The sequence below is a fragment of the Microtus pennsylvanicus genome, chromosome 15 (genome assembly GCF_037038515.1).
Source record: "Microtus pennsylvanicus isolate mMicPen1 chromosome 15, mMicPen1.hap1, whole genome shotgun sequence".
Classification (NCBI taxonomy): Eukaryota; Metazoa; Chordata; class Mammalia; order Rodentia; family Cricetidae; genus Microtus; species Microtus pennsylvanicus.
The window spans coordinates 17,491,976-17,753,516 of record NC_134593.1 but is presented as its reverse complement, the minus strand read 5'-3'; the positions used below and the strand labels follow the sequence as shown (position 1 = coordinate 17,753,516).

The window sequence follows — 261,541 nt, the reverse complement described above, 5'->3', positions numbered from 1 at the left end:
GTTGGAGGAAATGTGTCACTGTGGACTGGCTTTGAGTTCCTATTTCTTTGCTGTCTGTGGAGCAGGGTGTAGATCTCAGCTGCTTCTCCAACACTATGCTTGCCTGCCTGCCTGCCTGCCTGCCTGCCTGCTGTCACGTTCCCCACTGGGATGCTAATGGACTCACCTCAGAAACTATAAGCAAGCCCTCAACTCTGTGCATCCCTTTCTGAGTTGCCTTGGCCATGCTGCCTCTTCAAAGCTGCCTCTTCTGGCCTGCAGACATACATGTAGACAGAATATTGTATACATAATAAATAAATATTAAAAAAAATTATTTTACCTGGGCCGGGCAGTGGTGGCGCAACCACATGGTGGCTCACAACCATCTGTAATGAGGTTTGGTGCCCTCTTCTGACCTTCAGCATATACATAGACAGGACATTGTATACATAATAAATATTTTTTAAAAAAGAAATGGCATTGGGTTTCCTGGAACTAGTTATAGGTGGTGGTCAGTGGTGGTCACCCAGCATAGCTGCTGTGACCTGAAACTGTGTCCTCTACAGGAGCAGTTAAGTGCTCTTAGCCACTGAGCCACCTCTTCAGCCCCCTATTTTTATTTTATTCTTTCTATTTAGGGGTTGAATTCAGATCCGCATGGTTGCAAGACAAGCACTTTATGGACTGAGCTAGTTCATTCTAGGTTGCTTCTCTGTTGCTGAGAAAAACCATGACCTTGAGGAAGAAAGGGTTTATTTCAGCTTATGGTCCACCATTGAGAAGCCAGGGAAGGAGCTCGAGGCAGAAGCCTGGAGGAGGAATTGAAATGGGGAGGGTGGAGAAAATGCCTCTCATTCTTTAGTTCTGCAGGGCTTGCTCAGCTTGTTTTCTTATAAAGCCCAGGATGCTCTGCCCAAGGGTGGCACCACCACAAGGGGCTGGGCCCTCCCATTTAAATCATTAATCAAGAAAATGGCCCTCTGGGTGGTGGTGGCGGCCCACACCTTTAATATCAGCACTTGAAAGGTAGAGGCAGAGGCAGACAGCTCTCTGTGAGTTCGAGGCCAGCCTGGTCTACAGAGTGAGTTGCAGGACAGCCAGGGCTCCTCTCTTGTTCTAAGTCTACTCTGATTTCCAGTGTCTTTATGATCCAGTCATGGTAGATTGTGTATTTCTATGATTTAAATTTCACCTAGCTTATTCAGTCTGCTGACATACAATTATGTACAGTATTCCCTTTCCCTATACTCTTTCTCTGTAAAATCAGTTGTAATGTACCAATACATTTATAATTGTACTTTTTTTAAAAAAGCAAACCTAAAGGTTTCTTAATTTTGTGGATATTTTCAGAAAACAAATGCTTAGTTTTTTTGACTTTATACTGTTTTTAGTCCTTTATTTCTGCTTTAAAATCCCTATGTTTATTTCATGGGTATGTGCATGTGTGTGTATGTATGTATGTGTGTGTATATGTGTGTGTGTATGTGTATATATGTGTGTGTGTGTGTGGTTAGAAGATAACCTGGTAGCTGGTTCTCTCCTTCTGCCATGTTGACCCGGGGTTTGAACATAGGTCATCAGATTTGGTGGCAAGCACCTTTACTCACTGAGCCAGCTGGCCCACCTCTCCTTAATCTTTTTCTTCATTCTTTCAGGTTTAGTGTTGTTCTTTTTTCCCCCTAGTTTAAGTTCTTTTTTTAAAAAGGATTTATCTGTACATTTATTTATTTATTTTTGGTTTTTTGAGACAGGGTTTCTGTGTAGCTTTGGAACTTGTCCTGGAACTTGCTCTGTAGACCAGACTGACCTCAAATTCACAGAGATCTGAGTGCCTCTCTCTCCCAAGTGCTGGGATTAAAGGTGTGCACCACCACCACCCAGCTGGATTTATTTTATTTTTGGTTTTTCGAGACAGGGTTTCTCTGTAGCTTTGGAGCCTGTCCTGGAATTAGCTCTTGTAGACCAGACTGACCTCAAATTCACAGAGATCCGCCTGCCTCTGCCTCCCAAGTGTTGGAATTAAAGGCGTGCACCCCCCCAACTGGATTTATTTTATTTTTGATCACGTGTGTAAGTACATGAGTGCAGGAGCCCTCAGAGAAAATTTCCTGGAGGTGGAGTTACGGATGGTTGTGAAAAACTGGGTTTAAGTACTGGTAATTGAACTGGTGTTCTCTAGATCAATACACTCGTAACTAATGAGCATCTCTCCATCCCTCTAGTTTGAGTAGCCAGCCTACTCTTTCTTTTTTCCCTTCTTTTTTATTTTTTACGAAGTCTGTGTAGCCCAGGCTGACCTTCAACTTAAGGTCTTCTTGCCTTCATTCCCTGATGGGAAGAGTGAAGGCATGTACCACTAGACCCAGCTCTTCTTCTTTTGGGGTGGGCAGATTGCTTTAATATTTTGAGACGGGGTTTCTCTGTGTAGCCCTGACTGTCCTGGAACTCACTCTGTAGACCAGGCCAAAAACAGAGACCTGCCTGCCTGTCTCCCAAATGCTGGGATTAAAGGTGTGTGCCACTACTGCATGGCATTCAGTTCTTGATTTAAAAAAATGCTTATAAAAACACATTTTCCTCTTCTAAAAATTACATTTATTTAGGGTGGGTGGGGTGTGTCATGGAGCATCCGCAGTGTCAGAGGGCAGTTTGTGGGGTTGCTCCTCTCCTGCTATCATGTGGGTCCTGGGGGATGACTAGGTTGTCAGGTTTAGTGGTAAGCACCTTTACTATACCCATACTGTAACTCTGGCACATAGTGTTATCTCAGAATATTTTACAGGTTCCCTGATTTCTTCTTGAACATTTATTTGGTTGCTTATGTGTGTACTGTTTAATTTCTACATATTTGTAGATTTTTCTAGTTTTCCTTATGCCATTAATTTCCTGTGTCATTTCACCCTAATTGGAAAAGATACTTCATGTTACTTTAAAACACAGTCCCTGCATTTCTTAGGAATGGTACTGAACTGCTGTGTATATCAGCTTCTCCCCTGTGATTCGGGTTTAACAACAGCACTCTTCTCGCAGGGTGTGAAAATTAAATGAAGGAAAGAGCAGCATCTCCGATGTGCTGTTTTGGAAACATATCATAGTATCACTCTCAAACTGGAGTATTTAGTATTGATAACAAATTGTTGAAAACTGTTTGCATCTGAGTGCTTGGTTGCATGCATGTCTGTGCACCATGTATGTGTGTTTGATCCCCTGGGACTGGAGTTATGGGCAGTTGTGAGCTATCATGTGAGTGCAGGGAATCAAACATGTCTCTCCAGTCCATATATATATTGATTTTTTGAGACAGGGTTTCTCTATAGCTTTGGAGACCATTCTGGAACTAGCTAGCTCTTGTAGACCAGGCTGGTCTTGAACTCATAGAGATCCACCTGCCTCTGCCTCCTAAGAGCTGGGATTAAAGGCATGCGACACCACCACCCAGCTATAAATTCCTGCATATCTCAATAATCTGTATACTGATATGTGATTCTTATTGGTATCCTACAATTTGGTTAAATGCTAACTTCAGGTTATACAGACAACACAAGGTAAGGGTTCAGTTCCAGGTTTCTTTCTTTTTTTTTTTTTTTTTTTTTGGTTTTTCGAGACAGGGTTTCTCTGTGGCTTTGGAGCCTGTCCTGGAACTAGCTCTGTAGACCAGGCTGGTCTCGAACTCACAGAGATCCACCTGCCTCTGCCTCCCGAGTGCTGGGATTAAAGGCGTGCGCCACCATCGACCGGCTCCAGGTTTCTTGACATCAGATGCCAGTCACAAATCCATTAATATGATCTATTGGCTATAAATTGAGAGTTAAAACAATCCCCTGCTCAGGTTTGGTAACTGACTATAATAAACCACAAAACCTCAAGAAAAAAAAAAACCAAACCTTTATTTAGTTTCATTTCCTGTTGCTGTGATAAAACACCTTGACAAAAGCGCTTTAGGGAGGAAGGAAGATTTTGCTTCAGCTCACAGGCGGAGGTCCATCCCTGCAGAGAAGTAAGTCAAGGCAGGTGCTTGAGGCAGCAGGCCACAGGCCATCCACTCCCAGGAAGTACCCCTTCTTCCCAGAGGTTAGCTAGTGACGAGAAGTTCTGACCCTAGCTGGTAACCTGATGATGCTCTCAAGCTTTCTAGGTCCCCCAACTTGTCATCTCATCAGCTCAAACTTGAGGTGTACTGAAAGTGGCTTGTTAATGATAACGAAAGGTAACTCCATCACTCAGGGAGTTCCCAGGCTTTTGGGTGCTCCACGCTAAGAATCAGAAGCAAAGATCAAACATGTGTTTAAATAGCATAGTTGGAATGAAACAAGCAAGAGGACAGAAACTTTAAAAAGTGTAAGTTGTAGGGCGGTGGTAGCACAGACCCTTCATCCTCCTAGCACTCAGGAGTTAGCTCCAGGCAAGCCAAGGCTACACAGTGAGACCTGGTCTAAAGTTTGGGGAAGGGAAAAGAAAAAGAAAAGAGTAATTGAGCTAGGAAGAAAAGCAGCAGAGAGAGAATGCAAACCTAATGAACTGAATTCTAGCCTTTGTGTATCTTCCACAAAGGATTCCCCAACTCTCCTGCAGGCACTGCCTTGGTTCAAATCAATTAATATTTTGAGGGTATTATTTTCCAAATCTGGAAATCCTTAGAATATTTTCAGTTACAAATTCTTTTTTTTTAAAGATTTATTTATTATGTATACAATGTTCTGTCTACATTGTATGCCTACAATACCAAAAGAGGGCATCGGATCCAGTTCCAGGGGTGGAACTTGGGTTGCCACAGTCACCAGGGCAAGTGCTTTTCCTTGCTGGGTCATCATGCCAGCCACAGGGTTGTGAGTTGCTGGGAATTGAACTCATCAGTTCCAAATTTTTAATATTACCCACCTCTGTATTTTAAAGTTATACACAACAGTTGGTCTTCCCTTTGTACCAAATGCCGCAGCAGTGGGGCTAGGCAGTTATTTAACCAGTGTTTCCAAAAAGTCACAAAATAAATTTGGCCATAAAACAAAACAAACCTGACCAGGTTCCACTTTAAAAACACCAACAACCCTGTATTTCCTTGGAAAAGGACATAATATATTCACTTGATCACTACTGTTGAGGAACAAGCAGGAATATTTTGAAGGCTATGTCTGACAGGCATAAGAAAACTCTTTTCAAAGTACAGGAGATGTATTAGAGGAAGCTTAACATTTTTTATTCGAAATTTTTGAGATTTTTTTTTTATTTTAAGTGTGTGGTGTTTTGCCTACACGTATGTCTGTGTACCATGTACATGCCTGGTACCCACAGAGGCCAGAAGGGGGTGTCTGGTTCTCTGGGACTAGAGTTACAGAAGGTTGTGAACCATCCTGTGGGTGCTGGAAATTGAACCTGGGTCCTCTAGGAAGAGCAGCCAGTGTTTTTAACCCGAGCCTTCTCCCAAGTCCTAATTTTACTACATTAAGAAGATCACATTGTATGTGTGGGTGGGTGCATGTGCCACAGTCCGTGTGCGAAGGTTAGAGCAAATCTTGCAGAGGCTGGCTTTTTCTTCCCATGGTGAAGGGTTCCAGGTGTGGAACATTCTTCAGGTGTGGAGCAATGAATGCCCTTACCTGCACATCTACTGGTTGTAGGGACATGCTCTGGATTTGACCCTTTTCTAGACTATAAACATTTGCTCATGGCTAGTAATATCCACTGCTGTGATGTTAGGTTATGAAAAGCATGCTATGCTAGAACACTATTCCTTTTACCCCCCCCCCATGTAATCATCATCATCGTCACAACTTTAGTTTTTCAGTTCCCTTTATTTGATTTGTGTATGTGTATGTATAGGGACTTGCATGCACCAGTGTGCACATGGAGGTCAGGGAACTCACGTGCTGCCGCAGGGAGCATCCATGCATTTGTGTGCACAGTGCTGGAGGTCAGGCTTTGTGCCTGTCAAGGGCCTACAAGTTCTCGTTTAATTGCCTAAAACAAGTGCTTGGCCATCCAAGGCCCAATCTAAAGCATTATTACGCTTCAAACATGTAGGGCCCGGGTCTACCTCTGCTCCTGGGGTTCATCTTGAGGACAGTTTCTGGTCAGCCAGCTAAAACATTCTGTTTGTTCCTGGGCTCCCTCTGCCTCGCCTGGTGATTAGCTGTAGGGCATTGTTGACTCCATCTTGGGTGTGGCATTTTCGCACCTGCCTGGGGGGAATTCCTTGTGCCGTAGCTAGGTATATAAGGATTTCCCCGAAGTTGAATAAATGGCATTCAGCTGAGCTCCTTTCGAATGACCCAGATCTCTGTGTGTTCTTTCAATCTCCAGGCCCTTGCCCGGCTTGCGTAAGGTACAGTGGCGCGCGAACTGTACCGAGGCGGTAACACAGAATCGGGTGTTACACAAACATTTTTTAAAAAACAATATTCATTTATCATATTTTGGTATATATATAATGGTATCAGCTAGAATTATTTTATAATCTTTTTTTGCAGCTTGCTATAATTGGCTAAATATTGAGCATCCATTATGTGAAGCACTAAGATAATTGCTTAGGTTCTTAAATTCTTTTAAAAATATTTATAGTTGGTCAAATCCCAATGGCTTGGGAGGTCACAGGGCCTAGGGAAGAACCTACAACCATTGTTTTGCTAAATGACATACTTATGCTTTTACCCATATATTAGTGCTACCCTCCACCTTGACCAGAGAAGTTTCTCTCTCTACTAGTCAGCATTTAGTGCAGACTCCACACTGGTTAAAGTGTTGAGAATGAGTGTCTACTGAGGTTTCAGTTCTAAATGGGACATCTATGTCAACCCTTGTCACCAAGGATTAAGACTCATCCAGGAAGGGGGGGGGGAGAAAGAACGGAAGAGTCAGAGGATGGGGAGGAACGCTGTGAGATGCCCTCTGATGGACATGACGTGGTCATTGCACCAGGAACTCAATGCAGCTATGACTTCCTGTCAAGAACACGTCAACGAGTTCAGTCAGTATTCCAGCAAGCAGCACTAATCAGCTTCAGTGGACAGGGCTGGAAAGATGAACTGGTGGTTAACAGCACTGGCTGCTCTTTCAGAGGACGTGGGTTAGATTCCCAGCATCTACATGGTGGCTCATGATTGTCCATAACTTCAGTTTCAGGGGATCTGACACAACCTTCTGATACCTTCATAGACACTACCCGTGCACAAGGGACACAGACATAAATATAGGCAGAATTCCTACACACATAAAACAGAATTTTTTTTCTTTTAATGATTTTTATCGAGCTCTACATTTTTCTCTGCTCCCCTCTCTACTTCTCCCCTCCCCTTCAGTCCTCCCCCAAGGTCCCCATGCTCCCAGTTTACTCAGGAGATCTTGTCTTTTTCTACTTCCCATGTAGATTCGATCCATGTATATCTCTCTTAGGGTCCTCACTGTTGTTTAAATTCTCTGGGATTGTGATTTGTGGGCTGGTTTTCTTTGCTTTATGTTTAAAAACCACTTATAAGTGAGGACATGTGATAATTGTCTTTCTGTGTCTGGGTTACCTCACTCAGAATAATGTTTTCTTTCTTTTTTCAGAATGTTTTCTAGCTCCATACATTTTCCTGAAAAATTCAAGATGTTGTTATTTTTTCTGCTGTGTAGTACTCCATTGTATAAATGTACTATATTTTCCTTATCCATTCTTCAATTGAGGGGCATTTAGGTTGTTTCCAGGTTCTGGCTACGACAAACAGTGCTGCTATGAACATAGTTGAGCACATGTCCTTGTGGCATGATTGAGCATCCTTTGGATATATACCCAAAGGTGGTGTTATTGGGTCTTGAGGAAGGTTGTTTCCTAATTTTCTGAGAAATCGCCACACTGATATCTGAAGGGGTTGTACCAGCTTGCACTCCCACCAGCAATGTAGGAGTGTTCCCTTTTCCCCACAACCTCTCCAGCATAAGTTGTCATCATTGTTTTTGATCTTGGCCATTCTTACAGGTGTAAGATGGAATCTCAGAGTAAAACAGAATTTATATATATATATAAAATCAATAATATATTGAGCCTTCAGGCTGGCCCAGGTTCACACAATTCTCCACAGGAAAAGCAGTCATGAATGGCATCTGGTAATGAGGTCAAAGGCACTTCTTTTATTTCTCAAGCAATAAAACATCTCATTAATTTACTTTCTCAAAAAAAAATCTGGCTGAGCATGGTGACACATGCCTTTAATCTCAGTGCTGGGGAGGCACAGGAGGCTGGTCGGGTCTACACAATAAGTTCCAGGACAGCCAGGGTTACATAGAGAAACCCAGTCTCAGAATAAGGTGTGTGTGTGGTGGAGATGGAGAGATGGTCTGTGGTGCTGCTCTTCCAGAGGACCTGGGGTTAGTTCCTAGCACCCACAGAGCAGCTCACAACTGCCTGTAACTCCAGTTCCAGGGGATTTGACACCTTCACACAGACACACATGCAACCAAAACAACAAGGCACATAACATAGTAAGAAATAAATCATTAGAAAATACAATTCTATTGCAGACAGACAGACAGACAGACACACACACACACACACAGGCAAAGTCTCAGGGAAAACCAGAAAGCTTCAACAGAAGGAACTCACAAACGGATGTAGCCTCAGAAGGTAAAAAAAGGCACTCGGTAGCAGGTTCTGGAAAAAGCCGGGAGAAGTCAGCTCAAAACAAAGCAAGTACTTCACCCAGGCAGCCTTTTGAACACTGAACCAGCTAATGTCAGGAGCACGTGCCTGGACACAGACTTAGAAAAGAAAAATTAAGACAAACAGCAACAACGACGACAACAAAAGCCCTAAAGAACCGGCTAGAAGACTGCGCTGCAGTCACTGTAAAGCGCCTTTCATCACAGAACCTATACTTAGCATTGCTATTATCAACTCCTGAAGCACAAAGCTGGTGGCTGCGAGCTCTTAGTGGATTCAGGAAAACAAACCAAAAAAAGAGCCTTTAATCCCAGCACTCGGGAGACAGAGGCAGGCCGGTCTCTGTGAGTTCGAGGCCAGGCTGGTTTACAGAGTTCCAGGATAGCCAAAGCTACACACAGAGAAACCCTGTCTCGGAGGAAAAAAAGGAAGAAAGAAGAAAGAAAGAAAGAAAGAAAGAAAGAAAGAAAGAAAGAAAGAAAGAAAGAAAGAAAGAAAGAAAGAAAGAAAGAAAGAAAGAAAGAGCCGGGCGAAGGTGGCGCACGCCTTTAATCCCAGCACTCGGGAGGCAGAGGCAGGCGGATCTCTGTGAGTTCGAGACCAGCCTGGTCTACAGAGCTAGTTCCAGGACAGGCTCCAAAGCCACAGAGAAACCCTGTCTCGAAAAACCAAAAAAAAAAAAAAAAAGAAAGAAAGAAAAGAACCAAGCATTTTATCGTCGGATGCCCCTTCCTCACAGCAGGAGCAGGAAACGCTTGAGTTTTGGGTGTAGGTGCACCTTTAGGAAAGCAGCGGCAGAGCGCTTCCAAGGCTAAGAGATGCTGCTCCACGCTCGAGACAAGATGGGTACCGCACCGGCTGGACACCCGTACGTTGCCCCGCACCTAAAGGGCTGAGCGGCGAGAGTTCGAGACCACGGGGCACCGCACGCCGGGAACCACGCATGCGCAGAGCCCAGAGCAGCGCGGGATGCCCGGCCGCGGCTGACAGAGTCAACCGCCCGGCCTCGTCCGGTGCCGGCTGCCGCCGCCCTCACCCCAGCGCCGCGACCCGGCTCACGCCTCTCCTGCCAGCTGCTCAGGACTCGGCGGTCCCGTCAGACCGCTGAGGGCGCGACGCCGACGGCGGCTGCGGCGGCCCCGGAGGCGCGAGAGGCGCCGGGGTCGCGGCGGCGATTGGCCGGCAGCGGCGCCTGCTCCCATAATGCAGCGCATGGCGCGTCATTGAAGAGAGACCATGATGGCGGCTGCGCTGGGGCCCCCAGAAGTGATCGCTCAGCTGGAGAACGCGGCCAAAGTTCTGATGGTGAGAACGCCGGGCCCCGAGAACTGCAGGATCCGTGGGACTCCGGCTGGCTCGACCGCGGCAGGCCTGCTGTCCGCTGGCCTGGCGGCCGGGAAGGGCCTTGGGATGAACCCCGAAGTGGTGGTGGCGTGGCGCAGGATTCTCCATCCTACTTTCCTCCTGTCTCGGTCCCTTACTTTCTAGAGCTTGTCCTCTTCCCTGGCTGCCCTATCCTCTGCCTGGCATAGGGGTGTAGTGGTGTAGCATGGAGAGTTTCCTGTGCCTCCTGCTTCGCCCTACATATATCGCGCTGGGCAGACTGGGTAGCAGAGCAAGGCACGGGAGGGAGCTTGGGGTGAGCCCCGCAGGACTTGGGTCAGGGTACAGTCTTGGGACTGTGTGCATGACGCTGAGTAGTTGATCCTGTTAGGGGAGGGATGGCACAGCCTGGGTGCTCTTCGCAACCCTTGTTCCCTCGTGCATCGGGTCCCCTAGCTCTTTGCCTGACTTGCAGGCAGCTCTGGGTAACCGCAGCCGGCACGTGGACGGAGCGGAGCGGCAGGAAGGAGGGAGGCCAGTCTTTAGGACCAAGGTCGTTGGGGCCAAACTTGGTCCAGGACCGAGCTCCGTGTGCGTTTCAAGTATTGGAAAGCTGACTCTGTGGTACTCGGTAACATAAGTCTCACAGAGCTTGATGAGGGTGTTTTGATCAGGACGAGTCAGGATTATAAACAGTATTCTACACAGGGAGCAAAAGTAAGGATAAACTTCATTCGGTTACTCAGTAAACTGTGTGTCTTACATTTGCTGACTCAACTTGATTTCTTTCATTTTTCTTTTTGTAAATTATGACAACTGCGATTGTAGATTATTATTTTTGAAATTTATAGGTCCTTTTTTTAAAACTTAAAATGATTTAGACTTTCTAAGAATTGAATGCAGCCCGATTTTTTTTTTTTTTTTGGTACCCTGACTCTTACTTTTAGGTTAGTTGTGTTGAGCATCATGTTTAAGAAAATTTTAGCTAGGGCCTGGAGAGCTGGCTCAGTGGAGCACATGATGCTCTTCCAGAGGACCTGAGTGGGGTCCCCGCACCTATGTCAGGTGGTTCCGTCCACTTGTAACTCCAGTTCCAAACATGCACTTACCCACACATGGAAATAAACACATAATTTATTTATTTATTTATTTATTTTTGGTTTTTCGAGACAGGGTTTCTCTGTAGCTTTGGAGCCCGTCCTGGAACTCCCTTGGTAGACCAGGCTGGCCTCGAACTCACAGAGATCCGCCTGTCTCTGCCTCCCAAGTGCTGGGATTACAGGCGTGCGCCACCACCGCCCGGCCTTAAACACATAATTTAAAAACAAATGTTAAAACGTTTAAAAATAATGCTTGAACCAATTCTAGCGTTGTTATTAGTACCATTTGTCAAGTTTTGTCTTCATATACAGTATCAGATGCTTTAGCTTTTGGAAGGTGAGAGGAGGGGCTGGAGAGATGGCTCAGGAGTTTAGAGCACTTGTGGCTTCCTCAGAGGACCTGGACCTGAGCACATGTGGTGATTCACAACCATCCTTGACTCTGCTTCCAGGGGATCCAATGACATCTTCTGACATCCACAGGCTATGCAGATAAAAACTCATAAATAAATCCTTAAAAGATTTGGGATTAAAAACTTAAGCTTAATAAAAGTTTACTAAAATCTCCAAATACAACGTCCCCACAATACCTGAAAATTTCTGAGGAGTTAGGGGTATTTTTGTATTAGATTAAACAACACAGCAGTGCTCTAGTATTTAAGTTGATAGGTTACTTGATGGTGTATGTCATTGGCCTCATGGAATGTAGTATTTGTGCTTGGCAATGCATCCTTTTTCTTTCCTGGTAAGGCTGGTTTTTATCACGTTTATATGTGGGTAAGAAAATGGTACTAATATTCTATTGATTGCTAGAGTTTGGGTCCTATCTTATGAATCCCTGTAGCAGCTTTGCACTGTTGAGAGACACTGATATTCAAAGCAAATTAGTGATGAGACTGATCACAACTCAGTTCACCAGACACCCCCATTTCAGAATTCTGAACTTTTTACTCTGTAGCATAGGCTAGGTTAGAACTCATTATATAGGTAGCCCATGCTGGCTGGTAGTCCTGCATCAGCCTCAGAGTGCTGGTTATCACAGGCATGAGCTTTATTCCTTTGAATTTTTTATTCAACATGTTGTTTCTCAAAACCAGCATATTAATTATCCTGTTACATTTTCTTTTTTGTTGGGAAGTTTCTGTGGTGGTACATTTATAATCAGGCCTTTTAAAGTTATGGAATAAAGTATTGTACCTCCAGGGTGACAGGTAAAGAAGGCTGATGAGGTGGGTCACTGGGTAAAAGCTTTGTGAGTATGCACAAAATAAATGTAAAAAAAAGTTAAGGTATTATCTGGCATAAGGAATGATTTTTGTCTGAAAGGTGTTAATAGATGTTTTCTGTAAATACTGCTTAATTCACGACCAAGAAGTTACCTGCTGGAAAGTAAATTTGAAGGTAGATGAGCTAGAATGATGAAGAGCTGTTGTTAATTAGCCGTGTGTGTACAAGTAAAGTTATCGATTCTGAAAACGTGGTGGAAATGGGGAAAAAGGTTGGTTTTTGTTGTGTTGAGGTAGGGTCTCACTTTGTAGCATTGACTGGCCTGGTAACTCCCTATGTAGATCAGGCTGGCCTGCTTTTGCCACCAAGTGCTTGGGACCACTACATACGCTGGAAAACATGATTTGGTTTTGAGAGCGCCTGTCCTGGAACCTACTGTGTAGTCCACACTGACCTTGAATTTCCTATCTCCCTGCCGCCTCAGCCTCCCGAGTGCTGGGATTAAATGTATGCCTGGAGAAGTAGTTAAATATGCTTCCCAAATTAATTTTTTAGAAAGTTTCAGGTTGTTGATCTTTTTTAAAAGCACAATTTTATTGATTTGTTGGGAATTTCACATCATGCACCCTAATTTGGCTCACCTAAGAGTCCCCCAGTATAGGGTGTTGCCTTTTGCTTGAGGAATTTAACATTTTTTCCCCAGAGGATGGTAGATATTTTACAGAGTAAAGCCAACCATACTCTATGCTAACATTCTCTTCATTTAGTGTTTTCCTGATGTCAAATTTAATCAGGTTACCTAAATGTAGTGAAAACTTGATGTTGAATATACATATTTTATGACTCACAAATTATAGGAGAAAAATGGAATGCACTATTTTAAGTAAATAATACACTATTTTTTCCACCCCATTCTCTCTTCTTATGCAATCTGCATAACAGTTTAAATAGGCTTTGACCTTTTCCACTGACTTTTACAACACACAATCTGTGGTTTTCCTTTTTATCTATTTTTTTTTTTTGAGACAGAATTTCTCTATGTAGCTTTGGAGCTTGTCCTGGAACTATTATCTATCTGTCTGTCTGTCAATCTATTATGTATACAATATTCTGTCTGTGTGTATGCCTGCAGGCCAGAAGACTGCAGCAGATCTCATTACAGATGGTTGTGAGTCACCATGTGGTTGCTGGGAATTGAACTCAGGACCTTTGGAAGAGCAGGCAATGCTCTTAACCACTGAGCCATCTCCCCAATCCCCCTGGAACTATTTTTGTTTGTTTTGTTTTGTTTTGTTTTTTCAAGTCAAGGTTTCTCTGTAGCTTTGGACCCTGTCCTGGAGTCCTGGAACAGGCAGGCTGGGCTCGAACTCACAAAGATCTGCTTGTCTCTGCCTCCCAAGTGCTGGGATTTAAGGTGTGTCCCACCACTACCTGGCTCAGAATTAATTTTTTTTAGTTGGCAGTTGTATGTATTTTGGGGGGACCAGGTAATGGTCAGATACATACATATTCATATATATAATGTGTAATTCCAAATCATGTCTTTTACCTTAAAGAAAACTAGAAGTGTGTCATAGCTCACACTAAGGCTGGATTTGTAGTTTTGCTTTTGTAGGTCAGGTTATTTTATTTTCACAGATTTGTGTAATTGTGCTAGTTTAGCATAATTTTATCAACAAAGAGAAAATGCCTTTCAAATGAGAAATAGTTAATAGAAGAGAGATGGGGATTTTTCTCTATTCACTTGTAATTGTGGGAAGTCAAGTTGGCTCTAAAATAACAATATTTCAGAGTAGAGCCTTTCAGAGTTTAGAATGTGTATAATCAGTCTTGGGTGACTGTTAAAATTGCAGATTCCATTGCTTTGCCTAGAGAAGCCCTGATTAAATAGGCAATACTTCATTCTGTTCCCTGGTCTTCAATGGCTGAGACCTTTAGGTCTGAAAGCTCAGCAAAGTCGTTGCCCCTGCTTTACATTCCAGCTGTAAAGCTGTTCCCACTAACTGTCTTGTTTTTCTACTAGGGCTGCCTACATAATTTGCAGGGCCCACTACAAATGAAAATGTTGAAAAAAAAGAGCTTGGAAGTGCTGATAAAAGTTGTAAAATACAAAGCACTATCTTGTTAAGTATTTATTATAAAATGTGGCAGGGAGATGGCTTAGTTGGTGAAGTGCATGCTGGACAAGCATGAGGACCTCCATTCAAATCCTCTGAAGCCAGATGCAGAAGTGGGAAGACAGACAAATAGATCCTGGAGCTTGCTGGTCAGCCAGCTTAGCCATTTGGTAACCTCTGGATCCAAAAAGAGACCTTGTCTCAAAAAGACAAGGTGGAAAGCAGTAGAGGGAGGCAACCAACCTCTAGCCTCCGCACGGCATTTGCTAGTCATCTGAGGTGACTGCTGTATTTGAGCAGACTGTCCAGTAGAAGAAGGCAGGCAGTGCCGTGGTAGAGTCCGGAGACCGATTTCTCAGGTTTGAGCAGACCTGTTTTTCTTGCAAAGGTTAACAGCAGGCTTTGGGTAAGGTTCTCCTTGCCAAGCTTCGTAGTGCACTTCTCCTACTGCACGTCTCTCTGGCCACTGTGGTTTTTTTATTCTTCTATTTTTCATCCTAACACAAGGCGTTTCATAGACAATTTCTTCTTCCTGAAGAGTGTTCTTCACTTTTCAGGGAAGCCTTCCTTTGTCAACTGGAAGGTGAGGTTCATCTGCTGTATACCCCTACATTCAGAACTGCCTACGTGTTACTTGACGGATGCTGTTAGGCTCTTAATATATGTTAAGTTTGGGGACCCTGCTTGCTTTCCCTTGACAGTTTATACTAGTATCTGGCACGAGGCTTGTCATAGAGCAGTTGCTTTAGTATTACGTTGAATGAAGAAAATGAATGACTAAATGCAGAAGGGAGTGGGATCCTATGGCCTATATATACTAAGTCCTTTTACCACCATAATTACCTTGAGTTGCCCATTGGTGGGTCTTGGGAGTTGTGGCTGTTGTGAGACTGTCAACAGAGGTGGTGAGTGAGAATCTGAACAAGACTGGGGTGGGGAGTATATTAATCTTAATTTTTAAAAATTTATTTATTATGTATATAGGGTTCTGAGCACCAGATCTCATTATAGATGGGTATGAATCATCATGTGATTGCTGGGAATTGAAGTCAGGACCTCTAGAACAGCAGTCAGTTCTTTTAACCTCTGAGGCATCTCTCCAGCCCAATCTTAATTTTTTTAATGCCAGCATAACTGATGAGGGGGAAATGACTGTATATATATTTGGGGAAGCTGAGGACTACTTCCCCAAACAGGCTTAGACTTTATTTTCTCAACATTTATCTTACAAATTAATCAAAACTATTGTAATCTGTAATATAGTCATGTTTAATTATAAAATTATTTGCTTTTACCTACCAGGTGGAGTAGTCATAGGAAAGTTGTGTGTGTGTGTAGGTACATGTGGAAGTTATTGAAATCATGGAATAGTAAAAGATCTGGAATATCCGTTTTTTTTTTACTCCAACAATGATGGTGTGTGTGATATTTAGCAAGTCAGTTAATGTCAGTGTCCTCTAAAATAGAGTAATGAATGGGACTGGAGGCACAGCTGAGTGGCCAACAGGTACTACCCTTAAAGAGGATGTAACTTCAGGTTCTAGCACCATGCTAGGTGACTGACAATCTCCCTTAACTCCAGCACTAGGGGATCCTATGCCTCTGGCTTTCAAGGGCACCTGCACTCACATGCACATGCACAGAGACCCCTCCTATACATAATTAAATAAATCTTACAAAATTAAATAAATTAGGACAATGAAATCATAAAAAGAATAAAATAGAATTAGGGGTCAGCACAGCAACTAAATGTTCTTGCCATCAAGCCTGATGATCTTAGTTTGATTCCTGAGACCCACATGGTAGAAGGCAAGAACCAACTCCTTAAGTTGGTGTGCTGAGGTACACACACCCCTACACAAATAAAGGTAAGAAAAATTAAAATAGGATGCCTTGAGAGTTATAAAAGTTATAAAAGTAATTTATGTTAAAAGTGCTTAGTATAATATCTGGCACATAGTAAATGCTTTATAAATTATAGCTGGTTTTTGTACCTTAATGTATCATATAACCTCACATCAAAGCATATAAAATCAACAGTCTTGGAGTACTAAGTAAATACTTATCGACTTAACTCTAGTACTGTGAGCTGCCAGCACTTGCTTTGCTCTCAGTGTGGCCATAAGAGGCTGTTGACATTTGCAGTGGTACACAACACATGTGCTAGTGTGTCACATCCAATATGACTTGGGTCCTAAAACCCTGGCTAGAGGAAGTGAGGGGATTAAGGACAGACACACAGACACATGTACAGTGAAGCTAGGGTAAAGTGGGGTTCTCTAATGTTTCCACTCTCCTAACACTTCAAACTGGACCTCAGCGTGTTTATTAGGTATCACACAGGGGGAGGGGCTAGCTAGTTTGGGTAGGAGGTCTCTGTACATATGCAATATCAGGCTGTAAGTATCTGGGAGGAGGAAGCTACAACGTCTAGTTTTGGCACACATTGTTCATAAGCTATACTTGGACTCTCAAGAAACGCTTTACTATTTCTCTTTAGACTGGCGGGTAAATGGCTTTGTCGGTTTTCCATGGGCTAATTGGTCTGCAACAGTCTGTGCCCATGTCAAAACACATAAAATTCACTCAGGACTTCCTTTGCACCCTACATAGTGGCTATGTGTTGTACAACACATGTCTTTGTGTATCTCTGCATTCATCTTCTGTTTTGTAAATTACTGATCCTATTTGAAATATGCTGATTTATTTCTTCTAGTTGGCATCCCCACTGTCCAGATGCACTAGTAATGGATTCTAGATATCCATTTTTAACAGGCCATATATTCTTATTCTGGCTCCTTTTCTTGGTCTTGCATCTTCAAAACATGGTACTTTATAAAATATCAGTAGTACACACATTGCTAAAGAGAAGATGGACATAATCTGTTGCTTTATGAATATAAATTTCATCTTTAGACTTATAAAACAATTAGAATGATCACATAGGCTGGTTATGGTGTGTATACTTTTTTTATTATTTATTTATTTTTTAGCTTTTCGAGACAGGGTTTCTCTGTAGCTTTGGAGCCTGTCCTGGAACTACCTTTTATAGACCAGGCTGGTCTCGAACTCACAGAGATCCGCCTGCCTCTGCCTCCCGAGTGCTGGGATTAAAGGCGTGCGCCACCATCGCCCGGCTATTACTGGGTCTTGAGGAAGGTTGTTTTCTAATTTTTTGAGAAATCACCACAGTGACGATTCTCAAAGGGGTTGTACCAGCTTGCACTCCCACCAGCAATGCAGACAGAACACTGTATACATAATTAATAAATAAATCTTTAAAAAAGTACATTTTAAAACTTCACTTAATCATCTGTACGTGAGTGTACAATAAAGTTTTCAAACAGTGGGTGTAAAACTGCTGTACTTTACATTCTTTATTATTATTATTATTATTGTATACAATGTTCTGTCTGCATGTATGCCTGCCCACCAGAAGAGGGCACCAGGTCTCATACATGGTTGTGAGCCACCATGTTGTTGCTGGGAATTGAACTCAGGACTTCTGGAAGAGCAGCCAGTGCTCTTAACCTCTGAGCCATCTCTCCAGCCCAGTACTTTACATTCTTACATCATCAGATGCTCTTGAACTCTTGTGCTCAAGTGATCTTTCTGCCTCAGCCTACCTGGGGCAACAAACGTACAGAACAACAGCTTTCTTTCAATAAAGAAATTATAGCTCTGGATTTAGGAATCTAAAGTATATTCTGTCCTGCCACATATGTTGATCTGGTGATTTTATTGTGTGTATAATATCCAAATAGGTGGTTACATTTTATACTATACATTAATATCTTCATACTTTTACTTTTTATAAAAGCGAGTAGCGGAGTAGTTTAGCCTCATTAGCTGTAGAAGGAGTTTTTATTTATAAAATAGCTAGCATAAGGGCCATGAGAGGAAAAATGATCCAGACCCTCCCCAGGTAACCTCGTGTTGATTTGTACACACAGCTGTGAGTGGGCGGTGCTGACTAAATGCAGTGTTAATGATGGAAACCTTGAAACACAGCTCATTCTGTTCTCCTGGTGAGAACAGTTTGCAGGCGAAAGGACAGAACTTGTAATATAGCTAGTTGCTCCCAATATTTTGTTACTAAATCCAATTAAACTCAGTTCTGTAATAGAAAGTTTTGTTTTTTTTTCTGGAGAACTGTAGAGGGTGCTGTAACCTTAGGAATAGTGTGCACTGGCTTTAACTAGTACAGACATTCACAGGGGAGGAGTGTACAGTGTTCAGAGAGACGATAATGCATAATATGTTACACTGCTTATTTGGAGAATGTTTTCATCTTTAAGAATCTCTGGTATTGTTAAAATTACAAACTCTTTTCCTTCCTTCCCTCCTTTCCTTTTTTTTTTTTAGATGTTGTCTCACTATGTCAACATGTGTTCTTGTCTGGCCTGGAGCTTTCTCTATAGCCCAGGCTGGCCTCAGACTTAGATCTACCTTCCTCTGCCTCTCTTCAAGGTGTGTGACACCACACCCAGAACGATAGCCTTTTTTTTTTTTGGTTTTTTTTTCGAGACAGGGTTTCTCTGTGGTTTTGGAGCCTGTCCTGGAACTAGCTCTTGTAGACCAGGCTGGTCTCCAACTCACAGAGATCCGCCTGCCTCTGCCTCCCGAGTGCTGGGATTAAAGGCGTGCGCCACCACCGCCCGGCACGATAGCCTTTCTTAATATGATCCAGGTAAATTGTAGAACAATAAATGTTATTTCCAATATCTTCCCCTTCAACCATGTAATGGGAATATGTATTTTGGATAAGTATGCTTTAGCAGGGAAACAGCTTTGGAAGACAGGCTATTGCACCAAATTGGAATTTAAAAGTCTAGGCAGACTTCAGAAGTTGTTTTGGTAAAGTAGATATCTTGCTTTTTGGCTGATTGAATTTAGTATTCAGAGAATTTATAGAGGTCCATGAATTCTAGGTAACATTTGCAGATTTTTCATAACTTTGATTCAGTTTCCTCAGTACTGAAAAGTTTTGGCATTTGAAGTTAGTTAAATTAGTCTGAGTGGTAGATTTTGAAGCAAAGGATGAGGATATTACCTATCTTTTAAAGTAGTTCCTTTTCTAGATTTAGGCAGCTTTAAACAGTTTAGGAGACAAAGCTTGCTTCTTTGTTTCTTCCTGGAACTGTATTTTTATATATTTATTTTGAAGTTCTGTACTGTAGTTCCTTAAAAACTTAAAGCAAAAAAAAAAAAAATTTCCCTTCTTCCCACTCCTCAAAGTGAAAGGTTTTTCTCCACAGTGGGCGAATGGATCAGTGTCGTACAGGCTTTCTCATATGGTTGCTCTGTCTTTGTTTTTACTCTAAAGGCCCCACCTTCCATGGTCAGTAATGAACAACGCCAGCATGCAGAGCACATACTCCTATCCTTTAGGAAATCCAAATCACCATTTGCAGTTTGCAGGCATATTTTGGGTAAGTTTTCTCTTTAAAAATATTTTGGCATAATCAACCGTTTTTGGTTTTTTTTTTTTTCTGTCTTGAATGTTGGTTGTTATAAATCCCTTTCAGTCCCTTTGTGCAGTTAGTCCCTTTCACTAATGGTTTTCTGTTAGGTTTGGGGTAGTTATGTATGTTCTCTCTTAGTTGTTTTCCAGTTGTTCTTTGTAAAAACTGGTTTAAACTCAGCTTCCTTATAGCCATATTAGTCACTTCTGGGAAAGTTATCGATATAATAAATAAAGCGGTGGTTTGTAAGTTTTGTCAACTTACTTTATGAGTTCTCTCTGACACATACTATGGAAATGGTCTCTTTCAAACAACTCTAGGGATGGTAAGTCCCTTGTCAAAGATGGCACTTTGTAAGAGCTGTATCTGATATTGCCATTTGCCTCTTCTATATTTTTGATAATAATAAAAAGGGAGATTTCATTCATTGTTTTTATTTATTTATTTATCTATTTATTTACTTGTTTGGGTTTTTCAAGGCAGGATTTCTCTGTGTAGCTCTGGCTGTTCTGGAATTCACTCTGTAGAGCAGACTGGCCTGGAACTCACAGAGATTCATTTGCCTCTGCCTCCCAAGTGCTGGGATTAAAGGCGTGTGCCACCATGGCCCAACATTGTTTTTATTTTATATTTTATGTTGGCCTTTTTGCTTAGTGGGAAGTGTCTTTCATATTGCTCATACTTAAGCTTCTTAAAAGTTTTTGAGTCCATTTATTGCTACAAAATTGATGACTTGATAGGATCTAAAACATCTGACTGTTTATTCTTGTGATTTTGGTAGGGTTTGTCTGTTACCAGTACTCTGGTTTCCATACAGAAATAAACTATGATGATGGTCATCTCTTCTAAACTGTTTACATATTAGGGTTATGAAATGAGAGGTTTGGTCGTAGTGGAAGAGTTCTGTTGAATTATGAGCTCTGGCTGCCAATGGTGCGTGCTGCACATTGTCAACTTGAAGAGGTCAGCCTCTCTGGGCCTCTGTCATCTGTGCAATGAGAATAATGACACCATTTGCCTTCATGGGCATGGCTTCTTAAGGTCTTGGGAGATGCCCATGTTGTCATAAATAAACATAAACATGTGTGAACAATAAAGTAAACATAGTCACATTACTTTATTTACTAGGGCTTTTGTTTTTTGAAGAAGACCATCTAAAATACATGGCTGTTTTGTCTGACAGAAGCTAGCAACAATAGGAAGGTAGCTGTTTCATTCAGATCTTACCTTTAGAGCAATAGTTGTAACAGGTGTCTTTTCAATGCAGTGAGGCCATTTATGGACTTACCAGTGGTCGAGTTTTATACTTGAATGGATTTGTTTCTGTTACTAAGAAATGTGTTCTTTTACTTGTATGGTATTTAATTAATGCTAAATAAAAAGAACTAAGACATCGGCCTAAAGAGGTTAAAGGGGTTAAGACCTCATCTTACCTTGCAATTATTCTAAATCAACAGGTGTGAGAGACCATTGTGTTAAACTGTTAACCTAAAGTAATTGGAATTTGAAGTTCACGTTAGATACTTCACCTGCCTCGTCTAGGGTTCCCCAGTGTGTCATCTGACTTTCTGTTGAATGCAGCTGTCATTGGTGACTAAGTTATAAGCATTTTGTTAGCACTTATTTTCTTATAGCACTCTTGTTTCAGAGCACGTGTATTTATGATGTACGGTGGCTTTCGTAAGGGCTCAGCGTGTCTGGACACACTGGAAAGAGCAGTATCATTATTTCTAGTTGTGCTTAATTCTAGTCGTGCTTTCAAAGTCAGCTTGGGTTTCACTGTCTATCATTAATGTATTGCAAAGCCCTTGATTACATAATGTTTGCATCTAAACTTCACCAAAAATCTTTTTTAACCCCTTACTCAGTTGCCACCAGCACAGAAGGGCAAATTCCTCTAAGAAGACTTCTCATACAAGTGGCAGTCAATCACAACTCAGAATTTTCACATTCTTACTTAGGGATTAGATGTCATTTTGTAGAATGTCTGGGAAATATATTCTGATAAAGGGGAGATTTTTCTCTTTGATGCTTCCCTTCTCTGTCCTCTTAAAACTCTTCCTTTACTGCTAGCTTCAGTTTTATGTGTTTCTCATTTTTCCTCATTTCTTTCTCTTACCCTTTAGTTTCCCTTAATTTTTTGCTTTCTTTGCTCTTGTGTGTGTGTGTGTGTGCGCGCGTGTGTGCGCGCGCTCCTGTGTGTATCTATGCCTCTGCCTCTGTGTGTATGCATGTGTGTACATACTGCATGCTTGGGTATTTCCCCACAAATGAACTTTTAGATTATTTCACCTAAGAAATCTTTGGCACTCAGGAACCTACTAGTTTTTTAGGGTTAAATATTTCTTTTAAGAACAAACAAGCCTGAGTTTAATTCTTGCTAAAGAAATAACCAAGAAATGTGAGGAACTGGCTTACTACTCCTGAAGTCACCTCTGTAGCACCTCTTTGCCTTCTCAGGGAGAATCGGATTCCATTTGCTTATCTTAGGCAGCCCGCACACAGTGAAACAAACCAGAATATCCAATAGGGCTAGGAAATGTGACTTCTCTGTATTTGGAAAATTGTCTTTGGTAACGCTGCCAATTTTATCTTTCCACTGAGACTTCACTACTCTTTGGTAGGTGTAGGTGTCATTCTGCTCAGAGAGCTGGCATGTCAGTTACAGCCGTGTGATTTCAGTCAGACTGCAGCGGCTGATCGTCTGTAGTAGACTTACTTTGTTTTGAGAACACTCTTTGATTAGTTTCCCTTTATTACTCAGTTCACTTTCAGTTTTTCTCCAAAGGGTGCTGTCATGTTTGAGATGAAATATAATTTATTATAAATTGGGCGGTGGTGGCGCACGCCTTTAATCCCAGCAGTTGGGAGACAGAAGCAGGCGGATGGATCTCTTTGAGTTTGAGTTCCAGGACAGCCAAGGCTACACAGAGAAACCATGTCTTGAATGCTCACCCCCAAATGATTCCTAGTCCATAACTGTTGAAGTTACTGCGGTAGCAAAGAAGACGTTCTAGAAAGCAGCCCCAAGCAGGCGATTGCAGCGCTGTTGTAGCCAGCAGCAGCTCTTCGTCCAGGGAGACAGACATTCTAGCTTGAGCTGTCAGCTCAGCAGGAAGACGTTGCAGTGTCAGTCATCTTCATGGAACAGTGAGACTGAGGCTTGCGTGTATGAAGAAGCTCTGCTAGTGAGTACTGGCTAGCGTGCAGAGTGCTCTAGCTCCTCTTACACGTTTATGCTATGTGTAAATATACTCTTTGGGTAATAATAGTGTTTATCAGAAACTGCAATGCTCTTTGAAAAAGTCCTACTTTTCAATTTAGAAATTTACTTTCTCTTCCAGTATTTCTCCATTCTTTAGATATAGTTTCTTAATAAATTAGACCCTCATTTCCTGCCATGTAGAAGTAGATGTTGAAGAAAAGTTAACAAGGGTCTCTTGAAAACTTTCCAATGTCATTCTTATGTAGGACAGAAAAAAAGACTAGGGTAGAGGCATATGTAGTTTAAAATAAGGGTGTTTCAGGGCTCGTGACTGACAAGTGCCTACTTGGTCTTGCCTTTGGTGGCATGTGCTTAGCATGGATTAGTGTTGCTTAGAGAGTCATGTGACCTCACATTTCCTCTCCATTGGGACATCAGTTTCTGTATCTGTAATAGACAGCAGTTGAAGACAATGATCTTTGCTGTTCCTAACATTCTGTGAAGCCTTCGTATTTTACCTTCTTCAAATCTGTAGTTAAGGATTTCATTGTAGATGGACATGAAGACAAACCATCATCCTCTCAGAGAAATCTATAGTGACATTCTTTAACTTACCTTCACCAGACATAGTCATATTTCTTCTTAAGGGAGATAGATATAACCTGTTTCTGGCTAAAATTGTTTGACTCTTAGAATAAAATCTACCACTCCACCCTCATTCTTGGAAAGTTAAACTTTTTTTTTTTTAGTAATGAGATCGCATTTTCAGAAACTATTCATTTTTAAAAAATTAAATCATTTATTGTATTTTAAAGTTTCTAAATTTTTGTGACTTCTAATCATCATCTCAGTCAGTTTATATAACAGTAGCACAGACTAATCAAAATGTAGAAACAAAAGGCCCAGATTGGTTCTTTCTACTTTTGCTGTATTCAGAAGTCCTGTCTACAGGGACATACTCTCAGTCACGGTGCACCTTTCCTCCTGGATTTTCATAGTTAATGTGTTAGGAACACTAGTAACATTTTTAATGACCCGAGTTTGAGTTAGAAAGAAAACAGTGCATGTCTGTACTTCTATCTTGAGTTCTAGAAGGGCACCATTCTAGGTCTAGAGTTTATTTCTTGTGGCTTTCAGATACTCATACCCAGTGATCTTGGTACATAATCTGAAGTCTATTCAGACTTAAGAGTTTCACATGGTTATTTTGTAGACCTCAGAGAATTTCTACTTTTTCTTGACTTCATTTTGACTGTTTCTCCCTTTTAATAATGCTGTTTGAAAACTGTAGCAGTATACATTAAGAGAAAAAATAGACAATTAGTATAAAATATTTTTAAGGTTTGTTAATTTTCTATTTTTTCTCTGGTTCAGGTTTTAGCTCAGTTCCTCCGAGTTTGCCAGGTAGCTGGGTCATTCTAAGTGTAGCCTCGGGATTACTCAGTTTGATCAGTACTGCAATCAGAAAAGTAAGGAGAACTTCTCACCTTGTGTAAATGTGGCTCATTGTACTTGACCATTTGAGACAAAGACCTTCCACGTGGCTGTTTATTTCTGAACTTGCTATTGAGGTGGGCCATCCTGCTGAAGGCTTACTTAAAAGCTGCAGTATTTTGGCAGCATGACTCATCATAAATAGTAATGTTCAAAGACCAGTTTAATAAGATATTTTTGAAATAAAACATTCCAGTTTTGCACAGGGTGAGAATCTCTTAGTACACTTTCTGATTGCTTCATATTTTTATTTTTACCTTTTAAAGCTGTGTTATTTTTTAGTTCTTCATGCTTTGGAAGTAACAGTTGAAGAGAGGTGAGGAAAGTTTGTGAAAATTGTGATCGGTGATTAGCTGCCACCTGCCTGAGGTGTCTTCTGAGAGGAACTAACCTCTTTGTGGTGCTAGAGCAAGGTCACTGGATTAAAAACAGAACAGGTAACCATCTTATTCCTTGTCTGAAAAGTTCTGTCTTAAAATTAATAAATGCAAAATACACAAGATCATATGAATTACTGTTTAAAGAGAAATTTTAATTTTCTTCCCAGAAACCAGTAAAGTGGACTATGTCCTTTTTCAAGCTGCCACAGCCATAATGGAAGCAGTTGTCCGAGAATGGGTTCTCTTGGAAAAAGGCAATATTGAGTCGCTGAGAACATTCCTCCTAACCTATGTCTTGCAAAGGCCTCAGTAAGTACTTGGGGCAGCACTGCTAAAATACCCTTGTTCAGCCTCTGATCTGTCCTTTTAGAGATCCCTTCTTCTTAATGATGATGTTTATGGGCAAGCTCTATCCTAGGGCTTGTAGTTTGAAAATTCATATATGGGGCTGGAGAGATGGCTCAGTGGTTAAGAGCTTTGCCTGCTCTTCCAAAGGTCCTGAGTTCAATTCCCAGCAACCTTACATGTGCTCACAACCATCTGTAATGAGATTTGGTGCCCTCTTCTGGCTTGCAGGGATACATGCAGGCAGAATAAATAAATCTTTGGAAAAAAAAAGAAAATTCATACATATGATTGTAGTTGGCTTTCATACTTGATGAAATCATAACTTTCCTTAAGTTTCTGATACTAAAGAAAATAGCTTTATTGTTGAATTTTGAAGAATTTGATTATAAATACAACTTTACTTTTGACTCTGTCAGAACTTACCTTGACTTGTTCTTTGGTGTGTGGTAGGATGTTTTATTTCTTTTAATATGTTTACGAAGCTTAGCATTGGCTAAGTAATATAAATGTAGCTGCGTATCCCCAAGAGGAAGAGGAAAAAAATTAAGCCATCAACAAGCCAAATGGTACATGTGTGTGCATAGAAAATATTTTAGAAGAAAAAGCACTAAATTCTTTGTTTACTTTGAAAAAGATCAGATTTTAGGAGCGGTAAAGTGAATTTTCGTTAATGTTTAAACATTTTTACAAGCCTGTGCGTTTGGGCTGGAGAGATGGCTCAGAGGTTAAGAGCATTGCCTGTTCTTCCAAAGGTCCTGAGTTCAATTCCCAGCAACCACATGGTGGCTCACAACCATCTGTAATGAGGTCTGGTGCCCTCTTCTGGCCTGCAGGCATACACACAGACAGAATATTGTATACATAGTAAATAAATAAATAAATATTTTAAAAAAACCAAGCCTGTGCGTTTGTTCTTGTATGGAATAGACACATTTTTGTTATATTTTAATGATAGTGATGGTTGTTTTGATCTTTACCCTGGCAAAATAATTTGAAATATAATTTGATAGTGTATTCTTAGGGTTAAAAAGAAGTTGAGAAAATCTTTGCGTTTATATTTATATAATAAAAGGAACTAACTATAAAATCTATCTATGTTTGTAGCAAGAGTTTAAAGAATTAGGGGCTGAGTATGTATGTAGCTCAGGTTTTCTGTTTTGTTTTAAACTAGGAAGGGCGCATCACATCTCTGATTTCGAAGGCAAAGGCAGAAGGATCACTGCAAGCTCAACCTACAGTATAAGAGTATTACTAAAAACTGAAAGGAAAAAAAAATAGTTGTATGCCACTAGTAGCTTTAGTATTTAGACCCCTGTGGCTGACGAGCAGTCTTTGTGACACCTTGCTCCCAGGTCTAGTATTGTCATAAAGCCTCTTTATTTCTCTGGGTTTTTGCTCCGTTTTTACTTTCATCGAACAGTGATTTGATGGCACTTTTCATGTGGTTAAGTCAACTGTTGTTACAGGGTGTCTTTCCTAAGTAGTCGGGGGTCTCAGTAGAACTTTTGACCTCCTTGGCAGCCCTTCCCACTCCATTCCATGAAACCCAGAACCCTGAGAGCTGGGGTAGATGTAATGTGGGAGAGGTATCCCTTGATGTTTATATATGTGCTTTCTTCTGCTATCCAGATTAATTCCATTCTCAAATCATTTTGATTAGTTTAGAGACTATTTTAGAGTTGATTACGAAAAGTTCTATGTTGAAAAAGTTCACTTGATTCCCCCCGGCTGTGTGTGTGTTAGCGTATGGTATCAGGAGGTGGAACCCAAGATCTTGTGTATGATAGGTAAGCACTGCCTCCTCCCTACACTATTTTGAGGACTTCTTAAAACTTTTTTGGCAAAGATGACACAGCAGCACAGTGAACACACAAACCCCTTTCCCGGTAGAAGCTCAGTTAACTTGTTTTCATTTTTGTTTTTCGAGACAGGGTTTCTCTTGTAGCCCCTGCTGTCCTGGAACTCACTCTGTAGACCAGGCTGGCCTGGAACTCACAGGCCTTGCCTCTGCCTCTTGAGCTGGGATTAAAGGCGTGTGCCACCACCGCCTGGCAACTCAGTTAACATCTTGTCACATTTGAGCAAACTGCCATGCACACTACAATGTTTTCATCTTAAATACTTGAGTGTGTCTTTCCTGAGACCACACTGTCAATAGTCTAGACCTAATTGTCCTGTTTATATCATTACTTAATATCATTCTGATTGCATATTCTGAGTTCCTCAATTATTTTACTAATGCTAGGTATATCTTTCCATCATAGGCCATTTTTCTTGTTAATATGCAGTCTGTCTCTTTGTCTCTGTTAATGTTTTCTTTCTAACATTAGGTAAAATATGTTGTCTTTTAGTCCAGGGTTCGATTACAAGTTAGATGTTATGTTCAGTTATTATGACTTTTTAAATTAAAAAATTATTTTATGTGCATGAGTAGTTTAATTTTTATTAGATGTATTTATTATGTATGAGGTTTTTGCCTGCATATATGTCTGTGTACCACATGTGTGCCTGTGAAGGTCAGAAGAAGGTGTCAGATCCCCTAGAATTGGGGTTATAGATGGTAGTGGGCCACCGTGTGTGTGTGCAGGGAACGTGCTCTTGGCTGCTGAGCCATCTCTCCAGCTGCTTTGTATGGGTATTTTTTCTGTATGTGTATATGCACACCATGTGTATGCCTGGTGCCCCAAAAGTTACAGGTGGTTTTGAGCTACTAATAGGTGCTGGGAACCAAACCTAAGTGCTTTGCAAGATCAGCGAGTACTCTTAACCGCTAAACCAGCTCTCCAACTCCTGTTACATCCTTTTAAAGTCAGAGTAATTCTGCTCCCTTTTTTTGGTCTTTAATGACATTGACATTATTTTATAGAATCTAATTTATCTAATCCACTTGCTAGTGTGGATTAAAGTCAAGTCGCAAATGTGGTGTACTATATAGGTAGGATTATACAGATAACTTATGTTGTACAGTCTGGTGTACACAGAGATTATGTATTTAGGTCCTCACCACTACGTGCACAGGTTTGTTACCGTGCCTCCTTTCCAAGGGACAGGTGCATAATAGTCAGGAAAGAAGTGTGCATTCCTGTTCTGCTACATTGACTCTGTGACCTTGCCTGTATTTGCGACTGATATTTCTTGCTAACTTTCTGATAATTAGTGGAGTTAACAGTGTTTTTTGAACATGTTAATTTAATAAAACCCCTGCATAAAGCTCAGTAAATGTTTTAATTTTCAAATTCTTGTCAGTAGAAATCCCCCTCCCCCCCATTTTAGGCAGGGTCTCACTATGATGTCCTGCTTGGCCTGGAACTTGCTATGTAGACTAGGCTGGCATTCAGAGGTTCAATAGCCTCTGCCTTCTGAATACTGGTATTAAAGGCATATGCTATCACCCCCGGCCCAAATCTGTATTTTGTAGGAATATTTTGACTTTAGTCTTGATGTAGGGACACATGCTTGAAATTAGATGTTCAATAAATGCCTTCTATATGGTAAATTCTGAGTTTTACATATACTAGTGTGCTTAGAAGTGGGGTGGTGATCTTCAGGATAGAGTTCAGTTGTGACAGGTAAGTCATGCCACATGCTGGTGCCTTGAGCCTTTAGTGATAGCTTTCTGCAGGAAGTGGCACCATGGTTTTGGCAGAGGGAATAGACGTTCATAGGCCTGGCAGTATCAGAGTGTGGAGCCAGGAACTGAGGAGTTCCATATGCCTGCTGTACTGAGTGTATGGGAAGGGTGAGGTTAGAGAGAAGAGAAGGCACTTGGCTGTCGCAAATTTTAAAAGTGCATGAACCAAATGTATAACTTAAGTCCAAACTGAAACACATTTGAAAGGAAAAGGTAAGCATTATTAATAATTAATCAGGACAATAGGACATTGGGACTCTTCCAGGAAATCTGGGATTGGTCTTGTTGCCTATGGTAAGGGATGTGAATTGTCCCAAGGGTGCAAGGGCACATCTTTGTGACATTTGAGAGGTTACATTATAAGGTTGCTGTTTCTGTAGGCTAACCTTTAAGAAGGGGTTCTGAAGAGGCATTTAAGTCTCCGTGCCCTTGTGATCAATAGGCTTTTACAGAATGCCTTGGCTGGGAATGGATGTTTGTAATGTCACTCAGAGGTGCCATTTATCTTAATAGTAGATATAGGTAAATGTTTTCACACTTTTTATGTTTTGCAGCCTCCAAAAGTATGTTCGGGAACAGATTCTATTAGCAGTAGCCGTAATTGTAAAACGAGGATCATTAGATAAGTCAATTGACTGCAAAAGCATTTTTCATGAAGTCAGCCAATTGATAAGTAGTGGCAATCCCACTGTGGTAAGTATGCTAACTGCTTGTATCTATAAAATTTTTTCATTTTGCCTATCACAGTAGCATTTTGGCAATAGTAGTATAAAACAAAAGCATACAAACTAATGTGCCAAGCAGTTTTATTTGTTTAGGCATTTCTTCTGATTTTTAAATATGTGTATATAATATAGATAAAATATATTTAGCCAGCCGGGCGGTGGTGGCGCACGCCTTTAATCCCAGCACTTGGGAGGCAGAGGCAGGCGGATCTCTGTGAGTTCGAGACCAGCCTGGTCTACAAGAGCTAGTTCCAGGACAACCTCTAAAGCTACAGAGAAACCCTGTCTCGAAAAACCAAAAAAAAAAAAAAATATATATATATATATATATTTAGCCTTTTATTTGAGTCTATGTTTTTATATGTTGCTACTGTACTCATAATCATTTTAATTAATTGTAAAGCATGATGAGTGAATATATCATGATATTCTTTTTTCTGTGGGTGGGGAGACTTGGGCTTAGCATGTAACCTTGGCTGGCCTGGGATTCAGAGATCTGCCTTCTGAATTCTGGGATTGAAGGCATGTGCCACTGCACTTGGGTTTTCATTATTCTCCATCATTTCTATTGAACATTTCCCCACCCTCAGTTTTAATAAGCATTGGAAAGTACTGATAATTACAGACCTGCTTGAGTTAAGAATAAGTGGTATCTGGCATAATAAAAATCATTAAGTACACCATGACTTCAGATGGTTCTGACAGGTGAGCAGATGCCAGGCTTTTGTTCTTGACCAAATTACTTCAGGGAGCATGAGTTCCCCTCCTGTCCACATTTCGGGAATGTCTGTTTGTAGTAATTTTGCCAGAGGCTGGAGAAGCAGAAGTTGGTATTACAGACCAGCTCTGATTGATCCTTCTAGATCGATCCCTCTAGAACTGGGGTTCTGATTCTTAAGTATCAGATGTTAAATATTCTTGGTAGTTTTTTTTTAAACTAGTCACAATTTATTTTCTTGAATTACCTGAGAACTATCTGTGTGAGGCTATATGCCATTCTTCAGGACTCTTCTGTAAGAGGTATGGCACTGTTTATTTGTCATGGTGGGACTTGAGCCCAGACCCTTGACAGGCAAGTCCAGTGCTCTGAACCACACGCCTCCCTCATGTAGTTTCCAATGTAGACCTGTGCTAGTGTCAGGACATTGTAGAATGATGGTCAGATGACTTGCATGAACTCGTAGTGTTCCCTGTCATGGCAGTGAGTCTAAGTGCAGCCAGTGCTTACTACCCTGGGTGTTCCGGGTTACATTGCTGCCCCCCCCCTTAGTTTTTGCTTTGGGGCATCTTGTTTCATTTTGATAGTCTGGCTTGTTGCAGTGGACAGGGTTAGACCAGAACTGTGACACTGAGATTGTGAATAATGCTTCCTGGGCTAGTTTGTTGATTCTTCCAGCTGGGGCTTTAGTGCAGGGGTCTGCAGCTTACCCTTGCCCTCCTGCTTGTCTCTTGGCACTGGGAGGATACAGCATAGGTAACTTGTCCTGCCTTTCCTAGTTCCTGATGGGGACTGAGTTTTCTTCTTTTTCCTTACATAGATTTGATGTAGCACAAAAAGTAGTTCATGGCAGCTTGATAGTTAGACTTGTTTGAGCCACCAAAATAACTATGTTCTACAAGTGATAGAACAGACAGTGTGGTTAGAAAACATTTTGCTATATCCACAGTACATACATTTGGATAAATTTAATATCCTTGATATTCTTTAAATTGTCAAAATAGACACCCCCCACATATATACCCTGCCCCATACCTCACACATATATATCTGCCCTCCCCCCATACCTCATACATAGAGGTTTTGAGACAGTCTTTTATATAGTGAGCTCCAGACTAGTCAGTAACACAATAACAGACTGTCCTTGAACTTTTTCTTTAGTTTCCAGTGCCCTAGGATTGAAGGTGTGTGCTACCATATGCAACAAGGTTTTCTTTTTAAAGTAAAATTTCTAATTACAGGACCAAGGAATTCTAAATTATTAACATTTCAGTATGTAGAACCATTTTCAATGATAGGATAGAATGAGATCGCTAGCCACATCGAAACATTAAATTTAAAAAAAAAACCCTCTATACTTCAAACAAATAAGCAAAAAGCAGCCGGGTGGTGGTGGCAAAGCTCTTTAATCTCAACACTTAGGAGCCAGAGGCAGGTGGATCTCTGTTTTGCAGAGGCTGGCAGATCTTTGAGTTTCTGGACAGCCTGGTCTACAGAGTGAGTTTCAGGAGAGCCAAGGCTATACAGAGAAACTTTGTTTCGAAAAACAAACAAAAAAATTCTCTATGTTTATGTGTTGAGTGAAAAGCACACATTGCCATTTGTGCTTGTCCTTACAGAGAGGTGTGAAACCAGCCCCTTAGGTAGGTCCAGAAAATGAGATTGCAGACTAGTGAAAAGTTCTCATGTATCTTTCTCTTGGATGATAAAGAATTTGTGGGAACAGTCCAAGAATTTAAGGCTTCATTATAGTCTCAGAGACATGAATAGCCTTCAAAGGAAGAAGTAGAGCTTTGGTAGGAAAATAGCATGCTGAAACAATCAATAGCCAGAAACCTTTGTATGGTGGTTTTATCTGATATATGAAGAGGTGCCAATAATAGAAATCATTTGATGTCTTTTTTTCCTTAAAACCTTCCATTTGCTATTGTATATACATGTGTGTATTGTGTATGCCATAGCACTTGTGTGGTTAAAGGACATCTTTTGGAGTCAGTTATCTCCTTAAACCATGAGTTCCAAGAATAGAACTCATGCCAGGTTTGGTGGCAAGTACCTTTATCTCTTGAGCCATTCAGCTGGTCCTATTTGATGGTTTTCTATAGATTAAGAAAGAGTTGACCTGAGGAGCTATTAAGTCAGATAACTCAGTTCCCTCTTGTCACTTCTAAAATGTAAGCTCCATGAACCTTCACTGGCCAGAAACTATAGCTTGACTGCTTTCCTTCAAAATATTGGTGTTGGTTATCTATCTTCCTGTACTAGTCTCATGAAGTATTTACATGGGTTTTGGGGCAATTAGCAACTGTAGAGTGTTGAAATCTGAGCGGCGGGCTACGTTCCTGGCACCCGGCCGCCCGCACGGCTAGCTTTATACCCGAAATAATTACACGGAAACTGTATTCTTTTAAACACTGCCTGGTCCATTAGTTCCAGCCTCTTATTGGCTAGCTCTTACATATTGATCTAACCCATTTCTAATATTCTGTTTAGCACTACGAGCTGGCTTACCAGGAAAGATCTTAACCTGTGTCTGTCTGGAGTGGGAGAATCATGGCGACTGCCTGACTCAGCTTCTTTCTCCCAGCATTCTGTTCTGTTTACTCCACCCACCTAAGGGTTGGCCTATCAAATGCGCCAAGGCAGTTTCTTTATTAATTAACCAATGAAAGCAACAGATTAGAAAGAAATCACTCCCACATCAGTAGAGCACTGACTTTTTTTCTTTTTAATTAATACTTAGTTATAGCTCTGTCAAGTACTACCTACTTAACCGGAACAAATAAACACTGTAAATTCTCTGGGCATTAGTTCCTTACTATGTAAACCAGGTGTCCTAATATCATCTCAGAGGCTACTCATGCAGCAATTGTTGGTACCATGTTCTTAGCAGCCTCCCAACCTTTCTTTGCCGAATCTTGGAAGCATAAACTCTAATAATTCACCCTGTATAACTATTCTAAGTGTTGGGATTCTTTCCTGTCCCACCTGCCTGGTCCCAAATAGCCACTCTGAGGCTTAATATTAATTACAGATGCTCCGGCAATAGCTCAGGCTTATTACTAACTAGCTCTTACATTTTTTTTTTAAAAGATTTATTTATTATGTATACAGCGTTTTCCCTACATATATGCTGCAGACCAGAAGAGGGCACCAGATCTTATTACAGATGGTTGTGAGCCACCATGTGGTTGCTGGGAATTGAACTCAGGACCTCTGGAAGAGCAGAGGTCTCTTAACCTCTGAGCCATCTCTCCAGCCCCTAGCTCTTACATTTTAAGTTAGCCCATATTCCTTATTTACATTCTGCCATGTGATGGTACCTTTATTAGCATGGCACATTCATCTCCTCTTCCCTCTGTGTCTGCTGGTGATTCCTCTGACTCTGTCCTTCCTCATCCCATCATTCTCCTTTTCCACTTAACTTTATCCTGTTCAGTTATTGGCCAGTCAGCTTGTTTATTAAGCCAAGCAAATCATAGCAACACATATTTATACAGTGTAAAGAAATATTCCACAACAGACAACCGTATCTGCTGGTGAAAGCTAATTATTGTATATATACAATAGCCCACAGCTTAGCTTTTCTTTAAATGCTTTAAAGAATTATGTGGTCTCTTGCAAGTCATTTTATAGGAAGCTTCATAAGCATGCAAAACATTGGGAGTGGACATTTGAGCATAGTGCCTTACTTTATCACTGTAAAGATATAGATCTTCAGCTTTCATAAAACCTTTTTTAAAAACTACATTTTTATTGAAGATAGTTTTTTTTTAAATACAGTATATCCTAATTATATTTCTTTCTTCAATTCCTCCCATATCTTTCCCAGGCACTTGAATCTACACCCTTTCTTTATCATTAGAATACAGTTATCTGGACTGGTGGTGGTGGCTCCTGCCTTAAATCCCAGCACTCTGTGAGTTCCAGGCCAGCCTGGTTTACAGAGTGAGTTCCAGGACAGCCAGGGCTACACAGAAAAACCCTGTCTCAAAAAAGAAAGGAAAGAAAGAAAAGAAAAAAATAGTTATCTAAAAATAATAAGACAAAACAGAAACAAACCAGAGTAGGACATAAAACCTTTTCTTACAGATGGTATAGCTTTCTATGTGCCATAGTATGTTGTTGGTGCAATTAAGAACTGTGTCATTTCATGCTTATCTTTGTGAGCAGGCTGTCTTCTGTGATTGTGATGGGTACTGTGTTTATTTCATCTCAGTTGGGAACTATCAGGCCTGCTGTCAAAACTAGTTTGAGAGAGCTAGGGAAGTTCACTTTCCTAAAATGAAAAGGTATCTTAGGATATATATTTTTTCTTTTGTTTTGCTTAAGTTATTTTTGAGGCTGACATAGAAACTGTAATTTTAATCTATTTCATGTTTGCTTTATTTCCTTTAGACATAATAAGCTAAGCCTATGTTAAATCATTTTGAAAGATGGTTAATGCAGCATTTAAGCCTCCTTTCTTCCTGTTTTTCATGTTGAGCAGAAGTGGGTGAGAAATTCACTTGTCTACCCAGGGCTGCCCTTAGATGTGATAGCCTAGTTAATCTCCCTTATCGCAAAGTCTCATTGATGTTTTCTTAGAAGAGCAGCTGGAGGTCTGCTATATAGTATGGCAACCTTTCATACAGTTTATTCTTGGTAATAAAGATCCTGAGGCAAGAGCCAGGCTATTATAAGAGACAATCCTCCCTCTGAACAAGAGCATTCTATTTTGTCAGCTGGGGTCTTGTGCTTGTGAACGAGGAAGGCAAGCTGTCTCTGAGGGTTTTTTTTTCCATCAGCATGAAATGAATGACTTTGAAGAGAAGTATGAGTGCTATTGTAAGAATTTTAATATGAAGACAGAGTTTTTTAAATTGTCACCCAGTAAGTAAACTTTTGAATTTGAGAGCGGGTGTCATGTATCTCAGCTTGAGCCAAAAAATTGGGATATAGCCATGGATATCTTGGACTTCTCCATCTCCCAAGTACCAGAATTACAGCCAAGAACCAGAATTACACCAACACTTGGTTTTATGCAATGGCTGCAATCAAAAGCAGAGCTTCATGCATCCTAAGCAAGCATTCTACTAGCTGAACTGCATTCTCAGCTCATGAGTTATAAGATTGAGACTTTATTGCACTGTTTTTTATTGGCTTTATTGTTCTAAATTTATAAACAACAAAAATGGGAGTAGAATTTAAGAAGGATTACTCGGTAGTTAATAGCACTTACTATTCCTGTAGAGGATCTGGGTTTGATTCCCAGCACCTACAGAATTACTGTCTGTAATTCCTATTCCAAGAGTTGTGATGCCTTCTTCTGGTTACATTCCTAAACGCAAGCACTCATACACATAAAAATTAATCTTTTACGAAAATATTAGGAAACATTCATTTATTTTCTTCCTCTTCCTGTGTCATTGATTCAAGCAGTATTTAACAGTCCTCTTCTTATTCCTAAGTGATAATTTATCTTGCATTCTAATTTGACAGAACTAGATGGTAGTTAAGAGGTAGGACCAGCAGCCCCATTTAATGATGATTATAAAAATACTACCTTCACTCTACCTTATTCTAATTGCAGCATTTATATAGTACTTTCTGTACCGTTCATACTACTGTTGCATACTATGGTACTACGCCTGTAGTGCTGTGGCTGCACTACAGGACCATCCACGAGCCGTGCAAGGGCCTGGAGATTTAAACACACAGGCCGGGCGGTGGTGGCGCACGCCTTTAATCCCAGCACTCAGGAGGCAGAGGCAGGCGGATCTCTGTGAGTTCAAGACCAGCCTGGTCTACAAGTGCTAGTTCCAGGACAGGCTCCAAAACCACAGAGAAACCCTGTCTCGAAAAACCAAAAAAAAAAAAAAAAAAAAACAAAAAAAAAAACCACAGAGACACAGGTCATCCTTGAAATAAGAATGCCCCTTTGGGGGCTGGAGAGATGACTCAGAGGTTAAGAGCACTGGCTGTTCTTCCAGAGGTCCTGAGTTCAATTCCCAGCAACCACATGTATTCACAACCATCTATAATGAGATCTAGTGCCTTCTTCTGGTGTGCAAGCATACATGTAGGCAGAACACTGTATACATGATAAATAAATCTTAAAAAAAAAAATAGAATGCCCCTTTATTGTATACCAGAGCCACTTATTTATGGATCCTTAACTGATAGCCGCGCCCTACGCAAACCCACCAGAAACCACTGCCATCAGGAACTCCTGAGGGTCTCATGCTCAGAGTAGCTACAAACACAGGAAAAATAAGTTGTTTTGCTCAGAGCAGCTGGACAAGTTGTTTACAGGAAATTCAGGGTCTGGGTTCACAGCCCCCAACACTTAACAATTTATCATTGCATTTGAACCCACCATAACTGGATTAGAGATGAGACTTTATTAGCATGATTATGAAATGCCTTGCCTACAGTTAAATGAAAAACAGAATGTTTGAATTTACATATTTCTGTTTCTCTGGTCTACACAGTAGGCATCTTGGATCCCTAAGGATTCCTACAGAGTATTTTTATTTATAATGTATCTCGGACACCAGCACAATAGATTTTGTTAGTTGCTTTCTAAATTAACAAATGAGAATGACCAGTAAACTGTCTGCTGGTGGTTGTTATGTTGCCAGCAGCAGTGAACTGTAGACTATCACAAAGGGCACTTGAGGGAACCTGTGAAGTAGACATAATCCTCAAGCAAGGAGAGCTGACATCCTTTTTTCTTGAGTGGTTTCCCAAGTAGTTATTTATTGACATATAACTGATATAAAAGAACTTCTTTTAGAAAAATGTACAAAGTGTAAGTTTTTAAAATGTTTTTGTTGAATTTAGAAACTAACAGATACAAACTTATTGAATTTAGAAAGTAACAGATATGAATTTATTCTTTATGACCTTAGATAAGTGAAACATTCTTGTGATAACTTCTTAAAACTGTGAATTGTGCTTGTAGGTTCAGTCAGATCCCTCTGTGGTATGAAAATCTCCTGTTTCTCGGTTTTCATCAGATTTCACTGAAATTCCAATGACAGCTTTTGTTTTTGACCCTCTTAAGTATCAGAGTCATTGTCTATAGTATAGAATGCTATCTGGCCGTGACTGCCAGGGCAGGGATAACACTTGACAGTGCTGGTCGCTGGAGGGAGAGTAAAAGGCACGGCACTGTGTCTCTTGAGCACTGAATGCCTGCAGCAAGCAGACAGGAACCTTCTCCAGTGGTAAGTGAGACCCAAAGTTGGTGCTCTCTCCCAAGCAAGGTTAGTTCTTACTTCTGACCTGGGAAATTCTCTATTGGCACTGCTTTTTGCTTTGCATTACGGTATAATGAGTGAGGATAAAGTGTCATTGTAAGGGGGTTAAATTGTCAGTTAAGTACTGAAAGTGAGTAAACATAGGAATGGAGAATCTTACACATTTATGGTATTCTTAGTTGTTTTGTGAATAGGGAGAACTATTGTTGATATATAGCAGAGTGCTTTGCTTTGTTCCTTTATAATCAGTTCTTGATTCACTTTCTCCAAGGAATGAGTTTATTCAATTGGCAGCCTTTAGTTAGAGTAGTAGTGTAATTAGAGCTCATGATGTTAATCTCGTATCCATACAAGATTTTCAAATTAATGAGAGATTGAATTCTTAGGTTTTTGTAGTATTTGAAAATATTGCTGAATTCGGTTCTTTGGAAAGTGATGATTTTAGGTAGGGCTCACAGTGGCTTTGCTTTCTCCTTATTGTAGAATTGTCTTCATGGATTTCCTGTGTTTCTAAGAGTTGTAGTGAAATACAGAAGTTTGCACTTAACCATTTCTTGTTTTAAAATTAAAATGGAAAAAGGAGTACAAAGTTTATAGATTGTTAGCTGTTCTATAACTAATACAGGTATAAACACTAAGAAATTAAAAGAGCTATAAATAACTGTTTCAATAATAATTCAGACAAAAAGATTGTAGCTAATTTTATCTTCTTTGAACTTTTTTAACCTTCTAGTTTTTCTTTTTTTTTTTTTTTTTTTTTTTTTTTGGTTTTTCGAGACAGGGTTTCTCTGTGGCTTTGGAGCCTGTCCTGGAACTAGCTCTGTAGACCAGGCTGGGCTCGAACACCTTCTAGTTTTTCTAAGATTGATATCATACTGTATCATTTTCATAGACTGAAAAAATAATTTTGAAAGCCGAACCTGTAATGAGAATACATTTTGTTCTTGATGTTCATGTGTTGAGAATAAGGGCTAAAGGAGTGTTCCTCTGTAGGATCCCTTCCACTGTTAGGAGTTCTTTTCTCATTTTTCCTTAGTTAGTGGGATAGGAGAATGAGACTATATGCTCACTTGCCTTTAAGGGTTAATGTCTGCATCCTAAATGTGAGCTTGCTTGTGGGGTGGCTCTGTTTATTGATGCAGCCAGCCTCTTGGCTTCCGTCTGCTCAGCTATACTGTGTAGCTAAAGGCAATGTACTTGTAGGAAGCCTCAGTCACCCAGCAAGGTTCTTATCAGCTTTGCTTTGTTTTTTTCCTCCATTCATTTTACTATGAATATGAGCTTAGGAAATATTTATTTCATATGAAAGCAAATCTTTATTGTGAATATATGTTTTAATAATCAATTAGGCATTGTACTAATAATCTGAATATGATCATAGTTTGAAACTATACCACTTTGTGAAAGTACCAGAAACCAGCCTGCATTAAGTTGTAGATTTCTTGTGGAAAGGTATTTTAGAGCATTCTTAGTAAGAATGATGGCAGTTTGCATTTAACAAGCTTCTGTGTTTTCACGTTAAGTTTATGTGTGAGTTGTGCTCCGTGACTGATGGCTTACCTGAGATTCCGAAGTTAATTTTCTTGTTTTAAGAAGATATTTTTCAAATATTTTAACTCTTGATAATATTATAGACAATAAGGTCTTATTTAGAAAGGATGGATGAAATACTAAGACTAAGTTACAAAAATATAGTCTATTAAATATTGTCTTAGAAGTTATTAGGTCTAGTGAGTTAATATTTTCCTACAAGTTTTATTAATTTAATTTTGTCTATTTTATTTAGTATATTTCCCCCACCGAATCTCATGTGCACACAAATATGTTTATGTGTATTTATACATATGATCACATTTGCAGATGATCGATTTTATTTAGCTGTATCTGTGACACAGTGGTAGCTTTCTGTGGAGTATGTTTGAGGCAGTGTCACAGTATATAGTCTTGGAAGCTGGCTTCAAGTGATTTCTTTGCCACAGCCTCCAAATACTGAGGATTTGAAGAACTATGGACTATGATGCCTCTATGCTCAGCTGACGCCTGGCATTTTAACCATTTAAAAGGAAGCCATTTTAAAGTGAAGATTATTTTACTTGGTAACTGTCTGAAATCTCTTTGAGCAGTAAGACAGGGATAATTTTCTCATTATTAGGGGCTTATATATGATTTCTCAAACCATCTTCCTTAGTCCACATTGGTATTTAAACAGGCACATATATTTTCTTGAAGATTTAGAGCTGAAAGAACTTTTGTATTAAAGTAATGTATATTTTGAAATAAGCTGAGTGTGTGTGTGTGGGGGGGCAGGGCTAAGTTCATTTCTGATGAGGAACACACTTGCCATATGACCACAATGACCCAGGTTCAACTCTCAGTACAGCCAATTATTAACAACAAAAACCCAGTGTATATGTGTGCACAAAGTTTGAGCTAAGAGTATCCAGAGAACTTTCATCATTTGAGAAAGCACCTTTGATAGATAACTTCTGAACTCTCCAGCCTGCATGAAGTTACATACCTGTGCTTATTTTCATTGATATTAAGAGGTAAACAGTAACTACTTCCTTTTAAAAATTTGAAAAACATTTTTAAAGGAAAATTTTAAGTGCTTTTTTAAAAAGTAGTATTTTTTTTCTGTGTAACTGTCACTTACCTTAAGCAAATATCAGCCTTACAGTCGTTAGAAATTTTAACTTTATATCTCTTTGCTAAGATTTGTCAAGCAAAGCATCTGTAAGGTCAAGGTACTAACATCAGAAGCATTTCTGAACAAAGATGTTGCAGTTGGTGGGGTGGGTCCCACTGTGTTCAGCTGTTGTATAAGCTTGCAGAAATAGTATCATCTTGACTTTAATCTTTCGGGTGTTCAGAGGTAGTGTGCATATTTCTGTTTAACCCCTGGAAATGCGCCCAAATAATCCATATCCTTATCTCCATCCTTATTACCTTGGCTCTAAATAATCTGTGAATAAGATTAATGAGAGGTATTCTGTCTGGTGGATCCAGTGTAAAAGAAAAGTTTCTTTCTTTGATTTAAAAAGTTTTGAGGTACTGTTTGATATTTTGGAGACTAAAGTCAATGTTACTTTTCATCTGTTTGAGAATGCTTTTACATTCATCAGAACATAGAGTGGGAGACCCGAGTCTGAATGTTGGTGGCCTCTGGTAATCACCTACCCTCTTCAAGTCATGGTCCTTTCAGGTGTAAAAGGAATGTACGGGTTGTTGTGTAAGTTAGATGAAACAGGGCATTTAACAATTATTTAATTATTTAACAATTATGTAAAACGTCAGTCGAACTGTAGGATTGAGTGAGTCGTGTCCTGAGCTCCAGTCCTACACTGATGTGTACTGACTTGAGTTGACGTGCACTGTTAGCATTTACTACATTACTTTGCAAAGAGAGCAAGTCTTCTTAGTCTCACCCAGGTCTCTGCTTGGCAGTTAGAAGCTCTAAAGCTCAGACAGACAGCATACAGAGAATATATTTGAGCAAAATCTGTTGAAACAAAGCTTTGAAAAAAGTCATGCCTTACAGTTTTTTTCTTATTGAATTTAGCAAACTCTGGCCTGTTCTATTCTAACTGCACTGTTGAGTGAGTTCTCAAGTTCAAGTAAAACTAGCAACATTGGACTGAGTATGGAATTCCATGGTAACTGCAAACGAGTCTTTCAGGTACTGGTTTTTTGTTTTATGTTTTAATTATTAGATGGTCTACTTTTTGCCCAGTTTATTCCTAATGGCAAGAAAATTTGTTTTGAATGTTTGATAGCTTACGTCTGAAGACTTGTGTTGAGATTTCAATATAGGATATAGTAAATAGGAGGGTTTGATTACTGTAATTGGTGAGTTTATTATTCAGGTCTCATCTTTAAACAGCAAAAAGAGAATATTATAATAAATATCCTTAGCTTATCATTTTATCGTATTTAGCTATAACTATTTCAATTGATAGGATTCTGCCGGCCTTAAAAATAGAACTGGCACAATGCCAAAGAGGGTCATGTATTTAAAATGTTATTGCAGATGGTGAGGGCTCTTTGTCTCTCGCGTGTATTGTTTGGCTCTGGAGTAAAGTTATGTGAAGGCACTGGCTTGAGTCCTAAGGCTCTGCACTATAGCAACTGACTCTCCCAGCTCTACAGTTACACTCACCTTCACAGGCTTTCCTGCATGGAGGAGCATTTATATTACAGTCAATGGTACCTCTTGGAAGCACACTGATGTAAATTTTGGTTAGAGGCCTCAAGATGGAAAACATTCTTAAAGAAGTAGAGCAATCTAATGGAAACCTTAAGGTTCTTGTTTGTTTTATGATTCTAAAAAGGAATGCATTTTGATTAAGTGTCATACAAAACTTTTGTGTGATTTATTGCGCATAGGAAGAAGACCTTCGCCAGATCTTCATGTTAACGGTTGGAGTTCTTCAGGAGTTCAGCAGGCGGGAGAACCTCAGTGCTCAGATGTCTTCAGTGTTTCAGCGGTACCTTGCACTAGCCAACCAAGTCCTGAGCTGGAATTTTCTCCCTCCAAACTATATCCTTTTCGTAGTGGGAAGGGCTGTGTTTGTGGTGACTTTGTAGAAGACTTAATCATAAACCTCAGTCCTTTATACTCTTAGCTTTTTTCTTCTTTTTGGAGAAATGAATTTTATTATACCATAGTACTGTAGACTACGTAGAACATGTAAAGTTGTATTTATTACTTTTTTGAAGAGGGTTGAGTATATGAAAACATTTGGTGTTTAATAAGGCTGTTGCTGACTGAGGAAGGAAAAGCCAAAATATGCAAAATGCATATTTATTCAGCAGTAAAGACCTTCTCTTCTTGGACATGTGATTAAATTAGATTTTGTGACTGGCTTTCTTTACTTAGAAAGGGTCTGGTTTTGTCTTTATGAATTGTTTAAGTGTATGTATTAAGTTAGTGATAGGCTTTCGGTCCAGAGCATCTGCTGCCGGGCGTCTCATTGTGCCTTAGGGTACTGTAGTGCCTGCTTGTAGCATTGTTCATTCAGGCAGACCTGGGTTCAAGCCTTAGTTGATCTCCAGCAAATTACTGAACCTTTTTAATATTAATTTTTCCAAGCAGAAAGAGAAGATGTTGGCTGTTGACTAAATTTAATGAAACAGCGTAGTTAACACATTCAGTTAGCTGCTGTTATGCAGCTCTTGGTATCTTTGAGTAAAATAGTCCTACAGTTAACTCCCCATGTCATGCTCCTTTTGATCTAATACACTTGTGCCTGCTGTAGAAAATTAAATATAATCTGTTCTGGATGTCTTTAATCGGCCCTTTCCTGGGGCTTTAAGAGAGTTTGTTTCTAAGATTAGAGATGGAGAGTCCTGTCAGAGCTTTAGGATGAGGCTTGTCTTTGTTCCAACAGAATCAAGACCTGCTGTATTCGTGTGCATAGGTTTGAGACCTGTAGAACTGGGAGACTTAAGGTGCCTGGTAAGCTTTGATTTTCAAGTTACTATATTTACCTACTAGAAAACTAACTGTGAGAGGCAGGTGGTATGAGATAAAGTGAGCCACTGACTTGTTAAACCAGGAATTCTCCCGGCTTCTTTGCCAAGGGCAGTCACATTGGAATGAATGAAGCTTGCTATCAAGTTAACCATATTCTCCTTTTATGCCTCTCCTTTATCTTTCACCCATTAATCAACTTTCTATATTTAATCTATAATTTCTTTTTTAAATATTTATTTAATTTTATGTGCATTTGGTATGAAGGGGTCAGATTCCCTGGAACTAGAGTTATACAGACAGTTGTGAGCTGCCATGTGGGTGCTGGGAATTGAACCTGGGGCCTCTGGGAGAGCAGTCAGTGCTCTTAACCACGGAACCATCTCTCCAGTCCCTTATTTGTTTTTAAAGGATGGTTTGGGGACTTTATTCAAAAAAGTCTGTTATTATAGTTTAAGTATCAGTGTAGCACTATCTTGTTGTAAAGAGAGATTAGACGGGCTGGAGAGATGGCTCAGTGGTTAAGAACATTGCCTGCTCTTCCAAAGGTCCTGAGTTCAATTCCCAGCAACCACATGGTGACTCACAGCCATCTGTAATGAGATCTGCTGCCCTCTTCTGGCCTGCAGGCATACAGACAGAACATTGTATTCATAATAAATAAATAAATAAATATTTATAAAAAAAAAAAAAGGAGAGAGAAATTAGACAAGTCCCTGTCCTAGTTTTTGTTTTGTTTTGTTGTTGATTTTATTTTGTTTTTTAATTAAAACAAAGCAAACAAAAAAGCAACAACAACAACTGAAGGGGCAATCACTGAGCTTGCATGGGCTTGTGTTAGGTACTCTGCAAATATGTTCTGGTTGTTGTTTTTGTGGAACTCTTAACAGTGGGAGTAGAGGTGTCTCTGACTCTTTTGTCTCTCCCCCACATCCTTTCCCTCCTACTGGGTTGCCTCACCCATCCCATGAGGGTCTGTTCCTACTCTTATTATAATTTGTTGTTGTTTTGGTTTTTCAAGATAAGGTTTCTTTGTGTAGTTCTGACAGTCCTGGAACTAGCTCTGTAGACCAGACTGGCCTATAACTCACAGAGATCCACCTGCCTCTGCCTCCCGAGTGCTGGAATTAAAGCTGTGTGATCTTATTGAAAGTTGTTATGCCATGTTCAGTTTATGCCCCTGGGAGGTCTTCTCTTTTCTGAAGAGAAATAGGAGGAGTGGATCTGGGGTATGTGGGCGGTGTGGGAGGGAGGAGTGACTTCAGTCAGGGTGTATTGTGTGAGAGAGGATTAAAAAAAATCAGGGTGGAAAGATGACTTAGCATCTTCATGAGGACCAGGGCTTAGTTCTCAGAACACAGCCATCTAACACATTTCAAGAGATCTGACCTCTTCTGGCCTCCTTGGACACCAGGCACTCACTTGGTGCACAGGCATACATGCAGGCAAAACTCCAGTGTACATAAAATAATATGTATCGAGCTGGGTGGTGGCACATGCCTTTGATCCCAGCATTCTGGAGGCACAGACAGGCGAATCTTGAGTTTGAGGCCAGCCTGGTCTACAGAGCTAGTTCCAGTGCAGCGAGGACTACACAGAGAAACCATCTTGGGGGGCGGGAGGGAGGGGAAGGTCAATTATGGTAGTACAGGTCTGTAATCACAGAATTCACTTGAGAGACTGAAGAGGGTGGATTGCTATCTGTTCAAGGCCAGCTAGAGTTAAATAGCAAGACCAAGTTTCAAGAAAACCAACATAATAAAACGTTGAAAAAACTTGGAACAGATTTTAAATTACCAGTCCATATGGAGCTATCAAAACATTAATTATGTATGTAGTGAAATCAACAAAAATTACACCGCATATATCATAGCCAATTCTAAAGTGTCTGTTTTAGAGGAAAATATAGTTGGCAGAGAGTTACTGTTTTGAAAAGAAAAACAGTTCTCTAAGAGTTTGAAAACAAAGTTTGTCTGAAAGATACACACTCATAAAATATTTTATGGTGTCTGTAGATAAAGCATTGGATAAAAGCTACTGCAGTGTTACCAAAGAAAGTAATTCCTCTAAAGATCTTGAGGGTGGCTGGATGAAGTGTGCATCCTGGAATCTCAGCCTTCAGGAGGTAGAGAGTCTAGAGAATCAGAAGTTCAAGGTTGTCCTCTACTACCTAGTGAGTTTGAGACCTGCCTTCGATAGGTAAGATCCAAAAGAGAGGTGCGGGATCTGAAAAGATGGCTAATCTGGTAAAAATACTTGTTACTCTTCCAGGGGTTTCAAGTTTGGTTCCCAGCACTGATGTTGGACAGTTCATAACTGCCTGTCTGTCTCCAGGGGACCTAATATCCTCCTCTGGCTTCCACGGATACCCATACACAGTTTCGAAAGTTCTTATATGTACCACCATGCCTAGGTCTTGAGAATATTTTTCTACTTCATGCTTATGAGTGAATATTTATGTGACCAGTGAGTGATTGGTGCAGTTCCATATATTGGTGGGCTGGACTACAGCTCTGAGTACTCCTCTGAGTAGGTAATTTTCACATATAGATGTAAGTAATATTTAAACACACATTTAAAAAAAATCATCTGGGACTAGGGGTAGACATTATACTCATTTACCTCTGCATATTATTGTGTATTTTCTTATTGTGAAGGTACAAGGGACTTAGCCCAGTGGTAGAGTTCTTGTTTAACATGTGCAAGGCCCTGGGTTCAGTCTCCAGCACTGCAAAAAAGTTTTTTGTCAGTTTGACACAAGGGTCATTTGAGAAGAGGGACCCTCAACTGAGAAAATCTCCCATCAGATTGGCCTCTAGGCAGTGCCATCTCTAGGTAGTTGGTCCTAAATTGTTGAAGAAATCAAACTTAGCAAGACATGAGAAACAAACTAGTAAGCCAGCACATGTGGTTATAGTCATTACTTTTTGTGGTATTTTTCAAAGCACAAAAATCTATAGTTTTGATGATGTTCCATTTAATCAGAAGCAATCTGATCCATGGTAACAAGGGTTTATAGTCTATGACTTCTGTACTTTTTGATTCACCTTGATTAACTTTTCATGTGTAGTTTGAGGTGATGAGTCACCATTATTCATATACATGTGAGTATCCAGGTGTCCAGCAGGTGATTATTGACTACAAAAGTGGAAGAGACCAGGATGATGTTTGATTAGTCAGTGAATGCTGGTGTCTCTGTAATTCTGAAGCCAAGTCTAGCTAGCCTTCAGTTTGGAGTGCTGATGGATCAGTGTGGGACAAACTATTTCTTAGAACCACTGGTTTATAAAAACAAATATGCTTGTTCACCCTGCCTCCTATGTATTTATTACCACCTACTAAATACATACATGGTAGGGTGAGCAAGCCACAGTTGTAGTTTTATTGGCAGTTCATGGGAAGAGACCAAAGACACTGGTAAACCCCGAAGAGTACATAGGAAACCCTACAGCAACAGTTATCAGGCCCCAAATGTGAGTAGTCCTCTAAACACAAATGCATGTGAGTGTTCCCAACAGTTCCAAAAGTGGAAACAAACCCAAGGTCCGTCAGCTGATAAGTGAATAAATAAAATGTGGTATATCCATATAGTGGATATTATTTGTTAGTTTAAAAAATGAAGTACTTATACATGCTAAAACAGGAAAACTTTGAAAACATTGTACTAAGAAAGAGTCTGTTGTGAAAGAAACCATTTAGAGAGTACTTGAATACCTGATCACATTTTGTTCAGAATGAGCAAATTGGAGGCAGCTCACAGTGGTCACCTAGAGTGGTGGTGTTTGGGAAGACACAGGAGATGAGTGCAAAGCATACCAGACTTTCTTCTGGGTGATGAGTCTGCTCTAAAATTAGATATGTTCATGGTACACAACTGTGAAGATAGTAAAACTACTAAGTCACTGAACAAGTCGTATAGTATGTGAATTATGTCTCTGTGAAGCCTTTAAAAATATCTGGCGTGCCAAGGTTTATCATGCTGTTTTACTGATTAGGTACACTCCTTCACGTGCCCATTAGTAGAATCGTATTGTCGGGGATGGTTTGGAGTGAAGATGCAATTTGGGGAGTCATTACTGCTATGTGGGACATTGCAGGACTGATCCCACTTCCTTAATTTCAAAGAGCTACAGAAAGCCATGGTCTTGGAAAACAGAAAGAAGCCGAGGAGACTGAAAAGACCGGCTGAGTGCATGGAGAAGAAAAGCTGAGTGTGTCAAATAAAGGTAGTCAGCACCGAACAGGGGCAGGGTCTCCAAAGATGGAGGCCGGCCCGAGACCGGGACTTACACTAGAGCTACACAGTAAAACCCTATCTTCAAAAATGAAAACCAAATAAAATAAAGTAAAAATAATAATAATAACAAAAGATAGTCAGTACCTATTCCCAAGGGTACTGGGAGATTGTTTTCAGATGCACCTCAGATCTGTTACAGTTAATTGAACCTGTGGGAATCTGTTTGAGGGAGAAGGGCAAAGCTGTACCTTAGAGACGGATCATGCCTAGAGAGTGAAGAAGTAAGGCGAGTGTAGATAATCCTCAGAACATATCAGCTATACTGCCGCCAGGCTGGAAGAAGTATTGAAAAGACGGAAGATCTGGGAAAGGTGTGACGCTGCAGTGCTAGGCCCGACACAGATGCTGAGACAGCCCAGGCTCAGCTGAGGTAGTGAGGAAAGTAGGAAGCCACTTGGTGGTGTGGGGTGCCTTCATGAGTCAGGGTCTTATTAAGTTCGGTTGGATCTGCCCTAAATCTGTTCGAAAGTGGAGGAACACCGTGTGAAAATCAGCATCTGATAGAATATTTAAATACAGATGGAACACAGGGTTGGTTGTGAAGTATTTTCTTCCGTTCTCCCTGAGTAATTAGTTTTATACCAACTAATGTTTCTGTTGCTGTCTGATAGGACACGTTGGAAAGAAAGAATGTAAAATGAGTAATCAGTATTTGGAATTATGTTTGCATTATCCTTTCCAGGATATTTTTCCTTTTACGAAAAAGCTACCCGAAAAGAAACAGAATTTCTGACCCTAGGCCATTGGGAGGAAGGAGTCATTGATAAGCAGACTCTTTAGTCTTTGGGCACAGTTAATTTTGCTAACTGTAACCTGTACAATTGTTCAGGAGATTCTGATTAGTTTTGTTGTTCCTGCCCATCTTTCCTCCTGTCCATGCTGTGCCCTGTTCTCCCCTGGGTTCTAGACCCAGTACTTCTATGTTATTGCCGCAGAGAGGCGTTTGCAGCTCAGGAACAGAGAAAGTGCTCAGAGGCAGAGAAAGGAAGGTGGACCCAAAGCCAGTTTATGTTCTCTTTCTTTCCCACTCAGCTCATAGTACTTTGTGTAGTTTGTGCAAGAGCAAGAGGGATGGAATGAGTAATTTTTAAAGTCTAATGAACTTGCTTTCAGTCTTAGCTTAACTACATAGAAATTTAGGCCAGAGGTGTCTTAGAAGCTGAAGCGTGGGTGTCATTGGGAACTTGAGGCATCAGTTTGGGCAAATCTGATTTAAATGCTATAACTATAATACTTTTCAGTAGAAAATGATTTATTTAAAATTATTTAACACGTGTAAGGTATTCTGTCTGCTGAGTTCTTAATTCCCTGAGCAGCCTAGGTTGTTTTGGTTCAGTCGTTCTCTGTGAATGCCACAGCAAGGCAGTCACGGAGTGTGCTTTGCAGCTTAGGGTATGGTGTTGCTTAATTTGGACAGTGATGGTGGGGGGACTAGAGCTGCCTCTGGGTTATGTATGTCTTCCCCGCTCTAAGTTTGAGTGACAAGCGAATCATGAAATCAGGACTGTGTGCATGTGCAAAGTTTGGGTTTATTGATTCCTAAAATGAATCCTTAAAGACCTCTGTGCATTTTAACTCAGACAGCAGAGTCATTGTTTTTAGAAAGCACATCATGACCGTGGGAGTTTAACCCTTTGGGTTCTGTTGTTGGTAATTTTTTGTTTGTTTGCTTCTTTTCAAAACAAGAGTCTCTGTGTAGTCCTAGCTGTCCTGGAACTTGCTGTGTAGACCAGGCTGGCCTCAAACCCACAGAGAGCCACTGGGAAATTTTCTGTACAAAGCTGTTGTCACCAATGAAAAATTACTGGTCCATTCGGTTGAACATACAAAGGCAGTTTTAAATGGTCTTCTGGCAGTGCTCTTGGTATTGTTTTATGTTTGTTTTAGATAAAAGTCACATGTTCCCACTGAGAGAGAGCTTCAGTGATTAGGGTCAACAGTGTGGTCCTGCATCTCAGCTTGAGCTGTTTTTTGTTTTTTAATTCCTTGAAAGAGCAAATGTGGTTGTTTGAATGAAAATGCAAAGCCATTGCCACTCCCTCCCGCCCCCCCCCCCCAGCCTCACATTCTTAAATGCTTGGTCTCTAGTTGATAGAAGTTTGGTAAGGTTTAGGAGGTGGAGGTGTAGCTTTGGTGAAGTTGGTTTGTCAGTGGGGGGTGGGCTTTGAAGTTTCAAAAACCCATACTATTTCTAGTTAGCTTTTTCTGCTTCATACTTTTTTTTTTTTTTTTTTTTTTTTTTGGTTTTTCGAGACAGGGTTTCTCTGTGGTTTTGGAGCCTGTGCTGGAACTAGCTCTTGTAGACCAGGCTGGTCTCGAACTCACAGAGATCTGCCTGCCTCTGCCTCCCAAGTGCTAGGATTAAAGGCGTGCGCCACCACCGCCCAGCTCTTGCTTCATACTTGTGAATAAGATGTAGACTCAGCTACTGCCCTAGCTCCTAATTAAACGCTTTTTTTTTTTTTTAAAAAAAAAATAAGTTTCCTTGGTCATGGTGTTTCTTCACCCAATAGGAAAGTAATTAAGACAGTGAACTATGCTTTTTCATCTCCCACCAGCTTTGGTGGCTAGCCCTGCTTTCTAATGCGTGAAGGTAATCGGTGTATCAGAGTGGACCGTAGAAGTTTGATGACATAGAAATCTCTGGGCCAACCTCCAAAGCAGCGTCCTTGTCATCAGTACCCAGATGTGCAGAGCTTGACTAAATGAAAGAAATGGAAACGTCATTCAGTTGGGTCAGTGTGTTAAAATTATTTGAACATTTGCTTAGACTCTGGTTCTAAAGTTCTCTTAGGGTTGCTGTGTCTCTGCATGGTTTCAGGAGTTTGCCTGGCTGGGCCAGTGAGGGAATGAAGAAAAGAATACACAGACAAGTTGAAAGCAGGTGGGCTAGGCTTTCTGATAGAGTAACCACAACACCTAGGAAGCTCAGCATAACAGTTGACCAAGGAGGCAGGGATATATTGCCTATGAGTAAACATGGAGGCAGGATTTATGGTATACTGCTGAATTGAGGAAGTAGGTTTACCTAATCTTTGTAAGAACAGTCTCAGTAGAGGACAGTCTTCAGGCTGTGGGGATGTAGGGGAAACTAGTTTGGATATTTTCTGCACATCATCAACACTATCAATACACTTGAACCAGGGGAGAAAGCTTTGCCATTTCCTATGGTCTAAGGCGTTGGGTCTTTGATGTGATTATTCTGATGTTTTTGCTATTTTGGTTTCTTTTCAATATGGGGTCTTTGTGTAGCCAAGGATGGCCTTAAACTCCTAATCTTTCTGTACTTATCTCCTATGTGCTGGGTTACAGGTGTGCCCCTCCTGGTTTGTTAGCAATCTTGATCCAGGTTTGTAGGAACTCTACCTTCATTATTTTGAGCATCTGCTGCATTGTTTCCAATAGCAGCTGGACCATTTTGTGTTACCCTTGGAATGTAAAAGAATATACTGGCTCTTCCATGTCCTGTGTCTTCATCAGTACTGTGTCTACCTACAGCTTGGATTATAGGCATGTGCTCCCAGTTTATGGAGTATTGGAGGTTGAAACCAAGTCTGTATGCATGCAGAATAATCGCCAACTGAAACACATCCCCACATTTTCTTTCTTTCTTTCATTATCACAATATGATACCCTTATTGAAGGTGTTAGTAAATGCCTAAGAACGTCTTTGCAGATGTAAGTACCCATATATTTTCACAGTATTTCCAAACTATAACCCTGCCCTGTAGTTGAGATAAATGTATTTTCTGAGAGCAGTCTGTTCAAGAACTTGACACAGAAGACTTAATAGGATTAGCTGGTGAGAGTTATTAGTAGGGGTGACTAAGCTTGTCCTCTGGCTCTTGGCCTGGTGTGTGTTTGACTTGGTCCTGTAGTTACAGAATAGGGCAGGTGGTGTGGATGTGCTTTTCATTTCTCAGAACTTTGTGAGCTTACCTCTGTCAAACATTTGAGAGGCTTTTGTGGAGAGGGGCAGGGAATGTTGATTCTGCTCCAGGCTACAGTAGAATTTACATGTAGCTGGCTGGTTTTCCAAGGGACTAAGATGACTCAGGTTAGAAGATTGTGTTTTAGCACCTCAGCTCAGTTAGATTAGATTCTGAGTTCTGACCGTGGTGATATTTATCTGTTTTTCTTTTTAAAAAATGTATTCTAGCCAGGTGGTGGTGGTGTACACCTTTAATCCCAGCACTCGGGAGAGGCAGGTGGATCTCTGTGAGTTCAAGGCCAGCCTGGTCTACTAGAGCAAGTTCCAGGACAGGCTCCAAAGCTATGGACAAATCCTGTCTCAAATCCCCCACCCAAAAAAAATAACAACAACAAAAAAAGCCATATTCTACATTATTACTTGAGGATTGAAATAGCATTTGAAATATCCTCAACTACAACAATATTTGAGAATTACAAATAGAAATTGAATTTTCTTAGTTCTTTACATTGTTTTGATATGATCTAGATCTGCGTGTACACGTTCCCCTGACAGTGTCATGTAATCTCTGTACTATACACCACACCATTTCAGGATATTGTGGTTAATAATTGTATTTCATACTGACCTTTCACATAATAAAAATTTACCTTTAATAAAATGAAACTAAAGCTAGAAAAAGATAAATGGATTGGTTTTCTGTTTTGAGATATAGAGCCTTTGTTTCTTTTCCCAGATGTTCTGTTCCAAAGACGGAAGATCCCTTACCTGCTTTGCTGTGAATTTCAAAGACTTATAAAGAGAATAGCTGTCAGACTCTTTGAATACATGATAATGTCATCAGTAAATCTTTCAGTTTGTTTTTCTAAAAGTAATCAGCCATTCAGCCGTGTGCTGTGTTGATGTAGTCTGGTGCCTGCTAAGAAATGAATTCACTTCATCTTGAGGACTCTTAGCTCTCGGCTGCTTTTTCTTTGCACATTTCAGGCTTACCTTCCTTGGGGTTTCATTCTTTCTGCCCACAAGGGGGCAGATAAAGGAAGAGGGAAAGGCTAAATGAGCCTGTTCAGGGTTTCGCTTTTGCTAGAGTTGCAGGAGTTTGGGAATGACTTCAGAAAGAAGCAGTGACTTTCTTTCTTAAGACAACTCAGTGCCCTCTCCACCCGCTTCAGGCCAAAAAACCAACCAACCAAACAGACAACAAAACCCAAAAAACATTCTTGTGTTGTTTTATTTTTCTTTTTTTCTTTTTTTTTAAATGTATTTATTAATTATGTATACAATATTCTGTCTGTGTGTATGCCTGCAGGCCAGAAGAGGGCACCAGACCTCATTACAGATGGTTGTGAGCCACTATGTGGTTGCTGGGAATTGAACTCAGGACCTTTGGAAGAGCAGGCAATGCTCTTAACGTCTGAGCCACCTCTCCAGCCCTGTTGTTTTATTTTTCAAGACAGGGTTTTTCTGTGTAGCCCTGGCAATCCTGAAACTCTCTCTGTAGACCAGGCTGACTTTGAACTCAGATCCTCTGGCCTCTGCTGGGATTAAAGGCATGTTCTACCCGTCTTTTGAAAAATGGTTACCAAAGCCTTCTTAGGGCCTTCAATTTTTTTTCTGCAAATAATTTCTCCCTAAAATTAATGAGTTGGGTTTTAGGAAATGATATGCCTGAATTTATGCATAGTGTCATCTTAGATGCCTATGTCAAGATTTCTCATGAGTGAGAATTTTGCCAAGGTCAGACTTTGTTTCCAATGGAAGGGGCAGAAGTTACCCTCTCCATTGAAGGCGGCCTCTCATTTCTTAAAGCTTCAGTTACTATGGCCATGCCGTTGAGTGAATTACGTTCATCAACACCTACAAATGTATATATATGATGGTTAAGTTATTTACAGAAAATTTATTCTATTTGAAGCATATTTGATATTGAATACCTCAACATCTTATATACTGTTTGAGTCTGGGAAATTTTGTTTATTCTCTGTGTGTGTGTGTGTATGCTCATGTATATTGGTGTACATGTGTATGTGTGTATGTTTGTGTAGAGGACAGAGGACAACGTTAGAAGTCATTCCTTGGGGGCTATCATTGTTTTTGAGATGGGGTCTCTCACTCGTGTGGAGCTTACCAAGTAGGCTAGCTGGCTGTCTAGTGAGTTCTGGGGATCGAGGCCTCTTTGCTTCCCTCAAGACTATGGGAATTTTAAATAAACATCCGTTTTCTGTCAGTCACTTGATTCTTTGTTTTGACTTGATATTGGGCTACTGTGATCTCAGGGTGGTGGTGGTGTTTTTTTCCCCCAGTATGAGGCATAGTTACTCTTTCATGTTCTTCTCCTGTTTTCTAGTAAACATACTTCTTTTGGAAAACTGCTGATTTTCCCTATTATCTATGTAAGATACATTTTGTATATATGATTTTAACTATTTAAGATATTGGGGAAGTGATGGGGCAAATTAAGACACTGATTCTTTTTGTTTGGTTTCTGGTGTCTGTTTTTAAGTCATGTTTTTTTCTTCTGTTGCCTCCATTAAGATCTCTGATTGTCAAGGATTCTGTATCCCCATGGCATGGTACACATAATGACTAAAATGGTTATCTTACATTCCTATAGCATTCTTTTTTTCAGCACTTAATGCCTTTTATTCCTTAGCTTCATGCATGAATTATGTAGCATATGTGAAGAGGCTTAAACTGTTTCCATTGCATTCTTTCTAGCTGGCTGCTGTTATATTTAGGGTATACTTATAGTTTAGACAAAGTAAGAATGTTATTGTTGTTGACCTTGACACTAGATAACTGGGCAGACATTATATAGCTATGTTCGAATCCTCACAAAATGTGCTGTTGAAGCCAACGGAGTCCTGGCGGGAGACTCTTCTGGACAGCAGAGTCATGGAACTTTTCTTCACAGTAAGTCCTAGTCTTTTTCTCTGTTAAGAGGGGACACGGGAAGAGGAAATGCCTTTGTTTTTCTTAAGTAAAACGTGACAGATTTCTTTTTTTCCCTGTTGATTTTTCTTCTCATTAACACACCTGGTGAAGGAGAAATTATATGACAAATCTTGCTAATTAGTGTACAAATACTATCTCATTTTGAAGGGCTTAGATCCCTTCTTAGACTTTGTAAATACAGGACTCCTTTACACTCTTAAAATTTGGAATTCCCTACTAGCTTTTTTTGTGTGGGTTATATAACTATTGTTATATAATATAGCTATTATCACATTACAAATTCAAACTGATAGAAGCAAAACACGATAATGGCATGAATTTTGGTCTTTGACTAAACTATAACGTGTTATAATAAAAAATAAACTGAAAATTCATACTGAAAACTTTAAAAAATATTTTATTTCACTAAAAATGCCAACAAGAAATTATTATATCATCATATAAATAACTTCAATGAACAAATACTTTAAAAGCAAATATAATGAAAATAACTGGGTTTTGGTTTTGTTTGCTTTGTATTTTTACTCATCTGATTAATAAAAGACAACCAGATTTTCCTGTTTTATATTTCATTCAGTTGGTATCTTAAATCATGTGATCTCAGGAAAAGGCCTCTGTGTGTATGTATGCAGTGCACAAGAAAGAGCAGAATCGTGTTAGTGCACTTGTGGACACTGTCTGCAGTGGCTTAGACAGTGAGGGTTCCCTGGGCTACATTGAAAACTGCTCCCCTAGTGGACTATACTCATAATTACAAGACCTGAACTAAGAGCAATTTATCTTAAATATTTCAATTATAACTTTAAACATTTAGGCCTCTTAGTGTCAACTTGCTTCAAGAAGCAAGCAGTATATTCCCACATGTGCCAGTGAGTTTTGGAGTACATATATGTGTGTGTTGGGAGCTAATTTGCAGTTACAAAACAGGTATGTAGTTAGATCAGTGACTTAAAATAAAAACCAGTACAATCTAGGTAAACACCAATTAGAAAGAAAAGAATAAGACAGTTTTGTTCAGTCTGAATTATTATAGTTTCTTATCATTTCATGCATTTTGAAGTATGAATTATCCTTTTGTGATTGAACCATTTAAATATTTTAGTACTGTGTTCCATATTTTAAAATGTCTAAAGAGTGTCCATCCTTAGGCATACTTAAAAAAATCGCTTTCTACGATAGTGGCTTGTTTTGGGATTCTGGAGATTGCACCCAGGGTCTTGTGTGTGCCTGACAAGTATTGTGCCACCAAGGCTCCTTTCTATCCTTCATAAAAGATGTTTTCTATGGAAGTGTTTATTCTGAGCACTAGTCATCTTCTGTTTTTCTTTTTAAATCAGAGGGAAAGACAGCTAAAAACATGAGCAAGATCAAACAGGACTTGCAATAAAATTTTAAGGACTTTGTGGAATGCCTCATCTGGCAGGAATTGTTTTGATATGAGTCCAAGTTCAGTTCTTTTTATTTGCTCGACAGAAAGTAGGTCCCACTCCAGCAGTTTGTGAAAAGGTGAAAAACTTGCTGGCAATGCTGCAAACAATTCGACTTGGTCTGAACAGCTGTCTAGACAAACCAGACAGCTGTTCCTGTCAGCTGTGAACTACCACATACAAATAACTTTGAATTCAAAAGTTAACCCTTTGCTACTCTGTCGTTTTAGTAGTTTATGAGTGTAGCTATTTGTATTTAAGCAATTTATAAACAATTTTAATTTGTGGCAAAAAACATGACTTAATCTTAATTTGAGTTTTGCTAAATTTAGCTTTACTTATGAATTAATTACTAAATTTAATCTCTTTTATTAGATATCATTATTATGCTAGATTTCTGTAAATAAATATATGGGAGTGAGACTTAAATTTATTGACCATATCTGAAATTTAAGTGATTTTGATTGCATTCTGCTCTTCAGAAGTTTACAAAGTTGTTAGTTTTTCTTTTCTTCCTACTCTTCTGGGAGAACTTTTCTGATCAGGATTCTGGTGCTCTGCTCTCTGAATATTGTCATTCTTAGCTCTCTGCTTTGCTATCTTTTCCACACATAGCATATCAGGCACCACTTCACCTATGATTTTTCAGTTTGCATTTAGCACAGAACACTCCACACTCTCCAAACCTCATAATCTGCATGTTTCCTGGGTGTTTTCAGTGTGAAAGGCACACTGGCATCTGATGTTTAAACATACTTTAGCAGAGGTCTGTCTTTCTTGCTAACTTGTGCCTTTTATGCTTATTTGGTGAATGGTCTCTCTGTTTGCCTCCGTGGGTGTCCATCTCTCCTCCTCTTGACTCCTTTCTCTGCAGAGGTGGTAATCTGTTTGTAATTGTATGATACCATTTAGATTGAAATACATGTTCAATTATGAAGGGAATGCTTTCTCATGCTAAAATCAGTAGACCATGAATCTATATATCACAAGAATTACTTGTTTAACATGAGTTTTATATGACTCCTATTTCAGAAAACAAATTAATCCTTGTTCCCGGGACAGTTTTTTGATTTGTTTTGTTTTGAGATTGCCAGCACTAGCGCTCTCATTAAGCACATTTTTCTTTTGTGTTGTCATCTCTCGTCCAGAAATGAAAGGTCATCTGATTCCTGTGTGGAGCAAATTATGTAACAAGTTTCTCTTGTCCCATCCTGCACTGTTTCTGCTGTTGGTAGAATCTGGCCCTGGGCATCTCAGTGAATTTTGATTACCAGGTTAAGAGTCAAAGGATGACAGCACAGAATTGTGCTTTTAAGATAAAGAGCTTAAAAGAATGTATTCAAGAGCATGCAACCAAGACATGCATACAATTTTGTGTGTTATACTTGGTAAAGCTTAAATTACAATGGAATATAGGTTGAAGTGTTTTTTGTTTCAGTCCAGGGATTGGCAAACTCTTTATATTATCAGGGACCACAGTAAATATTTTAGGTTCAGTATACAATATGGTCATATTCAACTCTGTCATTGTAGTGAGGAGCCCTAAATTAAAAATAAACAATCAAGTAAGTCATTTAACTGTAATTTTTAGAGCTGTTATACTGGTTTAAATATCTTTACTTGATCTTAAGAAGCTAAGAGGCTATGATTAGTGGAATCAGTTAACAAGGATTTACTCTGTTCACTGTGTCCCATACTGTACTAGTGAATGCATTTTAAAAAAAACAAGGACATCCTGGTGTCAAGTAATTTATAAATTTATAGAGTCAAAACCAACATAACCTGAAACAAATATAGAGTACAATGCTTCATAAAAGAAAGAGGAGGGCTAGAGCGCTTCTGTTAAATGCTAGTGAGAAATAGCAAATGGCTAGTCAGTATCGTGCATGAAGATGAATAGCTGCTTTATAATTTCTTCCTGCCATTTCCTGTTCCATTTTACTATCAGAACATAGAAATGAAATCTTTAATGTCTGAAAATTTAGTAATACAGAAGTTAAGAAGCGATATTCTGAGAACTTTAGATAAAACACTGTATGTAGTAGGTATCAGTATTACATCATTGAAGTAAGGTCTAGTTGCCACTTAAGTAGACTTATGTATTAAATACAAATTTTATTTTAACATGTAGTATCAATAGCAGTGGTGCGGGATAAAATGAAATTCAAAAAGATCAAACGGTCTCAGAATTTAAGCATCTGCTCCATGTCATGCAGGTGATATTTAGGATGGGTGATAGGTACACTTGTTGGTTTTCAAAGTGTGCAAGTGTTTGCTTTCACTAAGGCAGCATCTATATACTGGGTTGAACTTGTCTGCTAACTTTAGCAAGAAGCTGTGGTGAGGCATAGTTAGCATAATACAGATGACTGTCGTCGTTGCTGTTTTTAGCAGGAGCAGTATGTCTGACTGGCTAGCATCTGTTTTCTCTCCTTGTCATAATATGCTGGAGATAGTTCAATTTTTAAAATGCAGGTAGCCCTCAAGTAAAAATTTATTAATATGTTTAAAGTCATGACCTATAATGTCGTTTGGACTGAAGGACGATTTTCAGGTTTCGTTTAACTGAGGAGTTAATTTTTTAGAAATGTTCTGCTACAGTGAATTTTTCTCTTACCTCATTCGACATGGTTTGCACGTGACCCCTACAAAAGAAGAATTTGTTTTTATGGATTAGTGATTCTTTCTAACAGGTACACCGAAAAATCAGAGAAGATTCAGATATGGCACAGGATTCTCTGCAGTGCCTTGCCCAGTTAGCTTCTCTACATGGACCCATCTTTCCCGATGAAGGATCCCAGGTTGATTATCTAGCACACTTCATTGAGGGATTGCTGAACACTATCAATGGGTAGGTATGCTCGTTCTTTTGAACGGAAGAAGGAACCTTCCCTTTTCCTCTGGTATTTCATATGGAGGAAAAAAGAAACTAAGGCTTTTTCTGTTCTGTGTTTTGAAGTAGAGTTGTCTGTCTATTTGAAATTAATACAGGTACATGCCTTTACAAGTGAATGATGATAATATTTTTGTGTTTGGAAATAGAGCTTATCTTGTACTGCTAAATAACCCTCATGATTTGGTTTGTAGAATCGAAATAGAAGATTCTGAAGCTGTGGGAATCTCCAGCATTATCAGCAATCTGATAACTGTGTTCCCTCGGAATGTCTTAACTGCCATCCCCAGCGAACTTTTCTCCTCCTTTGTTAACTGCCTCACACATCTCACTTGTTCTTTTGGGCGAAGTGCTGCGTTAGAAGAAGTGGTGAGTGACTGTGCTAAGAGCTGTCTGTGTCTGCTTGTCATAGGAAATTTGTGCTGCCTGTAGAACATTGTCTCATGACATTTATTGTTATTGAGTACTAGTAGCTACTGTGAAAGTTACATTTTATGTGTAAATTAGTGGCTGTGTATATGGAAACATGACCTAAATTTTTGTAGATTTAAATTAGTCTTGGAAATTATAATTTTGAGATAATTAGAATGAAATGTTTTTGTTAAATTATACTGATTAGCCCATGTTTAACAGTGTTTAACAAGTATACCAAATACTGCTAAATAACTTCATGATTGGATGTAATTATGTGTAAATTAAATTTTATCTATGTTATTTTGATATTTTTATTTAGGACTTATTTGGAAAGTATGTGATGTGTACTATTTAAAATTGAATTTGGTAAGCCCTAATTTACATTCAAATTAAGACTGGTAATAATGTGAATGATTTTTTTGGGACAAGTACAAATTTTCAGGTGCTTTCCAATTTTTCTTTTTAATGTAAGGAAATACACACTAAAACCCCTTGACAACACGGCTGCTTTGTAACAGTTACTAATAACTTGAGTAATCACTGGAAACAGTTGACTTGTGTGCACAAGGTAGTGACTTGATGGTTGGAATTGATTTTTCTTGTTATAAATTGAAAGGAGGTTTTTTAAAAAACAATTTTAAAAGAGAAAATACTTTGTGTGGATGCCTCTTAGAATTTCATGTTTAATCCTGAGTTTACATCTTACTCTGGCAATGTTTGGCAGTTTGTAAAGCTTCTAACCTATTCAAGGAATCTGGGAATGATTGTGTTTATGTAATTAGGCTCTTTTAAGATTTAATGAGAGGTTTGTGATGGAAAATTATATATTAGATGAGTAGAAGTTCTTAGACATCATACGTGAGATTTTGCATTTTTCAGGATGGTAATTTCTGTTCTAAATATGAAAGTCCATGTTGAAGTTAAGTGTCTCAGCGTTAGTCAAGCTCTTTGACAGGCTCGGACTGAAACGTGGTTTCACGTGACAGACTTCATTGTGTTCTCCTGGTTTTTCTCTGTGGAGTGAGATGGACTCAGGATTTAGCATGTTAGTCGTCTGTTTAGACATACAGCTACCTTCAGCTTCTCGAAGAGGGTTCTTACATTTAGCAGACTGGCTAGAAAATATGTAATATTTTGGGCTTGAAATTTTTATCTTTGAGATTTATTTATTTTGAGCAAGAAGCTTTCTGTCAAAATTGGGTGTAGGAGAGAGTAGGAATCTAAGACGATAGATCCACTTTATCAGCTTTCCTCCTGCAAAGACATGCTGCTGTGCTTAAAGTTAGGGTGCACCTAATAGGTTTCATTGAAGAAAGTGGCTGTTTGTGTCTTTTAATTCTCTCAGTTTATAACTGTTTGTATTTAACGGTTATTTTTAAAGGCAGCTGACTACCAGTTCTATAGGACAGGAAGAGAAAAGCTGAAGCTCTGCATCAATTGTGGAGGGTACATTTGGGAGGCCTGGGAAGGTTGGAGTATGGCCCTGTCATGTGACTTGCATGATTGCTAAACAGATTTCCCAAAATGGCAGTTAAATCTTCATGTTTGGTCATCTTGTACATCCTGGGATTCTTCAGCTAATAACTGAAGGTCGAGAGCAAACCCAGCCAGGACAGACTGATGTAGGATTGATTACCAGAGGGCTCTTACTTCTGTCACCTTGTTCTTTTGACTACCAGGTAGTTTTAGTGCTAGTTCACAGTGCATAGTTGTTCTGAGCTGGAAATCAAATCATATTTTAAGGAAATTTTGGAGAAAATGAGCATTTGAATAACCAACTTAGTAGTTCACATGGTGTGGGATGATGACACATTTGGAGGGGACAGTGGTCACACGCTTGAGTGATCATAAACACAGACTGTTTAGGATGACCTTTGGGTTACTTTTTCAACTTCGTTTAGTATGTTTTCTTCTTGGCAAAATCAGGGTGACAGGTTTTTTTGTGATGCTTTTTTTCCCCTGGTTTGTCTTTCTGTTTTGTGGTGGGACGGGATGAATTTTGAGAGGGTCTGGATATGTAGCATAGGGTCTCATTCTGTGTTTCCTGCCTCTACCTCTTGAGGTAACAGACTGTATTCTACCATACCTGGCTTCTTTCTGAGGGAAAAATGCCTGTGTGAGATCAGCCTTTACTCAATGAGAGTGAGTCTCAAAAAGGGACTTTTTAAAAAGTCCCCTTTAAAATAGGGAGCAGAGAGCAGCAATACTCTAGGAGATGGGGCTATAGCTTGACCTTCTGTTGTGGATGACTGAGAAATCTCTGCAGCGCCCCCACCCTGTGACTCTGAGAACTAAGAAGGCGCACACTGACAACACTCATCCTGACTCTGAGAACTAAGAAGGCGCACACTGACAACACTCATCCTGACTCTGAGAACTAAGAAGGCGCACACTGACAACACTCATCATGCTTACATTTCTTCAGCCTACAGAACTGTAGGGAAAGTGGACTTGAGACACAGGGATATTTTTTATGCTTTGCATGTTGGAAGAATACCTCTTCCCAAATATAAAGATAAATTTGGCTCTATAAGAATATTTAGAAAAAATTTAGCTATTGTATATTAGATACAGATTATTATTTAAAAGTATTTTAAGAATTCCTTGCAAAGCTGGGTATGGTGGTGCCTGTCTTTAATCCTACACTCAGGAGGAATGATTCCAGGACAACTAGTGCTACACAGAAAATCCCTATCTTGGAACAACAACAACAAAATAACAAAAAATAATTGCTTGTTTTGTTTAACTCAACTTGGATCACAGATCTTACAATGCAGTGACTTTTAGCTTGGATATGAGTCAATTTTAATGTTTTAAATAGGCATGTTAAGTCTTGCAAGAATGTATTATTGTGCAAGTATTGTGGCATTTAGAGTAAAGCTTATTTGCCATCTCAATGCTTTTTAATATGGTATTGTTCTATTTTAAAATGTTTTATTTATTTTATGTGCATTGGTGTTTTGTCTGCATGTATGTATGTATGTATGTGTGAGGTGTCAGATCTCTGGGAACTAGAGTTACAGACAGTTGTGAGCTGGCATGTAGGTATTGGTATTGAAAGCAGCCAGTGCTCTTAACTGCTGAGCCATCTCTCTAACCCCTCTGTCTTAAAAAACAAACAAACAGTTATTGTTGCCATATTTAATTTAAGTGATACACACTAGAAAAGAATCTAAATACAACAGATTAATGATATAAAAATATGGTTCTATGAGTCTTTTTTTTCTATTAATGTGTTCGTTAGTGTTATACTGTGTGATGCAAATACTGTTTGGTGTGTCATTGTGAATGGGGGTGTGCCAGTACCTATGTTTTAAACACTGTGAAATATTTTACTCATATGAAGTATACATTTCATGTTTAAGTATAAAGATAGTATAGAGGGAACGACCCTGTATCACCCACCTAGATTAAGACACAGTATATGAAGTTTGGCACGATAGCTCATGTTGGTAATCTCAGCACTCAGAAGGTTAAAGCAGCAAGATAGTAAGGGTGAGATTATCAGGACTTAGAAATAGTATGTGGATGGAGCCCCTTTCTCACTTATTTATCTGTGGGCGGGTATGGTTCCCTATTCCCCTCCTGCTCCTGTGGTTTGGCTTTTGTTATATAACTTGCTTCTGCCAAATGATCTTCTCATCGTGTCTACAAGTAGATGCTGCTAATGATTTCCCAACTGGTGTACCTGGCACTTTATCTTACTGTCTTCTGTGGTAATTGACTTTTTCCTTTCTCAAACTTCTTATAGGCTGGAATAGGAAATTCTGGGGTTTGGTAAGTCTAAGGACACCTTAGAAGTTATCCTTAAATATAAAATTCTATGTGAAATTAATTGTTCACATCGATTTCATTGCATATTTTTATGTACATGACCATACTTAGGAAAATAGCCGGGGACTGTGTGGTTACTTGAATAAGAATGGCCCCCATAGGCTCTTGTGTTGAAGTGCATAGTCATTAAATGCCACTACTTCAGAGGGATTAGGAGGCATGTCACTGGGGGTGGATGGTGGGGTTTTAAAAGGCACAAGCCAGGCCCAGTGGCTATCTCTTCCTGCTGTCTGTGGATCCAGATGTAGAACTCTCAGCTATTTCTGTAGCACCATGTTTGCCTGCATGTTGTCATGCTCCCCACCATGATGATGGTCCGAACCTCTGAAACTGGAAGCAAGCCTCAGTTAAATGCTTTCTTTATAAGATTTGGTCACGGTGCCTCTTCACAGCAATAGACCGATTAGTCAGGGTGGTAATGTAGCTCAGTGTATGAGCACTTGTCCTTCATGCCTGAGGCCTTGAGTTCACAGTTTATTACTTTGAAAATGGGGTGGTGTGAATAAAGGAAGTAAAAGACGTTTGATATTCAATAGAAAGTGCTTTCTAGCCAGGCAAATACCAGTATCCAGAACTCAGGGGCAGAGGGTCTCTGAAACTAGGCCTGCCTGGTTTACTTAAGATCCAGGACAGCTTACAGGGCTTCATAGAGAGACCCTCTCTCAAAAAAGAAGAAAGTGCTTTCTGATTCCATGGGAAAAATTTGGATCTGTTGTATTGGTTATTTACTCTCTATGGGAAAAAGCACAGGGGTGTGGGTTGTGGATAGTGTCATTACTATTAGGGATATATTGGGAGTTGTTTGCCGATTATAAGCAAATTTGTAACTACCTTAGTATGATGTGTATTTGTATACTTTCAAAATAGCTTATACTAGATTTATATATAGGTAGTGGGGGCTGGAGAGGTGGCTCAATGGTTAAGAGCATTGCCTGCTCTTCCAAAGGTCCTGAGTTCAATTACTGGCAACCACATGGTGGCTCACAACCATCTGTAATGAGGTCTGGTACCCTCTTCTGGCCTGAAGACATACACACAGACAGAATATTGTATACATAACTTATAAATAAATAAATAAATAAATTTTTTAAAAAAAATAAATGGGGGGGCTGGAGAGATGGCTCAGTGGTTATAAGAGCATTGCCTGCTCTTCCAAAGGTCCTGAGTTCAATTCCCGGCAACCACATGGTGGCTCACAAACCATCTGTAATGAGGTCTGGTGCCCGCTTCTGGTGTGCAGACATACACACAGACAGAATATTGTATACATAATAAATAAATAAATATTTAAAAAAAATAAATGGGTAGCGATATAAAGACTATATTTAATGTACCTCTAAGTTCACAGTGAAAATATAGAATGACCTCATACACTTCTCTCCTTACCATCAATCTGCCCCATCAAGCCTAGAACATGGTGGTATATGTATTATTATTGGTACGTCTGCATTGACACATGGTTGTTGTGAGCCCAGACATGCATTCCATAGAGCTTATTTCTGCTGGTGTAAATTCCTTATTTATTTATTTATTTTAAATGTATTTATTTTTATAAACAGGGTCTAAATGTAGGTTCTGGCTGTCCTGGAACTCACTACATTGACCAGGCTGTCTTAGAACTCACAGAGATCAACCGAATTCTGCCTCCTGAGTGCAGGGTTTAAAGGCATGCACCACCACCATCTAGCTCCAGTTGCTCTTTTTTAATACAACATCTAAAATAGAAATAAGGGACTAGTGAGGTGACTTAGTGGGTAAAGGTCGCTTGACTGCTGTCAAAATCCTCTGTGCTTCACCTGTTTATCCTTCTACACCAGGCTGTGGAGACCCCTGGGCGATCTTTGTTCTTCCCCTCCTCTTGTCTCCTCTTTCCTCTCTCCTCACCCTCTTTCCTCTCTTCTCCTCACCCTCTTTCCTCTCTTCTCCTCACCCTCTTTCCTCTCTCCTCCTCACCCTCTTTCCTCTCTTCTCCTCACCCTCTTTCCTCTCTCCTCCTCACCCTCTTTCCTCTCTCCTCCTCACCCTCTTTCCTCTCTCCACTCTAATTTCTCTCCCCAACTATTTTCTCTGCCTCCCAAGTAGTGGGATTTAAACATGTGCACCACTGTGTCCAGCCCTACTACTCTTATTATTGTCTCTGTAATCTTCATCTCAGAATGTCCTCTACTTGGAATCATGTAATACTACTGAGCTTTAATCTCTGAAATTACATTCATTGTCAGGCATGGGCCAGAGCAGATTTTCTGTACTGAAAGAGTTCTTTCCAGACATTCATTTGAGAGAACATTTCATTATTTTTGGAATTATATATTCAAAATTGTCAAAGCATAAATGTACATTTTTCTGTGTTTGAAGCACTTTATATCCATGCTTCTCTACACCTTCAGGCTAGTTATAGGCAGAGAGAAGTACTGATAATCATGTTTTCATTTCTACTCCCCCTTCAAATTCAAATAGAGTAAAGTGGGGTCAAGTAGGTCCCATAAGCTCTAAGCCCCTCTCGAAAGCCTCTGGCAGTAGGCCTACAATGCTCAGAGCATGAGCACATAGTGTCTAGATTGGTCTTCTTAGTCATCTGTCCACATGCTGCCAGCCAGGCTGCTGGCCGGGCTCCTGGGTTTGGGCCAGAGTGGCCATGGAGCAGAGCCAAGGTATTATGAAAAAGCACTAGCTTAGGTTTCACTTCTCTGGGATTAGACTGGAAGATCCAATTGCCAATTGTTATCAACCAGATTTCTCACACTTTGCCTGATGAGTTACTTTTTTGGTATACGTAGAGAACCAGAGTTTTCTGTTATTGTTTTTCTTTTTTCAAGAAGCTCCGTCATTATTTTAAATCGCCATCCAATGTGTAAGGGACTTGTGCATTCTGTTTGAGATCATTCTAATATCAGTGCTTAATAAAGGCATTGTGAAGAATTCCTTTAATAATATGCACGTGAGGCTTTAACTTTTAAAAACTACTTTTACATTTTGATGCATACCTTAAATATGCACTTAGAAAAATGATAGTTGATCTTTAAGAATGTCCTGCTTTTCTCTTTGTGAGTCTAGTTCAGGGGATGCTCCCCCTCAGTCCTGTTAGACATGTTTATTTTGGCAAGATAAACTGTTAAGACCTGACAAATGATGTCTGAAGAGCACATGCCTTGTTAAGTATACAAACAAGCCGCAGTTGTTTCTATGGGAAGAACGTATCCTGTTCACTTCAGGATTCCCGTGCTTAGCTCTCAGCATTTGATGAAATGTAGAAGGAACAGAGCTCCCTTTCCCATTGTTTATAACCAATATTGTCCTTTGGCTTTTTAGCACTGGTTTGTTGTTGTTGTTCATTTGTTTTGTTTTTTTCTGACTTTTTAAAAGTAGTATATACTAACAAAACAGAACAGTTTTTACACTTGTTTAACATACTTTGATCATATTTACCTGAGACACTGCCAGACAATGTGGTTTTCTTTAAAACAACAACAAAATGGTTTGGTATCATGTGCTTTCGTTGCATGTAATACAGTGGCTTTTTGCTGCAAATAAGAGGGAAGCCTGATTGCCTGAGCCATCTTGATATGTTCTTTCCTTTCATCCCACTCCATATGCAGGGGCAGTGTCTTCTCAGTTGCATTGGCATCTTCTGCTATGGTTCCAACTTATCCACGCCTCCTGGTCATTGCAGCTTTTTAAGTACAGTGTCCTTCAGCAGAATATTAGATCAATCTAGGGAGGGATTTTATACCACAAATAACTCTGTAGTCTGTTATTTGTGTGTCTATTTCTTGAAAAATTCTTTGTCTCAATGGTGTAGTTTTGGTCTGAAAGTGTAACTGAGAAATAGTAGCTATTCGTGAACAAGAAAAAACGGGAAATGAAAATTATTAATAACTGTCTGAACTAGTTAAGACCTTGGCAGTCTGTGCAGCATGGTGGTCTTACCAGTGGACGAATCTGTGGGATGGTTATGTGCGTGCCCCTGGGGGGCAGAGGCTCAGCTGGATGGGTGAGGAAAGGTCTGGCTTCTTCTTGGTTTGTTTGTTTGTTTGTTTTACCTGCTCATTCCGTTTTCTAGTTTATTACATATTCTCCTTGGTAGTAAAGAACTTTAATGAAAAGGAAGAACTTACAGAGATCCACCTGCTTCTGCCTTCTGGTACCAGGATTAAAGGTGTGCTCCATCAGGCCTGGCTTCATCTTTATAGTCGTAAATACTTAGCTAACTCTGGTGCTGGGATATCTTTGACAGTTTCTGATAGTATGAGCTGAGTCAATGGCCATTGTTTTTGTTGTTGCTGTTGTTTGTTTGTTTACTATATTCTCTCCTAGTATGTGGAATTAGCTGTCCTTTTTTATTAAAATAAATTCTTTCTTGTTAAGGAACTTATGTGACGTTTTCCCCATATAATCCTTAGCTACCTGATTAGGTCAGTTTGTTTTTACTGATTTTGAAGTTACTTGAAAATGTTGGGCTTGAAGTTTGTAGCCCAGGGGTAGAGTGCTTGCCTGGTGTACATGAGGCTCAGGATTCTATCTCAGTACTGGAAAACATATGCAGAAGAAGTGTTTATTTTTATATGTGTGCTGTAGATGCAATTTTCTTAGCTTTTCAAGTAGTCAATATTACTTTTATTTAGAAAATACATTTTTCTTAAAGCACTGATCAGTCAGTCTTTTAAATTAAATGTTAATTTCATATTGCCAAATAGTTATTTCTTTTGTAATTTAGTAAAATTTTAGAAAACTTAATAAATGCTTGATACTTAGAGATCCTTTTCTTCTAGCATGATTTTTAAAATTGTTTTTGTGCATAGCTTGTAACTCTTGTACTGCCCGTTTGTTTTATGAATGCTCTTTTCTTGTAGCTTGATAAGGATGACATGGTATACATGGAAGCATATGATAAATTGCTGGAGTCCTGGCTAACTTTGGTCCAAGATGACAAGCATTTCCATAAAGGTTTTTTTACTCAGCATGCAGTTCAAGTTTTCAATTCCTATATTCAGTGCCACCTTGCTGCTCCAGATGGCACAAGGAATTTGGTAAGTTTTAAGACAGGTGGAGTGGAAAATCACCATAGTCCCTATCATATTAGACAATAGAAAATACTAGAAATTTTGGATAGGTTTCCTCAAAGATTTGCTGAGAGAAAAGTTTCTTAGTTTTATCTACTGGTTCTTTAACTGTGAGCTGTTACGTATAATCACCTATTTATGTTTCCAGTTAGTTACTTCTGTATTGCCAGGTTCCTGGTAACGTCTTTTATATTAAATACATCCTATATTCAAAGGTCTAGGGAATCTTAAGATGCCAAATTGTTTTAATGAAAAATGGAAATCCCCAGTATACGGGGTGAAGTGTAGGTTTTGTAGCTAGCTATGTTACCGTGTACACAGGGCCTCCTTTTTTTCTTTCCTTCTCTTCAGTGCTGTCCTCATCCTTTTGATGGATACCGGGGCTGCTGTCGTGGTTAGAAAGGTGTCCTAGAAAGCTGGAAATGCATGTTGGCTCTGTCCAGCTCCTCCTAAAGCCACGTGACAGGGCCACAGACACATGCCTTGTGGAACATGGTGCTGCATTTCCTCATGTTTCTCCTCCTTCCACCAAATAGACTGCCAATGGTGTGGCCTCTCGTGAGGAAGAAGAAATAAGCGAGCTTCAAGAAGATGACCGAGACCAGTTTTCTGATCAGTTAGCCAGTGTAGGAATGCTAGGAAGAATTGCTGCCGAACACTGTATGCCTCTTCTGACAAGGTACACACAGTCCCGGAAACCCCATGGAGAAGTGCTCTCTGTTCACAGTGACCTAGAGAGCTTTAAACATCCCCCACCCTGTGTCCAGCACACTGGATCCAGTGGACAGAAGCGTGTCATAACTGCATTCTTTGGCAGTAAAATTGCAGCTCAGGCACTACAACATAGATGATAGGAATTATGGAAAACATGGCATGAGAAGTGACTTGGAACAACCAGATTCAGATGCCTTTCATAAACATTGTTTGCTTGTGAAGTGTTATTTTAATTCTGTGTCATAAAATAGAGATTACAATCCTCTAGTGCACTTGAACAGTTGTGTACCATAATATTTTTTGAATGGGTATATTTTGTGCAAACATCTCAGTTTATGTTATTTGGTTATATGGAAGTTATCAATTTTCCTAAGCCTTCCTATCCTGAACTTTATGAAGCTATTGTTTCTTTCCTCTTTTAGTTTATTAGAAGAAAGAGTAACAAGACTCCATGGTCAGTTACAACGACATCAGCAACAGTTACTGGCTTCCCCTGGATCGAGCACCATTGACCACAAAATGCTTGATGATCTCTACGAAGATATTCACTGGCTTATTTTAGTTACAGGTTAGTTACTTCTTTCTTCTTAAATGTAGTTGCCAGTGAAACCATTTAAACCCTAAAAGAAGCCTCATATATTAAGAATAATAGTTTATAGCTGGATGTGTAATTTCAACACACTTGGGAGATTGAGATAGGAGGGTTGTGAATTTGAGGCCAGCTTGGGCTACTAGGGAGACCCAATCTCAAAACAATAATAAAATATATATAGTTCATACATAGTGTTAAATGAAACTTAGATACAGCTGCTGCTGACATAGCAATAGATATAGATATATTTTTAAAAACCACTGGCTGTCATATTCAGGGCCTGTTGTATGACAAATGTTTCCTTTGGATCTCATTGTAGCCCACTGAATTAGTATTGCTGAGTGGTGCTAATCATCATCATCATCCCCAACTAACATGGAGAAGCTGAAAGTATAAGAAATGGTCAGACTGCGGTTAATTTTTAGAGCCAGAATGCAAATCTAGGCAGTTTGACTTTTAGGGTCTTTTCCTTGACCCCTAGACCTAATTAGTGTTTCTATATTGTAATCAAGGGGAAAAAGACTTGACTTTTAAATAGTTAAGTATGAATAGATTCCTGATACAATAGCAGAATTCCCATTAACTTGACAGAATAAATTACTCAAGTTTTCAAAGCCTACATGTCACCATGCATTATGAGATTGATGACTAAAACATTTGTCCTTTACCTTTGCTGTATTTTTGAGGGTTTTCATTTTCTGAGAAATTGACAGTTTCTGCACCTCATCTTGAAATTAACAAGTTAACATAATTTACTTTTACATCAACTTATGTGATGTATATAAATCAAAACTGAAAGCATTTATAGTGCAATTTGGTAAATAGATTTGTTAAGTGTTCATTTTTAATTTTTTTTAAACTGAAGGCTACCTCTTAGCTGATGATACTCAGGGAGAGACTCCGCTAATACCTCCAGAAATAATGGAATATTCCATTAAGCATTCATCTGAAGTTGACATTAATACAACACTTCAAATTTTGGGATCTCCAGGAGAAAAGGCTTCTTCCATCCCAGGGTACAGCAGAACAGATTCTGTGATTAGGTAATATGAACTCTATAGCTGCGCTCTTGTAATTTATGCTGTCTCATAAACTCTGAGTTGATGGGTAGATGACTGGAGGGGTAGGCACGCTGCAAACTGGATACATAAAAGAAATGAGAACTTGGAGAAGCCTCGAGACATAAGGAAGGCAAGGGCATGCTCGCAGGAATTGTCAGGGCTATCTAGTACTGAAAAGAACAAATGTAAAATGATTCTGAATACGACACTTGGAAGTGGCATTCACTCTAATTTACTAAGAACACAGTGTTTGTCTATCAGTAAGCAATAATATGTTTGCATAAGCACCCTTCAGGAGGGAAAAACAGTTCCTAGAAACCAGATGAGCCTTAGCAAGTATACTTTGATTATGCATATGGAAACTGTGTTCGTGGCTTCTTAAAACTGTCATTATTGTATCATAGAAAAAGTTATCCTAAATATGTGAAACTTGAGAGCCCAGTCCCCAGCATTTACAAGACAGCAAGAGTGCCTCTGAGAGGATTCACTTTGTCTTCCTATTAGTAATGGCAATGTTTCCATCAATTATTGATGATGAAGTTAAAGAGGGCAAATCTGAATTAATCGTAGTCTTAGAAATAGATTTGGAAATGGTTTTACATTTTCTTTCATTGTCTTTGAGTCTTAGTTGCTGGTAGAGATTGTAGGGACGACAACGGCATCAGTTGGTTTTTGCAGTTATTCACGGTTTTGTCCCACCTTTATTTTTTAATGCAAACATGTGTGGGCATTTAAAGCTCTGCAATAGAAGATACGGTTTTCTGTTTTCGTTAAAGTTCGAATAATAAGATGATACCAAGGAAATGTTTGGGGCCTTATTTCCTTTATTGGTACATTCTCTTGTTTGTCCTAAATATCGGAATTCTTAAGCAAAGGTTTCTTTCTTTTGAGGTTACGGTTGTGATTAGATTTTGTTGTTTTGTTTGGTACATATCCTGGTGAATGTTATTTCTAGGACTGTTCATTTCAGAGCTGTGCCGTGGCTGCTTTGTCCTAATTCTTGCAGTAAGTGCTGTTAGAAACATTTTCCTTGTATTAAAAGTGCTTTTTCAGTTTCTACATGTCCCAGGTATCTGTGGGAGCAAATCATTTTCATATTTGAGAGCACAAATTTGAGGAGTGTTAAAAAATATATATAAACTGGGTGGTGGTGATGTATGCCTTTCAACTCAGGGCTAAGGAGGCAAAGGTAGGCCTGTGAGTTGGAGGCCAGCCTGGTCTACAAGAGCTAGTTCCAGGACAGCCAGGGCTGTTACATGGAGAAACTCTGTTTCAGGAAGGGGCGTGGGGAGGGAGGAAAGAAAGAAAATGTAATAGCTAGTTTTTTTTTAATCTAAAGAGTTAGTGTAAAATTGATTTGATATATGGGAGAAACAACCTTTGCTTCACTAAAAATGTAGTCCGTATTTCTGAAGAAACTGTCATTTAAGAATGAATCAAGTATCTTCATAGGTTGAACACTTTGAGGGCCAATGGGATACAGTCTTGAACAAAACAAGCAAAGTCCCCTCCGCTTTTAGAGTTCTTAGTAAGGGAGAGCAACTCAACAAGTGATGGGATGTGTTGGAGGACAGAAAGCGTTGTGGGTGAAAAGCCAAGGAGGGCGGGGCAGCTGAAGCTCAGACTCCTGCAGGGGCTGATATAATCCTAAGCAGTGTGATCCATGTGGCCTTTGTTTGGATGATTACTGAGCAAGGATTGGGGTTGGTCAGGGAGTCTTGAAGGTGCCCAGGGTAAGAGCATTCTAGGCAGAGTAAAAATAAAGTAAAATAGCTAATGCAAAGACCAGTCAATCCTGGTGTTCTTGCACAGCAGCCAAGATGCTAGAGTGGAGTGGGTTTTGTAAGAGATGACTTGCAGAAATAAGTAAGGAGGGAAAGAGGTATAGTCTATATGTCTTGTAAGAAACCTTTGTGCTGCAGAAGATGGGGGTGCTACCGTAAGGTCTGAATGGGGGATAAGTCACACATCATAGCACATTCCCTGATTACCATGATTAGAGTGCATGTTGGAAGTAGGGAGACTGCCTCCGGGTCTAGTCATGGTTATCAAAGAGAGATATGGCAATGTTCAGACTACGTTAGGGCAGTGTTCCTTATAAGACTAAGTTAAGGGCTAGCTCATCATGATAACTTCTGATTTATGGGATGCAAATGTAATACAGGACCAATTTGGGAAACTGAGTGCTGCCTGGTATATAAAGTATTCATGACAGGATGCTTGACTCAGGTACTGATCAAGAAATATTAACAATTAAAAAGTATTTGGCTCAGTTGTTTCTTCAACTCCAGCTTCTGATGAGATTTAAGAGTAAGTAATTCAGGGTGGCGTGGGAGAGACAGAGTGTCAGGCAGTGAGAGGAAAGAGGCAGGAGAAAAGAGCTTGTGTACCTATGTGACTGACTGGGTTGGAGAGGCCTTGGTTCTCATAGGTGAGGCAAGGTGCATTTGCAGGAAAGAAGTAAACTGTTGTGTAGAGTTGCTGTCTTGTGGAAGGTGGAGTTAGACGTGACAGGGGCACTGTGGGAAGCAGTTGCTTTTCAGTCTTGGGAAGAAGATGGAAACTGGCCCTTGAGTTTTGAGAAGGGTTTCTGAGAGAGCTTTCCAGGCTACTGCTGATTTCTGGGCATGGCATGTAGAGAAGGGAAGACTCCCTAGGGCTGCCTGACCTCTGCTGCTTCTACCCTTTCACCTTTCTTCACTAGATGAAAGAAACTTGAGCTCACTCTCTTTATGGACTTGCAGTGTATGGGTGCCCATAGAGTACAAGGAAAAGGCAGTTCCAGATTGCCTGTTGGTGATGGCTGTGTAGCCAGGATGCGGTTCATTGCATCACATAACACCGAAAGGGGACCCAGTGCTGGGTCAGCTGGGATGATCTTGAGTTTTGTCATATGACTTGTAAGTAATTCAAATAGTGGATAACCTTGGTGTTGGAAAAATAACTTCTGTTTTTTAATGGGAACGTTTTGTTTTGTTTTGTTTTTCTCTCCAGTGTTTACATCTCTTAAATGAGAAAGGAACCAACTTTGGCTCAACTTTGACTCATTCTGGCAATAAGTAATATTTATTCACAAGTAGATAAACTTAGTAAGAGACATAAAACCCTTCTGTATTATCCCCAAGAAATACTCAAAATAAGGCTGAGACTGTAGCTCAGTGGTAGACCACTTGCCCAGCCTGTACAAACTTCTGAATTGGAGCCCTGGCACTGGAGGAAATTGTTTCATAATTTAAATTTGTGTTACATTTTGTTCTCCTGTATGCTAAGTATTACAATAGTAATAAGTCAATCTAGAAGACTTAAAATACTTATAGTTTTATTATTATTGGAAATTCATGTGAAGTATAATATATAAATGTTTGTATCAAAGAAAAGCATGTAATTGGTAAATAATTTTCTTTGGGGAAATAAAGTTCAAATAAAGGAATTTTATTTCCTTTGAATAAACAGTGACATTCAACACTGCAAAGATTGAGTTGCAGTACATACTTTTAAAGTACTAATATAACCATTTGATTTTGAATTCTGTTAGGCTTTAAATTATATTTAAATTTTTTTAATCTTAAGGGAAATTTATCAATGCATTATTTTTGATAAAACATGAGGTTATTAGGATTTCTGTTATTTTTGTTCACAAATTTTGTTCTGAAATTTAGAAAGTTTGAGTACTGGTTTATGAAAAACATGTAAATAGTGAGGGGGGGTGTTTTAGGTGGAAACTTTCCTGATTTAAGAAGGTCCAGAGAAGACTCTTTAATAAAGACTGGGAATAGTAAACAGATAGATGAGGGGATGTGGGAAGTGGTGCCCAGGCAGCCAAGGAAGAGAGCTCTTTCAAAAGGGCAGGGTGACAATAGCACTGAGTGCTTCTTGGTGAGAGAGGTCAGAGGGTCAATAAAGAACGCACATGTCCACCAGTTTGCTTACACAGGATTTCAGCCCTCTTGAGAGGAGAGGCCAAACTGTAGTTATTAACATATTAGTCTAGGCCTTGATGTTTATTACAACCTGTGCTTCCTTGTCTTTTGGCTAAAGTCAAGTTGAAATATATGATTTCTGGTATCTTACTTCCCCATTCCCATATGTGTACTTATGTAATCGTTCTGGGAAGGCTTATTTTAAGATACCATTAGGAATAAAGATTATGAGACAGTATGCTGGGCCATGAGATTTGTAGACAAGGCTCAGTACTTATGACATTCTAATAAATCTATTCTCGGATCTTAAAGCATAACAAGACTTGTCTTTTGTGATACAAACATTTAACCTGCCTACTGGAAGAGTGCTGAAACGTGGGCTTAGACTATGAACATTTAATTCTGTGTGTTCCTCCATTTTGAACTGGGAGCCACTCTCTAGACAGTGATGCTGAGATTTACATCTGCAGTTATAGCCCGAGCAGACAGTGTTTCTCATCTCTCCTCTTTCTTGACTCTGGAAGACCAGAAATAGTGTGGGTACTTTATCTTTAACTCTATTGGAAATTTTTACACATAGCCTGGCATAAAGAAAAAAAAGATTTTTATGGAGAAAAAAAATAGGGTTAGCAACTTCTGTTTTCTCCCCACAGGCTGTTGTCTGCAGTGCTCAGAGTCTCAGAAGTTGAATCTCGAGCAATAAGAGCAGATCTCACTCACCTACTAAGCCCTCAAATGGGCAAAGATATTGTTTGGTTTCTAAAACGCTGGGCCAAGACTTATCTCCTGGTAGATGAAAAACTGTATGATCAGGTGAGGATATAAAACTGGTAACTCTTTTTGAGTTTATGATGATGGCAAGTTTGGAGGTAAGATTTTTGTTTTACTTAGAAGAATGGAACTGTTAGCAGGGTTCAGTGGAGAGGCAGGTGGATCTTGGAGTTCAAGGCCAGCCTGGTCTCTACAGTGTTTCAGGACTCACAGAGAAACTCTGTCTTAAAAATAAAGAGCTGGGAGAGACTTGGGACTGAAGTGCTGTTATATTACTTTTCTTAGAGCGTTGATTTGGTTCCATTGATGTATTAAGATGCACCACCATTGATTAATATGTTTATATATTGTCTGAGATCTGTATGTCTGTATTTATTTTAAATGTCAGCTTGTTAATAATTACTATGAGACTTGAACTGACAGAAAAATTAGCTGAAAAGCTTGGATGGGTTGGGGATTATCTTTTCGATTCAAATGAAAAATGATAAAAGTGATATGAAGTGAGCACCCCCTCAGGCTTTGATGGTAGTTTTGGTGTAGATTTGCTTTTTAGCTACTCATTCTGACCTTAGAAAATGTATCTCTTCTCTTAAGATAAGTTTGCCATTGAGCACAGCCTTTGGAGCAGATACAGAGGGTTCCCAGTGGATTATTGGCTACCTCTTACAGAAGGTCATCAGCAACCTGTCAGTCTGGAGTAGTGAGCAAGACCTTGCAAATGACACTGTACAGCTCCTTGTCACATTGGTCGAAAGAAGAGAAAGGTAAGGAGTCAGGTGGAACACAGATTTCAGTTTGCTCTTTAGTGACTAGCAAATTGTAGCAATATCTAAGCCTGGTTAGAATCTACATTTCCAGAGTAGCTTTTAAAACCTCATCCCAGTGTTGTTACAGATGCAAATGGCAGCTTCCCCGTGTGGTGGAGAACTGCACTGGCAGCTCTCCCAGAGGACCCTGATTTGATCCCAGTACACAAGTGGGAGCTCTCAACTGTATGTGACTCCAGTTCCAAACACGCCCTTGTCTGGCCTGTTTGGATACCAGGCACACACAATTTTCCCAGACAGATGTGCGGGCAAAACACTCAAACATATAAAACAAAAACCCCACTTTCATGTATTAATATTCTCATTTGATATTTTTCAGTCCCCCATGTGCATACACATGTGCGTGTACACACACACACACTCACACTTTTTTAGTTTTTTCTTTGAGACATGGTTTCTTTGTGTAGCCCTAGCTGTGCCGGACCAGACTGGCCTCACCTCAGAGATCGACCTACCTCTGCCTTCCATGCTGGGATTGAAGGCATGTGCCGCCCCGGCTGACTCAGTAATTCCCATTTGAGCATTGCACATAAAAGATCTCTGTGGACAGAGACTGCTCTTTGTTCCCAGCCGCCCAGACCCAAATAATCACACAGAAACTATATTAATCGCAACACTTCTTGGTATATTAGCTCAGGTTTCTTATTAACTAACTCTGAAATCTTAAATTGACTCATTTCTATTAATCTGTGTATCAGCAGAAGGCTGTAGCTTACTGGTAAGGGTCCTAAGGTTCCAGTGTGTCCTTCTCCTTCGGCGGCTACATAGCCTGCTACGTGGCATCTCCCTGACTTTGCCCACTTTCTCTTTAACTCTGGATATCCCACCTGGCTTCACTCTGCTAAGCCATTGACCGAAACAGCTTTATTCATCAACCAGTAAAGCAACACATATACAGTAGGACACCCACATCAGATCTCATTTGAGCATGAGATTCAGAGCTGACTGCACCTGTCACCTTGCTTTCCCCAGAGAACCTGACTCTACCTCTTCCAAATAGAGAGGGCACCAACAGACTAAGGAACGAGTCCAGGTTGTTGAAGCAGTGAATTTATTAGAGTTACCTATAGGAGTGGGGGGGAGGGGTTGTTTGCAGGTCATCTGCATCACCAAAAAACACACTCTCCCGGTGGGTGACTCTTGAAAGTTCACCATTTACACAATTGGGGGCATCCAGAGCACAGAGCAACCGCTCAGCCAGCAGTTGATCACAGATAGAAGCTGGGAGCTTCTTACTCTTAGAAGTTTCCTAAACCTCTTCGCAAAGAAATGGTTATACAGCCATTCTCATTTTGCAGTCAGAAAACTGATGATAAACACACTTAAGTAAAAAATTCTATGTTCTTGAGCAATTATTGGGGTTGAAATAAAAACCAGTGTAGCTGCAGAGTCCATGTGCACTTGTGATGCTGTTCTTTAAAATTACATCCAGGGGCTGGAGAAACAGTTCAGCAGTAAGAGCGCCCGATGTCTTCCAAAGGACTCAGTTTTGGTTCCCAGCACCCACACTGGGTGGCTCACAACTGTCTGTAGCTCCAGCTCCAGGGGACCCAGTGTCATCTTCTGGCACTTTCGGCACCTGTACACATCCCACATACAGACACACATACTTACACACAAAACGTTTTTAGGAATCTCATGCAGTCATACTATATTCTCAGTGCTCAGGAGGCTGAGGTATAAAGATTGCAATAATGTGGCCAATCTGAGTAACACAGCAGCGTTTGCCTTAGCAGATTTTAGAATTAAATGTTCCCCTCTTTTAAATGTGTTTTTTGCCTGCGTGAGTTCATGTGCAACACGAAACCTGGAACAATACCTGGAAAGATCATCAGAAACTGGAATTACAGGTGGCTATGCACCACCACGTGTGTGCTGGGAACTGAGCACAGGTCCTTTGCAGTAGTCATTCTTACTTAACCTTTGAGCCAGCTATCCAGCCCTGTCTGTTCTTATCGTGTGTGTGTGTGTGCGTGTGTGTGTGTGTGTGTGTGTGTGTGTGTGTGTGTGTGTGAACAAAACACACCTAATGTTTTATTTCTATTTGTAGGGCAAACTTAGTAATTCAGTGTGAAAACTGGTGGAACCTAGCAAAGCAGTTTGCAAGCCGAAGCCCACCTCTTAATTTCTTGTCAAGCCCAGTACAGAGGACACTGATGAAGGCTTTGGTCTTGGGAGGTTTTGCACATATGGACACAGAAACAAAGCAGCAGTATTGGACAGAGGTAAAAAAAAAAAAAATCTCTTCACTTTTGATTATTCTGTCACCCTGCAGATGTTAGAAAATGGTCTGGAGACATAAACACCTCACAATAACTTACCTTGTGTTCTTCCTCCTCATCAACCATTTGAACCTTATTACTTGATAACTACTGTCTCAGGGCTTACCCAGCCATGTTTGTTTGACACATTGAGTATTACTGATGTTTTCTAGGCCTCAGGGACATTTCCCCAACCTTGATGAGAGCATGAATTGGAGTATCTTTATCAGAATATGAAAAGCATGGTGGGTATCTCAGATATAGAGCACTAGCTTTAGCATGCCAAGGCCTTAGGTTAGTCAGCCTCTCCCCAAAAACTGAAAGAAAGAAGTTGACATGAAGAACCATAGGCATTCTTCGCCTTGAAAAAGGAGATGCAAATTGCAGTGTATTTGTTTTCTGGCACTTCTCTTACCACAGTGACCTAAGCAACAGACTCTGTCTTGCATTTATCTAGGAGTCTGCCTAAGTGTCCATGGAAGGCGTGCATTGTTTCTAAGGTCTGCACGAACGTGGCTTCTGGTAGTTAGTGACAACCTTTGACACTGCTTTTGTCGCAAGTTCTCTGTACTCTGCATTCCAGTTTTCTCAGAGCATAAGATACCATTTTGGAGTAGGGGCTCACTTTTCAGTATGACTGAATCCTAATTTATTGTATCTCAATTTGTCCAATTGAGGTCACTCTCTGAGGTTCTAATTCAACACATAGCGTGGGCACTTTCTGTAATAATTTATAACTTGAATCAAGTGTATGTATAGAGGTCTGGCTTCTGGTCCTTTTCTACAGTGTTCTCTCACCCCCACCCCCCTCTTTTCTAAAGTATTCTCATTCTCTCTCTCTCTCTCTCTCTCTCTCTGTTTTTCAAGACAGAGTGTGTGTGTGTGTGTGTGTGTGTGTGTGTGTAGCCCTGTCTCCTGGAACTTCCTCTGTAGACCAGGCTGGCCTCAAACTCACAGATCTGCCTCTGCCTCCCAAGTGCTGGGATTATAGGTGTGTGCCACCATGCCCAGCCTAGATGTTCTTAATATCTGTGAAGGTAAGGTGTCTGTGACTTTATAGCTAAGGTAAAACAGGCTGAGTTTTTTATTTTTCATCCCTGGGTCTATAGCAATGTTTTGGTAGTTAAGAACACGCACTACTTCCTAAGCACATAAATTTGGCTCCCAGCATCCACTTTGGGTGGCTCATAGCTTCCTATAACTCCAGGTCTAGGAGATCTAATGCCTCTGGTTCTGTGAGCACTTGCATGAATGTGTACATGTCTACCACATATAAGTATACCCATGTAGCTGGAGGTTGACTGCAGTCATCTTTCTCAGTTGCTCTATATGTTTGAGGTAGGTCTCTCACTGTGTCTGAAACTGTTTTCAGCTAGACTATCTGGCCAGCAAACTCTGGGCATCTTGTCTCTGTCTCCCCAGCACTGGGATTATAGATATTTTATGCATCAGTGCTGAGGTGTGAACTCAGGTCCTTGTACTTTATGTGGTGACTTGGTTACTTTTCTGTTCTTTTGCTGTAAAAACAGACCATGACCAAAGCAACTTATAAGAAAGCATTTAATTGGGTGCTTGTACACAGTTTCAGAGTTTTCATGTGGAGACAGCAACCATGAGGCAGAGGAAGACAGAGTAGGAATAGTGTGGATGGCACACACCCTCCAGCAAGGCCACACCTTCTAATTCTTACCAAACAGTTCCACCAACTAGGAATCAAGCATTTAAATATATGAGCCTATGGGGACCATTCTCACTCAAACCACCATATTTGACAAGTACTTTACCAACTAAGCCATTTTTTCAGCCCTTTTTACACTCAGAGCAGGACTGATTATCTGAAGTTATGTTTTATACCAAGAATTTTAAGGAAAGGGAAGTAGAAGGAAAAAACGGACAGTCCAGGGCCTTTTAACTATATTCCATTAGAAACTGACAAATTGACTCACAGAACAAACATGGCTGCTGGTCTGTAGGTGAGCCATCACTGAGTTAGTGCTCAGACTTTATATGAGTCCACTGAAGTGCAGAGTGTGCAGTACGTGCTTTCTGGCCTTTAGAGAGAAGAGTTTGTTGATTCCCTACTATGGAGTACTGAGGTGTCTCCCCCCCCCCCCATCTTTATAATTCTTTGGCAAGTCACCTGGAAAAATGTGGAGAGAAGTGGCAGAATTTAAAGAATGAACTAGTGTGGTACATATGCACATGTGTGTACACGCACGCTCACACACACACACACACACACACACACACACACCTGTAATCTTATTTCTTCTGAAGCAGAGGCAAGAGGATTGACACCAGTTTGAGGCCAACCAGGGACACACAGTGGCGCTATCCGAAAACAAAACAAATAGGGCCTGGTAAAATGACTAAGTGGAGAAAGCACTGTCCCCAGACATGAGGACCAGAGCTCAGAGGGCCAGCACTACATTAAAGCACGTGTAAGAGAGCATCCCTGGGACAAGCTAGATTCCTCTAGATACCTTGCCTCAGTAGAGTGGATACCAGATGTTAACACTTAGGTGCAGTAAAAACTAGAAAGAAATTATGAGAGAATAAAAATTTTTCAAAGAATGAGATTCATAGAACTCTATTCTGTGACTTTGGTGTCATTTTTTTGTGTATGGCACAAGGTATGAAGATTCTCAAAACGGACAATGTACCTCAAACCTGTAATCGCAGCACCTAGGAGTCAGGCAGGAACACTGAGAAATCAAGACCAGCCTGGGCTATCTAGCAAGATTGTTTCAAAGACTTACGGGGTAGGGAACTTAGTGGTTCAAATAGTTCTTGTTTTGTGTGCTTATCCTGTTCCAATAAAGAATATTTTGGGAGTCAGGTTTGGTGGTGCACGCTTTTAGTCCCAGCACTCAAGATGTAGAGGCAGGTGGATCTCTGTGAGTTCAAGGCCAGTCTGGTCTACAGAGTAAGTTCTAGGATAGCCAGAGCTATGCAAAGAAGCCCTGTCTCGATTAAAAAAAAAAAAAAAAAAACGAGAACACTTTTGGGAAACATGTTCATCCAAGTTGCAGGACTCAGTCTGCATGTTTGGAAGGTCATGCTGTGATGTACTTCCACAGGTTCTTCAGCCTCTGCAGCAGCGATTCCTGAGAGTGATCAACCAAGAGAACTTTCAGCAGATGTGTCAGCAGGAGGAAGTCAAGCAGGAGATCACTGCCACACTGGAGGCCCTGTGTGGCATAGCTGAGGCCACCCAGATCGACAATGTAGCCATTCTTTTTAATTTTTTAATGGACTTCCTTAACAATTGCATTGGGTTAATGGAAGTTTACAAAAATACTCCAGAAACTGTCAATCTCATTATAGAAGTTTTTGTTGAAGTTGCACATAAACAGATATGCTATCTTGGAGAGGTAAGCTCTTTCTAGTTTTCTTTCTTCAGGATTACAAGTTTCTGAAGCAATGATACTTCATTTTTTGCTTCACATTTAATGCATATTTGTATTCTCCAAAATAGAAAGTTGTGTGGGGTGAATATAAGTTCTTATTCCAAATTTTGTTAGAGAGGTGCTAATATATTAAATATTGCTGTACTCTTACTATAATTATCCTTTTATTATTGGCCTTTGGTGATTTTGTTGTTGTTTTGTGGGTTGTTGTTTGTTTTGCTTTTGAGATAGTGTCTCTCTACCAAGGCTGGCCTCAAACTCACAGAGTTTCATCCTCCTGCCTCCCAAGTGCTCAGATTAAAGCTCTTTTTTATCGTTGTTAATTCTGTGTGTGTGTGTGTGTGTGTGTGTGTGTGTGTGTGTGTGTGTGTGGTCTGTCTGTCTGTCTCAGAGGTCAATGGTGGGTATCTTCCTTTATTTCTCTCCACCTTACTTTCTGATGAGATAAGGACTCACTGACCGTATAGCTCACCAAGCCAAGCACACCTAGCAAGGCCCTCTTGTCTCCTCCCCCTGGTACTAAGATCCCCAGCATGCACCATGCACCACTGGGGATGGTGCTGCACTCAGGTTGTCATGTTTGGCAAGTACTTCTCCAACTCTCAACCCTTCATTATTGTTATATAGAGCTACTATTGCAGTTTAGAGTATATGTAAACTTGGGCTTATCTGCTAGATCCCACCAGATAATACCACTCCTCATTTTCTTACAGTCCAAAGCTATGCATTTATATGAAGCCTGCCTTACTTTGTTGCAAGTATATTCTAAGAACAATCTAGGGCGGCAAAGGATAGATGTTACAGCGGAAGAAGAGCAGTACCAGGACCTGCTTCTCATTATGGAGCTCCTCACTAACCTGCTCTCCAAGGAGTTCATAGATTTCAGTGACACAGGTAAAGTCTCTTGAAGTGGTTGTTGTTGCTGTCTTTGTTAAAACTACAGGTTATTTTCTTTAAGTAAAACCCCGTGAGGAAGTTGAGCTTAGAGAACAAATAGAAGTAAATCCCTTTGGTTGAAATGAAGGGGGAACTGAAGACCTTTCTCGTGTCTACTTAAATATGAATGTAAACTTTTTTTATCCACTTCTTTTTTTCTTCTGTATAAAAATCAGTTTATTCTATAGCTACCACACATGCTTTTTATCTAAAAGAGAAATGGCTTCTGCCTCTTTTTCTCCCGGTTATGCAGTAATTAATAAACGCCAGCTGCTGCTTTTCTCATAGTGCCATGCAGAAGGTGCCATTGCTATTCCCACTTTACTGCTGAAGTAATGGCAGACATGCATGTAGTTAGTAAGTCTGAACTCACGTTCAAATCCTTGTGTGTGTCTATGGACCCTATTCTCTAGAGCAGTGGTTATCAACCTGTGGGATGTTGTGGGAGTTCCCTCTGTATGCTGTGATTACCATTAATGAGTAAAAAACTGCTTTGAGCCTCCTGCAGAGCAGGGTGGGCCAGAGCAGAGCTATGCAGGGAGGACTGGACTGAATGCTGGGAGAAGGAAGGGCAGAGTCAGAGAGAAGCTACCTAGCTCCACAGGAGATAGATGCCGGAACTTTTCCTGGTAAGCCACAGCCTCGTGGCAATACACAGATTAATAAAAATGGGTAAATTAATATGTAAGAGTTATCCAATAAGAAGCTAGAGCTAATGGGCCAAGCAGTGATTTAACTAATACAGTTTTTGTATGATTATTTTGGGGCTAGGCAGCCGGGAACCAACAAGCAGCCTCCTCCAAAAGTGGGTCATGACCCCTGCAGTAGATATTCTGCATATCAGATAGTTGTAGTAGCAACAATATTGCATCTATGAAGTAGCAATAAAATAATTTTATGTTTGGGGGTCATCACAACATGAGGAACTGTATTAAAGGGTTGTAGCATTAGGAAGGTTGAGAACCACTGCTTTAGAGTGATATTTCATTGGCTTTTTCATGCCCTTGGAGATGATTGCCCATCAAACTCAATGTTTTATAGATACAACATGTGAAATCCCACTGGGGTGAGAAGTACTGGGTTCCAGACGTGATAGCTACCTAGCATAGTTCTCCAGTGTCATAATACGGGGACAGAATGCTAATCTCCACCTTTCTGCTATCAGTGGGATGATAATAAAGACCTTTTTGAACATTTGTGTCTTGCTAGTACTATGCTTGGCAATCAGTAGATAAGACGAGATGATAAGCTCTTGTTCTTACAGAGAAGAGCTTGGTCAGTCCGTAAAGCTCAGACATTTGTGCAGTTTGCCTCCACTTCCTTCATAAGCCATTGCTAGGTTTGTTCTCAGAGAAACAGGCAGGAAGAAATGCAGCTGCTTCAGAAACAAGAGGGTGAGGGGCTGTTTACGCCCAATGCCTTTAATTGCTTACTCTTGCCTTCATATCTTTTAAATATCTCTTCCCTCACTAGTTAGATTTACCTCCCTGCTAACTTTGCCTTCAAACCTGAAATAAGAGAGTTGCTTTATCAGAGAAAGTATCATATATAGCATTGCCTCAGGTCATGCAGGCTTCATAGTCAGAGATATCCTTTGATTTTTTTGAAGGTTCTCCAAGCTGTTACTATAGTAGCCCCCAATAGTCACTGTGTCCAGTCTTTGAGATTGTTCTTGCTCTGTTGACTTTTGTTGGTTTGTTTTTCTTGTTTACTGTCTGCCCTGTTAGTTTCACAGTTCATTAGCTAGATAGAGGTGCTGGAGTGAAATACCAAAGCATTAACTGTGTTAACTTGGATTTCTAGAACGTCTGTTGCCCTTACTTATCCACTATTATTGTATCTGGTGCTCAGATTCTCCAATAAATAATACAAAAGGATGGCCTGGCTTGGGCTTATCAGATTTCTCCGTTACCCATAAATGGATTTCTTGGGTCTTTGAGCTTGACTATGTTTGTGTTTTTCTAAAGGAATATGAGCTTTGGAGATTTAAGTTACGACTGTACAGTGTGCTCTTTGTTTTGATAGATGAAGTGTTTAGAGGACACGAGCCAGGACAAGCAGCAGGCAGATCTGTGTCAGCAGCTGATGTTGTTTTATATGGAGTGAACCTCATTCTGCCCTTAATGTCACAAGATCTCTTGAAGGTAATTAAAATAATATGAACACAAAGAGTGTTAACAGCTTTGTATTTCTGCTCAGTTTATTGTGCTTCTCTCTCAGTGCACATGCCCCAGTCCTCTGTGTACAGATAATTAGTGACTCATGTCATCAGGAAAACAGTTTCTGCTAGCAGTTTTAATTTTCTTAGAATTTGTCATTTTGTTCTTAAACTTCATTGTCAACCAAAGGAGCTAGCTGTGGTGGGTATTTTCCAAGCCCTTCCATGTAGAATTGGTATGGTAGAAACCAAAATTAATTTTTAAATTTTTTGCACATTATGACTGTATTGTGCCTTGGTTCTACCAGTTGGTATTAAAGGTGGGTGACCACTGAGGTTGCCCTTTCCTCTTTCCAGAAGTACTCTAGGAGAGAAGTCTTTTGTTTTAAGTTATCACAGAAGGATAAGGTCAAGAACATGGATCCACTGGAGAAGGAAGAAAAGGGTGTGTGTCTATGAATGTATCACATGCACGTGTACACACACCTATGTATGTGATAAAGGGTGGGAAAAGAGGTAGTGTGGTGGGGAGCAGAAGTGTTAGGGTGCCTCCTTAGACTCTCCCCTGAGCAATGTCTGTTGGGCAGTTCCTATCAACCCATGAATCTTGGGTTTTTGTGACGACTCTTAGAATGAGAGAGTTTATTCAGCTTTGTCCACTGGTTTGCTTTTAGTGTTTGTCCGTTCCATTGAGTCAGTCATAAACATTTGGTACACATTTTCTTTGTGGTTAAACTAGACTGCCTACTTTCCCCTCGGCTCTTCAGAGCTGTCCAAGTAGAAAGATGAAAAGGACTGACCACTCTAATTATGCACAAGTTTTAACAGTTTAATATGTTTTCTAACATACTTATGTGGAAATTAACACATTAACAATGGATCATTTAGTTTTTTGACTGCCTTGTTTATTTGTTCAGGATCAACATAGACTATCAGGACTTGTCTATATTTCCTATTAGCCTTCCAGAAAATAATTCTTTCTACTATGTATTTTTTTTGATAACAGCTACTGAAAAGTTTCCTTCCTGTAACTTATTTACATTTCTTTATGGCTTAGTGTTTTTATGCTAAATACATCCTAGAGAAATCATTGTACTACTTAGAAGTTTGTTAGTTGTTTTATTTTATTAAATATCAAAATATTTAATATTTCTTTTTCAGTTTCCAACCCTTTGTAATCAATACTACAAATTGATCACATTTATTTGTGAGATTTTTCCTGAAAAAATACCCCAGCTTCCTGAGGATCTGTTTAAGAGTCTGATGTATTCTCTAGAACTAGGAATGACCTCGTATCCTTTACATGAACTTTGTTATTCAAGGAGGAGGCTTCTTACTTAAAGTTTTTTAAATGATTGATTTTCTTTTATAGTTGTTTTATTTCTTCAAAAACATATCCCCTCTATAGCTGCTTTAACTTTCTTTCTCTCTCTTTTTCCCTTGAGATAGGGTTTCAGACCTGGCTGTCCTGGAAATCACTCTGTAGACCAGGCTGACCCCAAGCTCAAAGATTTGCCTACCTCTGCCTCCTGAGTGCTGGGTTCGAAGTTTCGTACCACCACGGCCAGCTCTGATTCTGTTCCTCTTGTGAACTTACATGATCTTTCCCTTTCATGTGTGTAGCACCTGGGCCCTGATCTTCACGTCCTTCCTTCATTAGGTCATGTGGTGTATTGCAGTTGGTTCTCTAGTCTCAGCTTGCTGACATTATAATGTCATCATCTGAGGATCATCTGCAGAAACAAGCTAGGCGTCACCGGACTTAGACTCGAAAGGCTAGCTTTTTGAGTCTTTCCCAATTCAGTTAAGACTTTGCAGTTTGGTCTACTCCCACCACCTGTATTTATTTCTACAATAGTCATGTACATAATATAGTTGTCATTTGGGTTTTTTTTTTTTTTGATCTTTTATAAAGTCGGGTATGTCTTCTAGTTTGTTCTTTGACCATTATGTTCAGAATGAGTTCAGAAGTATGCCAGCTCTGCCTTGAGGCCTTAACACCATTGGCTGAACAATGTGCTAAAGCACAAGAAACTGATTCACCACTTTTTCTAGCAACTCGGCACTTCCTTAAGGTAAGATGTTTGGTGAGTAGGTTGGCGAACTATCTTCTTAACCAAGCTAAGTCGTACTTGCCTGCCATGCCAACTACTGGGGCTAATAAAGGAGTTAGTTCTCTCTGTCCACTCTGTTACTGAGGCAACAGAGTGAGTTCAAAGCCAACCTGAGCATGTTAGCAAGACCTTATCTCAAAGTAAAAAGAGGGGAGCTTTTTAAGTGTGCATGCGTGCTTGCGTGTGTGTGTGTGTGTGTGTGTGTGTGTGTGTGTTGTGTGTGAATGACCTGTCTTCATGCACACCAGAAGAGGGCGCCAGATCCCACTATAGATGGTTGTGAGCTACCATGTGGTTGCTGGGAATTGAACTCAGGGCCTCTGGAAGAGCAGCCAGTGTACTTCACCACTGAGCCATTCTCCAGACTCATAAAATTCTCGATTCATGTGTGTAGGTTTGGTTTGGTCTGGTTTTGGTTTTGACAGGGTTTCTCTGTGTAGACCAGGCTGACCTCAAACGCATAGACCCTCCTGCCCCTGCCTTCCGAGTGCTAGGTTAAAGGTGTACGCACCACAGCTATGTTCACTGGTTTTTCCATGAAGACCAGTTCTTTAGGAGCATGTTCTCTTCTACTTCTATTTTTGTTCTTGAACAATGTTGTAAATATAGATTCTACAGAATGTTTTTTTAGATTAAAAAGTGATTTACTAATTAATCGGTTAATGTAATAAATTGACTATAACTGCTATCCCTTTTTCAGGCAGGGAAGGACTAGAGGTTTAAATAGTTATCCTGTATTTTATAGCGATATTGTATTATGTAATTTCAGCTGGTTTTTGATATGCTGGTATTGCAGAAGCACAACACAGAGATGACGACTGCAGCAGGAGAGGCGTTCTACACATTGGTGTGTTTGCACCAGGTACTGATACCCCTCTCTCGTGGACGACGATGGTCCTCGTCCACCAGTTCCCTGTCCCCAGTTCAGTGTTTTCTGCTCTTTCATGAGCTCCAGAGTTGTATTTTTGTATTTGTGTCAGATCAAAACAATTTATTTTCCCTTCTCTGTTATGAGCCATTCTTTGTCGCAGTTCCCACCTAAAAGCTTGGCTTTAATTTACCTGTGCTAGGAGCCAGGTGCATGTACACAGTGAGTGACTGCTGTCTTTGAGGAATTCTGGTTTTATAAAAATGGAGAGGTGTATCAGATTGGAGCGGGAGTTTGCCTTCAGAGAGTATTAAAGAATGAAGTGTTACTTTGTTTAGTGTTTTGAAAACAGTGAATTACTAGTTTTGTTGAACCTTTAAGATCTAAAACCATTATTCTTGTGGGATGGATGTAACAGAGGTTCACCTGCCTCTTATTTCCAATAGAATGCCTATCTAATATATAAAGTACATTAAGGAACAAGTTGGGGAAGGGTGATGCCTAATTTTCCATTACCTTACACCTTTTTGTATGGCCAAGTGGTTGGTTGAAGAAGTTTGGCCTTCCTGAAACCAGTAGGGTTTTCAGACCCGCACATATAAAGCCCCTCTTTTTCCAGACGCTATGTGCCATGTGTAGCACAGGCTGTGAGAGACACTGGGCCTTCAAGAAAGCTTGCCTCACTACATTCTCTCTCCCCCCCCTTCCTTCCTTCCTTCCTTCCTTCCTTCCTTCCTTCCTTCCTTCCTTCCTTCCTTCCTTCCTTCCTTCCTTCTCTCTCTTCCCTTCCATAACCCGCTAAATAAATATCTACCCCCCCCCAAAAAAGGTATTTCCTTTCAGGTGTGTGCTCCCTTCCGTCATGTTGCTTACAAGGACAATGGGCTTCTTTCCCGTGTGTGCAAGCAGTACATTCTGATTTCCTTGTCTGATGGCTTTTAGACTATGTACATTTTAGAGACACTCAAGGGAGCCCAGGAGGATGGCTCAGAGGGCACTTTAGGTACTTGCCACCAAGCCTGATAACCTGAGTTCAATCCTTGAGTCCTATATATGTGGTGGACAGAGAGAACTAACTCTGCAAGTTGTTTACACACACAAATAAATAAACAAACGTAAGAACATTTATAAGAAATAAGACAAGCATGGTGAAAGGAGAAGACCAACTCCTGCAAGTTGTTCTCTGACAACACATACACATAAATAAATAAATAAATAAATGAGTGTAAAAAATGTTTTTTGTCCCCTGGAAAGACAGAAAGCAGAGTGGGCACTTTGGAACAACTAGTGTGGTTCTTGCTGCCTGACCGTTTCTTGGCGATAGGGCAAATGATTTGAAGTTATACTGGCTTCCTTCTGTCCTTTGGAAAGGGCAGCTAAGGTAGCCCTGGCTCAGTGCTGTAGACAATGAGGGTGGGAATTTCTGCTCTACGTGATGTCTGATTTCATCATTTTATTGTTGTGATATCCCAAGAAGTTCATGGAAATTAATGGCAGACCAGCTTTCTCCACAGCACTTCTGGCCTAGGTGACTTTCCCTCCAGCCTCTGCCTACTTACCTATATATTAACGTTATGAGAGAGAATACCAAAGATAAAAAATACCGCCACTACATTAAATTATCCCTGCCCTTTATCCAAAGCCACTGGCTACAGTGCTGGCTTGGGACTTTCAAAGTGTTCTACGTCCACCTTGCGAGAGCTCTCAAACCTCTACACTTGTGCTGCTGTGCCTCTGCTGTCCTTGGAGCTGGGTGGACAAGGTGTCTGCACGAGAACTGTTCACCATCACAATATAGACATAGGGCTTTTGTACAAAATGCAAACTAAATAGAAAAGGCAGTACCACAAAGCTGGGAGCACATGGAGCCAGATTGCCCATACTGTTGCTTTATAAGTGTAAATTTGAATGTGTTACTTCAGCTGGCAGAACATTCATCTGTAAAGTATGAACATTGGTAGTGTCAGTCTCATAGCAGCCTACATATTAAATGAATTAACCTACAAAGTGAGAACAGTAATCACTGATGTTGGAAAGAGTGGGCTGCCCTGCCTTAGAACCAACCCCATAGTCCCTGCTAGGATCCCCGGAAGGCATTCTTATGACTATCTTGTTTCCTTTGCAGGCTGAGTATTCTGAACTAGTTGAGACATTACTGTCAAGTCAGCAGGACCCAATCATTTACCAGAGATTAGCAGATGCCTTCAACAAGCTCACTGCAAGCAGCACTCCTCCTACCCTGGACCGGAAGCAGAAGATGGCCTTCCTAAAGAGTTTAGAAGAATTTATGGCAAATGTTGGTGGTCTCCTTTGTGTGAAATAAACCGCAGAGCTATATTCTTAACTTAGATCCTTTCTGCAAAGTGCACTGAATTGCTGAAAGTTGACTTGAGTCTTGGCCTATTCCTCAGTTCATTTGACCATTTGGATTTTGGAGAGCCTGAGACTTCGATGTGGAATTTGGTTAAACAGGAGAGGTCAACTTAAAATCAGCTTCTGTTATTAGGTGTTAGCCATGATCTGCCATATACTTGTCTTCTAGATTCTGAATGGTGATTTAAAATTTCAAAATGCAATTCCATATATGTGCAAACAGATATGGGCACCATGAAATTCCTATTCAGTGCCTTTTGCCCTTTTATCAAAGCATAGGTGACTAGCCAAAGGTGGTATGTTTTCAGAATTATTTTTCAAAATGTCCATAGATTCCCCTCATCTCTTGTGGAACTGGTTGTAGGGGTGGATTCTTGGGCCCTACTGGGCATCTTCAGAATACCTGGTTAGCTCTGGGGTCTCCATTTTAATAAGTTCTTCCCCTTTGTTTTCCTAAACATTTTGAATCAGTGCAAGAGATGGTGAAAACTCTTAAGAGATTTTGTGCTTTCCTACTTTTCCTCCCTTCAGTGATTATAATTATGCAGGAAGAAAAATCATCAGTGAGTGTCTGTTAGTTTCATTGTTCATCTTCCCCCTTCCCCCCTTCCTTCCCTTTCGTCCTCAGCGTTGCAGGTCTTGTGTAATTATTGCAGGTTTCTAATCAGACGGTGATGCCTGAACTTGAGGGAAATGCGTGTATATTTCTGTTTCGTACAGTTAACTTTAGGAACTGTAGCCATTTCATTGCCTTAATTTTAAGAGGAAAAGACAAACCAGATTTATTTTAGAGCGAAATTAGTCTTGACACGTAAGAGTTGGCTTAGGGTATTAGCTGCTATGACCCTTCTGCCCCTTTGATTATGTATTTATATGTGTTTCCCAGTGAAATGAAACGAGGAACCCCATGTGGTTACCTCTCTGTGTTTCTGTCCAACCACACAGCCTGTATCTACTCTGGATGGCTTGCTTAAGCAATAACTTTTTAATGGATGTGAATTACCACTTCACACAGACTATTGCACATTGGGGCATTAGGGGCAATAATTATGCTAAAGTAAGTGTTATCCTCAAGTCACAGGAGCCACACTAGTTCAGTTTCAGAGACTAAAAATTTATCTTTAGCCAGGCATAGTCATGAATGCCAGGCTAGTCTGGGTTACAAAGTATGATCTGTCCTTTTTAAAAAAGAGAGAGAGAGAGAAAGAGAAAAATTCACTTTAGATCCTCTGGCTTTTATAATCAGGATTTTTATACTGCTACTGTGCTCCACTTAATTTTGTGTGCCAGTTTTAATTATGAAAATAAAAGCTCATTTATAAACAGCAGTCCTTGGAAACTGCAGGACCAGTCACAGAGTATAGCAGCAACAAGATGCTTCTGCCCAGGTGCATCTGAGACTGCTGTGGAGGGGCAGGCTCCTCTGCTGTTGACGTCTCTGCTAAACCTGAACCGCACGCACCTTAGCATCTGACGCTCTGGAGACATTGTATGGCTCTCTATAAACAGAGCGTCCCATTCCTGTGATGGTAGGTGTGAGTGGACGCAGAGCTGAGGGCCATAACTTTTTGAGAATCCTTTCTTCTGTATTGATCACCATTTAGTGACAGTAAGCATGGAGGAAGAAAAATCTCTAAATACTACAAAGAAGGAAAACAATAGCATTCTCCACATGCTCTGTATTTTAAGTTCTTGGAAAGGAGTGCTTTTCGATTCTTTTTCTCTTAACTTGAAGTGCTCTACATCAGTAATCTCTCTGTTTTGTGTTGTTCTTGATGTCTGTTTTCCTCAGCGGGTGTGGTTTGTGTGTGCCGTGCGAGTTAAAACCATGGGCCTAAGTTCACGTGGAGATGGGTAGGGAAGGACGCAGTGAGAAGGCGTCTGAGTATAGCTTCTATACAGACAGAGCTATGTGAAATTGTCCGGATACTAGCATGATACTCCGGTTCTGTTACACCACTTTTAATTGAAGGAAGATTTATTTTAGATTGGACCAAATAATACTTAAATGATCACCAGAACATTGATTAATGGCCAACTGACAGTGAATGACGCCACCATATTTCAGATAACGGGAATGCCACTTGTACCACCTAGATTTTTCAGGGTGTGTGTTTGCATTTGTTTGCTTTATTGAGTATTTGTTTAGTTTGGTCTTTTCCTTTGCCCGGCTTTGTTGTTTACAAGTGCTTTATGAACCTCTGGGTTTTGTTGCTGTTCCACTTCCTGATGCTCGTCACCCAGTGGGTTTTGAGGCCATGGATTTCATGGTCACGGACTAGTTTTCCAATTTAAACTGACTGTTAAATCATTTGTGCACTTTTTAAAATACATGTTAAGAGGACGCTCGCTGTCAGATATTTGACTTTTCCTCTTTTGTGTTAAATTTCATTTGTTCATAGCGCATCCTCTAACGTGTATTTCCCCATACTATTGTTCGCCTTGGCTCATCTTATGCTTCTTGACCATTTTTTTCCCCAGGGCGCAATCACTAAGTCATCAGAGTCACCAGGCAGGGAGGTTGTATGCTAACAGTGGTGCTGATGTGACCCCCTCGGCTGTGCTCTTGTGGCCTCTGCAGAGGGTAGTTTGACTGATGTCTTTGTGCTGGGTTGTTGTATTTGACAGTGTCCTTTCTAACACAGCAGTTGAATATTATTCTGGGGGAAGACTGTTATGTCAATGTGACTGTATTGTTTTTGTCTGATACAAATGACAATTTGTGTACATTCTGTCGAGATTTTCCCCAAACTTAAAAACTTCAAATTGATTGTATGGAAAAATACCTAATGATAATCAGATACTCTGTCCCAGTTTTCACTTCAAAACCAAACAGATCTATAATCTTCCCCACTCAGCATCACTCAGTGCTCTTCCTGCGGTCAAGACTGTGTGCCGCCTGTCTCCTCTCTGTCAGTACTTGTATGAAGCCCTCAAGTACCGACGGGACGCTAGCTGTCAGTTTCAAGTATTTCAGGTCAGAGTCTCCTAGGGGATAGGTAGTGTTGATTGTACCCTGAAAATGTTTTTCTTTGTTATGTATTTACATATATTTTGTTTGCCATCTCTGTTAGTAGAGGTGATTGTCATGGGCCCTGTCTTGCGAGTGATCACTACGGGGTCTCAGTACCAAACTCAGCATTTGAGTCTGAAGGAACTGCAGTGTTGTGCAGAGGTGTCTCTTGTTTTTTTTTTCCCCTAAGAATAAGGAACTCATTTGGATATGAGGTTTTTAACATTATAAATTTTCTATAAAATTTCCCACAGAATAACAGATAATTTGAGGCTGTAATAGTATTTTTAAGTTACTTGAAAATGTAAGTGGGTTTTTTTCTGGAAACATTGCATTTCTTTAAAACTTAACTTTCTGGAATTAGAAAAATGTCCAAATTAGACATCTTGTTAAATTCAAGTTGATTTAAAGGGCCATGGCTCAAGTTTAACTTCACTTTTCCTTAGGCATAAGAATTGTGAAGTGTTCCTGGTTGGTTATAAGGGGAAACCATGACTTATATAGCCAAAGAGTACATTTGGTTCAGGTCAAAGTAGAAGATTAATAATGGACTTTGATTTTGCTAGTTTTGAAGATGTCGGAGAAGTGTTTCTGTTCTGTAGATGTGTGGAGGTCTCTGTAAAGACTGTCCTGGCCAGTGGGAGAAGTGTGACTGCAGTAGGCAGCTCTCTGTACCCCTGTGGCCTGCTCTTCACCTGTGGGAAGGTTTGGCTTTCTTGTTGTGTCTGCATTTTTAGGCCTCGTAGCTCTTTGGAGCTGTCAGGTGTGCTCTGGCGGCTAATTTCCCAGCCTGGGTTCTTTACCGTGTCTGCACTATGTACCTACTGGGGGTGGGGGTGGGGAATCTGACCTCAAGTGTGCTCTAAACCCAGGTTTCCTGGTGTGGTGTCTACCACGAAATCATGACAAATGGCAAACCCTGGTATTGTGATCTTACTCTCTGTACAAAAAGAAGCTCTATGCAGTGAGCTGTGGTTTAGTGCCCGCAGAATGTCAGCACTGCTATCATTCAGCACGTGTAACATTTTTAAATTTATAAATATTAAAGTTTTAAACTTACACTAAGACTTTTTAGTTTATTTTTTTAAGAAACCCAGGGATAAGTATACTGTCTACATATTTACCTCTATTAATATAACTAATGAAGGCATTTAATTTTTGAAAAGATACTGCAGTATGATTTTAGGAAATAAACCAAGGCTATGTGTTAAGCCAATTATAACCTGAATATCAAATTGATAAAACTTGATTTGTATTTTTTAAATCCTTCAATGGGCTTTAAAATATGTGTTTTCACTAAATATTTTTATTATATTTTGGTTTGACCACGTGTGATTTGTTCATGGGTGTTGTATTAGTGTTCTGTTGCTTTGAAGAGATACTATGACCACAGTCTTTCTTATAAAAGAAATCATTTAATTGGGGGCTTGCTTACAGTTTCAGAGGGTTAGTCTGTTATTATGGTATGAGGCATGGCAGCACACAGACAGACATGGTGCTGGAGAAGTAACTGAAATCCGATCCACAGGTAGCAGGAAGAAAGCACCACTGGGCCAGTCTTCCCACCCCCAGCACCCTTCTTTCAACAAAGCCACACCTCCTAATCCTTTAAAATAGTGCTGCTTCCCAGTGGCTTTTCATCAAACCACGACCTTGTACTCCCAGGCCCCTAGAGGCTTGTAGCAATATCATATAGGGAAAATGCAGTCAAATCAGAAGTTTCTATAGTCTATAACAATCCCAACAGTGTTTAAGAGTCTGAAGACTCCTGGAGCTCTCCTAATCATGATATCCTGTAAAAATCAAAAAGCAGATCACATACTTACAAAATCCAATGGGACAGGACATACATTACCTTCTGAAAGGGAGGGAAGGGAGCACAGTGAGCAAATGCTGGACCAAAGCAAGACAGAAAGCTAGTAGAGCAACTTCCAGATTCTGCATCTCTGTGTCTGACCTGCAGCTGCTTCCAGCTTTGTTAACTGCAGCACACCTCTCTCTCGGGTTGCTTCTCTTCCCTATTAGCAGCTTTCCTTGGCAGGTCTTCCACAGCTCTGTCGGTCACCTTCATAGCTTCACACAGTGGTCTCGGGCCTCCAATCAGGGATGACCCTGACATATTCGTGGCCCCAGCAGTTTCCCTTAGCCATGAAGGGAGATTACAAAATCCCTTTCTGGTGTTTTGACTCTAAAGGTAGAACCACAAGTATTGTGCCAAGTATTGTTCCCACTCTGCTGAGGCAGGAACTTGGCCCCCCTTTTTTGCACCAGCTCTCCATTGATGATTCCTTCACCTTTTAAGCTTTTCTTTAATTCCTTCCACGAGTTGAAAGCTTAGTTGGGTAGGATCAAGTCACCACTCCCTTTACTCCAGTTAGCATCAGGCTTTTCTTTTTAATCTTCTTGAGCACTGGACTTAGCTCCATACATTTCCTGGTGCTCCTTTTCTCCTAAAACTGCATTTTGCATTTTTCCTTGCTCAACTTGCTCCTTTGCATTATAGATCTGTGTAAGAGTGACCAATGATAGCCTCACAGCAGAGTCCATACTAGGCTGTCTTGGAATTTCCTCTGCCATAGCCAATAATTCAGAACTTCAGTTTAGCCTCAGGCAGATTTTTTTGGCAAGGAGAGAAAGCAGCCACATTCTTCACGAAAATACCGGAAGAATAATCTTTTGGCCACTTACTAGCGTTCTTGAAACCTCTTGAACAAGACCATCGTAATCTACATTGCTGTCATCACCACTCCCTTCCATGCTTCACCTTCAGCCCATTAAGGCCCACTGAAGGTGGTTCAACTGCTTTCCTAATCCAAAGTCTACATTTTATCCACAAACAGCAAGGTCAGACCTGTCATCCCAACACCCCACTTCTGGTAAGGACTTCTGTCTTAATGTTCTATTGCTGGAAGAGACACCATGACTGCAGCCTTTCTAATAAAAGAAAGCATTTAATTGGGACTGGTTTACAGTTTACTCCAGTTTATTCCATCGGTATAATGGCAGCACACATGCAGACATGGTGCTGGAGAAGTAGCTGAGGATTCTACATCCAGATCCACAGGCAGTGGGAAGAGAGACAGGGCCTGACTTGACCGTTTGAAACCTCAAAGCCCACCACAGTAACATAATTCAACAAAGCTGCACGTCCTAATCCTTTCAAGTAGCGCTTTCCCCCTGGTGGCCGAGCAGTCAAATCTGTGAGCCTATATGCTTCATTCTTAAATGTTAAGCCACCACAGGTGCTTGCTATGACTGAAATATGCTTGTTAGTTGGCTGTGAGACAATAGGTAGACACTACACTGGGTATATGCGTTATACATTGTTAATCTATTTTTAGTGAGTGGGTCTGTGTATGGATAAGTGCAGGTGCCATCAACGACAGGAGGAAATCCCCTAGAGTTCAGGTTACAGGTAACTGGGCTGATGATGTGGGAGCCATGTGTGTTCTTAACCTCTGTGCCATCCTGCCCCAGCTTCACCCCAGGTGATTTCACAAGGAAACAAATCCATACAACCAGAAGCAAGGTAGCATCACCACATGGGACTATCCAGATCCTCAGGATATCCAGTATTCTCATGAGCTTATGGCTTGAGAAATAATTTTAAGATGATTGGTTAAATCATTAAATAGACAGAATTATAGTAAAGAATTCAGGAGTTGAACCCTCTGGCTTTTCAAGGGTGTGGTGAACTACTAGTTTTTTCTGCACACCTTTGTTCTTTGTCCTGTTTTAAACCCTGTATATATATTTATGTATGTATGTATATGTATGTATGTATACACATATACACACATAGTAGGAAACAAGTTTCCTCTGAATGTGTGCAGGTGTGTACTCTTGAGCTTGTGAGCACACCTGGGCTATACATAAAGGCAGGAGGAAGATGTAGGTGGCCTGCTTTACCACTTTCTGTTTTAGTCCCTTGAGACAAGGATCTGGATCTGAATCTAGATTTAGGCTGGCAGCCAGAAAGCCGAAGTGACCCTCTTACCATCCCCCTGAAATGGTGCCTGGGTTACAGATGCACACAGCCACACTAGGCTTTCTGTGTGGGATTGAATTCAGTCCTCCTAGTATATGCTGGAACTTATATTGAGTGGTTTGGGTTTGGCCAATACCATGACATACTGATTCCTTTATGGAACTGGTTTGGTTTGGTTTGTTGTTTGTTTTGATATTAAATGGGAGATTCCTGATGGGATTTTGTGCCTTCTGTCTTATCTAAAATCACATTTCTATTAAACTAAGTGGAAACAGAGGGCATAGTTGGCCAAATGGAAGAGGAAAGTTATGGTGAAATTCCACACAGCACATTTGGCATAAATCTGAGCTACAAGTTAACCTACTGAGCTCCTCTGGGTTGTGTGGATTTTCCTAAAGCACAAGAACCAACTGGGTAAAGTCGCTGGTGATGAAGGAGAAAACTGATATTGGGGCTGGTGCTGCAGTCCTGCCTGGATTCAGGTCCTGGGACAGGGAAGGGGTCGGCAGGAAGAAATGAACAGTTCGACCTCCAGGTGAGTTTCAAACAAGTGGCCAGCTCCAAATAGCTCCAGCCATCTTTAGTATATATTGAAAACAAGCATGTCTTTCCATACTAACAAGTTTTTCTGAATCTCCAACATTAACCTCCAGCAAAAACAAATACGTCAAATGGTTTTTCCCCCAATTTTTATTTTACATCAAAACATCTTTAAACCAAAACAACACTTACCATTTTGCAAGTACATCCTGTTTTTACAGAACTAAAAGGTGATTGACACAGGCACACATTTTCAAGAACAGCAATCCTGTTCAAAACATATTTACAGAAACGGGGCTGATCTGCCTCCGATCCTGTCAGCCTGCGTCAGAACAGCTCCCAGTGACAGCTGGCATCCCCAGACAAGACACTTGAGGAGCATCAGCTCCCAAAGAATTTTAGGGGGAAAATATTCAAGAAAAAAAAAAAGGGTTTCCAGGAATGGTCACATCTGTCCCATACATGATTGACAAATGGCACTAACCTGCCAGGAGAATCTGTTACAAGAGAGAAAAAGCACTTGGTCCACATGGTCCCAGCAGGACTCTGCGCTGTCCCCAGGTCCCCTGGTCCTTCCTAAGTGAGATTCCCTGTGGGCTTTTGCCGCATCTAAAGACCTGTTGAACAAGCACTCATATACTGGTCTGAAACTAGGCCGCATGACTCCCATCAGGCTGGAGAGATGGTTAAGAGCATTTTTTCATGCAGAAGATCCAGGTTTGATCCCCAGCATCCATATGGTGGTTTGCAAACTCCAGTTCCTAGGGATCCAACGTCATCTGGACTTCCTGGGCATTGAATGCCTATGGTGCAGCCATACATGGGAACAAAACACCCACACACAAAATAAAAACAAACAGTGGAACTTAGTAGGGATGCAGTATCATAGTGGTGGGTTTCTTAAGGGTACTTTTTTTAATGTCTATGTGTGAATGCTTGCATGAATATATGTGCACCATGTTTGTGCCTGGTGTCTTGAAGACAGAAAAGGACATGAAATCCCCTGGAGCTGGAGTTACAGGCATGGGTGCTAAGAACTGAATTTGTCCTCTATAAGAGCAATTCCCATTGTGCCATTTCTCTAGCCTCCTGTCTCAGGGTTTCTGTTGCTGTGAAAAGACATCATGATGATGGCACCTCTTATAAGGAAACATTTAATCGTGGTGGATTGCCGGGCGGTGGTGGCGCACGCCTTTAATCCCAGCACTCGGGAGGCAGAGGCAGGTGGATCTCTGTGAGTTCGAGGCCAGCCTGGTCTACAAGAGCTAGTTCCAGGACAGGAACCAAAAAGCTACGGAGAAACCCTGTCTCGAAAATTCAAAAAAAAAAAAAATCGTGGTGGATTGCTTAGTTGCAGAAGGTCAGACTGTTGTGATGGGAAGCTTGGCAGTGTGCAGGCAGATGTGTTGAAGGAGCGAGCAGGGAACAGCAAATCGACTGACACTGGGTAAAGGCCATCCCCACAGTGACACACTTCTTCCAGCAAGGCCATATCCACTCCACCAAAGCCATACTTCCTAGTAGGGCCAATTACATTTTAACTACCACACCTCCCAAAATGAAACTTTAAAGCAGTGACAGATAAAAGAGTAGGAGATGCTCATTCAGTTCCATTTTATTACTTCTAAGGCTACATTTGTTTACTTGGTAAATGTATCCTAACGAAGCCTTAACCTTTAACAGTTGTTAAATACCGTGTGTGTTCACCAGACTGCAGGGGGGTTAAGACGTTAGCCATACCACTCTTGTGTCTAATGTTTCAAAATGACCTTGTTTCCAAACAGCTGTCTTAGTCTGCTTGTCCTATACAAGAAGATGCTGCAGTTTACTAGTTTAAAGAACAACAGGGTTTCTCATGGTCCTGGTGGCCAGGACATCCAATAAGGATTAGTTTGCCTTTGATATTACTTTTTATGATTTATAAAAAAACATCTAAGTGACAATACACGAGTTTCACCTGGAAAATATTAACCTTTATGTATTATACAAGCGGCCAGCAACTTTTGGAAATAAAAGTCATGAAAGTGGGTGGTTTCTGTGTTTATTTTCATTTTAATAGTTTTTCATTTCTTACCATTTTGGTAAGTTGCACTTGGTTTGAATTACTTGCTTTAATAGACCAGTCATCTTTTCAGAGCAGTCGAAATCAAAGTGAAGTATGGGTTCCCACAGATGAAACTGTGCATATAGAAACTGTGACCCAACCCGTTATCAAGCTGCTTACTGGATGGCATCGGCAGCTGAGCGATTCCTACATGCGACGATGTTGTGAAGCTGCTCAAGCGGATGATGAAATCGGTACACAAAGGGAGGAAAGAGGAACATAGTGTAGTTCGCCTACCCTTAGGAAAGAAAAACAAATTACATGTGATTTGATAGCTGTCGAAGGAAGGGAGGGAGCCTTAATTTTAATTAAGGCCTATTGCGCGCCAGCTACCAAGCTAGGTAATGTAGTTGGCAAAATATCATATACTATCTGTGCACCCAACACGGAAATCTCTGAAAGACTAATGGGTGTGGAAGACTTTCTGAATTCCATTAATATTATGAGGACTTTACTGTTTCAGTCAGTGTTTCAACTGTTAGCCGACCGGACAAACAAACGTAGTGCGAAAGAGCCGGACTACCCTGATTGGGCCGGACTAGACCTGCAAGGCCGCCTCCGACCGGATTGCGCCTGCGCCAACGCGGCCGTTTCCCACCCAACCCCCCGCCCTCTCACGGCGTCTGCGCATCGGGGCAACTGCGCATGAGTCCGTGGTGAGTGGCGGACGGGGAGCCGGGCGGCAGAGATTTAGGCGGGTTTGGGCAGTTTCGGGTGGGCTCCGTGGCGGCGGCGTGCGGTCACTGGTGACCGCGGTGGGACTTGCGGTCCACGGGGCGGACTCGCTGCCCAGGGGGTGGGGCTTGCTGCCCACGGGGCGGGGCTTTTGTCACGGGGCGGGGCTTGCTGCCCATGGAACCCGGACTTGCTGTCCACGCTGACACTTTGAGACTTTCCTAGTGTGGTCTCGGCTCTGCAGGGTCCATGGACTTGGGCACCTTGTCCCGGAAACAGACCCTAACATTCCGCAGGTGGTCAGGTCGGACTGGTGCTCCGACCGGAAGCCGGAAATCTGCGGGGGAAGGGGTTGGGAGGCACGTGCTGGACCCAGGCCTTGGCTGCCTGTGCGGTACCCTAACTTAGCAGGCTGTGTGTAGGGCCCGCGTCCTCGGTGGAAGTTGTATCTCAGGTTGCGGTGGGGTTTATGTTTGAGATGGTCTCACAGTGTAGTCCGGGCTACTGTGGCACTCTTTGATCCATCTTGCCTCTTCCCGCTGTCGCCACACCCAATAATCTTTCTTTAAAAAAAATAAATACTATATAGGTTAAATACTATTTAGAAGGACTTGTCTCAGGCAAGGAACCTTGTCTGAAAGTCAAAGCACAAGATTTTCATAGCCAGGCGGTGGTGGCACGCGCTTTTAATCCTAGACGCAGGCAGATCCGAGTTGAGGACCAGCCTGGTCTATGAGCGAGTTCAAGGATAGCCAGGCCTATAGAGAGAGACCCTGTCTCAAAAAAAAAAAAAAACCCACACACAAAAAAGTAGAATTATAACGTAAAAACCATCTGTGATTCTGGCTGCAGAGGACTGTGGCCTCCACAAGCACCTACATTCACTTGCACAAATCCCCCCCCCACAGAAATTTTTACTTTTTAAGTTTCTTCTTAAAAATTGTTTATGTGGGGGCTGGAGAGATGGCTCAGAGGTTAAGAGCATTGCCTGCTCTTCCAAAGGTCCTGAGTTCAATTCCCAGCAACCACATGGTGGCTCACAACCATCTGTAATGGGGTCTGGTGCCCTCTTCTGACCTGCAGGCATACACACAAAATATTGTACACATAATAAATAAATAAATATTAAAAAAAAAGAAACTGTATTAAAAAATTGTTTATGTGTATATGTGTATGAGCTCCATGAGAATGTAAATCACATATGTCCTGGAGTCAGAAGCAAGCAAGGGATCACCAGGAGGTTGTGAGCTGCCCTGCGGATGCTGGAACTCGAACCTCTGCCCTTTGGTTAGAACAACCAGTACTCTTAAACTCAAGCCATCTCTCCAGGCCCACATAGTGGTTTTGTTTTGTTTTGTTAATGAAAATTACTTAGACAATATCTACCAGGCACATTCGACCTTTTGACATTGCAAAATGACTTTTATCTACAGAGTTCACACTCAGAAACAAACAACTGAGTTGAAAAAAAATCTCAGTTATCCTGGGTGCATGGTTGAGAACCCAGACCGGCCATTTTCTTCCATTCACAGACTAGGATAGATACACTTCCCCCTGCAGTTTACCAGTGACTCTGTGTTGAATCCTCGGTTAACTCTCTTTCTGCTGGGTTACACTGTCTTGACCTAAATTTCTTGCAGAAGGTACTCTAATGCTCTGTGGAAACATACAGCATTGGTAGGTTTTTTGATAGGTAGATTTGCTGTGTGGAAACATAGTTTTTATACAAGAGTCCCAGCTGGTGGTGACGGCGCACGCCTTTAATCCTGCACTTGGGAGGCTTTGAGGCAGGAGGATCTCTCTGAGTTTGAGGCCAGCCTGATCTACAGAGTGAGTTCCAGGACAGCCAGGACTGTTAGAGAAACCCTGTCTTCAAAAAAACCAAAAAAAAAAAAAAAAAAAAAAAAAAAAAAAAAAAAAAGGAAGGAAGGAAGGAAGGAAAGGGGAGTAAAAAAAAGTTAGCAATGACAGAAACTTCTGTCTTCCACCACTGCCTTAGACAGATAATGCCCAGACACATCAAGAAACGAATGAAATTTATGCTCACTATCAGTGAATGTTTGATTTGATTAATTTATAGCCCCGTGTATGAAGGATGACAAAAAGTTTCTTAGGCTCGTGAGTTTAAGGAGAGTCTATTGCTGTGTGACCTGCTCTTTCCTAACGTGGTGGTGGTGGAGGCCGTGTGCATTTGCTGCCGTGCCTCAGCTGTGGAGTGAGTCTGCTCGACCACAGATCATTATCAGTTAGCTTCTGCTTGTGGCTGTTTAGTAACCTCTTACTGATGCCAGCACCCCCATACACGTTTAGTTTTGGATCCTCATGTAGGAGGGCATAACCTTCAGCTTAAGAAGTTAAGGAACGGGGGCTGGAGAGATGGCTCAGAGGATAAACAAGGTAATATTATCCAACATAACTAAGAGCAAAACCATGAAGAGGAGATGGAGAGATAGGAAGAGTGCAGAGGACCCAAGTTTGGTTCCCAGCACCCATATCAGGTAGCTTCCAACTGCCTGTAATTCCAGCCTTTGAGAATTCTGTCCTGGCACGATATTGCAGTCAAGTGTGTGCGCACGCGCGCACACACACACACACACACACACACACACCATTAAAAATAAAAATCTTAGGGCTGGAGAGATGGCTCAGTGGTTAAGAGCATTGCCTGCTCTTCCAAAGGTCCTGAGTTCAATTCCCAGCAACCACATGGTGACTCACAACCATCTGTAATGGGGTCTGGTGCCCTCTTCTGGCCTGCAGGCATACACACAGACAGAATATTGTATACATAATAAATAAATAAATAAATAAGTTAAAGAACATCTAGGCTATGTTTACATAAGTTTTTCAAGGTCGTGGGCACAAGGCATTCATGTGCACAGACATACATGCAAGCAAAACACTCGTGCACAATAAAAACGATAAGGAAAGGATTGGACTACTAAATATAGATATGAAGTTGACCTTCTGTTTATCGAGATGAAAAGTGCAGTGTCAAAGATGAGAATTGGTGAGGTGGTTCAGTGGGTAAAGTTTCTTGTGCACAAGCCTGTTGCCCCAAGTTTGATCCCCATAACCCACATGGCCAAGGTTTTTTTTTTTTATCAAATTTGCTGAAAAACTAGAAACCCCACGGATACAAGAACCTCGGTAAACGCAAAGTACTAGAAACGTGTGGAAAGTGTAACAAGGAAGAAGAGTCTTAAAGACCATGGGGAAAGAAGGGCACAAGAGTATGAGGGAAAACTTGTGCTGGCAGGTCCATAGATGTGTGCAGGTACATAGGTGTGTGCAGGTACATAGGTGTGTGCAGGTACATAGGTGTGTGCAGGTACATAGGTGTGTGCAGGTACATAGGTGTGTGCAGGTCCATAGGTGTGCAGGTACATAGGTGTGTGCAGGCACATAGGTGCGTGCAGGCACATAGGTGCGGGCAGGCCCATAGGTGCGGGCAGGCCCATAGGTGCGGGCAGGCCCATAGGTGCGGGCAGGCACATAGGTGTGTGCAGGCACATAGGTGCGGGCAGGCCCATAGGTGCGGGCAGGCACATAGGTGTGTGCAGGCACATAGGTGTGTGCAGGTACATAGGTCTGGGCAGGTCCATAGGTGTGTGCAAGCACATAGGTGTGGGCAGGCACATAGGTGTGACACATCACACGTGTGGAGGTCAGAGTCCTGCCTTTTTTTAACACAACATCTTGTAACCCTGGCTGGCCTGGAACTGACTAGAGCAGGCCAACCTCAGAGATCTGCCTCTGCCTCCCAAGTGCTGGGACTAAAGGCGAACGAACACCCCTAGGCCTGACTATCCTACCTTATTTCAGGGTTCCTCTCAGTTTTGCTGCATCCACCTCCTGTCTCTACCTCCCTGGGGCTGGGTCATCATAGGCAAGCCACCTCATCTGGTTTTTGTTTGTTTTAGATTTTATTTATTTGTATTTTATGTATGTATTTGCCTTAATGGATGTCCATGCACCACATATGTGCCTGGTGCCAGTAAAGGCCAGAAGCGGGCATCAGCTCTCCTGGGACTGGAGTTGGTGCTGAGGATAGAAGCAGGACCTCTGAAAGAGCAGCCAGTGCTTGACTGCTGAGCCATCTCTCCAGCCCCTCGTCTGGCTGTTTTTACAGGGATTCCAAATACTGACCTCGGGTTGTCAGGGTAGCATAGCCAGTGATTTCAGCTGCTAAGCCAGCCCCCCAGCCCTGCAAAGTTTTAAATATCTATGCTTCCTGTGTAAAATTCTCTTCTCACCAGGCGGTGGTTACACACACCTTTGCACCTTTAATCCAGCATTTGGGAAGCAGAGGCAAGAGGATCTCTGAGTTTGAGGCCAGCCTGATCTACAGAGCTAGTTTTAGGACAGCCAGAGCTACATAAAGAAACCATGTCTGGATGGGGAAGAAATTCACTTCTGTTTGAGTTGTTTTGAGTTTAATTGTTCTCATTGTTACTTGGTGGGCAAGGAACGAAATCCGTACAACATATGTTCCTGCTCTGCAGGTCGCAGCCGGTTGGAAATGAGCGATTCAGAAGATGACGATACACCCCAGCTTTCTTCCCATGCCTTAGCAGCTCTCCAGGAATTTTATGCTGAGCAGAAGCAGTCCACAAACCCAGGAGGGGGTGATAAATATAATGTTGGGGTGATAGAGGAGAACTGGGTAAGTGAATGCGTCCGTGTCGGGAAACAGCGGTGTGGGGTGTGGCACTGCCGTTGCCTAGTCATTGTTTTCCCTGCCTTTCCCTCCACCTGCCATTCAGAAACTGAGAACTCGAGAGGGAGCAAGGTTAGGAAACGGACATCCTAGGACAATATGTGCAGATTTGCCTGGCTCTGGTTGGCAGCACTGGTGATCAGAGGAGGGGTTTGGCAGGTAATGAGATAGTGTTGTCATGTTGTAAGTTACTTGTGCTTTGTAATTGGGTAGAGGCACACACCCTATTGGTTTTCATAGAACCCAACAGTTCTGATGGAAAGAAAAATGCATCATTTCAATAAAAGAGGTAGCTGAAGCTAACTAATAACGGAAACTGATGAGAGACTATTAAGGCTGTTTTCTAGCTTTATACATTCTGTGTTTTGTAGCCATATAAAAAGTTGGTATACCAGGGCTCTGGTGCGTCCTGTATCCTAGCACCCAGGAGGCAGACGCAGAAAGATCAGGCGGCCTCAGGTCCACGTAGGCTACATAGTGAGTTAACGGACAGCCTGGAATACATAACAAGCCCCTGTCTCAAAAAAATAGTGTAGAAAGGAAGTGGGAATTAGACACTAACGCTGCTGAGAGAAGCCTCGGGCGTAAGTGTTTGGAAGGCCTCGCGTTGGTCTCTGTTGACTTGAGAGTAACAGCTGTCTTTCCCTGTCGCTTGGTTAGTGGAGAACGGTTTTGCTTTGGTTTCCAATTTTTTGCATTTTTAAGATCTTTAAGGTATGTAAAGTTTTCTGACCATCCCCCATCCCCACTTAAAACTATGGTACAGTAATGCTCCTTCCTGTCCTCCAGGTGCCCTATCTTCTCATCATTTTCCTTCCTTGTGGGTTTTGTTGTGGTTGTTGTTTTTGTTTTATTTATTTATTTATTATTGTTTTTCAAAACGGGCTTTCTATTATGTAACTCTGACTGTCTTAGAACTCGCTCTGTAGACCAGGCTGGCCTCAAACGCACAGATTTTCTCTGTTCCAGGACAGCCAGAAAAAATCTGTCTCAAAATATATATTAAAAAAGAAGAGGAGGAGGAGAAAAGAAAAGAGAAAAGAAAGGAAAGGAAATAGAACTCTAGGTGGTACACATCTGTTTCCCAGCACACAGGAGGATAGAGGCCGAAGGTTCAGGAACTTGGGGTTATCCTCAGCTACACAGCAAGTCTGAGGTCGGCCTCATCACTACCACCCCACACATGATTAAAGAAAAACAACAACAACAACAAAAATAAGAAACATGATTGCTAGCTATGGTGGTGGCTACCTTTAATCCCAGCACTGGTGCGTGTGCGTGTGTGTGTGTGTCTGAGGCAGATGTATCTCTGAGTTGTGTGTGTGTGTGTGTGTTCCAGACCCAGCCAGGGCTGCATAGTGAGACTGTTTTGAAAGGAGGGAGGGAGGAAGGGAAGGAAAAAAAGCTAAAAATCTAAAATTCTGTCATTATTTTGATAGAAATTGTGTTCTGCTAAGCTGTCAGTCAAGTGTGAGGACAGAGTAATACATTTCAGGCTTGCAGCAGAAAGGTCTGCTCTAGTCAGTAAACCAAGGAAGGAAGGGTGAGCCATAGGGAGACGGCGTTCTGACTGACACACAGCAGGAGAGGGCTTCTTAGGACAGTAACACCGAGTCAGGGCGGTGGCCCTTCTGAAAACCAGAGCAACATTGGTCTTCCAGGAGGATCTCTGGGGAAGGGCAGTTGAATGGTGGGGTGGAATACCCAGCAGGAAGATGGTTGTGATCAAAGGCCAATAGAGGGTTTTGGAGAATAGAGGATAAATACAAAGACCTTGGGGCATAGCTCATTTGGTGGAACGCTCACTTAGCATTCATGAAACTGGATTCATCCCTAGTCCCTCACAAAATGGGCACCATAGCTTACACTTGTAATCCTAGCCCTTGAGGTGGGGAGACAGGAGGATCAAGAGTTTCCAGCTCATTCTTGGCTACATAGGGAGTTCAAAGCCAGTGTGGGTTGTGTGTGACCCTGTCTCTAAATAAATGAATAACCAATGGATGGGGCAATCATGATGTATTGACTAGGAAAAATAAATTTCCACACTGGAAAATAATGTACTCTTAGTATATTGTGTGGCTCAACGGTGTTGGCTCCTCTTATCCAAACTGTGGGTTATAGCTGCACGGAGACGATGGAGGAGGAGGAGTGTGTGAAACAGCAAAATGTGGGCTCAGTAAGTAGAGCGTTCTGCAGACAGAATTTAAACATGGTGTTTAGGGGCAGGGGTGAACGGATAGAAAAATCCAAGAGTCGAAGATGATAGCTTCTGAGGGATGGGGCTGCTACGCCCAAGTTAGTTATCCTCAAAAAAGAAGCTCCACTGAACCAGATTTCCATGTAAAGCACAAGAGGGTTTTTAATATTCAAACTCGAGTTTGAACTACACCTCAGCTTGCCAATGCGGTGGGTGAGGGGTGAGGGGAGCAGCGAGTAAGGGGAAGGGAGGCTTAAAAGGGAAAAACCAGGGGCGTTCACGTCCTGTCACCTGGGGATTGGGTAAGGAGGACAAAGGGTAAGGTGGTTTCTGAACCCATTGGACAGTTTTTGGGCACAAAAACCCTAAGAAAGAGCCATAAATTACTGACAAGGTGTCTTCAAGGACAGGACGCCTCCTAGGAACATCTGGACCTCGTTAAACTTTATGGCCCCGCTCCCTAGCTCCTTAATTGGCTATTTTCAGGGTATCTGTTCAAATTCCTCTGCTGCATCCCGTCTGGAGCTGAGATCAGCCCCACTCATTACGTGGCTTACGATGAAGCCCCCTCTTTAAAGTGGAGTTTTCAAGCAGAGACTCTGTATGCAGGACATGTATGCAGGACAGCAAGGACTTCCCAGGGGAGAGAGGGGGAGAAATGGGCTGACTCAGAGGCAAACCAAACTGCTTTCTTCACACTGACATCATCCCTCACTTACGAGTATGAATATCTAAGTAGGAACCACCAGAAATGTAAGGAAAGTCACCCATCAGTATGAAACAAAGCATCCAAACTACAGGCAAACGCAGCTGTGAGGGACGAAGCAGGTAACCTGGGAGACATGGAAGAGGTGAGGACAAGGGAGGTGTGGGAACCGACTGCCACAGGGTCCTCTGTGCGCCCTGTCCTCTGGCCGGGGTTCTCTTTGACAGTGGCTGAATCTGAAGTCTAATCCGGTTCAGGTGGGAGAAGTTGTGCCATCCAGAGAACCTTGGCTGGTTGTTGGCCTTAGCACCGTGACATTAGCAGCCCCGGGTACTCAGTGTGTAGATTCTGTTGATACACTGGGGGATGGTACCGATTTTAAATAACTCAGGAGAAAAGTGACCAGTGACAAGGTAAATAGTGAATACTGGCTTGGGAGGTAGAAGGGGAAAGAAGTGGGTGTGGATCCTGAGACGGTGTCCTGTCCCTGTTACAGCAGCTGAGCCAGTTTTGGTACAGTCAGGACACTGCTTGGCGACTGGCACAGGAAGCCATTGCTGCTGCCGGAGAAGGTGGCAGGTGAGTTTCAAATTTTGTTTCTTTTTCTTTTTTTGTTTAAATTAGTCTGAGGGACTCATGGAAGCACAAGCATTACACTTAGGAGGCACAGGTGAATGTATAAATATTTTGAATTTCCTTCCTAAATGAGGTATTTCTTAAAAGTCTGAATTATAATCTGTAAATATTGTCCCATGGTTTGCAGTTCATGGCTCACTAGAACTGCTTCCAGTACTAAGTCCTGGGAACATGGGGGTGTCTATTCACTGTAGCCTCTCTCTCACTCCCCCAACCCTCCTCTCTGAGACAGCGCCGCATATAGCCCAGGCTAGCCTCAAACTATTTATGTGCTGTGACTGGTCTTGAACTCCTGATCCTTCTGCCCTGCCTCCGTCTTCCTAAGTGCTGAGATTTCCCAGGTGAGCCGCCACACCAGCTTCCCAGTAACATTTCTCAGTTCTACTTTGCCTCTCTCTTTTGCAGCACAAGAGATCAGTGCAGGGTGTTGTACATGCTGGGCAAGCATTTTATAGCAAGCTATAGCCCAGCTCTTAGGAAAACGTCATTTCCCCAGGGCCCCCTCTAGCTTTGCTCCAGCTCCTCCCGAGGGCTCCCTGGCCAGCATGCCACTGTGTCCTGTGCTCCTGAGGGCTCCCCTGGCCAGCACGCCGCTGTGTCCTGGGCTCCAGTCCTGAGTTTACAGCCTCATCTAAGCGGATTCTACCCCGCAACTTCCACAGAAAACTGTTTTGATTTCTTCTTTCTCTGAACATTTTGCTGAGTGTCTAATTCTGGCTTTTGAAAATGTTGCTCCAGGGGCTGGAGAGATGGCTCAGAGGTTAAGAGCATTGCCTGCTCTTCCAAAGGTTCTGAGATCAAGTCCCAGCAACCACATGGTGGCTCACAACCATCTGTAATGAGGTCTGGTGCCCTCTTCTGGCTTGCAGGCAAACACACAGACATAATATTGTATACATTAAAAAAAAAAAGAAGAGCCAGGCGGTGGTGGCGCACGGGAGGCAGAGGCAGGCGGATCTCTGTGAGTTCGAGACCAGCCTGGTCTACAAGAGCTAGTTCCAGGACAGGCTCCAAAGCCACAGAGAAACCCTGTCTCGAAAATCAAAAAAAAAAAAAAAAAAAGAAGAAGAAGAAGAAGAAGAAGAAGAAGAAGAAGAAGAAGAAGAAGAAGAAGAAGAAGAAGAAAATGTTGCTCCATTTTCACTGTTAAGAGTGTGTCCTATGGGGGGGTGCATGTGAATGAGTGTGTCCTATGGAGGAATCCATGTGAATGAGTGTGTCCTATGGGGGGTGCATGTGAATGAGTGTGTCCGAAGGGGGGTGCATGTGAATGAGTGTGTCCTATGGGGGGGTGCATGTGAATGAGTGTGTCCTATGGGGGATCCATGTGAATGAGTGTGTCCGAAGGGGGGTGCATGTGAATGAGTGTGTCCGAAGGGGGATCCGTGTGAATGAGTGTGTCCTATGGGGGGGGTTCATGTGAATGAGTGTGTCCTGTGTGTCTTCCTCAGCTGCAAGTCTTGTTTTCTGTCTTGGGATTTTATGCTGCTGATTATTTGTTTTTTCTTAGCTTGTTGGCTTTCAGCTGCTGATAAACACTTGAGATATGGCTCATTTGGAGGTTTGGTCGTGGTGAGCTGGCCTGTGGGAAGCAGCACAGACAGCGAGGTAGCTAGGAAGCCAAGCATGTTCCCAGGGACCCAGCTTCCTCTCACAGCCTCCTCTTAATAACCGGAGACCAAGGTTCTAAACATGAATCTCAGCTGGACGCCTTTAATCCACCACTTGGACAGATCTCTGAGTTGGAGGCCAGCCTGGTCTACAGAGCAAGTGCCAGGACAGCCAGGGCTACACAGAGAAATGCTGTCTTGAGAAAACAAACAGCAAGCAAACAAAAAACTTTGAGGTTGAAGCTGTAACATTTGGTGATAATATTGTGTTTGTTATGTTGGATTTTCCCACTAATCAGTAATTTTTACCATTAAATATTAATTGGAAGCAACTTTTCTTTCTTTCTTTCTAGTCTTTATTTTCCTCTGGAAGGTGAGTTCGGTGTTTGTAGGAGCCGTGCTGTGGTAAAGGCCGTGTGGGGCGAACACAGCACCTGTGCCCTCCCCACTGCCCCTCCCTCTTCTCTCTTGTACTCTGGTGTTTACAGCGCTGGGAGCAGCTACTTTGTTTTGTTTTGTTTTTTTTCAAGACAGGGTTTCTCTGTGTAACAGTCCTGGCTGTCCTGGAACTCGGGTCTGTTAACCAGTCTGGCCTTGAACTCAAAGAGATCCACCTGCCTCTGCCTCCCAACTGCTGGGATTAAAAGTGTGTGCCACAACTTCCCAGCTGGGGAGCAGTTACTTTTATATTCTACATTTTCTTTTATTTTAGTTTTGTGGTTTTTGTTATTGTTGTTGTTAGTTTTTTCCTAGTTTTTGGGGAATTTGGTGTGACATGTTTTCACCCCAGCCTCTCAAGTGTCTCTGCCCCGACACCCCCCCCCCCCCCCCCCGCATCAGGTTTTCTTTTCTCTTTTCAGTCCATCAGGAACAAGGAGACTCACATCCACCATGTCCGGCTGGAGTTAGACATTTTAAACACCAGGTTCCTCAGAAGCGAAGGCTGTAAAGTTTTAAGTGTTGTTAACAATCCTTATACTGTTACCTTCTTAGCATCCTTTGTTCAAGAAGATCCTGCTTTCTGTGTTAGCAAGAAAGACATCTTCAGAGTTCCTACGCTCTGGAGCTGCTGTGGTTCTCAGAGCGCTTTACACCTAAGGGACTGGGGCACAAGTGAGCGCTGTCAGTGGTAGGCTGGGTTTCTAGTCTTTCCATTTTGTGCCCGATGTATTTTTTTTTAAATACATTTTACTTACTATGTATACAGTGTCCTACCTGCACGCATGCTTGCACACCACACCAGATCTCAGTACAGATGGTTGTGAGCCACCCTGTGGTTGCTGGGAATTGAACTCAGGACCCCGGAAGAGCAGCCAGTGCTGAGCCATCTCTCCAGCCCCACTGTGTTTGTTGATCTCACCAAGAAAGGTGAACTTTGAGCATCTGTACAAATGCTGTTTACAAATACTTAGATTTGAAAGAAAACTTGAGATCATCGGTGTAATTTCATCTAATATGAAGAATAATCACCTTACTCGATGCACTAGTAATTGTGTGAACAACAGAAACGGTCTGCAGAGCAGGCAGTGCCGTCCTAACGAACCTCACACACTGGAACTACATGACTTGAAGTGGTGAAGCGTTAGAGACACACTGGAGCCTTACGTATGGTGTCTGAGTTTTAAGTGGAACCAAATCAAAATACTTTTTTTTCTAGAATCAGAAAAAACAAAATGAAATCTGAGGACAGAGACTTCGAGAAAGTAGTTCTTTGCACGGTTCACGATCTCGCCTTATGCACTTGCTTCTAGAATCGCATGCGTGAGTGCACCCAGTGTGTATCAGAAGCTCCGGGAGCTGCACGGGGAGGGCATCTCTGTCTACATCTTTGAGTACGACAAAAGATTCGCCATATATGGGGAAGAATTTGTCTTCTATGATTACAACAATCCACTGGACTTACCCGCAAGAATTGCCGAGCACAGTTTTGACATCGTGGTTGCGGATCCTCCTTACCTGTCTGAGGAATGTCTCAGAAAGACATCTGAAACAATCCGGTACCTGACTCGGGGCAAGGTTCTGCTGTGCACAGGTGGGTGCTGCCGTCACATCCTGTAAGAGCCCCTTTAAAGGTTGGCAGAGATCTCAGAACTGAATCCCCAATCTGCCACTTAACTACATGACCGCAACCAAGTTAAGTGGCCTCCCTTGCCCAAGGGTACTGTTGTGAATTGAGTGAGATAACACACATGATGTGTTTAACATGGTCTGACTCATGTACATGGGACACATGTTAGCTATTCTTTTTAGTAGCCACCACCATGAACACAGACATGCACTACACACATAGGACATTTCTGCAGCACACAACACATACATACACACAATAAAGAGAAGTGGAAAAAGTAGGCACTTTGCAAACATGTTAGAAGAAGTAAAAAGGAATATAAAGACTTTATCCTAGGACTAGAGAGATGGCTCAGCAGTTAAGAGCACTGGCTGCTCTGTTAGAGGATCCGGGTTCAATTCCTAGCACCCACAAGGCAGCTCACACCTGTCTGTAACTCCAGTTCCAGGGCTTCTGACACCCTCACAAAGACATACAAGCAAAACACCAATACACATAAAATAAATAAAATACTATATCCTGTGTGCAGTGGGATTGTCCCCGGCCTGCATGTGAAGTGGGGTTGGGGTCTCCATCTAGAACCCAGCTGTAGGGGTGCATTTGACTCTTAGCTCAGTTGGTTTGTTCTTTGCAGGAGCCATCATGGAAGAGCAGGCAGCTCAGCTCCTAGATGTTAAAATGTGCAAGTTTATTCCAGAACATTCCCGAAATTTGGCCAACGAGTTCCGCTGTTATGCAAACTATGATTCTGGTCTAGACTGTGAAACCTAAATTCACATGGCAACATGTGACAATAAAGGACTCCAAGGAACACGTCCATTTCCCAATTTATTCTCTTTCTGTTGAAACGTGGTCTTCCCCTCCTGCTGCTTTGGACTGGGACTCTCCTGGCTTAATTTTCAAAATAAAACTTCTCATTGCTGTTTCTATAATGAGGTTGAGATTTTTTAATTTTTTTAATTTATTGTGTACACAATATTCTGTCTGTGTGTAGCCTGCAGGCCATAAGAGGGCACCAGACCTCATTACAGATGGTTGTGAGCCAGCATGTGGTTGCTGGGAATTGAACTCAGGACCTTTAGGAAGGGTAAGCAGTGCTCTTAACCGCTGAGCCATCTCTCCAGTCTGAGGTTGAGATTCTTATACAAACCCAGGTCTGTGGACTTAGAGTAAGGGGAGATGTTAAAAGCTGTCTGATTGTTCAACATCTGTGAAAATAGAACAGGCCTCCTGAATGGCACAGAACCTTGGCCTCTGCTAGAAGCGTCAATAAAATGGGCAGCTTTTGCCTGCCCAGAGGACTGGGAGCACTGCTCTGGCAGCTGCTTGGAGACCTAACCTGCCTCCATGGAGTAAGCTGATGGTCCAAGCAACCAGTGTTCCAGCTCCAGGGTTCAACCTCCCCTTCAGCTCTGAGAGCCCTGATAAAACAGCATATAGCTCAGCTCAGCATTTCACTCCAGGCTGAAAGGGGATGGCGGTCCAAGCCAGACTCCATAACCAAGCAACAGAGCTGGGGGGAGGGTGCTGGATCCTTAAGTCTATTTACATCCATTTATTACCCGGAAGTCACACAGCAATCAAGGGACAACTGTCAGGTAGAAGGTGGCACCTGCCTGCAATCCCAGCACTGGGGAGGTTGAGGCAGGAGGGACATCAGTTTGGATCCAGCCTGAGTCCCTCTCTCCAAACCATGGATAGGTAGCATTTGGAGAGGTCTTGAGCGTCGTGCTGGGAACAGCCGGCTCCAGAGCCCACACCGCCTGTTTCCAGTCATGATATTTGAGAATGGAGATGAGCTTAGCGGTGACAGGGCTCAGATGGGACATGGCAAGAAGGCTGCGTGTGGCCACAAAGGGATGTGCTGTCCTTTCCTGTGGCAGCAGTGTCACAGGAATGGGGAATCTGGCTGGCTTCCAATGGCATCCCAGGATGGTCATTGCCATTTTCCTGGCTGTGCATCAGACTACAGTTACCAACATGCTCCAGTCGGTGCGAGGTGGCAGGTCCTCCCTATCTAGAAATGAGTTCACCTGGACCATAGAAGGATTTCTGGTGGTTAGATAAAAGCCAGCGTTCCTCAGAAACTTTCCATCCCCAAAAGGAGTCTTTGCCCCGGCTACTTATCCTCATCATCCACCCCAGCTCCCTCACTGTCTCCTACTCGCACGGTGCTCACTCACTGGGCTCCGTCTGGCTGTCTGCACTGCTCTCTCCCCTCCCTAGCCCTGGCCATGCTGTCTGCTTTCCTTCCTGTGCTCTGAACTCGTCCAGGGGGCCTCTGCATATTTTCTCTCTCTTTCCCATAATAAAAACCTTTTCCCCTGGTGGAGCAGTCAAGTCGGCAGTTTCTGTACCACACCCCTCACAGGAAACGAGTAAGTGCATAAGGTTCCTCCAGTGGCTTGGTAACTTTTGAGACCTGCAATCATGTCAAATTTAAAAAAAAAAAAATCCACCTGTCTCTCTGGGAAACGATGACTGGCTTTGACCAAAAGACTGTCAGCTGGCCAACCCAAGTCACTCGTTCCATCCCCTACCACCAGGCAGGAATTCTCCAGTGGAAGTCGCTAGCCCTTGACTTGGACAGCACCTGTAGCAGGGGAGAAATTATCCCGGTGGTTGAACATCTGTGCTGGCTAGTTTTATGCCAATTTGAGACAAGATATAGTCATCAGAAGCAGGAGCCTCGATTGAGAAAATGCCTCCATAAGATCAGGCTGTAGGCAAATCTGTAGGGCATTCTCTTAATTAGTGATCAATAGGGGAGGGCCCAGCCCATTGCGGGTGGTACCACCCTAGGCTGGTGGTCCTGGGTTCTATAAGAAAGCAGGCTGAGCCGGGCAGTGGTGGCGCACGCCTTTAATCCCAGCACTCGGGAGGCAGAGGCAGGCGGATCTCTGTGAGTTCGAGCCCAGCCTGGTCTACAAGAGCTAGTTCCAGCACAGGCTCCAAAACCACAGAGAAACCCTGTCTCGAAAAACCAAAAAAAAAAAAAAAAAAAAGCAGGCTGATCAAGCCGTGGGGAGCAAGCCAGTAAGCAGCACCCCTCCATGGCCTCTGCATTAACTCCTTCCTCCAGGTTCCCGCCCTGTTTGGGATCCTGTCGTGACGTCCTTCAATGATAAAAAGCAACAGGCAATATAAGCCAAATAAACCCTTTCTCACCAAGTTGCTTTTGGTCATGATGTTTCAGCATGATGTTCCAGCAATAGTGACCCTAAGATAGTACCAGTGAAGATGAACTTGTTACTACAGGCAAAATCCAGCCTGTCCTGGCCAATCCAGAGTCAGGGCCAGGGACAAGATTCCATGGTTGGAGACCAGGAGAGAACTCCTTCTTTTTCCTTAGACAGTGGCCGTCACACTCCCCGACGGGACGGCCTTGCTCTAAGTGCTTCTGTGAGACACCTGGCCCACGTGGCACTTTTTTAACAACAGCCCCTACCATATTGTTTCCGTGTGGATCAATCTGCCACAAATTCCTTAGGCCAGAAACAGACATTGACAAAGTATGTGTAGAAATGAAACGGTCAGCTTAGGAACTGTGGAAATCAGAAAGAAGCTGTCCTGTAGGCTGCAACTACTCTGGGAAAGAGACGGGACACAACTTAGCTCGTCAGAACCATTAGGCCTACGGAACCATGTCAAAGGTTTGGGCTTTTCCCCCATTTTGGAGATTGAAGCCAGGGCCCCCTGCATGCAAGGCAAGTGCTGTACCAACTGAGCTGTCCCCAGCCCTGTAACAGGCTCCTTTAAGAAGCAGCCAACCTACTTGATGGCTTTTGGGACTCTTGCTGTTGCCTCAGTGGTGATAACTCTGTTCACACGTGACCCATTTCTGAACCTCATAAAGGCCTGCAGCTGTTTCTCGGCTCTTGGAACACTCGTTGGGTGCATTCCTGTCTAACCAAGTAGAGGTGCTTGGGTTAAATTTGAGCAGGCTGGCCCAGGAGGCATCTCTGTCCTCTCCCTCTGCCCACATCACAACAACAAACAGACCAAGCAGCACAGATGCTCAGAGCAGTAAGCCACTCACACTGTATATGCCGCTTGAACGGGAAGTGTCCCCCACAGGCTCGTGTGTTTGAACACTCGGTCCCCAGCTGGTGGTGCTGCTTTGGGAGGTTGTGGATCCTGCATCCTAGCTAGCATCAGTGAGTCACCAGGTGTGAGCCGCGAAAGTGTCCTGTCAGGAGATGTGACCTGCTGCCTGAGAGCTCTACTGACTGTGAGGGACTGTACCCTCTGAATATGAGCCACACTAAGTGTCCCGCGGATGAGACAAGGAATGCACCCTTCAAAGGACGTCAGAGGTTGTAAAGAACCATCCCCGAGGAGGGAGAATCTAAATGTTCCTTGTGGGATGCCGACTGGATGTCTGAAGTGATGGGGAGCCCACTGCAAGAGCAACTGAAACACATGGGGACTTAGGAACAAGTCTGTCCCCTTGTCTGTCCCCTTCACTTCTAAAGTCAGAACTTGATCCAGTTACTAAGAAGCATCATATTGGGGCTGGAGAGATGGTTCAGAGGTTCTGGCTGCTCTTCCTTCCAGAGGCCCTGAGTTCAATTCCCAGCAACCACATGGTGGCTCACAACCATCTATAATGAGATCTGGTGCCCTCTTCTGGCATACAGGCATACATGCAGGTAGAACACTGGATACATATTAAATAAATCTTAAGAAAAAAATATTGTGTTATGTTTTTACCTTCGCATTGATGAGAAAATAAACTAAGAGTTTGTGTAATTGACCCCTGAACGTGCAATTGCTGGTATTAGCCCGAAGTTGTTTGGTTTGGAGCACTGTTGTTTGGAGACAATGTGTCACCTGGTGGATCTGATAAGCCAGGCTCTCTGGGAACAGAACTGTCTCCTGGCAGAGAGTCCAAAAATGCACTCACTCTTCAGTCCTCGAGGCTGGACGTCTCAGCTGCGCTTGGGCATCCACGTGAATCCTGAAGAAGCAGGCTCTACGATTAGTGAAGGGATGCTTCTGCTTTAGGGTAGACGAACTGACCGGTGAGATTGAGGGCAAGCAGGCAAAAAACTAAAGCTTGTCTCTCGTGACCTTTATATAGGCTGCCAGCAGAAGGTGTAGCCCAGAGTTAGGGGGGTTGTCCAACCACAAAAGATCTGGGTCTTCTACCTCAAATGATCCAATTGAGTAAAAATTCACAGGCCTGACTAGCTTCTTGGGTGTTCAGTTAATTCCAGATACAGTCAAGGTGACCACCAAGAGTAGCCACAGGTGGCCCAGATGGGCCTGAAATACTTGACACTCCTAAGGCTCCCCAGAGCTGGTTACAGGCATGCACCATACACCTCATCAGAATGGTTTCTGATTGCTGTTCCAAATGATTACAGTTTTACAAAACAAGTTACAGTAAAAATACACTGATCTGCCATGTGTTGGGGCTCACATCTGTAATCTCAGCAGTTGGAGGGGCCATGGGAAGTTTGAGGTAGCCTGGGTTACACTGTGATTTCCAGGTTAGCTAGGGCTAGAGAGAGATGGTGTCTCAAAAAAACGAAAGGGGGCTGGAGGTGAACAAAGATTTGGGTGTGGTGGCAGAGGTCTGTAATCCCAGCTTTTGAGTGGCTGAGAGAGCAGGAGTTCAAGGTCATCTTCAGCTGAGTAAATTCTAGGCCAGCCTGGGCTACAGGAAACCCTGTCACAATAAAACAAACAAACAAACAACAAAGAAAAACCCACAAAAACAAACAAATCACCAGGCTCGCAGAAGGCACGGCGTCCTTGTGCTCACAGATAAACTCTGGGAACCTGGAATATTAAACACACAGGGTTGTTCCTTCAAACACCTGGGAGCAGATGTGGTCAACAGCCTGTTAACCTCTGGCTTTCTGTGTGGCTGAGACCACATGGGATCCTCCCCCAGATCTTCAATGTGAGCTTGTTTTTCCCAGAGAGTGTACAGACCCCGTCTTTATGGAAAGTGTCACACACAGTCAGCCTACAGACCCCGTCTTTATGGAAAGGGTCACACACAGTCAGTCTACAGACCCCGTCTTTATGGAAAGTGTCACACACAGTCAGTCTACAGACCCCGTCTTTATGGAAAGTGTCACACAGTCAGTCTACAGACCCCGTCTTTATGGAAAGTGTCGCACACAGTCAGTCTACAGACCCCGTCTTTATGGAAAGTGTCGCACAGTCAGTCTACAGACCCCGTCTTTATGGAAAGTGTCACACACAGTTAGTCTACAGACCCCGTCTTTATGGGAAGTGTCACACACAGTCAGTCTACAGACCCCGTCTTTATGGAAAGTGTCACACACAGTCAGCCTACAGACCCCGTCTTTATGGAAAGTGTCACACACAGTCAGTCTACAGACCCCGTCTTTATGGAAAGTGTCACACACAGTTAGTCTACAGACCCCGTCTTTATGGAAAGTGTCGCACACAGTCAGTCTACAGACCCCGTCTTTATGGAAAGTGTCACACAGTCAGTCTACAGACCCCGTCTTTATGGAAAGTGTCACACACAGTTAGTCTACAGACCCTGTCTTTATGGAAAGTGTCGCACACAGTCAGTCTACAGACCCCGTCTTTATGGAAAGTGTCACACAGTCAGTCTACAGACCCTGTCTTTATGGGAAGTGTCACACACAGTCAGTCTACAGACCCCGTCTTTATGGAAAGTGTCGCACACAGTCAGTCTACAGACCCTGTCTTTATGGAAAGTGTCACACACAGTCAGTCTACAGACCCCGTCTTTATGGAAAGTGTCGCACACAGTCAGCCTACAGACCCTGTCTTTATGGAAAGTGTTGCACACAGTCAGTCTACAGACCCCGTCTTTATGGAAAGTGTCACACAGTCAGCCTACAGACCCCGTCTTTATGGAAAGTGTTGCACACAGTCAGTCTACAGACCCCGTCTTTATGGGAAGTGTCACACACAGTCAGTCTACAGACCCCGTCTTTATGGGAAGTGTCACACAGTCAGTCTACAGACCCCGTCTTTATGGAAAGTGTTGCACACAGTCAGTCTACAGACCCCGTCTTTATGGGAAGTGTCACACACAGTCAGTCTACAGACCCCGTCTTTATGGAAAGTGTCACACAGTCAGTCTACAGACCCCGTCTTTATGGAAAGTGTCACACAGTCAGCCTACAGACCCCGTCTTTATGGAAAGTGTCACACAGTTAGTCTACAGACCCTGTCTTTATGGGAAGTGTCACACACAGTCAGTCTACAGACCCCGTCTTTATGGAAAGTGTCACACAGTCAGTCTACAGACCCCGTCTTTATGGGAAGTGTCACACACAGTTAGTCTACAGACCCCGTCTTTATGGAAAGTGTCGCACACAGTCAGCCTACAGACCCTGTCTTTATGGAAAGTGTCACACAGTCAGTCTACAGACCCCGTCTTTATGGGAAGTGTCACACACAGTCAGTCTACAGACCCCGTCTTTATGGAAAGTGTCACACACAGTCAGTCTACAGACCCCGTCTTTATGGAAAGTGTCACACACAGTTAGTCTACAGACCCCGTCTTTATGGAAAGTGTCACACACAGTCAGTCTACAGACCCCGTCTTTATGGAAAGTGTCACACAGTCAGTCTACAGACCCCGTCTTTATGGAAAGTGTCGCACAGTCAGTCTACAGACCCTGTCTTTATGGAAAGTGTTGCACACAGTCAGTCTACAGACCCCGTCTTTATGGAAAGTGTCACACACAGTTAGTCTACAGACCCTGTCTTTATGGAAAGTGTCACACAGTCAGTCTACAGACCCTGTCTTTATGGAAAGTGTTGCACACAGTCAGTCTACAGACCCCGTCTTTATGGAAAGTGTCACACACAGTTAGTCTACAGACCCTGTCTTTATGGAAAGTGTCACACACAGTCAGTCTACAGACCCCATCTTTATGGAAAGTGTCGCACAAAGTCAGTCTACAGACCCCGTCTTTATGGGAAGTGTCACACACAGTCAGTCTACAGACCCCGTCTTTATGGAAAGTGTCACACAGTCAGTCTACAGACCCCGTCTTTATGGAAAGTGTTGCACACAGTCAGCCTACAGACCCCGTCTTTATGGAAAGTGTCGCACACAGTCAGCCTACAGACCCCGTCTTTATGGAAAGTGTCACACACAGTCAGTCTACAGACCCCGTCTTTATGGAAAGTGTCGCACAAAGTCAGTCTACAGACCCCGTCACGTGTACTTTACAAAGAGTTTCAATGTAGTCATGGCCGATCTTTATTTGGTGCTTTGTTGCACACAGGACCGAGTTAATTATCACCAGGAAACTTTCCACCAAATTGTTCTATGCTTAATTATGAGGCCTAAAATAAACTACGTAGGGTCAGACTCCAGAAGTTTAAACCAGTACCGGATAGTCATGTTGAACTGGATTGCTCTCGTGCCCCTCCTCTGGTAGTCAGGAGATTGTATTCCAGCAACCCCCAACCTTGGCTAACACAAACTCTACATATATTTCTTGTTGTTATTGTTGTTTTTGGTTTTTCTTTCTTTTCTTTTTTTTTTTTTTGGTTTTTCTAGACAGAGTTTCTCTGTGGTTTTGGAGCTGTTTTTGGTTTTTCAAGTCAGGGTTTCTTTGCGAAGCCCTGGCTGTCCTGGAACTCAGTTTGTAAACCAGGCTGGCCTCGAACTCACAGAGATCCGCCTGCCTCTGCCTCTTTGGTGCTGATGCCCTGAGCAAAAAATAAGCTTTCTGCTTCAAGCTGGTTTTGCTGAGACATTTTAACACAGCACAGAACTATGGCTAACATGGCGCTGCAGCATTTCCCAGATGAGGGAAGCAGCCCAAAGGGAGCTGGTACACGGCAGCGCCATCCTCCTCAGGCAGCTTTTGTCTTAGTCTGAGAAAGAGACTGTGTCTTGTCTTCAGCTGTTGCCTGGGAGCATGGTGATAGGAACTGAGCACATACTAAGAGATACTACGTCAGCTTCCTACTGCTAGAGCACAGTGCCTGAGAGAATTATTAGGGAAGAGGTGCCCTTGGACTCATGGTTCTGAAGGTTCCAACTTCAGAAGGTCCTAGGGACTCATTGTTTTGGGTCCTTGGTAAGTTTGCCAGAGGGTGGCACCGAGGAGCATTCGACAGGCAAATGGGTGCAGGGTAAGTGTGTGAAATGGGTCCCACTGTGCACAGACCCAGTGGCCTAAGGACCTCCTGACGCCTTTGTTTTCCAGGAAGTGAGTCAGGAGAGGGTGTGGTCACTGGTAGAGATCCTACTTAGAATGTCCCAGGGCCTGGGCTCTTCCCAACACTCAGAACAAGTTCACCAAAGCAAAATCTAGGAAGAAATGAACCGCACACAGCCAATACAGACTTCAGCTTCCACTGTTTTAGTGAATTTTTTTGAACTTTTACAAACGTGCTCAGGGGCAGACTTTCCCCTTAAATGAGAGTAAGGAGTTAGCTCACAGTTTAAAGCCCGGAGTACTCTGGAGACTAGGCCCTCCCTTTTCCTCCTTGGGCTTGGCTTGATCCAAAAGCCCATAAAACTGAGCCCTTGTGTGCTTGGAGCTCCCTGAGAACAGGCTAAGATGTCACGTTCCACCTCCTGCCATGAATCGAGACCATTGGTTTTCAAAAGTGGAAGAATTACACCAAAGAATTAAATTGCTAGAAAGTTGAGACCATCCATATGCTCAGGAACAGAGGAGAGTTCGGTTTCAGGAACCAGGAGGCCCCTCAAATCCCTCTCTCTCTCTCTGTGGACCTGAGAGGTCTTCTGGTGCAGATTGGGAGCATCCATTTCACCTGGGCGAACCCTGGCTACAGGCTCAACTCAGAGACAGGGCACAGGGTCAGCTAAAACAAGGTTATGTGAGCACATAATTACGCGCTCAAGAACCATACTGGAGAAAACTGGATGCTTATGATTTCCTTGTATGTTGAGGAAGTTTTAAAAATAACAGGCTTGCTCTAAATTACTAATATGAAAATAGTTTCTGCCTCTATTCAAAATAGCCGTAGGTATGTAGTGTCTACTTTGAAAAATACAAATATATTTAAAGCTCGTGTAGCTGTGCCTTGGGAAAAAGTGGGCAGCGGCACGGGTGGGGAACGACGTGGAGGACAGATGCAGGAAGCTGGGTGGTGGCGGGCAGTCCCCGGCATCAGCGCCCAGCTGGCCTGTCGTTGGGCCCGAGGAGCAGCTTGGCTCCTGGCTTGTCCATGCTGGAGTTGGCGCTGTCCGAGGCTTTGTCCGGCTCGGGCACGCAGGTGCAGCCCACCGGGATGGTGACGTAGTGTTCGGCGTACACTGAGCGTCCTCCCGCACAGGCGGCGGTGCGGCGCAACACTACGGCCGGGGAGTAGACAGGTGCGCTGCGGTAGCGGAAGTCCTCCTCACCAAAGAGCCCGGTCAGGCAGCCTCGGCAGAGGCAGTAGGCTTCAGGCAGGTACCTCGGGAAGCGAGCAGGGTCGTAGGAAATCCTGCCGATAGAGCGAAAAGAGTGAGGGCTGCAGCAGAGGCACCACAGCGAGTTCAAGGCCAGCTTGGGCTACGTAGCAAGCCAGGACTCACGAAGACTTGAGCAAGGCTGGGACCCACAACGCATCCAGCAGTTGGCATACTGGGAAGGCCTACCTGGAACAGACAGTTACACCACTATGCCGTGAGCCCCGACCTGGAAAAGGTGGCTCAATCATGGCACTTGACCTCTGTCATATTCGAGATGCTCGATGCATCCTTGATGCCTATAAAACTGCCTTGTGTCAGAGCTGGAGGGATGGCTCAGTGGTCAAGAGCACTGACTGCCCTTCCCAAGGACCTGGGTTCAATTCCCAGCACCCACATGGTGAATCACACTGTCTGTAACTCCAGTTCCAGTGAACTGGACACCCTGACAGCCTCACACAGACACACATGCAGGTAAAAGTGCAGCACACACATGCAGCTGGGTGGTGGTGGCACCCCATGAGACACAGGAAACGCTCTTGTGAGGCCAGCCTGGTCTACAGAGTGAGTTCCAGGCCAGCCAGAACTGTCACACAAAGAAACTGTCTCAAAAATGCAAACAAATCCACAAACAAAAGTAAAAAACACCAAGTATATATATATATATATATATATATATATATATATATATATATATATATAATATATATATATATATTATATATATATATAATAGATAGATTATTTTTAAAAAAGAAAAAACTCTTCTCCTGGTACCACACGCAGGTGGCCACAGTATCCTCCTCGGCTGTCCTGTCTGCCCTGAGGAACCGTCTCTCGATTCCAGCTCCAGGCCTGCCAGGCTCTGCAGCCTGGATGCTTCCGGTCCCAGCTCCTGCAGACAGCTGCACCTGTGCAGAAGGCCACGCTGTGCTCCCTGAGTTAAAGCAGCAGCGGGGGACGAGAGTGCTGCCAGGAGGGCTGGCTGGGGTATTTGAAAAGCAAAAATAATCTTAAATTCCATCACTTTGATTTATCTCCAAGTTTCAATTCAGAGGCCAAATGTAAACATCTCCAGGACAGCCTGTGGCCAAATCCTAGGGGAGGCCATAGGTCAGCTATATCAGGTGGCTCACTTGGAGACAAAACAAGCCCAGGACAGCCAGCAGTCACCTACGCAGCTGCAGAGGGTCATGGGCAGAATCCAGGACACCGCTCATGAGACTTCTGTATGCCGACATCCATGCCCATAATCTGTGCATCTAGAACACAGGCTTTCCCTTATCCTCTCTCTAGAGACCCTCACGTCCATTAAATCTGAGCCCTGACCTTGCTAACCTGTCCAGCAGCAGACACACCTGAAGACCTACTACGTGCTAGCATGGGACGCACCAAAGAGTACCCTGAGCCTAGTGAAGAAAGCAGAAGAGAGGGAGAGAGATGGGCTTGGAGATCTTTCTGTTCCTGGGGGGGCAGGGAGGTCACAGACCACACCATCCCTGCAGAGGGTGGTGCCAACCCCGGGCCATGCTTTCTCCTCCATCCTTAATACAATGAGGGCACTTGCCAACAAAATACCTCCCTTTGACAGGACATTCAGAGCGCCCATGTCAAGGAGGGGAACTGGTCTGCAGAAAGAAGGTGAGATTTGGGGGCCAGAAAGGTATCCTGGGCATGGAACCTTTCAACTCCCCTCTCACGCTGTTCTAGGGACCAGAGAAATGGCCCGGGAGAAAGCTCCTAACTGGGTGGAGGGATAAAGGCAGATACTTCTTGTTTTTGTTTTTTTTTTGTTTTTCGAGACAGGGTTTCTCTGTGGTTTTGGAGCCTGTCCTGGAACTAGCTCTTGTAGACCAGGCTGGTCTCGAACTCACAGAGATCCGCCTGCCTCTGCCTCCCGAGTGCTGGGATTAAAGGCGTGCGCCACCACCGCCCGGCAAGGCAGATACTTCTAAAGCAAACACACGGATTGTGCCCATTTGTGCTTCCCGCCAACACAAAGTAGGTGAAAAATCTGCTTTTAAAGTTTGTTTCAAGGTTGGAGAGATGACTCAGAGGTTAAGAAAACTGGCTGCTCTTCCAGACCCAGGTTCAATTCCCAGCACCTATATGGCAGCTTACAACTGTCTGTAAATCCAAGATCTGATACCCTCACAGAGGTAAACGTGCAGGCAAAATACCAATGCAAATAATAATAATAATAAAGTTTTTTATTACTGTTTGCTCACTTCTACCATAGGGTTTGGGAGCAGAATAGACCTATCTCCCTCTCTCCGGACACTCCCTTTCATTGAACATTTGAAGGGAAAGGAGTCCTAAATAGCTAGACGCATAATGTCTCCAATTATTTTCAGCATTTATCCAACTCCTATCTGAGTTCTATTTCGGGCAGAACACCTGTGCACACCAGAGACATGCGGTAGAAAGAGCACAAATAGACGGGAATGACTGGCCCAGATCAAAGGGGTCGAAAGAGCATTTGGAGTGGGGGGTCAAGGTGAGAGCTGGGAGTGTGTTGGGGGTAAAGCACAAGCTGAGAGGCCAGAGTGGCGAATGATGCCCGGGCCAGGACCCTGACAGGTTTCAGAGAGCGAAGCGACTCAGTGACGCTTTAGAAAGATCTCCCCAACTTCATGGCAGAAGCGTGTCTGGGATAAAGAGGGAGATCTTGGTCAAAGGCGGGAGCTGCATTTTGGGATATGATTTGTATTGCATGTGCTAGCTCATGGGTGTGTGTGAAGGAGAATGGTAGTAGGAGACTCTGGTGTTTGAAAAGGAAGGGTACAGGGTCTGCAGGCTGAGAAAGGCAGAGCCTCGAAATGGGGCTGCTCAAACACTAACAGGGGGCGGAGCCAGTCCATCAGACATGTGGATACAGATGTTTTGGTCTACTTGCTGTAACTATAACTTAATACACAAGACTGGGTAATTTATGAAGACCAGACATTTACTTGGGTGTGGTGGTACATCCCAGCACTGGGGAGGTTGAGGCAGGAAGATCAGCGCCCAAGGCCAGAGTGGACTACATAGAATGACCTGGTTTCAACCACTCTCCAAAAAAAGAAGTTTATTTAGCATTTAGCATTAGCTCAGTTGACCCTGAGCACCATCAACACATGGAGACTAAGATTCTAACTCGTGACCTTGGGAGGACACTTCCAAACCAAAGTAGAAGCTGCTCAGTGGTACTGTGAAGATGCAACCAAGAACACACAGGATTGGGAAGCCAGCATCCCTGCAGGAGACACCGAGACAACACCAGGCCGGCATCCCTACAGGTGACGCTGAGAGCAACACCAGCCCAGCATCCCTACAGGAGACGCCGAGGGCAACATCAGGCCAGCATCACTACAGGAGATGCTGGCCTGATGTTCTGGGCAACACCAGCCCAGCATCCCTACGCAGCCCAGCATCCCTACAGGAGACGCCGAGGACAACATCAGGCCAGCATCCCTACAGAAAACGCCAAGAGCAACACCAAGACAGCATCCCTACAGGGGACGCAGAAGCCATTTGCGAAAGGGTTGTGAGCAGAAGCATGGGAGCTCCAGGACACCAAGCTGCAGACCTGGTTTACTCTGGTGCACCCTGACCCTTTGAGCCCCTTACAGTGATCCATTATATGCTCAGTAAAATAGAAAACCACCAACCCCAAATGAGGGACATTCTGGTGACTAGCCAGTCACTTGGGGTCGGGTAGTGTATGAGCTGTATACATCTCGTGCACTCTGGTCAACATCTAAAGATTAAGTAATGCCATTAGACCAGTCCCATGTCCAGATCGTCTATAATTTTTTTTCAGATTTATTTTACTTTATGTGTGTGTTTAGACTGCTATGTGTATATGCGCACCATGTTTGCCTGGTACTCACAGAGGTTAGAAGGCATCATATCCCTTGGTGAGAGTTATGGCAGTTGTGAGCTGCCATGTGGGTGTTTGGTGTTGTAATAGGAGCGGCGGGGCTGCGTCCCTGGCACCCCGGCCGCCTGGCTAGTTTATGCCCCAAAATAACAACACACAAATTGTATTCTTTTTTTTTTTTTTCGTTTTTTGAGACAGGGTTTCTCTGTGGTTTTGGAGCCTGTCCTGGAACTAGCTCTTGTAGATCAGGCTGCAAATTGTATTCTTTTAAACACTGCTTGGCCCATTATATCTAGCCTCTTCTTGGCTAACTCTTGCACCTGGACTAGCCCATTTCCAATCATGTGTATAGCACCCCAAGGTGCGCTTACCGGAGATTCTAGACTACGTCCATCCTGGGTCAGAGCTGAATCGCGTCTGCCCCAGAGAGCAGAGCTATCGCATCTCGCATCTGCCCGGGAGAGAGGAGCATGGCGTCTCTCAGCTCACTTCCTCTTCCTCCCAGCATTCTGTTCTGTTTACTCCTCCCACCTATGTTTTAACCTATCAGGGCCAAGCAGTTTCTTTATTGCTTAACCAATGAAATCAACAGATTGATACATGACACTCCCACATCAGCTTGGAACCGAACCTGGGTCTTCTGCCAGGAGTCAGTGCCCCTGATTGCTGAGCCATTTCTCCAGCCTTATCTCCTGATCTTGATCAACAGATGTGTTGAACATCCAAGTAAAGGGTATATGGAAATGCTTTACCCTAATTTCATGTCAGTTTTTGCTAATTTAATTTAATTTTTGTTTTGTTTTGTGAGACAAGGTCTCACTATGTAGCCCTGGTCATACTGGAATTCCCTATGTAGATCAGGCTGGCCTCAACTCACAGAGATTTGACTGCCTCTGCCTCATGAATGCTGGGATTAAAGTTCTGTAGCCTCATGTCAAGGCTTGAAATTATTTTTAAATGAAGAGACAAAGAGAAATAGGGTTTCAATTGCTGTGGGGAGACACCATGAACACAACTTTTATAAATGAAAACATTTAATTTGGGTGGCTCACACTTTCAGAAGTTTAGTGCATTAACATCGTGGCAGGAAACATGCATGCCAGCAGACACGGTGCTGGAGAAGGAGCTGAGAGAGTTCTACACCTCAATCCACAGGCAACAGGAAGTGAATTGTCTCACTGGGTGTGGCCTGAGCATGTATGAGCCCTCAAGACCCGCCTCCACAGTGACACACTTCCTCCAGCAAGACCACCCCTAATCCAACATGGTCACATCTCCTAATAGTCCCACTCCCTTTGGGGGCCATTTTCTTTCAAACCACCACAAGAAAAAAACAAAACAAAACAACAACAACAACAAACTTTACAGTTTTTAAATCTCCCTGACGGGAGGGAGAGCCAGGGAGAGCCTGGCTGAAAACTGAGGCCTCAGAGAGATGCGGTGAGAGACACTGCGGGTCTGCCTGGCAGCACCCTTGCTGGCTGGCAGTTTGCAGAGAACGGAGGCGGTGCAGTCCTGGGTACTCCAACATGGTGGCAAAGGCATGTATCCATGGGCACCAGGCACTGAGACCATAGCCAAGTCCCGTGGAGGGTCTGGGAAAATTCCTCAGGGACCTGGAAGATGTGGTTACAGTACAGGCAGCAGAATGTAGCAGCACACACCAGGACGAGAGAAGTAGCTGTTGCAAAGGTCACAATGGCGGAAGCAGTGGTCTCAACACATGGGTCATGACCCCTTTGGAGGTCGCATATCAAACATCCTGCATATCAGATATTTACATTACAATTCAAAACAGTAGCAAAATTACAGTGATGAAGAAGCAACAAAATAATTTTATGTTTGGGGTCACCACAACATGAGGAACTGTATTAAAGGGTAGCAGCCTTAGGAAGGTTGGAACCACTGGGTTTGGATGATAGGTATGAGGGTTAACACAGGGATGTTGGCGGGGCAGGAGGAAGGGGAATGAGCATGTGTAGGAGAGAATGATTGTGTGTAAGCATGCATGTGTGAAGAAAAGCATGGGTAGAGGTTGGGTGTGAGATGTGAGAGCATGTGTGTGAATGTAAGAATGTTCCAGAGGATCTGTGTGTGGAGATTCAAGTGAGAGCAATGTGTGTGAATGTAAGAATGTTCCAGAGGATCTGTGTGTGGAGATTCAAGTGTGAGCATGTGTGTGAATGTAAGAATGTTCCAGAGGATCTGTGTGTGGAGATTCAAGTGTGAGCATGTGTGTGAATGTAAGAATGTTCCAGAGGATCTGTGTGTGGAGATTCAAGTGAGAGCAATGTGTGTGAATGTAAGAATGTTCCAGAGGATCTGTGTGTGGAGATTCAAGTGTGAGCATGTGTGTGAATGTAAGAACGTTCCAGAGGATCTGTGTGTGGAGATTCAAGTGTGAGCATGTGTGTGAATGTAAGAATGTTCCAGAGGATCTGTGTGTGGAGATTCAAGTGTGAGCATGTGTGTGAATGTAAGAATGTTCCAGAGGATCTGTGTGTGGAGATTCAAGTGTGAGCATGTGTGTGAATGTAAGAATGTTCCAGAGGATCTGTGTGTGGAGATTCAAGTGTGAGCATGTGTGTGAATGTAAGAATGTTCCAGAGGATCTGTGTGTGGAGATTCAAGTGTGAGCATGTGTGTGCATGTAAGAATGTTCCAGAGGATCTGTGTGTGGAGATTCAAGTGTGAGCATGTGTGTGCATGTAAGAATGTTCCAGAGGATCTGTGTGTGGAGATTCAAGTGTGAGCATGTGTGTGCATGTAAGAATGTTCCAGAGGATCTGTGTGTGGAGATTCAAGTGTGAGCATGTGTGTGAATGTAAGAATGTTCCAGAGGATCTGTGTGTGGAGATTCAAGTGTGAGCATGTGTGTGAATGTAAGAACGTTCCAGAGGATCTGTGTGTGGAGATTCAAGTGTGAGCATGTGTGTGAATGTAAGAACGTTCCAGAGGATCTGTGTGTGGAGATTCAAGTGTGAGCATGTGTGTGAATGTAAGAATGTTCCAGAGGATCTGTGTGTGGAGATTCAAGTGTGAGCATGTGTGTGAATGTAAGAATGTTCCAGAGGATCTGTGTGTGGAGATTCAGGTGTGAGCATGTGTGTGAATGTAAGAATGTTCCAGAGGATCTGTGTGTGGAGATTCAAGTGTGAGCATGTGTGTGAATGTAAGAACGTTCCAGAGGATCTGTGTGTGGAGATTCAGGTGTGAGCATGTGTGTGAATGTAAGAATGTTCCAGAGGATCTGTGTGTGGAGATTCAAGTGTGAGCATGTGTGGTACACAGACGTGCTTAGGGCATGAGCGTGTTTGAATGTGTGAGCGTGTGAGACTGAGAATATATGTTTGCGTGTGTTGAGTGTGTGACATGTGGGCTCACGTGTGTGGTGGCTGGCTAGGGATCTGGTGGGAGGCACAGGGTGTATAACGGCCCCGGAGCCAGAGCAGAGGACATGGCATTTAATCCCACAGCTCCTGGATGGGGAAAGAAGCCGGGTCGCCCAGGATCCAAGGAGACTCCTGGAGAACCCAAGAGAATTCCCAGAAGACTTATAGAGATGAGGGGCTTCTCTTTGGCACAGCTGTTTGACCTGAGACCATCACCCACCTGTTCCTGCACTGCCCAGCATCCTGGGTGTCCTTCAGGAGCCGTCTCTCAGGTGCCACTCTTGTTAGTTTTGTAGGTCAAACTGTTACTGCTTGGGTGCCTGGTGGCTAAAGCCTCATCCAACTAAAAATACCCATCCCAGCACTCCAGTTGGTCCCAGACCAAACCTTTCCACTTCACCTTGAAGCCTTCAGACTAAGGCTGGTGACAAGACCCCCAACCCCCCCCCATCTCTACCTGCCACCTGGGATAGAACGGAGGAATGAGCAATAGGGATTTTCAAAATGTGTCTTTGAGACCTGGATTGTTCCCTTGCACAGGAAGGTGCTCAACGTGGAGACCAGATGTGCCATCCACAGCAGGCACTCACGCAGAGTGACCAGCACCACAGAAAGGCAAATAGCCCCTGCGTTTGTGGATGCCCAGCTTCCTGTCTAATCTGAAGAATCACCAGCTCCTCGGAACAAAAGCAAGGCCTCCGTAAGAACCCTTTCTCTTCCAAACATGGAAACGCAGCCCAGCAGAAACCCTGCCTGGCCTCCCTGGCCAGTCCCCCGTTGTCTCTGCAAAACGCTGCTCTGTGCAAACTTGGCGCGGTACCTGCCTGGAACACAGCAAGTTTTCCCCACTGACGAATCTCAGGAGCGGCCCTGGCTCCGCGTGAAGTTTGGCTGGGGTGAGTGACAGCTGCCCGGGCTTAATCCAAGAACAAAGGACAAGTCCTCCAGGGATGATTAGAAGTGGTGGAAGCTGAGCCCCTGGAGGAATGTGAGTGACAGCAGGGACAGAAAAAGAGCGCTCCCCTGGGGCCTGGACTTGTAGGAAACAATTCCCGGCGGTTCCGGAGGCGGGGGCGGGGCTCCGAGAACAATGAACATGAATGTGTTCCCAGTCGGAATCTGCCACCTGATGAGCCATCCGGAGGGCCAAGGGTAGCTGGGCAGCCACCAGCACAGTTTGCCACTTTCCAAAACATATTTCCATTTCAAAGCAGCAGAACCCAAGGGTTACTGATTCTCCCCGGGGGAACCCAAAAATCCCAAGCCCAGACACCAGGCTAAGGGGTCCTGACCAGAAGTCCAGAGCACCGGTGACAGTGGGGGACAAGATGGCCTCAGCAGCCTGAGTCAGCAGCACTGAGAGCCAGTAGGTTCAGCCCAGCAGACTTTCTAGAAAAGGCAGGGAACGGTCAGATAGGAGTCCTGGAAAGAAAATGTTGGTCCGGTCTAGGCACTGACCAGTGACCCAGAGCAAGTCGGCTGCCAGCTGAAGGGGACAGTGTGACAGGAAGGTCATTTCGCCGGCTTCCTGAGGCCTTCGGACCAGGCTTGAGTTTTGGAAAGGTCTTGGAAAATTCCCTCCAGCCAAGCGCATTCTTTTAGTCTATAACCGACTTTCCCAGCTTAGAGCCTGGCAAACTGATTCTAAGACTCGCAGGGAAGGAAAAGGCCAAGGAACCATCAGAACAGATTCCAGGGAAAACGAGGGGGTGGACTTGCCACCAGACTGGAAGTGATTAAGAGATAATGGGAAGATCAAGACAGTAGACAATCCCTGGGGATCTCTAGGGATAAGCAGCTTCCTTCACTAAAAGCCGAGACTCCTCTGAGAAGGCCCTGTCCGTGCAGGCAAGACGGCCAACATGGAGCTTACTGAGTCCTTGTATCAGAACCACGCATGGCTCTTGTTTAAAAGGAAGGTTCTGGCAGAGTGTGGTGCATGACACACACACATCAATGTAGCACTCAGAAGGCTGAGGCAGGAGGACTATAAGTTCCCATACGCCAAATATGGAACCCTGTTTCCTGAGAGGTGAGCCAATCATCACGACTTATTCATTATATAAGTAGCCATGTACTGAAACCTTACATGGTGCCTCACGAACATGCATAATCAGTGTGCTAGTAAAATTTACATATCTTAGAAGGAAAGAATTATAATTTCCAGTCTTGTATGCTGTGGAATAGTACTTTAACTGTGTAAAGGTGTGTTGCGTTTGTTTATGCTGCATTTGTGCAATGATATAAAGATGTGTTGCCTTGCCTGCCTAGGGCACCTGATTGGTCTGATAAAAGGCTGAAGGGCCAACAGCTGGGCAGTAGAGGGGTAGGCGGGGCTGGCAGACAGAGAGAATAGGCAGCAGGAGGAATCTAGGCTCAGGAAAGAAGGAAAGGACCAGGGAGAGAGCGAGATGCCCGGGCTTGGCAGTCAGGCAGCTGCCAGCCACCCAGCCACGGAGTAGGACATAAAATAAAAGAAGGGGAAAAAGGCCCGAGGCAAAAGGTAGATGAAGAGAAACAGGTTAAGTTGTAAGAGCTAGGGGGACAAGCAGAAGGTAAGGCCAAGTTTTCACATTCAATACTGACTCCGTCGTGCTTTGGGGGCTGGTGGTCTGAGGAAGCCTGATACACTTGCCCACCCTCGGAGTGTGCTGCTCTGGGATCACTGAACTTGGGCATCTTGAAGATGAGTCTGCAGAAATATGGCTGCATCGAGCCGTGTCTGGCCACATCTGGCACTGGGTGGCTAACCACCGTTACCATGGACACGGTGACAGCAACAACTGGATGACACGTTTTCATGGTGCCTTTTCTGTCTGAGCAAACCATCCCCAGACTGCCCTCCGTGCTAACGGTAGTTCACACGAAGGTTGTTATTACCCAAGCTGGCACTGCCATGGAATGGCCATGGGACTTAGTTGTGCTTCACTGGAGGCACACAAGTGAGCTTTGTAAAAATAGCAAAGCTCTTTCTTCCCTCACCCCTAGAGATTCAGAATTATTGTTCTGGAACGGGGCCATGATGTTGCTATTTTTTAAAAAGCCTCCCAGATAATTCTCACAGACAGCTCTCCCTGTTCAGGCTGTTTGGTCTCCACATTTAAGAAAAGTAATGAAGCCAGACCCGATGATGCATACTTGTAATCCCAGCATTTGGAAGGCTGAGGCAGGAGGATTGCCACAAGTCTGAGGCCAGCCTGGGCTATGTAACAAGACCCTGCCTTCTAGCAAACAAACAAAAAATAATAATAATAAATTAATGAGGGTTTGAGGGTTGGGTGTCTCTCCACCGTACAACATTGGCCTCATCTGAGAGAAGCTTTAGGCTCCACTCCCAGCACTGGGGGATAGAAAAGGTGTTTGTGGGGGAGGATCTGTAACCTTCTTTTTTTTTTTTTTTTTGGTTTTTTTCGAGACAAGGTTTCTCTGTGGTTTTGGAGCCTGTCCTGGAACTAGCTCTTGTAGACCAGGCTGGTCTCGAACTCACAGAGATCCGCCTGCCTCTGCCTCCCGAGTGCTGGGATTACAGGCGTGCGCCACCACCGCCCGGCGATCTGTAACCTTCTAATCTCCCATTTTCCCTTTGAGCTAGCCCTCCCTGCAGCTGGGGTGGGCAGGACTCTCCACACTATAGGAGTCTCCCTGCATATGAACTCCTGACAGGGGCTCCAGGCCTGGAGCAGTGGACTCCGTGGGGGAAGCAGGGGGTAACTGGGGACACCAGAGGCTACATACAGCTTCCCTCTAGGGGGAAGCTGTGGCCAGCAGGCCCATCAGCTCCACCCTCCTTCCATTTGCTAAAGCCCCAGGGAGCCAAAGAGCTGCAGGGTCTGCTGCCAAGAAGCACTGAAAAACCCTCTTCTCGCCCTAGTAGAAAACACGGCGCCTTTCTCATCAAAGAGGACATGGAAAAATTTGTCAGGGACAGCGGCGTCCTGACCAGGACGTAGATCCCCAAGGGCTTCACCTGGCCAAGGACAGTTAGAGGTCCATCCTGCTCTGGTGCGGCCATCTGAACTTGGCAGAGCTGAGGCTGAGCCTGAGGCAGCTCCAGGGGGGCTACCAGCAGCAGGCAGGCTCACCTGCCCCCCTTCCCTCTCACGTGCGGGGAGGGGGCGAGGTGGGAGATAGAGGTGCTGCAATGATGGCGCCTCCCCTCTCAACGTGGGAAACTGCAGCGGGGTCTGTGGATACTTAGCATCCAGTCCCACACCGGGCACACAGTGATGCTCCAACCTGGGGATCCGTTTATTCTCCACAAAACCTATTCACCAAGTGGCCAAGCCAGAGGACAGAGTATTAGGAAAGAATTTGGAAGGCCATGGGTGGAGGCAGTGGGTCTTGCACAAGAAGAATATGGAATGAAAATGACAGCCCAGATCTCTCGAAGGCTTTCATTCTCTGTCATGGCAAATGTGACAGTCGGAGCAGCTGGGAAGCAGCTCTTCAAAGGAAAAACTCCCTGGGCCCACAGGACTGCTGGCTCTCCAGGGGAAGCTGCAGAATGTGGGTCCCAAGCCATCTTTGATGTCCCCGACCTTGGAACAATGGGGATGTGTGAGGGAGGAGCCCACCTGGCCCAGCGAGGCAGCTGTCACCATGGAGGGGCCGCTCACATACACTAACTAGCCTGCCCTCTTCAACTCTAAGAGTTCCTGGTATTTTCTCCTCGACAACTTAGTAATTTGGGGAGATGAGTCCCCTCTCTTTCACCTTCCCACAGATAGCAGAAGGAATGTCACTTCGTGGCCTGTGTGGGACAGCTCGCATTTGCCCAAATCCTCCTGTTGGCATGGGCACACACATTTTATTCAGGTGAGGAGCGTTGAAAGAGGTGTCCAGAGAGTGAAATATTGTCATCCTCCCTGGCGGCACCCTGCATGCTGAAGTAAAGCCCTGGCTGGGGGGAGCCAGCAGCCATCAAAGCCGACGGTAATCCGGGAACAATGCTCCATGACAATGCGTTTATTTTTGTCCCTGACAGGTGACAGGTGCAGCAGAGCTGGCTGGACTCTGAGAAGCCCGCTGGGGCAGGTCAGCTCTGCACTTGGACAAAGTCAAGGTCACTTGTCCATGATATGTATATATTTGGAAGATGCCAACATCTCTTAGTTAAGCTGCTTGGGAAAACCAAAAAATCATGCCTCCTTTTCCACAGTGACCAACAGGGACAATATTGTGGAGACTCCAGCCAGACCGACAGACCGACAGCATTCTTTCTGTGTGGGCATCTGTCCTTTTCCCCAAGTCACCCCCTTTCTTTCTTAACAGAACTTTATCCTGATGAGCTGGCTAGGAGGTCATAGTGCCTGTGCTGCCGTGGCTCACCCAGCACAGGAGATAAAACAGAATCCTGGTTTCCTGGAAGACAGGTTTGCGACACTGTCATAAGGTCTTTTTTAGTAACCCACAGGTATGAACCAGAGATGTAGGAAAGAGTGAGGTCACTAGGGAAAAACTTACTTAGGAAAGGACTGCCACCCCAAATTCCAAAGGGATGAGAGTCCCTGGGCCACCATCTGGCAGGATGCTTGCCTTGTGCTGCCCCCTGTTGGCCAGAGTTACAACTGCAAGGAAAGATAGATCTCTTTGCACTGGAGCCTTGGCACAAACTGGAAAGTGTAAAAAGGTAGGAGAGAGTGTCTTTAAAAGGCGAACAGGAATGTCTTTAAACGCTAACTGATGTGAGCGTAGTTCCCTCCAACAGTGAACTGCAGACTCTCCCTCAAGCCTTAGCCAGTACATACCTTCCTAGGAATGTGCCTCCCTATGTCTAAACTTCAGATAGCATGTTAGAGTTTAACTTCTAAATCCGGCACTCTAGGGTAGCTGAAATAAAACAGAGCAGTCAATACTGTACTCTACTCTCCCTTCTCAGAGATGATCCAACATGAGATGGAGTGAGCACAGTATCCTGACATATCCCAGGGCGACCGGGCAGGGGTCACCTGCACACAGCATGGCAATACCTGGATGTCCCTATGACAACTAAGGTGGCTAGCGAGCGGCTGTCGACAGGGCGGAGGGCAGAGTGTGGAGCAAATGTCTCAGGAAGGACAGGGTTTCATAACACTACTGAGATTGTCGGCATTTTAAAACTCATGGGTTTCTGGAATTTTCTACTTAGTATTTTCAGTTGACTTTGGGAAATTGAAGTCACTGAAAAGGAAGTCAAGTGTGAGGGCGGTGGAAGCAACGGTGCTCTTGATTTCTGTTCTTTTCCCTAATGTTCATTTATTTGATGTTTGAAGCAGGGTAATGCTATGTAGTCCAAGAGTCTCTCAAACACAATCCTCCTGCCTCGGCCCCTTGAGTGCTGGGATGGCAGGTATGTGCACGCCACCTTGCTGCCTCTGAGCTTTAAATTTTCTTTGAAAAGATTTGCTGGGCAGAAATTGATGTGAATGGCACCTGTGCGCACGGCTGCACTCAAGGCCAGTGGCGCCCTTGCCCCTGCTAACATCTGGTGGGTGAGTAAGACCCGAAGGTGCCATTGCGGGAAGATGGCGTAACTAACGGACATCTCAGGGCAAAGCGTTGCTTAGATGAGTCATCCTGTCTAACAAGTCTGGCTTTTTCTCCTCACACACGGAGAGCAGGCCACAGTGGGTCAGAGCCCAGTACCACTCGGAGTGCTCAGGTCATCACTGGGCAGGGGTGACCCTGCCTCCTCGCTAACAGAGTAACTGGAGACCACATGCACCACACTGGTACATTCTGAGAGCGGAAGGTTCTCAGGCACTGAGGCTCTGCCCCGCACCTGTGGCAGATGCTGAGGTCACCCCTTACTCCCTTGCTAAAGTTACACCTTCAGACATCTGGTGACCTGTGTGTCTGGTTTTTGTTTTTCTTAGATAGGATTTCTCTGTGTAGCCCTGACTGTCCTGGAACTTGACCTGCAGACCAGGTTGGCTTTGAACTCAGAGATCCACCTGCCTCTGTCTCCAGAGTGCTAGGATTGAAGGGCTGCGCCACCACTGCCTGGCTCTGTGTGTCCTCCCCAGCCTTTGCTCTCAGGCCTGCTCCACCAGGATGTTTGAAGAGGTGGCAAGGCCACTCCAGTGTCTGGTGTGGGGCAGCCAGGGGGCCCAGGATAGGGTGGGCTATGGAGACACGGCTCACATCACAAGTGCTGGCTACAGGAAGTGGGACTTCTTCTTGTGGAGAGCTCTGGAAGGCAGAACTTTGAACCTGAAGTTACCTTGAAAAGAGGAAAAATCAGGAACAGATGGCCTCACCTCAGGGAGTTGCCGGAAGAGTGCACAGACCGCAGAACATTAGAAAGAACTTAAAGGGTCACCCGGCATCCACCCACAGGTGGATCTACGGCAGGTCTGCGGCAAATCTACTTGCTGTTGGTCACCAAGAGCCAACAAAATTGTTTGTTGTGAAATAAATTTAGGTGTAGACTCTTACAGTCTTGGGGCTGGGGGAAAGTTATATTAAAAAAAAACAAATAAAGCCTAAAAATAAACGATTTTGCATTATTCATATCCTAGAGAAAATAAAATTTGAAGCCTACTACTAGAATAAACAAGCTAAAATTGCTTAGCGTACTGGCAGGTGTTTATCTTTGGAGTGTCATCACACAAGCTGGTGTGTCTTTAAACTTTAATAAACTCCAGCAATAGAGCTCTGAATATATTAATCTGCTGTTTAAAAATCTCCCTGAGCAATCAGGTTGATTTATTTTTGGCACTTTTGTTTTTTAAGCAAAGGAGAAACAAACACATAATTGCTACAAGGTGAAAGAGAAAATATTTTTATGCTCTGGGAGATGAATGATGCTTTCCCAATAACGCACTGGGCCCTGCCGGATGGATGAAGTCAGTGGTGTCCGGTATCCCAGGTCTACTGTTTTGGGTTTGTTACCAGGCAACAGTCTCTTAATGTCCAAGCTGTGACGTCTTCAGAGCTCAGCCCAGCCATGGAGTGACAGAGCTCTGAAAAGCCCACCTCGATGTCCACAGCACCCCTTCCATGAGCCCCCAGCCTTGACCAGCAAACGAGCCCCTCACAAGGCTCTGCGTCTCTCAGAAGCCGAAGCTGTATTTCTGCAATGTCTGCCTTTTCCTCGGGGTTGGAAGCCAACCCTTCTCCCCACTTAACAAAGAAAACATCTCCAGTAGGCATACTAGCACAGGTCTGTCAGCCCAGATACTCGGAAAGCTGAGGCAAGAGGATCATTTGAGCTCAGGAGTTTGAGACCAGCCTGAACAAAATAATCAGACCCATATCTTATAAATAAAAAATGTAGCTGGGTGTGGCCATGTTAAGGTTTGGTTCCAGCACTCTGAGTTCCAGGCTAGCTGGAGCGTCATACCGAGAGCCTGACTCAAAGAAAGAATGAAAGAAAAGTATCATTATGTATGTATGCTGTCAACTTCTCTTCTGGCACTAAAGCGACCACATGCTAGTTGCACCTTTTCCCCTGAGGAATGCCGACCGATCTGCTTCTGTGATGTAAATGCTGCCTCCCTCTTCAGCGCTCTGTTTTATGCAACTCACAGTCTATTGGTGGACACAGCGATACTTTCCAACCCTGGTTGCTCAGCAACGACTAATATCCTATTCAGCTGTCATTTGGTACGTGGACACACGGGTCTGCAGGAGAGACGCTGAGAAGTCTGATCACAGGTCAGGTGTATCTAAAGTGTGACACGGAGCCAGGCACAGGTGTGCAACCACTGACGAGGTGGAGCAGGAGATCAGCTGAGCCCAGCGCTTGACGCCAGCCTGGGCAACGACAAGTCCCCGTCTCAAGACATACTTCTGGATAATTACAATCCCCATTTCTTCCTTCCCAAGTCATCCCAATTCACACGCCTCCATTGCACCCGGGCTTCCTTCTTCCTCCACCTTCATCAAAGCAGCCTGATGATGGCTGCAAAAAACCAAGTTTCTCATTTTGGTTTCTACATGTGTTTTGCTCCCTACATTGCAATATTCAGCTCTTCACTTGCAGAGAGCTAGGTCGTGTGGTTTCCCTTCCACTGAGTGCCTGACCTTGGCCCATCTTCCCTTGAGGTCACTGGCTTTATCGGTTTATGGTTCTAACTCTTTGGGGGAGAAGGCCTTTGTGGCTTGGTAGCAAACATTTCTCCCCTGGCTTGCCCTGTACTCTAGTCTGTTTTGCCAAGACGACACAGCATGTAATTATATAACTGCTTTTCTTAATCTTATCTTTTATGATGTCTGGGGCTGTGAGCTGCTAAACAAGCCTCCTCCACACCAAGATTATAAATAAAATTGCTCGTGTTTTTCTTCCTCTTTGTGGCCTTATTTTTTTACACTTAAATCTTTGAATCATCTGGAATTTGTTGTCACAGAGGAGTGAGATCCAACCATATTTTCTTCCAGCTGGAGACCCAGCTGTCCTGAAACCAGGATCGCCATTCCCCAAACACAGAAGCCTGCTGATCGTTCAGTGTCTGTTTAAACCCCGGATTCCACCTACAGCGGTCTCTCCTGTGCTGTGGTTTTTCTAACTCTGCCCATCTTCCTTTGCACTCTGCTTTGCCTATAAGAACGTGGTCATTCCAGTCCTCCACCACCATAAGGAGCAGCTCTGGGAATGCAGGAGAAAAGCAAGCTCCCAGACACTCAGGTCCCATATATACAATGGTGTTGAATTTGTCCAGCACCTACGCATACCCTCCTGTAGGCTTCAGCCATCGCTACACACCTAACACAGCCATGCTCTGTACACCGCCGCACTGTGTTGCTTAAGGAGTAACAATGAGAAAGACTGCGTATTCGGCACAGAGGCTAGTTCTCTCAGGTATTCTTGATCTGCGACTTGTTGGCTCTGTGAATGCAGAATCTGCAGATCTGAGGAAGGTCGAGTGTGCTACCTCTGTAGCTGGTGCCACTCGGGCACCTGAGCTGGTGGAAATTGGGGGGAGCGTGTCCATTCAGGACACCAGCGTTCTCAGAAGTCCCTTCCTCGGCCCTCTCACAGATGAGGCTCTGTACTTTCTGGGTTGCACTTTTTCTATCCTCCTCCTCAACTCAGGAGGTGAGGGACAATGTGGGGAGCACACAGAGAGGCAAGGCAACAGGGCCAGCTTCAACTGTCAGCACCTGCAGCAAGGGCCCGGCATGGTCCCCTAAAGCCTAGCTTCCATCCAATCAGGGTAAGCGACCTGAAGGATGGGGATGACAACAAGGTCAGCTCACCAATGCTGCTAAATACTGTGGGAGAGGATGAACAAGGGGCCTGAAGCTATCTGTCCTGGCCAGTGGCCCCACCAGATCCAGTTACCCCAGGTACGGGGCTCACCAACCACTTCCCTCCCTGCCCCTTCCCTGCTTTCCGATGTGGCCATGGAAGACACAAGGGTCGGCCTACAGCAGGAACAGCTTGCCCTAACTTTCTGTAGGTGCTGGAGTGAAGAACTCCCAACTGGTCCTCTCGAAGGCAGTAAGATTCAATATGCACCAGGCTTAACGCCACACTACCTCTTCAAACACTTATCACAGGCTATGCTCTACAGCCTTGGCCAGAGCCATAGGAGACAGGCCTACAGAGGACTTGAGACTTGCTGGGTGTTTCCTGTGTGTATTTACGCTCAGAGTGGCCTTTAGGCCAGCCTCAACTCCAGCACTGCTTCCCTGAAGAGCTAGGATGGGTGCCCCCATATGAGCCCACTTCCACGTGGGTGGAACAGTGAGAAGGGATGGACCACAGCTCATCTTAGCCTGAAGAGCAGCCATCCAAGGGAGGATGTAAACTTCAGCTTCCTAGGACAGCCTGAGGGTCTGGGCAATGGAGGTGGGGTGTAAGGCAATGGGGGAGGGGGAGTGTAGTTCAAGGGAACTGACAAAACCAGTCCCAGATGACCCAGGACATAGGTCACACCCTTGTCGCACTCTCTCTCTTTGTCACTGTCACTTGTGGAAGCTCTGCAGCAAGCCACACCTCCCATTGGAACCTGCCACAGTTTGTGCCTCAAGGTGGCCAAGGCTTATTCCTCAGGGGGCAACAATTGGATGGTTGTGGAGCCTTGGCAGGTGGGGCCCAGCTGGAGGCCCCTTCCCATTGCTCTCTTTTGCTTCCTCATTGTGAGGTTTTCCTCAGCCACGTGGAAACCCACGGCCATCTGGAACCCCACTAGAGCCTAAAAGCAATAGGCCTGCCTGATCATGGACCAAGAGCTCTAAACCCAAGCCAACCCTTTTTTCTTTTGAGTTCATTACCTCAGGTGTTTGTTTTTATTTACTTATTCTGTGTTTGAGGTGGTAACCTTGTATATGGAGGTCAGAGGACACGTGCTGGAATCTGTTCCCTCTTCCTACTGTGTGGGTCCTAGGGATCAAATTCGGGTCCTGAGCCTTGCCAGCAAGCACCTTTATTTGCCGAGCCACTTGTCGGCCCAGGAAAACGTTACAGTAACGGCAAACTGACTAATAACATCCTCTCTGGAACACAAGAGTGGTGACCATATGCTCTTGGTAATCAAGAGACATGTAATTCCGGCACTCAGGAGGATCTCCGCGAGTTTGAGACTAGCCTGGTCTATGGAGAGAGTTTCAGGACAGCCAGGGCTACACAGAGAAACCCTGTCCCAAAACAAAGCAAAAACACGCTACTCCATCTCCAGTACAACAAGGCAAACAAACAGCAAAGCCTTGCTGTTAGCCTTCTGTAGGCGCCACATCCTTCCTTTCTCCTGGCCACACTGTCCTCCCCTGGAGCCCACCCCCATCTATCGTGCAGATCTCTCTCATCTTCAGGGCCGTGTGAGGGCTCCCTCCTCTGCCTTCTGACATGAGTTCAAGGAAAAGTTACCATTGTCTGCGCAGGCCCGTGTGGCCACACTTCTTACACAGCCCACACTTCCCTTTGGCATGCTCTTCTTTTGACACAATCCCTGGATTAGGCCATCCTCAGAATCTGGCCTATCCTCCACGCATCTTGAAGGTCACTTTCATTCCCCAAAAGATGTTCTCTCCCTCCTTCCCTCCCTCAATTTCAAGCTTCTCTTGTCACCCCATGTTCTGTTCTCCAGACACCCTCTCAGAGGGTGTGCCTCCTAGGTCTCAGTTCCCAGTCACCTCCAAATCACTCCCACAGGCCTCCTGTGCAAAGCCCCTTACAGAATTAATAAAGGGTCGCTCACGATGTATCAGGTAAAGAATAGGCAGTCGATTAGTATTTATTGCATAACAAATGCAGGAAGAGCTGGCAAGAGGACACAGTGTTTCTTTGAAGAACGTGACAGACCTCTGTAGAGACCAATCGCTCCCAATTTAGTTATCCCATCTGCCTCTCCGGGCTCCTCCCGGAGCTCACCGACCAGTGGACACCAGCCACACCCTGAGAGTTCCACCCTGCCCCACCCATCAGCTCTGCCACGCCCACCTGCTCCTCAGATCCCGCCCCTCAGCCTCCAGTTGGCCCTGCCCCATCCCGCTAGCTCCACCCGATCCCCATTAGGACCCGGCCCTCGATCCCCGCCCGCCTATCCCTCAGGCTCCACCCGGCCCGCCCGCCCCGCCCTCTAGGCCCCGCCCCAGCGACCCCACCCTGCCCCACCCACCTGTCCTGCAGGCCCCGCCCCGCCCCTCAGGCCCGCTCACCTGTACGCCCAGGGCGAGACGCTGCGCAGGTTGGTGGGCGGCCGGAAGCGGCGGTCGGCGGGCCTGCCCCCGGCGGGGCAGCTGGCGTTGCGCGCTTGCTCGCGCGGCCCGAGCTGCAGCGTGTGGTGGAAGGCGCTGAGCACACCGGCCGCCAGCCGTCCGTACAGCTGCTCCAGGAGCTCCTCCGGCCGGTCCGCGCAGTCCCGCGGCCGCACCGGGCGCCTCCCGGTCCTCAGCGCGCCTGCCGCGCGGCCCGGCGCCAGGGCCAGCAGGAAGCCGACCGCGAGCATCCAGACCTGCGGCGGGACAGGCCGCGCTCAGCGTCGCGGGAGCCGCCCGCCGCTCCGCACACCGTGAGGCCCTACCCGAGCATGGGCGCCGCGCGGGCCGGCCCCCGAGCGCCGTCCCCGCCCGCCCGCCGCCCTCGCGGCCCCCGGGGCCCGGCCCGCCGCCGGCCCGCGCGCCCCCGACCCCCGCCGCCGCCGCCACCCAGAGCCGGAGCCCGCGCGGGGGGCGGCTGGGGGGCGCGCGTGCACGTGTGCGTGTGCCTGCCGGGCTGCTGCGCGGCGGGCTGCGAGTGCCCGTGAGACGCCGCTCCCGGCCGTCGCCCCCCGACCCTCAGCCCCAGCCCGGCCGGCCTCGGCCATGCCGTCGCCGGTCCCCCCGAGGGCGCTCACCAGTGTCCCCAGCATCGCGTCGCCGAAATGCTTTCCAGACTTGTTAGGAGGGGGGCTGATGGCTCTTGAGCGAAATAAATAAAGGCGCCGCACACGCGGGGCGTGTGGCCTGCGGGTTGGGTGTCGCCCCCACCGAAGTGGACTGGCGCGGTCCGCCTGGCTGGAGGAGGAGGTGGTGACTGGCCTCGACGTCTCGGCACGGACCAGTGGGGCGCGGCGGGGATGCAGTCGGGAGGACGACTTTGGCTCAGAGGAAACTGATTTCTCTAGGCATTAAAAGCGGTCCAGGAACTGGACAGGCCACTTGGAAATGAATGAACTCAAACCTAGGACTCTCCTCCTTGGGACCTCGACTTCTGCGATTTCATAGTTCGAAGAATTATATTAGAGATTAAAAAATAAAGCTAATGTTCTGTGAGGCGAGAGGAAACTGTTTCCCCCTTAATACTCATAAAATGACTCCGTGCCTCTTATTCAGCTAAAGGCAGAGTAATAAATACCCTCCCCCACCTGACACACGGCTGTAAGTGGGCATCTCATGGTCTAGTTTTACAGTGTTGGAGAACTCAACCATGATATTGTGTGAGCAGACATGTAAAATGAGCCTAAAGTTCTGTGAATTAACTAAGGGAAATCAGCCCAAATGAAGGACCATATTGTATCTCATGATCTCAAGAGAGCTTGCTCACCTCCTTGTCCATTCTACAAAGCTAATGAATACGGTTACTTTCGAGCACTGACGCTTTGAAAATAAAAACAAATGGTTGAATCCAGCCGAAAGCTTTTTGAAAGTTTGCAAAATAATTTTTGATTCCCTAAAATGGCTTGCAGCTTTGGGTTTGAACCAAATTGTAAACCAGTAAACTGCATTTCAGTTATGCTGTGCAATAAAACACTTGCCTTCGATGCTTTAAAACTAAAATGCTTTGTAACTGCTTCGCCACTAACGTCCTTCGAACACGACTGCTTAAACAATTTACGGTTCTTAGGAAACACATCTGGGTTTATGGAACATTTTCCGACTAGCACATAAATTTGTTAGCATTATCTCATTTCTAGGAACATGGGAATAAAGGCGGCGGCACTCATACTGCTTATTTACTGTTTGAAAAACAGTGTAGGAGTATTTCCGGGGTGAGCTTGTCATTACCAGAGTTCCATGCACGACTCACCAGTCCTATTACAGCATCTTTTCATATCCATAGTGGCACAGGGCCAGCCGTCAAAGGCCCTTCCAGGGTCTGATCGCTGGACAACTTCTCCCCTCTCCCAGCTTTCCTTTAATGGTTTTCAGTTTGTGGAAGGTCTTCGTTTCCAAAAACACACTGATCAGATCATCAGATTCATTTGTGATTAGATAGTGGCACAAAGCTTACGAACAGGCGCAGAGTAACATCATAACGAGTTCTTCCCAGGTCTCCGCGTTCTGTGACAAGACGCAAGTTAATAACTGGTCCAAACTTGGGGCTGGGGAGATGGCTCAGGGCTTACCATGCAACACTGGTGGGCCAGGTTCTCTGCCACTCCACAGAGTTGTCCAGCCACCACATACACGTCATTTCACACGCACAGAAATCTAAACAAATACTCTAAAGATTAATCCAGTTAAGAGCACTGTCTGCTCTTGCAGAGGGTTTGTGTTTGGTTCCTAAGCACCCAATGGTGACGCTCAGCCATCTGCAACTCCAGTTCCATGGGATCGATACCCTCTTCTGACCTCTGAGGACACCTGGTACACAGACGATAATGCACAGACACATGCAGACAAAACATTCATAAACATGAAAATAAAAATTTAGAAAATGACGTCTATATTAATCTGTGTTGATGGGAAAAGAGGTGCAAAGTACAGTAATTCTCTCCGTGCCCCTCAGGTAACGGTGCGTGTTTGATGTTCTGTACTCCTGTCTCCACTAGCAGACTGTCTAGAGTTAGCTTGATATTTTCTTTCTCATCCCTTGCTCCACTCAGCTGTCCCAAGTCCAGCAAAGATGCAAGACAGCGTGGACCAACCTTGACGTGCCCACAGAGGCTACAAGAGTGCCATGTCTCCTGGAACTGGTGTCACAGCCGTTGCTCAGTACTGGTGCTGGGAACTGGACCCGGATCCTCAGCAAGAAGAAGGGATGCTGGGAACTGGACCCGGATCCTCAGCAAGAAGGATGGATGCTGGGAACTGGACCCGGATCCTCAGCAAGAAGAAGGGATGCTGGGAACTGGACCCTGATCCTCAGCAAGAAGGATGGATGCTGGTAACTGCTGGGAGAGTCTTGAGTCATTATTTGGCACTGTAACTTCCAAAGCCGATGTGTGATTGGTTACTTCCATGCTTTCCTTGGAGTCTGAGTAAGTTGCATATGCAAAAATATTCTTTGACGCTCCCTCATGTAGCTCCTCTTATTCATGGCCGAGTCTAGCGCCTGGGTCTTGCGATGTTTTTGGTGCTTAATCCTGCATCATCAGCTTGTACAATACCACCTGGTTCTGAGTGCCCACTTGGAGTTTTGTCTTTCCCCACTTTGTCTGATGTCAGCTATCAAATTGTGTGGCTGCATCCAAGGTCTCCTCATCAGGAATCGCTGACCACATCCCCGTATCAGATTCCAGCACCCATGTATGTTCTGTTCTGCACTTCTCAGACTTACCTGTCTCCAAACATGCCATTCCTCATTGACATGTCACCAATTCTCCCTTCTAGCCGTTTCCTGGCTCATCGTTATTATCATTCTTATGATCCCTTGGTGAGCTTTTCTTCTGCAGTACTTGCCAGCACTAATCCAGCTCTTTAAGAAAAATTAACTTGGACTGGGGAGATGATTCAGTCAGTAAAGCGCTTGCTATACTTGGCAGAGGACCTGAGTTCAGTCTCTGGAATTCATGTAAAGAAGCTGGGATTAGCATTTGTCTCAGACTAGCATTTTTCTTTTCTTTCTTTCTTTTTCTTTTTCTTTTTTTTTTTCTTTTTTCTTTTTTTGGTTTTCTGAGACAGGGTTTCTCTGTAGCTTTGGAGCCTGCCCTGGAACTAGCTCTGTAGACCAGGCTGGTCTCAAGCTCACAGAGATCTACCTGCCTCCCAAGTGCTGGGATTAAAGGTGTGCGCCACCACCGCCTAGCAGATTAGCATTTTTTTATGGCTTGGAGAAGTATCCCCCAAGGTCAATGTATTCAAGGCAGGCCCACTGGGGCTGTGTCTTTTCCTGTGGTTCTGGGTTACCCTCAGATGGATGGGCTGTTCTGCCACATGCTTCTGCCATGATGTACTTAGAGTACTGTCTTAGTCCCTGTTCTGTTGCTGTGAAGAGACACCATGGCCATGGCAACGGCAACTCTTATAAATGAAAGCATTTAATTGAGGCTGGCTTGCAGTTTCAGGTGGCATGCAGGCAGACATGGTGCTGGAGAAGCAGAGAAGTAGCTGAGAGATCTACATCCAGATCTAGGCTTGGAACAGGCTTTTTGTTGTTGGGTTGTTTTTTGTTTTTATTATTTTGTTGTTGTTTCTTGTATAGCCCTGGTTGTCCTGGAACTCTCTGTAGACCAAGCTGGCCTCAAACTTACAGAGATCCACCTGCCTCTGCCTCCTGGGTGCTGGGATTAAAGGAGTGCGCCACCAGTCCTAGCTGACAATGTTTTTTTAAAAAAATATATATTTATTAAATATACAGTATTCTGTCTGCATATCCCTATAGGCCAGAAGAGGGCATCTTATCTCATTATAGATGGTTGTGAGCCACCATGTGGTTGCTGGGAATTGAACTCAGGACCTCTGAAAGAGAAGCCAGTGCTCTTAACCTCTGAGCCATCTCCCCAGCCCCACAATGGGTTTTTGAAACCTCAAAGCCCACTCCTAGTGACGCACTTCTCTTTCAAATAGTGCCACTCATTGGTGACCAAGTATTTGAATCCAAGAGTTACAGAAACCATTCTCATTCAAACTCCACAGGTGTAAGTACAAGCTCAAAGCAATAGGACCAAGTAATCAGAGACCGAAATCAATGTAGCTTCAAGCTATGATAAACCTTTCCCCCACTACAGGTTGGTTATCTCAGGTATTTGGTTATGGTAGTGAAAAGCTAGTTAGTTTTCTCATCACTGATCAAATACTCGACAGAAAGCAACTTTAGGGGAAACATTTATTTTGGCTCAGTTTGAGAGAACACAATCCATGACAGGAAAGGCATGATGACAGGCGGTTCTGTGGTGGCAGGAGTGTGGCAGGCAGCTGCTTGTCAGAGCTCAGTGGACCAGGAGACAGAAGCAGCCTATGTGTCAGTGACTCACTTCCTCCCACGAGGTGCCACCGCCTAAACATTCCACCTCCCCGAACACCATTGCCAGCTGGGGACTGGATGTTCAAGCACACGATCCACTGGGGAGCATGTCACATTCAGACAATAACACTGACTAACACAGCATTCAATACAAATACCCTATTGAATTTTCTACCTCTTCTACCTCTATTCCCTTTTCCACGGTCACTTTTTGTTTTTTTTCGAGACAGGGTTTCTCTGTAGCTTTGGAACCTGTCCTGAAACTAGCTTTTGTAGACCAGGCTGGCCTCAATCTCACAGAGATCCACCTGCCTCTGCCTCCCGAGTGCTGGGATTAAAGGTGTGTTCCACCACCGCTCAGCCTAAGGTTACTATTTTCTATCTGTTCTTTTTAGATCTCTCATTTTCTCCCATAGACAGGAGAGCAGTCACCACCACCAGATAAAGACTGACCTGCTGGCCCTCAAACTCATACACTTTGGATCTCCTATAATGCATGCTATGAGCCTTCTTGACCCCAGGCATTAACTAGCTACCATCTCTGCTCTATTTTGACAGCAGAGTGCTCCGGCTTGTCTTTGTTCTCTGGTTCTAAAAGTCTCACTTCCTGTTTGCTCAGTGTACTCCAGCTGAGGACCTTTCTAGTTTATTGCAATGACTTTGACAAGGTTATAAGATGATATAATAATAACACATAATATATAATCATTGCCCAAATCAAATCTTTATGAGAATATCTGTGTAAAAAGTTGACTGCTCTGTTATTCCTTTGGTTGGATTGAACTTCTCTTGCCCTTTCTATTTCAACGCATCTATACCTCTTCCCCTTCCTTATCCCATGTCCCCCCCCAAATTTATGATATCTTTCTTTTTGCTACATGTATATACTTATATATTATGCATACACACACATGTATATATAACCCTCATATTTTAAAATGTTTTTGGGTGAACTGTCATTTGCTTACAGTCCTAGCTCCTCAGGAGGCTGAGCCAGGAGGATCATTTGAGCCCACAAGTTCAATACCAACCATTCTGAACAAGTGTGATGGAGCAGCTAATTCACTGGACAGTCTAAAGGAAAACACAAGCTGTCCTGCCCCAGCCTCATGCTCTAAGCTAGGAGTGGGCCCACCAGTCTTGGGACCCTGCTTCACTGTGCACACACCAGGGGGGACCACTGAAAAGAGCAAGGTTACAGTTTGGTGTCTTCTCTATTTCCGTTTTGTTATGCTGCCTTCAGAAGAGAATGGTCTTAACAGTGAGACAAACTTCCCAAAGACTCCAAGCAATGTAGCTTGAATAAAGAACACATACATGTGTGTGTCTATATATCTATATATCTTCATAATTCTTAAGCAGTTAAATACAGTAAGCTCACTACTGGCACTTTATATATAGTAATAAAGGTAAAGGGTATACACAAGCTGTCTTGTGGCTGGGCAGATACTTGCTGTTCTAAAAAACTGACTTCTCATTGCTGGTCAGTGTTACTAGAAAGGTAAGGAAGTCATTGGCCTAAGGTAGTAGTTTCATGGCTTTTATTCCATTAAAAATGACAGCACAAATCCATCTTCAGAGAACAGAATACATTTAAAGTTTCAACAGTGTACAAAATTAAAGTTTGGACATCTGACCCCAGGTTTAACATGCGTATTACCTTACAAGGTGATTTCTTTCCTTTAGTAAATGACTTACTGGGCCAGGGAGAGTATAGTTGGGAAAGTGCTTGCCTTGCAAGCCGAGGACCTGAGTTCAAACCCCAGAGCCCCTTTAAGGAAAGATGGGTGTGATGGCATGTGCTTACAATCTCAGCACCGGGGAAGAGGAAGTGGAGACAGGCAGATCCCAGGGGTTGCTGGCCACCGCCTACATGGTGTGTTCAAGGCCAGAGAGGGACTCTCACAAATAAAATGCCGGATGAGCAGTGCCTGGGGAACAACACCTGAGGCTGTCTTCTGGCTTACACACACACACACACACACACACACACACACACACACACCCACACCTCACTCACTTCATATTAGAGTTTGTATTATTCTGGAAGCAAGTCATCTCCTAACTCTTCATCAGCAAAGTCATCCTCGTCGATTCTCTTTTTGGCTGCAGTTTTTGGTCTTTCTATTTGGGGGCCCAGTGGATCCACATAGGAGGCATCTAGGTTTCAAAACAGATCATGCATTAGAATAGAAGAACAAGGAACTTGAAAGCAATCTAGACTCAGTCCACCCAAACCCGATGACTCCGAGTGAACAGAAACGCTCTTCCAAGTCTGACCAGTCTGCACATGTCAGTTCTCAGCAGTTCCCCAGGATAGGACACACTTGCCACCTCCAGGTCTTCCTCAGACCAGCTGTGCTGCAGGAGCTGGGCGGGGGGACCAGCACTTGCCTATTTCTTTGTTACTGCTACTTTCATAGGGTTCATCTGTCCCAGGCAAAGCTCTGAGCTTGGCACTCAGTCGTTCACTTTTACTACTGGCACTATTGTTCTGGCCACTATCTGAAAACAAAAATAAAAATGCATTTGTTTAATAAGTCAAGGATTCATGACATCACATTGCACATCTTAAATCATATGTGTTTGCCAAGAAATACGTAGTCTGTTTCATCAGAAGCTGACTCTGGGGAATGGAATTCAGGTTTGAAAGAAATCTCTTGTTGGAAATCTGAGCACATATAAAACACAACTTGAGCATCTGCAGCCTGCAAATGTGGGCTTACTCACGGGCTTCAGTTTTATTTTTTACATGTATTTACTGTGTTTGTGTCTGTGTGCACTTGCCAGGTGTATGTGTGGAGGTCGGAAGACAACCTGTGGGAGTAGGTTCTCTCCACTCAGGTCATCAGGCATGGTGACATGTGCCTTTCCCTCCCTGAGCCATCTTGTTGGCCCTAGGTTTCAATTCTAGAGAAGCGGTAAGAAGCTGAGTGGTTGCCCTGAAGATTACAGCTGGGAAGAAAGCATCTGAAGGAAGGACAAACTGGCGGTGCAAAACCAGCGTCATCTCAAGGCTGGCGAGATGCCCTGAAGACGCCACACCAGGTGTGGTGCTGTTGTACTCTTTGTTTTTGAGACACAGCCTCTTGTGTCCTGGGCTCAGGCTGTCTTTGAGCTCGCTCAGTAGCTGAGAGATTCCCCTTCAATTTCTTATCTCTCTGTCCTCATCTCCTGAGTGCTGGGAGTGTGCCACCACATGGGCTGTTAGCATCTGGAGACTGTACTGCAGGCTAATCATGAACTCAGGTGGCAAAACCTGTACCACACAAGTACTGTCTTCAGACATTTAAAGATGAGAAAGATTTTAACTATCAGGAAAAGCTTGTAAAGATTATGGCTGCCAAACGCTAGCACCTATTTGGGGAAAACACAATTTATGTTAGTCAAGATTTTCAGAGACATGGGCAATGGTGGCACACACCTTTAATCTCAGGACTCGGGAGTCAGGCAGTGGATGAGGCCAGCCTGGTCTATAGAGCAAGTTTTAGGACAGCCAGGGCTACACAGACAAACACTGTCTCGGGGAAAAAAACTCAGAGAGACTGAACACTAACAATGGTAGGAAATATCTGTATTCTTTTTCTTTTTACTTTTTTTTTCTTTTTCTTTTTTTCCTAGACAGGGTTTCTCTGTGTAGCCCTGGCTGCCCTGGAATGCTCTGTAGACCAGGCTGACTTCAAACTCGGATCCTCCTGCCTCTGTTTCCTAAGTGCTGGGATTAAAGGCATGCGCCATTGCCATCGTATTTGGCTTGCTCTAGGCAGTTTTATTTTGTTTTCGTTTTGAGATAGGGATTCACAGTGTGACCCTGACTGGCTCACTCAGTTTTCATCAAGGCTGTCCTTAAACTCACAGAGGTCTTCCTGCCTCCTGGAGAGAGCACTAGGATCAGAGGTGTACAATACCACACCCGGCCCAGTATTTCTTAATTAAAAACTATTGTTTTCATTGTTGTTGATGTGTACGCATGATGTGTTTGTGTGGTATGGGGTCTTGTGTCATGGTTCATATGTGGAGGTCAGAGAACAACTTTCTGGTGTTGGTTCCCTTCTCTTCCTTTATGAGGGTTCCAGGGAGCATACTCAGGTTGCCAGGCCATATGGCAAGCACCACCACCTGACAAGCTACCACATCGTATGACAAGTGCTACCACCACCTGATGAGCTACCACACTCACTGGGGATATTTATTTCATTTTCCACATACATACAAGTTGGCAACAGAACCCTGAGGTCTCCTTTAGGCCCTTACACTCTCCTAGAATCCTGACATGTAATTCCTAGTCATAGAAGATTCAAATCCTGTGAAAAAAGAAACCTTTAAGGAAATGAAACCTGAGTTGGGTATAGTGGTACAGGCCTGTAGTTACGGCTAGGAGATGAAGGTTATACTCAGTCACATAATGAGTTCAAGGTCAGCTTGGGACATATGAGACCTCGTCTCAAAAACAAAAAATTACTAACCAAGCAACCAAACCCTTGACATCCTTTGATTAACTTTACTTGTCCATTTGAAAATGTGGCTGGTATAGTGGTACCCACAGCCAGCACTCCATAGGCAAAGGCAGGTAGATCTGTGTGAGGTACAGGCTAGACAGAGCTGCACAGACTGCCTCAATCAATCAATCAGCAAACAAAAAGGAAAAAATAAAAAGCAAAATGACACGTCTCACTGTATTGCTTAGAGTGGGTCTCACACTTCTGTGGGGTCAAATGAACCCCCTGCTTCAGCCTCCCAAGTAGCTTGGGCTATGGGCAGCTCCCCATGCTTGGCCCATACTACAGTCTGAGGGGTATGTTATTAATACCATTGGGCACAAATAGGTTAATATTCATGACTGAGTCTGGCTGGAAAGCTGAGGAGAGGGCTCGGTGAAGGGCTTGCTATGTGGACTGACAATTTCCTAGAATTCACATTAAGTAAGGGCGTGGTCACAGGCCTTTAGTCCCAACACTGGGGAAGCAGAGCCAGGCTGGTCTACAGAGCAAGTTCTAGGACAGCCAGGGCTATTCAGAGAAACCCAGTCTAAAATGTAAAAAAAGAAAAGAAAAAAGCCAGGATGTTAGGTAAGCCCACGCTTATAATCCCAGCAATGGAGGGTGGGGACAGAAGGATCCTTGGGGCTCACTGGTCAGCTAGCCTACTCTAGTTGGCAGACTCCAGGCCAATGAAAGATCATGTCTTAAAACACAAGATGGATAGCTTCTGAAGACAATGCCTAAACGTGAGCTCTGGTCTCTACATATGTGTAAACACCGAGGTGTACACGCATTCATATACACAACTGAGAAAATTTAATCACTTTTTAAATTATATATTCATTTCACTATATCAAAAATCAGTAACCAGTATTTCTGAGGAGCAGCTCTTCCCTTCCCTGGCATGGCTAGAGAGGCAGAAGTCTGCACTTTGCCTTGTGTTACCTCACAGTTTGTGAAACTGGTTTTCCTGCGGTGCCCTACCCTGGGTGACTCCATTCTAAGTACAGATGAAGGGGCAGGATGACCGACAAGGCACAGACTGACAACGAAGCAACTTCCTCCTAAAGGTAAAAGGGGCTACTCTGCTAAGTCATCCGAGTGTACTGAGACACGGGCGTAGCAGAACTGTCACACAAACCAAGACCTTCACAGGACCTCCCTCCGGACTGAAGACGGGGTCAACACTTCTGCCTCATACCTGACACCAAAGCCTCCCCAACCTGCCATCTGACTACCTGGTTGGTGCACAGGACCAACAAGCAGAGAACCTCTGACATCTGTCCAGTTGTTTACCCGTCAGTCCTGTACCTCATGGTCCTGCATGTCCACTTCTGCAGATGAAGAGTTTCCAGAAGCTTCTCCAACAGGGTTCTTATCTACCCCGCCTCTCCCCACAGCCTCCACATCTCTGTCAGCCCCCTGCCTCAGAAAAGCGTCTCTGAACTCTGCTGTAGCCTCCTTAGCTCTTCTGTAGTCATCTCGTAACCTACACACACATACGTGTAGACATGACTTCTGTGTCACATGCAACTGTGAGCTCAGAGTCAGTGTTAGCAGGCTAAGACAGGGATGAAAAAAAAAAAACAAAACAAAACTGGTGTTTGCCCCAGCTAGCTATCCAGGGAATTCAGAACTACTTGGCAAACTGCAGCCAGCATAACTTTTGTGAATTTGTCTTCAAGTCTGATACTGCGGAAAGACACAAATGTGTCCATCTATGTTTTTGATATGGTGTGCTCCCAACAGTAACCCTGAAACCCAGGCTTCCTGGATGCCACCCAGATTCACATGTCACATAATAGCTGTCTGGCTGAGACAAGGTATACGAGGTAGAATGTGGACTTTCTTTCTATGCATATCCCCAGCTTCTGCAGCTCCAGCTCAATAATCTGCTGGACTACAAAATGTGGCCAACTTCGTAACAGTAGCTGAACATTTGGACAAACCAAACATACTACAAAACATGACTGGCTTAGAAACAGTAGCTGAACATTTGGCAAACCAAACACCATGCTCTTTCTCTGCCTTATCCTCAACCCAGCTCCAACTCTGGAACAGCACCAGCTTCCTGGCCTTACAGGCAAGGTTACTGTCCCAGACTGTTCACAGAAGCTCCCAGCAGGTCTTGCTACCGACTCCATCCTGTCTTGGTGACCAATTGTAACATTGTAGTGCTGTTTTACATATGCACTCTTTTTCCCCCTTGTGACAAAGTGATCCTTGAAAGCATTTTTTTAGATTTAGTTATTTTATGCATATGAGTGTTTTGCCTGTGTGTATGTATGTGAACTTTGAAATGCCCGGTGCCTGTGAAGGTCAGAAGAAGGCACCCTGTCTCCTGAAACTGGAGTTACAGGTGGTTGTGAGCTACCATGGGTTCTCTACAAGAACAAGTGCTCTCAACCCCTGAACCACCTCTCATGACATAGTGATCTTTTCAATATAAGGTCTCTCGCCAAACTAAGAAAGGCTAAGGGGCCTGTCTATATACACTTCCATAACGTTTTCTTCAAATAAAAATGAATTTAATTCCCGAGAAAGGCGTCTTTGCTTGTTGAGAAAGAATATGCTTCCTAATGAGGCAATTAATCATAGAGAATAACTTGGGCTATGCACACACCCATCTCTGAACAATGTACCTAGCAACCTGTTAGCAACCTAGGACCCCGGCTTGCATAGAGCTTGCTTTAAACAAGAAGAATAAACTACTCTCCTGAGCAACCTTTTGATACTCCTTGGTTTCAGTTGTACCATCTGGGAACTACAGGCAATGGGCCAATCCGCCCTAGATTGGTTTTGGGTACATGTGTGCAAGCAGGCAAACTGTGTCCTTAAAGTGAACTTTTTAAGAGAATTCTCTACTTACCGTCTTATGCCTGTGCATAATTTGGGCATCCATATGATTAAAATCAGATGCATTATGGGAAGGGACATGCACAGTAAGCAAGGGCTTATGTAATCCAAACCTGCCGGTGAGAGGAGAGAAGCACCTAAATTGCACCCATACTAACCAAACTTCCTGTCCAGTTAAACTCCAGGAAAGGAAGCCCCCAATATCTGGAGTCCTTGAGCTCTCTGACAGAGTTTATCCCAACCGCTCAAGTTCTTTGCTTTCATCAAGTTTTCCTACTATTCTGCAATCTACATGGGCTTTAATTTCATTCTCAAGTAAGAAGCCAAGAACCTGAGAACACCCAGTCTGCTCCTTGCCCAGTGATAACATAGAATAAAAATTATTTACAGTGGTTGATAAACTCAGGCAAGAAAATGGTAAAGAGAACATAAAATACAATGCAAATTTTGGTTAATTTTCTAAATGGTTAGAATAATACTGAGGGTTTGCTTGTTTGTTTGAGTTAGGGGTTCTCTGTGTAATCTTGGCTGTCCTAGAACTAGCTCTTTAGACCAGGCTGAACTTGAACCCACAGAGATACTCCTGCCTCTGCTGGGATTAAAAGTGTGCGGTACCTGACATGACTGAGGTTTTAAAATCAGATTCAAATGCAATGATTTGCCCGAATTGAGTACGTTACATTCACATAAGCAGCGGAAGCAAGAACAATGCGTGGACATGGCCCCTTGAGCACCAGTGATGGTTTGGACTGTCGTGAGTGTTAACCACTGCTGCACCCAGTACAAGAGGAAAGGACACCACACTTACTCTGGCCACCTGATAGCCCGAAGGTGGCTGTTATCTTAAATAGTTCCATGAAGTCGCATCCATAAAACATTTTAAACAACCAATAACATTCCTTGCATTTTTCTCCTTTTATTGAATTCTGGGAACTTTCTAGTGAACATCATTATTGCACTCTGGCTGCACCCCTAAAGTTATGTTAGGGCATCCAGGTCTTAGGGCTCCCAGAGGTAAAATCCTCTCTTAAATATAGCTAGGAAGTCTGATAGCAGATCCTGTCCAGGGTAGGTAGCAGGGGCCTGCAGTGACTACCACAGGACAAATTACATCTGGGGCTATGTGTAGTTTACACCTCATTTATCCTTAGTGTTTTCTACCACAAATAATGTGCTAAATATTGCATTGTGGGTACTTTACTCACTCTCTCTCTCTCTTTCCCTCCCTCTCCCTCCCTCTCCCTCTCCCTCTCCCTCTCTCTCTCTCTCTCTCTCTCTCTCTCTCTGTCTGCATCTGGGTCTCTCTCTGTCTACTGGGGACATGTGCTCATTCATACGGGGCCAGATGTCATTCTTCATCATGTGCCTTGGACCTTGCTTTTTAGAAACAATCTCTTATTGGCCTGGCAGTCACTGGTTAAAACAGATTTCCTCACTGGCAAAGCTGCAGGGAGGGACCCTCCTGTCTCCACGCCCCAGCACTGAGATCATAGCAGGCGCCACTACACATAGCTCTTTTTTTTTTAAACATAAAAGCTTTATTTATATGCATTCATTCACATTGCTCTTACAGTCTCCTGCACCCCAGGCTTGCCTACAACTTATTATGTAGCCCAGAATGACCTAGAACTTGTGATCTTCCTGCATCCTCCTCTCAAGTACTGGGATCTTGGGGGTGCACCAGCAGGGCCAGTGCTTATGAAGTACTGGATGTGGAGCTCAGTGCTTCCTGAACGACAGACATGCACTCTAACACGGAGCCATATTAAAAAGATAATTATGTAAAATGATAACTATATCAATGCATTGTTTAGTTTATGTCATAACACAGCTCTTTATGTGGGTCCTGGGGATCAGCTCTGGGGCCACCTGGGCTTGCATGGTGGGTACTTTACAGACTGAGCTATTCTCTCTCCAGCCCTGATTATCTTTTAAGAATTAAACACCCAAATTTTGTAAAAACTGGGATTCTATTCCTATTTTCATAGCAGCAGTATTTCGCCCATGGTGGTGGGGGAGATAAAGACACAGGGTGGATACGCGTGTTACTACAGCACACAGAAAAGGGACAGAGTATCTTCTCTCCCTACTGCCCGCTCCCTCCTCAGATCACAGGGTGTGACTATCTCTGACTGGCCTCAAAACTGCTCTCATCAGGGCTACACTGGTCACTCAGGTATCAAGGACCAACTGATCGATCCATACCCAATAATTCTTCAACCTCGCCTTTCTCTTAACGTGAGAAGTCTTTCAGATGCCACCCATCAGCTTATTTTGGAAAGGAAGTGCCTCTTAAAACAAAGCTTTTCTAAAAAATAAACCTTTGCCATTCATCAGAATCTGTCATGAACACAGTGGCTATGACTCTTTCAAATCTGTTCTTCAAGAATCCTCCTTTGAGAATATAACTGTGACTCTCCAACTGTAACTATAGTATCTGTATGTTCTCTAATCTATAACTATGATATCCTGATTCATTAGACATTTTTAAAGTAACCAGGAGACACAGTCTGGCAGTGTGAGGAACTGCTGATATCTAGAAACGCTGCCGCAAACGGACGGAGGACTCATCTTTACACAGCGGTGGCTGAGGTGTTCACTCTCCTCTGCTGATCTAAACACATAGCACACAAATCAGCTGACCCTGCCAGCTGCTCAGGAGAGGAGAGGGAGCCTATGCAGGAATTCAATAAAGACAGAAGCAAAAGAAACACTGATTTAGTATTTTGTTTCTTAGTTTGTTTTGAGACAGGGTTTCTCTGTGTAGTCCTGGAACTTGCTCTGAAGACCAAGGAGGCCCTGAATCTTCCTGCCTCTGCCTTGAGAGTGCTGGGACTAAAGGCGTGCACCACCGCACCTGGCTCAGCAAGACCTATTTCAACACAAAGAGAAATACAGCTAGGAAGATCAGAAGGAAACCAAAGGAATAACTGATAAAAAAAAAAAACGTTTGTGGGTTGCACCAGGCAGTGGTGGCTTATGCCTTGAATCTTAGCATTTGGGAGTTCAAGGCCAGCCTAATCTACAGACCAAGTTCCAAGACAGCCAATGCTACAAGAGAAACCTTGTCTTGAAAAATCAAAAAAGAAAAAATAAAGAAAAAATAGCTATACATAAAATTCCCATGAGGCTGGCAAGGTGGTCCAGCAGGCAGAGGTGCTTGCCATCAAGCCTGACAACCTGAGTTTGATCTCTGGGACCTATGTAGTAGAAGGAGAGAACAGACGTGTGTGTGTGTGTGTGTGTGTGTGTGTGTACATGTCACAGCACATGTGTGGAGGGCAGAGACAACTGTGGATAAGTTTGACCTTTGCCTGAGTTCTGGGGACTGAGGTTAGGTTGCCTGGCTTTCAGGGCAAATGCCTTTACTGCTTTACCTCACTAGGTGTGACAGTCACTGCTAACTCCTCTCCTGGGAGGCGGGTCTCTGGGTACCCCTGTGGGAAGCTGTCTCTGAGAATGTGTTATGGTCCCACAGGAGGCCACAGACCACAGAGAAGGCAGGTTGAGTGCCCGCGTGCACTCGCCCGTCCTTCCCTTCTGGACTCTGGGCACAGAAGGGACAATGCCACCAGCTGCCTCAAGCCCCTGCTGCTGCGGCTTCCCCTGCAGGGAAGGGCTGTGACCTGGAACTGTGAACCGGAATAAAGCCCTCTCTCCCTGAAGCTGCTTTTGTCGGGTGTTTGGCTTATCAAGGCAGCAGGAAGAAGAACTAACATTCTTATCTTGGGTGGTCTGTGATTCAGTAATCTCTTTCTGACATTCCAAGTGGATTCATGGACATTTCCATTCACGGTGTTACTGGGATAGTCACTCAGCACTTCTGTTAAAAGCGATCTCTTAGTGAGCCAGCAATGTGTTTCTTTCCTGGGACTTTCATGTACTTGTGCATGTTCTTCCAGCAGCTGGAAACAAACTCGGGCAGAGCATGGATGTGGAGCCAGCACAGTGGTTCAGCAAGGAAAAACACAGAACCAACTCAACAAACTTGTCCTCTGGCCTCCACATACATTTTATGACACGGGGCGCCTTTCCGTCACATGTGCGCACACACAATAAAGAAACGATAGAAAAGAATACGGATGTGGTACTAGGGCAGACGGCAGCGTCTCCAGTTGTGCTGAGTCAAGTCGGAGCACCGCAATGGCCCATACCCAGTGGAGGCCCACGCCAGACATTACTTTAAAAGCTCTCAGTGTAAACTCATTTCTTCCTCTGGGCAGCTCCTTGCAGGTGGGTCCTAGTCTCCTCACATGTTACTGACAGGGAACTAGAACCAAAGGCTTGGTGACTTGCCCAGGCTCACTTACAATATGGTTTGACAAAGGAGTTCAGGGACTAGGGACTAAGCATAGTGATCTTAAACTCAGCACAAGATAAGGGTCATAGGAGAGGCAAACGGTCTCCTGAAAACACAGAAGTGTATCGCAAAACCATGAAGGGAGATGTTTCTGGAGGTAGCTGAGGTGTACGGCGCTAACGAAGTTTGAGGAGAAGGGCATGGACACAGAATCTCAGATCGCTGGAAACTGGCACTTAGATCATGGGGCAGTATCATATGTCACTACCATCACAGAAAGCTCAGCCTGAGCAGGGCCTGACACTATAGACCTGAGACTTTTCATCCACACAGCAAGCTAGGGAAAGGTTACACATTTCTCAGGGGTTGGGGAAAGGCAAAGGAGAATATATTGGAACATTTGAATATCATGGTCTTCAAATCCTTATGTCTAATAATTTAGTCTGATGCCCATTCATTTGTATAATGTGCAAAGATGCTTTCATAATTCAATGGCAGAATGGAGTCATATCATGGACATGTGGTCTGTAACCTAGATTACCCATGCATGGTCTGGCTTGGCTTACAGAATTACTAAGCCAAATGGAATGCCCAGAGCATCTTAACAAGTGGGCACTACTCTGCAAAGTTCCGGATGTCAATACTGGGGGATTTTGGCATGTGTGTCCCTCTATCCTCTAATGCTTATCCCTAAGAAGGCATACATGCTGCAAAGTGGTCAGAAACTAAGGTGTCCAGCAAAACCATCCATTTGATCTCTGGAGTGAAGGGGCTGCCTAAGGTACAATGCTCAGAGACATGACAGTCTCTGGCCCGGCCCTCGGGGCTTGCTTCTCCACAAGAGAAGCCCACTCCCTTCCTTCAGGTGACTCAGGTGTAATACCTCCTTAGCAAGAAGACTGTAGCGACCATCCAGACCAAATCTGGGGATCTCTCTATTCCTGGAGGCATAGGAGTGTGGCCTTTTCAGTCTCTGCTTGTAATACCATGAAAACCCAGAGAAACTATTGAAAGGTGTTTTCTAAACAAAAACAACAAAACCCGGCCTGCTTTGGTATTATAATCTCCAATTCAAATTTGGACTTTTACAAAACTAAGATGTCCTTCAGAAAGTGACTGAAAAGTGGATTTCTGTTCACTGAGCCATAGTGATTTCTGTTCATTACAAAGTCACTCGGAGCAAAACCACACATCTCCACTGGAGCAGTTCACATCCAGGACACTGTCAAAAATCACACGACAAAGCACAGCAAGCCACTACAGTTACACAGAGCAAACGAAAAAGAGCAACTCACAACAGAGCCTTCAGTAACACAGCGCTTAGGAGAGCCCACAGACAGTGCCAGGGAGCGTCGGGCAGCGCTTTACCAGGAAGCATCCTTGGACTGGAGAATGCATACACGAGAAGCAGACACGTAAACAGTTTCCTGGCCTCCTGAGTGGAGCCAGCACACTAGGAGAGAACAGGGTTCTTCTCCTCCTTCGTTTACCACGGAGAACAGAAACACCGGGACTACTCTGAAACTGTAGAGTATGTGGTTCTCATTTTGGTGCTGACATTCTTTTTTAAATTTTATTTATTTATTTATTTGTTTGTTTATTTATTTATCTTGAGATAGGGTTTCACTGTATAACAGCCCTAGCTGTTCTGGAAGTTGCTTTGAACTCACAGAGATCAGCCTGCCTCTGCCTCCTGAGTGCTGAGATTAAAGGTGTGTACCATCACTGCCTGGCTGGATGCTGACATTCTTGATTTAATTTTTTTGCATGTCTATCAATATGCTACTAAACCCTGACCCCCAAACTCTGCTTATAAAAAGCAATGCATTTTTTTTCTTTGAATAGTTACAAAATATTTAAATTCACTTGATTTTAGTTAGTTCTGTAAAAACAAAGTTCTGAAAATCCTAGGCATGGCCTCAGTACGTGGGAGGCTGAAGCAGGAGTGTGGCTGCGAGTTTCAAGGTAAACCTGGGCCACCACAGCAAGTGTGTCTCAAAAACACCCACAGCAGAAAGTATGTGTTGAGGATATGTGTCCCAGGCAGTGTGGAGGCTGGCTCCATGGCTGTGCACATAAGGGAAGAGGCATCTCAAGGTGAGCCCCTGTAGTGCCAGTGCCGGGGTGAGACCCAAGGCTGGGTACCACACTGGCACGCACTGGGAACCGGCCATGGGAACAACAGGATGACCTTTGCCTGTAACCGCATCACACTTAGCTTTGGCATTAACTGAGTGGAGCCATGGTTCTCCCGGCATGGGCTGGGGTGCCGCAGCAGGGACTGTAGGGCTGGCAGTGAGACCCTAGGAGTCTTCAGCAGTCTGACGAGCCTTCTGCAAGACTCTGCGGCTGGAGCTACTTGGAGAAGGAGAGGTGATCTAGTCTGATCCAAAAACACAAACCCAATCAACACACCAGAGTTCTCAGAGGTGAACCCTGCAGACAGCTACTCTGTACAACCATGATCCTGACACAGTGGGTTCCTTGTATCCTTCTCCGATCAGACTTTCAAAGCTAGTTTATGCCCCTGTATTTTTGTTTGTTTTGTTTTGAGACAGCGTTTCTCTGTGTAGCCCTGATTATTCCAGAACTCTATAGACCAGGCTGGCCTCAGACTCAGAGATCCACCTGTCTCTTAAGTGCTGGGACTACAGGCATGCGCCACCATGCCTGGGTCCTGCATTTGTTTTTACCACATTGTACTTGCTTCAGGAGGGCTTTGTGCAGGTCTCTACTGAGAGCCTTTCTTCCCCATCTGATCTGTAGATGTGTGGAGGCCGAGTGCTGTCCTGCTGTAGAGACTGCCAGGAATCACGGGTGCACCATGGAGGTGTGGAGAGGCTCGTTCCCTCTAGGAACCCCTAAACGGGAATAACGGGGATGGAAGGTGGAGCACCTGAGGACAAGGGGGCTGTTGTAGTGGGCTTGCGGGTGTGCTGGGGCAGGGGCGAGGGCCTCCCAAGGCCGACAGAAGAAGGCAGGCATAGCCTGTTTATGCTGACTGCAGGGTGGGTGCCGAGAGAGGTGTTCACATCCGACAGCAGGACGAAGGGAAGACGTCGGGGCTGACGTGCTTGAGGTGTCAGAAACAGGGAACATTTAAGGCCAGCGCTAGGAGAAGCCGCAGCACCCGGGGAAGGTCCTGGGCAGCCCTTTAAACTGGTGCCAAGCAAACCAAGCGACATGAGGCCCTACGTGGAAAGTGTCACCAGGGCCAAGTTTCTCCTTAGGACGGCTTTTTGTGAGTATAAAGCTCACTGTGTGCTAGCAGTATTTGTTTTGGCCTGAAATGGACTGGATGGGAGAAAGCAGAATTGGTTAAAACTGGCAGTGGAGCAGTGGGAGGTAGGGGCTGGAGCAGCTCCCCCTGACACATAGGCATCCCTTCTCTCAGCCTGACTGCAGAGGAGTTAAGGCCAGTTTGGAAGGGCACTGGGGGGTGGGCAGTCTTCCTGGAGACTGCTGAGAGCCCTGGGCGGCCTTTCCAGACTGCCTCCCCAGCTCTCCCTCCGCTGCAGCATCCTTTACAGAGCTAAGGCAGGCTTTTCAGAAACCCAGGAGGCCGAGGCTTCCAGATGAACAAGCAGCCCTGGAAACGGAGTGCAGGGTGGCAGGCATCAAGAACAGGCCTGTCTTTATTCTGAAAACTCGAGGTGTGCAGAGGTGTTGTCCTCAGAGCTACTAGAATTTTTTCTTTTCTCTTTCTCTCCCCTGCCCCGCCCGCCCTCTTGTTTAGTTTTTTGAGACAGGGTCTTGTTCTGTAGCCCCGGCAGACCTGGAACCAGCCCACTGTTTAGCACAGGCTGGCTTCAGATCCTCCTGCGTCAGCCTCCCAAGCGCTAGGCTTACAGGCGGGGCCACTCACCCAGTGTGGTCCAGGGATCTTAGGGCATGATGACTCCTTTCCTAAAGGTCAGCTATGAACGGGATACTCAGTTTTAAAAGAGCCCAGGTCACATATCTTCCCGTTTCTATGAACAAGCACTATCAGTTTGATCTGGGGAACCTTCTAAGTTTCTTCTTTTGAGGGGAAGGTGGGGATGATAGTGTATTGGTTTGTAGCCCAGTCTGGCCTAGACTGCTCCTAGACACAGCAAACTGACTTTGATGCTACCTCCTGCCTCTTAGGCTCAACACCAACCACTCCTCCTCACTTCTCAGACTGTGTGTCATGGCTCCTGTGGCCTAAGGAGGAACAGGCCAGGAGGCAGAGGTTTATCTGGGGAGGATGGTTTGGCTCTCGAGGAACCAAGCTGTCTGGCTAGAACTATATGTCACCAATGACTACAACTGCCTAAACACAGCAAAACAGAGCTCTGGATTCATGGTAGACTCTTTTCTCAACTGCAGTTTTCTGTCCACAGGAAAATCAGAAAACCCACATGCTTTTCTACCCAAGCAGGCCAGGCAGTGGCACTGAAGCCCATGTCTTTCTAACTGGATGTCAACCACCTCGCCAGCGGGGACCGCATCCCATTCCTCCCCACATGCCAGCGCCACACAGCTGCATTAGGACACTATAGGCAACCTGCTGGCTTGTCAGCCAGAGCAGGGCGGAGTGCGGGACAGCGCTGAGTGTGGGGATGAGAGGACGGAGGGAAACATAGCATTATATTTCTTTAAAAATTAGCTTCTTTAAAACTATTACATTTTGCCGGGCGGTGGTGGTGCATGCCTTTAATCCCAGCACTTGGGAGGCAGAGGCAGGTGGATCTCTGTGAGTTCGAGACCAGCCTGGTCTACAAGAGCTAGTTCCAGGACAGGCTCCAAAACCACAGAGAAACCTTGTCTTGAAAAACCAAAAACAAAAACAAAAAAAAAATAAAACTATTACATTTCTACTGTCACTACCACTACCTGACAGAAGCTGAGAAAAAAATAGGAAATGCACTATAATACTTTGTTAACAAATGATGCCACAAGGAACCAAAATCAAGGAATTTAAAAAATGTCAAGAACTTCAAAAGCATGTAAAGTATTAAAGGCTGGCTCGCAAGCAGAAGTATGCTGTCAAGATGAAGACAGGATGTGACACACAGCCCCTTGTTAGAAGGGCAACGCCGCTGAGGTAGGTTAGACTAGAGATCTGGGCTGTCAGCATCCCCAGGGCCACATTGCTTCGCATGCTGAGTTCTTTACAAGGGAATTTGGAAATCTTTTTCTTTTTGGTTTCGTTTTTCGAGACAGGATTTCTCTGTAGCTGTAGCTTTGTCTGTCCTGGAACTAGCTCTTGTAGACCAGGCTGGCCTCGAACTCACAGAGATCCTCCTGCCTCTGCCTCCCGAGTGCTGGGATTAAAGGCATGCTCCACCACCACCCAGCTGGAATTTTGGAATCTTAACAGTCAATCCTCATTCATATGCCCATCTATGCTATTCTCCAACGTGAACTTGACTAATCAATGGGCAGAAACAGGCATGTAAATTAAGAACCAAATAAGGCAACATTTATAAACACATATCAGAACAACCACTTGCCAGGTTAGAATAGGTGAGGTTTCACTGTGTACATAAATAAACAGACATAGAACATACAACATGTAGAGGACCCTCCGGGGTGATCTCAATGTCTGTGGAATCCAGCGTTCTAGAGCATGGAAGATACTCACCACTGCCAGCGCTCCCCTCTCGTTTGCTGCGGGAGCCTCCACTGCTGTCTCTGCCTGATTTTATGCGCTAAAGCAACAGGACAAGGAGAGAAGAGTAAGTGACATTCCTTCAGAACCACACAGAACAAAAGAGTGATGTAAAACTAGCATTACCACGTGACCCTCAGGACTAATTCATCACTATCCAACAGCTGAGTTGAAAAGGAAAAAGGACAGAATCTTTTTATTTTATTTTTTTGGTTTTTCAAGACAGTATTGTATGTAGCTTTGGTTGACCTGGAACTCGCTCTGTAGACCAGACTAGCCTCGAACTCATATGGATCTGCCTGCCTCTGTTGAGACTAAATGCAAGTGTCATCATGCCTGGCTGGACAGAATTCTTTTGAAAGTAAGGTCTGACGACCCTCCCCACTCCCCACTCCCGATCTACAGAGTGAGTTCCAAGACAGGCTCCAAAGCTTCAGAGAAACCCTGTCTCGAAAAACAAAACAAAAACTTCCAACAGCACTTTCTTGACAAAAAGATTCAGGACATTATAATAATTTGAAAGAAAAAGTGGAAGAGGAGAAAAACATGTACCAAAGGCCATTTCCTACCCCATCCCTAATCTGTAACAGTTAACCCAGTCCACTTGAGGGTTCAAACAAAACAAAACAAAAGCATCCTGGCTTTTGACATTATACTTCTAAAATAAAAGCGTTAATAAAATCTCACATGCACTTACGGTTTGGCCAACAGTTACTGTTCTGGACACTCAGAAGCATTTGAATAGGGATCTCCAGGCTGTGATGGGCCCATGTGTGAGCAAGCAAGTATGTATGTGTGTGTTGGTGGTGCGAGTGCATACACATGTAGGCCAGAGGGCGAGGGTGGATGTTTTTTTAGTTGCTCTTTACCTTAATTTTGAGACAGGATCTCTAAGCCTGGAAGTCAGGGATGTGTGGCTACACTGGCTAGCCTACAGCTCCGGGAATCCTCTTGCCTCTGCCCTTCTGTGCTGGGATTACAGACGTGTGTCATGCTCAGCCTTTACATGGGGACTGGGTGTCAAACTCAGGTCCTCAGACTCGCATGGAAAACTGTAGTATTCTTTCAATTTCTTTCCATAATATACGGTTGTTTTGTGTTTTGCCTAAGTATTAAACTTTTTATTTAGAGTGTTTGGGTTTTTTGTTTTTGTTTTTTGCTTTTGTTTTTCTGAGACTAAGTTTCTCTATAGCTTTGGAGCCTGTCCTGGAACTAGTTCTTGTAGACCACGCCGGCCTCGAACTCACAGATATCCGCCTGCCTCTGCCTCCTGAGTGCTGGGATTAAAGGCGTGTGCCACCACCGCCCAGCTAGAGCTGTTTTTTAAGTACTTTATTTAATATTCATACATGCATATAATGTATTAGTACCCAACCCAAAAATTCATCAAACAAATATAATAACTGTAAATATATGAGCAATGAATATTGGAGCTCTTGGTTTAATAAAACAAACCCAAATGGTCAGGTAGGTCCTGAAACAGTAATAATAACTGACTTCAGCACTCCATTCTTCTCTCAGAGTTTCAGCTTGGATGCAATAAACTGCAGAGTTCAACTACACTGCAAATTAAATAGACTTCACATATCTACAGAATATTCTATCCAATGGATATGGGATATACATTCTTCTCAGCAGTCCATGGAACAGTCTCTAAAATAGGTTACATTCTAGGCTACAAAGCAAGTCTTAACAGCAACAAACAATAAAATAATGTTAACTGTTAACGTCTTGCCAGTTAACAGTCAAATAAAACTAGAAGTCAACAGAAGAAAGAAACAGAAAACACACAAAGAGTTGGAGACTGAACAATAGACTTTGAGTGATCAGCAGGTTGTTGAAGAAATCAGAAGAAATTTAAACATTCCTAGATCAAATGAAATCGCTCTTCATCAGAACCTGTCAAATATGGCTAAGGCAGTTCTAGGAGGAAAGTTTATGGCTGAGTGTGCACAGGAAACATCAAAGGCCAGTGGGAAGCTCGGTGGGTGAAAGTACTGCCCTGCAAGTCTCATGGCCTGAACTCGATCCCCGGATCCACTCTAGGGTAGAAGAAGAGAACCAGTTCTACAGAACTGTCCCCTGGCTTCCACAGGCATACTATGGCATGCATGCCCCCCCCCAATCATGCACACACTCACAGCAATCCTTTTTTTTAATTAAAGAAAGCTGAAATAAACAACCTAATGATGAACCTTAGAAAAACATCCAACACACTAGATGACAACAATAAGGAAATCAACTTGTGAGAAAGAGATAACACAGAATTAAATAAAAAAGTTGGCTCTTTGAAAAAACACAGAGACTGAAAATCCATAGCCAATTTAACCAAATAAAGAGAAAAAAGACTCACATTAATAACATTAGAAATGAAAAAAATAAGGTTATCAGAGTCCAGTGAAATCCAAAGGTTATTATAGAATACACTGAAAACCTACATTTCAAAAGACTGAAAAATTTGAAGAAATAGATAAATTCCTGGACACATACAACTTACCAGAATTAAATCAAGAAGACAGAAATAACTTAAAGAGATCTATAACTAGCAATGACATTGAAAATGCAACAGGAGTCTAACAACAATGCCCAGGACTGGATGGATTCACTGTTAAATTCTACCATGCATTCAAAGAAGAGCTTCCTTAAATTGTTCTACAAAACAGAAGGAGAAAGAACATTATTCCAAACTCATTCTATAAATCTACATTTCCCTAATACCAAAACTGGGTACAGACAGAACAAAACATTAAGAACACTATAAAACAATTTCACCAATAAACACAGGCATAAAAATTATCAATAAAATGTTTGCAAACTAAACTCAACACATAAAAAAGAAGACACATCATAACCAAGATGGCTCCATTCCAAGGATGGAGAACAATCCAGCAGACACAAACTAATAAAGGTAATCCAGCACATAAGCAGACATGAGGACAGAAATCACATTACCTTCATACACGAAGAGAGAACGTTTGACAATGTTCAACATCTCTTCATTATAAGAGCCTTGAAGAACCTAGGAATAGAACTAAAGATCCCAAACAGCCAAAGCAATCCTACGCAGAAAGAGCAATGCTAAAAAAATCACAACATCCAATTTCAGTCACCCCATCATGTGTGAAGATGACTCCTGCATCCTGCTCAGGTAGCCCTAGGTGGGAACAGGATTCTTAGGGAGGCGTGAGCTTTCATAGCCACCAAATTATTTTATCCACCGTGCTGTCCCTGCCCTCAGCTACAACCTTCTACCCCTGTTTGAACCCTATTTTTCTAACAACCACTTAAAATCTCTGCGTTCTGTCCATCTGGACTCCTGGCCCACCATGGGCACCCCTTGTCTGACTCATCTCTCTGGCTCATTCACCAAGAGAAACCTGAGCCTCGGCTGCTTCTGTGACTCTCCTCTTCCCAGGACACTGGGAAATGGCCAAGCACGCAGATGGGCACCACAGGGCATCAAGGATATACTCAGCATCTCAGCCCATGCCCACAGAACTCCACTCTCTCTCCTCTTCACCCGTGGCAAGTGTGTCCTGCTGCTGCATGGACTGGAGGTGAGAGCATCCTGTAAAGGCCCTAAGTCTTCCTCCAGTTCCTCTATTTGGAGATGCCCCGTGTGTCTCTGCCGGCTCAAGGTTTCCTCTAACACTCTGTCTGTAGAACGGTATTCATCCTTACTCCCAGCTCAACATCCACGCACACTCCAACCCAACAAATAATGGCCACAGGATATGGCTCGGCGGGTAACAATGCTGTGCAAGCCTGATTCCTGAGTTCTATCCCTGAACACACAGCAGAAGCAATGAACCAGCTCTTGAAAGTTGTCTTCTGACCTTCTATGCACTGTGACACAGGCAGGCTCACATTCTCTCTGTGGCTCTCCATAGCTCTTTCTCTCTTCACACACACATTACATTTACAAAATTAAAAAAAAAACAAACCAGCAAATCCAACCAGAAAGGAATCTAATGGGCCAACCACTGTTAAGAACCATGACAAGGGTTTTGTACAGACGCCACCAAGATGACAAATAGGAACCATGAAGCCTTAGTCAGCTGTTCACTGCTGACACCATGGGGAGAAGTCTGACCATCGGTTTCCTAGGCGACCATTCTTCCTCAGTGGGTGCAGAGGAAAGTCCCCAGGGACAGACCTGTGACAACAGCAATCCCATCAGGCCATGGGGCTGACTCTGGCATGTCCCCCAGGGATTCCAGAGCTGGCTGGGAGTTGGTCTTGCCCTGTCAGTATAGAGAGGGAAAGCAGCCAAGGGAGAGCCAAGAAAAAACCAGAAAGAACTCAGGAGCGCCGGGCTACAGTGCTACCGAGCTACCTAACAGGTAATCTAGGCGAGGCCAGGGAAGAGAGACCCTGTCACAGGGCATAACACAAACGTGGCAGCCAGCGGGGTGAGTGGGCTGAGCCGAGGCACCTCTGAGATGAGAAAATAAAGGTCAGGTGGGAAGTATATTAAGATAATGACGGGGTGGATCTAGAATTTGTACAGTTAGACAAATTCTGAGATTGGAGAAGCTGTCTGGAGAAAGCATTAACTATGGAAATCAAATAGGTACAAAAATATAATTTATGTATGAAGGGTAAATGCAAATGGGAGTTTGGAGTTGGCTCTGTGGCTCCAGAGCCATGGTGTCAGCCTGGCCATGGTGGCCTGCGCAGCACTCCAGGGTCTACTCTGAGACTGATGTCTGATCCACAGCCCAACCCAGATCCATCCAGGACCAGGTCCATTTCCGGAACTCAACAGTGGCTGTTAAACAGCATCATGGTGATGTTCTTGCTACACGGGAGATGCGGGTTTTGTAAATATTCAGAGTCACACTCATTTCGGGCGGGGTGTGATGGCAGACACAGGAGGCATTGGTGCCGTGACAATGATGGCTCTCAGTTCCTCAGTGCTTACATGAGAAATAGCCATATAATAGAATAAAGAGCAAACCCGACAGCAATAGACACTGGCTAGCACTGCCAGGTGCCTGTGTTATTTGGCTAAGTGGAGGCTAAAAGTTGTAAGGTAGTGTTTTTGTAAAAGTCACTCCCTTTAAGAACATATGTGTGCCTTTAATCCCCGCACTGGGGAGGCAGAAGCAGGTGTAACTATGAGTTCAAGGTCAGCCTGGTCTACACGGTGAGTTCCAGGACAGCCAGGGCTACAGAGAAACCCTGCCTTGAAAAAAATAACAAAAGAAAAAAAGAATGTATGTATTATGACATTTACATATATTTGTGAAAACGCCTGGAAGCATAACATGTTGACCGATCTCTACAAGTGGCAAGAGCGATTTTCACCTTTTTATTTTACTTGAATGAAAAGTTATTTAGAGTGAGTCACAGTGGCACATGATTGCAGCGCGGGCAGCTGGGACGCGGAGGCAGGAGGAATGCGAGTATGGGATCACCTTGTGAACTTCTGAGATCCTTTCTCAGTAAACCAGAGTGGTTTACAAAGGAATCTGCCTGACTTTCTCCAGGTGCTGGGACTGAGCACAGGGCTACACACACCACGGCAGCGCTCGACACTGCCATCAGCTCTATTACTCTCTCTCCCTCCTCTTTCTTTTTTTGTTTTTTGTTTTTCGAGACAGGGTTTTTCTGTGTAAGCTTTGGCTGTCCTGGAACTCGCTCTGTAGACCAGGCTAGCCTCGAACTCATATCTCCTGTCTTTGCTGCCTAAGTGCTGGGATTAAAGGAATGTGCCACCACCACCCAGCCTCTAATCCTCTTTTAATTATTTGAGACACAGTCTTGTTGAGTGTTGAGTTGTTTTGGTTGGCCATAAATTTGCCATCCTCCTGCCTCAGCCTTCTGAGAAATCAGGATTAGCCCCCAGATCCAGCTCTGAATTTTTAAAAGAATATTTATTGTTTCAATAATAGGAAAAAGAGATAGCACTCTTATTTTGAAAATCTCACTTAGTGGGTAGGGAGAGGAGAATGGAGTGAGAAAGGTCAAGCTAAAGCACGGGACTGGGTACAAGCTCTGTGGTCAGTGGGTCTGACCTTTCTCATTCAGTATCACAGTATCAGTGAGAGCAGCTGAATTAGTTAGCAAGGCCGAGTGCTTAGACAGTGCCGGCCTCTAAAATGCTCCATAAACATAAGCCATTGTTTTCATCTGCAGTGCTGGGGATGGAATCCAGGCCTCCCACACACTCAGCAGGTACTTCAGCTCGAGCTACACCCCAGTCCCCATGGTTACAATTACTGTCTAGTGCAATTAATGTACTAAAGTTAATAGAGGGAAAGCTGCCACTAGGAACACGGAGAAGACTGTTAGGGTCACCCAAGCTCTTGGCTCTGGCTCTCTTTCCTGTTGCCAACCCCTGCATCCCTCTTCCTTTCTGATCACAGGGTTAGTTAGTTCTAGATTCTCCAGCAATTCCGGGTAAAAGCCAGCTGTGATAAAAGTAGTCTTGAATTCAGTCACATGGCCATTGTACAGAATGTCTCTGGTCAACTTCTCTTGCAGGAAGAACTCACAAATAAAATTATAGGGGTTAAGAACTACAGCAAAACAAAACAAATAAACAAACCCCTGAAAATCTGACTGGTCATAGAAAACTGTATTTTTTTTCTTTTCTTTTTTTTTGGATTTTTCGAGACAGGGTTTCTCTGTAGCTTTTGGTTCCTGTTCTGGAACTAGCTCTTGTAGACCAGGCTGGCCTCGAACTCACAGAGATCCGCCTGCCTCTGCCTCCCGAGTGCTGGGATTAAAGGCGTGCGTCACCACCTCCCAGCAGAAAACTGTATTTAAAAAAGACACGGGAGAGCCCAGAAATGTGGAAATGTTTCAATAAATTAAAATATACCTATATAGGTATCAACAATGATGTCTCTGAAGAAAATTTAATTACAGAAGAAAAAAACCCTAAGGATTGTAAGCAAGAAACACACAGATAAAGCTTCAACTTTAGAAGAGAATATCCTTAATTCAGAAATTTATTGTATTTTCTCCCATAACTCATAATGTTTTTTTTTTTCCTTGTAGAAACCAGGAAACAGAGACCTGTGCCATAGGCTCACAATCTAAGACCAACCAACCGAGATGGGACCCACACCAATTATTCAAGAAGGTGACTTTCCCATGTGTCCACCCTTCCTCTTTCAGCCCTTCTTATTCCTTCGATCTATCTCTGACCCTGCTCCTCTCCACTCCATGCTGATAACTCAAACTTAAGGAAGAGACCACCCAGAAAATGTTTCTTTGATGCATGATGCAAAAAGAAACACTGAAGAACAAAGAAAACAGTTTTTTTCCTTTTTTCTTTCTTTCTTATTTGTTTTTTCTTATTTCCTTTTTTTTTTTTTAAATGTTTTTGAGACAGGGTTTCTTTGTATAGTCCTGGCTGTCCTGGCACTGGCTCTGGAGAGCAGGCTGGCCTCGAACTCACAGAGATCCACCTGCCTCTGCCTCCAGAGTGCTGGGATTAAAGGCATGGGCCAAAAACAATGCTCTTATGTAAATAGAATTATGGGTGGAGGGGAGAAAAGAAAAACAGGGAGCACAGAGTCTGTGGAAGTCAAAGGTTCTGAGGAAACTGAAGATTGAGGTAGAGTATGAACCATTTAGGGAAGCTGTAATGACAGAACACGTCTACGTGACAGTGGGCATCACAGGTTACCCTGACCCCAGCAATGCAGTAACTGAGGCCCTGAGTGGGCGGAGCTGTTGACGTGGAGATAGGTGAGACAGACACAGAAGAGTCTGAGGGAGCCATCCAGGAATAAGAATTAGCGGCAGAGAAAGAAATCAATTATTTGTTAAAAAGATTTCTTTAATCCCTGAGGGTCCCTGACAAACGGTTTGTTCCTCTGATATACAGTTTCCATGATTGATTGCACCCTCCCGATGGCAACAAGGCTTGCCAGATCCTGGTCTAATCCCTATTAGGATGGATCCTCAGAAGAAACCATTCTTTTCACCATAAGAAGGGAGCTTTATTTCTTCAGGTCTGTGCTCCTTAATGAACACACAAACATTCTGATGCAGAGAAACGAAAAGGCTGAGCAGGAACAAGAATGAAGAGTGGGTCCAATGATGTCACTCTAGTCATTTAAATTCAGTAATGTCTTTTAGTTCCTGGAATATCAGTCTAAAGATGTCAGTCGGATTTTAAGAAGGGTCCCACTACTATAGAGACTGTAATAAGGCGAAAGAGGGCAAGAGAAGATACAAGGGCCAAGGGAGACAGAGCAGAGGCAAAAGTGACTCCCACAGAAATGAAGAATGAACAGCAACCACATTGACCCAACTCAGCTCAAAGTTAAGATGGGATTTTATTAGTGGAGAACTGAAAATATTGTGAGAAAAGGAACTCTAAGTATACTTAATCCCCAAATTTCATTGCTCAGAAAGTTTTTGCAATCAATGTTTCTTTAAGGTTTATTTATTTATTTTATGTATATGAGTGCTCTATCTGCATGTGCACCTACATGCCACATCAGGATCCCACTATAGATAGTCATGAGCCACCATGTGGTTGCTGGGAATTGAACTCAGGACCTCTGGAAGAGCAGCTGGTGCTCTTAGCCACCGAGCCATCTCATCTTTCCAGCCCACAATCAATGTTCTTTAAAGCTTACGCTTACAATAAAGTTAAGCCATTGTGGCCTTGGTGCAGTGGTACATACCTATAATTCAAGCAGGCTGAGGAAAAAGGATTGCCATTAGTTTGAGGCCAACTTGAGCTGCACAGAGAGTTCCATGTAACTCGTAAGGATGGGCTACATAGTGAGACCCTGTCTCCAAAACAAAACAAAAGTTGCTTATGAACTACCCATAAGTGCCAAGAAGCCAAGAGGCTACCTTTGAGGGCGGAGACAGAATTCTTCTTGGAAGTCTAGGAAAGCAGGACCAGGGCCGGAGGCGCAGAAGTGACTAATGGTATCTGTAGAAGTTTGGGCTTACTGTAGACTGTAAAGACTCAGAACTCAGGCATGCTTGTTCAGTAAGAGACTCATCTTTGCACACGCTCCCATGGTTCTGCATGAGGGGCCCCAACAACGAATTCAATTCCAAAATGTGCTTCATTTAAATACATACTTTTTCGACTCCTATTAAATACATAATTACAGTTATAGTCACCTGAACTTCTCCTTACAGCGGTGTGTGTGTCACGAGCCTCTCACAGCTATGTCATTAGCTTTGGTACAGTGCAGACTGGCTATTACAGCACATTTTAATGGTGTAGCCTCGCTTGGCAAATAAACATCAACTTGATGTTTTATAGGACTTTTAAAGTAAAACTAGTTTGCTCATAATATTTTTACAGGATATTGGATCACATCTGAGAAGCCAAGCCAGCCAGCCACATTCTGCGAGCACGTGAGAATCAGATCCTCTCTACAACCAGGATAACTGCATAAAAGTCAGTGCCGCGACACTAAGCCTCGCCTAGAATTTTATTTCTAGCTGGATGTTGTGGTGCTCGCCTTTAACCCCAATACTAGGGAGGTAGAGGCAGGAGGATCTCTGTGAGTTCAAGGCAGCCTAGCCTACAGAGCGAGTTCCAGGACAACCAGGGCTACATAGTGAGATCTTGTCTCAAAACAACAAAGAAACAAAAAGAGAGTTTTAATTTCAATATATCAATATTAGCTTTAAGAACATATGTTTTCTTGGTAACGGGCAAACATTCAAAACTCACGTACACGCTAGATGCTCTAGGCTCAGGTGTGGGGGAAGCAGTGCAAGCGGGAACCCTGCCATCCGTCTGCTGCAGAAAGGCACCGACAATGGCTTCTCTGCACTGTGTTCTGCCACAGCGACCTCAGGAGCAAAGCCCTGACGCCACAGCAAGCGACAAACAATCTCTCAGTTACTTCCTCCTCTGGAAAATGGAAATTATCCATCTATCAGTAGCCCTCCGCTAAGGACTCCACAGAAGCCATCTGGAGTTCTATCCTAGAAGCTGCCCTCCTTAGATAATTTCAGAGATATTTCCATTACAATAGAGAGGAAAAAGCAGTTCAACTCTGCCTCTTCCTGCCATGCTAGGAACTGAACCCAGGTCCTGCGCACGCTCACTAAGAAAGTGAGGTATCATGAGATACAGCCCAGCTCTTCAACTCTGCTTTAAATACTGTTCTTCATTTTATCATTACTTTATTTTTCTTTTAATTTTTATTTTATTTTTTCGAGACAGGGTTTCTCTATAGCTTTAGAGGCTGTCCTGGAAGTAGCTCTTGTAGACCAGGCTGGCCTGGAACTCACAGAGATCCACCTACCTCTGCCTCCTGAGTGCTGGGATTAAAAGTGTGTGCTACCACTGCCCGGCATTACTTTATTTTCTAGGCAAACCACTATCATCTAAACAGTAAAAACAAAATGGCTGCACTGGAAATGCAGCTCAAGTGCCTGCAAATGTACACATCATGCTCAGATTTTAGTATTGACAAGTAAAGTTAGTTCTGTATTGACTTCTAAGATATTTCTTCTTTTTTGTTGTGAAAATTGGCATTCACAGTATAGATATCATCACAGCATTTTGAAAAGAACAGGTTTTAGTAGAGTCGCCTTCCCATCAACTCTTCCACGGCCTACCACCCTTGGTTCTCTCTTGTGCCCCTCACCCCATCTCTTTTCTCTTTCAAGTTTAATGTGTCTTATGCCTGTCCCCAGCCTTCCTCATTACCTATTTTCACCTTCTCTTGGTCTCCTTTCTAGGTTTCGGTGACACACACACACATACACATATACACACACACACACACACACACTTGGGATGTACACATGAAAGAGAACACGTGGTTTTGTCTTACAGAGTTTAAGTTGCCTCACTTAACATTATACTTTCCAGATCTGTTCACTGTAGTGATATTTCATTTGTAATAAATAAAGTTTGCCTGAAGATCAGAGAGTAAAACAGCTCCACTGGTCAGCCTTATAGACCAGGCAGTGGTTACACACACCTTTAATCCTAGTAGCCACACTAGTTGCCATAGAAACCTGGCAGTGCATGCCTTTAATCCCAGCACTAGAGAGGAATATAAAACGGAAGGAGACAGTTCTCAGGCTCATTCTCATTCTGAGATTCCTGGAGGCAGGATCGCCATTTTGGACTGAGGCTGAGGTAAGAGCCAGTGGCTGGCTGCTTTGCTTTTCTGACCCTCAGGTTGAACTTCAATTTCTCTCTCTGAGTTTTTATGAATCATTCTTCAATTCATTTTCCAGAAAATTTCATTTTTTGCTACTGCTGAGTAAAATTACAGTTCTGCTGTGATGTAAGCTCCTAACCCGTGCATTTCAGCTACAGCAGGCTGACATTTTGAAAATTAACAGACAATAGTTTCCGGCCCACATGAGATACCTGTTCCCTCATTTCTTTCATTTTTTCCAACCGCTTGAGTTTTGTGGCATATTCTTGAACTTCTTTTAATCCGATATCTGTGCAGAGACGAACCAAGAAACGCAAACCTAAATTAAAAAACAAAACCAAAAACAAAACAAAAAATATTTAGGAAAGATGCACGGAGCAAGCCTGACATTTGGCAGAGGCTGGATGCTGACAGCACTTCGTTTTCTCTTAAAGCATAATTATAGCCGGGCGGTGGTGGCGCACGTCTTTAATCCCAGCACTCGGGAGGCAGAGGCAGACAAACCTCTGTGAGTTCGCGGCCAGCCTCGTCTACAGAGTGCGTTCCAGAACGGCCAGTCTCACCTCTCCACCCCAACCCAGACTCATTACACCTTGCAGTCTCCAGACCTGGGAGCACCGACTTCCTTGTAGGTGACCTGCCCTGTTACGCCACCAGACCACAGAGAGGGCACAGCACAAGGATGACAACTCAGGCTGCAATGTTTGTTAATGTGCCAATGACAGGCACACACACAAAGATTCCTAAGGGAGAGTTGGCTACGAAATGGAGAGTGCACAGGGAAGGAGGAGGAAAATATTACCAGTAAATGTTCTTTTTACTGCTGGTAAATTCATTGTTTTAATCAATATTATTTACATTAAAGAAGCACACTTTATAGTTGGGCTTGAAGCCAACATCAAATATGTATAAGACAATTACAAGAGAGGGTGGATGTGCACACTCTGAGCTGACACCCAGGCGAGGCCCTGGAAGAGTCCCACACTTTGCCTCAGCCTGTGCTCTTCCCACCCACCCCACACTTCCGCTCCTGGAACTTCTGTGTGTATGATCATCACATCAGAAAACAGCAAGAAAATCCTCTCAGCACTTATACACCTCACTCAACATATTTAGCTGGGTTCACACAAATGATTAGTTTATTTAGAGACAAGGTCTCACGCATCCCAGGCTGGCCTCAAACTTGCTAGGTAGCCGAGGGTGATCTGGCTTTTCCTCCACAGAGCTGAGACTACAGGCACAAGCCATCAAGCCTGCTTTATTATTGGTATGTATATTAGAGTTTGCTTTTGGATTTAAGATTGTATTGATAAATTAGCAAAGGTGTGATGATTTATAGCCGTAATCTCAGAATTGAAAAGCTGAGGCAGGAGGATTGCCACAGTCCAGGCCAGCCTGGACTAAGAGTGAGCCCCATCTCAAAAGAACAATGTTTTAAGATGCAAAGAATGAAAAGCAAACCAAGTGATTTCTCTCTGACCAATGAGAACACAATGCATAAGACGCCTGCCATTTGTTGTCTCATTGCTTTGTGACGCTTCTGTGCCAGCTCAAAAGATTTGGTTTCTGTCAATACAAGAGCAATGCAGACCATGGTAGAACATTTGTAAGTTAAGTACGGGTACAAAGAAAAAATGAGAGTTAATCATTTCTCCTCTACCCTCAGACAGAGTTAAACATTTTAGATATTTCTTTGTACTCTCTTGTCAGTTATCAAGACAATAAGCAAAAGCTAAGTTAAAAGCTAGTTTTGGAGGGATGGAGGGAGAGAGTACAGGCAAGACAACTGGAATGGGGGGCATTGTGGAAACCTAGTGCAGTGGAAACTTCCTGGAACTTCCTAGTGAGGACTCTAGTGATGGAGGATACAGAGCCTGAAGAGGCCATTTTCTGTAGCCAGGCAAGGCGTCCAGTGTCCCATATCTGTCCTGCCTGTAAGATGTGCTGGGGCAAAGGCGGTTCAGAGCTTGTGGGAATGGCCAAGCAATGACTGGTCTAACTTGTGGCCCAAGCCATCAGAAGGAGCCCATGCCCTCACTTCCTGGATGGCCAGGATCTGGAGTTGGATGGCTCAAAGACCTAGGGTAGAACCAAACATGATTAACAAAAGAAACAAGTCAATGAAATGATTCCTAACGGTATTCTGCTACATTCATAGATGGGTGCCCAGCCCAATTGCCATTAGAGAGGCTTCCTTTGGCGGGTGATGGGATACTGCCATCAGCTGATGATGTAGACACCATAGCCAAACCTTAGGAGCTCAGGGAACCCCAAGGAAGAGGGGGAGGAAGAATTATAAGGCCCAGAGGGGTTGAGAACACTAGGAGAATCAACTAGGCAGGACCCATGGGGACTCTCAGAGACTGAAGCAACAAGCACAGAGGAGCCTGCAGAGGTCTGCACCAGGTCCTCGGCTGACAGGCTGAGGTTGTTTAGCTTGGGGCTTTTGTGGACTCCTAACAGTGGGGTTGTCTCTGACTCTTTTTGCCTGTTCTTGGGAACTTTTCCTCCTATTGGGTGGCCTTGTCAAGCCTTGCTATGACAGTTTGTGCCTAGTCTTTTTGTGTCTTGTTATGCCATTTTTGGTTGATGTCCCTGGGAGCCCTGCTCTTTTCTGAAAGGAAATGGAGGAGCAGTGGATCTGGGGGATAGGGGATGTGTGCATGGGACTGGGAGGAGCTGGCGGACAGGCTGTGGTTGGGATATACTGTATGAGAAAAGAATAAATGAAAAAAAAATAACCCACTAGTTTTTTGTTTTGTTTCTTTTAAAGGCAGGGAGTCATGCATGTGGCCCAGAGTGGCCCACAACTCATTATGTAGTTGGGGCTAGCCTATGACTTCTAACCCTTCTGTCTCTGCCTCCCAGACAAGCAGCACCACACCCAGCTTCAGCAATGCTGGGGATCAAAGTTAGGGCTCCTTCATTTCTGGGCAAGTTCTCTACCAACTAAATTATATTTTTAACCCCTAAAAATAAATTTCTAATACCTAAAAAATAGCCATAATGTGATGAAATTGTGTTTATTTAATTGAAAAAGTAGTTCCAAAATGTACCCGTTTCCTTGTGATAAACTACAAAGCAGAAGACCCCACAAATCTGAACTTCTGATCACTCAGAGGCTCTTGATAGCTAGCTCAGTTCCAGCTTCCAGGAAGGCTGGACTGGCTCCCAGGCACGTCAGTTTCTGAGTCACCATGTTCCTCTCTATTGGGCGGAGTACTGCACACACAGTAGGTGTGCTGGCTCTGTATTGCTTCTGTCTACCATGACCCAGGTGTACATTCTCCCTCTTGCTCTACTATGCTGCCAGGCTGTTTGTTTCGCTTCCTTTAGTACTGCTGGGCTGCAGGCACCTACCATCCTGCCAGGCTTCAACCATACTTCCCGACAGCCTTAGAGTAAGGGGTATAGAGCACACTTCTCCCCTTACCACAACTACCATCAAAATTATACTTTATAATCGTTAGCTAGATGTCAAAAATTAATTTCTTTTCTTTTTTTTGCCTTTTGTTTTTCAAAACAGAGCTTCTCCGTGTAACTACTCTGGCTGTTCCAGAACTCACTCTGTAGACCTGGTTGGCTTTTAATTCACAGATATCCACTTGCCTCTGTCTCCCAAGTATTGGGATTAAAAGTGTATACCACCAGAAGAAAGTGACTGGCAAACTGCCAATATAGGTGGAACTGTCTTTGAAATGTCCTGTTTCATGGAAAAGTCTACTGGATGCTATGGACCAGTAGGCTGAAGATGGATGCCCCACTGTTACAGAAGAACTTTGGGTGACTGTCCAAGCAGCAAGATGTCTCTGTCAATTCTAGAAGTTGCTTACAATGCACTTCCTGTTTACTTAGGTAATATTATATCCTTCTGGAGTCTTTGATGGAGTTGAAGAGTAGATAGTAATAATATAACTTTACTTACAAGTAATAAAAGATAAAGTTTATATAAATATTGTAAGTGTAATTCTTGTTTGAATTGAATTGAATTCTTCCTTTTGTCTATGTGTTGCTTTTATTGGTTAATGAATAAAGAAACTGGCTTGGCCTGACAGGGTAGAACAGAGCTAGGCAGGGAAAACTAAACTGAATGCTGTGAGAAAGAAGAGTGGGGTCAAAGAGAAGCTATGTAGTTGGAGACAGATGCTGGGAACTTTACCTGGTAAGTCACAGCCACATGGCGATACACAGATTACTAGCAATGGGTTAAATTAAGATATAAGTGTTAGCCAATAAGCAGCTAGAGCTAATGGACCAAGCAGTGTTTTAAATAATATAGTTTCTGTGTGATTATTTCAGGTCTGAACTGCTGGGCTGGAATGAACAGCGACCTCATATGACAGCAGTTGGTTGATTAAGTCCTCTCTTCTATAAGCAGGGCTCCAGTACTTTTCAGAATTACCCTGCCCACTCTCTATGGTTGACTCCATTCCCACAGATGTCGTTTTTCATTGCTGTGCTCCCTGGCACATCTCTAATTTCTCCTTTTCTACTATACTGTTCCCTGCAGTCGACAAAGAGCCACCTCTTCCATCCTTAGAGAAGCAGCCCTAGACCACTCCTCACGCCCACTGCGTATTTCAACCTGCTGCTCTTCTGTTTCTGCCTCTACTTTCCCAATGACTTTCCAAAGTCAGTGGCTTTTGGTTGGTAACTTCTATGATTTTTTTCTCAATGCTGCATATGAAATCCGGAGCATCTGAGTATCATGCAAGCATCGCCACCGAGTGACGGTCCCAACCCCAAGTGCCACAAGTCATACTGTCTTCCTGAAGTCCATCTCCCTTGGCTTTGGGGGCGCTGTTCTTGTCTGCTCCCCAGACCTCCTTTCTCAACCCCCTCCGCGTCCTCTACTCCACTTGAATGTTGGTTCTGCAGGTCCACTCTTGGACTGTTAATTTATAATCTCTCCTGGGATGTCGCACCCATTTATCAACCTCAGTCAGGCTACATCTTAATAATTTAAAGCTAGTTTCTCACTCCAAATGCACATTTCTCCTCAGTGTTTACCACAGTTGTCTCTACATCTCATGGTGACTTTGTTAGAGGAGCTTGGATGGTTCAGCCACATCACAAGACCCAAGAACACCTGCCCCACGCTGACATCACCACCCCAACTCTTTCTCCTACGTTTCCTCTACATAAATACTTAAGTTACACTTCTCTTTCACCTACTTTCACAATTACTCATTTTAACTATTAAATATCTTGTTTGAGTATGTGCATGTGATGTATGCATGTGTACATGTTCATGTGTGTATGAGTGTATGTGTATTTATATGGTACCAGATATGATGAATGCATGTGTACATGCTCATGTGTATGGGTGTATATGTATTTATGTGGGTACCAGATGTGATATATGCATGTGTACATGTTCATGTGTGCATGTGTATTTATGTGGGTACCAGATGTGATATATGCATGTGTACATGTTCATGTGTGTATGTGTATTTATGTGGGTACCAGATGTGATATATGCATGTGTACATGTTCATGTGTGTATGTGTATTTATGTGGGTACCAGATGTGATATATGCATGTGTACATGTTCATGTGTGTATGTGTATTTATGTGGGTACCAGATGTGATATACGCATGTGTACATGTTCATGTGTGTTTGGGTATATGTGTATTTATGTGGGTACCAAATGTGATATATGCATGTGTACATGTTCATTTGTATATGGGTACATGTGTATTTATGTAGGTACCAGATGTGATATATGCATGTGTACCTGTTCATGTGTGTTTGGGTATATGTGTATTTATGTGGGTGCCAGGTGTGATGCATGCATGTGTAAACATTCATGTGTGTATGGTGTACATGCATTAATGTGGGTGCTAGGTGTCTTCCTTAATTGCTCTCCACCTTATATTTGAGAGAGGGTCTCTCAGTGGACCCTCAGTGGTCTATGCTACATCAGTGTTGAATAGTGTCTGGAATATAGTCTTCATAAGAGTGTGTACAAAAATAGCCAATTTCTGATCAGTAAGACACTGAAAGCAGCAGGTTTAAAATAATTTGCAATGTCACAATTACTAGGTAAGTCTTCTGTGTACACACTTATCTCAGTAATCCACAATTAAAAGGTAGTCTATGCTTTGGGAATAATATACCATTGTTGCTCCCTTCCCCCTTCCCACAGAAGAGCACCTTAGAGGTGATTTATAGAAAATAAAATGACTATTTCCAAGGCTAACCTGAGTTACATAGTAAGTTCTTGCCTAGCATGGGCTACATGAGACCCTGCTTAGACAAACAAACCCCAACCAGTTTAGGTAGTTGTCCTCTGAAATGCAGGATATCATCTGTAAGGCTGTAAAATAGGCCAATTTTTAAATTTAAAGAGCTCCATTTTGTGTGTATGGATGTTTTGCCTGCACATATGTCTGCACCACATGCATACAGTTCCCTCAGAATCTTGATGGGTTCACCAGAAAATGATTCTGTTTCAGATAACATTCCGCAGATTTCCCTACTAAGGCTCCAGCTATGGCCGTCAATTGATTACACTTGTTTTGAGGATTATACAGGCCAAAATCATCTTAGATATTCCTTACAGTGTACACAGTCATTCATTTAACTTTTAGGGTAACTCTTAAAACCTCTGTAAAGGGAAACAATGTGGCCTTGCTGGCCTGGCACCAAGGCATTGTGGCTGCTCCAGAGATTCTCATCTGGAAGGGGCATTTTGCCAAGCCTGGAGACTTCAAGTTTCAACAAACGGGGCGGGAGAGCCATTAGTAGGTGAAGGCTGAGGACGCTGCTTACAAACCTGCTGGTCTCTAGGGAAACTAGGAATGTTAAATACACTGGGTTCTCTTCTCAATGATCCTGATGTCTTGCCCAGAAGGCTGGGAGTGGATTTTGTTAATAAGCTGGTAACCTTTTTGCTATCTGTGGAGAAAGAAAGTGGGTGTGGCAAACCTTACCCACCTTTTGCTTAGAGACAGACCTCACCCAAATTCCCCAGAATGATTATCCTAACTCTTCTTTCCCTAGAACACTATATAGTCACACTTGAGCTTTACTGTGCACCTGGAATTAGACGGATTGTTGCTCGGAAACCTTCCCCCAAATTGAACTATGTTTTAAATATGCTGACAAGCCTGGCGGTGGTGGCGCACGCCTTTAATCCCAGCACTCGGGAGGCAGAGGCAGGCGGATCTCTGTGAGTTGGAGATCAGCCTGGTCTACAAGAGCTAGTTCCAGGACAGGCTCCAAAGCCACAGAGAAACCCTGTCTTGAAAAACCAAATAAATAAATAAATAAATAAATAAATAAATAAATAAATAAATAAATAAATAAATAAATAAATATGCTGACAGTGAACAGCCTGGCATTGGATGCCCAGAAGTCTCTGATCCAGGTTGATGAGGTTTCCATTCTCGTCTTTCTTGAGGTTCGCTTCCCTGTCTGACACCTGCAGGGGATCCCTTCAAGAAGAACCAGGTGGCAGGCAGGCAGCTTCCACTTTCAAATACTGTCCCTGGACTTCTTGTTCCCGAATGGTCTCTAAAGTGACTGAGACTAAAAACCACACAGAAAGTTTCTTTTTGAAAAGGAACAGGGAAAATAGATGCTTGAGCCAACTGCAAACTACAATTCTGTACATTTTAAGAGTTGTACAATGATGGCCCTGTAGGCCCTTTCCTCCCTGGTGACTGCTCCTGTGGCTATCAGGTGAGGAACCTACTTCTTGATCCTGAACCTCTTCTCAGTCCTTGGCAGTGCTGCTCTTTCAAGAGCCAGGCAGAGACTCCACCTGCTCCTTGGATCAGGCTGCATCATCAGAAACCCGAGCTCAGGAGAGATGTGTTTACTGTAATGTGCTGCCTGTATTTATTATTGTAGAGAACAAGATGAAAAAGACTTTTCAAAGATGTTCTCTTCGCTGCAGCGCTGATCTCAGCACCGCCCACGCCTCTCAATGACTATCCACACCATGAATGAAGAGTTTTCTTCTCAAGGAATTGCTTTTTGTTTCCTAACAAAGATGGTAAAAATTCTAAATTGACTATGACTTTCCTCTTTTCTTTTTGGTTTTTCGAGACAGGATTTTCTCTGTGCAGCCCTGGCTGTCCTGGAACTCGCTACTCTAAGTAGAAGAGGCTGGCCTTGAGATCTGTTTGCCTCTGTGCTGGGATCAAAGGTGTGAGCCACCGGCACCCAGCTGACTTTCCTCTTTGACTAAATGCAACTCAGGACAAAACTGACAATTAGTGGTGAGATGCAGCAATGAAGATGGCTTTTTTCTCTTTCCTTAGCCCAGATTTTACAGTAATCCTGCACAGGACCGGGCACAGTGACAAGAGAGGCGGTACATGGACGCTTCTGCAAAGCTCATTTCACAACTCACAAGCAAGTAACATGTCAGGATAGCATTTTAAAACTAGGGGTGGGAGAGACGAACAGCCAGTAAAGCGCTCGCTGTGCAAACATGAGGATCTGAGTTTGGGTCCCCGGAACACACAACGGAACACCAAGCACGGTGGCACAGAGTTCCAGTGCTGGAAGACGGGGACAGGTGGGTCTCTGGGGCTCACTGGTAAACCAGTCTAGCCAGACTGGCAAGCTCCAGGACAGTAAGAGACCCTCCCAAGAAATGAGGTAGAGAGCAATTGAGGAAGACTCCGGATACTGACCTGTAGCACATGCGTGTACCTATGTGCACAGTGACCACACACACACACACAAATACATTTAAGTGCCACTAAAAAAAAATCACCAGCAAGATTATTCATGCTTTGTTTTCAAAAATAGTAAAAGTACCTTTTTTCCCAACCTGAAAACATCGAACACTAAAGTGGGTAGTTAAAAATGCTTTTCACGGGACTGCCCACAGGACTTACTGCTCTTGCAGAGGAACTGGGTTTGGTTCCTAGCACCTACATCAGGCAGCTCCCAACTACTTGCAACTCCAGTTGCAAAGGACCTGACACCCTCCAGCCTCTTTGGTTCCCTGCACACATGTGGTGCATATGAATTCACACAGGTATACACACATACATTAAAAGACTCTTAAAGACAAGCTGGTCTTTGTGTCTTTTACATCATGCATCCCAATCCCACTCATCTCCTGTTCCCTCTGAAACACCCTTCTCCAACAAAACAAAACAAAATTTAAGATAAAAACGGAAAAAAAGGCTGGGCGGTGGTGGCGCACGCCTTTAATCCCAGCACTCGGGAGGCAGAGGCAGGCGGATCTCTGTGAGTTCGAGACCAGCCTGGTCTACAGAGCTAGTTCCAGGACAGGCTCCAAAGCCACAGAGAAACCCTGTCTCGAAAAACCAAAAAAAAAAAAAAACAAAAAACAAAAAAAAAACGGAAAAAAAGAAAGAAAGAAACGAGGAAGAAGGGGAAAATCTCCACATGGAAGCTGCAGTGTGACACAGTGAGTCACAGTAAACCCTTTATCCCTACATCTTTACACGCAGGCGTTCATCACAAAGAATCACTGGTTTGGTTCGAGGCCTGTCTCTGCTGCACCACTGACACCGGGCCCTCACTGGGACTCTTCCCGGACATCCTGTTGCTGCCCTGTCTCAGAGATTCTGAGGCCTGGGCTGGAAGGACTGCTCCCTGCCCCAGCCTGTGCTCCAGCAGATCACAGATGGGCTGGATGTTGGGGTGGGCCAACACTGAACCCTGGTTTTGAGCCTGGGTAGTTGCAGGGTTGGTCAACCCACACCTCTCCCGTCTTCACCACCAGGGTGCCATGGCTAGTTCAGCCCTTGCAGCTACGAGGGGCCAGTCTCCGCTGTCACATCCTCAGGGTGGTTCTCTCACACTTATCTCTCTCCCCTGACCACACCGGAGGAGTGATGGGGACAGCGCTCCCACCTGCCTCAGGCGTCAGTGGGGTGAAATCTCGCCTCCGCCCATGCCAGTGGTACACGTCTTTAATCCCAGGACTCGGGAGGCAGGTGCAGGCAGATCTCTGAGTCTGCGGCCAGCCTGGTCTACAGAGTGAGTCCCAGGACAGCCTGGTCTACAGAGTGAGTCCCAGGATAGCCTGGTCTACAGAGTGAGTCCCAGGAGAGCCTCGTCTACAGAGTGAGTCCCAGGACAGCCAGGGCTACACAGACAAACCCTATCTTGAAACAAAACAAAACAAAACCATTAAAAAAAAAGTTAAAAAGTGCTTCTCCTGGGTTGGCAAGATGGCTCATCCTCTAAAGGTGGTTTCCATGCAGATCTTGTAACTTAAGTTCAATCCTCAAACCCCACGTAAATGTGGGCCAGAGACCCCATTCCACAAAGTTGCCCTCTGGCCTACAGAGGCACACTATGGCGTACGTGTGCCTACCACACATTATATACATACTCCAATAAAAATCCTACAAACGCCTTCCCTATAAAGCACCGGTGTCTATATAAACTCAGGTGACCGAGGCTGACCTGAACTCTGACCTCTAGCCCTCCCGCCTTCACCACCCGGCACTCAGAGCATGGCTGCTTTGAGTTGGCGAGACGGTCAAAGCAGGACTATGTTCATGCCAGGCAAGCATCATTCTACCAACAGTGCTACAGCTGCTTCCCCCAAGATTTGTCCTTAAACTTTTTAATAAAGGACTGAGATGCAGATTTGCTTAAAATAAACAGAATGTGGTGTTATACTTAAACCTATCAACAACTAAGTTCTATAAAAATGCGCACTTAAGGAGTCAAATTTTCTGACTGTATAAAAACTTTAAAGATATGTACCACAAATGAGGCTTCATTTATGAATACTGTTACTACAGCAAATTTAACTACCTATTAGAACACAGAGTGTGGTATCTTTGCCTTCAAAGTTACAAAATACAAGGTCACTTACATTCAACATTCTCTGGAAATTTCCTGTGAATCTCTTTGTAAGTATCTAAGGCCTTTTGGTAGTTACCTGTAAGTAAATAGAGAAAAAATGTAATAATAGTTAGCTATATAAAGTTATAAAAATATTACTAAATTTAATTAAAATGTTGATTCTAATCCAAAGCATTGGTATACCATAATGGTTTAGATGAGAGCTTACTTTTCATGTTTGCACAATTCTTGAGTCATTTCTGGGAGAAATAGATATACAACGCAGGTGTGCTGTTTCATGCCTGTAACCTCGGCACTCAGGAAGCAGAGGAAGGGGACTTCTGTCATGTAGAGGCCAGCCTGATCACACAGTGAGTTTCAGGACAGCCAGGGCTACACAATAAGACTGGGTTTCAAAAAACAAAACAAAACCCCCAAAATATATGAATAAACAAAACTGAAAAAGGGTCAGAGTGGAAGGAAATGGTTGAGATTTAGTATTCGCTTCTCAACAGAACCAATGCAGTGACTAGCTGACGGGTCCACTCTGAGTGGGTGTGGCTCAGTGGTCCCATGCAAAGGAATGCGCATCTCAGTCAAACTGTCATCTGACCGGAGCCATGGTCGTGCTAAAGAGTGAGCCCTCCAGTGCAGGACCAAACTAAGTCTGTGATGGATGTCCTGGCCACTTTGAAGATGCTGACAGCTATCAGGTAACCACACAGACAACCTCAGTCTGTGCTTCCTTCGGGGTCAGGATTATCTTTTCCTGGCGTTCTATGGTCTGTGTGAGGTTTATGAACGTAACTCTGACCTCCTAGTTGACTCTCTGGCATTTAAGCTACAGGCCTCGTCTTTGGACAGAAGCACAAACCTCTGCACCTAATGACGTCTGTTGTAAATAACACACAGTTCTCGCTGTCCCAGGTCTGAATTAATCACTCGGGCAGGAAATGGAAATAGAAACTAATATAAAAAGAATATTTTGTGGTTAACATGTAATGATTTCACGTTAATTTTGAGAAAGAACTCGTTTTTAGGAGAGTTCCTGGAATAGCCTGCAGGCTATGGTGTACTTAGTGGTAGAGTGTTTGCTATTAAATTCAAACCCAGTGCCAATCCATGGCCCTTGCCTTAAATAAAAACAAAACACCCCCACTTTGTAAGCATGACCTTTCCTGTATGTAGTAATTACTATGTTTTTCACATAATATGTATAATAAATTATGTGTGGTTATTCAGAAAGTTAATGTTTAGTAAACATTCAACTGGAACACATTTATATGCATAACTACCTAAAAGAAAAGACAGAAACTAAATAAGAAATGAATAAAGTCAAAACGCTTACCACTTCTTCTGAAACAGCTAGCTACCATCAGCTGCCATTTCACTTGTGTGGGTCTAGAAAAGAAAGAAATTAGTGGAAATTAGAGATGAAAAAATAATGAGATGGTGAAACAGATTCATTAAGCTTTCTACCTCTAATTCCTTTGAGTACTTCAGACCTTTTGTTTATTTAGTCTTTATTAACAGCATACAGGCTCACACATTTAGAACAAAAAATTCTTGATCTTGTGTTAGAACAGCCAGGCTTTAATCCAAAGAGAGGGAAAGAGAACTCTATGTCCCTTTCACCTTTAACAAAAATCACATTCTTTTCTAAAGTAATAATCACAACCAGGACCTCTAGAGACTGACTTTACACCCAAGACAGGCATGCAGGCACACGCTTGTGTTCTCAACACTCACAGAAGGCTGAGGCAGGAGGATTGCTGTGATTCTGAAGCCAACTTTGGCTATACAGTGAGTTCTAGGCTGGGCTGGGCTACTATGGGAGACCCCCCTATCTGAATCAGGAGCAGTCTAGAGAAGTGTTTAAGATTCCCCTATCTGGATAGAGCTCCCAAGGTCCCAAGGAGGAGCAGAAGGAGGGAGAACATGAGCAAAGAAGTCGGGACCACGAGGGGTGCACCCACCCACTGAGACAGTAGAGCTGATCTACTGGGAGCTCACCAAGGCCAGCTGGACTGTTACCAAAAAAAGCATGGGATAAAACTGGACTCTCTGAACATGACGAACAATAAGGGCTGATGAGACGCCAAGGACAATGGCATGCGGTTTTGATCCAACGCAATGTGCTGGCTTGGTGGGAGCCTAGCCAGTTTGGATGTTCACCTTCCTAGATATGGACGGAGTGGGGAGGACCTAGGACTTACCACAGGGCAGGGAACCCTGACTGCTCTTTGGACTGGAGAGGGAGGGGGAAAAAAGTGGGGGGAAGGGGAGAGGGGTGGGAGGAGGGGGAGAAGAATGGGAGGAGGGGGAGGGAAATGGGAGGCTGGGAGGAGGTGGAAATTTGTTTTTTTTTCTTTCTTTTCTTTATTCTCCTTTTATCAATAAAAAAAAAGAAAAGAAAAAAAATTAAATTAAAAGCAACTGATTTCTAATTATTAATACTAAGTTTCTTCTATGAAATAAGAATTATAAGAAAAGAGTAAATGGAATTGAAAAGTGGAAAAAAAAAAGATTCCCCTATCTGAATCAGGAGCAGTCTAGAGAAGTGTTTAAGACCCCTTATCCGAATCAGGAGCAGTCTAGAGAAGTGTTTAAGACCCCTTATCCGAATCAGGAGCAGTCTAGAGAAGTGTTTAAGACCCCCTATCTGAATCAGGAGCAGTCTAGAGAAGTGTTTAAGACCCCTTATCTGAATCAGGAACAGTCTAGAGAAGTGTTTAAGACCCCCTATCTGAATCAGGAGCAGTCTAGAGAAGTGTTTAAGATTCCCTGCTCTCCAAATCTCCCTTGTGCTTCCCCAGGGGCTTCCAGAAGGCCTTCCAACGCCAAGCTAGTCTGATGGCGAGCCTACCAGTCTGTGTGAACACATACGGGCTTCAATTTCAATACTGCGATGTGCAAGTTATTAATTTTAAGCCCACTGCCCACACACATATCCCACTGCAATCTAAATAAAATATGCAGTTAATTGTATTACTTTCCTCTTTGAAGCCTGTCACCCTCTCCACCCACTTGTTACACCCAGGGTTCTAGCCAGGCAGTGGGGTGCACACCTTTAATCCCAGCACTCAGGAGGCAGAGGCAGAAGAGCCAGTGCCAGGACTGTTTCAGGACCGCCAGGGCAACAGAGTAAGACCTTGTTCTCCCAACCCATTCTTTTTATTCTTTGAGGACTTCATACATGTATACAATAAATAAGATCAGACCCATTCCTAATTCGCCCCTCCAACTTTCCCAGGGCACCTCCCAACGCGTCCCATTCCTATCTTCTTTTTAGATGACTCACTAAGTCCAATTATGCTGCCATGTGTGCATGGGTGTGACTCCTGCTGCCCAATGCTGGGTGCTGCTAAGCATCTTTGTATATGTTTATCAGCGGTGTATACACTGTCTTTGGGGAAAAATGTCCTCAACCTTTGCTCATTTTTGCTACTGTTGAGTTGTCGGAGCTCTTTATATATTTTGGGTAATGACCTACTCTGTGGGTTGCTTTTGTACTCTTACTTGTTAAGCAGAAGATTGAAAATTTGGTGAAGTCTAATATTGCCTATTTCTGTGTTTTGATGGCATTTCTAAGAGGTTTTGTCACATTCAATGGCATGAACAATTTCCACTAAGAGTTTTTATGAGTGTTTTTCTTTTTTAATTTTATGTACATTTGTGTTTTGCCTGTGTGTATGTCTCTGTGAGGGTATAGGATCCCTGGAAGAGGAGGTACAGACAGCTGTGAGCTGCCATGTGGGTGTGGGGAATTGAACCCATATCCTCTGGAAGAACAGCCAATGCTCTTAACTGCTTGAGCTATCTCTGCAGCCCTTTCTTGTGAGTTTTTATAGTTTTTAGTCTTACATTTATTTGGGTCTTTAATCTGTTTTAAATTTAGTTTTGCATACAGGATGAACTAAGGGTTCAACTTTTTGTGGTTGTTGTTTTTGAGATGGAGGACTGATTTGTAACCCAGGCTGTCCTTGAACTCTCAATCCTCCCACCTCAGCCACAGAGTAACCGGATTACTGGTGTGCGCCATCGGTTGGTTTCAAACTTCATTTTCCTGCCCTGTAAATATCTAGTTTGTCAAACAGAAAATAGAAAACAGAAGTGTAGGCTTAGACCAGTAAGAACCACTCCATCACAAAGACACAAAACACAAGTGTCACGACTGGAGGGTTCTAGCACGAGCATCACAAGAAGCAGTGAAACTGAATTAAACCATTTGCCCAGTCGCCATAATATGACAGAGGAATGAACATTCCCACTCCTTAAGAGCTTATGTTCTTACGGAAGAGGCAGATTTTATACAACAATAAATACTTAGTACATATAGTTACAATTATTATGTATCAGTTGAAAACAATTTTTTAAATAATTTTTTGTTTTTTTGAGACAGGGTTTCTCTGTGTAGCCTTGACTGTCCTGAAACTTGCTTTGTAGACCAATCTGGCCTCAAACTCAGAAATCCACCTGCTTCTGCCTCCTGAGTGCTGGGATTAAAGGCGTGTGTCACCACGCCTGGCAAAATAAAAATGTATTTTAAAAATGATTTAGCATATCAGAAAGGAAATTACAGTGTACAGTACAGAAACTACATGATCAAAAATATAGAGGAAATGTAATTAATGTATACTGAATGCCTCTGTCACTTAAAAAAAAAACAAAACATAAGACCAGAAGCAAATGAAGGTAAATGCAGAGAAAAGTAGGGAAAGATGTGGAAAGGGACTTTACATGAAAGACATCCATTTTCAGGGAAACTGAAGCATGAAGCACGGAGAGGAACGAGGAGACGCTGATGTGACACAGATATACATGGCATTGTTTACTAGGTCACATAACTTATCTGGACAGCTGTTCCTGGTGGAATAAATGGCTGAATTAACCCAAGACAAAACTCTGGGAAAGCAGACAGGCCAGCAAAACAAGAGAAAATGGAGTTGAGGAATCAGCAAGAAAGGAAATAGAATGAGCAACTAGACATTCCAGAAAGGCCATGTTCAGAACGGAAGCCAGGAGGAGGCTGAGATTGAAAAAGAAACAAAGAGTAATGTTCAATGTATGGCAATCGTAAACTGAAACCAACACAACTTCCTCCTGTTAAGGCTCTTCTAGCAACAAACCTGTCCTAAGACTGAGAGAGTCACCTTCTGATCTGTGAATAAAATACTGCTTGTTCGCTGAGGTTTGGGTAAGGAAAACAAAGTACACTATAAAAGGTATTTAAAATTTTTATGCAAAGGCAAATATATCTGTCACAATAGAGATAAACTAAAATGAAAAAATACAGGAAAATAAAAACTCATTAAAAGATGTTCATGAATTTATTACACTTCTCAGATACTTAATTTTTAGGAATTAAAAATAGCCTCAATGCAAGACATTAACTAAATATAAAATCTAAACAGCTACTTACTGTATAAGAGATGCTCTTTCAAAGTACTGAATAGCTTTTTCACAGAACTGGGTATCGATGTAATAGGCTCCAAGCCACTCAATGACCTCAATATTAGAAGGGAAATACCTGTATGACTAGAGAACACCCAGAGGGCGACAATGTGACATCAGCAGCAACACGGAAACTACTCCTGATTGCTTTTCCTAGTAGTGGACCTATTTATAAAAGCATGAACTAGCAAAAGAACTCGACAAGTTCTAAAAGTATACAATACTTAGAAAACATAGGTATGCTTGACAGTTTTCAGTTATACATCTGAGCCATATTAATATTTAAAAAAATCAGAAGATGCAAATCATGGCTTAAGGAAAATGAGTTAGTATTTTTCATTTTAATTAATATAATCAAAACTATAGTTTAAGAAAGTTGAATTTTAACAAATAATTATTAGTTCTAAACTAATACGCTTTTCTGAAAAGTTAGGATCCGTGAGAAACTGGAAGGAAGCGAGCCGCACACCCACCTCATAATAATACTGGAAGGCCTGGGACTTGTCCCCTTCACTGTCGTACAGCTCGCCCAGTTTAGACAGAGCTTGGGAATCAGTCGGAACAACGCTGATCAGCTGCATCAGCCACTCAATCGCTTGGTTGGGATCTTCCATTAGCTCGTATCTTGGTAATATCAGTTAAGATTCAGGCACCGATAAGTGAGATTGGAACGTGATAGTGAAAATGGTTCTAGGCCTCAGGACCGTGCTGTCTGCATTGTTAACCCTACATCTCTGCAGGAGGCGGGAGGCAGGCAGTGCTGCCCAGCAACACCCTTGCTCTCTTTCTAGTCTGCTCCTCTATGGCTTTCTTCAGTTGTTTCTCCTGCACTCAGAAAAGCAGACGTGTGTGTGTCTGTGTTGTAATGCCCCTCACGGCACTGGAGAGCACTGGGACTCTCTCATTTTGATGAACTTTGACTACAACGTTGGGGAAGAGTAAAAGTTTAGGTAGATTTTTCATATATTGTTACCTTGGTATATTTCATGTAAATATGTTTAAGAAAAGGATAGGTACACCTGTAATAACTTTAAGTACTATCCATTCTAGATGTAGGTTTAAATTTTTTTCACAAAATTTTAGATTATTACAATGTTTTTGTAGAGCTGGAAATGGAACCAGGATCAAATGTCTAGCAGAATCACTTGAAGCACCGCCCAGGAATGCCGGAATGTTTGCTCAATGACCCCAGCTCTCTTAAGCTCAGCACAGTAAAGAAATTGTCTTCCTGTATTTTTCCTGTGTGTTTTTCCTAATTATAGTATAACCCTAAGGTCAGGCCATCTTCTCTCTGGAGTTTCCTTTAATACCTAGTAAGTCCTCTGCAAATGCACAAGCATTTTGTTTGTATCAACATTTATTGACTATTACTTATTTATATCTGATGATGAATGAAATGAACACATCCCAACACACGGTTCTTTTTATTTAGCAAGAAGTCTCCTGCGGTTTCCAGTTTTGTTTGTGTCAGGTTTTTGTTGTTGTTTTGGAGATGAGGTGAGCTAAAGTGTTGCCAAGCAGGCCTTGCTCTCCAGATCCTCCTGCCTCAGCTTCCTGGCAGCTAGGGTTATAGGTACTCACACTCAGCTTGGTCCTTGTTTTGAACATGGCAAAGCAAATGTGACACCACAAGAAAAAAACATAAGATTCATTCAAAGAGTCTCAAAGCATCACCTAACTACTGCCCAGTCACTAACTAGGCAAGAGCAGAATCATGATGCTTAGTTTCAGGAAAAAAAGGACAAATTATACTTCGTAGGGTGTAGCTCAGTGGTAGAGCATTTAGCCAGCAAAAGCAAGGGCCTATGTTCCATCTTAAGCACTGCTTGAAACACAACACACAAAAAATAAACAAAAGGAATAACTAGAATACTATCTGCTCTAAAACTTTATGAAAAAATTATAGTATACTTTATCCAAAGTAGAATGAATAGTACTTAGTTTAATAATATACCCCACCTTTCTCTAAACATATTTACATGAAATATATCAAGGTAACAGTATATTAAAACCTACCTAAACATGAGCTCTTCCGAATGGCGTGGCCAAAGCTCATCAAAGTGAGAGAAATCACAGTGCTTTTCCAATATAGTGAGGGGCATTACAAGACAAACACATCGACTTTCCTAACCGTGGGTGGGGAAAACAGGAAGCTGAGTGCTGCAGACGCTGACATGACAGCAATACTTCATAGTACTGCATGCAGAGAGCCAAGCACAGGATCTAATCCTGCACACAGCACACACCGGCGAGAGTGCTGATGAACGAGGCCATGCAGCACTGAAGACTTTTGAGGATAAGTCTCCAGAGAGCTATATTCACTATATCTACACAACAGCTAAAATTAATACATTATCCAAACTCAATAGTACTAGCTAGTCATGAATCTTCAATAGCCTATATGAGCTTTTTAAACAAAATCAGAATTAGGACAATGCGTTAAAGTATCTAATTAACTTCTAGTCAGAGATTATGTGTATTCAAAATATCCTCAGTTTCTTCAATTAGTTTTTTAAAATAAAAATAAACAACCATTATTAACTAATTCTTCTTAGGATGCAAATGATCTTTTACCAACTGAACTACTTTCAGCAAGTTAACCTGTCGTATCATCCTTATCAGTTATCTCCATGGCTAATATTATTTAATAATTGATATTCAATTTCCAATTGAGGGAATTAATAATGCCCTTAAGCTTTCAAGAGAGATACACATTTGCTATCTGGCAAAGAACTTGAGCGCTGTTCCGAAGGATTGCATGCAGTTTCAGGAAGGAGTCCAAGGCTTCGTCTAGACGGTTTAGCTTCTTATAGGTGAGGCCTTGAGAAGACAGAAAGCAGCAGCATCACAGGCAGAACTGTACTCAAAGCAACAGCATAAGTATTTAAATGCATGCAAAATCATCCAGAAGAAAAAAATGAAAGTGAACTGCAGCGTTTAAAGAACCATACAGGTTGGGATTTCTCCAAGCAGACATGAGACATGCTATAAACAGCTCCTGTGATTTTAAAGTGGGGGGCGGTTCATCAGGGACAGCAGACGGGAACCGACAAACAGACTCAGAGAATGGAATACATACTGCAGACATGGATCCAGCCATAAAACTTAACAGAAGGGATAATCGTGATGAACTGTGCTAGGACATAGTGATTGTACACTACAGGGACAAGGGTAGAAGGGGCCTCGCTAGGAAAGGAAAGGGGTCAGCAGGAGTGTGGACACTAGAGAGGACAATGAGCAGAGAAGGCAAATACGATAAAAATACTTTGTGTTCATGAAAATGTCATGAATATGTCATAATTAAACCTATTATTATGTATGATTAATACTCGCTAATAAAATGTTTTAAAAACTCAAAACTTACTTTTAAATTACATAGGAAAAATAAAGCTGAGAGAGTCTAAAAAAATATCTAAAATTTATAAAGTAAAAACAGCATCTAAATAGGCAATTAAGTGACCCCAGGAGGACTGTGCCCTTCTCTTACCTATGCCAGATTTCAAATGTCACCTCCTCAGTCCCTTCTCGCCATTTCTCAGTGAGGTGTCTCCACTCCCCATTTCTTCCCTGGTCCCACACCTCATCTCCAGGGCTGGCAGACAATCGACTGGCAGGCCAGTCTTCAACCAAACAGAGCAGTCCAGACTTGGTGCTTACGTAACTCAGTTCATCGTTCTAATGAACACAGATCTATTCATCTTTCCCTCTTCCTGTGGTATCTCTGCTGAGGCCAGAGATCATGCTGGGCATCTTCCTCAAATACTCTCTACCTTTATTTTTTGGAGGTAGGGTCTCTTACTGAACCTTGAACTCACCAATTCATCTAGACTAGTTGGCCAGCAAACTCCAGGTTACCTGCCTTTCTTTGCCTACCTAGCGATGGGATGACGGGTATATGTTGCCTTGCCTGATTTTTTAAGTGAGTGTTGAGGATCAGAACTTAGGTTCTCTTGCTTGTGTGGCAAGCACTTTACCAACAGTCATCTCTGCAGCCCCCCGACTGAGTTTTTATTTGCAAATTCCTAAACACCAGGAAATAGTTTAAGAGCATCAGACATCCAAGGAAAGATAACAATGCAAAAAAGACAAAAAAAAAAAAAACAGAAAAGAAAAAAAAACCCAAAATACAAACTAAATTCATAATCAAATAAAAACACATTCAAAAAGAAGTATATTTGAAAAGAAACATTGACAGCCAAAGAAACTAGTCCCATACTACAGACATGTTTGTGTTTGGCAGCACCTCAGAAGCAACAGTGCTCATATCAGACAACCTCTGGCGACAGGAAGGGAATGAGATGGTCATGAGCCTTCATGTCTTGTAAGAGCAAATAATACAGTCTGAGGTGCTGGAGAGATGCTCAGTTGTTAAGAGCACTGGCTACTCTTCTGGAGGACCTGGGTTTGGTTCCTAGCAGCCACACAGTGGCCACAACCACCTGTAACTCCAGTTCCTAGAGATCTGCACCCTGCTCTGGCCTCTGTATTCCAGCCACACAAGTGGTGCACAGACAGGCATGCGGACAAAACACCCACACACATAAACATGGAAAAAGTATTAAAAATTCTGAAGCATATCTGGCAAAACAGTAAAATGTGTCAAATTGTGGCACTAAACAGCTTCCAAGTACTTTCTGTATATCTGACATTTTCCTAATTACAAAGGAAATAGGTACCCCCCTTGGGAAACATTTAAAAACACCATCTCATATCATCAAAACTTGGGGACACAGTCAGTCTTATAACTGTGGTTGACAGAGATATCAGAAAAGTCTTTTTGGAGAACAACATAACAATGCTAACCCAAATTTCACATAGCATGGCTTTTGAATCATTAACTCCACTAAGAATAATGCTATTTTTTAAAAGATGTTGACAATGCCTTAATGTCACGTGCCACGTTCAACTCACCAATGTTATAAAGTGCTTCAGTACAAGAAGAGTCGTTTCTCAGGGCCTCCTTATAGAATTCAGCTGCCTTCTCATAATCACCGTTTGCAAAAACCGTGTTCCCTTTATTAGTGAGAGCGGATGGGTTGTATCTATCTGAGTTCACAGCTAAGTCTGCATAACTGCTGGCTTGGGCAAATTCATTTTCCTAAAGTATAAAAGATATACAAATTTCAAGTCTAAATTTCAAATCTCCTCAGATTGTTCTGAGATTATTAAAACAATAAATGGACTTTCTGAGATTATAAACAAAGATGAACAGAAACAAATATTTTAAATATCTTAGTTTTGACAGGCTATTTGCAGTTGTCAAGCTCAAACAGCCAAGTATCGTATGGTTGGCTTTTCTAGTCTCATGGTTTGATAACAACAGTATTTATATGTAGGTGGTTCCATGTTCAACGCCCAAGCCCCGTGTCCTCATTTGCTGCGCGCTGCCTTCCCACCTGAAGCACTGAAATAGCTGGAAGGGCCTCAGCGTCCCCTGCTCTGCACCTGGCTGCGGCACCCACCAGGCGTTCGTACTTCTGCCCATGCAGGGCTTTCTCTTCCTCTCTCAGCCACAAGCTTGATCAAGACCTTGCCATGGTTCACATGACGCCCATGGACCCCTTCATTTCACGGGACATGGCCAGCTCTGCCAGGTCAGCGCAGTGAGACTGAGAACCCCTTTAAAATGCCCAAGGCAGTGGCAAACACTCCACAGGGTTGGAGCAGTTACCACTATGGCCTTCCTCCAGGTCCTTTTCTGCCCTCAAGAGAAACCCCGTGTCCGCCAGCAGCCACACTCTGCTTTCTCTTCCCCAGGCTCTGGAAACCTGTGCTCTGCTTTCTATTTCCCTTCCTATCTGGACGCTGGCTATTATCTGGGAACTCTGGGTCTGGCTTCTTGTACTTGGTGCGTTTGTAAGGTCTCTGGACCATGTATCAAGAGTCTGTTGCTCTTAATGGCCAACTAGCATCCATGTATGGACCACACGGGGTTTATCCCTCGGTCACTGACACATTTATGCTGCTTTCATTCACCTTTTGGTTGTTAGGAACATTTATGTGTGGACTCTGAACTACAACTTATACAAAAGCCGCACACCAGGAAGTGGAGTGCGGCTGTGAGAAAGCTAAGCCCTACTGTTGTCTTCTGGACAACAACGAGAACTTAGAAACGCTGAGAGGGCTGCTGTTGAGACTACCGAGGGGAACTCAGCGGAGCCTGCAGAGGTGGGAAGGAGCTGCCATCTGAGGCGGGGTAAAGGGCAAATCAAGTTTGTAGCTGGAAGGCAACTGGCATAAGTGGCGCCCACCTACTTTCAGGAGCCCCAGTGATTGGCATCTAGTAGGCACCCAGTGAATGCTTGTTACAGAGGGTGTTCCGCAACCCTACCTAAGTCATTTAACCTGAGATACCCCGTTCTTCATCACAGCACCACGGCTCAGCACGGTCTCGTGGCTGTCAGTCCACGACGGCTGGGGTCCTCACTAGCAGCCTTTCTCCCTCACTTCTTTAGAGACAGTCTTCTTGCTCATGTCTGCAAACTCGGCCCCTGGCAGCACTTGTCCCAGGCAGCCCTCAGTTTACCTCTTTCCCCTCACACTTTGCATCAGTCTTCTCTGGAGGACTTCCTTAGGTGCATTCCTAGGCAGAGATTTAGCAATGCAAAAAACATCCTATCAACAGCTCTCAGCTGTAGAGAAGCAAACCTACCAGGTAATACAGGAACGAGAGGTTGGTGGCAGCTGCGCTTTTCACTCTACTGTCCTTTTTTTCAAACATCTTCAAGGTGTCTACAGCCTAGAAACAGAATGTCTGAAATTACTGCCCGTCATACAGCAGTATCCTAAGGTGCAGTTGGGGAAGGTGTCTGTGTGGACTGGGGACAGAGGGGACAGGGGAGCAGCTGTAAATTCAAGAAGACAGTTGGCAGGAGAAAAATCTCATTCAAGAAAAGAACTCATCAAGCAGGAAAGGGTGGAAATCTTACAGCGAGGAATCACAGTTGCATTCAGAGCACACAGATGATTTCAGAGCCCATCAGACCGAGCTGAAGGAAGCGGTCAGCTGGGAATAGCAAGCCTTGTCAGCCAGAGAAGCAGTTCCCTCTTCACCCTGCAGCATGGCTGGGATGAGGACCTCAAAACTTTTGCCTAACTCGGTATAACTTCTTTGTGACCGAATATTCTGAGGCTTCTAGTTACAGCTATTACAGACTAATCTGTGGGCTATTTTCCAACAGAAAGCAACCAGAGAAGTTATAGAAACACTATAAACAACTTGGAGGCACTGGAGAGCTACTGAGGTAACCAGAACTTGAAGACCATGATCCCACAAAGGGTTCCGAATAAAGTACAGCAAAAGGATGAATATATTTTAAGAAAAATGTTCTTTAAAAAGAACACAAGACAGAGGCGAGCACAGGAAAAACGGCTTTTATAAATGTAACTGGGATGCTCGGAGGAGGAGGAAAATGAATCGCTGAACAGTTTTCAAAATCGATAATAGAAAACAATTCTGGGAATGTTACCAAACTATTATCTAAAGTAGATAAATATAATTACATCTTCAAGTCCCAAGAAAGGAAAGTACATGTTTAGCTACCTGCCAAGTCTGCTAATGCTACACAAATGGTATATAGAACAGTTAGAACCTTACACGAACAGTGCGTGGTTATTCAACCTAGAAGTGATTTTCATACAAGAAGAAAAAGGTGAAAAGGGATAGTGGGTTTTATTTTATTCCTTTTTTAAAAAATATATTTATGCTTGACATCTTGGTGTCTCCGATTTATGGCAAACACTTGTGTGCAAGCAAAAATCCTGCCTCCGTTTCCTGCCACCATCAGTCACACCTACTGCCACTAGCCAGGAGAATGCGCCATGCAGGGCTGGAGTCTAATGCTGGGCCAGCAAGCACGCTGACCCAGGTTTGAATAAGAATGAGTTTTTAAACTAGTGGATCCCAAAGCTACTGGTGTTGTGCAGGTACAGCTGGCCGAGAATGTAGAAAGGTTTTGTGTGATGCTTAGCATCACAAGACAACAACAATAACAACAACAAAACCCCAAATTTTATAATGTTGGTTCCCATATGCTAGCACTATTTTAAATGGTTTCAATGACCTTAAAAAACAGTTAGTCATTTCTAGGCGAGTCTAACACCAGAAAGGAAATATTCTACATCAGATCCTGCCTTCTCAAGCTGAGGAAGGCAGACCACAGTGAGCTCGAGGTCAGTGTGGACTTCACAGCAAACACAAAACCACACACACATGCACACACACCAACAAACAAACAAACACCCCCCCAACCAAACCAAAACCAAAACAACAAAAAATGAACAAATAAAACAGGAAAAAAAGGAGATAACAAGATCTGAGTTAATTTTAATAGAAAAAGCTAAGAGTGCTTATTTTTTTGATTTTTATTTTATTATATTATATGTGTTAGTGTTTTGCCTGCATGTATGTCTGTACTGCTTATATGCCTGAGGCTTGCAGAGGTCACAGGGGGCAGTAGATTCATGGAGCTGGAATTACAGGTGGTTGTGAGCCGTCATGTGGGTGCTGGGAACCAATCCCAGGTCCTCTGGAGAACAGCCAGTTTCTTAACTGCTGAGACAACACTCCAGCAGCAAGAATGGTTAGTTTTGGATGGACAGTTATAAAAACATGAACTATGGGAATGCACTATTAACCTGTTTTTAAAAAATAAAAACAAACTTAAAAATAAAATATTCTCCACTATGTCACCTATAACAAACAGTATACTTCATATTCATAGATTATTTTTCAGGTCCCAAGATCACTTCAGCAATGTAACAAAGACCAATTTGTCTCACATCCTATGATTCACTGCAACAGGGCTTACAGCGGCTGTCTGTTTGATACACGGTTTCATGGAACTCAGTTGACCTCAAACTTAACAATAGCTGAGGATGACCTGAACTTCTGATTCTCCTGCCTCCACCTTCCCAGTGCCGGAATTGCAGGCATGAACCACTGAGGCTGACAGTGGTATTAAAAAAGATTTATTTTAATTATTGTTCTAATTATGTGTATGTGTGTCCTTGTGTTATGGACATGAGAGTGCAGGTGGCCTAGGAGTCCAGAGGAGAGTGTCAGGTCTCCTGGAGCTGGATATATAGGCAGCTGTGAGCTTCCAGACGTGGGTGTTGGGAACCAAACTCAGAACCTCTGCAGAACTATGTGCTCTTAACCTCTGAGCCATCTCTCCAGCCCCCGACAGCAGCATGTTTAATGGTTAAAGGTGTGATGAGTTAATAAAATGACACGACAGACATTCCAGAGGATTCTCTGGAAGTTTTAGTGCTTTGTAAATACTGAAAGACTTAAGTATGGTGATTGGATTCACACAATTGCCCACTTTCTGGTCCTACAGCATAGCAACCATTTAATTACTACATGAACACAGGGATACATCACTCTGTTCTCCCCAGTTTCTGGAGAGCAGTTACTCCTTTCTATTGTCTTCCAGACAAGAGGAGGATCCTTCAATCAGAAAGAAAAGAGAAGGCACAGGCTTGGCCAGTTTGGGAAGGATGCAGTGGCTTCCTGAGCCTTGCTCAGGAATGAAGTTAAAGAGTTGCAGGCACACATGATGCCCTCACCAGCTTAGGAACCAGGAAACCACGGTCATACAGCTTGTTCTTTGCTATCCTGCTTCTTCTTAAAACCCTGCAATCCTCTGCTTCTGTCTCAGCTCTGCTCTACCCGAGCTAGCACTGAAATGAACAAAACACTCTACCCCACCCCCTAGACAACCAGATAGGAGCTTGCCAGTGAGGGATGCCAGGGTTCTAAGCCAGTGTCTAGCGCAGGGAACCTTTCAATCCCAAGAAACATTTGAAACAGCCTCTGAGAAAGCTGTTCATAGCGGGCAAGACAAGAACATGGGACTGCTATTCGGGCTCCCCGCACACACCTGCTTCTCCACGCCTTAGCACTTTGCAGAGCAGTCTGGAAATTCCTAGGCCTGGGCCAGCATAAGGGTTAGCAATGTAACAATATGATATATAAGGGAAGTATTTGTATTTCAAGAAACAGAACCAACATGTAAAAATTGTTAGAGTTTTATGGGTGGGGTAGAGCTCAGGGGTAGGGCACTTCAATAACGTTCTAGAAAGGAGTTCCCCTGTATTTGTCTCTTGGACCAACTAACATGAGAGATGCTGCTGAACTTACTTGGTTAAAGTCCTTCTGTCTCAAGTATGTAATCGCTTTGTTAATCTCCAGATCGTTGGCCAGCTCTACGTACTGAGACGCTTTCACTACTTCCACACACCTATGAGAAAGGCGAGACAAAAAGGGGTACTTGCTTTCATTTCACTTACTTGTATTCTTGACTCCCCCATTTTCTCTCTCTCTCTCCAAGTATGTGTACGTGTGTGTGTTTGCACATCGTATATACCCATTTTTGGTATATACATATGTGTGTGTGCACATATACGGAGTCCAAAGATCAAGGCAGGGATATCCTCCATCATTCTCCACCATGACCACGGCAACTCTTACGGGAGAAAGTATTTAACTGGGACCTGGCTTACAGTTTCAGAAAAGCATGGCGGGGAGACTGGCAGCAGGCACAGCAGGCATGGTGCTGAAATGGTTAAGAGCTAAATCCTGGTCTGCAGGCAGAGAGAGCCTGGGCCTGGCATGAGCTTTTGAAACCTCCAAGTCAACCCTCAGTGATACACTTGTTCCAACATGCTACACTTCCTAATCCTTCTATTCTTTCTAGTAATGCCACTCCATGGTGACTTAAGCATTCAAATATATGAGCCTATCAGGGTCATTCTTATTCAAACAAAAGCACTTACTAATTTTAAAAACAATTAGCTGGGTAGTGGTGCACAGGCCTTTAATCCCAGCATTCAGGAGGTGGAGGCTACCGATCTCAAGGAGTTCAAGGCCAGCCTAGTCTACAAAGTGAGTTCCAGGACAGTTCAAGAGAAACCCTGTTTTGAAAAACAAACAAACGAAGAAAAAGAAGAAGAAGAACAACAACAGAAGGCGTGGGCTGTTTCAGTACCCCTGCTTCAGGGAATAAAGCAGAGGACTATTTGTCCTAAGGGTGTGGCTCAGTGGCCTAGTCCATAATTCAAAACACAAAATCCTTTCTTCAACACAAGCTTTCCTGAGAAGCCTTATATAGAAGTGTCTGCCTGCCTGACACAGGGACAGGGACTCGTGGTCTCTCTGCAATGTACCTGACAGGGACAGGGGACTCGCGGTCTCTGCACTGTTCCTGACAGGGACAGGGGACTCGCGGTCTCTGCACTGTTCCTGACAGGGACAGGGACTCGTGGTCTCTCTGCACTGTTCCTGACACAGGGACAGGGGACTCGAGGTCTCTGCACTGTACCTGACAGGGACAGGGGACTCGAGGTCTCTGCACTGTACCTGACAGGGACAGGGGACTCGAGGTCTCTGCACTGTACCTGACAGGGACAGGGGACTCGAGGTCTCTGCACTGTACCTGACAGGGACAGGGGACTCGAGGTCTCTGCACTGTTCCTGACAGGGACAGGGGACTCGAGGTCTCTGCACTGTACCTGACAGGGACAGGGGCTTGAGGTCTCTGCACTGTTCCTGACAGGGACAGGGGACTCGAGGTCTCTGCACTGTACCTGACAGGGACAGGGGCTTGAGGTCTCTTCACTGTACCTGACAGGGACAGGGGACTCGCGGTCTCTGCACTGTTCCTGACAGGGACAGGGACTCACGGTCTCTGCACTGTACCTGACAGGGACAGGGACTCACGGTCTCTGCACTGTACCTGACAGGGACAGAGGATTCCAGGTCTCTCTGCACTGTACCTGAAAACTCAGGACTACACAGCAAATATTTATTAAATGTTGACTACATGTTGTGTTGGTACACAGGCTGCAAGAGTGAATACAGTAGAGAATAGGAAAGAACAGTAAGGCAAGCTTTTTACAAAAAAATTTAAGGAGTCTGGGGAGCAACACTAGTCTGATACAGATACTGCAGCTCAGTTTGGAGCACAAGCATGAATAAATTGAGAAAAAGAAAGGTATCCTAGGATGAATAAACAATGTGTCTAAAGATGCAGAAGACCAGCAAGCTGGACCTATGTAAGACTCACTGGCTCCATGGATAGAAAGCGCTCAGGAAGTGGAAAGAGAGATGGCCTGAGAAGCCGGCAGAAGCCACGTCATTCCAAACTTCTGTGAAAAGACAAGAATGCTCACTGTACTCTCAAAGTTCAGGGCCAGGATTGAGTACAGTAAGAAACTGAGTGTCGGCGCAAATTCTACACTTAGAAGAATTACTCTAACAGTGGTGGAGAACCATCAGATGATAGGTAGGCAGGATGGGAAGGTTCTGAACAAAAGAGGTTTGAACCTCTACGGCAGGTAGAAAGAGGCTACAGGAGGCCATTCTGAGAGAAATGGAGGCAGAAGTGATGGGCGGGTGCTGGAATAAAGGACATGGAACTAAGTTGATCTCTGGCTTAGACAGCTGCTTAATTAGTGGTATCACTGCCTCAGATGGGCAGTTCAGGACGGTGCATGTAAATTCACGTTAACACAGGTTAAAAGATAAGCTTGGAACTAAAAAAATCTGAATTACAAGCATAAAGAACATAAAGAACACAGGCTGAGCTGGCAGCTGAGCATGTGAGCCTACAATACAACACTGAGTTTTAGAAAAAGTACTTGGGATTTGACAGATATAACCGACAGTAAGAGGCAGAAACGAACTGAAAACCTTTCTCTTCACTCGTCCAACACAGACTGTCTAGAGGCTTCTGTTTCTCTTAGCAGAAAAACTAGCTGTCTTATATTTAACTCACTTCTGTGACTGACTTAATGAGCACAAGGCTGTCCGACATTCCAACCCCTGCTGTGCGGTGGGACCGGGTTCACACCGCACCCTGAAAGTAGCAGCAGAGAGGAGGCTCTCGTCAGCTCCTTAGGTCCCACTACTTGCTGTCACAGCACACAGAATCGTACCAGCTTATCACAAAGAGCATATGAAGGACACAGATAAAGAAGGGGATGATGGCTCAGTAAGATGGCTCAGTGGCTGAAGCACTTGCTGCACAACCTGACAACTTGAGTGTGATTTCGAGACCAACCTAAAGGAAGGAGAACGGACTCCACAAAGTGGTCCTCTGCCTTCTCTATGTGCGCCATGCCAACCGCATCCACATCCGATAAATAGAGAGATAACGCGGTGCATCCTGGTGCGATCTGGAAGGGTCCTTAGCACACCGAGGAGTCCGGGGTCCTCCATCTTAAAGTCGCAGCATTTTGAGCACTAGATGTGTGAAGGGCTGCAGACATCTGCAATATTGAGAGCACTCTCCCTTCTACTTAGACTGTTCTCCTTCCCTGCACTGTTATCTTTACCAGTGTTTCAGTTCTCAACCCAGATAGCAATACAAGATTTCCACGGCTCCATTTATAAAATCGGCTCTCCTACCAAATGACGTCATAGTGCCCTAGAAAGTGTTATGTCAGGGTAATAATCATTTAGATTGCTTTGTTGTTAATATAATCATTTGTCAACTTAGTTCAACTGTAAACTTCTTGAATTAAAAAAACTGAAAAAGTTTTTTGACTGATCATTAACTTCAGTAACAAGTATTTGCTTTTGGTGTAGCTGTTGCCTTCCTAAGCATGATATTAAATCATAAATGACAAAGAAGACTGATAATTTCATTTCTAAAAGTCCTACTAGAAAATCATTTATTGCAATGCCTTGTTGGATTAAAACTTTTTCAGAATTCAGACACCTGAGGTCAGAGGCAATCAGCCATGGTTTTCCCAATCACTGTTAAGCTGCCAGTTTAACAACTGGATTATACCCTCAGTGAGCATCCTTGTTTTCCCCATGTGGTTTTCTAGCATGTGACAGACAATCCCATTAGTGTGGTATATGGAGCTTTAACAGCTGACCCTAGCACCAGGAACCGACCTGATTCTATACTATCTGCTTGCCTCAAACTACCTTATAGCCTGGCTAAGAAGGTACTTTTGTCTTGACCACTTTCTAAATTTTAATCTTCTGACTCAAACTCTAGGGTTTTGCAAACCCCTCAGACCATGCTTTTGTTAGTGAGCGCCCCAGCACAGGGAAATGGCGCTCTGTGCAGTTCTCGCAGATCTGTCGGCCTCTTGGGTCACACAGCACACTGGAACTAGTTCTCATGTCCTGGGCTCAGGTTGTTTGGGTTACGTATTCATACAGTCAGATGGTTTAGGTGCCGTTCTCAAAACCAGTGGTTTCTCAACACTAGCTCTTCAGAAGCAAAAGAATGAAGTTAGGGCCAACCTTAATCCAGTCACAAAAGTTAACTTAAAACTGATGACAGACCTAACCGGAAGACCTAAAACTACATAAGTCTTGGAAGAAACCATAAGGCAGATGCTTTAAGACAGGGCTGGTGAGATGGCTCCGCAGGTACAGGCACACGCTGCTAAGCCTCCTGACCTGAGTTCCCTCCCTGGATCCATACGGTGGAGAGAAAACTGACTCCCACAAGTCTGACCTCCATGTGCACACAATGGCATGTTCATGTCCCTCCTCCAAATAAACACGTAAAAAACTAAGCCATCTGGTTTGCAATTATATCTTGGATATGTAACCAGAAGCACAGACAATGAAAGAAGAAACAGAAAAATTAGAATTTGTGTAGAAAGACAATCAACAAAATGTGAGAAACTACTTATGACTCATAGCTGGTATTAATATCTAGATACAGAGAATTTCTAAAGCTCAACAACAAAACGACAATTCTAAAATAACAAGACTTGAAAAGACAATGTCTGATATGCTCATGAAAACATGCTGAATAATACAAATAATTATTATCTCAAAATACAATGATGTAAAATGTCCCCGCCTATTAGATGAGAAACCAAACAAAAACATCTCCATCACCACTTCTCCTCACAACTGACATGAAGGCCCTACTAAGGCAAAGGAGCTCAGACAGGCCTGGTGGTAGAGGCAGGAGGACTGCAAGCTTGAGGCCAGCCTAGGATAGATAGCAAAACCCTGTCTCAGAAACCAACAGACAGACAAGGGAGATGGCTCAGTCAGTAAAGTGCTTGCCATAAAAACATGAGTTCAAATCCCTAGAAGCCTCTGTGACTCTAGCACTCCTCTCTCTGAGAAGACCCGAGGAAGGCACAAGAGAATCCACGAACATTAGAGGACCAGCTAACCTGCCATAAACAGTAGGGAGGAAAAGAAGAGAGACCCTGCCTCAAACAAGTTTCAGAAGGCGAGGTTCAACATCCAAGGTTGTCCTGTAGTATACACAAACGTGAACATGCACAAACAAACACACACACAAACATACATCCTCCACAAGCAAAGCATAAAGGTCAACAAGAAAAATGAAACTGTGATTGTCTGTAGATGGTGTAAGTGTGGATATTCAAAGAACATCTAGAGATGGCTACTCAAGTTAGTAAGCTAATCTGTTGGGGGCTGGAGACATGCTTGGGGGTTGAGAATGTACTGCTTTTTCAGAGGACCCGAGTTCTATTCCCAGCACCCATGCTAGACAGCTCACAGCCTTTAACTCCAGCTCCAGGAAATCCTGGCCTCCTTGGGCACCAGCACCACCACCAGCATGTGCACACATACACAAACATTCATTAAAAATAATGAAAGAATAAACTACTTTGTGAAGGTCAATGGGGATAATACATTAAAAATTGTATGACTATGTATCAGCAAAACTCAAGTAAAAAATTCAACTTAACAACTGAGATATTTACAACCAAAGTAATACCAAATAGGACAAATGTAACAAATGATATACTAGACTTAAAACTAAAATGTGTTACTCAAGGAAACTTAGAAGACCTAAATAAATGGAGGCATCTGTCATGGTCATGGGCTGGAAGGCTCACAATACATAGGTGCTGTGTTTCCCTCTCCGCATCTGCTGGCTGCAGCACCATCCTGAGCACTTCCCCTCAGGTCAAGAGCATGAGAAGAAAATCTACAGAGTAGGGAAGGAGAGCTGTGAAGCACTTTTTCAATAAAGGACCAGAACAAAAGATATGTAAAGGATTCCTGAGACCAAACAATAACAAAAACTATCAAAACTGGGATGGTGCACTCCTGCAATCCTAGGAGGCAGGAGGATGGAAAGTTCCAGAGTAGCCTCAGCTATATGGTGGGTTTAAGACTTGCCTGAATCACATGGGGACTCAAAAAAAAAAAAAAAAATCCAAGGCCTGCTGATGGCTCTATCCCAAGTACCAGCAAATAAATAATTATAAAATTAAAACTTAGCAAAAGAATTAATCATATAAGATAACCACTTGGCAAATAAGAAAGCCTTAGAAAGGATGCTTGGCTTCAAAGAAAATTACAAATTACAATGCCAATGAGATACTACTCCACATCAATTAGAAAAGACAAAAGTCAAGACACCAGTAACAGATTCTGGCAAGGATGCAAAGCAACACTGCTAGGAGGAATTCAGAAGGGTACAGATGCTTTGGAAGACAGTGGGGCAGTTCCTTACAAAATGGCCTGGCTGCTGCATTCCTTGGTATTTATTCAGGAGTTGAAAGCTTAGGTTCAAACAGAAACCTATGCATACATGTTTTTAACAGTGTTATTCACAAATGCCAAAACTTAGAAGCAACCAAGGTGTCCTTGAATGATCAATGAGTAGATACTTGTGAAATAAAACATTACTAAGAATTAAAATGTAGTGAACTATCAAACCTCAAAAACACATGTAGAAAACTTACAGGCATGCTACTGCATGCCAGAGCTAACATGAAAAGGCTACATAATATATGAGTTCAACACTATGACAGTCACAAAAAGATAAAACCGTGGAAGTGAAATACAGATCCACGTAGTCGAAGCTGTAAGCTGATGGAGGAATGAGCAGGGAAGTTTTATGGCAAAAATATACTGGTAGATACATAAAATACACACTTGTTATGTTTCATAGCACAAAGGGAATCCTAAACCATCGGCGTGGAGGAATAACGGTGTGTCTGTGTTGGCTTATCTATGTAATCCAGTGTGGAATGTTGATGGTAAGGGAGTCTAGGTAGTGGATGATGAAGGCTATGTGGAGATATTCTATATATTCTGTTCAATTTTGCCATGCCCTAAAATTAAGTCCATTAATTTCTTTTTCTTTTTCTTAAATTATTCATTTTTATTACACATGCATTGCTGTTTGTCAAATCCTCTGGAACTGGAGTTACAGGCAGTTGTGAGCTGCCATGTGGGTGCTGGGAATTGAACCTGGGTCCTCTAGAAGAGCAGCCAGTGCTCATAACCACTGAGCCATTGCCCCAGCCTGTCCATTAATTTCTTAAATTAATATTATTTATAGACTTGGGCTTAAATCTCAGTGGTTGGGGAAAGGGAGACAGAGAGAGAGAGAGAGAGAGAGAACACACTGAAAACCAATTCTAAAGGAGCAACAACAGATAGAGCAATTCTGAGGAACAAAGGAGAGGACTTAGAATGTTTGTCCTATTCTGTCTCGTAGCACAAATGGATATCCTAAAAACAACAAATGTATTTCTTAGAGTTCTAGGGGCTGGAACTGCAATGTGTTGCCTGGAAACTCCTTTCCAAACTGTACTGTGTTCCCATAGGCTTACAATAAACCTCTCGTCATCAGACTCCCCAAATTTGATCCAGATTCACCTAACTGAGCAAAACTGAATTTTCAGTTTTTCTTCACACGGATCTTTTCCCTGCTGGCAGTAGGGCTTGCAGGGACTCCCACCCCCCGCTCATCCCCTCACCATCATCCAGGTTTCAATGTGCTAAAGTGTTTCATAGCATAACTAGTAACCATAAAAAACAACCCCATGGCTACCATTAAAATCCTTTTAAGTAGAAATGAGCTTCAAAAAGCTGGTCTGAATAACAGAAAGTAGTTTTTGGACTTCGAAGCAGCTTCCCTTTAACGGAATAATTTTAAACGTACAAACACAGACCTGCTCAAGAAGTTAAATTAAACGGAAGGGTTGATTGGCATCTTTCTTAGGAATGTCAGTTTAAAATTATATATAAACAGAACAGATATCAAATAGCATAATTTAAATGTTTTATTTAATTTCAAGTCTTAAAAGTTCTCCAAACACTGAACAGCTGTCATGTCTTGAAAAGACTGTGGCTTAATCATCGGCAGCTAGTGAGGTGCAGGGAAGAAGCAGAAGGCAGCGAGCATAGCAATGACTGTCGTGTGGAGTGCTCCTGCATACTAATGCTAGGAGCCTGCCTCTTCCTGCCCTCCTTCACTCTCACCCATTCCTCCTCTCCCTGCGCCTCCTGTCCATTTCTTATTCTATTAAGTGTACAGAAAATGCCGTGGGATACCCCACCTCTCCTCCTTCACATGGGAAGTGGGAGCCTTTTCTTCCTCTAGCCACTGGTAAGATGTAGACAGGAATACAGGCTAGGAAAAGGGCTCCAATGTATGTGCTCAAACTGCCCACTTTGCCCTGAGACACAGCAGCAGAATTCTCACAGGTTTCTTGTACAAACCATCTTCTTCCCAAGCTAGGAAACAACATTGCCCAAATTCTTCTTTTAATTCTCTTCTGCTTTACACATCTCACTCACCTCCTGGGTCTAGGGATTTTCTAGAAGGCTGTGGACTAAGACTTCTGATACATCCCATGATGAAAATTAATACTCCAGCCTGGAGAACAATTCAGGTTTGGCTATGCAGTGCCCCAAGGCCACCAGGCTGCTGTGGTCATCCCGCAGCACCCATCTCTGGCTTCTTCACACCTGTGTCCGCCCTAAGGTTCTCTTCACAACAGCGTACCACAGAGTGACAGAGGCTGCCCAGAGACCCCTGGACTTCCTGAATACGGATGGAACACGGCAATGGATCCCAAGATGGTGGGCAAACGGCAGGTTCAGAGACAGAGACCTGAGATAGTCTAATCTCAATCATAAACTCTAAGGTTGTTTCCAAAGATTATTACCCACTATGCTCTATCTGCAAGTATATTTATGTACATATAAAAAGTCATACATACAAACATAGCTTATATGTGTATATTATAACATGGATACAAAATATTCATCTATAAACACATATTCATATACATGTCAACTACTTCCAAATCCTGCAAGGCCTGAGTCCTGGAACCCTGACTAGAGGCAGTGAGGATCTGAAAGACAGACATGTGTTTATGCGGTACAGTACAGCACACAGGGCTGGAAGTCTCTGTGGGTGACCAGGCCCAGGCAGTAAGCGCTGGAGAAGGCAACTGCAGCTGTTTGTCTTCGCACACACTAACCAATCCCTCTGACTCCCCAGGGAAGCTTTGCTACCCTCTTCAGCCTGGCCCATATAGGTTGTTACTGATGGGACAATATGTCATTTGTCCCATAGGTCCAAGGCCTGGGAGCCCTCAGTACGTGTCCAAGTGAGCAATACAATTCACCCAGGTCTTCCTTTGCTCCCTACAAATTACAGTTTTTAAAAATTATATAGGGTAATTTTATGAATATATATGTATTTTTCAAGCAATTAAAATCAAATTTGCACTTGAGTTTCCTGTTATGTGATATCTAGCAAAAAAGGGGGGGGGGTTGATATAGGGTCTTGTGTAGCCCAGGTTGGCCATAAACTTGTTATATAGTTAAGGATGGCCTTGAATTCCTCCCAAATTCTGGGATTACAGGCAGAACTTTTGTTTTTTGAGACAAGGTTTCTCTGTGTAGCCCTGGCTAACCTGAAACTTGCTCTGTAGACCAGGCTGGCCTTGAACTCAGAGATTTGCCGTCTTTGCCTCCCTAGTGCTGGGAGTGAGCTACCACCTCCTAGCACTTTTTTTTTAAATTGGCTGGTTCCAAATTAAAAAAGGAATGGGTGCCTATCTAGATAACACAAAGGAAAATAAGACATATTTTAGGTTGCAAATGAAATCCTGAAAGCCCTTCATGGTAAGAAATACAGTAAGGGGCTGATGGCTCTGGCTAAGAGCACCTCTGAACCTCTTCAGAGAACCTTAACTTACTCGGTGGCTCACTTCTGTAACTCCAGCTTTAGGGGTTCTGATGCCCTCTTCTGGCCTCCGAGAGTACCAGGCACACACAAAGTACACAGACATACATGCAGGCAAAACACCACATATAAAACACACAAAGTACACAGACATACATGCAGGCAAAACACCACATATAAAATAAAATAATTGCCGGGCGGTAGTGGCGCACACCTGTAATCCCAGCACTTGGGAGGCAGAGGCAGGCGGATCTCTGTGAGTTCGAGGCCAGCCTGGTCTACCAAGGGAGTTCCAGGACAGGCTCCAAAGCTACAGAGAAACCCTGTCTCGAAAAACCAAAATAAAATAAAATAAAATAATTAAAAATTTAAGAAATAAAAATAGTAGGACACTATGCTCTTTGATTAAAGCAAATAAACATTCCTATTTAAAAATGTTAAGCCAAGATAAGAACTGCATGAGGGTGAACCTAGACCCCTCCTATTAATGGACTGACATGCATCTCTTTAGACAGACTCCAATAGCGGTAGCTCATTTCCTATGTCACTGCCCTCTGTTAACATGTCCTAAGCAAACCTACCTTTTTGTTAACTGGGAGGCTATCATTTCACAACAGAAATAGACTCAAGAAGAATCTTTACCTTGGCTTGAAGCAAGGGTTGTTAGGTTGAAAGAAACACCTGCCTAGAGTGATCTGAAGGATTAGAGATGCCACGTGGGAGCTGTATACACTGTCCCCTGTGCCTGTGAGCCTAGCCCTGGGAGGCTGCGGTAGAAGGAGCAAGTGAGCTCCAGCTGGACCACTGGGACGGCCAATTCTGGTTGTCAGTTTGACTAACCTGAATGAACTAAAGTACAATCTTGAGAGATTTTCTTGATTGGATTACTTGAGACTGGAAGACTCCCACAAAATCTGGGTCACACCTTCTAGTGGTAGCCACATTAAAAGACATGGAAGAAGGAAGCTTTTGTTTTTTGCCTGATTGCTCTCACTCTCTCTGGCAAGTTCATCTATCCTGCTACTGAAGCGATTCTTCACCTGTATTAGAGCTAACTTTGAGATCCCAATATATGCTGACGATCAGCAGAAATCCTCAAGACTCCAGTGCCAGGCTGGGACTGTGAGACAGCCAGCCCTGTAGACTGAACAACTACTGAATTCTTGCTCTCAGTCCTGAGACAGTCACTGTTGACTACCTGATCACAGCCTGTAACATACTCTTAAAACATTCTTTGTACACACACACACACACACACACACACACACACACTCGTATATACATAAACATGTATATATATACATATTTTAAAGATTTATTTATCTATGTATTTTTTGCATATGTCTTTTTTCTCTGCATATGTTTTTTATCTGTGCATCAGAAGAGGGCATAGGATTCCATGGGACTACAGTTATATGCTGTAGTTATAGACAATTGTGAGCCACATGTGGTTGCTGGGAACTGAACTCAGGACCTCTGGAAGAGCCCCCAGTGCTCTTAACTGCTGAGCCATCTCTCTAGCCCTCTATGGTCTTTTTTCATTCTATCACTCTGTTCCTCTAAAGAAGCCTGACTAATGCAACTACAGAATGAGAACCTGTCTCAAAACAAAAGGGGAGGGGGCGGGCAAACAAGGTGGCTGACTTAATGGAGCATTCCTATGATCCTAAAACCAAGGAGATGGGGGGGGGGGGACGATCATTCAAGGTCATTCCCAGCCACTTAGGGAATTCAAAGGCAGCCTAAGGTACAAAAGACCTTGTCTAAAACCCACAATGAAGGAGTATACTTGCCTAGCCTGCCATGAACTAAGTCTAACTTAACAAAAGCAGTTAAGAATTAAAGTCTGACTAACAAAGCATTACACAAAAAACATTTACAAATACATCTGTTTAGACAAAAGGGTCTGCTGTTTGACACAGTGCAGCTCCCAATGCCACTGAGACTAATGAAGAGGCTGGAAGGAAAGAGGAGTCAAGGGTTTTCCCTTTTTAAAAATTATTATTTATTTTTATCTAATTTTTATTCTTTTTTTTAGCTTTCCTTTTGGAAAAGAAATTCAAGAGTGAAGGGTGGATATGGAGGGACTGGGAGATGAGCAGGATTGGAGTGCATGATGCCATTGCCCAAAAAAAAAAATCAATTAAAAAATTAAAAATTGAAGTTTTCATTTAGAGGAAAAGTTCAGTCACACTAGTGTGAGTTTGATAGATCTTCAGTATGCCACTTATAAACTAGCAGCAAAAATCCTAAGACAACTACTATAATAGTCTTTTAAAAAACAGAAAATACTGAAGATGCCCCCCCCATCTTCCACAATCACTCCTGCCAACAAACAAACAAACAAAACAGAAAAATAGAGCCCTCGGACAAACAAAAGCTACAAAAAAGGGCAGTTTAGGTGAGAAATCCAAGGAAGTCTCAGAAACCAAGGAAACACCAGAGACAGGAAATACCAAGTCACAGAAGGAAGTGACCTGGGAGTCTAAATCTGGTGGGAATTAATAACCAGGTGTGAAAAGAGCAAATCACCAAAGAATCATAGCGCATGCTCCCCAAGTTGAACAGAAACAAGATTATGCAGGGATCTACAGAATCCATGAGACAAAGACAGGAAAAAAAGACAAATTTAAACACACTGTTACAGAATTTCAGAGAAACAAAGCTAGAGGAAAATTATTGAAATGTTTAGAAAAAAAATACAGGTCACCTAGAAATAACAGACTAGAGTAGCAATAGACATCTGGTCACCAGCAAACCTAGCCCAAAAGACACAAGTGCTCAAAGCTCAGAACAAAGGAACAGCCTAGACGCTGGATCAGTCAATGCTGGACACACTAGTGACCTAGTGATCACCGTAGTTCCACCACTCAGGAAACAGAGGAAAGAGGAGCTCAGAGGCCAACCAGGGCAACACCCTGAGAACCCCGCCTCAAACAGTAAGAAAGAAAGAGGATACAATCAGGGAAACCTACACAGACACTAAGATAAAATCAAGAGAAAAATAAAGCTACTGCCTTTCTTTTTTTTCTTTCTTTTTTTTTTTTTTTTTTTTTGACACAGCGTTTCTCTGTGTAGTTTTGGAGCCTGCCTGTCCTGGAACTATTTCTTGTAGACCAGGCTGGTCTTGAACTCACAGAGATCCTCCTGCCTCCCGAGTGCTGGGATTAAAGATGTGCACCACCACCACCCGGCAAAGCTACTGCTTGTTAAATAAGAGTTCAAACCTGGAAAGAAATCAAAGCAGACCCCAAGATGGCATTCAGCCCCAGGTCACAACAGCAACCACTTACAGAAACGGAAGCAAAGACAGAGATTCCGTGAGGGAGAGTGACCAAACCTGAGTGCACAGGAGCAAAGATGCAGGGGCAGAGTCAGGCAGGGTGGCTCTGTGATCCCTGCTGAGGGAGGACTGCTCAGAGTGCGTTGGATCTGTCTAAAGAAAGGGAGGAAAGGAAATGAAAGAGAGGGAAAAAGAAAGGAGGAAGGACAAACAGAAAGAAAGGTAAATAGGCAAACTGGAAAACAAAACAAAATGTCATGGGCCAAACTGAAGCCTCCAGCACAAACTGGAACAAGACAATAGGTCCAGGAAGGAGTTGATTCCAAGCGCTAACCACAACTCAAAGACTTTCAATAAACAGGGCACTGTGTTCTTTGTCTCAGAAGAAATGAAAAAGCACTCAGAAAATTAGGCCGGGGATGTGTCTGTACTTCCTTCACTTTTTAGAAACCATGTGTGTGTGCTTCAGGTTTTAAATATTCTGGTAAGGTGCTCTGTTTGTTTAAAAGTCCAAAATAAGAATTCTGTAGCTGGGTGGTGGTGGCACACGCCTTTAATCCCAGCACACAGGATGCAGAGACAGGCCATGAGTTTGAGGCCAGCTTGGTCTACAAGAGCTAGTTCCAGGACAGGCTCCAAAGCTACAGAGAAACCCTGTCGCAAAAAAAAAAAAAAAAAAAAAACAAACAAACAAAAAAAAAAACCCAACAACAAAAGGTTTCTATAAAGGTCAGATTTGTATTCAATACAAGAAAGAACTTTTAACTCCTTGCAGATATTTAAACAAAACAAAGCAAATAAAAAGTAGATTCTATGTAGAAACTAAGTGATCACCTATCAGAGACAATAAAGCCCCATGCGAGGTGTAGGAGCAGGAAACACTTTAATCCCCTGCTCTTGTAAAAAATGTTCTAGGATTTACCCATTCTAAAACGCTTTACTTCTTTCCAGGAAATAGACTATATATGAGGACAGTGGCCTCTTTAGAGCTATTACCCAGGATAGAAAGTTTAATACTAATGCCAAAATTAAGGCAGAAAAAAAAAGGAGAATTTCTTTTTTTTTTTTTTTTTTAAAAAAAGCACAGATCAGAATTTCTACAACAAAAGAATCATAACATTGGCCGCGCATTGGGCTTAATCACCTGAGCAATAAGAAATTTACCTTATGAGAACTTTCCCAGTGGGTAACCCGAACCTTAACATAAGATAATCGGCATGAACAGGACTGACTGATGCTGACCGCCATGTATTCACCTTTCTAACGCCAATATAAATGACAAAACACCACATCCACAGTCACATCGAATCTTACCCTTACCAGTTATAACCCACGGCAAAAGATGCTTCGATTACAGGAGCGATGAGTTTTGCAGCTGTCATGATGTATTTTTCTGCCATGGCTTTCCTATATATACAAACGAAAAAAGTTATATTTAGATGTGGCATGAAAGCAAGTTATATTTAATTCTTAAAATGTAAGTATAAAGATTGTCTATCAAAACTAGCATACCACAGAAGCTAACCAGAGGACAGACAGCCATGAGAGAAATGTGTTTACAAAGGTTAGGAGGGCACAGGCCATGTCTCCTGGCACTGAGAAAGCAAAAAAAAAGGCAAGTGGATCTCTGAGTTCAAGGCTATCCTGATCTACATAGCAAGTTCCCAGGACAGCCTGGACTATATTGAGATACTCCATTTCTAAAAACAAAAACAAGCAAAAAACACCCCAAACAAAACTAAAATGAAACCAAAACAAAAAAAGGCTTGGAGTGCTACAATCCTAGCACAAGGGAAGTGGAGGCAGGAGGACGGTGAGTTTGAGGTCAGCCAGTCACAGGCCACTCTGGATTACACAGTAAAACCCTGTCCCCCAGACAAGCCGAGGGCTGTAGTTTAAGTGTTTGAGCACTGGCCCAGCATGACTAAACTGGTTTAATCCACCACTGCCACTCTCAGTACAGAGAAGGAGCTTGTAAGTCAGACTCACAACAACTAGCAAACACGACAGCTAATGAGTGCCTCCTGGGCACCAGTGTGCCCTTCTTCTCTTGCTTGAGGATGCCTTCTGACAAGGTGAAGAAACAACGGAACACAGACAGCTCTGCAGCTACCTTACACAACCTACCTATGGACAGGAAAGTGAGGGTAAACAGCCACTAAAGAAACGGTGTGTGGGACTGGGCAGGCGCCTTAGTGGGCAAAGGTGACCTAAGCTGGGTTCCCCAGCACCCATATAAAAGTCAGGTGGTGTGCACCTGTAGTTCTAGCACTGGGATGCAGAGAGATGAGGATCTGGGGGCTCACTGAGCAGTCCCTCCAGATCAGTGAGCAAAGGTGGAGCATGACAGGGGAGGAACTGCAACGTTTGACTTTTGGCCTCTACGCTTGCACGTCCAGGCACGCGCGCGCGCACACACACTCACACACACACAAACCACACATGCATACAACCCACTAAAAGTAACTGTGTTATTAAAACAAGAGTCATAACATATTGCCTGTGTTTGTTTTTGAGACAGGATCTCACTCTGCACTCTGTAGTCCTGGCTGACCTGGAACTCGCTATGTAGACCAGGGTGGTCTCAATCTCCAAAGATCTACCTGCCTTTACCTCGTAAATGATGGCATTAAAGATGTGGGCTGGGTCACCATGCCCAGATGTATGTTACTTTTGAAAGTATGTAAGTGTGTGTATTTATGCACCAATTTATAGTGATCAATGACATTTATTTTTGTCTATCTTTCTTGGATTTATAAACACAGCAAGGGGCTAGAGAGGTGGCTGAGTAGTTAAAGAGCACTGGTTCCCTTCCAGAGGACTTGGTTCACTTCCCAGCACCCACATTGTGACTCCTAACTGCCTGGAACTCCAGTTCCAGGGGATCTGATGCTCTTTTCTGGCTCTATTGGCACTGGACATGTATGTGGTATACACATACGCATGCAGGTAAACACTGATCCACATAAAAGAAAAATAAATAAAAATACATCTTAAAAAAGGAAACCAGTATCTAAGTCCACTTATAAGGTATCTACACTAATGAAAATCACAGAGGAAAAATGTAGAATAATAGTTCATACAACTCTAGAAGGCAGGAAGACCAAAGACTCCAACCCAACCTGGACTATATGTCTAATCTAAGTAAATAAATTTCAAGATGATATATTTTACATTGTATCTATTTTGCCACCATTAGGTGTCCTTTACCACTTGTGATATATACATGATATATACATATCACATGTTCAATAACTCTTTTGTCATTTTATTATTTATTTATTTATTATGTATACAATATTCTGTCTGTGTGTATGCCTGCCGGCCGGAAGAGCACACCAAACCCCATTACAGATGGTTATGAGCCACCATGTGGTTACTGGGAATTGAACTCAGGACCTTTGGAAGAGCAGGCAATGCTCTTAACCTCTGAGCCATCTCTCCAGCCCTTGTTCAATAACTCTTAACCCTTTCAGTTACACTTGATGGAGGCTAGGTGTGTGAAGGAATGCATTAGAATAAGAAACAAAATTTGGTGTGATGGTGTGTGCCTATAGTCACAGTGCTAGGCAGAAGGCAAGATAGTAAAAGCCTCAAAATAAGAGAGAAAAATATGTTGCAAAGAGCTCCCCAAAACTTTTGGGATTTCCTCCATGCTACAAGTTTGCTTTTTGCTGACCATGAGATATGCTAATGAGGCGAATGTGCCTAAAAAGGTTCAAGGAAGAAATATGAGCACTTGGGAGGTGGGGTCAGGAGAACCAGGGTTCAAGGTCATCCTTTCTTACAGAACAAGATTGAAATCAGCATAGATTCCGTGAGACCCCTTCTCAAAAGGGTAAAAATGGAGCTGGGTTGACAGAAGAATCAACAGAATTTTCAGTCTTACATCCTGTGGTGATTTGAACAAGAATGGCTCTCATAGGCTCATATATTGAATGCTGAGTCACCAGGGAGTGAAACTCTGAAAGGGTTGAAAGAATTAGAAGATGTGGTCTTGTTAGAGGAAGCAAGTCACTGGGAGAGGGCCGATGCCAGGCCCAGGCATGCTATCTCTCTCTCCTTGTGGATCAGGTTAGCTCTCAGCTCTCCAGCACCATGCTTGCCATTCCTGCTGCCAGGCTCCCCACACAAGGATAATGGACTAAGCCTCTGAAACTGTAAGAAGCCCTAATTAAATGCTTTCCTTTCTAAGGGTTGCCTTGGGCATAGTGTCTCTTCACAAGGATAGAACATTGACTAGGACACATCCCAGTCTCCAGAGAGTGGACAGGAGCTGAAGATAGAGACCATCACCAATGGCCAGTGACACCATCAGTCATGTCTACACTGCAGAACCTTGCTTGGGGAGGATCGGGTTGGTGAATACACAGAGGTGATAAGGGAACCTATACGTCTCCCCCAAAACATGCTATGCACCTTCCTATCTGGTTGTTTCTCAGCTGGATCCTTTACAACAAACTGGCACATGCAAATAAAGGGTTTCTTCAAGTTCTGTGCTCTCCTTGCAAATTACAGAGCCCAAGGAGGGTTGGTAAAAACCTGTCTCATAGGAAGCCAGTCAGAACGGAAGGCCTCTGCTTATTGCTGCTGACCATACTGGGGGAATGAAGAGGCTGGCGGGCCTGAGCCTTCTCCTGTGGAGTCTACATCAAAAGTGAATTGCTGGACACCTACTAGATGTTCAGAGAGCTGAACAATCTTGGTGTGGCAAAGTCCCATATTTTGGTATTAGAAGTAGAAACAGTACACACACACACACACACACACACACACACACGGAGACACACATGACATGACAGTAGGAGGAAGACTTATTGAGAAAATGCTAAAGGGGTTAATACAATCAAAATTCATTATACACATGTGTGAAAGATAAAAATAAAAAAGAGAAAACAGATGTGGTCCATATTAGCAAAAGGAAATAATAAAATAAATACATGTTTCTTCAGGCTTGATATTTAATTGGCAGGCAAGACATACATACATAAGACAATTAAAAAAAATCAAGGTAACTAAATTGCAATATAGTACCAAATGTGGGGAAAGGAAATAACAGAGAAATGGTTAGGAATTGCTGCGTAAGACCAGCCCTAGTGAAGCAGGTTTGTAATCCCAGTTTAGGGCAAGAGGATCACAAGTTGAAAGCCAGCCTGAGTTACTGAGTAAACTCAAGGGTAGATCAGGCAACTTAGTGAGCCTACTTCAAGATAAAAAGCAAAGAAAAGGCTAGAGACATTGCCAGAGGTGGAGCAGGGGCCATGGCATAACATTCTACTGCTAAACACACAACTTGATAAGGGTAACTGGGCCCGCAGGAGGGCTGAAGCTCAAGGAGAAAAAGCATCCGTAAAGTAGAGAATGGTGTGACAGCTCATCCAGGAGACAGGTGCAGCTGACAAGTTTTCTAAGAACCAGTGAGAAAGCAGTCGTTTTCTAAAAACTGCAGCCAAAATATTACCTTTCACGTTCCATTTGCCTAAGATGGTCATTTTTTATGGCTTCAATGAGTAAGTTAGTATGGGGATCGTCCTGGGAAAAGAAAGTAGAAAGGAAGTCAGAAATAAAAATCAAAACTTTCAGAGTTCTAATCAATACCCCAACAACTAGTTTTATAAAATGGTGTGTATGGCCAGGCAGTGGTGGCGCACGCCTTTAATCCCAACACTTGGGAGGCAGAGGCAGGCGGATCTCTGTGAGTTCGAGACCAGCCTGGTCTACAGAGTGAGTTCCAGGACAGTGAGGCTATTCAGAGAAACCCTGTCTCAAAACCCTCCCTCAAATATTATGATAATAAAATAAAATGGTGTGTAAATTAGCTTACTGTCCTTACATAGAGCAGAACTTGGTTTTGTTCTGTTTTTATGATTGCCTATCACTCTCTCCATGGAACTAATATACATTCTGAGCAGTAGATAAAAGGGTCAGGCCAGGAAGAATAAAATCAAATACACAAAGCTAGGGTTGCTCATATAAATATGTGCTACTATAGATTGTAAACTCAAATGCAAAGGTGTACATGGTTAGCCACTGCTTAGATATTCCATGTATCTCCCCATTGAGAATGAAGACAAGGCTGGGTCTGAGGGGGTGGCATGGTACCAACCGTGGAAGGCGTGGCTTTAATTGCCAGCACCACCTAAACATACACTGATTTTTTTTAAACAACACACACCATTTTTCTCAGTATGAAAGTAATGCATAAAAAAAATCCATGTTTATCCAGCACTATGTTCCAGTTATACTTTCAACATTTTATATACATTGGCCATTTAACCCTCACAATCCTACAAGGCCGGTTATTACAACTGTCCCATTTTACATATAAAGGAACTGAGCTGCAAGAGGAGTAAGTCCTGAGTGGCAGCCAGGCATCAGGCTTCATAGCCCACACTCTCTTTACTAGGAACAATAATACCCTTACATTCTATCAAGAAAAATCTACTACCAGGAAAGAGGGAGGGAAGGAGGGAGGGAGGGAGGGAGGGAGGGAGGGAGGGAGGGAGGGAGGGAGGGAAAGACAGACAGACAGACACACACACACACACACACACACACACACACACAGAGAGAGAGAGAGAGAGAGAGAGAGAGAGAGAGAGAGAGAGAGAGAGAGAGAGAGAGCGAAAGCCTGTCTAGCCTGTCTACCTATATTAATAAGCTCCAGGTTTTGAGACTATCTCAAAAAATAAGGTGGAGATACTGAGGAAGACACTCAATATTAACCTCTGGTCTTCATATCATAGGCACACACATGTTTATATTCATATCCAGAGACAGAGAGAATATGAAAATCTTCTGTTGGGTATGGTGAGCTATGCCTGCAATTCCAGCACTATAGAGGTTGAGACTGGAGGATTCAGAGTTTCGAGGCCAGCCTAGACTACAGGATGAGTTTAAGGACAGCCAAATTTAAGAGATCCTCAAAAAATAATGAAGTTCAACTCTATTAAACTGAAAATATATACAACTTTGCCCTTCAAATACAGGCGATTTCATATGGTTTGACTTAACGTAATAGAATGCTAACAATCTATGCATAAAAATCTGGAAAATGTTTTCAAAGTATTAAGAAAAACGAAGAAGAGGTGGGGAGGAAGAAAAGAAGGAAGAGAAAGAATAAGAAAAAACGACATCCAATTGCCCAGAAACTACTGTTTCTATTTTGGTGTGTTTTCCCCTAGTTTCTCATGTGTATGGGCCCATAACTCTTCACTTAACATCATATAATATCCCTTTCGGTCTTTAAAAACAAGACTTTCCAGAGGATATAGTTCAGTTGATATAATGTTTGCCTGTGATCCATGAAGCCCTGAGTTCAATCCCAAGACTATGTAAGACTGGGCACAAGTGGCATATGCCTTTAATCACAGCATTTGGGAAGTCAGGAGTGTCAGAAGTTCAAAATCATCCTTAGGTACACAGCAAATTTGAGGCCAGCTTGGGATAGTGAGATCCTATGTCAAACAAAACAAAAACCAACCAACCAACCAACCAAACAAACAAACAAACAAATAACCAAACAAAAAAAGAATTTAGGTTCCATGGCAGATGGACAGGGTATAGCTCAGTGGCAGATCACGAGCAAAGTCTTAGGTTCACTCCTCAGTACTACCGTTCTAGTTTGTTTCCTAGTGATCTGATAAAAACACTGACCAAACAACCTTATGATATGGGAGTTATTATTTAGCTTGTAGCTTTCAGTTTATCACCAGTGGAATCCAGGGCAGGACGCTCAGGCAGGCAGGAGCCTGGTGTCAAGGGACAGAAGCAAAAACTACAAAGAGTGCTCTTTCTGGCCTGCTCTTCATGGGTTGCTCAGCCTCTTTTCTTATAACAACCCAGGGTCACCTGCCCAAGGGTAGCACTGCCCACAGATATCTGAGCCCTCCAATCCAAACCTTCATCAAGAAAATGCCCGACAGACCCAATCACAGGTCAACCTGATGGAAGCAATTCCTCAGTTGAGGGTCCTTCTTCCCAGGTGTCCCTAGTTGTGTCAAGTTGACAAAAACTAACCAGGAAAAAAGCAGTTCCACAGTCACATGGTCAAGGTGTAGTCAAATCTTATTTTTAATGATTTTTCTAAAAGCTTTGATGAAAATTGTGCAGTCTGATCTTTTGGGGGGGCTTTATTTTATTTTTTATTATTTTTTTCATTTATTTTATGTACCAGTCACAGTTTCCCCTCCCTCCTTTCCTCCTGCTCCTCCCCCCACCTCCCATCTACCAGACCCCATCCACTCTTTCACCATTCAGAAGAGGCAGGTCTCCCAGGGGAGTCACAAAGCGTGGCGTATCAAGTTGAGGTAGGACCAAGTTCCTCCCCTACATCAAGGCTGGGTGAGGCATCCCCTCCTGGGGAATGAGTTTCCAAAAGCCAGCCCATGCACCAGGGACACGTCCTGATCCCACTGTGAGGGGCCCCACAGACAGTCTAAGCTACACAGCTGTCACCCACATGTGTGGTCTGTTTTAACTATAACCTCTAACCCTATGTCCCAGTCTTAACTCAAAATAAATAGCAAATGAAATAAGTGAGCTGCCTGTTGGGAAACTCAAGACATTCCCATTTGCTCGTTTCCATGGACAGACAGCAGAAGAGCCAAGTGACCGCCATTCTCATACTCACACTCGGGGAGATGTACTTATCATCTTCGTCAATTTCTAACGGAACAGCAATTAACTTCTGGAAAGCCTTCTTCATTTTTTCTCGGTCTCCAATGGCAAAACAACTGAGAATCAGGTTGAAGCCTGCCTTCAGATTCGGGGCCATACTCATGATGTGCTCGAATGAATTGATGGCATCTGAATACTGACCAGTTTTTATGAATGTAATCCCAATGTTCTGCATTATTTTAATCCTAAACAAGGAGAAACGGGTTAGTCTGAAAAGTCTGAACTGATATGACACAAGTTGTTGCACTTCCTTTGTCTTTCTTTTTTTTAATTTTATTTTTAAATTTAATTTAAATTGTAAATAGTATAACAGACAGATCACAACATTTAATGATTACAGCCATATTTACACGTGTGGGATAATAAGTGCATATTTAAGCATTTCTATTACCTGAAAAGGAAACTCTGCTACTAACTGTTGTTCCCCGTCCTCACAGTCAGCGCTGGGGACCACTAATCTACTTTCTGTCTCTCTGCCTTTTCTAGTTATTGCCTATAAACAGACCATATGAAGTATCAGGTCCACCCCCGACACAATCCTGAGGTTCCTCTACACTGGAGTATCAGTGCTTCACTTCTTAAAAAAAATCACTAAGTAGAACTCTACAGTATAGATATACATCACTTTAATTTTTGAAACAGGGTCTCACTATGTAGCCCTGGCTGCCTTGGTGGCTTGGGACTTTATGTAGACCAAGCTGGCCTCAAATTCACAGAGATCTGTTCGCCTCTGCTTCAGAGTACTGGAATTAAGAGATGTGCGCCACAACACCTGGCCTTTCCATGTTTTCTTGCCTGTGCCTGCTTGGTGGAAATGGGCTACTTCCACTTTTTTGATACTGCGATTACTACTACTATGAACATTCACATTCAAGCCTTTGAAATAATGTAAATTTTCATTTCTTTTAAGTATATACCCAGGAATAGAATTGTTGGCCTTTTAAGACACTGCCTGTCTTGAAAAGTAGCCGTACCATTTCACATATCCAATGCATGAGATTTCTAATGTCTCAGCATCCGCATCAGTACCTGTCTCTGTCAGTCCCTTAGGGCCATTCTAGTGGAGATGGTCCCACCGCACTGACAAGTGTATCCAAACATAACCCCACTGCTGATTCATAACTAGCTGACTGGATCAGAATCACTCATTCATGGTATTCTTTTTGTTTAGAATGCAATCTACCTCAAATTCTCGGTAGTTACTGCCTTGGCTAAATTACTATAGTAATTACTATAGTACTAAATATATTACTAAATTACTATAGTACTAAATATATTACTAAATTACTATAGTACTAAATATATTACTAAATTACTATAGTACCCACTGCCTCAGTTACTATTAAGCACGTAATGTATGCCCCTAAATTACACTTTCCAGAAGTGCTCAAATTCTTGGTGGTTGCCAGGTTAAAGGTATTTCTGGAGCAGTAGTTCCCAACCTGTGAGCAGTGAGTGACCCAACTACTCACACCCCAAGCAGGATTTTCATATCAGATATACTGCATACCAGATATTTACATTATGATTCACAATGGAAGCAAAATTAAGCCAATAAATACACTATTTCTGTTCTTGAATATTGGAGGAGTAGAAGATACCCCGACTTCTCTACCTTTTCCACTCCACAGTGCTCTCAAACAGCAGGAGGTGTGCGCTGTGGTCCACTCTACTGCCATGGCTGCTGTAGGGCTGTGCTGGCATGAAGCTATATGATGTTCCTAACAGCTGCATGGTTAGTTCAGTTTTATTTTTATTGATCAAGTGCTATTCCTTTAACCTTTAATTTGCCAATATGTGAGATACGCAAATGGTCACAAGTGGACAGAGCAAAAATCCACATCTGAACCATGAATCCATACCTCCCATCTACACACAGTTCGAAACCTTCAGTCCAGTGACAGCAAACCACAAGCCAGCTTGCTCCTGAGAAAACACTTGACACTTACCTCATTTCCTTATGGACACTCGGGATCTGATCTAAGGCCATTCGGTAGAACTTAATGGCTTTGGAGTAATTCCTCTGCTTTAAATAAATATTTCCCATATTCACTTTCAGTCTCCCTAATTAAAAAAAAACGAGGGTAAACATTCTCATGTTTGTACTTTTCCTATGATATTTTAGATAATCTTAGTTTATATTCTCCAAGTTAGGATGCTTTAAATACTTTGTATTGTGTGTATATGTGTGCAGGTCAGAGGAAAACTCATGGAAGCTGGTCCCCTCCTGCCACTTCTAGGATCTGGAGATTAAACTGAGGTCATTAGCCATAGGTACAAGTATGTCCACCATTGAGTAAATGTTCTGGCCCAGTTAGAGCTTTTAGACATAAAATTCTAACATCAAAACAGTACACCCTTGTCATACATTCATACACTTAAGTATGGAGAAATGGAACTTCTTGAAAATATGGTTAGACAACAGTTTTCATTACAAAACTGAAGTGCATTATGCTAAGAAAAACACAAGGCAGTAGAGAGTTCTACGGGAAGAGCTCTGGCTGTGCAAGCCTGAGGAGCTGATTCCATCTGGGAAGACAGAGTGGAAGAAAAGAACAGATTCCTGCGAGCTGTCCTCTGGCTCCACACATACACCATAACATTCATGTATTTATATTTATATACATACACACACACTATACACACTTAAAAAGGGATACAAGACATTTGTAAATTACTCTATAGTGGCACATAATTTTAATGTTATTAAAGGAAATAATATTCTAATAAACCTTAATATTGTCACAAAAACTACACAATATAAATATACAATTGTCTCATGGGAACACAGTCACTTAATGAGAGAAATGCTCCATTTGGTTGGTATGGCTCCTTCTTCTTATGAGGATGCAGTATTCGTGGTTGTGTTTTGAGGCAGGGTCTCACTATGTAGCCCTGGATGTCCTGGAGCTCCTTATGCAGATCAGGTAGCCTTGAACTCAAGAGATCCACCTGCCTCTGCCTCACCAGTGCTGGGATTAAAAGCAAGCATCACCTTGCCCAGCTTGGAATATATCTTGTGTTTAGTACTAGGCAGTTTATTTTATGTCAACTTCATTTATTCCTATACATGTATGTTTTTTCACACATAGTATCTTTAAGCAGGACACCACATCATAAATAACAATTTACTTAAAAGCATGAATCCTTTTATTATAAGAAAATAAAGTGAGGAAATGAAATTAACACTACAAAAGAACTAAGTATCTGTAAAATGTTGGTTATATACACCTACCTGCATTGCTAAACATCTTATTTTTCACTATCACTTGGTATGTGTTCAGTGCTTCTGCATACATTTCATTGGCTGAATACTGACTGGCCAGGTTGAAGAGAACCTAGGAAAGAAACACTATAAAAAGCCACATGATGACCATCCTTGGCCCCGTTCACTTGCAGTCTTTCTAGAGGTTGAAACACTTGAACAGAGCTGTCTCAAGATATCATCAAGCACAAACCTGCCTTGTGTTACAAGTAAAGAGAACGCAGATGATGGGGCGCTGACCTCTAAACTTCACTTAATTTTCTTTGTATTCTTATTTTAATTTGAGTAGTGCTTAACCATCAGTGATTTTAGGAAGACCCACAAAGAATAAATGTGCTTTACTAATACTACTGGTAGAAAAAGAAATAATCAAGAAAAGGATTATTTAGTTCTCCTTACAAGTAGAAATGAAAAATTATATAGAAATAGCTTAAACTCTAAAGCATATCAGAGAAGGATTTGTATAACAAAATTTTTTCTGAGACAGGGTCTCACTATGTAGCCCAGGCTGGCCGAAACTATCTATGTAGACTAAGCTGTCTCCAGCTCACAGAGATCTACCTGCTTCAGCCTCCTGAATGTTGGGATTAAAGGCGTGGGCCTATATCTAATATTTTTAACATTTCAGATGTTTTTTTTTATTTATTTGACATATAAGACTCAGTCCACTAAAAATCCACTCTTTTAAACAGCAGTGTAAATAAATATCAAGGCAGAATATTTTCAGTGTTAAAGACATTTTGTTAGAAACTAAAGAAAGGCATTGATTTTCCTACTAGATTCACATATTTACTGGCTTAAAAATCAACATCAGCACCTCATTAAGATAATCCTGGTGTAGCACAAATATTAAGAATGTCTGAAAAATTGAGGCATAAGAAGATGGGCTTACAATTGAAGCCTGGGAACTCAGCTCATGGTGAGGCACTTACGCAGCACGCATGAGACCCTAGGTTCAATTTCCATCACCAATAAAAACAACTGAATAACTAATTAACAAAAGAAATCTCCCCCCCGCCCCAAGATAGGGTTTCTCTGTGCAATAGCTCTGCCTGTCCTGGAACTCGCTCTATAAATCAGGCTGGGCTCGAACTCATAGAAATCCACCTGCCTCTGCCTTCTGAGTGCTGGGATTAAAGGTGTGAGCCACCACTGCCCAGCTAAACAAAAGAACTCTTATGCAAACCAAAGACAAGAGTGTCTCATGGACCAAATATATTAGCCTATTGCTGGATACAGAAGAAAGAATCAAATTAAACAAGGCAAAACCAAAAAGAGCAGGAAAAGCAAAGGAAAGAAAGAGGACTAGCCAATGGATACCAAGTTAGTTATAGTATGAAGTTATAGCGTAGCTGGGCATGATGGCACATGCCTATAATCCTAGCACATGGGAGCCTGAGGCAGGAGGATTAGAAATTTAAGGTCAGCCTGGGCTATGTAGTAAGAACGTGTCTCAACAAAAGACACATTTTTAGTGCGATGTATTATTTTACACTAACAGAACCTCATATTTTTCAAAGCTAGAAAAAAGGAATTGGAATGTTCTTAATAAATGATCAATGTTTGAAGAGATAGATATACTTAATTTAAGTATCATTTGTCAAAATATCACACAGAACCTGTGGTGGTCTACACATGAATGGCCCTTATGTATTTGAATGCATGGTCCATAACTGGTGGAACTGTTTAGGAAGGATTTAGGAGGTGTGGCACTGGGGGTGGGTTTTGAGGTCTAAAAAGCTTACATTGTTTTTTTTCTCTCTCTGCCTTATGGTTTGTTGACCCATATGTTACCTTTCAGCTACTTCTCCAGCTCCATGCCTACTTGCCTGTTGCTATGCTCCTTGCCATGGTGGTCATGAACCCACCTTCTAAAACTGAGAGCCCAAATTAAATGCTTTCTTTTATAAGTTGCCTTGGTCATGGTCTATTGCTACAGCCATAGAAAGGTACTAAGTCTGAACAAATTTTATGATTTGGTGAAAAATCTTTTTTCTACATGCAACAAGAGAACTAGGGATGGATGTGACAGAATACTGAACAGGCATATACAATGTCCTGGGTTTGATCCTTATCACTGGAGAAAAAAACAAAAAACAAAACAGACAAAAATGAAGACTTGGAATGGAGAGACCCTGGTAAACATATAGTACTCACTAGGCACACCGATACTTACGGAGTACGTTAAATCCAAGTTGATATTTTCTGGAGTCGTAACTTGCTCTCGTTGCCTCACCAGGACTCTCTCTTTTCTTCCTGCATCTTTTGCCTTTTCTAAGGCCTGAGATCAGATTTATAGTTGGTTAAGACAGGCTGATGCTTTCATCAATATTCATGCATGTATACGATGCGTGACTGAATTCATATTCCACCTCAGATTTCCGAATGCCCCTTTGTAGCCTCATACAAAATTCCCCGGAATATTGTTAAAATGGTGTTCTGAAACATAGAACTGCTTTGCTGGAAAGGGTGTATTTATTGCAAGTTAACATTGTGCCACTCTTTCCTGCTACCTTTTGGACTTGATTACGCCTATGTAATTCTTTTTCCCTCCCAATTCCTAAGTGTTTTGAGTATTTTAATTCAATCTTAAAAAGTAGGCACTTGGATGGATTTTGTTTGGTGTTGGGGATATTCAAAGTTCAGTAAACTATGAGATAATTATGGCCTAATATTACAAGAAATGAACCAAACACTAGTCCTATGCAAGAGCAGCAAGTGCTCTTAACCCCTGAGCCATCTGTCCAGCCCAACACTGACACTGGTCTTTTTAAAGTGGAAACATTCTGTGTAGTACTTCTGAGACTCAGCTACCATGACTCCTGACACACACTGTGTGCTGTCGAGGACTACTGCTACCCTACTGTGTAGTTAAACCACTTGCTGAAGAACCTGCCTTTAAGAGAACAATGTAACAACCAACCTTTCTTGCTTTGGGCTTCCCATGTAATCAACTTTTACAACCTAAGCTAATGCATATTTGCAATCTTAAGCTATGTTCTCTTCCACACCCCTGACCCAGACAATGCATGTGTACCAGAAATTGAAAGCAACTTCCCAAAGTCTACAAGGTTGAAAGCAACCGTTGCAGATATTGGTCTACAGGCAATAATTTGTACTACTGTTGTCTGGGTCAGTTGGGATCAGTTGCAGCCAGAGACTTATCCCATGTAAAACTCTGCTAAAACTTCTGTAAAGAATCCCATTCATTCCCCATGTGATGCTTTCTGTGCTGTCTAGTACACGCAGGTGAAGCCCTTCATGAAGGATAGACACACAGAGACAGACAAGAATACAAATGCAGTCACAGATTCAGACTCATACAACAGACAGAGAAGATGGACAGAAGACACAGGGAATGTGAAGCAGAGAATTCCAATCTGAACACGATCTTGGTTAAACGACTCTAAAGGGGAAGGAAGGGCTTTTATTTCTTAATGCATTATTGGTAACTTGGGAATTAATCACTAATGCATTTAATCTGCACATTAAAAAGCAGATAAAATCCTGAAAGGTATTACTTAGAAAAAAAAGCCGGTGAGGTTTCGATGAGAAGACAGAACTCAGGAAACTGGGCGTGGTAGCACGCAGAAGATGAAAACGTACAGGCAGGAGGATCATGAGTCCTAGGCGACTCTTGGCTCCAGTGAGATCCCGTCTCAGTGAAAAGGGGAAATAGTCCTCGACAGCCCAAAGTGTGTGTCAGGAGTCGTGGTAGCTGAGTCTCAGAAGTACTACACAGAATGTTTCTACTTTAAAAAGACCAGTGTCAGTGTTGGGCTGGACAGTGGCTCAGGGGTTAAGAGCACTTGCTGCTTTTGCACAGGACTAGGGTTTCATTCCCAGCACCCACATGGCAGTTCCAACAATCTGTAACTCATGTTCCAGGGGATCTAACACATTTTTCTGGCCTCTACAGGCACTTCACACATGTGATTTACATATACACATACAGACAAAACATTCCTTAACATAAAATATCAATAAATCTTTGAAAAAACAATGTCAAAAACTGTAAAATCACCCAACTGTAGTATCCGAATTTGTAAAGCAAAATTCTCAAAATAATTGCCTTAGTCAAAGCCTAAGACCAGTCAATAGCAAAAAGAAAATGTGCACACATATGTGTGTATTTAAAAGTAGATACAGACATCAACACATATGTCATAAGCCATGCTTATGAACTCACCAGCTTTAAGTCCCCACAACTGTTGGCGATACAGCTCTCCTCTACCAGCTCGTTCACTTTCTTCTCCAGCTGTCTGATCTTTTCTTCTGGGCTGTTGAGAAACAGTGGGTGTCGTTTAAACCACTCAACCACTAAAATCTACACCACGAGTTACTTTTGGACATTGCCTAGTAATGCCATTAAGCTTTAAAGCTAGATTTCAAATTAAGATATACATGGAACTGCAAAACAAACAAAAAAACCCCTACTGTTGTGCTTAATAATTACATTAGTGAATTATTCATAATAAACATGAAAGTAAAATGAACATTTATTTAGCACCAGGTGTAATAATCACACACTGAACTAAACGTGCCACCCTAACAACATCAATTACTTCTCATAAAACACATGATGTGAGAACTGCAATTATATTTCAATGAAAGATAGAGAAAATTTTGCTCGAGAGCACAAAGTTAGCAAGTAATAGAGGCAGGATCTGGACCAGGCAGGCACACTACATCGCTGCTCCAGAAAGAAGTGGCTATGAAAAAATGAAAACTTCCCCTGTGGCTAGGAAAACGAAAGCTCATAAAAGAGATTTAAGATTATTTATAAACTTAAGAATGGTATAAAGAAAATGTCTAATGAGATTAAATAGTTTAAAAACCTGGCTCCTGGGCCCTGTGGTAGCACATTCCTTTGGGCAGCAGAGGAAGGCAGATCTATGACTTAGAGGCCCCTGTGGTGCACATAAAGCATTCCATGCCAGACAAGGCTACACAGTTGAAATCCTGTCTCAAAAACACTAGGCAAACAAACAAACAAAATCCCAAACAGCCATCGAGGTTCCTTATGGGTGTGGTCACTGATAGGTCGACCATGTTCCAATAAATGGCTCATATCTATGCAGCAGTGGATTATAAAAAATATTTAAAAGATATTCAGTTGTTGAAAGGTGGTTTAGAAGTGTGGAAGAGTGGAAGAGTGAGGAAGTATATATGATCAGAATACATTGTATGCATGTATGCAATTCTCAAAGAATAAAATTATTGTATTAATTTTAAAAAGCCTTGATTTTACTAAGTACAAATTATCCTGGACCTGTAGATACAGCTCAGTTGTAGAACAATTCAATTGTTGGGCATGTGCAAGGTCCTATTCAATTTCTAGTAACACACACACAATTAAAAACAATTGCCAAAGCAGTCACATATGAAAATAATGTTACTGGGGCTGGAGAGTTGGCTCAGTGGCTAAGAGCATTGCCTGCTCTTCCAAAGGTCTGAGTTCAATTCCTGGCAACCACATGGTGGCTCACAACCATCTGTAATGAGGTCTGGTGCCCTCTTCTGGCCTGCAGACATACACACAGACAGAATATTGTATGCATAATAAATAAATAAATAAATATTTTTTTAAAAAAGAAAGAAAATAATGTTACTGTTGATTTGCTACCACTTTCTTCCAGGAAAATAGTATAACTCTCTATATTTACGCGGATACCTAAATAAAATCCCACTGAAGTTACATCCAAGTGCTGCAAGATACTTGATATTTGATTACACTGTGTAAAGATATGTCACTAAATGGTTTAATAAAAAGTTAAACAGCCAATGGCTAGGTATAGCTGGGACTTCTGGACAGAGAGAGCTCTGGGAAGAAGGAAGAAGTTGTTGCCAGCCTGATGTAGAGGGAGCAAAACATGCAGAGGAGAGGTAAAGACATAAGTCACGTGGCAGCGTGCAGACGAACAGCAATGGTAATGTAAGTTATAAGAGCTAGTGGGACAAGTCTACGCTACACCCTTAGGATCTTTATTTTATAATTAATAATAAGTCTCTATGTCGTTTTTTTGTGAGCTAGCAGCCCAAAGAAAAATCCACCTACAATCAAGTAGATAGCTCTCTTACTTCACTACAAATGGACTTTTAAAAAGAATACAGTACAGTACAGTTTTATCTATAGACTCCTATTCTGTGGGAGACTAAAACTATGCATGCTAGTAGTCTATAAAGAGCTTTAAAATTCAAATTGAGCAACAGCATAACATGGAAACTTTTATTAAAAAATAGTGAAGGACTGGAGAGATGGCTCAGTGGCTAAGAGCATTAACTGCTCTTCCAGAAGACCAGGGTTCAATTCCCAGCACCCACAGGATAGCTCACAAGCATCTGTAAAACCAGTTCTAGGGGATTTGATGTCTTTTTATGGCCTCTGTGGACAGCAGGTTTGCAAGTAGTACACAGACATAAATGCAGACAAAACACTTGCATATTTAAAATAAAAAGAAATTTAAAAGTTTATAGGTTTACAGTGAAGTCTATATATACTCAACTTGTCTGAAACACTCCAATAAATGTTTTTTGTTTTCATTTTTTGATTTTTCAGAAAGGGTTTCTCTGTGTAGCCCTGGCTGTCTTGCAACTCATTCTGTAAGACCAGGCTGGCCTTGAACACAAAGATTCATCTGCCTCTGCCTCCTCAGTGCTGGAGTTAAAGGCATATGCTACAACCATCCAGCTCCAATAAATGTTTTTAAATGTTATTTATAGATTGATATTAAACCAAAAACATTAATAAAAATTGTAGCTAAAAATCTGTAAGAGAATTTTAAGAAGACACTCAAAGTAACTTATGCCCTAAAAAATACTAATGAAATAAAACGGATACGTAGACACTGTTAGGTATCTGACAAGCGCCTGCTAGCCAGTACAGATCCCAAGCTAGTGTAGAGCACCCCCCTCTCCCTCCCAGCAGTTGGCTCATCCCTAAGCCTGTGTGTGATGCATCCGAGGTCCATGAGAAACAAAGGCACAAGAGTCTGTGGTAGAGAGAGCTGCCAAGCTCTTAGCTTTGTTGAAAGGGACTGAAATCTTCAGCTTTCAGCTGCTCAACTTCTCAATTACATGTTATTCTGAGCTCTCTCCACTCTCTGGGCATCGTACGGATAAGCAGGCTCTTGGGAAAAGCCAAAAGGGTGGAGGAAAAGCCAAACAAGCGCTGATGTTATTGAGCAGTAAAATCAGCCACACCAGAACGGTCCTTCCTCCAGAACTCACACTGTGTAACACAATAAATGCTCTAATTATGTGCGTGTTTCCAGATTTCTATTCTTTGTGAGCAGTAAAAAACAGCCTAAATTACATTACTACTTAAGTAACGCCTTTCCCCTCACTAGCCTGAATATAAAATAAACTGGTCATCTATAGAAGTTAGTCAAAAGGGTACTTATATAACATACACAATAGCCCTAAGTGCTATGTTTAAGAATTACAATTTTAAACAATAGGAGGGACTGGGGATGCAGTGAAGTAGGGTGCTCGCTGGCATGTATTAGGTTCTGGGCTGAACCTTCAGCATCACAAAGCCAAACAATCACTCTCTCTCTCTCATACACACACACACACACACACACACACACACACACGGGTGCACACTCGCACTCTCACACACAGTAACTAACAACGTGCACCCCAGAACCTGACAAACTGAGTTTGTCTCAGCCACACCCTTCATCAGCCTCAGCAGGTGAAGTCCCTGGGTTTGCACTCCTTCTCTCAACCTGTGACAGCAACTGCTTTATTTTCATGTGTGAAGCTCCTCAGTGCCTGCACACAGGAAACTCACTAACTGCCAGCGGCTCTTCATGTGCAGGGTGTGCATCAAGGGCCATAGGCAGCGTGAGTGCACACAGGATGAAGCCTGAAGCTTTCAGGTTTCTGTCTAGATAAGTATGAAGAGTTAATTCTCTAGAAAACGCAGTGCTCAGGCTAAGGCTGTGGCTTGGCGATAAAGCACATGTACAGCAATGCAAAGTCCTGGGTTGACGCCAGCACCACACACATATACAATATGACAAACTAGCTCGCTATTTTTCTCTTAAATTTTCTTTGAAAAATACCCTTTTAAAAAAAGCGTATCATTTATAATCCTGTTTGGCCTTCAAGAGAATTCCGACTCGTGAAAGTTAGATCACAACTTCAATCAACTAACAGTCCAGCGAAATCACACGATTTCACATGTCTATTCCTAGATTTTTATTTCTCTGTAAGTTCAAGAGTTGGGGATGGAGTCTCACCAGCACGCTGCTCACACAAGCTTAAATTATCTACCTAGAAAAGAAAAGCATGCAGCAACAGGAGCAGCAGCAGCAGGAGGCCTTACGTACCTATCTTCATTTTTGGCTTCCAAAGGAGGAGCAGGGCCCCTGGACTGGCCGAGGGGATCAAACGCAGAGCCTGAGACACAATTCAAGAGTTTAGGATTATGATCCAGCAAAGTTGAAGAGAATCTTGTACACAATAAATTATCATTTATTATATGGTATAAGCTCAACAGGCAAAATACTTTATCACACAAAAATATTTTATGGAAACTGTTAAGTTTTTGTTTTTGAGGCAGGATTTCTCTGTATAACAGTCCTAGCTATCCTAGAACTACCTCTTGGAGATCAGGCTGGTCTGGAACTCACAGAGAGCTGCTTGCCTCTGCCTCCTGAGTTCTGGGATTAAAGGTATGCACCACTGCCAGCCTGTTAAGATTTTTAATGCACATGAAATGATAAACAGAACTTACAGATTAACAAACAAAAACAAAAATAGATTGCTCTCTCCGTATTTACTTTCTCCCTGCATAGGTCTGTATTTCTAGTGTGAATTCTAAATTATCAAGTATGTAAGGTATAACCTGGGATTAACTTTCTAAGTTTTCTTACTGGTATGATAAACACCATTTTTTTGTTGGTTTTATTTTTAATTATTTAACCTATATATTTAAAGGATATTTCTACCTTTCATTTTTAAGATCAAATTTAACTTATACAAACCATATATTAGGTGCATACTTCAACACGTTTTGACAAATTATAGTGGTGTAACTACTACCCCAAGTGAGCTACAGGACAGTGTCACCAGTCCTTTCCTCTTGGTCATCTGTTTGAGCAGGCTTTGCATATGTAGCCCAGGCTAGAGACCATGTGGACACCGTTAGTGTCCAAGTGCTGGGGTTACAGGTAAGAACCACCACAGTCAGCTTACCCCTTTCTTTCTCAATGGTACCCAAAATCATGGTGCATCTTGTAATCAATGGCATGTTTGATCTTATTTAAAATGGAAGTGATATGCACATACATTGATGGGGACAGATGCTGAGGAAATGAACCAACCTCTCAAAGCTGACTTGGAAAAGCCAGCTGCTCTCACTGCCGTCATGGGTCGAGCAACTCCATCCTTCAAAGAACAAGAATCATTTAGAACTTATGAATAAGAACTATATTTATGGACAGCTCTGCACATAACGCACAGCCTACTTTAGTCCTGGTTTTTAATAAATGATTTATTTATAACATTTTTTTCTATAAATTGTTGTTTTGCTTGCATCTATGTCTGTGAGGGTTCTGGGTCCCCTGGAACCGAAGTTATAGACAGTTGTTAAAATGCCATGCAGGTGCTGGGAATTGAACCTAGATCCTCTGGAAGAGGAGCCAGTGCTCTTAACTGCTAATCTCTCCAGTCCCTTTAGCCCTGATTTTTAGGAACCTGCTCCTCAAGCCTTACTTCTACATCCCTGTGCAGCAACCCTGCTGCTTTGTCGCTTCCCTCTAAAATTTCAACGCCTTGACTCAGTGTAGGCCCATATTTCCATATGGTGTGGCAGCCAGGCGCTAAAGTCAAAGGCCCGATCTGAGGTGGTCACGTAGCCCTGCAGACAGGCTGTCTCTGTCTAACAAGGGGTCAGGATGTTGTTGCTCCTTTCTTTGTAATTTGGAGGATGCCCGATAGAGATGCTGATTCAAGCCTACATGACAGCTAGCATACATAGCAGACAGGTAGATGTGGACAAAACGCCATTCACCTGGTTACCTGGAGGACAGGTCTGGTGTATTTTCCTGCTCAGTTTATGTTTTGGTATAAAAGTTGTTTGGATAATAAACATGGGGAGATCTTGAGGAGAGAAGAAGCCTGAGATGCCCTTCTGTGATGACCATGTAAGCTGTGTCTGATTATTCCTTGCAGCTCCGTACCAGTGCAGTTAGGGAAAATAGTTATCTAATGTTGGGGTCCACGGGCTCTAACAACCCAGGTAGTCTCCTCTTGGCTATAAAAGAACTAACTAGCTTATCTGTCAGCTGCTCCTGTGCTTCTGGCTGATCTCCCATATGCTACAAGAGAGTCCACAGAAACTGTTGTACAGGGTAGCACAGGAGAACGAGTTCCAGATACTCCAGAATAGCAAAGCATCGGTCTATGTCACTCCACCAGGCTCTCACTTGAGACTGCAGCATACCAATCCCAAGAAAGCGCGCTTCTGAAGATTCAAGGCAGCCCAAATGTTACCCCACAGTGTAAAGGTGATACTATATAAGTAACATCCTTGTTAGAATTGTTAAAATACAAGAAGAGGAAAAACTTTGGGGATAAAGTCTAAGTCACAAAATAAACCACAAGGCAGACATACCTGAATAGTCCCTGTCATTGGTCTTCCCATTGATGATGCCAGGGATGTCTTAGACTAATAAACAAAAGAGAAAGTTAAACCAAGTCCTAAACACCTGCCTGGAACTTTACAAATCAAACTGCAGGCATTTCTCGCTATCTACCCTAAACACAATTTTTTCCCATCTGTCAACATTAATAGTGTGGAATCAATTTGTAAAACTCTTAAACAGGGGTCAGCAAACAACCGCCCACCTTCTTCCTTGTGAACAGGGTTTACTGGACTACAGCAAAGCCCCACCCATTTACACAATGCCTGTGGCTGCTTTTGTATTACAAACACCACTGCATGGACACTTGTGACAAAGACGATTTGATCTGCAAAACTGGAAATATCTGTCCCTTCACTGCCTCTTACTGTGAACCAAGACCAAATGTAACTCCATCCTCAGACTTCCTGTAGGAAGCTGCTTTCCTACCTCTGTAAGGCATGCTGTGAAGGCAAACGCTCTGGGCCTCTGGGCTGTGAAGCCATTTTGCTGACCTTAGAGTACGTGATCATAAATATTTTAAAAAGCTTCTCCACTTCAGTCTTGCATTTTTCTACCATTCTTTCTTATTTTATGTAAGTCAGAACATACTTAGGTAAGTTAAACAAGATTAAAAGGATTACTATTCCTAGGGAGTTTAGGACTATTTTCTCCAAACGGTAGAGAAGATAAAACCCAGACATACATCCCTGAAACGTTTTCTTAAATTTCATCTTATCATTGGTTAAGTTCTCATAAACAGTTATGTTTATATAATACTTAGCTTCATGTAGAACTCATGAATGGAATGTGTACAAGAGTTGGTTATATTATGTAAGAAACAGAAATCAATAACAAACAAGGTCAACAAATAGAAAAGGGCAATAAAATACAATTGTGCAAAAATCAAACTTACCAAAATATTCAAAGCTATTACTCAAATTAGACTTTTTAATATGTGTAACTATATATCTGGGACATGACTTGACAAAGCCCAAACTATTTACAATTCTTGCATATGAACTTACATATATTTTAAGAAGCATCTTAATATTTTCCATAAGAACCTACCCCATATCCAGTGGCTAAGGGTCTGCTGACTGCTGTGCTTGGTATTTTAGCAGTTACCTTGGGGAGGAAAAGGGGCACTGTCAGCAGTACTCAGATCAGACTATGTATTCGAAAATGCAGACTCAGTGCTAAAGAAATGTTTTATTTGGTGGCCCTCCCCCAGGGAAGAGCACACCAACCAGCTGTCTGATGCCAAATGATCATACATACAAATAACATTATATGGACTGAGCAGGTTATATTTAAGAATACACACACACACGCACACACGCATGCAATAACAATGAAAAAAGAGCCCATGAATTAAAAGGAGTGTGGGAAGGGGTATATGGAAGGGTTTGGAGGGAAGGAAGGGAGAAAATGTAATTACAACCTTAAAGAGAGAGAGAGAGAGAGAGAGAGAGAGAGAGAAATGTCATACTTAGAATGATTGCTTAAATACTAGGGAGTTTAGGTACTGAATGTGCTAGAAGGAGACTCGGTCTTCATTTTAAAGGAAAGGGACTTTGGGGTGACCTGAGATCCTACCAAGTAAGTTCAGTTTCTATGCTTGCATCCACCACTCATTCAATGCATGCTACATACAAATGCTTGCATGTTGTGGTACTGCAGCCACAGACCCCAACAACAGACGCAGGCTCTGGAGTCTACAGGATTGGAATCCCTTTTCTCCCTCACTATATTTACTATCTTTGAGACCAAATGGAGACTGAATACAAACGATACAAATATCACATCATGCAATTGGAGCTAGGATCAAAAGGGAACATGTCAAAGTGTCCTCAGCAAGTTAGTCGCTGGACATAACTGATTATCGTTCAAAAAGGAATTCTATTTCTTGCTATTCTGGACTGTTTTACCATGTCTTTCTACTAAGAACAACTAAAAAAGGCGGAGACAAAAATGTTTGTTTAAAGGCAATTCCCAGCAACCACATGGTGGCTCACAACAATCTGTAATGAGATCTTGTGCCCTCTTCTGGCCTGTAGGCATACATGCATGCAGAATACTGTATACATAATAAATATTTTTTTTTTTTAAAAAAGAACTTGAGCCTTTATCTTACACCACACACATAAAATTAATTCAAAATATATTAAAGAGCAAAACCTACAAATTTTCTGGGAAAAAAATATAGAAGAAAGTTTACAGCCTTAGCCTCGGCGATGATTTCTAGGACATGACACCAAAGCATAAGCAATAAGGCAGACAAATGGCACTGCATCGAGCCAAAAGCCTTTCGGTACCAGAGAATATAATCAACATGAAAATAGCCACAGAATGGGGGGGGGGGGACATTGCAAATCACGGATCTAAAAGAGATCAACAGAGACTATAATGGTGATCCATTTACCAAGTAAAGTGGTGTGCCACACCCAACATGCTAATACTGCAGACTCCACCAAGGGTGTAGAAACAAAGACCTGAGTGGAGCTACTGAGTGCTGGGGAAGGAAAAGCTGGCAGGGGCGCTATTTAATGGGCAGGAGTCTTGTCTGCAAGGAGGCCATTCTGAAGCGCTGTCTCACGACAGCATTAGCAAACTGAGCACTACTGGGTTGCACATGAGTACGTGTAAATGATTACGGTGGTGAATTTTATCACACGATTTCTATAGCTTTATTTTTAAGTTGCTTACTGGAGGTCTCCTGCCATGACTGGTTCTCACCGCTTGCTGAAAACCGGTGTCATTCTCCAACTCCTAAAATAAAAAGACAAATTCAAGTAAACGTGACAAAATTTAAACTCTTCTGATTTATATCCAAGACCCTTTATAATTCATCTTACCACAGAGGTGGTTTTCACTAAGATCTTGCAGCTAATGCTGGAGACTGAACTCAGGGCCTTGTGCATGCCAGGCAAGCACTCTACCAGCTGAGCTGCATTCCCAGCCTTATGGTCCTTGGGGGCCACGAGACAACCTTGTACGTCAACACATCCCAAATTAGAGAGTAGAGACTGGAACAGCAAAACAAACTGAGGCTGGAGAGATGGCTCACTGATAAGGAGCACTTGCTGCTCTTGTGAAGGACCTGCATTTGGTTCCCAGCACCATGGCTCAGTTCTAGAGGAGCTGATGTCCTCTTCTGACCTTTGCAGGAACCAGGCATACACACGGTGCACATAAATACATGCAGGCAACACTCATACTTAGGTATCTCTGAGTTATTCGAGTCTTTCACTTCTGCGATAGTTAGCGCTGAAGAGTCCAAAGGCACAGCTACCCTGGTTCAGTTACAGGAGCTTTCTTTCTCATGATTGTCCCTTCTGCTGTAGCCACTGTCATGGTAGGAATTATGAGGTTCTTCATGAAATACTTTCCTACTTTTAATACTTTACTTAATCTGAAGCACATAAAAAGTAACAATCAATTACACCCCAAATCCTCATGAACCAGCTGAATTGGCTAACAAAAGACCAATATAAAAAATGTTTTTACCTCAGTATCATAGGCTGGATTGTAGTCATTAAAACCAGAATAAAGATCGTCCTCATCTGTTTCTGGCGCCAGGTGCACATTTTCCATCATCTGTGCCTATTGAAAAATCAGCAGTATAAAAGCGTGCCTGGTATAAGAATTCACTTTCCAGATGCTACGAACTGAGCCCAGAGCCTCACAAGCCACACCCAGACTAAGAAACAATTCTTAGCTCAGTTAAATTCATTTATATTTTCAGCATGTTTTTTTCCAAATTCCCCAAACTGTCAAAACGCACATCTACTACCCTCATTGCATATTTGTTCCACATCCTCTATGTAAGTAACAGGCAACGAGAGAGGTTAAAATCAAGTACATTGGCTGGGTGGTGGTGGTGCAAGCCTTTAATCCCAGCACTCGGGAGGCAGAGGCAGGCGGATCTCTGAGTATGAGGCCAACCTGGTCTACGAGAGCTAGTTCCAGGACAGGCTCCAAAGCTACAGAGAAACCCTGTCTCGAAAAAACAGACAAACAAACAAACAACAACAAAAAGAAATCAAGCACAGAAAAAATGCAATAATCAATTAAAATGTAAGGCAAAAATTATTATATCCCTAGCATTAGTGCTAACTATAAAGACCAACAACACACAGGTCAGCAAGGATGGAGGCAACCAGAATACCTGTCCATCATGAGTGGGAGCATAAGATATTATGATTGCAAAATGTCTGCGGCTTCATACTATTAACCTCTATGGCCTAGAGAGTCTACTCTAGAATAATTTTGTGATGGAAATGAAAACGTGTGTGCCAAAATATTAATGCAAGAATGTTCATAGCAATTTTATTTATTTGTTTGTTTATTTATTGGTTTCTCTAGACAGGATTTCTCTGTAGCTTTGGAGTCTGTCCTTGAACTAGCAAGGCATGCGCCACTACCACCCGGCTTCAGTTCTTCTTTGAAATTTTATATCAAAAAAAAAAATCTAAACAAATTTTCAAACTTAAGGCACATGTGGTATATTTAAGGGAAAGTTTAATGTCTGTAATTTATTTTGAAAAGCACAAAAAGGGGCTGGAGAGATGGCTCAGCGGTTAAGAGCATTGCCTGCTCTTCCAAAGGTCCTGAGTTCAATTCCTAGCAACCACATGGTGGCTCACAACCATCTGTAATGAAATCTGGTGCCCTCTTCTGACCTGCAGGCATACACACAGACAGAATATTGTATACATAATAAATTTTAAATAAAAGCACAAAAAGGTGTGTGTGTATACACACATATATACATAAATACACACACACACACACACACACACACACACACACACACACTTGGTGGCTTTTTTTGTTTTGTTTTTGTTTTTGATATGCTTACCTTTGATGACCTGGCCAGTTTCACAAGTGTTTTTTGTTTTGTTGCATTGCTTGTTTGGTGGGGGTTGGTTGTTTTCTGTTTGTCTTATTCTTTTTTGAGATGTAACCCTGGCTGGCCTAGAACTAATTATATACACCAGGCTGGCCTCAAACTCTTCAAAATCTGCCTGGTTCAGCCTCCCAAGTGCTTGAACTAAAGACATGTGCCACCATGCCCAATAGAACACTCAGCTTTGAATCTCTTGGTGTGCGTAGCTGTGGGGTATTTCTGGGTCAATGCAATACTGAACCATGATCACTGTTTTCTTCAGCTCTCTTAAAAGATCAAGACTCGGGAGCCGGAGAGATGGCTCAGTGGTTAAGAGCATTGACTGCTCTTCCAGAGGTCCTGAGTTCAATTCCCAGCAACCATATGGTGGCTCACAACCACCAGTAATAAGATCTGGTGACAACTTCTAGGCAGGGACACATGCAGGCAGACCATTGTATACATAATAAATAAATAAATCTTAAAAAAAAAAAAGACCAAGACTCTCCCGTTTAAACTACCATGAAGAGAATGGTGGCACTCTAAGGAAGTAGATGTTGAAGACTCAGAATTTCAAGGTCAGCCTTAGCTACTCTAGCAAGTTAGAGACCAGCTTAGATCTCAATAAATAAAGTACATCATTGGGTTTCAGTATATCCAAAAGGTGTACAACCATCACTGCTATCCAATTCCAGAACATTTTCTTCACCCTATAAAAACAGAAACCTGAGGCTCTTTAGCAATTACGCCCCATCCCTCCTTTTCCCAGCCCCTGAAAGCCACTCAACAACATCCTGTCTTTATAGATGAGCCATTCCAGACATTTCATGTGCAGGAAACCATGCAGCATGTAGCAGTTAAGTCTAGCTTCCTTCATTTAGCATGTCTTCAGAGTTCATGATATAGTTTCATTATATTGCATTCTTTTGCATGGCTCAATAACAAATTTACAACATTTGGTTTCTCTGTTCATTAGTTAATGAACATTAGGTTGGCTCTACTTGAGAGCTTTTATGAATAACCCTGTTATGAATGTTTATATACAAGTTTTTACATGAATACACTTTCTTTTTTAACTTTAGGTGTCTGTGTTGGGAGTTTGCTGTCATGGATGCTGGAAACTGAACTCAGGTCCTCTGGAAAAGCGGCAAATGCTTACACTACTGAGCCATCTCTCTAGCCTTAGTTGAGTATATGCTCAATTCTCCTGGTTATACACCAAGGTATGGAATTGCTGGGTCATAAAGGAACTCTGTCAGCTTCTGGAACAACTGCCCATTTTCTGAGCAGAGTGATAAATACTGTACCATCCTAATCAATGCCACTGTTTTTCCCAAATACACACTGTATAGGCCACCTGCCCATTAGCCACACAGCAGCTATCACAGTTGTCAGATTAACTGTTTAGGTATCGCAGCCCTTGTTTTTTCCTTATCTTTGGTCCCAAAGCACAAGAACAGAGCTGTTGGCAATTCAAACATGCCAAAGAGAAGCCAGGAAGTATTGTCTTTAAGCACCAACTCACTTTATTAAAGAAGAGTGAATACAGAACAAAAAAAATTTAGAGAAACAGAACATACATTACTTTCATTACAGTATACTACAATAATTTTCTATTTTACTATTGCAGTTAATCTCTTACAGTGCCTAATTTATAATTAAATTTTATCATAGGTATATATATGTATATAAAGAAACAAAAACAGCAAGGCCAGGCATGGCGATGCACACCTTTGATCATTCAAAAGGCAAAAGGCAGGCGGATCTCTGTAAATTCAAGGCCAGCCTGGTCTACAAAGCAAGTTCCAGGACAGCCAGCTGTTACACAGAAAAACCTTGTCCTGAAAAACTAAGAAACAAAACAAAACAAAAAGTGTATGAAGGGTTCAGTGTGGTATGAGGGGTCTTTGACTACATCCTCTACACACACGAGGGAAAGACTATGCTAACCAGGGCCTCTCAAATCTGAGCATGCTCCAGAAGTTTAAAGGTTTCTTCATTTCAGACAGCCACTCTCCAGCCCTCTATGCTTTTGATTCAGGAAATCTTAAGGAGATCCTTTGATGTCTCAGAACATAAATTTATTGGGATTTCTTTGGAATGGGGTGTTTTTGTTTCTGAGACAGGGTCTTCTATGGCCTAGGCTGGTCTTGAACTCATTACATAGCCAAGGCTAGCCCTGAACTCCTGCTTCTACCTCCCAAGAGCTGGGGTGAGAGATATGAGTTATTCTGCCCAGTCAGAACATGAATTTCTTTTTGCACATATGGTTGCTCCTGCATGTGAGTACACACATGTGCATATGTTGTATGTGTTGTGGGTATGGTTATTCTTGCATGCATGTGTAGACATGTGGGTATGTGAGTCTGTAGAGGTGAGAGGTCATCCTGGGGTGTCATCATCTGCAGGCACTGCCTACCTTGGTTTCTGAGACAAGCTCTCTCACTGGGCCCTGGATAAGATTCAGCCAAGCTGGCTGAGCAGTGAGCAGCACAAGTCCTCCGGTCTTCACTTTTCTGAAGCTGAGATTACAAGCATGTACCAGCGACTACACTACATTTTTAAAGTGGGATGCTGGGATCAACTCAGGTTCTCATGTTTTGCAGCAAGAACTTTATGCACTGAGCCATCTCTCCAGTCCTAGATTCCAAACAGGATCCAAGTGATGCTGATGCTGCTGGTCCAGGGACCACACAGTTTTTTGGTTTTTGTTTGTTTGTTTTGTTTTGGATTTTCGAGACAGGGTTTCTCTGTAGCTTTGGGACCTGTCCTGGAACTAGCTCTTGTAGACCAGGCTGGCCTCGAACTCACAGAGATCCTCCTGCCTCTGCTTCTAGAGAGCTGGAATTAAAGGTGAGCACCACCACCGCCCAGCTGGGACCACACTTTCAGAATCACATGCTGAAGAATTTCCTGCTTACAAACCTTTCTGATGTCCATTTAGTTTATTGATAAGGCATTGAAACAATCAGCTTTTAAAACTAGACCTCCTTTCTTCTGGGTTACAACCAGATTTAAACACACAGGCACACACACACCTGGGAGACATCATAGACAGCTGAACAGATCAATACTGGAATACACCAGTTTTAAAGATGCGGAAAGCAAGGTTAGGAAAGATTAAGTGGATTAATTATTCTTTACAAACAACCATGAGTGGCTAACAAATAGTACAACTCAGGGTTTCTAGATTTTCCAAAGTGTTTTGAAAATAATTTGGGATACTGTCGTCTCGATATTGCCAATGAAACCATTTTGCATGGGAAAGTTCTATATATTTCTACAGCGATAGACAGTCCACACTCAAAATGTCAATTGTAGTTTCTTCAAAACTCAATCAGAGTAGAGAATAAAAAGTCTATAAAGAGCAAAAGCTGTGCCAGGCCGTGGTGGTGCATGCCTTTAATCCCAGCACTCAGGATGCAGAGGCAGGCTGATCTGTGAGTTCGAGGCCAGCCTGGTCTACAGAGGTAGTTCCAAGACAGCCAGGGCTGTTACACCGTAAAACCCTGTCTCGAACTACCACCCCACCTTAAAAAAAAAAAAGCAGTGGAATTTTAGGCCTAGAAAGAATCCTGGGAAAAAGTAGGTAGATCCATCCATCTTTATCTGTGCATCTTTGGATTCAACCAGCGGCAAACTGAAGATACTTGGGAGAAAAATTATCTTTACTAAACATAGACATTTTTTGTTTGTTTTTCCTTTTCACTATTCCCTGAACAATTCAGCATAAAGATTATTTATGTAGCAATGAATATCTAAGATGACAGAGTTGGAAAACGGCTTAGAAACAATGCAAATATCATACCACCTTATACATGTGACTGAGCACCTGAGAAGTTTGGTATCCCGGGAAAGTGGGTGTCTAGAACCAACCCCTAGAGGATATGCTTTTATCTTTGTGAGACTGTGCTTAATGCTTTCTTTTCTGTACTTCTGTATTCGATCCTGACTACTAGGAAATTTCAAAGGTTGACCTGAGGCAAGTATTAGAAATATTCGCTGTTTCCCCACTGTGAAACTCTGAAAGTTTCACTGGTGCCACGGCATCGCCAAGTCGTGTCACTTTGGCCCGGGTCGCCACGCCTGGAGGAGCAGGGATATCCACCCGCTGACAGAAGCACTAACAAAGTACAAAGTGTGGGGCTACAGAAGCGCATTCGCCAGAGCGTGGCTGGGGCGCCACCAGCCCGCCTGTCCTCGCGACCCCGCCGGCCGCTCACGCACCGGGCAGGGAGCAGGGCAGCAGGGCGGGCGGCCACGAGGATCCGGGCCCTTCTCCTACCTCGCGCCGAGGGGAGCGGGCTGACCGCGAGTGGGCCGGGAGAAGACGCGACGCCTGAGCCTCCGCAGGCCAGAGCTGGACGCCCAGCCGTTGCCAGGCGCGAATCCAAGGAAGCCGCTCCCACAGTCCTCTGCGCCGCCTGGGCGAGGCCGGAAGCCCAGGACCGGAAGTGCAGGGCTGCCGGGAACTGTGGACCGCGGAGTCGGACGAGCTACTGCAGTGTTTCTCGGTCTTTGTCGCTGGCCGGGAGTTGCCAAGTGCTCTGGGGTAATCACAGAAGGAAACAAAGGTCGTGTGACCCTCGAAGCAATCCCATCTCGAGAGCGGGCGACCAGAGCGTGATGGCCGGGTGAATGGAATGTGTCCCGGAGCCACCCACCACCCACGACTTGGGAACCTTGGCTGTTTTCTGTGGAACGTTGCGTCTATAAAGATTATATTCAAAACACGATAAATTGTCAGATGTGTCGGGGTTCTTTCTAAATAAGTTTAGTCTGGAGAATTAATAAAAGCAATGTCATGCTAGGTGTGATGACGCACATCTGTAATCTCATCACTTGGGAGGTGGAGACTGCACGATGGGAATACAAGGCCAGCAAGGCGACGCAAGACCTTGTCTTAACAGCAAAATAATGTTTCCCTCCGGAACAAAAGCCGGGCTTGTTGACTTGAAGTCCGTTATAAAAGACAGAGGTTTCCTGACCTTGAATTGCTCGGTTGTGTCAGGAAGTCATTGCGTAGGTAGCATCCACCTTACCCATCACGGTATCAGGCTCAGGTTACTTGGTGTGCCTTGGAGATTAAAGCCCGTCGTTCTGATCCAAGTGTTTTGTACCAGCATTCAGAAGGCAACAGTGTTAAGCTGATGTGTTAGCTTGCAAGTGGGATAAATCCTACAGTTACTGACAGTAGCTGGCTACTGCATCACTTCAAGCAAATAGTCAATAATTATATGTTAAATTATATATCACTAAATTATAGTGAATATCATAGAGCTCTTATTTAAAGTTCTGCACTTCAATACAGAAAGATAAAATTAGAGTCACTGAATCTTCTTGTTTGTTTTTTGTTTTTCAAGACAGTGTTTCTCTCTGTATTCTCGACAGTGCTCTGTAGACCAGGCTGGCCTCAAATTCACAGAACTTTGCTTGCTTCTGCCTGTGCCCTCCACCCCCAGCACTGTATCTTTTTTAATGACTGCACATCAGTCCCCGTCTGAGAAGAAAACATTATTATATTTTGTTAAAATAGAAGTTCCTCAGGCAACAGATATTTTCGACTTGTTCACTCAATAATTATTGAATGAATTGCCAGGTTTGTAGTTATTCACATATGAAGTGGGGTGAGTGGGAGGCAAACAAGCGTGAGTCCCATGACAGGAGTCAGAGTAAGAGTGAGTTCCGAGCATGAATACGGAGAACACTAGAGGAAAAGCAGGTTTGAGGGGGGAAATGAGTTTAGTTTGGAACACACGGAGGGTCGGGTGCCTGTAGAATGCGCAAGAAGAGATTTTAAGTAAGCAGTTCTATATAAAGATAAAAAGCTCGGAGAAGGGGGCTGGGGATGTAACAGTGTTAGAACACTTCCTTCGCACATACAAAGCCCTGATCTGGATTCCCAGCGTCGCAGTAAACAAAGCTCAGAAAAGAGACCCCATCTAGAGATACATACTTGGGAGTCATTAATTCGTTTGAAAGATGGTTTGGAAGCCTGTGAGTGAGGGAGATGTATTTTAGGGTTAGGGGAGGTAGAAAGGCAAGAAAAGGTAATCAGGCTGGGTAAGTATGATCAGAACAGATTATGTGACTATGTATGGAAATGTTCTAATGAACCCATTATATGTAAGCATATAGCAGTTTAAAACACTTCTTTAAAAATCCTAGAACTGAGCCTTAGTATTTAGATCTTACAGAAGAAAAGTCCTTAATGACTCTTCAATGGTTAGACATATGAAGGCAAAAATTAGAGAAAACACTGGAAGACAAGGAAGCCAGTGTGCTGAACACGAAGAAATTGAACACACAGAAGGGATGTGGTTGAGGGATTAAGTTTAAGAAAAAGATGTTTTACTGTGTTTAGTAACTTGAAGATCGCCTTTGATTTATCAGGAACTCTCAATGGATAGTAGAATAGAAGCCTGATTCTACAGGGCTAGTTAGTTATTGGGGATTGGATTAATCTGTCTCATGTTACTACAATGAAACACCTGAGGTAATTGACTTTGGAGACATTTATTTTGCACATGTAATTTGGAGGATGAACGTCCGAGTGACATGAGTCAGGCTCTGAGAAGAGCCTCATGACACATTGGAGCAGCGTGAGTATGAGCAACTGATCACAATACCAGGCAGGAAGCCACCACTGGGTGTGGCCTGGCTGCACCCTGTTTTCTTCTGTTCTTGTTGATTTTGTTTGTTTTGGGTGGGTGTCTTAGTTAGGGTTACTATTGCTATGATGACACACTATGACTAAAAGCAATCTGGGGAGGCAAGGATTTATTTGCTTTACATTTTCATAGCATTAATTATCAAAGAAAGTCAATTCAAGAACTCAGACAGGTTGGGGAGTTGGAAGCAGGAGCTGATACAGAGGCCATGGAGGGGTGCTGCTTACTGACTTGCTCCTCATGGCTTGCTCAGTCTACTGTCCTATAGAATGCAGGACTACCAGCCCAGGGATGGAACCACCCATATGGGGTGGGTCCTCCCCCATTAATCACCAAATAAGAAAATTACCTACAGCTGGATCTTGTGGAGGCATTGTCTCAATTGAGGCTCCCTCTTTTCTGATGACTCTAGCCTGTGTGATGTAAAACTAAGCAGGACAGTGGGGTTTTGTCTTTGAGACAGTCTCAGGTATTCCAGGCTGGCCTCAGACTTCCTAAGTAGCAAGGATGACCTTGAATTCCTAATCCCCCCCCCCAGTGCTGGAATGACAGATCTATATCAACACATTTAGTTTTATGCCAAGCTGGGGATTGAATCTAGGACCTCATCTATATTAGCCAAGCATTCTACTGAGCCACATCCCCAACTGTTGTTTTGTTTTTTGATACAGAGTCTTGTTTTGTTTTTGTTTTTTGAGACAGGGTTTCTGGGTAGCTTTGGAGCCTGTCCTGGAACTAGCTCTTGTAGACCAGGCTGGCCTCGAACTCACAGAGATCCAACTGCCTCTGCCTCCCGAGTGCTGGGATTAAAGGCGTGCATCACCACCACTTGGCATTACAGGATCTTGTTATGTGTGACCCAGGCTGTTCTCAAACTCAAAATTCATCTTTCCCAACCTTCTACATGCTGGTGTTACAGGTGTGTGCCACTACACTAGCTAGGTTTAGGATTTTATGTCATTCTTTGTATTAGAACTAAATTAGGGTCCTAAGGAAAATTTCTTATTCTTTTTAAGAGCACACAGATCTCCCAGTGGCCCCACTTCTTAGAGATTCCACACTGCATCTCAGTACCACCGCCCTTGGGACAAAGCTTCTAATACTTGGACATTGGAGGGAAAACTGCCTCCAGGCCACAGCAGTGATGAAGAGACTCACAAAGCCTGGCTATGAATAGGAAGAAACAAATAAGGCAGTGGGGAATGGTGAGGGCCTGAGGATAATTTGGGTATCTTTTTCAAGATGGAAGAGATTAGAGCATCTTAATGCTGTTGGAGATAAAACAGTAGAAAGAAGCTGAGGAGGAAGGAGAGATAGCCGAGGATAAGGGGGCTAAAGAATGGCAGAGAACGACTAGAAGAATCCGTGAGGAAAGGAGCACGTAAACTGTTTTACTCAAGGAACTAGATTGACATTAGTGCTAATGAGCTTGTCGCTTTGTTTTTCTATCCCATGGTCTGGTGTTCTCACGGCCCCATCTTCTTCACTGAGCCTCCAGTAGACATGGACAAGTAAGAGGCAGATGGCAGGATTTGCCCCGGGGTTGAACTGCAGACAGTTGCAAGGAAAGGACAGAAGGGAATATGTTTTGGTGATAGACATGAAGTTTAGTATAAATACTGAAGGAACTGAAGCTGATAGAGCTATTGAATGGTGGGCGGGGTGGGGGGAATGGAGGAATCATCTTAGCAGTGCAGACGAGGGGTAAAGTGTTTCTCTCGCAAGCCTGACAACTCGAGTTCCTTCCCAAGTACCTAGGCTGGAAGTAGAGAACCAATTTCCGATAGTTGTCCTCTGATCACATATGTGCTGTGGTACAAGCATGTCTGCACTCACACATTACACAGTAATTTTGTAAAGTAGAAATTCTTCTAAAAGTATGGACGAGGTTAGTACAGTTGCAATAGGATATTAACAGATTGGACGCTGGACTTTTTGAATTAGGGATGATGGAAGTGGGAGAGAAGGACTAACAGTTGATGGGTATAGTTTGGTGGAAGCCATTTATAATGTGGAGTCCAAGGTTTGAAGTCACTAGAGTGGAAAAGTCCACTGCAACCAGATAGCAATGATTGAGGACAAACAAGGAGGAAGTCGGAATGGGCTTGAAACAGCACTATGATGATCTGAGATGCATAGTGCAGAGGGTTTGCAAGAAGGAGGCAAAATCATGGAGACATCGATGACTCCTGTCTCCTAATTTGGTGCTCTCTGGGAATAAGTTACTGTGATGGTTCAGGGAAGGTCCTTGCAAAACAGTTGTTTTTAACTAAGTCTCTATCATTCTATTTTAGCAATAAAGACTCTGGAGCCAGATGCTGGGGTAAAAACCTGCTAGCTCAGAGAAGCAGAGAACGCTCCCAGCTGCTTCCTCCTCTGCTGTCATCCCAGAAAGAGAGCTTTCTCCAATGCAGTCTCAAACAAAAACTCTTCCAACTCAGTGTCCCTCCTTTCTACTTCCTGCTGTGTGTACTTCTTTCCATTCTCCTGACTCCCTCTTACTCTCTATGGTTACCTCCTGTCAACCAGTTGTTGCTCTGCCTCTTGACCTTTTGAATGTTGTTTTTATTTGATCCTGTTTACAATAAGCAGATAGCTCTTAGATTAAAAGTATATGCTAGGACTGGGCCACACCTCAACTAGAAAGTTTTTTTCCAGTAAATAATGCAATCTCAGAGTTCACAGTGTGATCAAATATCCTACAACAGAAGACAGCCATTTTTCTGTGAAAGACGGAGAAAGTAATCAGAAAAGAGATGGAAGATGTAAGGAATTTGCTGTCAATAGAAGTTTTAGTAGGTTTCTGGAAAGGTTGGATCAGAGTATTCTGCTAAGCAAAAAGACTCTATCGTTTCCTTCGTGATCAGGCAGCAATGTGAGAGGAGGTGGACTTGGAGTCAACAGACTTCTAACAGAATTCTGCTATGACCTGGGGGTGAGGCTCACTGGCTCTGGCAAATAGATGACATTTCGTTTATTGTCATCAGCTGGTGATCAGGCTACAGGTCACCTAAGTGGATGGTTGCTGGGATCACATAAGCTCATTCATTTGGCAGAAGGTGGTAGGGTGGGGATGGGGGAGATGGTCACCTGATTTTGTACATGACACTGACAGCTTCATGATTTGAGGGTCAGTGTACTTCAGGGTCTCAATAATCTGTTGTAAAATATTCCTCACACTGTGTTGTAAACGGAGACTGCTCATTTGTTTCCCGGCCGCTCAGACCCAAATAATAACACAGAGACTCTATTAATTACAACAGTTTTTGGCCAATAGCTTAGACATATTTCTAGCTAACTCTTACATCTTAAATTAAACCATTTGTTTTAATCTGTGTATTGCCACGAGGCTGTGGCCTACCGGTGAGGCTCTGGCTGGTGCCTGACATCTTTCTCCTTTGGCAGCTACATAGCATCTCTCTGACTCCACCTACTTTCTTTCTGTATCTCTGTTTGGATTTCCCACCTGGCTGTACTCTACTAAGTCATTGGCCAAAACATCTTCTTTAATAACCAATGGCAATAAAACACATTCACAACATAGAGAGGGGAATCCCACATCATCTCCCCTTTTCTGTCTAAATAAAAAAGAACATAGTAAAATTACATATAACAAAACAGTTATTAGGCAAGAATTATAGTTATATTATTTAGTTCATTTACATTTGGCAAATTAAGAAAAATACTCTGTCATCTATCCCATCTTTGTGAGTCTAAAGTTTTATATCTAACTTATCTTTTATCATAACTAAGAAAAACTATAACTGTCTTCAACTCTTCAAAGACCCCAGAAGGATATAATATTACCTAAGTAAACAGGTAAGTAAGCAACTTCCAAAACTTTAGGATTAACAGAGAACTCCTGCTGCCTGGACAGTCACCCAAAGTTCTTTTGTAATGTTGGGGCATCCATCTTTAGGCTACAGGACTTTAGTATCTGGCAGAGTTTTCCATGAAGCAGGAAATTTGAAATACTGTTTCGCCTCTATTGGCAGTTTGTCAGTCACTTTGTTCTGTATCTTGCAGAATATCTGACAGACTCTTTTATGAAGCAGGAACCCTGAAGGAGTGTCTCACCTTTAGGCAAGTTCAGCAGTTGTTTTTCAGTAGGTCCTGTATGTCCAGTTTATACAGCATACCATCAAGCAGTCTAGACAAGAGCATTTTCTTGCCCAAATGGCTAACAAACTCCCTAAGGAGCCTCTTCGATGCCCATCATCCTCTAGAAGTAGATTGGTGCTGCCTGGAGCAGATGTGTCTCATTGTTATGAAAAGTCCTAAGTTCTTAAAACATCTAAAATGTCACATTCTATTAGTCTTTGAAAGATCCATCTGTGTACATCTAGAAAACCTAACTGGTTTAACTACAAGCTTGACTATTACAGATGACTATCTATTAACCTGTATTTTTTAATTTTACATTGCATTTTTAAATGAGATGCACAAACACAATACTTTAATCAAGAGCAGAAATATACATATAACAAAACTGATCTTGAATGTGTATCAATAAACCAGAATCCATACCAATGCAAAGTATTCATCTCTATAGAATATCCCCCTTTAAATATAAATAAGCATTTATAAATAATCATTTAGGGAATTTGGGTGTTGTTTTCTAGACTACTTCCTGATGATTGGGGTGCTGTTAATCAGGTCTTTCATGGGGTTTCCTGTGTGGTAGGTCCATCTCAGTCAACAGTCCTGAAGCTGTCATGGATGCTGGACCACATGGGCCATTGCTTCAGGGGGTCTTGTTTGATGAAACCACATTAGTATGGAAAGAATCCACAGCTTTCTATCCTTTGTAGAAACAAAAGTAGTACCTCTTTTCCAAAGCAACAAAACCTTAGACCCAAATTTTGAAGTCAAGATACCTTTCAAATATATATTTCAGTTTAGCTAAGCAGCCCATACAACAAAATGTCTCTCTGTACTTAGCTCATTCACAGTCAAAAAAATTCAAAGAAAACATAAGAATATGCATAATCCAGATTCTCTGTGTATTTTTTTTTAAATCTATTTATTTATTATGTATACGGTATTCTCAGTATTCTGTCTGCATGTATGCCTGCAGGTCAGAAGAGAGCACCAGATTTCATTATGGATGGTTGTGAGCCACCATGTGGTTGCTGGGGAACTGAACTCAGGACCTTTGGAAGGGCAGGCAGTGCTCTTAACCACTGAGCCATCTCTCCAGCCCTCTCTGTGTATTTTCCATCTTTACATGGTTTATTTCTCTTTACACCTTTAATCTATGGCTGTCTATTCCCTGTCTTTTTAAAGACTTTCTTTTATTTTTAGAACTATTTATTTATTTTTATAACTGTCTATATTCTTTTTCTTCTCTCTCTCAAGGCTACATATATATTTTTAAACACACAATGACCTTTTCAGAGGTTTATTTTTGTCTGAATCTGTCTTTATTGCATATTTGAAATCATTTTCTGACCAGGAGTGCTTTAAAATGGTAAGCAGTGTGGTCAGGGCAGCCCTGAATGCTGGCTTTGCCTCTCTAAGCCTTTCAATATGGCGGAGGTACCTTTACCGCCAGCTCTGGGACTGCTGGGTAAGAACCCCGCTTACCACCTCAACTCTGGGAAGGAATGTGCGCACATAAACCCTTTTCATCTGAGTAAAAATAAATCTGCCATGCCGCACAGTGTGCAGCCTGGAACTATCTCTCTGCATGGCGGCAAGAATCTGCCATGCTTTCCTGCCTGTGCATGCCTAGCAGACCCCATCCAGCTGTTTGCCCAGGTGGGGGTGCTGAGTGGCAAGCATGTTCTCAGCTACTTTCCTCCTAATCCCAAGTGGGATATTTAAGCAAATGGAAATTAAACATGGGCAGTTTTCAGTATCACTGGAACTCCCTCCTGATGCTATACTATGTTTCTGTTTTATTATTTTCACTTGTGTCTTTATTCTCTTTACTTATTTTTCTAATCCCCATGCCCTTACCCCGGTAAGTGATATTCTTGTTGAAAAGGTGGTCTCCGATATACCACCAACCAAGGAAGGTTTTTAAACAAAGACAGTGTAAGACTTGGAGGAAGGCTGGGCCTTGACCCACAGGTAAGTGTGTTGGAAAGCCTGTTTAAGTCGGGGTTTCTGGTTCTCTCTCCAGCATTACTGTTTCATCACTCACTGTGCATCTTTGGCCAAGTCCTTTCTTGTTCTAGAATCATCTTTTCACCTGTGAAAGGGAGGGGTCAGACTTGACCTCCTGACACCCCCATGGCTTTTGGGTCCTTGATCTCATCTGTCTTTTTACCTGTCAGGAAAGCATTTTGGCCCAGCAGGCACTTAACTGCCTCATTGTTCATTAGAGAAGGAATTTCTTCAGTTGCCAAAGGGAACTTAGGTCGGGTTTAGTATTCAGGGTGAAGGGGAGCGCTCATTAAAACTGCGAGGAATGTTGCAGACCTGGGGAAAAGACATATGGAAAAATAGTAAATGTTCGAGTCGCTTTTATAGATGGAAAATGGCTAAAAGGGAGTCTGTGGTGCCCTCTAATTGCTGCCCACGAGCCCCTAAGTGTGCTTGGAGCAAAGTGAAGCCCGGTGAAGAGCTCACACTAGGTCCCTTCACGGGCCCTGCACATTGCTGCCTTGTTGCAGCCTAGGCTTTCATGCTGTCTGAAGCCAATGAAAGGATGGTCTGTGTATCTTATGTGCAAAGTAAATCTCCAGAAAAGGGCGTTCCCCTTTTCTGCTTCAAATGTGCTTGCCTATTAAAAGCCTTAATCCTAGTATAACATGTTTATTTTTTTTTCTGCTTGCCTGTGTCAGTAATGGAGCTGCTTTCATGATGATAGAGCAAATTCAGCTTTCACCTTGAAGTAGGATCCGTGAAGGCTAGAATGTGGTTTGGGAAGAAACAGAAATGTCCTTCCCAACCCAAGGTAAACACCCTCTCTCTTGTTCGGCCTCCAAAATCACCAACAAACAAGAACACTAGAATCTCCAAAGAAATATTTGTAATGGATTAAATAAAATGCTTGTGGATCCCCAAGTGGCTGCAGTGGTTTCAGAAATGCTGCAGGTTCCCAAGTGGTGACAGTGAACAACCAGTCCCAAGAGCAGCCAGTCCCAGATAGGGACGGCACAGTGGGCCACGAGGAGAGACAGACAGATGGACACTCTATTTTCAAATTCAGGATAGATACATTTGGGTGGTGGTGGTGGTTGCAGAACTGTGAGAAATCTTCGTCACTACAAGTGCTTCTTTATCCATCAGCAGCTCCAAAGGGGCACTTAATCTGTCCTCTGAAAGCCCAGGAAAGAAAGTCAAAGGAGGCTGTGGGCAGCTCTCCAGTGGACTGCTTGCTTAGAAGTCTCTAAGCCTAGCTCCCATTTCTAGCACAAACAATCAACCTCAGAAGTCACCCGGGTCATGGTGTAATCGTTCCATTTCCTTGACGAAGACTGCGCGTGTTGAATTAACTTCCTGCCTTTGGATAAATGTCACACTCAGGATGTCCATCACCTACGGACAATTCACCTGCCGTTCAGAGCATTCACGCACGTTTAACACATATGGGATTTGACATCGCTTAGTGAATTCAGTGATTACATGGAAAGAAGTCATGGTAATTGTACATGCTGTTAGAAACAGGACTTTCTGATGAAGAGCCACCATCTGTCCGAATATAGTTCCATTCAAGCGTATCAAGTTCCCTAAACAATATTATGATGATCACAGCTTTTGTTACGCATGGTTGGATAGGTTGTGCATTGTCTGATGGGGTCATAACTACCTATGGTGGTCCTATTTATATCATGGGCACCATAGATCTGATACTTATAATAATAGTAATAGTAAAAACAAAAAAGCAATCTTCCAGAAGATGGCAGTAAAGTATCTTGGTTTGGTTGAAAAGCAAACAAACAAAATACCTTTGATACTGGGGAGATGGCTCCATAGAAGTGCTTGTCACATAAGCACGAGGACTCGGGTTTGGGTCCCAGGAACCATATGAATAGCCAGCTCAGGACGTTTGTATATGGTCTCGAAGCCTGAGAGGGGAAGACGGGCAAATCCCTGGAGCACATTGGAAAAAATAAGGTGGAGAGCAACTGAAGAAAACACCTCTGATCGCCTCACTCAGGTGCTTAGATGTGTGCTCACATGCATACCTACATACATACATGAACATGTGCACACAGAAATTGGGCCAGTTGCCGGGCAGTGGTGGCGCCTGCCTTTGATTCCAGCACTGGGGGGCAGGAGGAGGGAGAGCAGAGGCAGGCAAATCTCTGTGAGTTCAAGGCCAGCCTGGTCTACAAGAGCTAGTTCCAGGAAAGGCACCAAAACAACAGAGATACCTTGTCTCAAACAAACAAACAACAAAAAAAACAACCATTATTGCAAAGAAAACATATCATGAATCGAGACTGACCAGACTCGAAGTCTATCCATCTCAGGGAGCCTCGATACAGCTAGATCAGCCATTCTGACGGTGTGGGCTTCACACTGGAGTTCACATATGTGGGTCCAGGACAACAGGTAGAAGGGACACTGAGACAGGGTGACTATTAGGTGGCCAGGAAGGACAGACCGCAGGAGAGAGGATCTAAAGCTAGCTGTTCTGTCTAGTTGTTTTAAGACTCTGCTGTGGATTTAAAGGTGGTGGTAGTTGGGTGTGCAAATACCCAAATCTATAGATGCACAGGACTCTTAAATAAAATGAAGTAGTGTTTACACAGAACCTATGTACATTCCACAAGAACGTCAACGGTATGGAAATTGTTACATTGATTGTTGAGGGAACAGTTACAAGAGAAAAGTCTCTACGTGTTTCTTACAGATGCAGTACATGTTCAAAAATGTATTCGCCGTGTGGTCGGCTGACTCTGAAAACATGAAGCAACTCAGCAAAGGCAGAAAATGTTGCTCGGCTGAGATCAGCAAAACTCTGGGTTTTTGAAGTGAACACAGATGAGGAACACGTGGGAGACCCTGGGACCATGTGATTCCAGACAAAGAGGACAGGTTCGCTGGGGTCGGAAGGCTCCCACAGTAGAGTGTGCATGCAAACAGGCCACAGGAAGTCTGAGGGAGCGAAGGCAGGCAAAGGAGCAGAGGGCTCCTCCCAGGCACAGGAGTTAGTTTAAATGACCCAGAGGGTCCCTCTAGAGGGCCAGTCCATCCAAGCGGCCAGAGACTACCAGCCTTGAATATCAGCCAGATTCAGAGATCACGAAGCATCCTTAAGGGAAGCAGTGAGCCTAGGGCCATATGCCCTCTGTCACCAGCCCCTTCCTGGCCTCCACCTGGACCCAGGGAGAGCAAAGCAGCAGTGAGTGGTGACAGTGGTGGCTGAAAAACATCCTGATCCTACCTGACTCTCTTTTCTTCCCTCCTTCCAACTTTGGCCAGTGGGGACCAGAGGTTTATCTCCCCAACTGAGGCTATCTTTATAACAGAATTCCCTTTAGGCGACTTCTTCTTCTTCTTCTTCTTCTTCTTCTTCTTCTTCTTCTTCTTCTTCTTCTTCTTCTTCTTCTTCTTCTCCTTCTCCTTCTCCTTCTCCTTCTCCTTCTCTTTCTCCTTCTCCTCCTCCCTGTTCATCTTCCTCTTCCTCATCCTTCTTTCTTCTTCAGATAGTACATTCTGTCTCTCTTTTTTAATTTATTTATTTTATGTCTATGAGTGCTGAAACGGCAGGCCAGAAGAGGATATCAGATCCCATTATAGATGGTTGTAAGCTACCATGTGGGTGCTGAGAATTGAACTCAAGACCTCTGGAAGAGCAGCCATTGTTTCTAACCACTGAGCCATCTCTCCAGCCCTAGGCTTCTCTTCTGCTCTTCGGTTCCCAGTGTGGCAGGATAATTAGGAGCTCACCCAGGCTTTCCTTAATTAATTCCTCCATTTACTTTTTTTTTTGTTTTTTTTTCTCCATTTACTTTTGAAAATAGGGAGACAGCCAGGTAGAGGTGGCTCACGCCTTTTATCCCAGTACTCGGGAGGCAGAGGCAGGCAGATTTCTGTTAGTTCGAGGCCAGCCTGGTCTACAAAAGTTAGTTCCTCCAGGACAGGCTCCAAAGCTACAGAGAAATCTTGTCTTGAAAAACCTAAAAAAAAAATGGGGAGGCAATAGTAGAAGTGGGTCTTGATTGCCTGCCTTTCAAAGCGCGATGAATGTGTTATGCAGAGTTTTTAGATCATACCCAGCAGTTAATGTTGATAAATGGGATCTATAGCTTATGCACACACTCTCTCTTTTTCAAGATAGGGTTTCTTTGTGTAGCCTTGGCTGTCCTGGAACTTGCCCAGTAGAGTAGGCTGGCTTTGAACTCACTGAGATCCACCTGCCTCCTGAGTGCTATGATCGAAGGCATGTGCCACCACTGCCAGGCTTCCTAAGTAAATTTTTATTGTTGTGAAACAGACATTTACATGGCTTGAAAAAACTTTTGAGATTTATTTATTTTTATTGTATGTGTATGGGTTTTTGTCCACATATATGTCCGTGTACCATGAATGTGCTTGGTGTCCACAGAGGACAGAAGAGGGCTCTGGATCTCTTAGAACTGGAGTTACAGATTGCTTGAGCTGATGTGTAGGTGCTGGGGATTAAATCTGGGCCTTGGGGAGAGTAGTCACTCCTCTTAACTACTGAGGCATCCCTTGGAAAAAAATCTTACCACATATCTCACAGCTAACTTTTATCTGATTTTTCTAGTAATTTTAATAATACTATGATACACTAAAATGATGTTATATTTTCCAATGTAGTCTATTTTTTAAGGGTCCCTGTCTCTCCCAACAAAAGCATATTTTCCTTCTACCCCACTTTCTCTAGGATCCCTCTCTATAGCCCAGGCTGACCTAGAGCTGAAGTGATTTCTTATTTAAGGTGTGTGTGTGTGTGTGTGTGTGTGTGTGTGTCTGTGTGTGTATTTGAGGCAGGGTCTCTCTACATAATCCTGGAACCCCGTAGCCCAGGTTGGCCTCAAACTCACAGAGATCTGCCTGCTTCTGCCTCCTGAGTGCTGAGATTAAAGGTGTGTGCCACCACGGCCAGGCCCTATTTTAAGGCTTTAAATTAAACTTGTTCTTATTTTGAGCTTGAGTCCCATTTTGTTGCTCAGGCTGCTCTGGAGCTTCTGGCTTTCCAGAGATTATCCTGCCTCAGCTTCCCGACCGGCTGCCATTCCAGATCAGTTGCCGTTATAGACCAGCTCCGTTATAGACCGGCTGCCGTTACAGATGTATGCCAATGCTCCTGGCTTGCCTATTTTGAATTTTATTTCACCTCAACTTGTTTGGAAAGCAATGCTCTTTGTCTGCTCTGGGGTCCACGGCTTTGATTTGTCGTTCTATAGGGTTTGAGTAGAGCAGACTGTTGGAGAGCAGCTTCGACGAGGATACCACTCACCAGGGTATGGGAGTGGGATTAGAAAAATGAATACTGAAAATCGCCCACGTCTAATTTCCATTTGCTTAAATACTCCTACCCGAAATGAGGAGTAAGATAAAAACTGCATTAACATGATACAAGGGATGAACTGACCAGCTGAAGGATTACGAGCTACATTCTGTTGCCAGAACAAGACAAGTAATGCTCACAACCCTAGATCAAAACATTCTGTAGACAAACCATTCCCTGGGTGGAATCCATAGATATCTCCCTAAGGGAGTAAGAACCTAGTTGAATCCTTAGACTTTTGTTTGAAGTAGAAACAAATCTACATAATAACTGAAATACTAGGTCTGGCTATTAGCCACACCTGTTGTCTGAACTGTTGACAATAACCTTGAGAGAGCAGATGTAAGTTCCAACTCTCTGACCTTTAGTCAAAGCAGACTGGACCCATACCTGTGGGTCCTGTCAGCAGACCGCTTTAAGCCCTGGCAGGTTCCAGGGGCATGGATGCCTTCACCTGCAGTGCCACTGTCAAACTGGAAAAGGAGACAAAACGGAAGAACGCTTTGTTCCATCCCTTGGTTTTGGAAACAGTGAGAGAAAGCTTTTTTAGGACCGTCTTTAAAGATTAAACCCATTGTGTGCTTAGTAAGGAAAAAAATGAGATGTTTACAATTTAATTGAAGACTAAACTTTAGCATTTGCTAACAAGCTGGTTTGCACAGTAAAAACACAATATCAAGTGAATGAATAACCAGAACTTGAGGGCTACACAGCCGTGCTGGTGACCAGCATCCCAGGGCTACACAGCCGTGCTGGTGACCAGCATCT

The 261,541-nt window shown here is 43.1% G+C and overlaps 4 protein-coding genes across 8 annotated transcripts; 2 read left to right on the top strand and 2 right to left on the bottom strand.

Moving 5' to 3' along the window:
* The first annotated feature begins 9,584 nt into the window (after nucleotides 1-9,584).
* Nucleotides 9,585-93,955, top strand: Xpo4 (exportin 4). 2 transcript variants are annotated; one of them, XM_075949773.1, is made up of 23 exons: nucleotides 9,585-9,919; nucleotides 19,708-19,813; nucleotides 25,093-25,234; nucleotides 29,459-29,597; nucleotides 41,151-41,267; nucleotides 41,975-42,128; nucleotides 54,090-54,202; nucleotides 58,365-58,522; nucleotides 58,759-58,933; nucleotides 67,663-67,839; nucleotides 68,409-68,551; nucleotides 69,009-69,154; nucleotides 70,044-70,221; nucleotides 74,813-74,972; nucleotides 75,525-75,694; nucleotides 77,808-77,982; nucleotides 81,099-81,392; nucleotides 82,142-82,322; nucleotides 84,390-84,508; nucleotides 85,684-85,814; nucleotides 86,480-86,597; nucleotides 87,406-87,498; nucleotides 89,630-93,955. In XM_075949773.1, the coding sequence occupies exons 1-23, from the start codon at nucleotides 9,851-9,853 to the stop codon at nucleotides 89,825-89,827; spliced, it is 3,456 nt and encodes a 1,151-aa protein (XP_075805888.1). In that variant the 5' UTR covers nucleotides 9,585-9,850; the 3' UTR covers nucleotides 89,828-93,955. The 2 variants fall into 2 exon arrangements, with proteins under 2 accessions (XP_075805888.1, XP_075805889.1); XM_075949774.1 differs by lacking the exon at nucleotides 9,585-9,919 and adding an exon at nucleotides 24,828-24,982.
* Nucleotides 93,956-100,049: 6,094 nt separating this feature from the next.
* Nucleotides 100,050-113,066, top strand: Eef1akmt1 (EEF1A lysine methyltransferase 1). The gene is made up of 5 exons (XM_075949746.1): nucleotides 100,050-100,178; nucleotides 104,703-104,863; nucleotides 108,317-108,399; nucleotides 111,818-112,098; nucleotides 112,769-113,066. The coding sequence occupies exons 2-5, from the start codon at nucleotides 104,720-104,722 to the stop codon at nucleotides 112,903-112,905; spliced, it is 645 nt and encodes a 214-aa protein (XP_075805861.1). The 5' UTR covers nucleotides 100,050-100,178; nucleotides 104,703-104,719; the 3' UTR covers nucleotides 112,906-113,066.
* Nucleotides 113,067-120,702: 7,636 nt separating this feature from the next.
* On the bottom strand, nucleotides 120,703-143,282 carry Il17d (interleukin 17D). The gene is made up of 3 exons (XM_075949604.1): nucleotides 143,053-143,282; nucleotides 142,376-142,671; nucleotides 120,703-122,574 (listed from the first exon to the last, which is right to left on the bottom strand). The coding sequence occupies exons 1-3, from the start codon at nucleotides 143,065-143,067 to the stop codon at nucleotides 122,256-122,258; spliced, it is 630 nt and encodes a 209-aa protein (XP_075805719.1). The 5' UTR covers nucleotides 143,068-143,282; the 3' UTR covers nucleotides 120,703-122,255.
* Nucleotides 143,283-148,849: 5,567 nt separating this feature from the next.
* Nucleotides 148,850-247,085, bottom strand: Ift88 (intraflagellar transport 88). 4 transcript variants are annotated; one of them, XM_075949253.1, is made up of 26 exons: nucleotides 246,951-247,061; nucleotides 241,285-241,380; nucleotides 240,484-240,546; nucleotides 238,846-238,902; nucleotides 237,768-237,821; nucleotides 236,476-236,539; nucleotides 235,480-235,549; nucleotides 231,330-231,420; nucleotides 229,317-229,421; nucleotides 227,111-227,213; nucleotides 225,825-225,939; nucleotides 223,829-224,060; nucleotides 220,658-220,728; nucleotides 216,517-216,603; nucleotides 202,103-202,202; nucleotides 198,611-198,697; nucleotides 196,870-197,056; nucleotides 194,670-194,778; nucleotides 192,432-192,582; nucleotides 191,927-192,042; nucleotides 187,853-187,905; nucleotides 186,536-186,601; nucleotides 175,925-176,031; nucleotides 164,569-164,635; nucleotides 149,718-149,828; nucleotides 148,850-149,483 (listed from the first exon to the last, which is right to left on the bottom strand). In XM_075949253.1, the coding sequence occupies exons 2-26, from the start codon at nucleotides 241,372-241,374 to the stop codon at nucleotides 149,362-149,364; spliced, it is 2,478 nt and encodes an 825-aa protein (XP_075805368.1). In that variant the 5' UTR covers nucleotides 241,375-241,380; nucleotides 246,951-247,061; the 3' UTR covers nucleotides 148,850-149,361. The 4 variants fall into 4 exon arrangements, with proteins under 4 accessions (XP_075805368.1, XP_075805366.1, XP_075805367.1 ...); XM_075949251.1 differs by lacking the exon at nucleotides 246,951-247,061 and adding an exon at nucleotides 244,397-244,453; XM_075949254.1 differs by having other exon boundaries at nucleotides 149,257-149,483; nucleotides 149,714-149,828; nucleotides 246,951-247,085.
* Nucleotides 247,086-261,541: the final 14,456 nt, after the last annotated feature.

What these genes read in the sequence shown, in the direction of transcription:
- Xpo4 (XM_075949773.1), top strand. Translation starts at nt 9,851, where the DNA reads ATGATGGCGGCTGCGCTGGGGCCCCCAGAAGTGATCGCTCAGCTGGAG. An exon ending in TGTATGCCTCTTCTGACAAG is followed by an intron (nt 68,552 to 69,008) that starts GTACACACAGTC and finishes TTCCTCTTTTAG; the next exon opens with TTTATTAGAAGAAAGAGTAA. An exon ending in CAACTCGGCACTTCCTTAAG is followed by an intron (nt 86,598 to 87,405) that starts GTAAGATGTTTG and finishes ATGTAATTTCAG; the next exon opens with CTGGTTTTTGATATGCTGGT.
- Eef1akmt1 (XM_075949746.1), top strand. Translation starts at nt 104,720, where the DNA reads ATGAGCGATTCAGAAGATGACGATACACCCCAGCTTTCTTCCCATGCC. An exon ending in GGGTGATAGAGGAGAACTGG is followed by an intron (nt 104,864 to 108,316) that starts GTAAGTGAATGC and finishes TCCCTGTTACAG; the next exon opens with CAGCTGAGCCAGTTTTGGTA. An exon ending in CAAGGTTCTGCTGTGCACAG is followed by an intron (nt 112,099 to 112,768) that starts GTGGGTGCTGCC and finishes TGTTCTTTGCAG; the next exon opens with GAGCCATCATGGAAGAGCAG.
- Il17d (XM_075949604.1), bottom strand. An exon ending in GTCTCGCCCTGGGCGTACAG is followed by an intron (nt 122,575 to 142,375) that starts GTGAGCGGGCCT and finishes CTCTATCGGCAG; the next exon opens with GATTTCCTACGACCCTGCTC.
- Ift88 (XM_075949253.1), bottom strand. Translation starts at nt 241,374, where the DNA reads ATGATGGAAAATGTGCACCTGGCGCCAGAAACAGATGAGGACGATCTT. An exon ending in ATAAGTACATCTCCCCGAGT is followed by an intron (nt 220,729 to 223,828) that starts GTGAGTATGAGA and finishes TTCTTTTCCCAG; the next exon opens with GACGATCCCCATACTAACTT. An exon ending in ATTTCCAGAGAATGTTGAAT is followed by an intron (nt 176,032 to 186,535) that starts GTAAGTGACCTT and finishes TTTTTAATTTAG; the next exon opens with GTTTGCGTTTCTTGGTTCGT.